Below are 256,060 nucleotides of genomic sequence, written 5' to 3' on the forward strand. Positions count from 1 at the left end.
CCAGATAGGCATGAGGCATGGCGGTGGATATCTGAGGGGTAGTAGTGGAGGTGAGGGCACTTACAGTACGACTAACCTCCATTTCTGTGCAGTTATTGGAACTGCTGACTGGAATGAGAAGGGACTGACCACTCGGGATGACCAGGTGCGGAGGCAGTGCTGCGTGGTAGCTGACAGTATGCTGGTTTGCACTTGTGATATAGCCAATGATCGGTGCCTGTGTGGAAGAGTAGAGACTGGCTGGCATCTCGTCAGGGGGTAGAGTGGTCTGGATGACAGTATGTGGAGCAACAGACTTCACCACTTCTGACGAAGAAAAGGAGGCAAAAGACGAAGGTCTGGACACTGGCTTTCCCAAGCAAATCCCTCCTTTCTCAGTCTGGACTAAAGAGATCTTATTTGAGCCAGTTTCGTGCTCAACTCCATGGTTGGGCTGGGCCACAAGCACCAAAGAGGTCTGGAGTCCTGCAGGGTTTTGGCCATAGTCAGCAGGTAGGAGGATATGTCTGGCCTCATAACTCTGCACCTGCTGATGGTTTGCTGGCTGACTAGTGGCTTTTGCCTGTTTGGCTGCTTCCACTTCCCCATTCAGCACAGCCTTAGCGTGCCCTTCTGGTTTCTTTCCAGCAGAACCATCTGCATACTGGACCACGAGCTGGGAAGGAGCAAGCGTAAGCGTCTGGGGGAGGACGGCTGTGTGAGGGTGGAGCTGAAGTTGGGCCGTAGGTGAGGCGACGGCATTTCCGCTGACAGTCAGAGGTGCTCTGCTGTCCAGGTGGATGTACTGGCTGGTGACTTGAGGAGAGCTTGGGAGTGACACGGGGGCCAGTTCAGTGGGGGAGAGGCCTATTTGAAACTGCTGCTCCCCTTTGGTGTTGGGCGAGATAAGGGCAGTGGTGTAACCATCCAGCTGGGGACGCTGTCCGACTATGGTCGAGCTGTTTTGCACAGTATTAGCATTTGTTGAAATAATATGAGAGGATATGTATCCTGCATAGGGCCCAGAGCTGATGAACTGAACATTGGGTCCCAGTTGAGCAAACTGGATTGTTCCAGCTTGCTGGGGTAGAGCTGCGGGGTAAACTGCAGGCAGAGAGGCCAAGGGTAGGGCAGATATAGGTGTGGCTGAAGAAGGAATAGAAGTAGAGGGAGAAGAGGAGGAAGCAGAGGAGATGGGACATCTAGGGCTATCTACTTCCCTGGATTTGCAGCGTTCACTGGCTACACTGGCCAGCCATGCTAGGTTTTCTGTGTGGGGACTATCAGACGCAACTGCAGCAGGTGGTGTTGCTGTTGCTACTACCACTGGCCTCTGCTCCATAGCCAGGATCTCACGCTTCTTAGGAGGAAGGCATCCATTGCTTCGCTCTTGGTTAGATTTCATTGTGCCGCTGCAGTTTTAATATTCCCTGGCACTGCTTCTAGGTCCCTCTGAGGCTACTTTCTCTCTATCTCACCTCCCCTCAGTGGTTATATGCAGGGCCAGCCTCTCTGGGCTTGGTGACTCTGCCTCTGTTGTTTGTTTTCACTGTTCAGGGTCTCACACCGGAGAAGACGGAGCCATTCCTGCTCACAAAATGAGCCCCAAAGACTTCATGAGGAATCATCTCTGATCGAGCCGCCTCTTCCACAATGTCAATGGGAATCTGAAGGCAGAGAGAAGCTAACGTCAGCATTTGTGCTAAACAAATAAACTGAAATTAGAATTAAATCTCATTCGTCTAATGGCACTGTAGAAATATCCCAGTCTGCTCAGGCAGCGATTATTAAACATATTTTCAAAATGCTCTGCAGAGGTGGAAACAAGAAAAACAAAACCACTACCCCCTTGCTTCCATGTTTGTGAAGCTGCTGCTCCATGTTTTGCCACTAGGTGGTAGCTGGTGTAAGCATTGCAGGTAATTCGTGTCGGTCTATGTGCTTGAACACAACACGTAGTGCAGTCTGTGTAGGCTACATGACGCTCTGTGAGTAGACTCCAAATACTATCTGCAAGGATCTACAAAGACTCGTCAGTCATAGTTCAACCCTCAGCCTGCCTTTCCATGAGCAATACACAGGAAAATACAGTGCAATGCTGTGTGTCACCATTTGCATAATGTGGAAAGGGTTTCTCATGTTTTCACCAGGCAGGAGTTTTCAGAACTGCCGTGTTTTCGTGTCTGTGTGCAGTCTCATGTGCACTGCTATTGGCTGTTATCTTGCTCCAGGGTCTAGTGTAAGAAAGCAGGGCAGAGTGAAGGGATAGCAGCACACAGAGAAACAGCCCCAGAGGACCATATGTTTTTGTCTTTACTTTAAGAGTCTAAGACCTTGGCATCATGAGTACTTTAGAAAATGAAGCAAAAACAATATGCACACAAGATTTCAACAATTTGAAAACTGATTGTATTACATTCTGCAAGATCCTTGATTTTTTTTTTCATCTATACCTTATTTATAAAGGGTATCAAAGTTCAATGTAATACAGGACGGAAAGCAAACAATGAATGAGTTTGGTAACAGCCCGGTTTAGCAAGAGGCAGAGTGAAAGCTGAGTTAAATGAGAAGTGAAACAATGTGTTTATTCACAGGAATAGGGAGGAAAGTTTGATGTGTAGGGGGTCGGTTAGTTAGTAGCTAGTGGAAGGTTCAGTTTAGATTCAGGCATCTGTACTCGCAGATATGATATCTGTAAAACATGCAAATAGAGGGAAATGCAAATTCCATAAATTCAAACCACAATAACATGCAGTATTTTGGCTCATATTCTGTGTTTCTTTTATTTCTTTTACTGAGAGATTGTTTTTTTTCTTCAGGCTTATCTCTGGGTCAATGCACAAGACTCTGAGTTGTTCATTAGCCAGAGGAATGACTGAAATGGACTATATGACACACACATCCATCCATCCATTCGTTTTCTCTTCCTCCATTCCTTTCATAGAAGCTCCACTATTGGAAAATGCTAAAGTGTATTTTCATCTTACAGCCGAGGTTTACTACAGCAGGCAACCACAGACATGTTACATAAAAACAGAAGGAAGAAAAAAAGGGGGGGAAAATGCACAGAAGACGATCTTGGTCCCTTTTTTACTCAAACACATCTACCCCTGACACCAGCTTTGGCAAGGTCACTGTCTCGAAAAGCAGCAACAACCCCTGTGCAATTTATCTAGCCTTGCAGACAAGTAGAGCCACCAGATGTAACAAAGGGGGGGGGGGGGGGGGGGGGGGGGGGGGAAACAGCAGAGATAGAAACAGAAGCAGAAAAAGAAAGAAGGAGAATGAGGGGGAGGAGAAGGAGAAATGCAAAGCAAAACGACAGGATGTGGAAGGAGGCGAGGGAGCGAGAGGAGAGACAAAAGAAGATTAGGAATTGGGAAGAAGGAGGAATAATAGGGAATGAGAAGGAGACAGAGAACTCTGCTTCTCCTGACCCACATTGAGCAGCGCCTGCAGCATCAGAGCGCCATTGCCCCCGCCTCGCTGAGAGATCCCCCATCGGCGACGCAGCCGCCGCTATAGTCTGAGAGACACTGTGCGGCATCGCTCGGCGGCAACAACCCCACCTCAGCAACACTGTGTCAACACCGTAATGACATCACATCTGAAGCACAAGGACCTCCTATCATCACAGCAGCACTGGAAGACAAAGCCAGCACGCTTTGATTCTCAAACGCCACAAAAACGCAGCATCAGTGTCAACAGACTAAAACAGGAAGCTGTCTCTCCTTTCCTGGACACAGTACTCGCTATACACAGTTACACATACACACACGCGCATACGGCTCAGCAGCCAAAACCTCTCTAGATTTTCCACCATCAGCCTATTATTAGAACACTGACACCAACAAACATAAGGCCTACGCGATACTATGGAGAACAAAGGCGAGCTTTCAAGATGTGAGTGTCACACCGAGCCACGCAGCACGGGATCCCCGAGTCAGTCTCCCGGACCGGGACGGACACCTTTAAGACATGCATGGAGGGATGACAACAGAGGGAGAGAGAGAGGGTGGACAGAACTGTCTCTGTTCCACTCATCACACTGATGCTTTTCAGCTCAGACTGAGTGATGGAGCCACCCTTTCCCTTTTTTTCATACTCCCACACACACTCACAAAAAGCTACATAAACCACAGAAATAGGTTTGTGCAGCGGTGTGTGTCCGGATGAGGTGATTTCATTCAGCCTCTTCTGTGTGCTGTCTCCAGGTGAGAGGCCCCCCCGAGCAGACTTACATCTCCTCTCTTATGCAGCAGTTGCCAGCTCTTCCAGTCCCCCCGCCTCTTAACTTCCTCCGCCAGAGCTCCGAGTCTTCTCCTAGACCTACTATTTACTCCTTGCATTGATCACAGCTTCATAGCAGCAGCATTACTCTGGAGTCAGATTATGCAGAGAGGCACTGACATTATTTGATGACAATATCTTTTAGATCTAGGCAAATATTTACACAGAAAGCTAGTGCAATGACCCCGGGGTGATGAACCTGTTGTCAAGACTATACATCATGGCTCACCTGCTAGAGCAGACACAGACAGTTAGTGAATACCCTGCACAGCAAATGGCTATATATAGAAAACAAAAACATCATTATCAATCTGAGCTCTGGCATGAAACAGAAAGGGGAGGTATTGTGGAAGACAATGTGTGCCTCGGTTTTATGATTTGCTGCACGCAAATAGGACCTCACTTCACCTACTGCTGCTTCAAGCACAGGGGAAAAAAATCAATACAGCGTACTGCTTTTTCTAATATTCAAAAGAGCCATTTTACTGTCCGCTTCTCTGTACAACAGTGCCGCCTGTGCCTTTAAGAGGCGGACTTAACTGTGTGGCAGACTAAAGCAGACAGTAAGAACAGGCACTGGGGTTCAGGCTGTTTGTCTTCACAATGACTCCAGAGTTCTGCATCACGGCTTGACACACAGCAGACGGTTCATGCATACATGCGTCCCCTTCTCAGCGAGAACCCCTGCAAACGAGCGTGGTCACTGCTGTTCAGTCCCAGCGGCTGGTTGTGACTGTGGTCAGATCAGTGGGACTGATGCTGTGGCTGTAGCTGTAGCCTCTGGGGGGCTTAAGGATGACAGTGAGAGCGCATGAGTGTAGTAGCAGGGCAGAAAATACTACTATGCCACAAATCAAGAAGAAAAGAGAGACCCCCCCCCCCCCCTCCTCCTCCTCCTCCTCCTCTCCTCTGTTTAAAGTACTAAGAATAGCTCACCAGTCTCACCACAGCCACTGCTTGCAGAGCATGTCCGAGGGTTCTTCCTGCCTGTCAGCGCGTGTGCGTCTGTGTTAGAGACGTGTTTCCTAGTAGGACTCCTCTTCCCGTTTCTCTCCTTTGTGCTGCTCTCCTCTCCTGGAGCCTGTGCTGTAAAGCTGCTCCTGTTCTGCCTCCTTCTCGTTCCCCCTCTCTCTCTGTCTCTGCCTCTGAATTCCGGTTTTTGGAGGGTATGCTGCCCCTGCAACGAGCTGACGGTAAAGGAAGTTCCCCACTTCTAGAGCTCACACCAAGACCTACGTGCAAGGCTGCTCTAACGTGTGTTATGCAAGGCCACCAGACCGCCAGCTCCCTCTCTGCTTGGTTGCTTCTCTCTCTCGCTTTCTCTCTCTCTCACTCAGTGTGTGTTTCTGCCTCTCTCCCTCTCCCTCTCCCTCCCTCCTCTTTCTTTCTCTCGCAGTACTCCACTGACACAGCTCCTCCCCCAGCCAGCCTCATCAGCCGCATCAGGTATTCATTCAAAAAAACACACTCTACTTGGCTCAGCGCCCAGACTACGCTCACACAGAGAGAGAGCGAGAGCAGGGAGGGGGAGGGCGCAACAGACGGAGGGCGAGGGAGGGAGAGCTGGAGATTCAGAAAGGGTTTGCACAGGCAGATACTGCATGGATGAGAACAACCGTGGGATATTAATGTTGCAAACATACATGCAGACACACACAAGCCAGGGGAGGATTGTGGTGCTCAGTACACTAAAGCTTTGTTAATGCTCCGCCTTGCACTTTTTCATTTTCATATGCATTTTTCCTCTTGTAGAGCCAAATCTCCTAATCTGCCCTATGAGCTGGTCTACAGTTTACTTTCTCAGCCTTTATTCAGCTGCAAAATGGCTCAGAGTACACCCACCATAGGTCTCCCCAGGACTCCCCAAAGATATTTCCCTTGGTGCAGGCAGGGAGGGCCAGTTGGCACCGGGGCCCTCCTCAAGGCTTCCTGCATATCCTGTGCAGTTCACAACAGAAAGACAAGGAGGCACTCAGCACCAGACCAGCCAGCTTCCTGGGCCTCTGTAGGTGAGGCAAGCAGGGGAGGCTCTTAGAGGATGCTGAATGAGGGGGAAAAAACAGGCTATAGAATACAGCAAATCATTTCTACTGCATCAATAAGCCCAGTATTACACAGGCAAAATCACAAATATATATATATTATGTTATAGTTAGGGCTGGATCAGGTGACCCTGAATTCTCCCTTACTTAGCCTGCAATAGGCCTTGGCCTGCAAGGGCTTCCTATGATACACTGAGTGTCTCTTCTTCACTCACGTTTTTTCGCACATTGTGTTTTTACACACCACTCTTTCATCATTAGTTATTACTCATCTCTGGCTCTCTTCCACAGTGTATCTTCTCTCCTCTCTTCTTCCCCTTATACAGATAAGATAAGATAAGATAAGATAAGATAAGATAAGATAAGATAAGATAAGATAAGATAAGATAAGATAAGATAAGATAAGATAGAACTTTATTAATCCCTCGGGTGGGTTCCTCTGGGAAATTCGTTTTCCAAAAGCACAGCACCGACAGAAGTTACAGTTACAGAATATTATATATACACACACACACACACACACACACACACACACACACACACACACACACACACACACACACACACACACATATAAATACAGAGACAAATATAAATAAAATATACGAAGGGAATTGCACATTTCAAGTATTGAGGTCTATTGCACCATTGACTATTTACAAAAAGTATTGCACAAGGTATTGCACAGTGAGGTGAAGAGGCACTACAGCTTTGTTGTTTCCCCCTCCTTTGTCCTCCTGTTTCCCCTCCCTCTCCCCTCCAGAGAGGAGTTAAACAGTTTGATGGCGTGTGGGACAAAGGAGTTTTTAAGTCTGTTAGTTCTTGTCTTGGGGAGAAGCAACCTGTCACTGAACAGACTCTTCTGGTTGTTAATGGCCATGTGCAGAGGATGCCCAGCATTGTTCATAATGTCCAGCAGTTTTTTTAGTGTCCTTTTCTCTGCCAGTGTCACCAGAGTGTCCAGCTTCATGCCGACCACAGAGCTAGCCTTCCTGATCAGTTTCTCCAGCCTGCATGAGTCCTTCTTATATAGAACTTATACAGAACCAATGGTGGCAGATGGCTGCCCCTCTCTGAGCCCAATTCTGCTGGAGGTTTCTTCCTGTTAAAAGGGAGTTTTTTCTTCCCACTGTCACCAAGTGCTTCCTCATAGGGCGTCACTTGATTGTAGGTCAGGAGTTCAAATCCTAACCAGGGCTTGTGGCATCTGGCAAGGCCCCCCAAGTCTACCTCGGTACAATCAAGAAGAATATGACTGAACACAGCTGCACGTGTTAAGGAACCAGGACATTCTGATGAGAAGTGAGCTAGTGGAACAAGAAGGCATCACAACCGATGAGAATAGGGAACTGTTGGAATGCTACTGCAAATGTAATCCCAGTGTTACAGATATTTGCAATCCCAGTGTTGCAGGAAAAGGATGTGGGACCTATGAATATATATATGTATAAAGTTGTAATTTTTGTGTTGCATGGGTGAAACCATAAATGCATACTTTTCCATGTAGACATTAAACCCTAATATATTGCCAGAAGCTTCAGCGAGCTGGAAGACAGAGATACAAATGACCACAGGCATGCAGAAGCACATGCCAAATGTACAAACTGAAGCTGTGTTTTTCCAGCTGTTGAACCTGAGAGAAAAAGAAAATAAACTTGCAGTGTGTCTTTCTTGCCAAAGGGGTACAGCCTCATCTTCCTACAATGACTGATATTACTACCAAGACGCTGCCAAGCCAATGTAAACCTCAGGACCAACACTATCCCCACAGAAAGGGAACCGAAACCGCTGTGAAACAAGCATCAACAACAAACAGAGGTTTGCACTGCCATAAAATGGCTCACTGTAAACGGAAGGTCAGAATTAATGTCAGACAAGTGATCTGACACGCTGCCTTCCGAGAATTCACAAATCCAGCTTAAGTTGCATGGGGTGAAATAAATGTGCAGTGTATAGAGGAGATCACATCAAGCGTGAAGTCGCATAAAGACAGAGCTTTCAAATGTGTCTGGCTGTTTGTATCTCGATCAAAGGCTTCCTTGCATTAGTATGTCGGGAAAGCTTTCACCACAGATCAGAATATTGAGTCCCTGTTGACATCTTCACAGACACTGAATAATATCGGATGCTGATTATTGTGGTCCAACCCGATATGTTTGTTTTGCTAGCCTAGCTGCACAGTCTAAGCAACATTTCTCAGTATGGTGCACACATAATGAGAGTGAGTGCATGAAACCAAATGTTTACACTGTAGTAGTGCAGTAGCGACAGTACTAGTCCTGGAGTACTTGCACTAGTAATAGATAGTGATTTTAGCAGCAGCATATCATCGTTCTAACAAAATAAACAACGTACCCTTTCATTTGTAAACACACACATGTTCCTATACACTGAGTCTACGCTCTCTCCTACTCACGCACTCAGTAGTTTTCAGCGAGGGAAAAAAAACCGTGAAAACTCAAGTGGGTTCCACTTGCTGTGGGCAATAACGCTGTATGACCTTCACTCCAAAGCCAAACATGTCCAAGTACCAATTTAAGTTCTGGGGCAACTCTTTCAAGGTTGAGCTTTAAATGTAAAGAGATGCATCATATTAGGCCTACCTTGAACCTGGTGGGTGTCGAAGAAACAATTATCCAAGCATCATTACCCGCATTCTGTCCTGCATCCACACCACTTACCGGGCATAAGTGAGCATCCACTACTGCGGAAGGCATGTCCAGACATGCAAAAGCGCTTCTACTACACACAACTAAGGGGAAGCCTGCACGATGCAAATGGTCACATGATTTGGGAAACGAAATGTTTGTTTGTTTGTTTGTTTGTTTGTTTGTTTGTTTGTTTGTTTGTTTTTCCATAGTGAGTTGTTTTTGTAGCCATTAGGTCATTTATCGTTTCTCAAAATGTTCCCCAGAACATCTGTCCAAAGCAGGTATAGGTGTTCCACACAATAAGTCACACTCAGATAAACCAGAGAGCTAAAACAGCACTGACATAATGCAATAAATATTTAGCCAAAAATCCCCCATCAAAAAATTATGAATTATGAAATTATACAGTTTTATTTATATAGCGTCGACTTACAACATCATCTTGCTTTATACAGCAAGGTAAAAGACACATAAAAAATGTTAGAGGGAAAATAATCATAAAATCCCCTATGAGCAAGCACTTAGTGATCGTGGGAAGGGAAAACTCCCTTTTGACAGGAAGTATAACCTCTGGTAGAGCCAGCATCGGGGGGAAGGCAGCTAGACATCTGCCGGGACCGGTTAGGGAGAAAAAAAGGACGGCTTGGTGAAACGGGGACAGAACCAAACATGAGAGAGAAGACAAAACTTTATAGCAAGCAGTAGTAAATTATGTGGGTGGTGAAAAGAGGGGGTGGAGAAGAAAGGGTCAGTGCATCATGGAAAGTCCCCAGCAGTCTGAGCTGATTGCAGCATAACTAAACTACAGTTCGGGGTCATGACATCCAGTCCTGACTCATCAAAAAGCAAAGTTTTAAACCTAATCTTACAAATAGAGATGTTGTCTGTCTCCCCAGTGTAAACTGGGAGCTGGTTGCACAGAAAAGGTGCATGAAAGCTGAAAGATCTGCCCCCCATTCTACTTTCAGAAACTCGAGAAACCACAGTTAAGTCAGCAGTGTGAGAGTGAAGTGCTCTATTGGGATTCAATGCTATTTATGTGAGAAGAAAGATTTTAAATTCAAGTAGTCATTTTTTAAAGGGTGCAAATAAAGAGAAGCCAATATGGGAGAAATATGATCTGTCTTTGTAGCCCCGGTCAGTACTCTCACTGCAACATTTTTTTACCATCTGCAGGCTTTTTTTCAGGGAACTTTTAGAAAAACATTATAGAAAGAATGTATAATAGGCCAGCCTAGAAGAAACAAATATATGAATCAGCTGTCTGAAAAAGTAGTCTTATCAAAAACGCCACCTGTACAGGGGAACAGAGTGGGGTGGAAAGTGTCACATTAATAATAAGATGAAGTAGCATGCAAAATTAAATAAAAATACAATACTTCTGAATGGTAATTGGGTTACTTTCTTTTCAGCACTCGTTAGACACTCTATGCTTGTAATAAACCCCCTATTACTGTGTTATAAGGAGGTTTGCAAAAAAACCAATATTTTGTTTTACCTATATGTTCTATGCCAGCCTTTTATAATTTTTTTGTCAGCATTTTAAGGCTTCATTAGTTTTACATGAAAATGTTGGCTTTAAACATGCACATGTCCCCATGCAGGTTTAATTACAATACAGCTGTTGTGTTCCCAGTGACCTTGAACAGATTCCTTGGTGGACTGATGGACAGGAAATAACAATCAAATTTGATAACGGGCGATCGTGGCTCAAGAGTTGGGCGTTCGCCTTGTAATCGGAAGGTTGCCGGTTCGAGCCCCGGCTTGGACAGTCTTGGTCGTTGTGTCCTTGGGCAAGACACTTCACCCGTTGCCTACTGGTGGTGGTCAGAGGGCCCGGTGGCGCCAGTGTCCGGCAGCCTCGCCTCTGTCAGTGCGCCCCAGGGTGGCTGTGGCTACAATGTAGCTTGCCATCACCAGTGTGTGAATGTGTGCGTGAATGGGTGGATGACTGGATATGTAAAGCGCTTTGGGGTCCTTAGGGACTAGTAAAGCGCTATATAAATACAGGCCATTTACCATTTAACTGATTAATATTTTCAAGCAAAACAATTGAAAACTATACAACAACTAAACTAAACATCCCAACTCCTCTAATTTCAGGATTTACCATGTTGGTATTACCTTATATTGTTGGAGATATATTAGTAACATGAATTAAATAAACTATTAATAATACAAACCTGATTTATTCACCCATGGACCTTCTTATCTTTTAGAGGATTGTAGGGGAGCTAAAGTCAGCAACAGATACAAGGTGTATAATGCCAGGAACACCCTGGGGAGATTACCGGTCACTCAAAGGGCTACTGATGTATTATTCTTAACATTATCTTTACTAAGATGGGGAAAATGCAGTTAAAACCCAGACTTTTTATTTCATTTTAAGGCTCCTTCACAACATCTAAACAATAGATAAGTTCCTAGCCCCCAATGACTAGTTCCACTTCACTGCTACACCCTTGTGAAAAATAACAAGCAAGCTTTAAGAAATATTTTAAAAAGCACCTGTTGGAGCAAAGTTCTCTGTGAGAGAGCAGCCACAGGGAAACGCTATGCATAAGTGATGACGAGAATGGAAAGTGGAGTGTGGGTGGTGGGATTAGGAGGGCAGTTGGTATCAGAGCAGGAGGTAAATAACCCTGGCTCAGTCCTGTCTGAGAGCAGACCTGTCTCTGCTGTGGCGCGCTCCAGTTTGGAAGGACAACATGCATACTCCACTCTATGTGGGGAGAATGTGAAAGCGCTTGCTGCCATGGCAACAAGGCAGCTCCACAGTCTCCAGTCCCCATTAAGAAAGATGGGTGGCAACGTGGCTGTAGCTCAGTGGTGGTGTAGCATGACATGCTGAAAGAGCCTATTGAAAGCCAGTGAATTTAGCAGTTAATGAAAAGAGCAAAAAGGGACAGCAGGTCCACGAGGCAGGCGATACCGACCCGTCCTCTTGTTTTGGGTCCTGCGTGCTCTCGTGAGAGGTGTGCGAATATTAAATCGACTCAGTTTTCACTGTTTTGAACGGGGGATATTGTACACTTTGGGCTTCTGTGAGAGATTATCACAGGAGTGGAGGTTTAATTACAATAGAGCAATTGTTGTGCTCACAGTGACCTTGAACAGAGTCCTTGGGTATCTAAAGATGAAAGGAATGACGTGTAAGCGAGAGGATGAAGCACTGAAATGTTTCAAAAAAAAATGTTACCCTGGGTCTTTGTAAAAAAAATAAATAAATAAGCACATTTAAAAAAAATAAGCTGTTGAAAAAACTTTTCATAGTGTCAAGGTCAGCTGTAGATTTTAGGAAATGTTTTGTTGATTCAGGGTCTGAAGGTTTTCCCTACAAAACACAAGAGCTAAAAAATGATTCATAGTTTAAGCAGCTGATGCTTGATGTGGAGGAGTAGACAACCTTTTAATCAACCTGTTACATCAGAAAGATCAGAAAGATTAGCATTAACATTTTCAGCAGACATCAAACAAATGCATTCTATCAAAATGGGTTTATTTTTGCCATCGTTATATACGACAGATTCCCATGGCGACAAAACATCACTCTAAAAGTCATTCCTCTCAGTCAGATGGTGGTGGTTTTACTGCAGGACACAATTAAACTGAGTTCTTTAACTCTGTGTCATGTAGATACTGTGCATGTGGTGGGAGCCAAATTCAGCAGAACAAAACAGATTTCATCCTGAGTCCAAGTGCCAAGACTCTTTTCATTCAGCTGAAAATAGCAAGCCACTGCTTACGCACATCTCCAGAACATAGTTTAGGCAACTAAAGGATTGGGTGGGAGTGATTTGTGGAGGAGGAATACAGCCACTGCAGGAGCTCAGTGGGGTTCGAACCAAATGAATCAGAAAGACACCAAATTGTGAATAAATAAATAAATAAATAAGCACACTGTGGAGCCAGGAAGTAAAGTTAATGTTGGCCTTTTAATCGCAGTTTCTAAAGACATTCGCAAGTGTTTTGCTGGGTGGTTTGTGAGCCAAGACAGGAAAGAGTAATGAGTAATAACCTCCCCTAATAACACAGTCTTCTTATATTTATCACTACGACAGAGTCAAAGTTACTACAGACACATTTCCTCTGTTATGAGCACAACATTTGAATATTCCTGTCAAGAAATCCATCATGGACTGAAGTGACCTCAGTGACCCCAGTGACAGACTGCCAGCTCCTCCCGTCATACTGGACTGTAGGCTCAATACCAAACTCACACAGCAGGGGGCTGTTCATCAGCCTCTGTGACTCTTGAGCTGTAGCTCAGAGCTGGATAGATACTTCAGTATGTTGCCATTTGTCTCTGCCTTATGCTTTAAACTGCCTTATGCCATCCAGCAAATCCCAATATGAGTAAATGTTATAAACACAGGCATATGGAATCAGATTAAAGCAATGTAAAACTCTCAAAATTTACTGTTATTAAATTTATGAAATATTCATGACCCCTTTTGAACTAAAGAGTTGGTTTAATAAACACATTTAGTCAAAAAGCTGCAGATTATGCTCATCTAACTAACTTAAAGCCCAGCTACAGTCATGTGAAAAAGAACGTTTTTGCAGCACTATGCAGTCGCGTGTACCCCACATGCTTCAGTAGCTTCTAACAGGACCTTCTGCGGGAGTGGGCGTCCCAGCAGTTTCGGTATGACTATCAGTCTCTCACATCATTGCAGAGGAATTTTGGCCCATTTTTCTGTACAGCGTTTCAGTTCATTGAGGTTTGTGGGCATGTTGTTGTTTATTGCTCACCTCTCTTCATGTTCCACTTCAGCATTTCGAGGTCTGGACTTTGACTGGGCGATTGCCTCACCTCGATTCTTTTCTTTTTCAGCTATACTCTCGTAGATTTGCTGCACTTGGGATCACTATCCTTTTGTTGCATGACCCAAATTCTGCCAAGCTTTACTTTAGCTTTAGGACAGACGGCCTCACATTTGATTCTAGAAGAGAGTCCTGTGGTTGCAAAACAAACCCAATTCATTATCCCACCACTACCGTGCTTAAGAGTTAGTATGAGGTGTTCGTGCTGATATGTTGTGCATTATGGCCAAAACATTGTGACATACAAAAATGACTTTTTCACATGACTGTACACGCTCTTCTTTTTATTCTAATTATATTTAGCAACTGTTTTAGCATTTGATCTTAGCCCAGTGAATTGCTGACATGTAACCAAGATACACTCTCTTGAGATAAAGGAAACCGAAGTCACAAGTAAGCCACAAAAAGACAAGCGGCTTTCTAAATGATACCAGCGAGACAGACATATTTTTTTACCCTTCAGCTTCTCACCAAACATGAAGGAGTTTCCATCTGATTTTGCTCTATACCACCATAATCTAAGAAAGAGAGAAAAGGCTGAATTTCTCTGCAGTATCCATGGTTGTCTTGACAACTCAAGCCACTCACTGCCTAGAGCAGAAATCTACTGTATTCAGAAACACAAACCCAGAAACCCGCTGTTATGTCACAGAAAATGGTATGAATGCTGTACTGCTTCATTTCAATGCACACACTCACAGTCTCTCTGTATGCTTTTATATCACTCATCTTGAGTTTGTACGCGCCTCATATTCACATCTATTTTTATAACAGGAAAATGAGCTCCTGCACAGGCAATGTACTATTCTGGAAAATGAGTTCACATCATACGCATTCTTATTCTTCAACTATCCTAGAAAGCCCTTTAATTGTTCATTTATTGGAACTGTAAAAGGAAATAACCTCAAATAGTAAACTGCTGATCAGACTAATCGACTGTATGTAAGCTATTGAGCCAATGCCATTAAAATTCCAATACAAACAAAAATAAATAAATGAAAATATTCAAACCACTCTTCTTTTGAGCAAAGGGCCACTGAGTGCAGCGTCACTGTTATTACAGTTGTCTAAAATAACTACAAGAACTGGGTAGAGGTGGCAACTACATGTACTTCAAGGTAAGACATATAATAAAAATAACAGCCTGCTTTGAAAAAGTTTAAAAATTCAATTGTTCAGTCCCCAAACCTCTCTGTAAAAACAGCCCAGGGCAACGACTCGACCGCTAAATTAAATTATCCCAGTCCAATCACAGGTGCCACAAAAAGTGACCTACAGATTGTTTGATGGTTTTAATGTGATTAGGTACGTGTGAAGAAGATTCAGTTCAGTTCAATTCCATTTTATTTATATAGTGCCAAATCACAACAACAGTTGCCTCAAAGCGCTCTAAGGTAAGGTAAAGACCCTACAATGATCTTTACAAAGATGGGCAGACTGTGGTCGTAAAGGGACAGCAACAACACTCAGGTAGGTTGTGGTGTTTAAATAATACTCAGTTGGTACTAAGGGGCCTAAAGTGTGCCAAGAAAACATCCTAATACCACCACCATCAGCCTGACCTGCACACACAAGGCAGGTCATGCTTTCATGATGTTTATGCCAAATTCTGAAACCACCATTCAAATGTCGCAGCAAAATTCTAGTCACATCAGACCAGGCAACACTTCTATTGTCCAATTTTGGTGAGCCTGTATAAAATGTAGCCTCATTATTCCAGTGCTGTTCTTCCGCATACCTTTGTTGTAATGAGTAGTTATTTGAGTTACTATTTTTACCCACTTGCTGTATATTTTCCTCTTTTTCAGTCCACTATCAGTAAACCCTAGAGATGGTTGCGTGGGAAAATCCCAGTAGATCAGCAGTTTCGTAACACCCAGATATAAATGCCTAAATACACTGAGATGCTGCCATGTGATTGGCTAATTAGATATTTGCATTAACGAGCAGTTGAACAAAATAGCCAGTGTGTGCATTTGATTTACCGTTAATTAGCCAAGTAAATCCCACAGAGGTTAGAAAGCTCTTTTTCCAATAACTAATAACTATTTTCCATTATAGCCCATTAAAAACGGACATTTTATATGAAACAACCCTTATTTGTTTCCCCAGAAATCTCTTTTCTTTTTGCCAAAACATAGGGTTAAACATTAAGGTTAGTTCTCTCAGACATTTTTTTCTCCAGTAGTAACATGTAAAGTTTTTAAAAAGCAATAAACTAAATGAGAAACCATTAGATAAGTGCTGATCTGCGCAGCTGAATAAATTCTGTGCATGTAGGTAGCGACATTAGGAGCCAGCAAAAGTTTTTATGTGTGTGAATGTGCCCATGAAATATGTGTTGCCTTATGACATCCCTAGCGTTAGAGCAGTCACTTATCTCCCTCCCCAGTCAACAGGTCTCCTCTTCATCAACAGCCCTTTCCACTCAGGCAGAACCCAGCCAGACTGTAATTACTGATGCCACTTGAGAGGAATACCAACAGGCACAGACACACCAGAGAGGAAAAGCATCAGCAGCGAGCACTATTTCAGCCCACAGCACCTTTTCACGACTTCAAAACACCTGGAGCCTGCTGCTGTTGTCTGTGTGTGAAGAGCAGCAGCACCACCTGCCACTGCGGAGGATCTAATGACCAAATAATGAGTGTAAGGACACAAACTTAGGGAATATTTTAGTCTAGTTGAGCCCAGACTGTTTACTTCATTCCTTCTGGCTTGTACATGGCTGTCTGAGAAATCCGTGAGCCTGTACATGATTTCCTTGTTAAAAGAGCCAGACAGAGTGGCAGGAACTCAGGCTGAACACATCAGGTTGATAACGAATGGCATGTGACAGGTAGGAAGTAGATTTCTGAAGCAGGGCATGACAACATAAATATACTATGAGCGATACATTTTTGCACCCAGCTCACCTCCTCTAACCTCCATTATTTCCTTTCATGTTTTAAAAATTGATATTTAAATTTATTTTTACAAGGCTACATGAGGAATCTCTTCCAGCACTTCCATGCTTAGTGGCACATTTCCATTTATGGAAATGTAGGCGATCATCAGTGGGATTTACATACTAATGCCAGGAGTATTTCTAACTACAAGCGATTGCAAGGTCTTCATTTACTTCGGCAGCTGAGAGGTTTTGTAAAATATTAAGAAGTTAAACACAAAAATTTGCCATTAACTACGGGGATAAATGTCCCCTTGAGCTTTCCTAAAATCTGTCTCTTGCACTCTTTTTTTGGATGCGAGCCAGAAGATGTCAATAATAAAATCAATTACAAAAAACGCTTCAACTCCAAACTGAGCTACACTCACTCATCAGAATATAGCACAGTGATACTCGTGGGCAGTGTCTGCCCACACTTTCTTCACAACAATAAGCTACATTTTTCTATTCCCTATGGCATGATGCATGGCAGCCGCATGTGAGGGGGGGCGGGGAGTCGCTCTGTAATCTGGGAGTACCATCTGTGGCTGTCAGCTGAAACTGCCACTTAGTGGGCCTAACACAATCACCATGTCAACAGTTGCCAACACTTGGCGCTTCCACAGTCCCCTCGGAGCACATGTGACATGCCAGAAAAGTCTAAGCATGGGAGAAACGTCTCAAAAACAAGCTGAGTCAAGCTGCTGTTAGAGTCGGATTGATTCATGTCACGGGCACACAGCGATTGGTTCTCGGCGAGGATGAATGAAAATCACAAAGAGACAAATGTAGGCATGTTACCATGTAGTGATCTCTGTGATTCATCACAAGAGGCAGAAGCCTGATGTCTGCAAGACCAACAGATGTACAACAGGTGGAGCCAAAGTCTTATTAATAAGAAAAATAGGATCAGTAAGCTGCCATTTTTACACAGTGTAATCCTCTCACGACTGAAGTCGGCCCATTTACAGATTGTCATCAAGTTACACAGTAGATTTCATCACAGCACATCTAGCAGGCATTTTTGGTACTTTAGCACACAGAAAAAAATGCTTAACAGTGTCTTTGATCAAGGAAACTGGAGTAGAAAATGTCCATTAATGCATTTTTTATAGCAGAAATTGTCACAGTACATTTCCTCTATAAGCTCTCATAATTAAATGTGTAAACACTTGATAATGCCATCTGTTATTAAATTAGGCCAATTAGTAGGAATTATCATAAGATCTTAAGTGGTTTTGATTCCACGGCAGCTTCAATCACCTTTGCACAGATCATAGGGCATTTTGCATATTGTGGTATCATCCATCCATCCAGCCATGTGGTGTTTTTCCATTTGTTACTCCTCTGCTTCAATTTCTCCCAAATGTTAGTGCTAATGATAAGACTACAATCAGCTATTACAAAGCAGCAATAATCACACGTTATCATTAATGCATGATTCCCACTGTGAGCAATGATCAAAAATTTTGAGTCTGAGCATACAAGTCTGAGGGTACGTATTTAATACAAAGACATACTTGATGGCGTAATCTCATTAATGCAGGATTAGCAACTTAAACTTGTTGCAGGCAAAATGTTTAAAAAAAAACAAACACTGCATAATAACTCAAGCAGATGGAAAGGAAACTAGAGTCTTGCACCTTCTCCCAGTTCTGTCTTCAAGTTTTTAAAAAAAATAATAAAATAAAAAATTTGCCCCAGTAGACCTTGGCCAATCACAACGCACATCCCCCAGGAAATGACTAGAAAATAAACGCTTGGAAAAATGACATGAGCACTTGTTAATGCCTGGTTAAGCTGCTGCTGAGACACTGTCAGCACCTTTAGATGGGACAGAAACTTACATATCTATCTCCTAGACTCTGTGCCTCCTTAAAAGGGGAAATGTTCGTGCATTAGAGATTTGTTGCCTCTAATCTTGTTGCCTTTCATACCAGATCATGTGAGCAGTGCAAGATGTTATTATATATTATTATTATTAATATTATTTTAAATTTTTTTTTTTTAAAGTGGGGGTGGTTAAACAGAACAAAAAAAGGTGCAAGAAAAGGGCTCTTTAATCTTCATATTCTGGCTGTTCTTTTAAATAAAATCCTGTCTTCTCTGGTTTCCTTGTCTACTGAAACTTTAAATACTGAGTTAGCCAAGTTAGACAGTCACCCTTAATCTTGAAAGACAATTTTAAAAAGGAAGCAAATCTTCTGTCAATAAAAACTTAGCAGATACCATCATTTTTTCCTTGCACAGGACCTGATTCTGAAAGCAGCATGTAGACATACGTGCAGAAATACAGTGTGTGTGTCAGAAACACAACAAATCCAAATTGAAACAGTTCATATTGGTGTGTCTCAAACTCAATGCAACCATCCCGATTCTCTTGTGCTCTGACAATACCTTGAAAGGGAGGTGTCTGAGTTCAGTCGACGTTATATTTTTAAAAAGAAAACAAATTGTCACTCAGTGCCTGTTCAGAGTTATTGTGGGGCCATTCTTCTGTGCAGCATCATCTGACCCTGGATCGCTTGACAACAATTGTACCAGCAACCATATCATACACAGTCCTGTTGTGCTGGAAGAACAGAAGAGTGATGAAGGCTGGGAAGAAGAAGGCAATGGAAAAGTTCTTATTCAAGGCTCGAACAGTCGATCTGAAGAGGGAGACAGAAACAGTACCGTTATGTGATGTGAGGCTGTTTGCATGCACGCTGTGACTTCTGATGGATAATCTTTAAAAAAATAAATAAATAAATACTCACGCAGAAAGAGAGACATTAGTTGCTGGCACGACAAGAACCCTGTTAGGCTGAACCAGAACTGATGAGTCACATGTCACGACTCTGAGTCCAATGAGAAACTTTCCGGGAGTGGCTCCTCCTGCTCCCCAAATGCATATGATCTAAAAAGAGAAACGTGTATCAGCTACCAAACATAAAATACATTTTCCACAAACAATTTAACAAGTTACGGTCGGTAAAATATCACTGCTAGATGTCAGCAAATTGCAGTCGACTTAGTTCAGTCTTCTTCCTTAAGTGCTTAACTCTAAGTACGGTGGCCACGGTAGAACAAACAACTCTGGCTGCTGTTCGTCTGTAGTGAGTGGAAGCTTTCAGTCTGCTACCTAAGCTGTTGATATGCTGGTGTTGTAGTCCATTTATGTTGGAGGAGGCTGTAAAACTTTGTGAAAGGACTCCGATAAGAGTCAATGAGTCAGTGAAGCTCACTTTTGACTGACGACAGCGACACTGAGGTGAGTTGATATCTCAGACTTTTTCTTGCTGGTTTTGCCACTGCTAGCTGCTGTTAGCCTCCATTAGCTGCTGTTAGTCAGAGTTAGTGAAACTTTCTTTGAAGTAAATGTAACACTGTTGGACTCGGACACTTACCAACCAGACCCTCATATGACGTGAGATGTGTAATCAAACTGTTTATCAGAGCGAAAGTGTGACTTTTAGGAAAATTGAGCCTAACATTAGCTGGCATAATGTTAGCTTATAACCCGCTGTTGCTGTTGTGTAGCCGGCTTAGTGGCAGCTGTCCAAAGACAAGAGGGTCGCATGTCAAATCAGCTGACAGTAAGGGACTGTGACAAAATCAGGAATGAATAAACAAGTTTATGTAGGTTTTTGTATGTTATTGCACTGACAAACTGGCACCTGCCCATTTTAATGGAGACGCTCTAAGGTTATGAGAACACAGTTTGTTGGAAGACGGAATTACACACAGAGCAAAATACTTAGGAGTACGACAGCCCCTGGTTCCCCTAGCAGCTGTACCCTTAAGACCAACATCCTAGTCAAGACTCCAGATAACAGCATAAAACTTCTCCGTGTCCACTCACCTCATAAAAACAAACTAATATCCGATACACAAGAGCAACAAGCATCATTTTCTGCAGCTCCTCCATCGATGTGTCTTCATCGATTTCCTCCACTATAAAATGCATGGCGAACTTGGAAACATCTCTGAAAAGTGAATGAAACGATACAGGTTTAAAGAATGTCTTAGTCTGATTACGAGTCTCCTTCTTGAAGGGATAAAAATAAAAAAATTTAGAAAAACATAAATACACAAGGGGCGATCGTGGCTCAAGAGTTGGGCGTTCGCCTTGTAATCGGAAGGTTGCTGGTTCGAGCCCGGCTTGGACAGTCTCGGTTGTTGTGTCCTTGGGCAAGACACTTCACCCGTTGCCTACTGGTGGTGGTCAGAGGGCCCGGTGGCGCCAGTGTCTGGCAGCCTCGCCTCTGTCAGTGCGCCCCAGGGTGGCTGTGGCTACAATGTAGCTTGCCATCACCAGTGTGTGAATGTGTGTGTGAATGGGTGGATGACTGGATATGTAAAGCGCTTTGGGGTCCTTAGGGACTAGTAAAAGCGCTATATAAATACAGGCCATTTACCATTAAAGTCCAAAGACATGCAGCTTGTGGGGATAGGTTAATTGGATAATCCAAATTGCCACTAGGTGTGAATGTGCAAGTGAGTGTGAATGGTTGTCTGTCCCTATGTGTTAGCCCTGCGACAGACTGGCGACCTGTCCAGGGTGTACCCCGCCTTTCACCCTATGACAGCTGGGATAGGCTCCCGCGACCCTGAAAAGGATAAGCGGAAGCGAATGGATGGCATAAATACACAAACTCACTTGATTCCACTAAGGTGCATAATACTGATGATTATAGTTGCTTTGATGAAAAACAATATGAAGAAATCCACCATCTCAGCCATTAGTCTTTGGAGAGGAGAAGGAATACTGTACTCTCGGCCTGGAGAAAAGAAGCAAAGAAGTTTGTTTTATTAAGGGATGCCGGACTGCCTTTCAATTGTTTTTAAAGGCGCTCAGTCCCAGAGGGTCATCATAACCCTCAAATGTAGTGACCCTTGGAGTTAGGAAAAATCGGATATGGTTATACTGTCTGTAGCAGCTTTTACCTGGTCTCGGTGCATTTCCATTCTCCCTGGCCTGCTGCTGCGGCTGAGCAGGCACTGCTGCCCCGACGATGGTTTCACCTGCACGGCCGCTCGAGGAGCCGGCCGCGGGTGGGTAAGGAGGCAACGGAAGACCAAACGGATTATTATGCCAGTGCTGGGAGTTGATATCAAGAACGGTCGAAGTCCCGTTAGGTGGCTGTAAACAGTAAGGGTAGGACATGGCTGACGCTGCTAGCCAGCTTTGCCAGTTCACATATCCACTGTAGTACTGCCACATCCATGCCTGTAGTTTCTCGCAGTATCGTGCCGTGGCACGGCTTTCTTCGGCGTCCTTCTTGCCGTCAGTGCTGCCCCGGTTGTCTTTTCTTTGGGTAACTTCGTCAGATAATGGCTTAACTTGACTACCACAAGGTTTATTCTTTCTCTTATCGACATCCATACTTCTGTTTTCTTTGTCGGCCATGTTTGATCGCGTTGCGTCACGTAACGTCATCTGGACGAAGAAAATAAATACGTGTCAAGATAGAGATATTGTAAAGATATGCGATGTTATGGATTCAAATAAATTGAATAATATTTTTCAATTTAAAAAAAAAAAAAATCTCTATTTATAATTCACGTTAAACTGTTACCCCTCCTCCCCTCTCCACCTAGCAGGATGTAGTGGTGCCGCCCGATAGTTGCCTGCTATTACGGGAATCAACCACAAGGGTGCAGCATATCTGCGAGGTAGAAGTTGCAGTGATAGTGAGACATTTGGGGTCTTCGAGTTCACACAATTTAATATTCAAATGAGAAAGTACGGCAGCAAAAGATTTTCAGGACTTACTTCTGGATTTTCTCGGATAACTGCATCTGTAATTATCACATTGTTATAGAACTTATGAGATTAACTACATGAATACATGAGACTACATAAGATGACTGCAAATACAAGCCTAGTTCCAAAAAAGTTGTGTGTGTAAAATAAAAGCAGAATGCATTGATTTGCAAAATCATAAACATATATTTTATTCAAAATGAAAGTGTGGACAAAGTTCACCCTGCCATCCACAAATGGTGGTTACAAATGTATGATGCAATAAAGAAGCCATCTAGAAATCTGGATCTTCTCTAGAAAGAGCTAATTTAAAATGAACTGAGGGCAGGTAGAAAACGTGTCTGTGGTCAGACCCATCAAAATTTAAAACTTTTTTGGAAAGCATGCACACCATGTCCTCTGGACTAAAGAGGAGTGAGTGCTTGTCATCAGGACTGATTTTAAAACCCTGCTGTGCAGGAATTGGGTGCATCAATGCCTATGGAAAGGCACTTGCAGGTTTTAGATCAACATATGCTCCCATCAAGGTGACATGTTTTCCAGCAAGACAATGCCAAACCACATACTGCATCTATCACAACAGCATGGCTTCACAGTAAAAGAGTCCCACTGATGAACTGATTCAGATGTTATTTTAATTGAAAACATTTTGCAGCCTCATCATCATGAAACAAATAGTAAAATGAGTCAGCTGATACATACGATATGTGTTCTGTGTGCAAGATTTGCAAATCATTGCATTCTGTTTTTATTCCCATTTTACAGAATGTCCCAAATTTTGGAATCACGATTTATTGTGTAACAGTAAATAATGTCATTTCTTACAGCTTCATGCTGATGAATGAGATCCTTGTAGGACCTGAAACCACCTTTCGTTATTGAGATTATTCCATCACAATCAACAGGCTGCTTTTCTTAAATAAAAGAGAAATGGAATAATTGTTACAGTATTGGTGTGCACACAGCTACCACATCCTTTCTTAATGAACAAAAGAATTTAGCAGCTGATCATGTCATTGTGTTTAAGGGAGCTAAGCAATTTCAAAGGAAGTATGCTTCTTAAAGCTGGCACCCACACAACACCATAAGCATGCTTAATCTGTAGGGTTTTGTTTTGTTTTTTTGAGCTGGTAGGACCTCAGGTTTCACCGCATACCTTATATTTATATCTGAGCATGTATTTTAAAAATATAAGTAAATGCTCCACAACACATTCTTTGTGCAGGCAAAGCACCAAAAACATTTGTGTGCATATGGCACCATCTTACATAACATGGCACTTGACAAAACAAAGCAGCTTGTCATTAGTCAATACTCATTGTTGCTTGACCACCACCTGGGGCCACAACCATTCACTACAGCCTGGAAATCTTTGAGGATTTATACCTCAGTGTAGTGCTCTAAAGGACCCTAATTAAAACTAATTATGTGCACTCACTTGAATTTTGCATCCATGCAACCAAGACTAGGTCACTGCTCCAACTGTAAGCAGGGATTTGGCCTTCTCACCTCCTTGTCATATGAGGGCTACTCTGATTTTAGGAGCTTTCCTTCCCTTTGTTTAAACAAAAGGCCTTTGTAACCGCCTTCCCCTCTAGCTTCAAGATCAGATGTGTTTAAGCCAATCAGGTTTCTTGCTTTAAAAGGTTTCACATCTAAACAGTTTGCTACAGTTTAGAAGGTAACTGCAGGTCATGCCAGCTACGAGCATTAAACTAGTGCAGCTATACAGGGAGGTATTTCCTTAATTTTGCACCCTTAACTTTGACCTGATGTGCAGCTGGCACAGCATTTTTAGTAGAGGATGCACGTTTGCATAGTGATAGGCATCTGGATGCAGGACATGCTGTATTGATACAGTCTATAATGTAATTCTTGGAATTGAACCAGCCATATTGAAAATGCCTTTTAAAGTGCAATCTGTTAAACTGAAGGGAATTAGTCTGGCTTTGAAAGTAGTGTTAGAAATGGAGACAAACTGGCTCCACTGTAAATTTTTAGTAGGACATGAGCTGCACACATTGACAATCATTTAAACCCCCATAGGTAAAGGATGTTGAATTGCATGGGTGAGTAGCATGTGACATTTGAGTTTATGCACCAGAGTCACATTAGAGTCAGTAAATGTGCACCTGATGCTTCACAAGTACAAGACTTTGTAGTAAGAGTCAGACAGAGTGAAGTGTCACAGTTTAAACTTTATTGGCATGTTTGGCAGTAGCGCACAGTCTTGAAGGAACAGGAACTCTTCACAAAGAGTGCATTAAGCTACTTTCTTATAGGTCCTCACTGCAACAACATCATCCATGTAACATTTCTGTTGAGACAGGGTTCAAAGGTCAGACATTCATTCACTTAAAGCTGTAGAGCAGCAAAAGCGCCATGTTAGGCATGCAGACTGCATATAAAGAGCAAACAGCTTTAATGGCACAGATAAACCATCAGTTACTTACAGCTATTAGTTTTCCATCTTCAATTGCTCGCTCAATTCTTGTCGTCTTTCCATCCCAAGCCTGTTTCTGCACGAGTTTGCCATCCTCAATTGTCATGGTGGTCTGAAATTAGGAAAGTTTATAGAGAGGGCTTTAGTAAGACCTTAAAATGTGTGTAAAATAAAGTCTGGCTGGACCTGGGATGACCCACCTTGGTGGCTCTGCCGTCAGCAGTGTCCTCGTCGCATTCCTCATTCAGCTTGAACTTGAACTCCGTGGTCTTGAATGTAGTCACAGACTTTAGTGTGATAAACCCATCATCACCCATGCTGATCACCACGTTAGGCTTTGCAAGGATTCCCATTTGCCGAGTGGTGTAATTTACGCCTACAACACAGGAAGGATCCAATTAGTAAACTGTTAAAATACAGATAACAGCGTGCATCGTTTTAATCAAAAAAAAAAAACCACACAAAATGAACAAGCTTACCGACTGCTTTCATGTAGTCATCAAACTTGTCGCTGTTAACAAGAGTCCAGTTTCCAACAAACTGCTCAACCATGATGGTGAAGGTGAAGCTGACGTTTGGGCTGCAGACAAAGAATACTTGAATCCTCTGCTGATGAAAGGCGAAGGGACCGAGAAGTTGTGAAAATTGCCTATTTGTAGCTTGATTGAGCACGCGTTTGATTCGGGCCCACCAATCAAGAGCAGGTGCCGTGGTTGCCTTGGAAATCAGCAGATTAGGGGCGTGGCTTTAAATCAGATTTCATCTGATTTTGATTAAGTGTTTGATAGAAGTGAAATGTGTAGCTTATCCTGGGTTTACTGACTTCAGCAATAAAACGGAAGTAAAAGGGGGTTAAAAAGCGTTAACTTAGACACCTAAATACTCCTGAATAAATACTAAAAAATAAATATCATTTAAATGTTTAAAAGTATTATTTATATGTAGAAAAGAAGATGTTTTGCTTTTTTTACATTAAACTTATCCTATTAGAGATTTATTGTGAAACTGCTAATATAACGTGTTATATTTCAGTGAATTTTCCCACAACTGCAACAGAATGGTAAATTGGAAAATAGATTCCGACACAATTCTTTACTTTGTAGTTGTATAGTTATGTTGACTTTAAGCAGTAGGTGGCGCCATGTGAACAGCAGTTAATACTTTAAAAGGGCTAATTCTGTGTTAGAGGTGCAGACAGAACAATTTGTGTGAAAGTGCATTATCAGGCAAATTTATAAGGTCGGGGGGGGGTCAACATTTATTTGCTCATATATCTTTTCGACATACAATAGTACTTCATAATTTGCTTCCAAGGAGCCAGACCTATCATTTCTAAGTAGTCTTTCTAAAAAAAGAGCATAACATACAATCTTTACACCAGGAAGGTGTTTGGCACAAAAACTTGGTACATCCGGGTATGCTGTACGACAAGCAGACAGGCCTGAAATACTTTCTACAGCAGATGAACAGTGTCTGAAAGTCAGTAAGAAACAGGAAAATATCCTGCAAAGACCTGACACATGACCTGAGAGATGCATATGGTCCTTCAGCTGATCTGTCTGCTGTTCACTGAAGCCTCATCAGAAATGTTCTCAATGGATCTGATTGACTACAGCTTCATTTTTCTTCAGCTTCAAGAGATGGTACTGTAATGTACTGCCCCCTAGTGGTTTCAGCAGCAGACTACAGTACGCTTTATATCTGAGCAAAGGCAACTCAAAATACCACACATGTCAAAGTGAAGTATGACAATGCAAAAGAGAGAAGCAAACTAATCCCAGTTCAACCAGTATAGTATAGTACAGGTTCTATGTTTCATTCTTAGTAGACAAGGATTTATTCACCCAGCATATGTATTTACTTATCTTTTTTTTAAAACCCCTCTGTGGAGGCCAGTATTTTGCACAAAAGTACAGAGTGATTAAAATAAAGTATTTTTTTCATCAAAGAGCAAAAGAAAGCTAAGTTTTTACATTTTCACTAAATATTTTGGGCTAATATTAGTGCCGCTGACAAATGTCTGAAGATGATCAAACGGCGGTGGGAACGGCTAAGATACAGACTGGAGCTGCTCAAAGCCAAAACAGCTTCAGATCAGATGAGTGCCCTGTGGCACATCTATGTGGACTGCTGTTTCATTCTCCTATGACCTCCTCCAATCGTTAAATTTCACAAGTGGCGTGTTGTGAAATCACATAAAACGGATTTGTTACTGCCTGCAAGGTATGAAATGGTTGCTTAAGTATAAACTCGTAAAAAAAGAAGAATCTTGTGAGTTTTGGTAGTGGAATAAAACAGGCAGGCCATCAGGCAGTTTTTGGCTTCAAGATGATACCTAGCACAGTATGAGAACACTTTTATATTAACTGAATATAAAACAAAAAGTGGGTCAGTGGGGAAAAAAAAACTTGCTCTAAATCACAGAAGAAACGATTTTGTCTTTTAGCCATTTCGTTAGTTTGTGATTGATTAAAATCAGCGATGCTGGAATGAATACATGCTATAGATAGAACATCTGTAATGGGACTGTCACATGGCTGCAATATTAGATTTCATGGTCTCCAGGAATCACTTTATTATTAACTTCAGTGACAGACAGTAATGATGTGATGCATCACGTAATGTCCCAGTATGTCCCATCACCTGGGGTTTCTCCGCATACATACAGGTGCCATCCAGTAGGCACAGTGGTCACCTAATGAACATGAACTCTCGCCGGCATCCACAGAGAAGTCCTTTCCTTCTGGTTTTCATCAACACTTCAGCCCCCATTGATGGGAGAACAGTGACCATGAACAAAAGCTGTATATACTGTACAAACACAGCTCTGAGCGGCAGCACACTGACTCATTCTTCAGTGTGTGTGAGAACGGAGGGGGACCCCTTTCAGCTCCTTTGTGTTGGTGTCTGTCAACAGTGTAGTTGGAGGCAGAGCCCATTGTGGCGGCCAGTGTTTCGTATTGACACAGGGCCTCGTTCAGCTTGTTCCCAGGGTCCAACCTGAGGACTCATGAATAATGGAGAGAGGATCCTCAGGGCCAAGGAGGAGTTTGCCAGTCTGACTGGGATGGTTTAAAACCCAAACGACAACTTTATATGGCAGCAGGTAAAACTGGGGTCACAGCTGATCATGTTGAGTGCCGTGAGAGTCCAGCAGAGTAGTGACATGTTCCACATCAAGGAAGTCTTTTCACTTCTTCTACTCTGTGTACATTTGATCATATTCCCTTCTTTTAAGCCTAAATTGTCTTTTCTATTCCAGGTAAGCTTTTGTCTGAGGTATAGGGGCTAAATTTCCCTCACATAGAAATGAGTGAAACGCTCGTAGGAGTTTTGTCTGTGAATCCAAACCTTTGAGTGACTGATTTTTTTTTTTGTTTGTTTTCATCTGTAAGGGTCAAATTCTGACAATGAAAATATGTCTAGAGACTACAACAAATTCATAGCTAGTAAAGAAACCCACTTAATTAAAAGAGATTTTTGCACATTTTTTTTTAAAATTTTCTCTCCTTTTTTTGATAAAAATGTAAAATACCTGATGAGCAAGAAGTAAGTACAGCCCACATTCAGTGTGTGCCACACCTTTGGCACCAACAGGGGGCACCACTTTAGGTCAGGTTCCCAGCAGGTCCAGATCATCTGCTGAACGGCTCACACGGCCCGAGTGATGTGCCCTCTCCTCTTTGCCTTTTTACACGGCTGCTAGGGGAACCAGAGGCTGGTTACCGACTGTTCTGCACAGCCAAAATGAAGAGTGTATGTGTGTGTGTGTGTGTCTGCATGTGTGTGAGTTTGAGTGTGTGTGGCAGGGGTCAGTGAGGTGCCTCTCGCTTGTGTGCTTTGAGCTTTTTCATGCTTCCTGCTTTGATCTTCTCTCTCATCTCTTCATCCCACACGCTCCCTGCGCCTCAGGCTTCTGGTTTGCACACCGACAGAGGAGCAGGAGAGGGATGGGAGGGGGACATGGGGCTGCCTCTCACACAGACACTACTTGTTCTGTCAATACAGAGAGAGGTGCAGGGAGAGCTGCCCATGGGGCACAGCCACCGGGTGCAGAGTGCAGTGGGTGGAGGGGTCACCAGGAGCTAAAGTGATGCATACTGTACAGTTCTCTGCTCCTCTTTTATGCTCTCTTAGATCATCCAACAGTGGGTTGAAATTCTTGTGTGAAAAACAACTGCCACAGAGCTTAGAGGGTGGCCTCCTGACCCCTTACAACATGGGAAAGTGCACCCCTCAGCTGGTAGTTATATAAAGCCTGCCACAGAGTCATGAGAATCACTGGCTTGAGGCCACTTATGTCTTTCTAAGTCTGAGCAATTATTTCTAAGACTATTGTGACCTTTTCTGCCAAAGGTTTAAATAGCCTGTGTTCAGAGTGTTGCCATTTAGTTCATGTGGAAAAAGTGGGGACGCTTAGAAGAGCAAAACAACCATCATGTGAATACACGTCCTGCGAACCTCATAATCCTCATGAAAGCCCCCCTCATATACTTACACACATACACACACTCAATACCCCTCCCGCTGATGCGAGACTAGGAAACACAGATGCAACAGCACAGAGCAAGAGCCCTAATTGAAGATTAATTGGAAGGGGGGAACACTTACCTTTATTTAGACATGTGGCTAGTGTTAGGCAGTGACAAGCAACTCAACCATCTCAACAGATGACTGCAGTTAATATTTCATGACTAGCTCTGAGGGAGAGGGCACGTTCAGGGAGATTACCATCCATTTCTTCTAGCATATTTACATTGTTGTCATAGTATAGAATAAAGCCTACTGGTACAACTAATCAATTATAACTTGAAAATTAGAAAAGAATAATAATGAATTAAGAATGGATTGAAAGAAAATTAATGAAGAAAATATGTGAATTATAGGGAAAAATGACAGCAAAAAAGAAACAACACTGGATGTAACAGTCGGACTTGCTTGGATTGTGATTCATGCTTGTGTGAGTGGGAAGAGAAAGAATAAGGGGTGCTGTGCTAACAGGCTTTCTGCAGATCACTGGCAGTTTGACTGCAGTGGAGAGTAATGGGGCTGGCAGGGCGGAATCAATTACTGGCCACAACAGATTTTCCCACAGGTCAGAGCTTGGGAAAGCAGTACTTTACTGCAGAGCAGACAGCTGGCACAGAGCATCCACTGGGAAAGGAGCCGGCTCTTAAAAAAAGACAACTTTTTTTCTCTCCTTTTTTGATAAACTTGTGACACATCATAAATTGGCTCTTTTCAGTTTCTCTATTATGTATAACATTTTTGGTGGTTATACCCATTCCTAATCAGATTTTATTTGAAACTGCACTGGGAAGGGAAAATAAAACTGCATGTAAGTGACCAAAAACACTTTGGAAAAGGTTTTTTGAGGTAAAGAGTTACTCATAAAATGACAGCTGAGCTTCAGAGACAGACTTGCTCTAAAACACTGATTTCCCACAGAAATGACCAAACGTGTCTTGTGGCACACAGATGCAGAAACAGAGACTCTGCAGCTTAACTTGGCTAATAATTCATATGGCCGGTGTCAGTGAGGGTTTCTTGTGATGTAAACCAGGAGATACATTTCAATTAGAGCCCTCACACCCCTGCACTTTAAGACACACATACACAGAGACACACACACACACACCATTGATATGCAAACAATGTTTTTCCTGTGGCAGCACAATGTGTGGCCTTAAAAGTAGCTTGCTCCGCGGTCCTCCTTTCTCTGTGAGGACATCACGTGCTGTCTCCTGTTGCGCTTATTTGAGAACCAGTCTTGTGATCTGCCTTCCCCCCATTGTGAACTTGCATAAGTTAACTGGTAATTTGAAGCATTCTGGTAAACCTTATGAACAATATAATTGTGAGGGGCCTATGTGCAGGAGTGTGCGACATTGTGGGGAAAAAAAGGAGCGAAAGAGATTTTATTTATTCAGGAGTAACTTAGGTCATCCACTTCTTTTTTTTTTTCCAGGCACATAAGGTTGTCCATATTGAGTTCAAAGTATTGTCTGAATCTTTCCTAAATGCTGTTCGTGCCCTGTAATCGACTCCAAGCCCTGTAATTGGCAGCTGGCACTGAAATACTGGTGTCAGTATTGTGACCTGAGGCCTGAGGAGATGTCCTCATAAAAAAAAAGAACAAGAAAAAAGAAAAGGCAAAAAAAACTTTGCTAAACAAAGAAAGGGGGAAGTCAACATATCCTCCCTGGCTTATACCTATCTGAAAAGTACAAGCAGAATGGATGCCAACAAAGACAGGAAAGTAAAGAATGAGAAGGCGGGTGTATTACGGTTAAGGAGTGGGAATGGGTCTCAGGCCTGCCCAATATAGCGCCTGGGTGCTGACCAGAAAGAGAGGGGACAGACAGGAAACTGTGGCCCATAGGATAACATTGTTGCATGAAAGCTGTCTGGGAGACATTTCCCTCAGTCAAACAACCTATTGAGGACCAGCATGGGTGGCATTTTCCTTGCCTTACATAATAATGTCATACCTAATGTAAATGCGCAGCAAAGCTCACACCTTTGGGCAAACATCGTCCAAATATGGATGAGGAAATTATCTCACACACATTAACAGACACATACATACAGCACACAAACCCACAGTTCACTCCAGCAGTTGTTGAGTGACAGGTATAAGATGTCAGGATGGTGTGCGCACAGGACGCAGGCACGGCTGTGAGCGTTGCTGCTGCCGACAGCCCCAACGGTTGACATAGTAAATCAATCCTGATGGGAGGGAGGGTAGGATGAAGGCGGAGAGGAGAGGCAGGGGGTGGGGGTGTGGGGTCCAATGGGACTGAGCCGGCCTCCGTCAGACACACTCAGCCACTCAGCCAGCCAGGGAGAGACGGCCGACGGGTGGGAGAACACTCGCCGGGAAGCGCTCACACGGAGATTGAGTTACCACGGAATTAGATCAGGGTTGTGGGAAACAGCACCTCCTAAACACACTTGCACGCTCTCAGTCGCACACACATAAACACATGCAAACACACCAGCGCACACTCAGGCCGTGCTCTTGCACACAAAGAGTCACCAAGGGAAACCTGAGGGAAGATTGAGGAAGGCAGCTGGGCACACGCCAGTTTCAAACAAATGCTTGCTTATACCTTTTAGCTTCCTGGCACTGGGTTGAGAGGGGTTTCTAGAAATCGGTGCCAAGTTACGCCCACGTTCAATAGGCAGACTGGTAAGCTGTTGGAGTTATTAAATGTAAAGATGGTAGTCAAACAACACAAATGAGCCAAAGCCAAACACACTCTAACAGAACAGGACATTCACGTCCAGCGTCACCAAAAGTGGACTGGGAAGGGCGAGGAGATGTTGCGATACCGCAGGTGAAAAGTCAAGGTTTTTAAAAGACGAATCGGAATTATGTTTAATGGGCCACAGGAATGTCAGCTCTAATGTGAATGACCTTGATGGTCAGGTGTGAGGAGAGTGGTTTGTGTTGCCATAATGGCCCTATTTCCATAATAGTATCATAAACAGTGCAAAAGAGTGAGCATAAATATATTCAGATTGACATGTAGCAGAGTCACTGGAAGGCCAAGAAGGCACAGTTCATGCATCTTGCATGAGAAATTCAGTCCAAAAAGGGAGCAGGCAGGCTGTGAGTATTTTTCAGCACTGGATTAAGCACATGTTAGGATCTATAAATCCTCCAAGTGGGAGTATGGGAATGTGGAAATGCATGAAATGGATGAAGGTAGGCATGACAAGGAGAGGAGATTAGGTGGGGGTCTGTGCATGTATCTGTGTGTGAGGGATGGTGTGAAGGCTCATCCGCGCTCACTGCATCAACAGAGTGACCGAAGCTCGCACATTGTATCTGTCACCACTGAAGCCCCTCTGACATTCTGGGACCAGCGTGTTGGCCTCCAGTTGCTCCATAGAATCAAGCTCTCATCCGCACTTGTCTAGCTCCCAGCGTACAAAGTTAACAACTGACCTGATGGACAGAGGAGAGAAACAGCTGCTGCTCTACAAGGCACTGGAATTGAAGACAGCAGGGGCACTGCGCTCCCGCTGACAGCCTTAACAGACATGTCAGGCACATGTCAGAGCAGGCGCTATATCCCAACATCAAGTCATTTTTCCAGACCTTCCATCAGACAGAAAAGACTAACATTCACCTGTTTCTTTATCGTAACTGCTTTCTATTCTTGGTTCATTTGTGGTTAAATGTGTATTTTTCAAAAGCCTGGTAAGGTGATGGTTCTAAAACTTTTGTTTTTAAGTAATTAAACCAAATTTCTGTTACAAGAGAAAACAATTTTAGATTTATTAATTAAATGTGCTTACAATATGACCATAAAGTGCTCTTTGTGCAGGGAAGATATGTTGTAATTGGATCACATCCTACCATATATTGCATATGGAAACACTTTATCTGCAGGGTAACTACTGATCTTATTTGTTGGCAAATATAGTGATATATATAAGCATCAAATTTCCAGCTTTGTGGAGGATAAAACAGCAGAAAATATATATATTCGGGCATCTAAAAGTTGCACTATCATGTAGTATTTGTGTAAATGTACAAATATTACTTTCTATTTTTGTTTTACAATAATAGAAATTGTATATAATAGAAATTAGATATGGTTTTACACCATATACATGATATATGGTATACATACATGACAGCAGAAGTGCTGAGATTGTTCAATAAAAGTAGCAATACCAAAATTCAAAAATAAAGTAACATAAAGTAAATAAAGTAAGTCCCACATTCACATTATTGTTTTAACCTGTAACCCTGTAAGTGTATCTAAAAGTGTATCTAATTACTTATTAATACATGAGTTTTTGTGAGTTTTTACCCCTCAAAATCCAAAAGAATTTGGACAACATTTTAAGAGATAAATTGCCAAAAAAAAAAAAGAAAGCCAAATGTAGCAAAAAATTACAAGTTAGTTAAAACTCTTTTTTTAAGTGATTTTTTCTAGTATTTTATATTCTAGGTTTTTATAGTTCAGTTAAGAATGTAAGAATTGTTTTTATCACATAAAGTATCAAGAGTAAGCGATTGTATTTTGCAGAAAATGTTCGATGGGAATATTTTAATGTGATATATGATTGACTTTTTTTTATTGTTTCTACTGAAATTATGGAGTCTTAATGCTGTAGGTGTGTAAAGTTGGCCTTATTTTAACTACTAACTGTAACTGTACTTTTAGTAGTGTAGGGTAGTATAAATAAACCAAATTTTGTGAGATTCCCATGTTACTGCCCTGTGGGAAGCACTAAAAGGTCAGCTTGTAAGACAAACATCCCTGTTTTTGGTTCTGTTTCTATTTATTTTACAGTTTTCCAAGAGTATTTTATTAGTTTAAATATCTCATAAAGTACAAGAATGTTTTCAAACCAGAAAAATCATAAAACGCTACATTTAAAATCCCTAAAACATAAGAGATCTGTTGTGGGTTCTTCTGAGTACACAAAAGAAAGAAATCAATGTGAAAACTAACAAATATCTCAAAGAGAAATAGTAAAACATCAAATAAAGTACAAACACCTAAACTTTGTACTGTAGGTACAATACTAATGTCTAACAATGTCTAATAATGTACACACTTTCTTTCTTTCTTTCTTTCTAACATATTTATATATTCACACTGGCCACAAGTGAAAGAGAACTTAGACTGAACAGCATCATTGCACATTAGCACGACTTCTCCAAGTCCTGGAACTTAGTTGGAGAGATATAAATATCTAAATACATAAATATAGAAATATCATTTGCCCAACAGGAATCCCCTCACTTGATGTTTTGAACTAGAACTTCTTTTATTTATCCTTCCCTGACAAACCATGCCTCCACAGCGAAAGAGACCCCCCTCCCAACTAAAAGATTTGATATGCCCCTAAACTAAAAACATATGCCTAAAGGAATCAGTTACACAGTAGCGCTAGCACTGAAATCTCCCATGTTTCATAGTTTGCCCCCCTGACCCGCTTGTATTAGTGGGGTCACCCTATCACACTTCTGCAGACGCCCCCCTGTTCCCCTTGTGTTCCTTATTTTACGCCCAAAGCAGCTTTACCTGCTGTTATAGTTTCTATAGCTGCTTATAGCTCAAGCTTAAGAAAAAATTTCTGTTTTTTTGCACACTGCACTGCAGAGAGACGAATGTTCACCCAGCGGGTGTATGGCTCCATTGGAAGGTCTGCCTGCCTGTTGACCTGTTTGCAGAAGGTTTAGAGGAGGAAGTTCCCCAGGAGAGCGTGGACACGCTAGCCCACTGTGGAGTCTCCTGGCTGATCAGTGACACTCTGGAACCACATGGTTGAAGACAGTCAGCTAATAGACCATCCAACCTTTATAATGCAGGAGAAGAATCTATGCTGCAGTCACTCCAGCTCACTACAGGATGGATTAAAATGTTTAATTAATACATTGTTTTTATATATAGATTCATAATGTGATATCATTGTTTCAGACCACTTTTATTAGGATGATGCTCTTTGATCCCTCAAAACTTCATTGATATTTTTAAGGCCCCCGTCACTCAAGCCTCAGCTCGATTCTGACTGGCTCAAGTCTGTCAGAGCCCCGCCCACATCATTCCGGTCACCCCGCCCTCCTCTCCGCCGTGTGAAAACAGTCACAGCAGATGCAGATCAGACAGTTTTAAACTGTTACGCATACCTCGTGCTGTCTGTGCCCCGAGAGAAGAGATTGAAGGCTTGAAGGCGAAATGAAGCGAAGCCACAACTACAGCTCATCGGACAGCGACCTGGACGACACTGTTGAGGTGGAGAAGGACAGTGGGGATGAAAATGGGTATGTTAACTTTTTTTTTTTTTTTTTTTAAGAAAATCAACCTATACGACATGTTTTAATTAAGAATTGGGTGTTTTTTGCGTTATTCCCTACATATCCTGTTTTTTTTAAAGTGCTCTTTAATGTATTGCCTCAACATCGTTTTTTGTTTTTACTTTTTTAGTCAAATTGACTCCCACGGATCGATGTCACTCTCCACAACCACGCAAGTCCAAGCCAGAAAAAGGCGCAGAGGGGTATGTGAACCGCGTTTCCCGCTCTTGTTTAATAGTTTCCAAAGTTTCTCATCCTCTGCACGATTGAATTAATGTTGAAATATGTTTTCAAACAGATCATTGAGAAACGGAGACGTGACCGGATCAACAACAGTTTGTCAGAGCTGAGAAGATTGGTGCCGAGTGCTTTTGAGAAACAGGTATGTTATTCTTCATTTTATTTGGCACACACAATTTTGTTGATAGATAATATATAACTGAAAGAGACGCTTTATTATAACGTCTTTGCAGGGATCTGCTAAACTGGAGAAAGCAGAAATACTCCAAATGACAGTGGACCATTTGAAGATGCTTCATGCTTCTGGTGGGAAAGGTAGTGGATATTTTCTTTGAATAAATGCATGTTTCAGCTCTGGTATTAATAAATATGACATATTCTTTGAGTAACATGTTTATTTAACCATGTTTGTTCTTTTCTCACAGGTTACTTTGAAGCTCACGCTCTTGCTAAGGATTACCGCAGCCTGGGCTTCAGGGAGTGCCTGGCAGAGACAGCTCGCTACCTGAGCATCATAGAGGGTCGGGACAGCACAGACACCCTCCGTGTACGTTTGGTGTCCCACCTCAGCAACTATGCCTCTCAGAGGGAGGTGCACACTGGACTGGAACACTTAGCCTGGGGCTCTGCCTACGGGGCTACTCCTGCCCATCTACCCCACCCACTCCTTGTACAGCACCCCCAGGGCAGGACACCTGCATCCAGAACCGCCAGTAGCCAGGCCCCTTCCTCCTCCTCTTCACCCTCATCATCATCTTCCTCCTCCTCCTCCACTGAGACATCTGGGACATCCAGACTCAGTGCCATGCCCCCCACAGAGTCCCTCAGGGTTGCCCCCAATGGCTCTCTACCCCTCAGTCTTCCCATGCCAACAACCAAGCTTTCTCCACCACTGGTCTCATCTCTGTCCTCGCTTTCGGCCTTCCCCCTCTCCTTTAGCGCATTCCCCCTCCTTTCCCCGACAGCCGTCAGCACCGTGAGTCCCTCCTCCACACTGTCAAAACCTTACAGGCCATGGGGCATGGAGATCGGGGCCTTCTGAAGCCAATCCCTGGACTGAGGGCAACAGCTGAGCTGTGTCCACCGTCACATACAGACTGCTTCAACAGTTTTACAACAATAAAATACAGGGGAACAAAACTGATTTTATTTTATTAAGCATAAGGAACAAGTGGGAGCGGTTGCTAGAGGATCTAATTTCTCATTTACTTTTAACAAGTAAAACAAAGTATTTTTATGTTATTAAATGAAATCATAAACTAATTTAGCTAGCCTGCACTGCCTCCAGGTTGAGGACTGTTGTAATGGTATGATAAATGGGTCATGGATTGATTTACAATAAGCACAAAATTAGAGATCAGCTGTTGTAGGCCATATACTGAAATATACAAATCTACACCTGGCGTAACATAGATTAACTTAATTATGTCAGCTTTCCTTATGATTTTGGGAACTACAGTGACAATAAATATGCATATTATGTGCGCAACTTTTGGGAAAATAACTTTTTAAGGTTTGGAAACCTGGATTCTTGTACCTGTTTGTAATATTTTTGTACCAATAAATTGATTCTAAATATATACAACATGGTTATAAAAGAATGTGTATTTCTGTTGCCTTCACTTCTTTCATTCCTTTTTGGTTCTTATCATGTATACCATGTTGTTGCTTTTCACATTCATTCACATGCAGCCAAGTCCTACATACAAGCAGACGACAGAAGCTCCTTTACTCATAAAGCCCATACATTCCCATAATGACACACAATCTGCAGGTGCACTTCTATTGCAGTCTCATAGAAGTCAATCATGAGCTAATGAGGTCCTGGCTATTGACTGAAAGGTAATTCCTTTACTGTGTGCCAGGTAAGTAACTGAATTCGACAGCATTGTTGCCCTTATGAATACACAGGAAATCATTAAGAGCCAGAGGAAATCCTTTACAATGTTACCCTGACCTCACCAGCTCAGGTTGGTCTGGAACGGAGACAATAGTGTGAACAGTATGAGGACATTGGAGGAAAGAGGTTGAAAAGTAACAACAACACTCAGGCAGCTGGACCCATAAATCACTGTTCCGCATTTTAGGTACTGTTTTTGTTTCTGTCTTTTAGAGGCATGGCTTTTAAGGGGTTCATTGTTTTAATGGCTTGGTCTTTTATCCATGCATGAAGCATCTGCTGTCTGAATTGTATTCCCCCAGGGCTTTAAGTCACATGCTGTAAATAATAAATCAGATTATGAAAACTAAAATGTCAACAGCAGATTTTAGGGAATCTAATATTCTAATTCAGCCAGTCAGTAATACTGTTAATATTGTTGCCTATATTCCTGTTTAGCATATTATATATTTTGTTCCAGTTTTGAAGGGTTGTAGGGTTTTGTTTTGTTTTGGGAGGGTTCTGGTCCCAAATAAATCTGACACTGCCACCTGCTGGTGGAAAGCTTAAGTACAGTTAGAAGAATTCAACCCCCCAGAGCTGGTGGCTCAGTTATGGCACTGTGTTGTGGAAAACTGGGCCCAAACCTTAGGGAAGGTTTACTGCAGTTTAACACAACGTGTGATGAAATATTTCTCTCCAGAGAGGACACGATGCTCCCAAGTGAATCATATGCTGTCCCCTCCACGGGCACAAAAGAATAAGTGCACATGGTGAAAATGCCTTAGTAGGGCACTGCGTTTCCCATATATGGAATAACCGTTTTTTCCCCACTATTTCCACTGCTGCACAGCAAACAATAACTGTTGATAACCAATTTGACAAGTTTTGTTTTTTAAATTGTAAACAAATACAGTTTAAGACAGTGTCGCCGTCACAGTGTAATTCAGTTAAACAAGTAAGCTGAAGTGTCCATCATATTGACCAATCACATTAGGATCCGTCATCCGTTGGGTTCCGCCTCCAGACAGTCGAAAGTAAGTTTAGCGAGCGCGTACGTGTTGGTTTAGCAGGGTGTGTGTAAGCAGGCTTTCTCCACAGAGCACCCGCCAGAGCGTAAAATTGTAGCAGCACGTGCAAAGCAGCTAGCGTGCACGATGGCTTCTTTGTGCGCGTTGCTGGATGGATTGGAATGTAATTGTGTCCCTGAAATGTTTTTGCTCGTGCATGTGTTATGTCATAAATATAATTCCATACAGAAGCACCATGATGTCTTTTTCCGCCACTCCTTTGTAGATTTGCAAAAAGAAAGTTATAACTTGCCTTCAAGACCTTGAAAGGCAACCTCAACATTGAAGTTTACCGGAAGCCCACACACACGGACCAGTACCTCCTCTTTGACTCCCATCACCCTCTGGAACACAAACTTGGAGTAATTAGGACCCTACACCACCGGGCAGAACATGTTCCCTCTAAGCCTGAAGGGAAAAAGAAGGAACACACACATGTAAAGGAAGCACTTAAAACATGCGGTTATCCTAATTGGGCGTTTATAAAGTCAGCAAAGATGCACAGGAAAGAAGATCAGACACCAGCGAGGGAGGATAAGAAAGACAGACGCAACAACATTGTCATCCCCTATGTAGCTGGTGTATCCGAGAAACTCAGGAGGGTTCTCTCCAAGCACGACATCCCGGTGCATTTCAGACCCAGCAACACACTCAGACAAAAGCTGGTTCACCCGAAAGACAAAGCTCCTAAACACAAACTTAACAATGTGGTGTATGCTGTACAGTGCAGCGAGGAATGCCCAGACCTCCACATCGGAGAGACCAAACAACCCCCAGAAGAGCCACCTCCACAGGACAAGACTCAGCTGTCCATCTGCATCTAAAGGACAAAGGTCACTCTTTCAAGGATGCCAATGTTCACATTTTGGACAGAGAGGACAGATGGTTTGAAAGATGAGTGAAAGAAGCCATTTACGTCCACTGTGAGCGACCATCTTTGAACAGAGGCGGTGGTTTACGACACCAACTCTCTGCCATCTATAATCCAGTTTTGAGATCCCTTCCCAGACGCCTTAACACCCACTCACATCCTGGGCCATCTGACCTCAGGAAATCACATGATAGGGAGGGGCCAGGTTTCACGATGAGCTCACCCAAAACCCTGGCTGATTGTAACCCACACCCGCTTTCACACCTTGGCTCATGTGATTAGGTAGAGGATCATCAGGGGGTCCTTTGTCCCTCTTTGGGGGGAAACTCCCACTGGGTTTAAATCTGGGACTCTCCACTATTTGACCTTAGAACTGAAGAAGCTTCTCAGATGAGAGGTGAAACGTCTTCAAGCAACTCATAGAAGTCCAGACGCTTTTCTTTCCAAGCTCCTTTGACTACGATGACCTGGATGACTGAGAACCTTCACAGACATATAGCTCTCCTTAGGATCATTGCCCTGTTGCACCAACCAATTTTGGCCAGCCTTTAGCGTTATTTGTCTCTAGAAAACTTTGGCATACAGAGGAGAGCCTAGATGCTCAGGTCCTACAAATGTAAAACAAGCCCAAATCATTACACCGCCACTGTCGGGCTTCACAGTTGGTATAAAATGTTTGTGTTGATGTTCTGTATTTTATTTTTGCCAAATATGGGGCTGTGCATTATGGTAAACCATCTCCACTTTGACGGCTTCTCTCCACTTTAAATTTTTCAGAAACGACCTCATGACCATTCCCAAATCATAGCTGATGTTTTTCGTCCTTGGCATTGTGTTAACACACAACTGCTCCAGACCATCCAACTGTAAAAATAAAACCCTCTGCTTTTATAGAGGTGCTCATACTTGCTGATGATCAATTACATATCTGTACATTTTAACTACTCTAAACACTGCAATAATAAAAATGTTAAAACGCTATTAAAATCAGATTAGAATACAAATTTACAGGAAGATTCTCAGGATGTGTAGATAACTGGTTCTTTTATTTGGCAGTTTACAGAAAAGTTTCAGATGGTGCATGCCATGTTCACAGAACCCCAAACTTTTATTCAGCAAAGCTTTCACAGAGAAATAGATGGAGGGAGAAAAACAAGCAGCAGAAGATGCAGGCAGATATCAGTGGTACTGTATATTAAAAAGAGACTAGTTTAGTGTGCTGAATGTAAAGCATCCTGCATCCATTCTCTATCTAACCCCCTAAATGAGAGAAGGTGCTGATGATGCCTCAAGGTAATTCTTCATTCACACACACCCACACAGACATACGTAATGTTCACACTATCAATATCAAGATGGGAGCAACAGCACATTCTACTGTCCAAGACACTATGCATGATACCAGTATGGTGTCATAACATTCACAACTTTATAAGGTTCATTCCCAATACCGTGTTCTTAACAAAGCTATTCGTTTGGGTAACGATGGATTCATCGAAAAATGGCGCCGTCGGGGTAAAGTGGTAATCTGCAAGTGTATAAACAGTTGCTCCCATTGGGCATAGACATTCTTAATAACAATAAAGCACCTATTGAGCTCATTTCAGAGGAAGTGGACTTCTATGTATCTGTGGGGATTCGATTATTGTTAAGTTCCAAGTGTGCGTGTTGAGAATGAGTAGGTGCGCGTGAGGGAGATACAGATGAGATACGTTGATATCTTGAGGAGTCTGTAGTCTGGAAACACCAACCGTCATTCTTCACAAAAGACACAGCAAAAAACATCATTATCAGGACATCATCGGGAATCAATGCAAATGCCTGTCTACAGCCAACTCACACCACTGAGAGCTTCCACAAGAAAATGGTCGCAGAGTCAAACTTCAAGAACTGAACATTAATCAAAGACAAAGAAAATATTAGATAGATAGATAGATAGATAGATAGATAGATAGATAGATAGATAGATAGATAGATAGATAGATAGATAGATAGATAGATAGATAGATAGATAGATAGATAGATAGATAGATAGATAAAAGTACTGACAAAATTAAAGCCAATAAAACCCATATTCTTTCAATTTCTCTTAAATCAACAAAACCATTCAATTCTCAAGATGAGTGTTATTCATGTTTATATCCACTGATAATACTGATAATAGTGAGTACTGGTGGCATGGTGGGTTGTGATATAGTGGTGAGGTCCTTGAACCTCTCAGCCTCCAGGGTTGAGTGTCTGTTACGAAGAGGGTGAAGGCTCTACCGAGGAAGGGGACAGGACTGGGTGGATGGAAGTCTGGACTCGTGTGAGGCTCATGCTGTCAGCTCTTCCCTCAGCTCTTTGTTTCTGCGCACCACAGCCGCGTGTTTCTCCTGGAAACGTCACAACAGCACAGTGAGAATGATTACTCATCAGGACGCTGCCCAGCCCCTTTCATATGCTTTTAGTTCTGATAAAGCTGACGACTCACCTTCTCTTGTAGGCGCTCCATCATGGCCGCCAGGTGGGCTTCACGGTTCTCCTTGATCTGCTCCATCTTCATCTGGAGCTTCTCCTCAGCCATCTTGCTGAAATTACTGTTCTCTTCCATAGCCTTTAGCAACACGTCCCTCTCATGTTCTCGCTTTTCTGCCAAAGCCCTCAGCACCTGGGCCTCTTGGTACTGAATATACAGAAGTATTCAAATTGAATCATTTGCACCTCCATCTTGTAACATGAATTATTCATTTTCCATAGTTAAATGTCTCAAAGATTTCTTTTGTTTTACAGTTTAAACACCTAAAGCTTGTTGACATCGATGCAATATACTCACCTTCCTCCGTTCTTCAGCTGCCTCGAGTTTCTTCTCAATGTCGTCCAAGGAGATATCCCTCTTTGGGGGTGAGGGAAGGTTGTGGGCTACATCTGACACTGGAGACTGAGGCTTGAGAATCACCTCAAAAGCCTGACCCGAGGCCCGCTTGTTTATAGGTTTCACCTCCATGTCTGTAAATGACACAATTACAATGCTAATGGTAGCAAAGTCAAGACATATTACTGTATCAGTCCAATGATACGTATTTTTTGTCTAAAATCTGAAAGAAATCATCAACATGGAGTTAGCTTGTTTAATTTAAAAGAAAATCCATGATTCAGCTGATTTTGTACCTTCAAAGTCACACACAAGCTTATTGCGTGGCTCTGGGTAGAAGCAGGAGCAGATGAGGGAGAGGACAGACAGCTCCTTCATCTTCTCTTTGTATGCTGCAAGAACATAAAACCATAAAACAAACACAGCATTATCCATTTGTCACAACCAACATTGTCACAAATGGATACATATAGTTGAGATTTTCAATTTGATTACTTGTTAAGAAAGGGGAAATTCTCAACAAGCCTGTTAGCTCAGATGACTGCCTAATGAGCTGTTAAAAGTCTGAAATGTATCTAAGTGCAGCACTGCTTAATAATTAATTGGATGAATGTATTCTGTGAGCATTATCAAACTAAGAGCATAACAACCATTACTTTTACTGAAGTTCACATGTGAGCTAAAATCAGGACATGAAACAGCTTTGTCCAATAATGCGCCTCGGTCACCGTGGTGTCATAGTCATAAAAAACACCAGATTAATGACCTGAACGTTCTTTTTTTAATTAACTTTCACTAGATCTTTGGACTATTTTTAATCTTCACCGCCAGTTCTTCATGCTCTTTCTATTTTTGACAAAGTGCCCACCTGGCTCTTCAGGACTACAGATTGTCAGTGCTGCTATGCCTTCTGCTGCAAAGGCCAGCGTGTGAAGCAGCCCCTTGCTGCAGGGCTGGCCTGCCTCCCACCCTGCCGTACACCTGTCTGGTTAACTACAAATCTATGCTACTACATGCAGAATAGTGAGTTGGCACATTATATTTTATGTAAAAAAAAAAACCCTGAAGGAATGGGTGGCTTATATTAAGAATTTTGTAAAATAGGTAGCCAAAAACAAACAAACCCATGCTAAATGTCTGGCCTACAACAATAACTACCCATCAGAAGAGATGACTAGCGTAAAATCTAGTTCCTAATATCAGTGTGCTAACTCTACCTACATTTTATTTTTGTAACATATATCAATAATGAATTTTTGGAAAATAAACTGCAGCACCTCTGCCACAGCTGGTGCAATCCTTTGCAAGGAATAGATAAGGAAAGCTAAAGACATGAATAAAGGGTGCAATCTTATAACCGACAACAATCATCTTAAAGAGACGTTTAAGTGACAAAAAAAGTGAAACGATCACCTGCACCTTTCATTATAGCCACATGAATGTAAAAGTCAAACAGATGAAGCCTCCAAATGATTTGGTGTCGGCTAAATGATCGGCAACCCAGCATCTTGGGTGCGGTCCGTCTGCATTATGCTGCATGTTGGGGCCGCTGTAGCGTGAACCGCAGGTGGAGCATTGTAAGGTTAGTAAACCCCTCTCAGGCAGCCCATATTGTATAATTACACAATGTTACCTAACACAATTGTTATATAAAAATGAATATGTTTACATAGGTAGGATAATATAGGAGATTTTTCAGTAACCTAACGACAGAGGATGCTCGGCGTGAGCCCACATTCTTATCATCAATAGAGTCCTGCGTGGAGACAATAGTCTGCAGAAATGTGATTTAATGCAATTTAGTGTTGAAAACGGCAAAGAAAGCTTTTATTTTATTTTATTTTATCTATTTATATATTTATTTTTATGGTGGAGCTGTTACAGAAGCACGACCACCAGCCGGTAGGCTACACCGGGCCGACACAGACCTTCCGCAAAAATCCTGCACCTGTACCGTGCATCCATCCCGCTTTAATCCATCTGAACCCATCCAGACTAATGCTTACCGGTTGCTGTTTTAGCCATGGCTGATGTATTTCTCCGCAGAGGATGCTGTAGATCTGTTCTGGTGAGCGGTGATGCTGCTTAAGGCACTGAGTCAGCGAAGAGACGGAGGAAGGATCGGATAGCAGACGGGAGGTGGGCACGCACGGGAGCGCGCAAACAGACCCTCCTCTCACGCGCCGCGCGTCTTACACCACCCAGTGTAGGCTAGAAGCTCAAAATACTGAGACACCACAGAATAAAGCCGTTATCTGTCCTCAAGCCTGAATAATAATGTAATAATAATGTGTTTGAGAACGATCCAAGTTAACAGTGCAAAAAATATAGGCCAGAAATAAAATACACCAACATTGTCACTTTTTTTGCGTAAAGAAGTGAATATCCTGGTGTGCAGATGATTCACCACACTGACAACAACCGATATTTCCTCAACCTGCAACTGTGTCATGATATAGTCCAGTATGAAGAAGTTACAGGAATTATAAATGACTAAAGTTTAGATTGAAAAAAACAAAACCAAAGTCTACGTGATTATAACACCTGCATTCACATACTGATTCGTGTCAAAGCTGTGGCGGTGAAAAGGATCTGTTAAACTAATTCAAACAGATAATACTGTAACATAAGTAAGAATGAAGACTTCTTCACCGAGCTGCTGCAGACTGCCACGCCTGCTGGTCAAAAATATCAGCAATGACACTCGCCATTAGTCAGAGTGTTCAATTTTATCTCAACCTTTAATGCGTCATCTATCACCAGCATTAGACAAAAGAGGGAATGAGTGTACTAAAGTTATTCCTCTGACCAAAGCAGTCCAAAGTAACTTCAGTCTCAGCAGATCTTTCTAGAAAATGAACCCTGTGACACCAGCTGAAAATTTTAAAACCAGGTGTTTTCCCCATATAGCTGATTTTAACAGACAAACTAGGTTAGACCAAGGTTAGTATTCATGATTTTGACTCGAATTTACATGAATTGCTGATTGATTGAAACATCTTTCAATAACTGTTCCTTCATTAAATCCAAGCCTAAGGTACGACCTCAAAGTAGGTATTCTTTCCATTTTTTTTCATTAATTGTAACAAATTAATGTAACTTTATGATAACCTTAGCAGACAACACAACAAAGCCATACTTCCTTCGGCCAGCTGTTTGTGTGTGGCTCAACACAAACCATTCTGCCAACAAAGAAACAAACAGATATATTTATACAACACTGCCTTTACATGCCTAGCTTCAAATACCTTTCTCATTTCTTATACTCGGGCGGGGGCTCAGTTGTTACATGTGTCACATTTTAACCTAGCTACCACATGGCTTAAGCTTGCTGATGAAAAACCTTGAGCTTTTTAACAAGTGTCCAATTTTTAACCGACTAATACTGTGTGAGCTTTTTATTACAGAAAAAGCAGCAACATGAAAAATTACTCTGACCCCTAAAAATGACAAAATACTTCCTCCCCTCAAACTTTTCTGTCTTTTCCACAAATTAACCACCGCAAAAGTGTCCTTAAATGTGGCGTTAACAGTTAATGTGACAACAACACCAGTCTACCCAAAATCTTTTAGGGAGATTATTATTATTATCATTGATAATTTACTGTTCAATCAGTACACACCAGAACACCATTTATTAATATCTTTGGCTTGTTTATTGGTCAGGATGCTGATCTTGACTTCACCAGGCTTTTCAAGAGCTGCAAATACTGACAGATCATATAACAAACTTCACATTGCATTTGTGCCGCAGTGCCTCTTACTTAAAGAATTCTTTTCTTAATATGTTGTGAAATTTCAGACTGCACAAAGCTTTACTTGCTTGCTTTATTTATGACACAAAGCAGAAATCTTTCTCAAGCGGAGTGTTGTGTTGTTGCAATTTTATATTGTGAAAGAAATGCTGAGCACATATACAAAGGTCGAAGAAACTGAATACAATCTGGATGACAATAAAAATGTAAAAAAAAATCTCCACATACACAATTAAGTTTTCAATAACAAATCTAAACCTATAAAATATTTTAAAAATGTATTTTTTATAATAGGTGTAAAAAGGTCATTTTGTTATGGCACCACTGTAAGTTTAGACTTACAGGTTCAAGTTTTACGGATCTGAAACTTTACATGTCAAGTAGAATAAGACGACCTTAACTAATACACATGAACTTAACTCACTTTAAATACAAGGGTGCTACATCAATTCAAGTGTACTTAAGAGAAATACGAAATAAAACAACAGTGTAGCGGTGCATGTTTTTATAGCAGTGTATCAACTAAATCAGTGTCAAAGGATAAATAGAAGGCATCATTTAAGTCTTTTGGAGATATTTAAAGGTATGACTTCTAGACAGAAGATCATAAGAATTTACTGTATGCTTGCATTTATTTAGCTATCTTTCGCGTTGGCATTCAGCTGCTTCTTAATGTAGTAGCCGACCAGTATCTGAGGACGCTGCTGGTAACTGTGAAGAACTTCGTGAGAGCTGCGCAGCTGATCTCCCTTCAGCCGATCCAGGAGCGTGACGCAAACCACAGCCGCTTTTCACAAACAGAGATAAAAGTTTTCAGACACAAAAAAAATGCTGTCAGAAGTAAAACGATGCTGATATTGAAATTTCTTACCTCGTAGACCACTCAGTTTACACATAGCAGCAAACACTGATGACTCCATCTCTATATTACAAACTCCTGCTTCCTGAGCTTTGTTGAGGTAGTCTTGCTTGTCCTCCTCAGTGTAGGAGCAGAAAGCGCCATCCAAACGGGCTTGCCCTACACGTGTGATCAAACAGAGAAAACAGGAAGACAGTGAAAGACTGTAGATGTTGGCAAACAGTGTACTTGCTAACACATTGATGAATCAGAACTCAAACCTTCATAGAAATCCAGCGTGCACATGGTGTTGCCTACAACTGTCTTAAACTGGTTTAGCTCCTTGCTGCACTGCAGCAGGTCCTCAGCCAGGCTTTGGTCCAGATCAGTATTGCGCACCACGGTCTTCCCAAGGATCACCTGCTCAAACCTGGGCTGAAAGGTGGGATCCACAGACTGTTTGGTGACAACAACAGTGCCAGGCTCAAGTCCTGAAAGCCAAATATAGCAGGTTAGATGAAAAAGTTTTTTAAAGTGAAAATACAAATGTAAAGATTTTAGGACAAATTACTTTATAGCCCTTTCTAGAGCATATATCTTTACTATGAAGATCTGTGGTTGTAAAATTTAGTCACAGCTTCTAGAATTGAATCACCATCGTGTGCATCATGTGCTGGAAATGTTACATGTATAGACTTCAAAATCAAAGATGCAACACAGGCCAACAGCTAAATGTTCATGCAATTGCTTGTGTAAGGCCAAGGTTGTGTAAATTTCAAAGGCAGGCTTCAAAGATCAGCTGATCTCTCTTTCAAAAATCTGATAAAATGAGTTAAAACCAAGTATTTGCAATTAATTGTGAAAATGTTTTCATGAAGCAATTTGATTAAGGAACCTTAGTCTGTTTCTTGGGATAAAAATAGAAAAATATGCCCTTTTTAAAAACAAAGACTCTGTTGTCATCTCTTGCGTCATCACACGATCCATCTACTGGAAAGTACGTGCGACACAATTACAAGGGAAATTAGCATATTCTAAATAACAAACGAATTTCTAGCTTGCTAATGCTGCACATGTATTATTATATATTTACAATGACAAAAAATATATAACCCCTCAATACTGATCTTCATTTAAGTGTAACTTTAACCTAAAATCTCACAGTTTTCCAGTCTAGTGCTCAGCATTCATCACTCTTATGCTGTCTCTCATTTTTGCTTACACCATCTCTGCTTTCCCGCTAGTTGTAATACCCGATCCTTTGAGCTTTGTTAAAATGTAACTAATAACACAGAAACCTTTGCCTCGTTTTGTCTAAACTGAAAACAAATCATTAACCTAGAGACCATTTTGTTGACAGGATCATACTTTCGCTTTCAGCTATTCACCGGTAACATTTTGTAACTGCATCTTGCACAGCTGCGCACAAGAAATAAATCAGTCCCCAAACTGACAAATATTTATCAAATTAAACAAAAAACCTTATTTTGGTTGTTTATTTTACTACAATGATTTGGAAAATGGGTCTGGTATGACATGTAATTAGTCCCATGGTAACTAAGATCCTATCACAAGCTGGTCTTTAGGCTTAATCTACAAATTAATCCCAAACAGCACCCAATTCCAAAGGGTCACTTCACCTTTCCTCAACAAGAAAAGGGCCCAAATGCACATACCTACTCCACCTGATGTCCCAATGCGTATAATTGTAACATCTGTGCACTTTGCATGATAGAGGAGCTTTATTAGCTCATGCAACATTATGGCAATAGATGGGATGCCCATTCCGTGCTGCAAAAACAAGCAGAGATATACACAATTTTTAAATGACGTTCATGATATTATTATGCATTTTGGTAGATTAACAAATACAAGTTAAGAAAACGATCATGTGGAAAACAAAATAACATTGAGGATATTGTTCTTACATACACTGACAGAGAGGACAGGGCCAACTTTGTACATGGCGTAACGATCCGTCCCAGCACAGATATTTGGATACTCAGATTTGGGGTCTTCCATACCGAGCTCAGCTGCGATGTACTCAGTGAATGCTTTCATTCTCCAGGGACTCCCACCCACACAAACAAACTACAGTAAAGCACACACATAAAGATAGACATGAGAACTGCACAGACAAAAACAGGCTCAAGGCTTTAAAATAAAAATTAAAAAAGATGACTATGGGATACATTACTTTGACATCACCAAACATATCTTGTAGGCTATGAGTTTCAGTTCCTAGACTGAAGTGGTAGAGGATGTCTTCTTTCAGTGCATCCAGGTGTGGGTTGTGCACATAAACAGGGCTTTAAGAGGGGAGAAGGATAGACATGAAAGGGTCAGTTAAAACACTGAATCACACAGATCAATGAAGAGCAATGATTGTTACGTAAATATGGTGGGTAGCTAACGGGGCAGTATTACAAATATCTTATTGGTTCTGTAAAGACGGTGTTATTTAACAATAACAAAACCGTCACGACTTTCAGGGGGGGAAAGAAAGAAAAGAAAATCAATGGCCATATATCCTGTCACACCCCAGCTTCCTCATTCCAAGACGACATTGCAGTTGACGTGTGTGAAGCGGTTTTGTCGAGTAGTACCTGCGTTTTTAAACAAATATGTCGAACATTATGTTGACCGGAACTTCTCACCTGCTGCACGGAGCGCTTCCTTCGGCCTTTGAGTCCATGTTTCCTGCGAACAGCCGAATCCGAACAAAATTACTCAGTGAGCAGAATGAAAGAAACGCATAACCACACCTGGCTGCTGAGAAAGCCTGTTACTTAGAATTTCACCAACATCTAACTCAGTTCTCGAATCTGGACAATTAAGGTTTTTGGTTTTGTTTTTACATTTAAAACAGTCACCATAGGAACATACTGTCAACATGCAGATTCAGCACTATCGCGCACCGGCTACAGGAAATACGGTAATGAGCTTCATCCTTACCTGAAAGATCAGCCAACGGGACTCACGAAACCAAACAAAAAATAAAAAGCAGATATAGATGTTTTGCTCTTTGCGAGGTTACTTTTCTGCTGCTGTCTTCCTCCGTTTCATTTCAGTATTAAAATCTGACTTAACGCCGAGAGCCGGCCCACAATGCCGTGACGTCGGATGAGTCACAGGGGTACTAAATGAGTCTCGTCACCCACTCACTTGTTGGCTACCGGCTTCCGGTCACGTACAGAGGTCGACGAAGTGCAGCAGATGTTCAGTTACAGCGGCGCTATCAAAGGATTTCCGCATATGTTGGGAAAAGCAGTACTTTTCCGAGTTTATTTTGTGTGAGTCAGTTTGGTCAAAATGACGAAGGTTGTACAAGAAATTAATTCATTAAGTACAGGAATCGTGGTTTTATCCTCGAATAGTGTAAAAAATACTTACATTTTATAAAATGTGCTCAACAAAATCTTTCATGTGTGATTTTCACTTCCTGTAGATTCATGTTGACCGTTAATCTTTTTTTTTTTTAATAGCAAATTTGTTGTCAAATAACCACTTTATGTAGAACACATAACAAACAGATAAAATAAAATACCATTGGTGTTCCTGTTAATATCTGCTTGACTGATGCAAGAGTCACTCCCGTTTATGCCAATTTCTTAAGCTGTTTAATGCACGGACATGCTCACCAGCTGTACAATACACAGGTGTGTCATTTGTGATGGAAACTGCTGCTGAAGCAGGTTGATAATAGCAGAGGTATAGGACAGAAAATCAAAAGCAATTTGTAGACAAATGCAAATCTTAACTCCAGAGAATTTCTAATTATGTGTAAACATAATTGGCGCCATCACTTCAGTTCAGGACTTTTATTAAAGCATCTGAAAAGTAGCCATTCAGTTTTTTTTTTTCTGTTTCAAAAAGGTGTTCACACAGTATAAATACACTACAGCACTCTCAGGGGGTTATCAAAAACCGAAATTCTTGTGAACCTCCTGCAAAATAATAAATAGGAAATAAAAAGTTAAATTAAACTGAAAGGAAGAACAGCAAACACAAACACTGCACAAGCAAGACTAATTTCTCAAGGTGAGTGAAGCCCTTCAGCCGCCCTAAAAACAAACAAAGGTGACATATTTTTATTATGGTGTTTATGTTAGCGACCTAATTTTAACAATATACCGTAAAAACTACCTTTTTTTCTAGGTTTTAACTTTAACTTAATTCCTACATATACACATTAACTGGTGTTATAAATGTCCAATGTTCAAATTATTCTTGAAGAACAATGGGTATTTCATTCAAATCATAATCTATACTCTCTACTGTTTTTCTACTGTATGAAAAAAGCATTAAAGTCAAACTGTGGTAACAAATTTACAGTATTAAACTCACATTTTATCTTTCTTGCCATTCATCCTCATTTCATAAAGCCTTAGTTGCTCAGGATCTCTCTGTGAAGATAGTATAAAAGCATTTTAAATCCAGACACTACTGATATTATTTGGACCACTTAGCAAGTAAACAACAAGAATTTTACACTTACTGCCTCACTTAACACTATTGGGTGCTCTGGCAAGAATTCTGGCTTCTTCCTGGCCTCCGGACAACTGGCCAGACCAATTAAGAAGTCCCTTGTGTAAGATATCCTGTCTGAAGATAAACATGGTATAAGAGTTCAAGTTAGGGATATCCAAAAGAATCTGGTTGCTTCTTTACCTCAAAGGTAATAAAGCTGACAAAAAATGTTTGTGATGCATTGGGATTCACCAACACTTCTGCATTGGCTAACATCAAACACAACCTCACTAAAAAGACAAACTCCTTCTAAGAAGCTTATTCAGGTGTGTGATAATTCTCTGATTACTGGATGTTAAGGCCCTCTTGTGGTCATTCCTCACAATATCAGCTTTTTGAGGAAACATTTGTGATGTCTTTGGTCCAAAATTCCTCCTTGTCACTGTTTATGAATTCAGGGTTTGATGACAGGTGTAACAGTGAAGCTGTAAAGTATAGAGGTAATGAGGGTAAATGGGTTTAAATACATGGGGTTAACCCTTCAAAGGGATGAACAGAGCACAAGCGAGGTGAAGAAGAGCATGCAAGCAAGGGGGAGTGGAGGAGGTTTGAGTGATTTGTGACAGAAGTATCGCTGCAAGAGTGAAAGGGAAGATTTGCAAGACGTTAGCGAGACCTGCTGTGATGAATGGTTTGGAGACAGTGGCTCTGACAAAAAGAGACAAGGTCGAGCTGGAAGCAGTAGAGTTGAGACACTCAGATTTTCAGTCAGAGTGACCAGAGGCCTGACTGTGAAGCAGGATATCAGATTATCCAGGTAACTTCAGAGTTAACCTTGGATTTCCCGTACTACAAAGGTGGTTTACTTCTTACTGGGGTACATTGCCATGATAACTTATAACCTGCTCTGGAGCATGTTATGTTCCAGATTAGAGACCAATCGGTATGAAATTACTGCCTAATGACCAAACAGTTCTTCACAAAACACTAATTCCAGGAAGATTCTTCAGACACCTGAGGGGAGAGTACGAGGGTCTGAAGTCTTTGAGTTTCCCTGATGACAAAATCTGATTCCTTGATATATTTTTTTTCTGCTGGCAACAAAAAAACTTTAAAATAGTTTCATTGTTCTATAAGCATTAATATATGATCATAAAACAGGACCATATATTGTTGACTTCCCATCAAATTTGTTCATAGACTGAGTCTATGATTTTGTTTTTTATTTAATGTTTATGCTTGAACCCTTAAAAACCAGAAAAGCTGCAGGTGGGAGAATAAAAACTAGAACGGCCAGGAGCAGGTTATGTTTGGTTCAGAGGTTTGGTATAAAATTGTGAAGAACATTTTCAGCATTGTGATAGATTTTCTTCTGGCAGAATAAATTTTATATGTGCAAGTTATTAAACCGTAACCTTACAAAAAACACTGAACGAAGTGAAAACTGTGTCTCACTCTCATGCAAACGTATGTGTCTTAATCTGTGATTCAGAAAATATATGAAATGCACTATCTATGTGTATACTTTTTTTAAATCTCCTGCTAAGCCTCCTTGGCATTTCTGGAATTGCAGCTACTAGAATGCACACCAAAAACACTTGTTTACCACACTGACAAGCTGAAGTGCTTTCCACGCCTTGTTTATTAGCCTATGGGACAGCAAAATATATTATTTGGGAAAAAAATAATATAAGAAGAAGAAGAAAAGACTCACCTTTTTTCTGTTTATGAAGGTTGATGATCTTGTAGAACTGCTCTACACCAATATTTGTCTATCAAATACAAAATTTCAGCTTAAATATATTTTTTTAAAAAGCATGATATCATGAGTCTAAAATACTGAAGCGCCGAATAATTAAATGATTAGTTACTTGAAAGGTTAGTGTTATGTGTCATCTTTGTGTAGTGCCACCGTTCTCAAATGTTGAGGTGTGTCACAGGTTTACTCTGGTGGCATAAGGTGCTCACACAGTGGAAAAAATCATCTTAGATTAATCTTAGCCTGACAACGTCTCACCATGGCAAACAGCATCTCTACAAAACCCAGATTTGCAGTGACAAGCTAGAGCCTGATGGACAAACTATGGAAAGCCAAAGCTTAGAACATGTTCACTTTCCCATCCTTTTTTGTTGTTTGATTATGAATTACCTTCAAACAGGTGGATGCTTTTTAGTACTTTTTTTCAGTACTGTTATACATGTATCTCCATATCATATATACACTGTCAGCTTCACCTTTTTGTAACAATGTCGTTTAAACTCCTTTTTTATTAGTAGGCTTCATTTACCAAAACTATATTTTACCTTCTGTGAAAAAAGTGTAATATGTTTAGTTTATCCCAGCTTTCATAGTGCACAGCTGTAATAGAGAGGGAGACAGACATACTCACATTCATACCTACAGTCAACTTAGAATCACATATTAACCTAACGTCTTGATGCATGCTCAATCATTAAGGTAAGTAAATCCCAAAAGGTGGATTCTGTTCATCTGGATGTAGCGTTGCGTCACTCATCCAAGGGAATTCTTCAGTCTCGAGACTGAAGAATTCAATTGGATGAGTGACAAAACATTTTTCCCATTGAAAACGTAACGTCCAGATGAACAGCTATTAACCTAACCTTTGCATGTCTTTGGACTGTGGGAAGAAGCCATGCAGACACATGGAGAAGATTTAAACTCCACACAGAACTAACCTTCTTCCTATGAGTCACGAGTACTAACCACTGCATCACCATGCAACCATCTTCATAATTAGGGTTTTATTTTTTACTTGCCTCTTGATCCATCAGGACATGTGCAGCAGGATTTATTGGTGGATCTAAACAAAGTATTAAAATCCCCATATGAACATTCATTACACGGGAACACATTACATTTCAAACTGGCACATTTGATCCTGTTTACTTGCACTGATGACTTACCAATGTCGGCAGGAATGCAGCGGCGCAGGGGTCTCGCTGGCTCCAGGTGCTTTTGAAGGATTCTTCTCCTTGATACCTCCATTCTGGCGTCAGTAAGGTTCAAACATGCTTTAAGCCAACTAATTTCTACAAGCCTACTAAGCAGTGCTGCATTAACAGAAGGAGACATTAGTCACTAATATATTACTTTTCAGTGTTTTAAAAAGAGGGGTTTGGAGTCCAAACCAAGGCCAAGGCTGCATATCAGGAATACTTACAACTTTTCACTATAGTGTGTAATGATTTATGACCCTATAAATTATTGATATTATTTTATTCCCATTGGTAATGACTTTATTATTTCATAATTAAGTATCTTTTTTTACAGCTACAATATTCAAATACTTCACTAAATAATTTGAGTTTATTGGTATGAAAAGTTGTAAATGTCATGCATCTACATAACAAGATGATTGCTTAGATTTTGTGAAACTAGCAAAATAAACAAAAACAAAAAAAACGTTTGTGATACAAAACCAAACTGCAATCACAGTCCCTGTTTCAGTTCAATTTATATACAGTCATGTGAGAAAATTAGGACACCCTATGAAAGCCTGTATATTTTAAAATATATTTGGCCATATGGATATTTAATGCCAATTTTAATGATACTGAGGAATCCAAATAATATCACTAAACAATTAAAAAAATAAGAAAAGCCGTTTTAAAATTTTATGTGAAATGTAATTTTAAAAGAATGCAATTTCTGGTGAGGAATAAATTAGGACACCCTCACATATTATCCCACTTAAAATGGTTAAAATCAAACACAGGTGTATCACATTAGGTGCACATGATCAGTACATCGTTAACCAGCATTTTAAAAGAACCTTGCCTTATCTATACCTCAAATTTAGTTTGGTGCTTTGCTGCAGCAGGACCTGGCCAGCTCACCATCACAGAATCCATCATGAATTCTGCTGTGTATCAGAGGGTGCTTGAAGAACATGTGAGACCATCTGTTAAAAAATTAAAGCTGAAGCGGAACTGGACACTAAAACATGACAATGACCCAAAGCATACCAGCAAATCTACCAAGGACTGGCTAAAAACTAAGAAGTGGAGAGTCCTGGAATGGCAAAGTCAAAGCCCTGATCCTAACCCCATTAAGATGCTGTGGGGTGACTTGAAACGGGCTGTACATGCCAGAAAACCCTCAAACATCTCACAGCTGAAGGAATTCTGCACTGAGGAGTGGAGCGAACCTTCTTCTGATCATGTCAGAGACTGGTAAAAAGTTACAAAAGGCGTCTCGCTGAAGTTATATGAGCCAAAGGAGGCAACACTAGTTATCAGGGGGTAGGGTTTCCTAACTTTTTCCTCCATTAAAACAAACATTTTTGGGTTTTTTGATGTTTCACAAAATGTTCATTTATACAACAACAACAATCTTTATTTATAGAGCACATTTAAAAGCCTTGGGCATACCAAAGTGCTTTACATAAAACAATAAAAAATAAAACAGTTCACACATTAACATCAAATACATAAAGGTAACGAATTATGTTCACAGATAAAAGCCACCAATAAGAGTAAACTGCAGCACATAGGTTATAGCAAGGTAAGACTGTACCACCATGATAAAAGACACCAATAATGGAAAGATAGCAGAGAATTTAATACAATAGGTCAATAGGTCACTGCAAGCAAGCCAGCATTTAACTGGTAGAAAAGGCAAGTTTAAAAAGATATGTTTTTAGCTGTGATTTAAAAGAATGAATAGAATCAGACGCCCGGATGCCAATCGGGAGATTGTTCCACAGCTCCGGTGCAACTAGAGCAAACGATCGATCACCTCTAGATTTCAGTCGAGATCTGGGCTGAACCAGCAGTAACTGTGAGGATGACCTTAAAGCCCTAGCAGGAGCATATGGGTTTAAAAGTTCCTTAAGATAGCTTGGTGCAGTGTTATTGGTCATTTTAAAAGTAAACAACAAAATTTTAAATTGAATACGATATTTGACAGGCAACCAGTGCAGATCAGCAAGGACAGGAGTAATGTGGGCAAACTTCTTGGTTTTAGTTAGAATGCGTGCTGCAGCATTCTGAACTGTCTGTAATCTATGTAAAAGGGAAGAGTGGAGACCACAATAAAGTGAATTACAGTAATCTAGCCTTGACGTTACAAAGGCGTGGATGAGCTTTTCTAGGTCTTTATACGGGATATAGTGCCTGGCCTTAGAAATAAGGCGAAGCTGGTAAAAACTAGATCTGACAACAGCAGATACTTGTTTATCAAGTGTAAATGAGCTGTCAAATAAGACACCCAGATTCCTAACAGTGTCAGAGAAAGAACTAGTGAGAAAACCAAAGGCATCCCGAAGTTTGGCACGAAGGGCATTACTACCAAAAATCATAATTTCGGTTTTCTTATCATTAAGGATAAGAGTATTTGCCAAAAGCCATTTCTTGACCTCACACATGCATTCTTGGAAGCTATTCAAAGACAGAGCAAGATCATCGTTTAGCTCAAAATAGATCTGGATATCATCCGCATAATAGTGAAAAGCAATGTGGTATTTCTCAAAGATAGCACTTAAAGGAAGCATGTACAATGAGAAAAGGGTAGGGCCTAACACAGATCCCTGGGGGACACCACAGCAAACAGGTACAGCCGAAGAAGAGGATGTGGCCAGATGTACCGAAGAGAGCCGATTGGAGAGGTAGGATTTAAACCAATCCAAGGCAGCGCCCTTAATGCCTACAGTGTGCTCTAGTCTCGCCAATAGGATGTTATGGTCAACCATGTCAAATGCCGATGAAAGATCCAATAGCACTAGGACAGAGGGGCGTCCATTGTCAGCCATTAGTAAAAGATCATTGAAAACACGAAGCAGCACTGATTCAGTGCTGTGATGTTGTTTGAAGGCCGATTGAAATTTATCATTTATATTTATGTTGTTTAATTGCAATTACGTCGCTTTCTTTTCCAGTAATACATAAAATCATGATTGGAAATTGATATGTGAACAGTTCATAATAAAGAGCTGATTAGTTAATGGGGGTGTCCCAATTTTCTCACATGACAGTACACAGTGCCAAATCACAGCAACAGTCACCCCAAGGCACTTTATATTGTACAGCAAAAAGTATTAACTCATCTGGCGTTAACTCATCCAGGTGTGAAAGTGTGTTTTGTAAGAAGTCACAGACAAGGCTGGCCAAACAACAACAACAACAATAATAATAGTAATTTTGTTTAAACAATTTTTCATTTCATCTTTGTTTAAAGAATACAACGATTAAATGCGGTGTGATATCTGTGATGAAAAGGAAGAATTACTGATAACGATAAACACAAATAGGGAAATCTCAAAGAAAAAGAAAGTATTCGCATTTTATTAGCTAAAATAGTCTGGTCAGGGTTAGACCGTTAAATATCAAACTCCTAAGGTTTAGCATACAGAGAAACAGAATAGAAAAATAATTAAATAAGAACCTTACATAAATAATAAATTCTCCGGCTTAATATACTTAAATAAAAATCGGTTTAATGTTAGTTGTTTATTTACTTATTACTTAACATGTTTCATTTAGCTTAACTTTACTACACTGGATGTAAGCTAACTTGCCAAACTTTATGAGGCTGTCAACAATAGTTGTTAAAAGCCTTTTCTAAAAATCTAAATCTCAATTTAACTGCATTAACAAAACAACTTTTGAAAACAGGTGTAACGATCCCGCTGTCCACTATAACGCGCTCATGGCACCCCCTAAAAAATAAAATGAATCTGTGTAAAGCCTGCGCATCAAGGCAACGGCGAGCAGCTAACGTTAACATTAGCGGTTGATGTGAAGGTTCACAGTTCGCTGCGTATTTAATGGTCAGCATTGTGTGTACAGATAGGCTAAATGACGTTAAAACAACAAAACGAGAAAGAAAAATAAGACAAGTAATAGAAAAACATAACTTGGAAAACGATGCAAAAGTTTGAACTCCTATAAACATCTATTAAATCTAACTAGCAACGCTCTGCTCATTGCGCGAATTTATAGATATTGAGGTTTAAAATTTATTCACCTCTAGTTCAACGAAATTCCCTCAGCGTGGATTTCAGCCTGTTCGCCTCACCAGTGTCATGCTAGTCAAGAGGAAGAAAAAACACAAATAACACACGACTTCCGAATTTTAATTTTCAAAATAAAACTCATGCAGTCACCATCATCGATACACGTTCTACTGTTGTGAAAAGGGAGTAGTGTTGTTTCCACATTTAATCTAATTAGCAATTTTATCAATATCTGAATGTTTTTTCTGTACAAGTAGGTATTGACTATCGTTACAGCATTAAAAGGAGTGTTTTTTCTTTTTATAACTGTACGGTCTTCTGTAACAGCCGTATTTGATGTGAAGCCACACCTCGCCATTGCTTAGGCGGCTACCAGGACCCGGTACACCTCGTTGCAACATTGGATAAGTGCTTAGTGGTTGATCAACTACCGTTTATCAGTTAACTAAATGTCTTGAGAAATTTTGTATACAAAGTTATTTTAGATTGTTATACACAAGAGAAAATTAGAAATTGTCATTTTAAATGTTTACATTTTTTTAAACTAATTTTTCACTAGGTTTGAGCTGTGCAGCTCTCCCAGTGCTTACAAATTATGTAAAATGAGCAGAAAGCACGCGCACACACACACACACACACACACACACACACAAACCCCCACCACGCAATAGTTTTAGACAGGCCTCTATAGTTATTATTTCAAACCTGTCAGTACACCATATTCACCACTACAGATGAGTAGTGACCATTTAAACGGTGGTCGTATTTAAGGTTTTGTTCTTTGAAGGCTGTCTACAAAAAAATAAAATCAATAAAATGCAGAATATCATAACAGGTCTTTGAGGGGAGAAAAAAAAAATACATCACTGAACTCGAAATATTTTTTATTTATTATTTATCTGTATCCTGTATAGACAAGCTTGATCAGCAGATCCTAATTTAATGTTAACAATTCAAAAGCATCCATTTTTATTTTAAAATGACAAAAAGACAGTAAGATGAAATGGAATACACACTATAACAAGTTCAATCAAAAATTGAAATAGAGTATTGCTTTTAGCAGATAAAACAAGGCTAAATTAAATACATGCAAGCTAACTTTATAGTTAGAATCATAAAGCCACCCCATATCAACAGCCCCCAACACCCTCCTTTTCCCCACCCTACATAAAATAAAAAAAAACGAAAAAAAATGAAAAAAACAACAACAAGGCAGTGGTTTTTCAAATCAACATTGTTTACATTTCCAATTACACCTGGAATTTTAAGTGCAATGAAAAGCAATTTTACTTTCACACAAGGAGTAGCTTTATTTTTCTCTGCCCTATTGGTCTCCCACCTAGTTCTTCAACTGCCGTTAAAGCCTCTCGACGAGACTCAAATACCAAAGTAGCAGAGCCTTTAGGTTTTCCACTCTGGTCATACTGCAGTGACACAGATCCAGGTATTATACGATACCCGTAACAAAAATCGTAGATTTCTTCACTTCTGATTTGGAAAGGTAGGTTGAGTAACTGAACACAGGTGGGAGCGTCAAAAGGCTCCACAGGGGAGCGAAAACTGCCACGAACTCCATTGCCCCGGTCTTCTGGAGAACGAGACCGCGCTGCACGAGACTCATAATCAATACTTCCATGGATGCTATCCTGTGCATTAGTTACTGGTATACCCCCATCACGAGGAACCCTGAAGTCAGGATATGAAGTGTCACCAGTGAGATAAGATGTTTCGCTGCTCTTGCCCGAGTACTGCTCCCCTCTCAGCAGTGGCTCTTGCACCACTGGTGGATCAACACCCAACTCCTGCATCTCAGAACGTGTAATGCATTTTAGTATGACTTTTGACCCAAGAAACCGTCGTCCATCGAGAATGAGTGCCCTCATAGCCTCCGTCTCAGATCCAAAGACCACCATAGCTTGTCCAACCCCAGCACCTTCTCGGTCCTGCAGCACACACACATTGTCCTCTGTGATATTAAACCCAAGGAAGAAGTCGATGATCTCAACTTTTCGTACATCGAATGGCAGGTTTCGCACAAACACACATATCTTCTCTGAGTCATAAGGATCACTGGAGTAAGATGCAGGCCCCTCCCGAAACCTTTCAGAGTTTCCAGAAGGCCGGACAGTGGTACCTTGAGGTTTCAGAAGGGCAATCATGTTCTCCCTCGAAACTGGACGGGTATGCACTAGTCGATTGAAAAACTGTCTTTTTTCATGAGCTAAAGCTTCACAATAGTCACGCAAACTCTTGAACAGCACCAGTGCAGATCTTTTTTGTTTCCCGTCAGAGTCAATCAAGTGCAGGATCTGGTCATCCCCAAGTTTCGCATTATGAAAGAGACGTTTTATATGTTCTTTTTCCACTGCAAATGACAGATTTTCCAACAAAACACAGTACTCCCCTTCTGAAGGAGCAATGTGCCTCTGAGCCACAGGTGATCGTGACCTTACACGGTGCTGTGGATCCCTCTGATCAGGAATGGGTGATCTCCCCCTTTGGAAACTGCCACCTATGACAGCTGTTGGCATTCTACCAGTAACCCGATGCCAATCATTCAATGTTGTCGTGGAGATCTCAATATACCTTGCGCCAATGTATTCCCGATCTCTCTTCAACCCTTCCATTGCATCCTCTCTTGTTGCAAATTTGACAAAACCTGTTCCATTGTTTAATCCTTGGCGATTTTTTACTAAAACAACTTCATCAACAACTAAACCACCAAAAAAGTCACAAATTTCCTTTTCAGTGACAGAGAAAGGCAGACCTTTTAGAAACAAAAACACATCATCTGTGTTTGGGGCCCTCTGGAGCAGGGGTGGAGGACTGTCACCCGATCTGCTGGCTGATCTCCTGCCCATCTCTGGCTCCATAGATCTGCGAGGATGTCCAATGTCATCTTCAAGCCGCCTTTTCTGATCCCTCTCCACAATTTTTGTTGTTCTGTCGAGCATATTCTGCATCTCTGCTTTACTACTTAAAAGCAATGTAACAGGTGAGCCTCTAATGACACCACCTGAACGTATCATGGCTCTTCTTGCATCTTCATCTGAAGCAAAGATAATGAAAGCCTCGTCTCGCTCCCCACCAATTATATGCACCCCTCCATCAGGAATTTTGAGGCCAGTGAAGAACCTGCGAATATCCTCAGAACCCGCTGTGACTCTCAGGCCCTGTAAACGGATGACGACCGCCATGCTGAAGCACAAACAACAGCACCTGTAGACAGAAGGATATAGAATAATATTATTGCCAACAGAGCATCTGTAGCTCTGTGCCAATTTCCCGGCATTTCACTGTACCACCATGGAATCTGAAAAGCAATGCACTCTCAGGGGCAGATACACCATTTACACCAATACCCAAAACGGTCAATTTTTTAAAAAAACACACACAAGACTGCCTAATAAGAACTGCAGAGGTTAATCACAAATCCACCTCACATTCTAAAGAGCCAAGCTTCAAAGCACAAAACTAAAGGCCTTTACGTTGAAATCGCAGCAAAATTAAGGAACTAAAACACAGACCATATTAAAACTAAAATTCTGCTCACTATTTAAAATATTTGACTCAAGTTCCCACCAAATTGACTTCACCAAAAACCCAAACAAACAAACAAAAAACATCGGTGGCACAGTGTTCACCAGCAAATGAGGGGGGAAAAAATAAAAATAAAACCATACTGGTTTCAATAACCGAGCAAGATTAGTTCTGAAAGATGCCAAGCTGAAAATGAAACCACCTCCCAAAGAAGAAAAATCCTCAATATAGTGAGTCCACTTTCAAGTTTATAAATAATGTCCACTTATTTAGCCAAGTGATCAACTGCAGAACAGCCTCGATGACCAGTCATAAATCCAGCTGTGAAATCTGCGCTTGGTGGGGGGGTAGGGAGTAGTTCTTCATCTGGCACTGTCATCTTACAGAAAAAAATGACAAGATCACGCTTAACAGCAGATAACATCTCCAACCGTTAACCTTTGCTCCATCTGTTCCAGACATGATCAAACGCTGCTCCAAATCAGTCTCAGACTTCACAAGAACATTAAGCTGCACATTTACAACACGTGAAACCCTTCAGTATTGCTTTAGAGCTAGGAGTATACCAGTGTGGTCATAGCTCAAAGCAGCATGTTCATTTGTTTTGGGCAAAGAAGTCCTTACTTGACGTTACTTACAATACCCAAATGTATCAATTATGTACATTTTAGCTTCAAAGCTGTGCAAAACACTCCAATGTTTCAGAAGTTAATAGTTGACTGCTCGTAAAAAGCTAGTTAAAAAAAAATGTTTTATGCTTCAGCCACCACAAAGTCCACCTCAATTCATAATTATAATTAAATGAATTTGGATCTTCTTATAAGCAAACCTAATTAGATGGTGAAAATTCACACTCCTTTGTTCACTCCTTTTTTGTGTTACCAGTTCAGATTTCCTGCTTTCAAGCTGGTCAGACAGGTCGAGCTAGACTGTTGTTTCTGATGAATCAAAGCAGGAAAAAAAACCCCAAAGAAATCAGGATGTTGTTCTTCTTCAAGGTTTCTTCACTACATTGCCGCCTTGATCCAGCTTCTCCCAATGATTCCAAAACGTGCAGTTTATAGCAGCAATGGCTGTATCAGGTAAAGGAAATAAGTAGCCAGTCACTCATATGGTCCTTATGCAGCAGTACGCTGAAGTCACTGCTCAGTTCAAGATCATTAACCCAAAGTGAAAATTACAGGACCTTTTACCACCAATATCAATGAGAAAACGAACTAACATGGTATCTTGATGAGTCGCCTTCATGCACGGCAGGGAGATCTCAGAATCTTTGCAAACTGACAGTTGCTGTCAACCAGAAATCACCACCCATGCATCACGGGAGGGGGGCACGACCAACGACAGAGCCTTAACTGTTCCAGGTTGGCCATCCACGTAGAGAGAAACCCCCAACATGTACAATAACTTGCTAAATGACTTAAATGTGTCTCCAACGTGCACCTAATCAAAAGCTCAGTGCTCCAAGTACATAACAACCACGTCGCCAATACTGAATCGGACATGCCCTCGTTAGCCGCATCGTTGACAAAATATACACGTAAAATACACGCAACCTGCACACATCGTAACCTTGTATGCCAGCTGAGATTAGCTAACGTGGATTGTTCCCCAGGTTGTTTCTGGCACTTCAAACGCCTCTGCCGCTGAAACCAAGAACAAAATGTCGAGCTGAGCTGCACTCGTCTTTGTACCCAGCTAGGCCTGTAGCTTTAGCGTTAGCTCGTTTATCGCCCGAACCCGGCCAGCAGCAATGACGACGTTTTCGTTTTTTAATATTACCACCATACTGTCACATAACCAACGTCAGAACTTACACAAAAGGCAACCAAAGACTCTCGTTAAAATATCGAGAGCAGTGGAGATAATGAGAACAATAAAGCTCGGGTACGTCGCTCTCACGGCACTGTTTCAGGGGAAAATGGCCTTCTTCTTCCTCCTTTTAAATTTTTATTGCCAGTTGACAAACAACTGAATGGTGCATTACCGCCACCAACTGGTATGGAGTGTGGTCTGAAACGCGAAAGTGGGAAAGTGGCCTTCTTCGGCGCCTTTTTTTCTTCTTCCTCAGGCGGCGCGGTCCAAACCGAAGTCAAAGGTGCATGTTGCCGTCTACTGTACCGGCGTGAGAATGCTCAGGCAAAGTTCTAGCAGAGCCTAACCATTAGTTGACTTGCTAATTAACCAGCCTGTATCCTTAACACATTTACAATCTTCTCCAAAGTTACATTCATCTAGAGTTTTTTCCCCCACAATATACAGTTTTATATTATCTGTGTGTGTGTGTGTGTGTGTGTGTGTGTGTGTGTGTGTGTGTGTGTGTGTGTGTGTGTGTGTGTGTGTGTGTGTGTGTGTTAATATTTTCTGCTATGCCTAATGATAATACAAAAAAAAGAAGAACAAATCAAAACAGAGATCCGGCAATCAGATGAAATCTGCCCTTTAGGTATTGTGAGTGCAGTGTACTTTGGTGTAGTCCGCTGCGGGAGCAGCATTGGAGCTGATACCAGCAAACTGAATAAACCGCTCTGCAATTTTTTATGGAAGCCCATTTCCACCACTAAAAAAGGAAGAAAAATAAGTATCCATAACTTGAAATTTCGAGTTATCTTTCTCAAATCTTTGAGTTATTTTCTCAAAATTTTGACTTATTAACTCAAAATTTCAAGTTAGCTCTGCCAAATTTTGAGAAAAGTGAGTCAAAATTTTGCGTTACTTATCTCAAAATTTTGAGTCCATAAGTCGAAATTTCAAGAAAGATAACACGAAACTTTGAGTTATGGATACTTTTTTTTGTGGCGGAAACGGGCTTCCAAAGACAGCAGATCACTTTCTCTAACAGGCTGATTCAGCTCTGATGGCACAAGGACAGATAAAGGAAATCTTTCATATCACTTGTGATCAACCTCAATAATTTAAAGTATCTGTCAGGCACAGAATCATCTCCTGCATATTATCATCATCAGTAATATTATTATTCATTGCAACTGCTGTACCAAAAGAATTAAAAGAAAGTATGGGATAACAAAAGTATTTCTCTTTCCATCATCACATTAGTGCAGTTCAAATTGTTCCAGTGGATGACAAAAAAACTGAATAGGCAGAACAAAAAGTAATCAATCAAATAATAGACTATGATAAACAACATCAAATAAATGAAGCATGAAATATGTTTATCAAAGGACCAAGGTCTCTGTTATTGAGATTTTAACCACTGTGTGATGCTCTCTAACAAGGCCTGCCTTTTTGAAATTTTAACTGGTTGTTTGACTCGTAGGAGCCGCAGTGCGCTCCGGGGTTCGCGCCAGCTGTGCACCCATATCATGTGATGCTGAACAGAGAAGCCTCAGAAACAGAGGCACTCGATTAGTGGCTGATACAAATAGAAATTGGCTAAAACACATGCTCAAAAGACTTCGTTGGGGGATCAGACTGTTAGTCTTGTCATTTTAAACACTTCCCGAGGCGCTGCATTCGCTATCATTTGTGTTTTAGAGCTCTCCCACAACTCTTCGCTAACTATGTGAGCGCATTCTGGCTCGGTCGTACCACCATTCACTCATGCTGAAGCTAGGGCGCAGCAGTAGCGGAGCAAGCAATAGTTTTAGACAGGCCTCTATAGTTATTATTTCAAACCTGTCAGTACACCATATTCACCACTACAGATGAGTAGTGACCATTTAAACGGTGGTCGTATTTAAGGTTTTTTTCTTTGAAGGCTGTCTACAAAAAAATAAAATCAATTAAATGCAGAATATCATAACAGGTCTTTGAGGGGAGAAAAAAAAATACATCACTGAACCCGAAATATTTTTTATTTATTATTTATCTGTATCCTGCAGATCCTAATTTAATGTTAACAATTCAAAAGCATCCATTTTTATTTTAAAATGACAAAAAGACAGTAAGATGAAATGGAATACACACTATAACAAGTTCAATCAAAAATTGAAATAGAGTATTGCTTTTAGCAGATAAAACAAGGCTAAATTAAATACATGCAAGCTAACTTTATAGTTAGAATCATAAAGCCACCCCATATCAACAGCCCCCAACACCCTCCTTTTCCCCACCCTACATAAAATAAAAAAAAAACGAAAAAAAATGAAAAAAACAACAACAAGGCAGTGGTTTTTCAAATCAACATTGTTTACATTTCCAATTACACCTGGAATTTTAAGTGCAATGAAAAGCAATTTTACTTTCACACAAGGAGTAGCTTTATTTTTCTCTGCCCTATTGGTCTCCCACCTAGTTCTTCAACTGCCGTTAAAGCCTCTCGACGAGACTCAAATACCAAAGTAGCAGAGCCTTTAGGTTTTCCACTCTGGTCATACTGCAGTGACACAGATCCAGGTATTATACGTATCGTATAATACCTGGATCTGTGCCAAAAATCGTAGATTTCTTCACTTCTGATTTGGAAAGGTAGGTTGAGTAACTGAACACAGGTGGGAGCGTCAAAAGGCTCCACAGGGGAGCGAAAACTGCCACGAACTCCATTGCCCCGGTCTTCTGGAGAACGAGACCGCGCTGCACGAGACTCATAATCAATACTTCCATGGATGCTATCCTGTGCATTAGTTACTGGTATACCCCCATCACGAGGAACCCTGAAGTCAGGATATGAAGTGTCACCAGTGAGATAAGATGCTTCGCTGCTCTTGCCCGAGTACTGCTCCCCTCTCAGCAGTGGCTCTTGCACCACTGGTGGATCAACACCCAACTCCTGCATCTCAGAACGTGTAATGCATTTTAGTATGACTTTTGACCCAAGAAACCGTCGTCCATCGAGAATGAGTGCCCTCATAGCCTCCGTCTCAGATCCAAAGACCACCATAGCTTGTCCAACCCCAGCACCTTCTCGGTCCTGCAGCACACACACATTGTCCTCTGTGATATTAAACCCAAGGAAGAAGTCGATGATCTCAACTTTTCGTACATCGAATGGCAGGTTTCGCACAAACACACATATCTTCTCTGAGTCATAAGGATCACTGGAGTAAGATGCAGGCCCCTCCCGAAACCTTTCAGAGTTTCCAGAAGGCCGGACAGTGGTACCTTGAGGTTTCAGAAGGGCAATCATGTTCTCCCTCGAAACTGGACGGGTATGCACTAGTCGATTGAAAAACTGTCTTTTTTTCATGAGCTAAAGCTTCACAATAGTCACGCAAACTCTTGAACAGCACCAGTGCAGATCTTTTTTGTTTCCCGTCAGAGTCAATCAAGTGCAGGATCTGGTCATCCCCAAGTTTCGCATTATGAAAAAGACGTTTTATATGTTCTTTTTCCACTGCAAATGACAGATTTTCCAACAAAACACAGTACTCCCCTTCTGAAGGAGCAATGTGCCTCTGAGCCACAGGTGATCGTGACCTTACACGGTGCTGTGGATCCCTCTGATCGGGAATGGGTGATCTCCCCCTTTGGAAACTGCCACCTATTACAGCTGTTGGCATTCTACCAGTAACCCGATGCCAATCATTCAATGTTGTCGTGGAGATCTCAATATACCTTGCGCCAATGTATTCCCGATCTCTCTTCAACCCTTCCATTGCATCCTCTCTTGTTGCAAATTTGACAAAACCTGTTCCATTGTTTAATCCTTGGCGATTTTTTACTAAAACAACTTCATCAACAACTAAACCACCAAAAAAAAATCACAAATTTCCTTTTCAGTGACAGAGAAAGGCAGACCTTTTAGAAACAAAAACACATCATCTGTGTTTGGGGCCCTCTGGAGCAGGGGTGGAGGACTGTCACCCGATCTGCTGGCTGACCTCCTGCCCATCTCTGGCTCCATAGATCTGTGAGGATGTCCAATGTCATCTTCAAGCCGCCTTTTCTGATCCCTCTCCACAATTTTTGTTGTTCTTTCGAGCATATTCTGAAACTCTGCTTTACTACTTAACAGGAATGTAACAGGTGAGCCTCTAATGACACCACCTGAATGTATCATGGCTCTTCTTGCATCTTCATCTGAAGCAAAGATAATGAAAGCCTCGTCTCGCTCCCCACCAATTATATGCACTCCTCCATCAGGAATTTTGAGGCCAGTGAAGAACCTGCGAATATCCTCAGAACCCGCTGTGACTCTCAGGCCCTGTAAACGGATGACGACCGCCATGCTGAAGCACAAACAACAGCACCTGTAGACAGAAGGATATAGAATAATATTATTGCCAACAGAGCATCTGTAGCTCTGTGCCAATTTCCCGGCATTTCACTGTACCACCATGGAATCTGAAAAGCAATGCACTCTCAGGGGCAGATACACCATTTACACCAATACCCAAAACGGTCAATTTTTTAAAAAAACACACACAAGACTGCCTAATAAGAACTGCAGAGGTTAATCACAAATCCACCTCACATTCTAAAGAGCCAAGCTTCAAAGCACAAAACTAAAGGCCTTTACGTTGAAATCGCAGCAAAATTAAGGAACTAAAACACAGACCATATTAAAACTAAAATTCTGCTCACTATTTAAAATATTTGACTCAAGTTCCCACCAAATTGACTTCACCAAAAACCCAAACAAACAAACAAAAAACATCGGTGGCACAATGTTCACCAGCAAATGAGGGGGGAAAAAATAAAAATAAAACCATACTGGTTTCAATAACCGAGCAAGATTAGTTCTGAAAGATGCCAAGCTGAAAATGAAATCACCTCCCAAAGAAGAAAAATCCTCAATATAGCGAGTCCACTTTCAAGTTTATAAATAATGTCCACTTATTTAGCCAAGTGATCAACTGCAGAACAGCCTCGATGACCAGTCATAAATCCAGCTGTGAAATCTGCGCTTGGTGGGGGGGTAGGGAGTAGTTCTTCATCTGGCACTGTCATCTTACAGAAAAAAATGACAAGATCACGCTTAACAGCAAATAACATCTCCAACCGTTAACCTTTGCTCCATCTGTTCCAGACATGATCAAACGCTGCTCCAAATCAGTCTCAGACTTCACAAGAACATTAAGCTTAGGGCTGCTCAATTAATCGAATTTTAATCAGATTACGATTTCGGCTTTCAACGATCATTAAAAATGACTGAGCCGATTATTAGCCCCTGCCTCGTGCTTTACTCTCGCGCTGCTCCGTGTGGCGAATCCAGCGCACCTCTCTGCATTTCTAACACGTGTCACAACAATTAAGAGCAGCCAGTGTTGCCAATTTAGCGACTTTGTCGCTATATTTAGCGAGTTTTCAGACCCCCTTAGCGACTTTTTTTCTAAAAAGCGACTAGCGACAAATCTGGCGACTTTTCTGGTATTATTGGAGACTTATTTATGACGACTTTTTGACGTGAAAACGCGCATCGCTCTTACTCTCAACAAGCAGCGGGTGCTGCCGTGGGCACCTCACCCGTGCCAAAGCTCTCCCAGGCGGAGGATAGTCCTCCCCCGCTGTTATCAGGGCAGGAGATGTTCTCATCCATGCGTCCAAAGGACAAATGAATCGCGCATGAGTGAAGCCGCTGCTCCCGCACTGACTGTAACGCAGTCAATTCTTCTTTTACTGTTATGCTGTTTTGTGGATCACAAAGTTTAAAACTACTTATAAACAAACACTCTCACACACAAAGTAACTCCACCAGAGCGCCAATTTCGGGTCACTTTTGCCAGTCCAGGCCCGGATAAAGGAGCAGGGTTGGAACTGTGACATTAAAAACAATAATTGTTAAAAGAAATTTAATTTGTAGTTCTAAATAAATTCTAACTGCATTTAGGACGTTTTTTACTCACTTTATGTCTCTTCCACGATGTTATTTCTCTCTCCAACAACGTAGGTTACAATTACATTAGCATGACCAATTCTACAAATTAAGCGATGACGTCATTTGGCGACTTCTAGCGACTTTTAGGACAACCAATAGCGATTTTACTTACTGAGGAGTTGGCAACACTGAGAGCAGCGGTTCCCAACCTTTTTTGCGCCACGGACCGGTTTATGCCCGACAATATTTTCATGGACCGGCCTTTAAGGTGTCGCGGATAAATACAACAAAATAAAACTAGTACCGGTACCGAAAAAAAGAACATTTATTCATAACACACGTGAAAAGACCAAGGAAAACTGAGTAAACGATAAAAACGATAACAAAATAACGCTGAAAACCGATAAAAACCCTGAAAACTATACATTTCACACCTGAGCCTCAACTCTCGCGGCTCGGTACCAAACGACTAACGGACCGGTACCGGTCCGAGGCCCGGGGGTTGGGGACCGCTGATTAAGAGGACCCGAGGGAAGCTCGGAAAGCTAAGCAGAAGTTATTTGGAGAGGAGAGTGACTGCTGTTGGTTTAAAAGAGAGGTAAAAAAAAAACTTCAGTGGTGTGGAAACATTATGGGTTCGCGGAGTCAGACGTGGATCAAGTAGACATAGTGTGTAAACTTTGCTACAGTGTCGTAGCTGCACCACAGAGCAACACTGCAAAGTTCAGTGAACAGATGTTTACATTTTTCATTTGTTTTTTATATTGCAAACATTTGCACAGTTATCCGTATTTGCACACTATTTTATGACAATCTTTAAAGTCATTATTCAATACATTGTTATTGTTAAATAAATATCGTCAAATAATCGAGATCTCAATTAATAAAAAATAATCGTGATTATCATTTTTGCCATAATCGAGCAGCCCTAATTAAGCTGCACATTTACAACACGTGAAACCCTTCAGTATTGCTTTAGAGCTAGGAGTATACCAGTGTGGGCATAGCTCAAAGCAGCATTTTCATTTGTTTTGGGCAAAGAAGTCCTTACTTGACGTTACTTACAATACCCAAATGTATCAATTATGTACATTTTAGCTTCAAAGCTGTGCAAAACACTCCAATGTTTCAGAAGTTAATAACTGACTGCTCGTAAAAAGCTAGTTAAAAAAATGTTTTATGCTTCAGCCACCACAAAGTCCACCTCAATTCATAATTAAATGAATTTGGATCTTCTTATAAGCAAACCTAATTAGATGGTGAAAATTCACACTCCTTTGTTCACTCCTTTTTTTGTGTTACCAGTTCAGATTTCCTGCTTTCAAGCTGGTCGGACAGGTCGAGCTAGACTGTTGTTTCTGATGAAGCAAAGCAGGAAAGAAAAAGACCTCAAAGAAATCAGGATGTTGTTCTTCTTCAAGGTTTCTTCACTACATTGCCGCCTTGATCCAGCTTCTCCCAATGATTCCAAAACGTGCAGTTTATAGCAGCAATGGCTGTATCAGGTAAAGGAAATAAGTAAGACTTTGAGCCAGTCGCTCATACAGGGAGTGCAGAATTATTAGGCAAGTTGTATTTTTGAGGAATAATTTTATTATTGAACAACAACCATGTTCTCAATGAACCCAAAAAACTCATTAATATCAAAGCTGAATGTTCTTGGAAGTAGTTTTTAGTTTGTTTTTAGTTTTAGCTATTTTAGGGGGATATCTGTGTGTGCAGGTGACTATTACTGTGCATAATTATTAGGCAACTTAACAAAAAACAAATATATACCCATTTCAATTATTTTTACCAGTGAAACCAATATAACATCTCCACATTCACAAATATACATTTCTGACATTCAAAAACAAAACAAAAACAAATCAGTGACCAATATAGCCACCTTTCTTTGCAAGGACACTCAAAAGCCTGCCATCCATGGATTCTGTCAGTGTTTTGATCTGTTCACCATCAACATTGCGTGCAGCAGCAACCACAGCCTCCCAGACACTGTTCAGAGAGGTGTACTGTTTTCCCTCCTTGTAAATCTCACATTTGATGATGGACCACAGGTTCTCAATGGGGTTCAGATCAGGTGAACAAGGAGGCCATGTCATTAGTTTTTCTTCTTTTATACCTTTTCTTGCCAGCCACGCTGTGGAGTACTTGGACGCGTGTGATGGAGCATTGTCCTGCATGAAAATCATGTTTTTCTTGAAGGATGCAGACTTCTTCCTGTACCACTGCTCGAAGAAGGTGTCTTCCAGAAACTGGCAGTAGGACTGGGAGTTGAGCTTGACTCCATCCTCAACCCGAAAAGGCCCCACAAGCTCATCTTTGATGATACCAGCCCAAACCAGTACTCCACCTCCACCTTGCTGGCGTCTGAGTCGGACTGGAGCTCTCTGCCCTTTACCAGTCCAGCCATGGGCCCATCCATCTGGCCCATCAAGACTCACTCTCATTACATCAGTCCATAATACCTTAGAAAAATCAGTCTCAAGATATTTCTTGGCCCAGTCTTGACGTTTCAGCTTGTGTGTCTTGTTCAGTGGTGGTCGTCTTTCAGCCTTTCTTACCTTGGCCATGTCTCTGAGTATTGCACACCTTGTGCTTTTGGGCACTCCAGTGATGTTGCAGCTCTGAAATATGGCCAAACTGGTGGCAAGTGGCATCTTGGCAGCTGCACGCTTGACTTTTCTCAGTTCATGGGCAGTTATTTTGCGCCTTGGTTTTTCCACACGCTTCTTGCGACCCTGTTGACTATTTTGAATGAAACGCGTGATTGTTCGATGATCACGCTTCAGAAGCTTTGCAATTTTGAGACTGCTGCATCCCTCTGCAAGATATCTCACTATTTTTGACTTTTCTGAGCCTGTCAAGTCCTTCTGTTGACCCATTTTGCCAAAGGAAAGGACGTTGCCTACTTCTTCTTCAGTCAAGTTTAACGGCAGCTTGCATCCAAAACTGTTGCATTACTGCCATCTCCTGGCTGTCAACCGTCCGTCACTAGGACGTTGCCTAATAATTATGCACACCTGATATAGGGTGTTGATGTCATTAGACCACACCCCTTCTCATTACAGAGATGCACATCACCTAATATGCTTAATTGGTAGTAGTTTTTCGAGCCTATACAGCTTGGAGTAAGACAACATGCATTAAGAGGATGATGTGGACAAAATACTCATTTGCCTAATAATTCTGCACTCCCTGTATGGTCCTTATGCAGGAGCACGCTGAAGTCACTGCTCAGTTCAAGATCATTAACCCAAAGTGAAAATTACAGGACCTTTTACCACCAATATCAATGAGAAAACGAACTAACATGGTATCTTGATGAGTCGCCTTCATGCACGGCAGGGAGATCTCAGAATCTTTGCAAACTGACAGTTGCTGTCAACCAGAAATCACCACCCATGCATCACGGGAGGGGGGCACGACCAACGACAGAGCCTTAACTGTTCCAGGTTGGCCATCCACGTAGAGAGAAACCCCCAACATGTACAATAACTTGCTAAATGACTTAAATGTGTCTCCAACGTGCACCTAATCAAAAGCTCAGTGCTCCAAGTACATAACAACCACGTCGCCAATACTGAATCGGACATGCCCCCGTTAGCCGCATCGTTGACAAAATATACACGTAAAATACACGCAACCTGCACACATCGTAACCTTGTATGCCAGCTGAGATTAGCTAACGTGGATTGTTCCCCAGGTTGTTTCTGGCACTTCAAACGCCTCTGCCGCTGAAACCAAGAACAAAATGTCGAGCTGAGCTGCACTCGTCTTTGTACCCAGCTAGGCCTGTAGCTTTAGCGTTAGCTCGTTTATCGCCCGAACCCGGCCAGCAGCAATGACGACGTTTTCGTTTTTTAATATTACCACCATACTGTCACATAACCAACGTCAGAACTTACACAAAAGGCAACCAAAGACTCTCGTTAAAATATCGAGAGCAGTGGAGATAATGAGAACAATAAAGCTCGGGTACGTCGCTCTCACGGCACTGTTTCAGGGGAAAATGGCCTTCTTCTTCCTCCTTTTAAAATTTTATTGCCAGTTGACAAACAACTGAATGGTGCATTACCGCCACCAACTGGTATGGAGTGTGGTCTGAAACGCGAAAGTGGGAAAGTGGCCTTCTTCGGCGCCTTTTTTTCTTCTTCCTCAGGCGGCGCGGTCCAAACCGAAGTCAAAGGTGCATGTTGCCGTCTACTGTACCGGCGTGAGAATGCTCAGGCAAAGTTCTAGCAGAGCCTAACCATTAGTTGACTTGCTAATTAACCAGCCTGTATCCTTAACACATTTACAATCTTCTCCAAAGTTACATTCATCTAGAGTTTTTTCCCCCACAATATACAGTTTTATATTGTCTGTGTGTGTGTGTGTGTGTGTGTGTGTGTGTGTGTGTGTGTGTGTGTGTGTGTGTGTGTGTGTGTGTGTGTGTGTGTGTGTGTGTGTGTTAATATTTTCTGCTATGCCTAATGATAATACAAAAAAAAGAAGAACAAATCAAAACAGAGATCAGATGAAATCTGCTTTTTAGGTATTGTGAGTGCAGTGTACTTTGGTGTAGTCTGCTGCGGGAGCAGCATTGGAGCTGATACCAGCAAACTGATTAAACCGCTCTGCAATTTTTTATGGAAGCCCATTTCCACCACTAAAAAAGGAAGAAAAATAAGTATCCATAACTTGAAATTTTGAGTTATCTTTCTCAAATCTTTGAGTTATTTTCTCAAAATTTCCACTTATTTTCTCGAAATTTTGACTTATTAACTCAAAATTTGAAGTTAGCTCGGCCAAATTTTGAGAAAAGTGAGTCAAAATTTTGAGCTACTTATCTCAAAATTTCGAGTTAATAAGTCGAAATTTCAAGAGAGTAGCTTGAAATTTCAAGAAAGATAACGCAAAACTTTGAGTTACCAAAACTTCGAGTTATGGATACTTTTTTTTGTGGCGGAAACGGGCTTCCAAAGACAGCAGATCACTTTCTCTAACAGGCTGATTCAGCTCTGATGGCACAAGGACAGATAAAGGAAATCTTTCATATCACTTGCGATCAACCTCAATAATTTAAAGTATCTGTCAGGCACAGAATCATCTCCTGCATATTATCATAATCAGTAATATTATTATTCATTGCAACTGCTGTACCAAAAGAATTAAAAGAAAGTATGGGATAACAAAAGTATTGCTCTTTCCATCATCAAATTCAAATTCAAATTTTATTTGTCACACACACACAACCATACACAGTATGACATGGGGGTGAAATGCTTGTAGCTGTACAATGCCCGACCATTATATGACAGAAGAAAAGTTTTACAATATTTACAATTTTCAGGTTACTACAAAAATGTACAAATTAACTTAGGAATTTACAGTAAAGAATGTGCAAATAGCAGAAGAGATTATAAAGATAAGGATTATAAATTATAGGAATTATAGGATTATAGAAAATGTGTGGTGACGTGTGTGAGAGTCCAGTCCTACACAATGACTACCTCCACAATCACATTAGTGCAGTTCAAATTGTTCCAGTGGATGACAAAAAAACTGAATAGGCAGCACAAAAAGTAATCAATCAAATAATAGACTATGATAAACAACATCAAATAAATGAAGCATGAAGTATAATGTTTATCAAAGGACCAAGGTCTCTGTTATTGAGATTTTAATCACTGTGTGATGCTCTCTAACAAGGCCTGCCTTTTTGAAATTTTAACTGGTTGTTTGACTCGTAGGAGCCGCAGTGCGCTCCGGGGTTCGCGCCAGCTGTGCACCCATATCATGTGATGCTGAACAGAGAAGCCTCAGAAACAGAGGCACTCGATTAGTGGCTGATACAAATAAAAAGTGGCTAAAACACATGCTCAAAAGACTTCGTTGGGGGATCAGACTGTTAGTCTTGTCATTTTAAACACTTCCAGAGGCGCTGCATTCGCTATCATTTGTGTTTTAGAGCTCTCCCACAACTCTTCGCTAACTATGTGAGCGCATTCTGGCTCGGTCGTACCACCATTCACCCATGCTGAAGCTAGGGCGCAGCAGTAGCGGAGCCAGTGAGCCGACGACCATTTCCGACAGCTCCGTATGGATTTAACGTCGGTATACGTTGCTGCCTGATGTTTTAGAAAGCCGATCACCGGTGATTTCGAAGATGGGGGATCCCTGTGACCTTAAACACTTCGTAAAGTGAGTACCTCGTGAGCATGTCCCGGTTGTTTAGCGGGTCCTTATTTCTGGTGAAACCACCTTACTACAAAACAAAACATTAGCTATCATGCTAGCAAAGCCGGGTCACAGACTCCACTATAGGGGTCCATTGTATCCTAAAATAGAAGTGAATGTCATATATTTTCTTCCGTGTCAAACAACTACAAAGGTAAGGTGCTCACACTGTCGAAAAAACCCCAATTATTCTGAGTGAACACACCAGGTAAAGCTCAAAGTATAACAAGTTTACGACAGCCACGTTAGCCTACAGAGCGAGGCAAAGCTAACACAGCTAGTGTTAGCTGCTGATGCTAGCCCTTTACAGAAGCAAATGTGATTGTTCAACCCCCTGACAGGCACCCGAAAACACACTAAAAGCCTTACTTCTAGCATGTCAAAGTACACAACTGTTTGCTAGTCGACAGTAATAGCCTACGTTATACACAAGGAATATGCTCCTGCTGTCTTTAAAGACGGCCCATGAAATCTCTGCTAACCTACCCAAGCTAGCTCAGCTATTATATTTTTTAGCAAATTATCATCACGGTCTAATAACTAAGGTATGACGTGTTTTCTGCCTTCTCAGTGTTAGTGTAAGCAATCCTTAAAAAATAGCAGACTAAATTATTTGCTTTAGAACAATAATTTAGCTAGTTCTAGAAGTGGCTGTCTTTTTAAAGGCCATGTTTTGGCTGCATACACTCACTGCACAGGCCATGCTTAAGTGTAGTTACTCAGTTTGCATTCAGTCACGATTTGTTTGTCCCATTACAGTGTCGATGTGGTCATTCACATAAATCGTTGTTCTGCAAACAGCATTTTGTTTTATGTAGTCCGCATGCTTGTCTTTGCCGTGTCTAATAATCAGCTGCATCTTCTAATGCCCGCCCTGCATCCATCCATGTTTTTCCATTTATCTTCGACCATGAAACTTGCTGTTAATAAACAATTGGCGAACGTAACTTCCTATATGTTGATCAGCTGAAGCAACAACAGTGGAAATTTACAGCCAAATGTACTTAAATTGGGGGGAGGGGGTCCATGTCTAATGGGAGTAAGACGAGGTACGGCCACATTGCATCGATAGATAACAGAAAGGAAGGCGGGTCTGCAGAAGTCGTTACTGTGCAACGCTTTAATGCATGTGACACAATGTGCTTTCTGACGTTGTGTGCTGAATATACAATGTGTGTTGGACAACAGAGACAAACTGTGAAATACTGCAGTTATTGTGTCATTAGCAGGAACTTTACTGAGATTTTAATGGTGTCAAAAGTGTACAAGTTCCTGAGTGATTAGCTGTTGTGGATACAGAGAGACTTAGTTCATTGCTTTGTCTTTCTTTTTGTCAGGTGTGGCGTCACTTTGGAGGGCTCATTTCTCTGATTTGGATTATTCTTGGCCAGCAGCCCCTTCAGGCCTACTAATCCTAGACGAATTTCTCTATGGACGCTCTGCACAAGTCAGAGATCAGGTATTAGACAGCAGAAAATGTAGAATGCTTACCAAGTTGTGTTATGTTTATGAATATAGTCTGGCACGCTACTTTTAAAACATTTTGACTTCTACGTCAACCCATCCACCGCCATGTTATTGTTCATATAAAGAGCTTCTTTTTTTTTTTTTAATTTAAGCACTAAAGTGTCTTATGCAACTCATAAGTTCTGTGCTTTTTCCACATCCTTTCATCTGTTTATTTATTAATTGTCAGTCATTGTCTAGATGGTGTGTTTTTTGTAGTTCATACACAGTTCCTTAAAGTTTGTTGTGGTAATACAGGACAGTAAAAGCAGGAAAAAAACAAACAAGTCATATATATATATCGAACAAATTGAATAGAAATTGTTACCTGAAGATGTATTTTTTTTTAACCATATATTTTTCATTTTCTTTTTATAATTTATTTATCAGCTTAAAAGATTAGATGCTTGTAAATTACAATTACAAAAAAATTACAAGAAAGCTGTTTGCAAAGGGAAAGATATTCATTGAAACCTGTGTTATAATCTTTTTTTTAATTGATTGCCCTTATTGATTCCAGATTCAATCTTTACAGGGAAAAAAGTAGTCCTACACATGTTTTTAGCATCAGTGTAACTGATTTATTATCTTTTCAGTGCAGAGACAGAGTAGAAAATATGGCTTGGATTTGACTGAGGTGAGCAAAAACTCCACTCTTTGTTATTATTTTGTTTTTTGTTTTTCTTTGTAACGGGCAACTGTAAGGAATACATGGCAGCACTAATTAATGAAAAATGATTGGCTTGGAAGCATTTAATTCCAATGGAGCTAATGGGGTTATTTGGAAGCAGTTCTTAACAGGAACCAGTTGTTATTCCCCATTCTTGCATTTCATAGCTCTTTCTGTATTACTGAATGTCCCAGCGCATGTGTCTCAGTTTGAAGGTCACAGGAGAAAAAAAAGAAAATTGAAATCCTAAAGGAATAAATGACCCATTTTTCCCATCACCCATATCAAGCTTTGCCCAAAGAAAACAGACACATTTTATTAAAAGTAGAAAGGGAATAAAAAGTCACACATTAAGTTTTCTTATATGTTGACCGCTTTTATTTCTTTGCTTTTATTGTTGTTTTGGAACACCAGTTACCAGTCTCAGTAAAGACAGTAAAGATATATAACAGCAACATGGCGATGAGAAAAGAATGCCCAATGGTGTGCCAAACCCCTTGTTCTGTAGTCTATGCCACTGAAACAGGAGTTGCATACCAGTCGCCCCTTTTCACTCTCAGTGTCATTGTATGTGAGCTCTATTTATTTAAGTTCAGGGTTAGAAATGAATATGAATCCATTTAGTAGAACGTAATTATTTCAGAACAAGTTTCGAAACATTTAAATTCATGGACATTCCACAATTATCTTACCAACTGTTATTCTTTTCGGTGTTTCTATTGAAAGAGTGATGAAAGAAACTCGTACTGCCAGAAAAAAATCTTACTTGCAGTAAAAAGGGGAGAAATCTGAATGCTTTGTCCTTCGGTATGGTAAAGCACAGAATACACTGTGTAAAGGGCCTATTAGACCTGCCGTTGTCACCCTTGTCAATGGTGACGCGCACCATAAGTGACGTCATATCCGCATAGGCGAGCTGCGCTTTGGTGTCGTTTCAGTTAGCCGTGGACTTCTTAGGTTTTTCTAACCCTTGTGTAGTTGGGGGCAGCCAGATTGAAGACACACGTTTTCAATGGTCATGGGTTTTATCGGCATTTCAGTGATTTATCAGTGCAGGAGCTCAGAGATTTGGAAAGTTGAGACTTTCTGGAGAAAGTATTCCCCTTTCGTCGTCTTTTACTCCCATACCAATGCTGTCGTATAGGCTTTGTCTGTGTGGCAGCACCTGTCGTTCAGGAGAATACTGCAGTGAATCTGGTGCCCCCTCAGTGCTGGTGTAAATGGTGACAGGGCTGTGGTGACGTCATGTTTGGCTTGCGACATAACCAGTGGGGGCCTAAAGATGGATGTGGGTCAGCCCACAAGAGCATCACAGCTAGATATAATAAGGCCTGCATATTTAAAAAAAAAAAAAAAAAAAGTTTGAAAAGTGAATCCTAAATATTTTTTGTTCTGGTCTTCACTGAAATATCCACTTATTTCATTCAGCTCTAAGAATGTGTGGTAGCCGTAGCGCTTTGTTTTGGTTGAGAAGTGGTGTTGAGAAGTGGTGTTATGCAATGCTGGATCACTTTTGGAAGTTCAGAGAGAGTTGAACTTTTATTTATGTCTGACAGAAATCATTTCGAAATAAGCAGGAAATGTAAACAATAGAGGCAGGAATCACCAGACACTCCACTATACAGTATTATCACAATACTTCACTCATGATACAATATTTTTGTGATTATTATTATTATTTTTTTAATTTTGCGAAATTCTGAGCATTGCAATAATATATATTGTTAGTTTTCATAATTTTTAAACTGCGAATGATGTCCTCAAAGTTAAACTTTGTCAATATCTGTTTCATCCACTAAGATAAAGTTGTCTCACTTCAATTTCTCCAAAAGTTGATTCTGTTCATCTGGACGTAGCGTTTTCAGTGGGAGAAACTTTCCGTCACTCATTCAAGTGACTTCTTCAGTCTCAGCTGACTGCAGGTTTCCCCAATTTTATAAACAGTATATTTGCATAATAACTGAAACCAGCCCACTGAAGGAACACTGAGCTGGTTCCGTCAGTTTTTCAAAGAAAAACCAGTCAGACCGTTGTCTGTCAGTCTGCAATTGAATGAGGGCAAGCTGGCATTTGCATGCAATCTGTTTCTGATAATACAGGAATTAGTTGTGATCAAATAATGTTGAAAATCATATGTGTTGCTGTCTGCATCGATATCGTCTGCATCTTGTTGTAATATTCCCAGAGTATTTGAATTTATCTAATAAAAAAATTGCTATTTGCTGTTCTTGTGTTGATACAATTAGGGCTGGGCCATATTATACCGTTCACGGTAATACCGGTATAATGTTAGGCAACGATAGGAAAATGAAATATCGCGATAGAATGGGAGTAAAACGCGCATGCGCGGTGCCTTTGTTTTCATACGCACATGGCCGATTGTTGAGTGAAACAGATGAACCAGAATTGGTTTGTAAAAACGGTGCAACTTCCGTGATGTGGAACTGGTTTGGTGTTTGTCCGTCAGATACACAACAAAGCACATTTTTTGCAGAACATGCAAGCGGCCGTTGTTATTGTCATATTTGTCGGACTAAGATGCTCTTAAATCTGGGAGTAATCTGGGTCCTAAACTCCGTATGCTTCAGGTCAAACAACACTGCAGCATCACTTAGAGTTAAAAACTGTCTAAATTCTTTCATCTTTAATAAAACGATCAGCATTGCTGCTTTACCAGGTGTAACTATAAAGTTTAACTTCCAGGCATCCATGAAAACAAAAGTTATTACATTTAACGGAGTTAGACGTTAGCAGGAAGCTAGCGGAAGTTAGCTCGCTAGTTTCGCTAGTTACCTAAGCATGATATTGCATGTTCTGACTGAGAGATTTCTGAAAAAAATCAAACGTACAGTTCTGCTATCACTTCCAACATAAATGAAGACAGGAAACTAAACAGCAGTGACGTTTGTAGGGTTACTGAAGTTGGGCTAGCTGGTATATAATGATGTGCTACGTGATCGCTAGCGACACAGCTATGTTAGCATAACATAAACAGTGAAGCTGGAGGACGAACACTAACACTTTTCCACTTATAAAAGTTAACGTGAAGGTTCTTCATGGTTAGAGACAAATGCAATCGCATGGCAGGATGCTGTAAACGGACCAAACTTCAGTCAGGAGAACAACTGAGATAATCCATCCACAATGCGAGGTTAGTCATTAATATACTGCAACAACATGGGAACAGAGCAGCTGCCAGAGAATTCAACATTAATGAATCAATGGTACAGAAGTGGAGGAAGCAAGAAGAATGAGTTTAATAAAGTTTGATTTATCTGACTGCTTTGTTTCGCTTAATGTGCCTTATAATCCCGTGCACCTTATGGTCCGAAAAATGCGTACTGCACACTGCAGTTTAATGTTGCAAAGCACCTCTTTTTAACTTCAGTGGATATTATACATGGTTATGCTCAGGATATGTCAGCCCATTTCTACTGGAAATGCCTTTTGGTTAAACTTTCAGCAAGGAATTTGCATTTGCACTGTTACATTTTTATAAAGCTTTAATGTACATAAAAACCAGCTTCTTGTTTAAGTGAAAATAAATGGAAGGTTGTCTTTTTGCGCTAGTAATGTTGTGGAGTTGTATTTTGTCTCGCATCAATTATATCATCGGTTATATCGTTATCGCAAATTTTCAAATATATATCGTGATAAATATTTTTGGCCATATCGCCCTGCTCTAGATACAATGTCACCAAGCAAAATGACAATACTATGCTGTATCAATTTTTTCCCTAGCAAAAAACTAAAACCTTTAAAACTGATCTTGCAAGTTAGTCAGCTTTTAGTAATCTGATTGAACATGCAGTTTTTTTGTTAGCTTTTCTAGTTTTTCTCTGCATAGTAGCTCATTGTTCTGCCCTCAGAGTAACAGGCTCAGAGGCTGAATGTCTGTTCTGTTCATCTGGTTGTAGTTTGCATGCTCATACCATGTTTGCATGGGTACGTTCCAACTATGTCACATTCTTCTACACCAAAGGCATCTTTATAAGGAATTTGGAATTATATAGACATAATATATATATGTATATACTTATGTGAGAATTAGGCATCCAAAAGACAGTGCATTTAGATAAAATGTAACTTTCCTCAGAAATGTTATTGTATTCAACATCACATGCTGAAGTTTATTTTTTGCTTAGCAGGCTTCCTCAAACTTTGGTGGGTTTGAGGAAACCTATTTAAAGTTGATCTGAGCAGTTATGTAATGTAAAGCAATTTCCTGTGTCGTCCTCCCCCCCCCCCCTTAGATGTATGTGACATGTCTAGGTCAGTTAACCTGACAGTCTCAGCACTTCCATTTCATTTATTTATCGGTGAAATCCATTACTGCCTAACACTGTTTGCCACTAGTAGTCTAAACACATATGATCACATGGCTGCCGTAAGCTAATTCCCTGTCCGCTATATTTAAAATGTTAAAATGAAACTTGAGTCTGTTTATTTCTGTCTGTTTATTAATTTAACTCTGATAGAAATCAGAAGTGTTAATACACTTGGCATAGCATTCCCTTTGAACTTGAGAATATTGGGCAATGAGTGAAAGATACTGAACCACTGTTTCAGATTGGGCAACAGTTGTTTTGAAGTCATTTGTCATTAGTCCAGAGAACATTTTCAGGTAAATGTTTACATCCGCAGGTTTACCCTGATAATTTTGGCTTTAATCTTAAAGTTTCTTTTCTTTACTTTTACGATTGTAAATTAATTTCTGACTTTCCTTTCTTCTACTTTCCCATATTGCTCTTATGTAAATCCAGAGAGGAAGGGAGTGGTGCATCGGTAAGTTAACTAAATATAATTAATGACTATAAATATCTGCGGTCTTATCAGCATTTTACAGCCTTTTTTATTATATAAAAGAACTGAGGCAGCACGTTTATGTGTTTTCTCTTGTATTGTAGGTAAAGGTGGAGGGCCTGTCTAAAGCAGCTCTAATCAAAAGCCTGTCTCCCAGAGTCATGCTGTCCAACCACCTTTTGCCTAAAGGGACCAAGATGAAGGTCAACTTAGAAGATCAGGGTCGTCAGAAAGTGTCCTTCAGCTTCTCACAGACAAAGAAGCCACTCCAAAGCTCGTTCTTCATCCCTCCCAGTCCTGATAAGTCAGATCCTCATGCTGCCTCGTCACAGTCAACCTCCGAAAAACCTGGAAAGAGTGCAGACAGCAAAACTGAGCAAAGGCAGACACCCTTGGTGCCAGTATCAAAAACAGAGACACCTCAGACGCCAGTCCCCACAGCTACTAAAGTGAAAATGATGCATTTCAAGAAGCAAATTCTTAATGACTCTGTGACTGAAGAGAAACAGTCAGTTATGCCAGAAGAGCCGCACACCTCTCTATTTCAGAATGAACTCCCAGCACCCCAGAGTCTCATCAGCACCTGTCCCTCTGAAAGTGCTCACACTGAAACCTCTGAGACGAGAGAAACCTCAAGCCTCAAGAAACCAGCTGCCTCCTCAGGAAAAGATGGGGAGACATCCAGCAGTACTGAGCAGGATGAAAAGATACACAAAAGGAAAACCAGGTCACAGTCAGATAGTGCCCCCCCTGGCTCCGAATCTGATGGAGATTCAGCCCAGATGTCTTCCAGCCACAAATCAGTTGATTCCAAAAGTAAAACAAACTCTGACAGCAGAAGTAAAGATGTAAGAAAATCTTCTTCTGGTTCACATGCAGAGGAAAGGGAAAAAAGTTTCTCAAAGCGCTCAGAGAATTACGAAAGGTCGTCTAGTTACTCGAAATCAGACCGTGATTCCAGACACACATCTTCACGCTCATCCCGATCAGAGAAAGATCGCCGAAGGTCCAGATCTAGATCACGGTCTAGATCAAGAGGTTCTCGAACAAGTTCTTCACACTCCAGATCAGACAGAATTAGAAGTGACAGAGGATCGCGCTCTGAAAGGTCCTACTATCATGAATCAGACCGGAGATCGCACAGGAGTTCTCCACGCAGGGATAGAAGACGTTCTCGCTCTCGGACTGACAGAACTCGGGACAGTTCCGACTCTGAAGATGACCACAGAAAAACAAGGTCGAGGACAAGTGACAACAGTAGGTCATCTAACCACTCAAGCTCACATAAGGAGTCAAAATCATCATCCTACTCAAAATCTGAAAAAACCTCAAAATCTGTAGATTCACCTCACTTTTCAGAGTTGGATAAAAGAACACAGTCCTCAAAGTCTGAAAGGATTACAAAGCGGTTATCGGACTCTGATACCCTACGCAAGGGTTCTCCTGATCTGGACTCCAGTCACCGTAAATCTAGCAGCCATCATAAGTCAGAGGCCAACAATAAATCTTCATCTTCCAGTAGTTACACACACTCTCAGACACATGAAAAACGGCAAAAAAGCAGCCCCAGTGACTCTGAAACGGATCATAAGGGCAAATTACAGTCATCCAACAGAAGCTCCAGCTCCTTGGAGAACTGTAAAAACTCTCAAAAGAAAAGCAGTAGACCAGAGTCGAAACAGGTCCCCTCTAGATCTTCTGTGAAATCTTCTGGGCAAGATAGACAATCAGATGATTTATTTCATAGCCCTGGAAAAGCACCATCTTGTGCAACCACAACAGAATCATTTTCTCAGAGTTCAAAAGAAAAATCCGATTCCCAACCGGTTGAAAATGAAAATGGCAATAAAGATGAAAAGGAGGTGGGGTCTTGTGGTGAGGGTTTGCAAGAACTGTCACTTAAGACAGAAGCAAAATCAGGTCTTGAAATGGAAAATAACATTGCCTCTGATGTCACTTACAGCGAGAGCCTAAAGCATGTAAACTCTACTCTGGAAAACGTGTCTAATGTGAAGGATAGCCTTTCCTCTAATGATCCAACACATGTGAATTCAAATGCATCTGTCGTAAATTTATGTAGTGGTAATGACAGTACAATGTGCAATAAGGACGAGGAAATTTTTTACTGTTCAACTGGGCCAGAGTCTGTACTTCATTCAGTGGATAAAGCTGTCACAGAGGCTGTCCAGCAAAACACTAAACCAGAAAATGTTGAGCTGGATGAAGCTCAGCCAGTCAGTAAAGAGTCTGACACAAATTTGCCAGTCAAATCTGATTCATCTTGTCTTCAGTCTGAGAATCCGCCAGAGTCACTACCTACCGATGTAAAAAAGGGCAGCTGTAGTACCCGAAAGTCACGGTGGGATATTGTTGGGCAGGATTCCTCGGAGAGTGAAAATTCACAGAGAACTGTTTGTGTAGAGAGTAAACTATTAAATACTGTTAAAAAGGTGATCTCTGTCAAAAAAATAGAGTTCTCTAAAGATAATGCTCAACAAGACTGTGATATTAAAGATGATATTCAGCAGGAAGCTGGAACACATTCCAGACTGGTAAGGCAGACGGAGATCTCAAAGCAGGAAGTCCAATCAGAGAGCACACCCGTGACCTTTAATTGCAAAGACCAAAGTGAGCCTTCGCAAGCCAGCACCAGCAATGACCACTGTGACTCCAAACTGTCTGCTTCTCAAAAGTCAAACACAGATCAGCCACTGCACATAAATGACAAGATACAGATCAACTCGGCAGCAACAGCACAGCACTCAAATGAGGAAAATTCCGAAAACAAATCCAAGGACAGTGCTAGCAAGAGCAAACTAAGTAAGAGAATGTCTCCCAGTCAGGATGCGTCAGGACAGAGTGAGGCCAGTGATAGCGATAACTCAGAGTATGACTCTGATTGCGACGAGGCTATAAAACAGTTGCACTCTGTAGTAGTGGTGCCAAAGAATTCTTGTCTAACAATGAATACAGAGGAGAGGGGACCTTTGAATATTTTACAACAGCAGAATGCCTTAGCAGCTGAAAAACATATTAGTGAACCCCCAAATCAAGTTAGCCAACAGAAAAAACAACCCACAACACAGACCAGTATAAGCGATTCACTCAGTAATAGTACATTGTGTCAGTCCCAGAGCAATATGATTGATAGCACCAGTCACTCAGAGGCCTCCACCTCCATCAGTACCCAACCTTATACTGCTGGTCATACCAGTTCCCATGCAAGTGTCACAGATTCCACCCCCATGCGTGATAATTCCAAACAGTGTGAGCAAGGGCACAAACAACATGATGTGAGCAACAGAGGAGATCGGACGCACGTGCATTACCAACAAGATCGTTTCTCCAGGGCTGACAATATTAATGAGAAGCATGAATTCAACCTGGGTTGGGATTTCTCACAACCAGAACAGCCTACTAGTACGTACCAGCAGCCTGATAGCAGCCACGGGCCTCAGTTAACAAACACTAAACTGTCAGGATCTTTTTCCAAGGAACAAGAACACAGACCAAGTACTGCTTCCTGTATCCAGCAGTCGCAAAACATGCAGACAAGCAGAAAAAACTACCTCCATGCAAATGTCATTGATCAGGATCCTTCAGGCGAAATTCAACCCGACTCCCTCACTAATGATCATGACGACTTCAGTGGGGATAAATCATCAAGTTGTAGCAAAACGGCTTTTGAGGGCAGTGGGCCTAACACTCAAGGGTCATCAAGCTTTGTACAAGGTCATGAAATAAGCAGCAATAGCAGGGGTTCTGCTGTACCCGACCCCTCTAGAGAAGACAGTTTTAGGCCCCACAGAGGAAGGGGCCCTCCCAAGAAAAGGCGTCCAGAGATAGAGTCCGATTCAGACAACGAGGCAGAGGCTGGCCCTGCAGCTAAAAGGGACCGTCAAGGAGATACTGAAGTCGCTAAAGAAACTCTTGTAAAATCTGCAGCGGACCGTCCATCACTCACTCTGCAGGACTTTCAAGATGCAAATAGATGGAAAGAGTTTGCCAAGTCTAAAAAGATGCCTCCGTACTTTGACTTGATTGAGGAGAACTTGTACCTAACAGAAAGGTAAGATGATTCCCGTCAGAGAATCAAGTTTGTTTGTGAAGAGTAACTTCCTAGCAAAATGTTGAATTATTTTCAGACTTGATCTTTGAAAGTTTTAAAATGTAATTTGCAGGAAAAAAAGCAAATCTCATCGAGATATTAAACGAATGCAGTGTGAGTGCCCGGTGCTACCCAGAGAGGACCGAGCAAGGGGCGTACTAGCATGCGGAGATGACTGTTTAAACCGGCTGCTGATGATTGAGTGGTAAGTGTAATAAAGGTTATTGAACCGCTGGCATCTTTTACATCAATAAATATTTTACAACTTTCCTTAATTAAGAACCTGGAAATCCATAGTTTTCTAAGCACCTTTTCTGTTTTGTTAATCAAATCTTTTTACGTCTTTCTCGTAACATCTTTTTTCCATGTGATTTTTTTTTTCTTAGTTCGTCACGGTGCCTGAATGGAGCCTACTGCTCTAATCGCCGCTTTCAGATGAAACAACATGCCGACTTTGATGTGATCCTTACAGAAGACAAGGGCTGGGGACTACGGGCAGCTAAAGACTTGGCATCGTAAGACACTTATTGGTTTTTAATAGAACGCTGTGAAATAATTTTTAGAAAATAACATTCAGTAGTTGACAAAAGAGGCTCTCTGTTTCACTGCATAACGATAGAACAAGGCCTCGACAGTGCTTCCTAAGAGGTTATAAGATCTGACTTATACTAGATAAAAATGCATGTGGAAAGAAAAAACAACAGTGGTGATATATGTGAAACTGCTTTTGTTGTTTTCTTAGAAACACCTTTGTACTGGAATACTGCGGTGAGGTTTTGGACCACAAAGAGTTCAAAACAAGGGTGAAAGAGTACGCTCGCAATAAGAACATCCACTACTATTTTATGTCTCTGAAGAATAACGAGGTAAGTGATGATTTAACACATCAAATGGCGTCTGTAAATGGTTTTAATGGTTATTTGTGGTGGCTGGAAGAAACGGCTGACGCTGTACTGCCTCTCTCAGATTATTGATGCAACGCTGAAGGGTAATTGCTCTCGGTTCATGAACCACAGCTGCGAGCCCAACTGTGAAACCCAAAAGGTACGGTGGCAAAATAAAACTCTTTGGCGTATCCTTTTAGTTTCTTTTACTTTTTTGTTTTGTTTTTTTATTTAATTTTTTAATCGTTTCAGTGGACAGTCAACGGTCAGCTTCGAGTTGGGTTCTTCACCACCAAGGCTGTTACTGCAGGAACTGAGCTCACGTTTGACTACCAGTTTCAGAGATATGGGTACGGTTCCTGCGCGGTTACTGTATTTTTGTGTTCGACGTATAATATATGAATAGACTCAAAAAGAAAGACTGGTTAACCTTTTCATCGAATGGTTTAGCAGTGGTGGTTTCATCTCTGTTTAATTGTACCCTGCAGGAAAGAAGCACAGAAATGCTTCTGTGGAGCACCCAGCTGCAGAGGCTTCCTGGGTGGGGAGAACAGAGTTAGTGTTCGAGCAGCTGGTGGGAAGATGAAGAAAGACCGCAGTCGAAAGAGTGCTCTCACAACGGTCGGTTCTTTTAGTAATATTTAAAGGTCTTAAGGCATTTCTTTTAAGTGTAGCTTTAACAGGATTGCATGGAGGCCGGCACTTTAGTGACTGATACACAACAACTAAGAGAGGGAAAGACTTACAAATTTGTATAAATTGAGTGCTGAGAACTGTTAAGCTGCATACACTGCTGTGTGCAACTGTTATTTTCCTCTTCTTAATAATCAGGTACATAAACCTGTTAGAAAATATTCATGCAAAATCAATCATATCAGAAAAGGCAACAGAAGCTGTGAACTCATTAACTGTTCCGTTTTTAAAAAGTTTACACAATAACAGTGCAAAAAATGTTATCTTTCTTTTCCTTTTGATCACTATAATAAGTAACTGCTTCAGCAATATAGTGAAAATGTGTTAGTAATGTACCAGAACTTCAGGATATTTGACTACTTGGTATTCACAGCCTCATTTACAGGGTAATTGTAGTGGTCTTTGAAGTCATAGTGTTAAAGTTACAGTAGAGGATTCATAACAGCCTGTATTACAATGCCTGTACTTGCTTCTTAGATTAGATCTGTTTGTTTCAAGCTTATTATTTTTTTAATATTTAGACACTGCTGGAATATCTCTGCATAATTTGTAGTTCAGTTTTTATACTTGTCTTATATTGCATGTCAGTAGACACTCTGAAACTAACTGTTTTAGCTACCCTCCTTTTAAGGCCACCCTCAATTTAAGCTGGAATTCTTCAGAGTGCCTCACCCCTCATTTTGAACAGCAGGTTGATGGGGCAGAGCCAGAACTGTGTGCCTTGATATCCCCTCCCTTTGACGTCAAACGGAGCCAGAAATGGGGGGGGGAATGAGCTTTTAGAACAGCCCAAGCATTTTGACTCACTGTGATTACTTGCACAGTACATAAGTTGACCTTTATTATTTGAAACTTTGTCCTTGTGTAATATGAGAAGCCATCATTGTAACTACAGGCTGTATACACGGAGTGTTTTAAATGCCAAAATGTATCTTCACTCTTGTTTCTATGCTGTCCTTTCACAGGTCGATGAAGAGCTGGAGGCATTACTAGAGAATGGCGAAGGCTTATACGATGAGAAACAGGTGGTGTCTCTCTGCAGACTGATGGTCCGAGTGGAAACGATGGAACAGAAACTCATCTGTCTAAAGCTCATACAAGTATGACTAGATCTGTGAATACGTTGTCTATATTGTTGATTTTTTTTTATCTTCTTTTTTAGGTTATAACATGTTATGTTTGTTTTGTACAGGATACACAAAATCCATCATGCTTGAAGCAGTTCTTAGACCACCATGGATTGTCTTTGCTCTGGATTTTCATGGTGGAGCTTTCCGAAGCTAAAGGCAACAGTGCCAACAACATCAAACTGCAATTACAGGTGAGATATGTCAAAATGTTATCATATATCACTGTATGGCCCATACACAGCCACTTGCTGTTTGACCAGCGATTGCCTTGTTTGCAGATCATGAAGACCCTCAGTGTGCTGCCCATCTCAACTAAGAACATGTTGGAGGAGAGCAGAGTCCTGACCTTCATTCAGCGGTGGGCTCAGACAAAAACTCTTCCTCAGCAGACTGAGATGGATGGTTACTCTAGTGAGAACACCTCCCGTGCCCAAACTCCCCTCAACACTCCTGATGGTTCCTCCGCTAAAATGGGACCAGAACTAGATAGTGACACGTCCAAGCCTGCTGTGTACAGACGCCTTAAAATCATCAGCGAAAACAGTCTGGACAGCGCTCTTTCTGATGCTAGCAAAGCATCCGATGGGAAAGAGGAAGAGGAGGAGGAGGATGATGAGGAAGATGATGAAAATTCACGTGCAGGACTTCCTGAAGGAAAGCAGTTGAAGCCAGACACACCGGTGGACGCTGCAGATCCAACCACAGATTCAGCGGAAGAGTTGGGAAAAGAAGTCATAGGAGAGAAACAGGAAGAGGCAGCGATGACTTCAAGCAGTGAACCTCAACCTCCAACTGAAGAGGTGAAGGAAAAACCTGATTTGGTTGTGGAAGAGGACTCCGATATAAAAGAAGTCAAAAGTGAAGATCAGGCAGATGAGCTGGAACCAGCAAAAGAGCCAGTTGAAACACAAGAGAGTGGGAAGCCTCAAGATACCCAATCAGTGACAGAAAATGCAGAATTAGAAGAAGGCCAGCCCAGTGTTAAAGTCCATGAGCCAGAGACCCAATCCAGTCAAACGGGTGTTGCTGATGCTCCACCTGAGCAGCCTTCAGAGACTATGGAATCCCAGACAGAGGCTGAAGAGGCTAAGAAAACACTGCCTAGCAGTGAGCCACACAGTGGTGAACCAACCACTGATGTTCCACCTATCGCTGAAGCCCCGGAGGCCACGATTCCCTCAGCGGTCACAGCAACCCCTGTGGATCCATCAGTGATAGGGACGCCTTCTCAAGATGAAGAGGAAGGTGTCTCAGATGTGGAGAGTGAGAGGAGTCAGGAACCACAGCTCAGTGTTTTCGACATTAGTGGCATGGCTGCTAGGCTTCTAGAAAGCTGGAAGGATCTAAAGGTATATTCATAAGTTGTCGCCTTCAAAGGAAAATAGATAAACATGTATAAAATGTGTATCATCCAAATGTTTGCGATGCTCTCATCATTGTATTCCAAAGTCAAAGTTCTGTTATTTTCAGGAGGTGTACAGGATACCAAAGAAGACTCAAGTAGATAAGGAAGGAAGAGGTACGGTTACCTCGAAGTTTATGTTTGGCTTGAAACATTATTTGCATAACTTTTAATATAATTAGATTTTTCTGGCAGATCGCAGCCGAGATCGAGATACATCTTTCACGCCACGCACCACGTCAGGAAGCCGAGAACGTGAACGGGAGCGAGAGAAGGAGAGGGAACGGGACAGGGATCGAGATTGGGACAGAGACAGGGATCGAGATTGGGACAGAGACAGGGATCGAGATTGGGACAGAGACAGGGACCGCGATCGAGGCTCTGAGAAAACTCCGCGCAGCTCTGAGCGACGGAGGAGACGCTCGCCATCTCCACCTTCATCCTACGAGAGGAGCAGCCGACGCACTGAGGAACGGTAGGAATTTGTGTTATTTGTTGATTGTGTCCTCGAATCATAGTGTTTTTTTCTTTTCCCAAACTCTCCTAGTGAAGGTTTGGTACTCAGCTGTCCTCATGTTCTCTGAATTGTGAAGGTTTGATCCATCTAACAGCAGCAAGACACCAAGAGGAGTTGGTGGCAAGGAGCGCAACAAACTGTCCACAGAGGAGCGCAGGAAGCTGTTTGAACAGGAGGTTGCCCAGCGGGAAGCACAGAAGCAGCAACAGCTTCAACAGCAGCAGCAGCTCCAGTCTTTGGCTTATGACCCGGCTCTAGCCTATGCCTCCAGCCCTGGTTTCATCATGTACCCACCTGGATATCCCATCCAGACTTTTGTGGATCCTTCCAACCCCAATGCGGGCAAAGTACTTCTCCCAACACCTACAGTGGAGCCGAGTCTCAACTATGAACAGACTCCACCCCAGCGTCTCGTCTCAGATCTAGGACTGACCTCTCCATCTTCCACTCCCCAAACCACTCCAGTCACCAATCTCCCTCAGCACGTCACTACCGCAAACCTTGCCTCTGGCAACCCTCAGCACTATGCCCAGCCAACTGTAGCAACCCAGGATGCAGGCGTAGCTGTCCTGTCGGTACCAGCCCAGTCTGCCCCTCAGGTACAGGGCCAACAGAGCTACACCACTCTCTGGGACCCCACCACTCAGCAGGCAGTGACTGTGCAGACACAACCTGCACAGCAGTATGCCACAGCCCCGGGACAGGGTCAGACTCCCACAGCTATCTATTATCAGGGCCAGCCTTGCCAAACAATCTACAGCATCCCTGCTCCCTACCCCCAGACCAACACTCCAGTCATACAGGTAATCTTCTTGCTCTGGTCATATACAAATGTCCATTTTACCTTTCTTAGATTTGCTCATTGCCCACGTTTGATTTTTGTGTAATTTTTATAAATAACCTACATTATGATATACAAGAGATAACTCCTTGATATAGAAAAAAGCGAATGTTAATATCTTTATTGTGATTGAACTGTATGAAAATACAAGACAGTCTTTTAAAAGATGGTTAATAAAGGAAATTATGTTTTTCCTGACCAATCTGTAGTATATTTTTGACCCAAATTCGATGGGGGTTGGGAAAACTAAGCTCATAATTCAGAGGAGGATATTTTATTTTATTCCTTAAAAAAGAAAAAAGAGGTTCTGAACGTCTGTAAGACTGCCATCTAATTGTGCTTTGTTTTTGAAGGCATACACTGATCCCACAGCCAGCTACCTACATGGCCAGCCGGTATATCCTGGTCAGCAGGGAGTGGTGGTGCAGCAGGGAGGCACAGTCACCACCATTGTAACATCTCAAACTGTTCAGCAGGTAACAGACAAGACGTAAAACAGGGATATTATAAGGCAGTTGAGTTTGTGGTTTTGAACAAGCCCTATTGTCGTGGCCACAAGGGGGTGGTATAGATCTGAATTAGGCATCTGTCCCTTTTAATATGAGACAGAGTTCAGCTAAATGGGTCCCATTTGTTTATAAGAATGTAAACACGTATGACTTCAAACTACAGTTGTTATAGTGACAAATTTAAGTTGTTACATAATGGCCATATACATTAGAAATTAGATGTCAATTTGTTTTGTTTTTGTTTTTAAATGAAAGCTGTGTCAGTAATTTTTGATCTCTTTTTAAACACATTAAAGTGAAGCTGTATGTGTATATTTTGTGATCCTCCTATACTAAGTTTAAAACTTATTTTCTTCTCCAGGAAATGATTGTGCCCAACAGTGTGATAGACCTGCCTCCACCTTCTCCCCCTAAACCCAAAACTATCGTCCTACCTCCCAACTGGAAAGTGGCTCGGGACCCTGAAGGCAAAATTTACTACTACCATATTGTTACAAGGTTAGTAAAACTGTGTTGCAGGGGTGTTTTGTGTGTGTGCCTCAGTAAAGTCCTCACAAGCATATTGCGTTTCATTTATTTATTTATTTTCCCTTTAGGCAAACACAGTGGGATCCACCAACCTGGGAAGGAAATAGTGACAACACTAGTGTGGACCATGAATCAGAGATGGACCTGGGAACACCCACCTATGATGAAAATCCTTCCAAAGTGAGCTTTTGACATTGATTACTCTTCACTGAAAGATTTTAAAAAAGTTAACTGTTGTGATCTAATCTTAGGTGGGTGGTCAGAAACAGCGGGTTTTAGTAACAGTCTTCACAGAGTGGAAAAGTATCTCTGCATTCCTTCGTTTGACAATGAGAAAGAATCCACATTACTTTTTCGTTAGTTCCCCTGAAAGTTTGCGCTTGGATGCAAAACACGATTATAGTGTTTGCTCCTTGAGGTAATTGAAGATGCTGCACCAGTGATTACTTTCAGCTGTTTCTCAACTAAGAAAAAAAGAAGAAGAAGAAGAAAAGCCTTCAGCACAACACCACGTTCTGTCGAGTCTTATAAACTTGGCGGCGACTACACCTCTCAAAATGGCTTCATCGCACTCTACAGAGAGACAGAAATTTTAAGAGTGTGTCTAAACGCCCCGCCCCCTGCTCAGCTGTCTGTCCTTTAGCCTCAAGGCTAAAGAGGAGGCGATGCCTAAGCTCATCTCCTCTCTTCTGCTTCCTTTGTTTTCCCCTTTCATTTTTTATCCTGTCTTTAAAGATAATGGAAACCATGTGGGAGATTTAGCCTTCATTTATTTGCAGTTTGGGGTTTTACGCTTTAACTGCATAACTGTCTCTTTGAAAGACTTGCACAGTGACGGACATGCAACCCACAGCAAAGGTAGACGTGAGAGTCGGTGGAAGTTTATTTGTAAATTTTGTCATTTTAAGTGGTGACAGTACAGAGACGCGCCATCGTGTAGGAGGTCACAAGTCTTAAGTGTTGTCTGCATGCAAAACCCCAGAAATGAGACCACGCATCATCCGGGCAAACTCGACTCACGAGATACAACAGCTGAGAAGACACACACTGACACGCATACAGAGATTCCTTGATTTATTCGTAGGGTGTGTTGGTTCATTTAACAAACAAGACTGAGGTGAAACATCCATGTTGTTCAATAATCCAAGAACAGCTACATGTGTGTGAGCTGTAGGCTTTAGACAATGGTGGTGCCGACTTCCAGGGCTCAAAACTATGACACATGCTTTAGCCTTGCAAAGCATTCTGTCTCACTGTCTGGATTCCTCCTCTGTGTGTGCGGCTGTGTGTGTGTGTGAATCCTTTATGCTTGTTCTTGATACTCACCGCTTCATAGTGGGTGTAGGCAGTTAACTGCTGCCTGCTTGGCTTTGCTGTGGAAGGCTGCGGCCAGAGAGGAAGCGGCACCCTGGCAGGATATCCCTGCGTTGTTTCAAATAGCTGGTGAACAGGTGCTGCATTTACTCCCTACTGACCTCAGTAGCTGTCGTTGCAACTTGTAGGAATGTTTTAATTAAGCTAAGCTAGGGTTGGGTTTGCAGCATAGAAAAATCAGTTTGCAAAGTGGCGTGCTAATTCTGGTCCGCAACATTTCAGAGTTATATTTGTCCGCAAACAAGCCTGTTAATGAGTTTCTCTTATGATGACGTTGTAGTTTTCCACAAAGACGGCTGAAGCAGACACTTCCAGTGAACTCGCTAAGAAAAGTAAAGAGACCTTTCGCAAGGAGGTGAGTCAGAGTTTCCACAAACTGTGTTAAGAGCAATGTTTTTAACTCCTTTTTTAAACATATATACAGTGTCTGCACTTCGATCTGCATGGTCGTGAATCTGTCCGGCCATTTCTGTTTTGTTTTTGTTTTTTTAATTCTGTACATTACTTAACTTTATACCTGTTTGTTAATCAGATGTCACAGTTCATAGTGCAATGCTTGAATCCTTATCGAAAGCCAGACTGCAAATCTGGACGCATCAGCAACACAGAAGACTTCAAACACCTGGCTAGAAAGGTAACCGTGTTCATACATGGATTAAGTTTTCCACAAAGCAAACGTTTCTTTCTTTCCTAGTGTGGTCACGGCACAGTGAGGATGCTGGTCAGCATTTAATGTAAACAAAGTTTTCAAAGTTTCCTTCAAACTATTACTAAATAATTAAACTCCCACGATTTCAGCGTCCAGCCAAATGTTTTTGTGTTCTGCCTCCAGAACAAATGTTGTACATGCTAGCTATTATCACTGTCTCTTTTGTTTTAGCTCCTTCTCAAAAGCTGTTTTCAACCAGCATCTCTTCAAAGGGCGGTGGGGTTTTTTTTCCATTATGATTCTCAGTAGGTCCATGGATAGTGCATGTGAGTGGTTTGCCACTCGAACATACCAGGACTCTGAGGACATGGGCGCAGTAAACAGAAAGACGACTTAGGCTTCACCCATTTAAAGACTGCAGCATTGTATTATGTCAAATTATAAAGAGCAAAGTCACTAAAGGGGATTAACCACTCTACCGCAACTTCAATATCAGTTTATTGTAGACTTGAGGGCAAGAATGAATGCCTAACTCTTTCCTCACTTCTGCTCTGTCTTCTAGCTAACTCACGGAGTTATGAATAAGGAGTTGAAAGCTTGCAAGAATCCCGAGGACCTCGAGTGCAATGAAAATGTGAAGCACAAGACCAAGGAATACATCAAAAAGTACATGCAGCGATTCGGCGCCGTGTACAGACCCAAGGAGGACACAGAGGTGTATTGAAGCATTTCAGGCCACAGATGTTACACTTTGCTCTGCGCTAACACAGGAGAAGCACAGATTTGCCTTTCCATTCACTCCCACATGTACGAACTGTCCAGCCTGAACAGTGAAGTAGTTTCTTTATTTCTATTTATGTCTACGAATTGCACTGCTGAAGTTCTCCAGGCCCTGCGGATCGCACAGGAGCCCCGATATACGGACTCTGGGAGACTTGGTTGTTGATGACCAACCCAAGACTCCAGGTGCAGTGTTCTCAGACGATGACACTGAGGGGTGCTACAGAGACTGTTTTCACTGACTGTTTTATTTTTTAGCGTTTTTGTGTTTTTTTTCATTTGCGGCTCTTAAAAGTTCCTCAGATGATCACCTCAATTCCAGTTTTTAAACTGTTATATCCCTGAATGAGGATCATTCACAGGAATCAGCTTTGGTATCACATTTATCAAAGTTTTGTTGTTACTTTCCACTGTTTAAAAAAAAAAAAAATTTAAAAAAAAGGATCCGTGCCCGAACAGTCGAGTTCTCCCTCCCCAGCCTCCTTTTTCTCCCCCCTCTGTACACGCTTCAGCCCCCCTGCCACTGACCATATCTGGTGCTGCTTTTAAATGGGCTGTGGAGGTCCAAGCTTCCACTCCTGCAAACCCTGCCTTCTTAACCACAAGACTTTGGAGCCTCTGTTGTTTTATGAATGCATGATGTAACCTGAGGTCAGAGTGATCCTTATGGAAATCCCTACATTTTCCACATCTTCTTACTTCAAGTAATCTTCCCTCACGGGGATGAGCTTTTTGCTCACGGTATACTGAGGGATCAATCGGTGGCAATCAGGCTGGCGAAAAGGAGTTAGCGGTCAATCTTTTCTTGACTTTTATCAGTTAATGTGTAATAATGGGAGCAGGGTTTGAATGCTATGTTTGACATGCTGTTTAGGTGTGTGTCCAGTTACTTCCCCACCCCCTCGTTTCTTGTCCGGCCCCACTTCCTCAACTTGTTCTGCCCGATTTCCTCTTCTTGCAGGAATGATTCTGAGAATGAAGGTCGTAGCATTGCAGTTTTAACCGTTTCTAAACATCCCACGTGTTCAGTCTTTTTACCACTCTTAGTCCTAGCAAGACATTTGAGACACTTTGGTCGACAAACTGTCGCTCATTAATTTCTGAGATTTTTACAGTTGGCACTAAAAGTTGTTTCTTTAGCATTAGGTCATCGATTTTTACATCGCATAAAATTGCATTAAAAAGAATTCCAACATATGTACATTGCTTTATATGTGAATATACTGAATAATAGTTTTTTGGAATGCTTAATTAAGCCGACACTTTGTAAATGGAATATGATTTGGTGATTAAAAGTGTAAATATTGTGTAAAATTACCAAAGCTGTATGCAGGAGAGTAGGGTGATGGAGCACAGTGAGCCCACCCATCCTCACCAGCTTAGTCCTCCTGATGCAGTTCCCATATCAGTCAGTGAAACTTAGGAGCCCACTGACTCACAGCCAATTTATTTTAATGAAGTGGCCAGGGAGATGTTCATGTGTTTTTGTTTTTTAGTTGTTATTGTTGGTGGTGTTTCTTTTTTTTAATTATTATTTTTCTATGTACAAATTAAATTTCACCCAACTCTACTGTAAGTATTGTGTAAGCACATTGTCATACCAAGTGTAAAAACATTTTAAAGATAATAAACTTTTTTTGTAAAATCACATCAATTTTTTTTCCTGCGGTGCAGTTCAGTTAGGTTCGTTTGAGCATCAATTAAATAGACCAGAATATCTCTAAGCAAATGTGACTGCCTTGTGCTTCATGATTAACAGCGTCGCGCACACCCAATCCCATTTTTAGATCTGCTCCCGCCTCTAATAAAGGGTGCACATGGCACGAATGCCACTACGGCACTTTCGCACAGCACTGAGCCAGATGTTCAGCCCCGCTAAAAGGGGAAAAAAGTATGGACTGCCTTCATTAGATACATTCAGTGTGCTCTAAATATGGAGAGCTGTGAGGAGTAGAAAGAGGCGCTGCTGTGCTTCCCCTCTCTCTTCTGGGTCCCAACCCCACCCCACCCCCTTTCCAGTGTATGCACATTCCGCAGCCTCATGCCAGTGTGCTCCAGACCGCAGTTAAGCAGTCCCTTCTGGAGTGTGTGACGGCATGTAACGCTGCTCTAGGCCATGCACGATGCCTGCTCCCACTTAGGACTGTAGGCAAAGAGATCATTAACAGATCCGAGTTCACGGCAGAAGGGGAGGAGGAATGAGAGATGGTGTCTCGGTGAGAAACAGAAAACTGCTCCTCCAGAAGATTTAAGATTATTTTGGTTTCACCCTCAAATTATTAAATACCTCTTAAATGATTTCCCCTCAGGGTTTTGGACAGGAAACGTCCTCATACACTAAATCCCTTGAAGAGAAGTAGTTTATTCCATGTCCAAACTTTGTTACTCTAACCCATCAGATGAGTTTTATACTTTGACTAAAGATGATAGACGTAGGTTTATGGGACTGTGGTTCTTTAGCAATAAATGTCTTATTTCCGTAAACCTAAAAAAAAGACTTTTCATTTGGTGCAAATACAACTGTTCACTGTTGCCTTTCACTAGACTGTCATAAAACACTGTATCATTATTACATAAACAATGCCAGAACTGTTTGGGCCTTTGGGAAGATGACAAAAAGATGAAAATTAAACTATACTGTGTGAAACTAATGAGGCCTGTCGAATCTCTTGTCAGCTGAGCTCTTTTATCATCACTTTTCCATATTTCATCTGTTCTTCATTTCTGTGCTTCATGTTTAAGGCCCTTTTAAAACTTATTAACATTTGTTCTGATTGTAACTTTAAATTGTAATTCTGCTTCTTTTTCTTTTTTTGTTTTTAACGAGTTTGTAAATAATCGCTTAGCCTCGAGAAACTAAATAAAAGCTGCAAGTTCCCCAGGCTGATTGTAGCAGATCTGCAGCATAAAGACTGATGTTTTATCGTCTGTATAATGCTACACTTGATTAGTAATTCCACAAAAAGCAAAAGAAGTTAAACATCAAAGTTAGACTTGCTTGCCAATTCATTAGTTACAGGTAGTGAGTACTGGAATGGACCTCATTTTACCTTCAGAGCTCAGTTTCCTGTTCTTAGCTGACTGGAGAAGCCTTCTGCAGCTCTAGCAAGGTTCAACATGTTGTGGATTCAGAGATGCTCTTCTGCATACCTTGGTTGTAATGAGCGGTTATCTTGTTACTGTTGCCTTCCTGTCAGCTGAAAGCAGTCTGGCCATTCTCCTCTGACATCAAACGAGGCGTTTTTGCCCAGAAAACTGTCGCTCACTAGATATTTTCTCCTTTTAGACCAGTCTCTGTGAACTCTGTGATTAAAATCCCAGCAAATCAGCATTTTCTGAAATTGGCTGATTAGATACTTTTTCACTAAACTTACTTACTAAACAGTTATACCTAACAAAGTGGCTGTAAGGGTATTTGTTAAATGACAACTAGGCCACCACAGATATCTCATAGGTTTTATTTACTTTCTGACTTGAAGTGGTGTTAAAATAAATACAAAAACAAGGTGTCAAGCTGAACACAAGGATTAATGTTGAGAACTTTTTCTACATTTTAAAATGGAAAATTCCATCTGCATCTTCACAAATTTCCACTTTAATCCAGGACTTTACCAACCCCTTAACATTTAAAGCGTTTACAATTAAATGATGACTTGAATGATGACAGAAAGCGCTAAGAAAGTTGTTTAGCAGAATCTGACGGTGCTTGATATTTCCTCAGTGTAAATGACCACAGCTACTTTGTGGCTGCAGCAGAAAAAAAAAAAAAAAGATTAAAAAAACCCAACAGAATAGGCAATAACTTTTAACAAACAACCTAGTGAGCAGTTCCTATCTACATACAAGATAAAAGTGTTCTTATAAAAAATATAAACTACAAGCAATAATGGGGACAATTACAGAGATATGACCTTGGTGTTCTCCTGAAGAAATCAGACCACATGCCCATTAAACCCGCACAAATGATCCCCTTTAGGAAAAGCCACATTATACTGGACAGGCAAAAAACATGCCAAAATCAGCTGTACCATAGTGGTTGCTTCAGTTGTGAGTCATAACAAAAAGGCTAGCCATACTAAAAACATGATGACGTAACCTGTGTGCATTTGTACAACAACGTGGGGCGGGATACATATATGTGAATAATATATATTTGGAGTTTTTTTACATAGGGATGGATCTAATTTATGATGTCTCTGAATAATAAAACTCATGCAACATGTAAACATGTTATTTCGCTTCCTGCCACTAACTAAATATTTACAAGACATAGTAGTGTGCGCGTATAAACAACACTGTAAATGCTCTTATTGTTGTGTGAGAGGAGATCTTTCCACGTCATCCCAGATGATCAGGTTGTTCTCTCACTGGTAGCATCAGTTGCAGTGATGAGATATACAACAGTTTATACCGTTAGCGTCCTGCTTATGTGTTGATAGGACACATTAACAGGAGAATCAGTCATGCAGTTAGAGCAATGTACAATCAAGTGGTGACATAAACTGGAGTAAAGGTTCAGAAGGTAAAAAAAAAAAAAAAGAGATTAAAAAACCCATCAGTGGCAGAGGTGGTGATATCAGAGTACCTCTCATCATGTCAGAGTTTTTCACCTGAGTCTCTGAATTTCACACGTAGGGTCGAGAAGTTGTCAGACCACAGACACCCCCTGCACGGGACAGTTAAGAGCTGTTACTATGTCGGGCCTCTCGATGCGGGCCACTGCAGAGCACAGCAGTCCCAGAGTGGAGCCTTCTTTCTGGGCCCAGTTAGAGAGGAGTGTGTGGGCCGGGGCCTCTCCCCGCTCGAACAGATCCAGCTGTTCAGGCTCATAACCCAGCGCCGCACCAAGGTGCCTCCAGCCTCGGCCGCTTCCTTCTTGCAGGAGGCGCTCCACCTCTTCCTGTCTTTGTGGAGGTAGGTTCGTGTAAAGACGGCTGTCCTGCTTGTCTCTCATGTTACCTGTGAAAACAAAATCCAACCAAAGTTACCACATCTGTCCGAAAAGCAGTAGCAGTACTTACAGTATATTATCAAAAGCTATAAATAATACCACAAACATGGGCGCTAGAATAATTGTGTCCTTTTAGAAATACCAAGTTAATTATTGCAAAATTAGGAAGTTTACAGTTGTTGTGGAAAACACTGAAAACTTAAAGGTGATACAGAGATTTCATCCAAACAAAGAGACTTTGTTTAGTTTTAGTGTTAGTTTCTGAAAGCCACAATGCAATACATGGCTTGTCTGCAAGACATCAGTCTGCAGACAAGCTTATATAAAACGGAGCTATGGTTATAATATAACTTTTTGAACTTGCTTTCATATATATTCAATCAAATCGCTTTTCTTAAATTAACCCCTGCAAAATACAGTTGCATTTTATTATAATAAAATAGTAATAATGGATGAACTTGAAAATGAAATTCCTCCTGTGGAAGTTTCCAAGCTAACCAATAAACGCGGCAAAGCTCATGGAGTTGTCTCAAAAACAGAGGAGGTTAGACCAAACACACGTGATTTAAAAGGGATTTTCACGGCACGTCAACTTCCAAGAGACACGGCAGGCGGCATCATGCATAACTTTAAAAACTCATCGGTAAAGCAGCAAACGTCCCTGGGCATGGAAGAAAGGTTTCGCCGAGAAGAATCAGATGTTTAAAAACAACAGCTGAGATAATAACATATGACTGATGTCTTGGATTGTCTGAGGCACCACGTCATTTAAAAGAATAACACAATGCGCTGAGTGGATAAACTGTAATCGCTCGACTTTCCAGCAAGAAATCATTCCTCGGCGTATTTCCAAGTTAGGACTGGTTCCTGAAATGTCCTCACTTCTCATTTAGAGGCACTGAAAATACTTTTCAGGCTTTTAAAGAAAGCAGCGTGAGCTGAAAGTGTTTGGTCACGAGGAATGAACTAAAATTCCAAAAGCGTGGGAGAAACAACAATAAACATTACCCTTTGGCCTTCTTCTCATCATTAAAGTCAAGCATTGTTATCGTTACTTAAAAACTTTAAAACTGTCAACCTGGTTGCATAAATATGCACACCCTTAACCTAATACTTTGCTTCAGTGACTTCTTATTTTAAAACACCATCTAGTCTTTTTAGGTAGAACTCTATCAGCGTGACACGTCTTCACCCTCCCTCGCGTTGTCTCCTGTGCACAGCTGTCTTCACGTCCGCCCACAGATTTCCTGGTGTGTTTATAGATGTCGGGCACGTCCAAAATTTTAATCTTCCCCTGCTGAAGTAATTCTTTTGTTGATCTGGATGTATGCTACGGGTCATTGTTGTGATGAAAGATGACATTCCAGCTGAAGCATGATGCTGCTGCTGCCATGCTTCAGCGTAGCTATTGTGCTCTTTTGGTGATGTGCATAACTTTGGACTTTTTTGCTGTAATTCCAAGTCTTGTCATTTTCCCACATGCTTTTAGGAAGACCGGATGTATTTTGTTCTGGAAAACTAGCAAGGCTTGGGTATTTTTCTCTGTAAAAAAAGGCTTCTGTGTTGCCACCCTACCACATAGCACAGACATATGAAGAATATGAAGATTGTTGTCACATGCAGTACACAACCAGATCTTGCCAGAACTTCCTGCAGCTCCTTTAAGGCCTCTTGGCAGCCTCCCCGACCAGTTTTCTTGTTATCTCTTCATCATTTTTTGATGACTGTCTCCATTGTGCTCAATGGTATATTTAATACCTTGGGAATTCTGTTGTACCCTTCTCCTGACTGATACCTTTCAGCAATTTGACAATTTGTAAACTCTCAGTGGCCCTTTTTGCCGTGACCAGATTAGTTTAACAAAATCGGTTGATTTTGGTTAATCCTCAGTTATATGAGGGTGTGCACACTTATACAAACACACTACACATTAAGCAGTTTGCTTCTCATTTGAATTGCAGAGGTTATTCGTCATATTAAAGATGGAAAAAGCTCTGAAATTATTTATATTGACATCCCAAAAACCCGCGATGGGTGGAAAGGTTGGTTGTTTTTTTGTATCTACTGTTCTCGGGGAGCTGCTAGATGTTTTAGCAGCATTTTTAGAAAGCTTGAATCATTTGAAATCAGTTTAATTTAGTTTCATAGCGTCTGTGGCTATCATACCTTTGCTGGGCTGGTTGTCCTGTAGGCTGTAAGAATCCAGAAATACACCACTGTCGCTCTGAAGCTTCTCTCCTTCTGGAGATGTTCCCAACTCTGCTGCATGGGCCTTAGAGAGCGCCTTCTTCTGTTTGCATGACCTCCAGCTGTGAAGACCACAGTAAAAACAATGATAGTTAATTACCCATTAGGTCCTATTTTTAATCACTGGGGGAATATGTACAGATTCTTATGCACATTTCAAAATAAGGACCCTTCTTCAGTGAAAACCTACCATTTATAAGCCACATAAATAAGCAAACCCAGCACCACAGCAGCCAGAACAGACACATATACAAGAATGTTGCTGTTGCCGCTCTCTTCCTGTGTGGTTAAATCAGTCGTTCCAGGAGCAGGACTGGTCTTCCCGTCCTCCGTTACGCCGGGCCACCGAGGAGCATCGGTTTGACCGGGGCGAGAGAGAATGTGCAGCTTCTTCTCTGTGAAGATTAGGAGATGGACATGCGCCACAGTGAGGAGCATTGCATGTGCACATTTTGCACGTCAGAACACATTTGCACACCATAAATTAGGACCAGATGTAATGATAGCCTCAGCTATCCCACTCCCCTGAGGTTTTCAGACCTTTCATTGCCCCCGTTTCCAGCCTGATTCTCCCTCCTGCCGTCTGCCTATTTTGGGATCAAACAGTATATCGTACTGTGCTGACCCACGAGGGGTCAAAAAGTCATGACTTATGGACCCACGGTGTGCACAGATGACCTAACTCCTGGAGAGCGGGTGTAGCCATTTGGGAGCGAGCAGACTTGCTGTCAGGGTCAGCAGCCTCGCTTGACCTTCAGGTTTTTGAGACAGTTAACCTAAAGACCTGTCAAGCTCATATCAATTGGACTACAGCACTTAAGTGGGCTCTTTTTCACAACTCATGTTTCCCAATTCACAGTGTTACAAAGTGAAGCGTAGATGCAGATGTTGACCACATGTCCTCATTTTTTCAGAGACTCTTCCGCTGCTTGTCTCCCCCTTCCCTTCAGCTCTCTCTTTCATCTTTTTTATGCACTATTGCCTGCATCAGATCTTTAAAGGATAAAGCTCTCATTATTCTGTATTTTCCAATTATCAGCCAGTTATAAAATCAAGACCCCAATCAACCCACTGGGTAATTTATTTTTAATATAATTTATTTTAATAACTTTTACAGCTGATAAAAGCCTCCCCCATGAATATTCATGGTTCTTGGTTTATTCTTGTTAAAAGGGAGTTTTTCTTTCCCTGTCCCTGTTTATGCATTTTATTTACCGAGTCTAAATCTTTGATAAAGCTCACCCATGCAGAGTGTGTCAGATTGGGGCAGGCAGGACCGGATCTCCACCTCATTTTCAGAGCACCGAGCGCAAGGCTGACAGGGACCTGTGGGACGAACCGCCTCCGAGAAGGTTCCAGGGCCGCAGGTGGCGCACACAGTGTCTCCCATAGAGCCACACTGCCGTACAAGCCCCTCACCACGATTGCATTTGGAGCAAGGTGCGCACAAGCTGTGCGAGCTCAAAAAGAAGTAGCCTTTGTCACATTCACACTGTGTGTTTTGAGTGGCAGAGCATGGAGAGAAAGTGGGAATACTGTGTGGACACCTAGCACATGGAAGGCAAGAGCCAAGGTCTTCAGATGAGGAAAATCTGCCTATGGGAAAGATTACAAATTCTGCGTCAAACTGGGTGAAGAAAATGATGAGGCACTTGAAACACGCTGAATCAGAGTAGTAACATTAGATTATAAGTGCTTACCCTCTGGGCACGGTGCACATGTGGTGTCCTTTTTCCCACATTCTACCTTCACTTCAAACCCAGGAGGGCACAGACTGCAACACTCCCCTGATTCAGTGAACTTACCGCTGGCACAGGCATTTCCAAGAGTAACCTACAGCAAAAGGGACACAGTAAGAAAAATAAGATACCCCTACTGGGTTTTTTTTAAGGCAACAAATCATACGTTTGGGCCATTTTTGGATATAAAGTTTTAGGACTGCACGATTAAAGAAGCAGCAAAGAAGATAAACTGTAAATGCCCCCCCCCCCCCCACACACACACACACACACACACACACCCCAAACCCGCCTTGTTTTTAATCTTTCGATCTGCCTTGGTTTTCACCCATAAGTGCTCTTAATCCTTATCTGCAAGTGGGTAATGGAGGTCCCAGCTTGAGTTATGACATGACGAATAGATCAGACATTCCTAACAGCTTGTGCAGGGAGCGAGGGTGCCTGACAGGAGTTGCTGGATTTAATCACATGGCTTTAGGTCATTGAAAAGAATGAAACATAAAGGGGGAAGTAAAACAACCAGAAAAGGAGCGTGAAAGAAGTAAAAGAAAAAAGAAAAAATCTGAGTTTCTGCCTCTCCACTCATTCTAAATTCTGTGTGAATGAGCGCTCTCTGTGTGAATTAACTATACTGGTTGTGGCGGTGACTGGGAATAAAGGAGATGGCCCCAGGCAAGAGTGTCAGTTAACCAAGGCTGCTCAGCATGAGAGTGTCCGTTTGGGTAAGAGGAGCGCTTTGAAGTCACAAAGCCCCGCAGGTGTGTCTGTGAAGGTCAGTATTTCACTAACACGCCCTTCTCCAGGCTCTATGCAACGGCATCTTAAACATGCACACATATTTAAGGGAGATTGACCTACTCCGCCTGGGGCCTGACAAGAGCAAACAGATGTCTAACAACTAACCTCCTGCAAAGGAAAAAAGTAACAGCTAAACAACCTCAATGATGTCTCTCTTTGTTTCTGAAGTCTGCCAAGACACTCAGGAGACATGTGTGAACCTGTAGCCTCCAACAAAAGCCCCCCAGATAAAAACCACACACTCACGCACGGACACACACACACACACACACACACACTCACGCACGGACACACACACACACACACACACAGAGACAGTGGTGTGACTCCAGTCGCGAAACCCAAAATGTTCCGTGCTGATGATACAGGCGAATCGGCTTTGAAACTGTGCTCGACTCGTACCAAAAACAACAGCCGGTTTGACCGCACAGCTTACAGAGGAGCCTGATGATATCTGAACACCAGCCACACAACCCAGAACAGAGGCATTTAGGAGACTGGGGTGGTAGGATCCAGCAGGGAGGAATCAGGATATCTGAGTTGGCGTCATAACCACAATAACTTGTAGCACAGAGGTATCCTGGTAACCCTGGTTTGCCCTCTCCATGTGACTGATGAAGTGCTTAATAACCTTTTGGCCTCTTAATCTATCCTTTGGTAAATATTTAGTGACAGTGGCTCTGTTTTGTTTTTTGGCATTTTTTTGGTGTGTGTGTGTGTGGGGGGGGGGGGGGGGGGGTGTTGACCTCGAGCTTGAATTTGTAGCATTTTATAACGTCTGGTGTGGGTCTGGTTGGTGTAACTCGTTAAACTTGGCTGGGGGGCCAACTGTACGGAGAGCAGGCGCCGGCAAATGCTTGGCGCTTAACCCATTGGTCTCCAGTATACAATGAAAGATTTAATTCATGCCACACTGGAAACCAGCGGGAACTGACATCTACTCCTTACAGGAATAAATACCTACTCATTGTAAATTAAATAGTACTCATTAAGGGTAAATTGAACTTTAAGTACTAAGAGGAGTAAATTATACTTTTACAGGACAATGATGAGTTTCCTGTTTAAGTCTAGAAAGGAGACATAATAACAGAAAAAAACATCTAAATTATTTGTTGCTTGTAAACTCAGAAGGCAAAAACTGTTATTTTTAGTTTCGTGCCACATAAATCGACACGCTTTGCTTTCTAAACATGTATATAACTTGATTCCATTTAATTATTGGCTCTTGTTAATCATCTTGCTACAGCTTGTGTGGCTACAACGTCATACCTTGTCATTATGTTCACTTTTCAAGCAAAGTTTAATTTCCCTCAGAGTCCTCTGGGTCTTATCTGTTGTACTGGGGGGTTATAAAGTCTGAGGGGAACCAAGCTGCAGTTGCTTTTTCCATCAAGGTAAGAAGCTGCAATCTAAAGGGATTCCCCAGTGAGAACAGACGGACCACCGAGGAGCACAGCTTTCAATGGGGCTCTCAACTCCACGGCTGCTGGAGTCACTCAGTCATCGGGGATCTCACACACAAACACACATACACAATTCATTTCAGCCGCCTCTCTGCCTGAAACATTTTCTGAAGTGAGCTCCCTTTTAAAGCCTGCGGATGTGAGTTTCCACTGTTAATCTAATCTGTGTGAAAATAAACATGAAAAGATTGCTCTTCGCCTGTGAAGATGCTGACCCATGATATTTCACAATCCGGCTGTGGCAACAACAGTGAGAGGTCTTTCAGCAGAGTCAGCCCAGGCTGAGAGGGGAAACCTGTCTGAGCAGCACATCTGTGCCCATTCCTGCTATTGGTGCAGTATGCAGGCAGCATGAGGGACAAATTAAAGGACACAGGGTTCCACCACAACCGTGATCCTAAATCAAACGAGACAGCGCGCGCAGATACACCAACTATTCATCTAACGGTTTTCAACTCTCACCAAAGTAAATGAGGTAATTAAAAGTACTAAATGATCCTGAAGTCTGCCTACTCTGTGGAAATTCAAATTAGGGTGGGAACACACTAAACTACCCCCTTGCATGCACACACACACAAACACCACAAACTGGGAGAAAATTATGATAATTGCCTTGCTCCAGATATCCAGACCCCAGCAGTAGTAATAGACTAGGCCACATTTTCACCAGGAACTGCCACTAGCAACAAATGTATCAACGCGTACAGTAAACTAAATGGAAAATGTGTTGTAGAAAGAGTTAAGGTAGTAGAAAAACACCCAACTTCCACACTGAATCATATAGTGACTAATGAAACAATTATTTTTGGAAACAAAAGATTCCTTTTGTGTTTTTCCCAAATGAAAAGCATCTTAAATTCCACAAATTAATCCTACTGATATTATAATTATAAAGAGATACCTATCTTTTTTAGAACTAAAGCCTTATCTAACCACTTTGATCTAACAAAAGTGCTCTGACTCTTAAAAAGCATGTCTAGACAGGACTACAAGCCCCATGGGCTTTTTCAGGTAGATGAGTGTCAAATTATTGTCTGAAACTGTGAGGTAGAGGTTTTCTTTGCACCCTGATCCTGGCTTAATGGCATGCTATCAAACACCACCGAAACTATAATCTGTCTTTAAATCATACACCATTTATTTTAATGTGGCTGCTTAATCTTGATAAATGGTGTGCTCCTGGGTTTTGTTCCTGTTTTATGTGTTTGGTTCATTGTAGCCGGTGTGATGGGCTCAAAATGCGAAGTTTCGTGGGAAAACAATGAGATTGCAATAAATAAATAAATAAAAAAACACACACACAAGAAGAGGAAGAAATAGTGCCAAGGAGGTCTTCAGTAGGCTTCGTCTTAGCATGTGCATCTGAGAAATATGTTTACCACGGTTCGATTCCAGTTTTGTCAAGAGAGCCTTTCAAAGACGCACTAATTTTACTCTATTATCACCTCTGACGCTTATATTCACCAACATGTGTCGTGTGACAGCCCTGACGAAGTACGGTTCTGTGTTGTGAAACAGATTTCCTTTGGGAGCAATGGTGCAAACTGAGCTGGATTAAGTTTACTCAAGTTTAAACAGACCCCTGATGTAAAGCCACGAGTGTGGAATAAGTAAGAAACGCCTTATAAAACACGTCAAAGTGAAAATCTGACTTTAGCTCATGTGGTGGTAAAGCGTGCAATAAACTGTAGCTTACTTTTAACAGCAGAAATGCGCATACGACAAACGGTTTCATGTCTTCAGCTCCAAAATCCTCTTTGGCTTCGACACACACAGGGGCGTCTCAAAATCGTCCACAGAACAGTGTTTTCACTCTGCAGCCTCCAACAATGGCATGAAAAATGCCAAAACCTCAAGTTCCCCGAGTCTAGTTAAATACACCAACTTGTCCTAAAACGCGCTGGTTCCACAGAAAGGAGAATTCGATCATAGTCCAGTAACCAGATGAGGGTTTTTACGCGTGAGGAAGCAGTTTTAAAATGTGTATAATCCTTCGGTCTTCTCCGCGTAGCGCTGCAGCCCGATGCGTCTGTGTCAGTGCATTCCTCAATGTTACCTTAAAACAAAGTTTCTTCTGTCTCAGCTCAGAGGACGCACCAACTGCCACACTCCTGCAGCTTTGCAACAGATGAATCTGCTGCGAGTTCTCAGGAGCCTTTTCTCCTCCCATCGACTCGGCTTTCAGTGCGGCTTCGTGATTGGCTGCATCCCGGAGCTCGGTAACAAGTACAGACGATACAGGAAGGGAGAAAAGTAAAGGTAACCGTCATTGTTATCGACTGTGTGTCAATGTTATGTATCTAATGTTACGTGTCTACAGGCTCAGTGCACTAGCTTAAAAAGAGCAACCCCAAAGTTTCCAGTATTAAACACAATAATGGGACATTAATACATAAACAGTCTTGTTAATAAATGGGATAAAGGTATTAGTTTATAGACTAGACTGTTCAGATAGTTTGTACTGATATTTATTAATTTTTTCCAAAATTTTATTGTAATTATTGCCTCTCCTGTATTTATCTGTCTGCTCTTTTTGTCAGTTAGCCAACAAAATAAGACTTTACATGCAGATATGAAATGTGTTGCATTGTTGGATACTTTTTTTTAAATCTGAAGCTGAGTAATCCTAGTGAAAAATGCGTAAAAGCAGGACTTTACCGATCACGTTTTACTGCGTTAGGCCCTACAGGGATGCTCGCAAAGAGCTGTGATCAGTTGTTATCAGAAACAAAAGAGGGCATGCGAATCAAACAAGCGCCCTTAAGAAGAAGTACATGTTTGATCTCAAGTAATTCAAAAGATTAGAAAACCAATCCAGGCTAAATTACACACCTTGTAAATTCTAGAGAGCGCATCGCAGGGGGCCCGGAGACTTCAGAGGCAAACAAATGGAAAGATCTCTCAGACACAATACTACTTGCACTTCAAAGCCTGCCGAGAGATAAGAGGAGACTGAGGATGTTCCTCCTCTGATAAAATGCCAAAAAATATTTGAGACAAGCAGGGATCTCCTTTGCGTTCATTCATAACAACTGACAAAGTCTCCGCACTGCAAAAACCTCAATCTGCCTGAGGAATTCTTTTTTAGTTTTGAGTCTATATTTTAAACACGTCTTTTCTTTTCTTTTTTCACCCTATTAAATCTACTTTCGGCTGCATGTTTGTTTAAGTTTAAAAAAAAAAAGAAATTACGCCGGATGCCCTGCCTGACTCAAACTTCGGGATCTGCGTCTCCTTCAACCAAGGAACTTTAGTTTGTTAGGTGAATGTGTAAACCACCACAACGTAGAGCTACTATTGCCCTGCAAAATCAAGTAGATTTTTTTTTATCTTCTATGAGTTTATAATTGAGGCACTATGAGAGTGTGAATCAAATAAGCACTCTTAAAAATACATGCATTGTTAAATAACGCAATACGAAGAAAAATAAAGTTTATTTCAAGACTGATTTAAAAATAAATAATATAAATGAGTTTGTAGTTACAGCAGACAAATCTGCCTCACTATGAAAACAAGCCTAAAAGTTTATTTTTATGGGGAACAGGTTCCAATAAGATTAGCTTACTGGAACTAAAGAAAAAAAGTTGGGTTTTTTTTTTTTTAGGATTCAGTAACCATCCTTCAAAGCAAGTTTTATCATAAATCAGAAAAATAAACAGTCTTCATCAGTGTCTTCCCCCTTCACTTGTCTGCATTATCTGGCTGTAGGAGCACAAACTGCTTATCAGAGTTTGTTTGTAGTTATACATGACTGGGAATGATAAGGAAGCTATAAAAAGGAAAGAAAATGAAGTTCTTCTCCACAGGCCAAGGTGAAATGGACCAGTGGAGGAAAAAAAAGAAGAGGAGGAGGACGCGGGGGTTGGGATCTGAGGTCGTTTGAGCGAGGACTATTTGAGAGTTGTTGCGGTTCTTGGCAGGAACATCTTGAACAACACCAAAATTGCAGCATATCATGAAATCAATCCCCTCTGCCTGCCCTCAGGTCTGGAGAGGTCAGACGGAGATGCTGGCAGCAACTGGGAGCGAGGTGTTAATCCCTCCCTCCATTGTCAGAGGGACCACATCAGAGCAACTGCACCCTCCTACTACACTTCCCTTATTCACTGCGCTGTGGTTTGTATTTGACTGGAGGTCCACAGGTCAGTTTTACCACCCACCTCCCCCCTCCCAACCCTACTGAATTGTACCTCATAGAGGCGTTTATGGGGAGGCTGACAGGATGTTCGGCCCACCAGGAGATCAAAGTCACTTGAAGTAAATGCGCTCTTGCTTGCTGTGACCTTTTCAACTCTTTTAGGGTTAACATCACAGATGCATGCAAGGCTGGGATTATGGAGGAGCTGGATGAGCTACATTGTGGCAGCAGATCAGTTTCCTTCCTCCTGGGGTTCACACACACACACACACACACACACACACACGCACAATCAGAGCTCATTTTTCAGCCCTATCATCTGATCAACCTCAGGTAACAGGGCTGTTGGTTCACTGAAAATAAGACGATTGAAAGTAAGCATCGGGAAGGAGCAATACAACTTCTCACACTGAGAGCAAACAGAAACAATAATGTCTTTAAAGTTACAAGGAGCTGGACGTTTCTTTTACTAGAGCAATGCCACCACTTAATAACAGTGGGAAAGAGAAATGGATCAAGTCCAACTGCAACACGCATGGCGTTTCTTACGGATCACTTTGAATCCGAATGATTTCAACACCAAAATTAAAATACATAAAATACAGCACGACTCAAAAGTGCTTTAGATGGAGGATCGGGACTGCAATGACTGCAAAGACGTACATCTAAAACTGATGAATTCAAAGTCTCTGAGAGTTACTGCATAGTTGTGTGAAATAATGCATTCGCCCTGGTTAGAGCAAAACGTCATAAACCGATATCAGTATTTGCAAGACGTGTTTTATTCACAGACTGTCTCAGCAATGCACAGCTTATACATTTATCCTTATCTTACTGCTGTGTAAATATGATTTTTAGACAGTCTGAACCCATTGAATCAAACAGTGGAGAAAAAGGTTGAAATGAGGAGTAATCATTTCATTTCAAATATAGTTTCCTTTACATTTCTTATGCATTTATTCAGAGAATCTCTGACAACTAGTCATTTTATGTGTGCAACATATTATGGGTATTGCTTTCACCCAGACAGTTCCCTTTGTCTTTCTCCCATTAATGACACTGCAAAACATCGACTTTGTTCCAACCGCAGTATTACAAAAAAAGAAAGAAAGAAAAAAGAAAAAGGAAAAAAAAAAAGCTGGCAGGAAGTGAATTCCTCTAAAACTCACTGACAGACTTTCTACACACATGTTTCAGATGTTCTCAGTACTTCATAAGTGGTTTTACAATACCAGCACAGTCAACAGTTCATCGAATCCACGTCTGAGTCACAGCGGAGTAGAAAAGTGTGTTCAAAATGGATCAGCAGGGACAACAAATCTGACATATAGTGATTTTAGATTCAGTGTTTATACAAGGCCTTAGATGAAAAAGGCACTTTTGAGCTCAAATATAACAGGAATACAGTCATATGGTGAACAGAGTAGCAACAAAACCATTCCAGAAGAATTTATAAAAGCCTTAACGCTATCATGAATAAGGCAACAGAGGGCCCTGCATTTGAGGTTCATTGCATCCAAACTCCACATAGTTAAAAAAACGAATATACTTCACATACTTGACCATTAAAGCAGTTATTGCTTTAATTGTAACAGTCTTACATTACCTAGAGCCTTAAGGAATGCAGAGATTATAAAATGTGGTATCCTGGTGTATTTCTGGTGCTAGGATAAGGATCTTTCAACCACTAAACATTATAAAACGGCATTAAGTATACTAGCCTTGTTACCCCGTGTCTTTCTTTACAAAATCTGACCTTTTGTGGTATTACCAGTATTGCAATTTGGGAATCTCAAGCAACATCTACTGTAGTTTTTTTTCAAGTTTTCAGGAGTTTTAAGAAGTTGCCATTGCCAAAGAATGGCTTTGGGACATTCAACAGTACAGGGATTGTAGCCGTGTCTCCGACAATAAAGGAGAAAAACATGGAGCCCGGGGAGTTCACAGCACGACTCGTCTTTGCGTCTGAGGCTGAATGTGGATCAGAGTGAGTCAGTCCCCTGAAATATGACTCAGAGCACATACAGTTCGACAGCAGTCCACAACCGCAAACACGGAGCTCTTCTCCATACACAAAACAAGGCCACTCTTTGGAATGATGCTGATTAAAAACAGTGTAACCATCAATGAAATATGCAATAAAATATAAAACCATTTAAGAGTAGAAAGTGCTCAGTGTATAGTTGCTCTCTCAGAGAGACAAGTGGCTGGCTGGAGAGCATAGTTTACTATTCTTTACAGTTTGTAAAGGACAGGAGGCCTTGTTGAGTCTCGCGAGCGTGTGACGATGCATCCTACAGAGTCCTCAGGGTTCCTCCCGACTGTCGCTCGTCTCATTTGCCAGCATTCTCTGTGGGATTGTACTCGGTTTCACCTGACGACACCTGAGAGATGCGGCGCGTGGAGCCCCACAGACGACGGGAGAATTGTCCTGAGCGAACCTGAAAGGAGGAGGGCCAGCACGTTAATCTTCACTTCTAAAAAGGCTCGATTATCATAAGAAAAACCTTGTTTTCAGCAAATATTTAGCATACAAGAGCCTCCTTCCCACACCCCCACTCTCTCACATCTGACAGTTACCACTCCTGCTTCTCACCTCCTCTGGTTTCCCAGCCCCCACCACAATTAACTTCCCGTCTTCTAGTCCCACTAGGATGTGGCTGCACTCTTTGGTGACAGACACACTCCTCACAGTGACCCTCAAGGCCAGGGGTGTCACCAAAGCATCCAGGCTGCAAAAGAGGGAAGAGTTAGAACCAAACATTTTTTTGCTCTGAAGTTTTGTGCAAATGCTATAAATTAGCAGCCTTTAAATTAACATTGCACCGTGTTCTTCATCTCTTTACCTGTATAAGTCCCGAATGTGGAGGTTGCCTTGAATAGTTCCCAGGATGACATATTCAGACACCAGGTGGAGTGCAGTCACCTGCTCCTCCATGGTGAAAGAAGACAGCAGACAGCCGTTCACTGAGTAAACATGAATGGAGTACTTGCCCTGCAGGAATAAGCAACATTTGGATAGTGACATAAGCGGAAAGAAAAAAGGAGCCGTACATTCGAATGCATTAGAAAATATATGTTTACTGGACGTGCCTTCTTGTTGGAGCGTTCCTCCAGAGACGTCTGTACTACAATGTGGCCTTCCATTCCCACCTGTAGCCCGGAGATTTGGGCGGGTATGCAGCTTTCGTTAGGTGGCCGCAATGTTCGCAAGAACTGGCCTCGTCGGACTGTGTGCACTATCACAGTTCCATCCTGGCACACAGGAAGCACAAGCAGAGCTTCATTAAAGATCCAACAGCACTTCAAGCTTAAACCTGTCATCTTGTCATGCTTGCGAGGTGACAACTCTTGGCGTAAGAAGTCAAGTTTAAGTTCCTGTAATAAGAGCTAAGAATTGCAGACCTGAATTTTCTGTTTGCCCCCTGAGGATTTGATGCTATTTATTTATATAAAAGTTTGAGGGGCAGCTTGGCAGGACGCCTTCTGTGCACTCTAATCAAAAAAACGGAGTATTTCCAGAAGGGAGAACACATCTGAAGCATACTATCTTCTGTTGTATGCTACATGTGCAAAAGATCAACACTGGGCCACAGCCTGGCTTGATTTTCTGAACGTTGCCTGGACTTCATGTGTGAAACAGATCTAGATCATTTAATAATGAGATACTTTTTAAAAAAAATCGCTGGCATAACATCTTTAAATTTCTCTCTTAAATAGTAGCATAAGTACTTTTATTTCATCTTTAACACGTCCACGTTTTACATCTCTGACCTTTGATCCTGAGACAGCCATGTCCAGTTCAGTGCTGATGGCCACACAGGTTACCTCCTGGTCATGCCCACAGAGAATCTGTACTGGCCGGGGAGACAAGCTGCTGGAGAAACCACCCTGAATGACAAAAAAAAAAAGAAAAGAGAGACTCTTTGCGTGAAGGCTTCATTTTGAGCACAGCTGCTTCTTAGTGCAATTTACAACTGCTGCATGTGAGTGAGGCTAAGCATAAAGATGATCACCTGCTGTAGAACCTGCCACACTATACAGGATGTGTCCCTTGAACCAGAGATGAGGTAGATGCCACAGAGATCCAGAGCCAAGCAAGTAACAACGTCTTCGAAGAACACACAGAAACACAGATAAATGCGCAACAATGCAAAATACAAATATTCCTTTAAGACAGATAACCATCAGAACTCACCAACGTGCCGGCAGATCCTTCCAACCAGCTTGCCTTTCGCCAGCTGGGTGACGCGGAGACTGCAATCCCAGTGTCCCCCGCTGAACAGCAGGCGACCATCATTAGACACGACCAGCACCTGAGCGCTGATGTCGACCCCAGGAGCGAAAGGTCCGCTCAAGAAACGCTGAGTTCTGGGACACAAAGCGGGATTGCAAAAGATCAAAGCGACTTCGAAACAAACAACAAGAGCAAGCTGTGGTCTAAATGTGGACGATTTATAATGTGCCATAAAACTGTCACGACTTCTGCAGATTACAACCTGTGTGAAAGAAAATGTTCAAATGGTTTTTATCGTTATTTATTTCCTGCTTCCTGATCCATGGAAACGATAAGCTGAAAATAAGATCCAGTAAAGCAAATTTCAACAAATTAAAAGGAACTCTGAATCATCACGGACGAGGACAGACAGATGTTGTGCTTCCATCCAGCTATCAGGAATTTTCTTTATCCTGGGAAATGCTGCAATGAGTGCAAAACATTTAAATTTAAGCACAAAGTACCCAAAGTAATCTTGTCACCGTTTCTGTAGAGTCAGATAAGGATCCTGTACTTCAGAGGATCTTCTCAGAAAAGAAAAAAATAGCAGGGTAGTGTGATTTCTTCTGCCATCAGCTTTTAAATAGAGCTCTTTTACTGCTTGCCACACCTGCCTCTAGAGTCCTGCAATTGGGCCCTTATCAGGACATTATTACGTGTAATTTACGAACACTTTTCTCCCTAGAAAATGGAGTTTCCATGGGTGTATTATTTGTTAAGGCACTCACTTAGGATTATTCATCGTGGGGTCTTTAGAGAAGGTGAAGTAGTTGGCGATGTTTTTGTCGTACGGCAGCCAGTTGTGTGTCCCTATCAACCCGTTGGAACTGACGGTCACCTACAGAGGAAAAATCATCTTAATGCAAAAGTTACACCAGCCTTTTCTCTACTATCTAACACAAATGTCTTACTGTTGCTACTGCCTGGGTTTAGTTATGAATTTGGTCCTTACCAGTATATCTGAGCCCTGGGTGATGGAGCGGGTCTGTGTCTTTGGTACCACAGCTTGGACCACAGGAAAGCCATCACTTACCACCTGAGGCACACACGAATAAACACATACACATACACAAACATGACTTAATATTCATTATTTGAGTTGAGGAATGAGTTTAAAAAGATTTTAGGCCGTACCTCCTTAAATGGCCGGAGTTTTTGGATATGTTCAAAGATATTCAGGGGGAGAGTGTCCAGACGGGCCTGCCGCCTTGATGCGTTCTCAGCTGACATGCGAGGCGGATGAGGCTCCTGATTGGACACAAATGTGTTATAACACTGCTGCTTTTTTTTTTTAAACAAAAAGTCAGATTATTATTTATCTTGAAAAAAGCTGTGAAATATTTTGAGTGTACCTTAAGGAGCTGACAAGGTGTCTGTCCAAAGTTGCTGATGATGCCCTCCAAGGCCTTGCGCTCATTCTCATTGGCTATTGCATCCAGATCTACTGCACCTGCACAGAGGTCAAGAAAACTGTAAGAAAGAGCCACAACCAAGAAAACAGAATAACAATTAATGCTGAGTGAAGTTTCCTTTTTTTTTCCTGTTCTTTATTCTAGCCTTACCCTCATAAGTACAGTAGTAGAAGACATTGAGGGCATTCACTGCCTCTTCGCCTCTCTGCTTATAACCAAAGATCAGGTCAATCCACTCATGGAGGTGATTGGACACGTACTCAGACTCCTACAGTTTAAGATAAAAGAAATTACGTTCTTTAGCAGTTTCCTTAACAAAATATTCTCACAAGAAAATGCATGAGTAAGTTTTAGAGACACAGGATGTTTGTGTAGACTCACCAGGGCTTTCTTGTGTTTTCTGATAAAGTCTTCCCTTGATGTCGCCCAGCGAGGCAGCACAACATCTGTCACAGGCTCCTGAGATATCTGTAACTGGCCTAGGTCGAAGCCTATAACAGTCATGGAGCAGCTATGAGTTAATATTTTTCATCTTTAAGCATTTATTTGACAAAATATATATATATGGGCACTCTTTACCGTTCATATTCTGCAGGAATTCTGGGAAGTAAAAGAACTCTGGGATGAGCTCTTTGACATCAGCTGGACTCTCCATGCGAGCCTGCCAGGCTGCTGCCACCGAGTGGAACTGTCTGTCAGAGCAGTCAAACCTAAACAGTGGCAACAAAGACCTGTGTGAGAAAACAAGATACCAGGAAACTCAAGAAACTCCTGAACTAGTCAGCACTCCCACCCACTTTCCACTCTGTAGCTGGATATGCAGGGTGGTGAATGGCTCCATGCGGATCATGTAGTGCATGACTCCTGCTGCATTAGAGTAGTGTGTGCCATAGTGGAATTTGTCAATGGTGCCCGTTGGGTCCTCAAAGCTCTCATATCTAAAGAATAAAGAAAAATATGTCAACAAATTATTTATATTATCCATTCAGGTGGTAACACAGGAACTGCTTCAAGACCCACTTACTTCTCTCTGACATTCTGTGCATGACGTGGGTTGACCACACCGATGGGTTTGGATAAATCCCTGAACACTGCAGGGTCCTCCAGATCCAGAACAGTAGAGGTGTAGTCGCACAAGACCCAGGGAAACTGAAGAGAAACAAAAACACACAACTCACTGTAGCATTTGCTCACACTGAAAGTGCAAACTCTTTGGTGATAGCAGTGGTAGCAGATACAAGTGCGGCACACTTACCACAGGGTACTGCGACAGGTCGTTGTAAGTGCGTCCAGCAATGGTGTTCAGTTGCATCAAATACTCAAAATTGGAGATCTCTCTGCACACCCATTTCTGTTAACATCAATACTGGACTGGTCACAAACATGTACATGATTGATGATCTTTGTCTGAAGAATGTCTGAAGAAATGATATGAATTAAGACCTGTGTGAGCCCAGATGCCTTCAGCAGCTCTTGGGGAGAGCGGGAGCCAAAGTAAAAGAGGTTTGGAGGCCGCAGACCGAGTATCCTAGAATAGACTTTGTTTCGTACCTGAAGGGTGAGAGATTGAGAATCTTAGAGAGCACAGAAGCCGCAGTTTCATAACTTCAAAAGCACAGACTTCACTGAAACTAAACAGCAGAAGCTCTTTAGTTTCAATTATGGCTGCAGCTTCCTGAGCAGTTCAATTTAAATCAGGCGTCACCTTCTTTTTGAAGTTGATGAAGTAGTGAGCCTGGTCGATGAAGAAAAGCTCCAGTGCAGACCTTCGCAGGTTGTAGCGCCTCAAATGAACCTCTCTGAGCTGTGACAGAGGTCGCTTGAAATCAAACCCAATTCCTGGGGGGACACATTTATTAGTGACCTCAGCTTGGACACGTGTTTTGGTTTTTTTTCCACAGTGTCAAAGATTTCTCACCCTCCTCTGTCTCCTCTTTCTCACTGCTGCAGTCATAGAAGTACAAGTGATGTGTGGTAACCTCCAGACGACCGGGAACAACTGCCACGATGGTGATGAGCTCACAGTCTTCAGACAGAACCAGCTTTTCTTTCTGGCTCTCGTCTTCTCCCTCCGCCCTGCGAGCATTGAAAAAAAGTACAGCTTCAGTGGATGTCCGTACCTTACATTTTTTAATACTGAAACCTGCTGCAGAAGGTGGCAGTAGCTCTGCAGAACTCACGTCTTATCCCAAAAGAGAAGGTCCTCTTCTCCTAACTGATCGTCCTCCATGTCGCTTACTTTTGCTTCCTTAGCAACAGCCAGTGGGAGGGGTTCGGAGCCACGGGGGCTTTCAGCTCCTGATAATCACAGAAATATGGCAACGTGGTGAGTGCAGCTTTGTACTTTGAGAAAAAACACTCACGTGCTTATAGTCTGTGGCATACCCATGTTATCCCGCAGGGCGCTGGCCTCGCTGTGTGGATCGTAGTTATAGTTGGGCACAAGTTTGAGGCGCATCTTTGAATATGTCTCTGCATTGGACAATTTCCATTTTACTTCCGGCTGAACTCTGGGATCAAAGACACAAAGTACACATCAGAACATTTTGGGTAGTGAGCACAGTAACAACTTAGTCTTAAAAATCCACAGCTAAACATGATATCTTGATCAGAGCTGAGAGGAGCTGTCGTACCTGTTGGCCCATGCTGCTCTCTCACAGGTCAAAAGCCTGCGGAGAGACTTCCAGTGCAGCCACACCACCCCCTGCTGGCTGGAGCTCTGCTTCTGCCAAATGAGGTACCTGTTGTTCTCAGTCCGGGCTCGCTTCAAGCAGGGATCCACTATTGCCTCCTGTTTTTACAGGCACATGCATGAAGTAAACGATGCGAAACTGTATTTCGGCAGTTTGCAGTGCGAAGGTCGTAAGGTCTTAACCTGAAATTTGGATTTGCTGTCAGATCTTTCTTTCTCCTGTTTAAAGGCTGTACTCATCAGGTCATCGAAGCACGAGTTCCAGAAATTGGACATGATGTCATGGCTCCTCCCAAACGTGTCCAGCTCGTACTGCTCCATGGTGGGCTGAACCTAGAGGCGCAATTGAAGTAAGTATAATGTGTTTATAAAGCACATTTAAACGCAGCTTAAACAGAACAAAAGCCGTCTCTGTACTAGGAAAGGCTTTGAAGCCAGACGGAAAGGATTCCAATATGCTATATAAGTGCAAGATAGGACAAAAACACTCTGGACCGCAGCACGTTTAAAACACAGAGAGACAGTGTCAGAGTTTATGCAGGAATTAATGATACTCTGGTATTGTCTCCCAGCTCGGACACTGTTTTTGAAGTGGTTAATAAAAGCAAATAAGCAAACTGATTTTGGTCACACAGCCAGCACACTGGTCATCTTTGAGAAGTCAAAAATTATTCAAGGTAACACTCAGTCATTCAAACTAAATATCAAATATCATTTCAATTAGAGAGCTTGCACATTAACCATGACAAGAACATCATTTTGGTCAGGACCAATATTGTTTTATTTAGGGCAGCTGTGGCATAAACCTTCTGTCGTTAACCGTTAAGCACTGCGTATTAAGATTCTTACTGCTTTAACGCTAAATGCTAAAACTGTAAGCACATTTACAACAAACTGTTCTAAAAATAAACTGAAAACACACTAAGACAGACGGTATGTGATCGCTTTCTGCATGAAAAAAGCGCCCTGGAAGTTTCACGTTAGCCAAAGTTATGCCATACTGGTTAATGTACTGCGGGATCCGTATACATAAGTAATCTAAACGAAGCAGATTTATAAACACACACTGTCACGCAGCGCAATGATAAATCAATGCTGAGCTCAGTGTGGAGTGTGTCTGTTTGGCATCAGTTCATGAACTATTTAAGGTGCAAGTACAAGCATAAACTAAGCTCTGCCTAAAATACCAGGCAACATTAGGGAGTTTAAGATTGCCTTTTCATTTTTCTAAACTTGTGATAGCTTTTCTTTCTTTTTTTTAAACTTTGCATTAGATTTCTCAGTTGCCCACCGGGAGGTAACTGGTAAAGCCTGAAAATAAAACCGCAAATATTCCTAAAGTACACAAACCTGACAGAGAACAGAGGCAGCCGTATCAGAGTGCACGCTTTATTAAACGTGCTTAGTGAGGAGAACAAGTTCTCGAGACTCCCTAAACAAAAGATAAATGGCATCTATTTTTAAATGCCCCATTTCAGCGGACACTGACCTGCTGCTGGTAAAAGCCTTGCCACTCCAGTGTTTGACAATAGGCCTTCAGGTCCTGGGCGAAGGTGGTGCTGCCGTTGGTGATGGGCAGGTTGGGCAGGAGCTTCTGGAGGTTGACGGGGTCGGCGTGCTGGTCAAGTAGCGTACGCACGATGGGCACAAGGTGGGAAAAGGTCTCTGGCTGTCCGTAGTTGGTGTTGTCCATTGCACCACCAGGCCACAAGGGGGAACCAATCCGCCCCAGCAAGAAGCACACCTCTTCCCAGCTCAGGCAGAGCACAGTCTGAAGAAGGCTGTGGAGCTTGAGATAGGCCATCTCACTCACCTGATAAGGGGAAACAGACACATAGATCTCAGAAAGAAAAAAATAACACTAATTTATTATTATAGGCACATTTTTTATGTGTTATATCAGTATTTGATTGAGAAGTTAAAAAGAAACTGGTTAAAAAGTCCCTCAAAATCACACTTGTGTACATAGCAAATATCCATGACTACCTCCAAACACCTGATTCATTTTACTTTCCTTAGTAGACCAAAAATTGTGATATGTGTCAAAGTGCAATTAAGTTAATATATCTTTAAAGTGACAAAAGGGGGAGTTGCACTACTTAGGAGATGAATGAAACCAGCAGCATGTAATGGAAAGCCTTATGGTCAGTTCATTTAACACTGCTCTCTCTATCCTACAGCGAGAACAGCCACAACAGCCGTGATAACTCAGAGAGAAGCTGCCCTTTCATACAGAACACTCCCTAAAAAGTATGACTGCAATATCTTTGAACAGAAAGCCATAGAAGGCCTGGTATTTAAAAACTATCTTTATCTGGGTTTACTTATCATGATAGGGACTGTAAACCTTTACAGTTCTGCAAAATTCAATGTTGCAGGTGTTTGCGTTGTGAAAGACATGCTTGGTGAAAAGTATTTGACATATATGGTTGGTGCATAATATCGTGGTTGCAGCTGACCGTGGGGTGCTGCTGTTGGATATATCCGGTGATGATACGCAGGCCGATCTGGGCCATTTCCTTCAGTTCAGTGTTTCCTGGACTTCCAGGGGTGCTATGCCAGGCGTTTAACTTGTCCAGCAGGTTCACCACCCCTTCAAAGATCTGCAACAGAACAACAACATCTGTCAACAAAGAACTCAAGACAAAGCCTAGACCTGTTTCCACACCTTGCAGCGTCTATAAAAATCCAAAGCCATTCAGTACAGCCTGACTTTAAAGGTTATTCAAATGCAAACTTCTCACCCAACCACGCCTCTCCACCCTTCAGTAGAGCAAGTTCCACATTTAGTACATGGACTGGTTCTTATATAGTACTTTTCTAGTTTTCAGGGAAAGTCTGAGAATCTTTTTTGGAAACACTGATTTATTTTCTCGCTGAGCGTTAAATGAGAAAATCAATGGCTAACGTAGCTGCATCGCAAAATAATAAAATCTTCCTTTAAAACAACAAAGGGTCAGTCATGACTCAGCATGGTGTCAGAGCAGGCTTTCTACCAATCACAGCCGTTCCTTGCTTGCTCTGTCTACAAACCAAGGTGTTTTGGGGTAAGCCACTGTGTATCCCTGTTTGATTCTGATGGGAGATGAGCACCTTGTAGTGAGAAACACATTATATACACATTATAAGTACTTTGTAAAAAGGATCATGAAGGTGGAGCACATTTACAAATTTTATGACCGTTTCTTGGTCTTGGAGCAGTCACAGAAACTGCCAGGCCACCTTTTTCTAAAAACCCTGTGCTAAGCTAAGCTAACGTTACTGATCTGTACTAGCTTGAATTTTATTTTGAAATTCAACTCACATATAGAAAGAGATAAAATAAGACACAATCATGAGGATATTCAGTAAGCTGATTATACTTAAATTGAGCACTTGTGCTTTGTGTTTAAAACTGAAGAATTTGGACTGATAAAGAGGAGAAAATGTGACATTATTTGGGCTACAAATTGGCAGGTTTTATTAAGAGCATATTTTTTCTTGGTGTATTGATTCATTTTGCTTATATAACCATAAAATATTAAATCAAATTTGTCAGGGACTTTCTTTTGTCTTTGGTGTTTTTCACTTATGAGAGTTAAATACAGGCTTTCAATAATGCAACACTTGAATGAGTTGCTGTTACATGAATCAGCTAATATACCTTTTCACTCCACAGCGCGTGGTTGTTTGTACCCTCTGCAAACAGGAAGTCCTGCAGCAGCCTGAGGAGCCGAACGAGACTGGGACAGAAAGGCAGGAACGCTCCCTGGGCGTCCCTCAGGTCTGACAGTGATGACTCCAGCATCATCTCCAACAAGCTGATGCACAAAGCAGCAAACAGACTTTGAATAATTCACTGCATAACAAGACGGTGCTTCTAGATATTTACAATAAGGTGATACAGATGAAGGAGTGGTTTCGTTTGTTTTTTCAGCTGCGAGACAGGCTCACTCCTGGTGCGTTTCTTCTCCAAGTCCGCGTAACTAACCTGCGTTTGATGTCATCGGGAGGGCGGACCAGCTGGCAGGAGGAGCCCAGTTTGGTGAGAACAGAAAATACCTGTCCTCGCTCTCTCCACACCACATCTTCCGCGCCCTCCGCTCCGCTGCCGCTCCACAGGACGGAGAACACGATGTTGGTTAGCAGGTTGCACAGCTCCTCCTCAGGGGTCTGCTGCAGTGTGAACAATAGCTGGTAAATGGAGCTCAACAAAATCTCATCAGATATCATAGACAAGGAACGAGATTTCAAAGCCTGGATTTACATGCTAAGTGCAGTGAAACCCGCATTAAGGGAGCAGGCATACCTGTGGGTTGGACGTGTTGGAGATTGTGTCTCCAGTAGGAGGATCTGTCCCATAGCTGGTGTCATCCAGCACATTGGACAAACTGGAGCTCTTCCTTGGTCTGAGCGGTGGGAATGGTTTGTAGTGCTCTAGAGGGGATGGTGTGTTGGTCAGACTACCAGCAGGTGTGTGTGTGCCAGTCTCTCCCACACCTGGCAAATCCAAATCAAAAGGTGATGTACCGAAGGGGGAGAGCGGATGGTAGTCCCTTCCCTCTTCTTCATGGTGAGACGAGGCGATGTCAACGGGATTGGAGGTAGAGGATGAGTGGCTCCCCTGATCCACCGAGTCAAACGACTTGAAATGCAGGGAGCCTGTGAAGTTTTTCAGCGGGCCTCCGCCTCCACTGGGAGGCGACTGTGATAAATCCGAGAAACCCTCAGAGATGTCCCGCTGTCCACCTTCATCCTCCTCGTCCTCATCCTCGATTTCCTGCGAGGTGCGGTAGTTCATGAAAATGTCTGTGCGTGCGTCCTCTATGACCAGGGATTGCTCTCTGCGCAGAGGCGGCCGGTAGTTTGGTTCTGCTGGAGTGTGGTTGCTCGAGTCGGCAATGGTGGCGGCGTGGGCCTCATAGGACTCTTTCACATAGAGTTTGGTGAGAACATCCTGCCAGCCAGGCTGCTTCGCAAGCTGTTTCACGTAATCCTCATTGGAGTAGATCAGATGAAAGAGCTGGGGTAAAACAGAACAAGAGCTTTTCATTACTGAGAATAAATCTTTTGGTGGGATAGGAGGGAAAAAGCCAGTTTTATAAGAGCACGACTTCTTAAGCAGACTGACCTTGCGACACACGTCCAGTCGGACAGTAAGTTCAGCTCGATGGGACAGACAGGCCACAGCCAGGAGGTCTCTAAAACTAGGACTGGCATCTGTGGAGCAGCAGTTAATTCATTGGTTTCATCATTTCAAGCTTGTTTTAATGGAAGGAAGTTATTGCTGTTTATTCAGTTTGTTTGGTTAGTCGATTCAAGGCTGGGGTAGGCAATATGTTTTCAGCGTCACTTTCAAACAGAAACCTGCAATCATTTTTCAGCATATTGTATCTGAGAAGGTCTGGGAGGCATGAAAAAGCAAGCTAGGCGAGTTGGGAGAGAGTTTCTTTTTTGGACTTCTGCCTGCTGCTTTTTTAATCTTACATACATTTATGAACCTTTAGTGAAACATTCAATTTAATTCACTATTTTGTCATTATTAGAACGTTTTATAACTATTATTATATTATTTTCTCAAAGCATTACAAAAAACAGGACTGACCACTGCACTTGATTTTGGGCTAAAGCGCAGCTTTCTTATCTAAACATCAGATAAATGTTTTTTGTCATCCATTTCCATCATAAAAGGAAAACTCTTGTGTTTGTATTACCTGTAGCGAGGACCTGCTCGTACAGACACCGGACAGTGGTCATGGTTACGGGAATGTTATCAAGACAGCAAACAAGTCCACGATAGCCAAAATCCCTTAGTTTAATGCGATGCTTGTTGCGCTCCGACACACGCTCGCTCTTGAGGATCTTGTACAAAACCTAGAAGGTAACCACAGGGAAACTGTGAGGATCCCATTTTCACAGTTTACAGTACGATGCACATATCTGCTGTTTAATAAATTGCAATATGTTAAGCAGAGGTCCGGTGACTGGATCTCACCCTGAAGACCCTCTCTCTGGCCTCATCCCCAAAGCTTGGATTGAGCAGCAAACTGTACAGCTGCTCCACGCCCCACTCCAGCAGCACTGTCTGCACCTGCTCGCGAGGAGGGCTGCTCCTCAAGAGCTCATACAGCACATCCAAGGAATTCACCACCTGAGTGAGAGAGACACGGGAAAGATGTGAAGGAGGAGGTTGATGAAGAGCCAAGAAATGTGGAGTAGGGAGGGTAAAGTTTGAAGTTGCACAAAGAGCATTTCGAAAAGTGCAGATATACCAAAACAACATATAAAGAAAAAGAGATTAGGAGTAAAATATTACACGGAAAAGGTCAAATGATAGCAATTTTAAACTCCTGAAATAAAAACAGCTGTAAAACATGCGAGTTATTACCTGCTGCTCCTCTCCTACAGTCAGAACGTAGGCAAGGACGCAGTGAAGCTCCTCTTGTGTAGGAGACTTAAGAAAATCTTTCAGCAAGGCGAAGAGAGAGGTTTGAATCGTCTGCTTCTCATCAGACAGAGAGCTGCCGTCTTTCTCCACACTGTGACCAAAGATATTTCAATGAATTCAATGAAATCCCATCTGAGGAACAACGTTTTGGTATCAAAGGGGAGTGAACAAAACACGGATATTTACAATAACCCGATAAGAGTGATGAGTATTTTTGAATACACTAATCATTTACCTAATGTGACCGTTCATCATCGTAACAGAAGGTTTACCTGTAGTATGTTCGAACGGTATCCAGTATGTACTGAACGCCGTACTTCCTCCTCATCCGCTGCTTGCTTTTGTTTATCACAGACTGCAGGTATTGTATGTGTGCTTTGGGAGACAAAGAATACTTTTGTCATCTTCTTTCAGGCTGACATTTAGAAATGTCAAACTAATATGCAAGACTGTGGTGAAGAGGAGCAGCAATTTATAACACGGGGCGTTGAAGTGGTGCATCAGTCACCGATTCCCTTTTGACCCGTCCCACAGCCTGAACTTGAGACATTAATGTATTCAGCCCCCACTCTGTTGTGCTTTGACCCGTCTCCTTCTCCTCCCACCATGTGCACATGTATAAAAAGGGACACAAAAAGCTTCGGCAGACATTAAAAGGTTCACAGGTGCATTACTCCACAACAAGGGGCTGCTTGTGGCTTACCCAGACAAACAGCAAAGTGGCTTTTGGTCCAGATGCGGAAATTAAAGAGCAGGTGCTGGTAGAGATGCTGTAAGAGCAGACTGTTGCCCTCATTGAAAACCTGCTCCAGCAGCAGCTGACATGCTATTAAAACATTCATGTCCATCATACTGCCTGGAACCTGCAGAAGAAACAAGCAGATAGCAGTTTGTATTAAAGTTCAGTTTGCTTTCATTTATCTGGATTTTTGGGAATGAAGCCCCGTTTAAATAACACTAAAAAAGAAGAAGAAGAAGAAGAAGAAGTAGTGTTTGTTTACTGTATATAACACTTCTATTTGTGAGCCACTGCCACACTAATAAGAAGTAGTTTCCTTACAGGATTGAACACATTAATATTATACATTTAAACATGCAATCACTGGCCACTTTATTAATTACCCCCGATTGTTAATGCAAGCATTTCAACCAGCCAATCACATGGCAGCAACTTAATGCATTTATGCAAGTATGAATGGTCAAGATGTCTTACTTGATTTAAGAAACTTTGAATGATACTTGACTAAGAAATGGAAACCTACGATTTGCACAGGCTTACTAAAACTGGACAACAGCCTACCTGTAATGTTGCTGACCATGTCAATCCTTTCATGACCACAGTGTACCCATCTTTTGATGGTTGCTTCCAGCAGGATAACATGCCATATAACAAAATTTCAAATCTGCTTTCTTGGGCATGACAACGAGGTCATTGTACTCATATGGCCTCCACAGTCACCAGATCTCACCTCTGGGATGCGGTGGAACAGGATTGTCACATCATGGATGCGCAAACAACAAATCTGCAGCAACTGTGTGATACTATCATGTCAACAAAGACCAAAATATCTGAGGAATTCCAGCAGCTTGTTGAATCTATGCCACAAAGAATTAAGGCAAAAGGAACTCCAACCAGTAATAGGAAGGTGTGCCTAATGAAGTGGCTGATTAGTGTATATGGCCAAGATGGCACAGAATGCAAGACCTAGCTAGGTGCATTGAAGAATTACATCTGAGAATACTGTATGATGAAGTCAAGTTCAGAGCTTAAACATACAGGAAATTATCACTGACCCGAAGAAGAAAAAACACTACTGTGGCTGCTGAATCAGCACTGTTGTAACTCGGAAACACGCCACATTAATCCGTGTTTTGTTTGATGCAAGACAGTGAGTGTTTTTGTTTAGCCCTTTTCAAACATGTAACATTGATCAGTCTGACATTCACGCTCATCGTGTTTTTATTCAGACATTTCCTCAAAAGTATGTGTGCCACAGTACTTGTGCAACATCTGCAACATATAATGCACCAGAATAGAGCTTTTTACCCATATACTACTACACTTTATAAAATATGCCACATCCTGTATGTACTTGTGCATCCATACATACTTTAGTAGAACAAACTAAATAAACTATAGCTTATACACTCTTAGTCTGTGCAAAAGTTCACCTGTGTAAAGTTAAACACAAGAAGACTGTTGAAAATATTTAAAGCAGGAGACTCTGAGACATGAGGCTAATGTTTCCCATGTCACTGTGAGAAAAAGTAAACACTACTCTGTCCTTAGATATCACTAAAAAAAAAAACAACCTTACTGCAATTCAGCACTTTCTCAGGTCGTACAGCTGCTATCACCACTCTCATTCAAAGAGTGACTGTGCAGTCTAGCAAACTCCATACATTCACCCCACATAATCATTTGATACTGTCATTCTGAGAGAACCGCTGCTCTTTCGACAACACTAGACCCGTTTATTACACGGCGATTACGCTGCATCAATACAATGGAAAAGGTCAGATATTCGCTTTCAGATGATAATCAGTTCTTCTCTCATTTAGTTCCCACTCGATGGAATGGATAGCATGTGAGGGGAGCTTACTTTGCTGAGCATGGCTCCTATGATGCTTGGGCCGTGGCAGTGCAAGAGGCTCTCTTGATTAACGGGGTGTTGGCGAATCAAGTTTTTCACCATCAGCAGGAACGCGGCGATGCTGTTTCTCTCTAGTCTGCCCTCTGTGAGAAGAAAAATAGGGCAAATCATTTTTTCCGGTGTTACCGGCAGTCATCATTTCGCATTACCAGGCACTTTATTGACATTTTCTAATCTCATGATGAGTCATCCGACATATGTCAGATTATATGTTTCATTTTGTTACATTTTTTCCAGTCTTAGGTGAACTGACCTACTGACTTCTCATCATTATGCCCACATAGATTCTGACATTTAACCTATTAGGGTTGATTGCACAATGCTTATTGTTTGTCTGCAACTTCCTGCTTGTCATTGCATCGTGCACTACATCTAAGCTCTAATTTACTACTAGTCAGGATGTCACTTATAGATTACATCTAAACTAAATTCAACAGGAAATAATGAATATTTGTGATACTAGCTTTGAAAACTATAAACATGCAATGCTTTCTGACCAGTATACATGCAGTGTATGCAGACATGCTGACAGCTTGGTTTAATTTACTAAAAGCAGATATCTCAAAACCTGGGCAAACAAATCGAAGACTATCTATATGCTACTAGAGATTTGTGAGATTCATTTTGGCGAGCGAGCTATTTGATTGTATGCTATAGCCGCATATAATACACAGAGCAGTAAAAAATTAAATTAACTCAAGATTAACTGACCTGCAGATTTGTTCAGCGGCAGCAGCATTGCAGCAGGGCCTCTGGGGGAAGTGAGTTCTGGCCCCAGCAAGTCTGAGATCTCCTGACCTCCATTGTAAACTTGTTCAGCCTCACACACCTGCTCAAGCAGGGGCAGCAAAACCCCCATACCACCGACCACGTTTATAACATCCTGCAGGGACAAAACAAAATAAATCACAATCATAAAAAAAGAAAAAGAAAAAGAAAATTAAACCATGACAAAAATAGCATTGTGCAGTGCTCAGTGCATTATTAGTACAGTATAGGTAAGAGTTCGCAGGCATATAACATGGGTAGTTATAACACTTCTTACTTGCCATAAATGTGAGATACAGTTTCAAAATGAATACAATACATTTGAAAATGCTTCATATCTAACCTTGATGTCCCAGTTCACCACCCTGTGTCCTGTAAGCCTGCCATCATAATGGTGACTGGGTGCCAGGTCCAGACATATCTGATTTTTAAAGGCCTGAAGAAAACATACACACACACATGCATAAACAGGAATAATCTGTACTGTTTATAATTCACCCAATGACAGCACTGTAGTGCAATATGAAAGTTTCAGTGAGCTACCTGTGGAGTGTAGTACAGCAGCAGTTTGCTATTGAGTTCAGACAGCTCTCCTTCCACTTTGAATAAGGACACGTGATTGGGGCCTGTGATGAAGTGTAGAAAGCAATGTAGGTCATGAAATATGCAAACATCGCTCGGTGCACATGTAAAAAAGCTACTCTTGTTTTCAGTGTGCGCAGGACTAATCTTTCAGCAACACGTCTGAGAGACTGTGATTTTTCTTTACTGCTGGTTTCCTGAATATTTGATTGTATGCTGAATTCTGGCAGAGGTGAATCCTAACTTACACTAATACTCAAAGTGATTAAGAACATTTTGCACCTGCAGCATGTAGAGCTCTTGTTTGGGTTTGCTGCAGAGCTTCGTGGCAGATGAAGGCAGTGCCTAGGAGCCCATCCAGGGATGTGGGTGTCCCCCACTCTGTGTCCTGCAGTCCTGCTGGGATTGTGTGCACTGGAGAGTCTCCTATGGACCCCCAGCGGCCACCCGCAAAGGAAGCTGGGAAGGATTGGGAACGGATGAGGGAGGGGGCATGGGAGGGGAAGGCAAACTCAGGTGACGGAGTGGAGGAAAATGATGTGGGCAGGTTAGGAGAGGTGGTGGTGGTAGTGGTCCGATGGCCTGCAGAGCCGATGCAGCAGGATGTAAAAGGCTTCAGGATCAGGTTTGGGTGGGGTACAAAGAGAAGGAATTAGAATGATAAGGAGGAACTCCTCTCTAATAATAGAATACATGCGATGCTAGTTTCAGTTACCTCACTGAAAGATGGAAAGCGAAGCTGTGCGGTTTTACGCAGCTCCCCGTCGATGTAGATAGTGACCAAATTCTGACCAAAAGGACGGCGGCCTGGGATGTGAACTATAGCCACTGAATGCTGTGAATATAGCACAGCAAACACACGTGTTGATGGAAAAAAAAAAATGCCATGCTAAAAGTTTGAATACTACAAAGGTGAACATTATGAACATTAGTTCAAAATTCACAGCAACTTTATTCTCAAGAGAAAAACTCAATTTATTACATCAGATATACTCCAAGGTGTCCACACTCACCCAGCACGAGTCAGCTAGTGGATAGTCTTGCAGAGCAACAGCCATGTAGTCTTTCTTAGTGCAAACAGCCACCACCAGCACGCCCTCCATGGTGAAGAAGGCCTCCAGTCCAGTTCCACTCGCTGTGAAGAAACTTTACAGAAAAAAAGCATCTCAGTCAAGCACTTTAGTCCACAGCAATAAATGTAATTATATCGTGTTGTTACTTTATTGCTCACAAATGTGTCCTTTTACCTGTAGAGCTGTTTCCTGCGTGGTCCCTTTCCCATGTCATGCTGAGTACCCATGCCAGAGCTGGCAGCAGGTTTACGGTTGTTGGAGAAGTCTGAGTGAGAAGAGGGGAACTCCATGTTAAGGCAGAGCCAAGCGTGAAAAGCAAACCCACTGCCTGGCCATCGCTGGATTGAGGGCACCATGATCCCTGCCATCGGGGGTGTAAGATCAAAATATTGCAAGGCACTGTCCTTTCCTTCTCTGGCTGCCATGGCTGAAAGCACACGTATAACGCGAGTGCAGTAGGGGTGGACCCTCCCTGCCAGTGCGCCGTTGTCCTGGCCAACCCTGAGGAGTCTCAAGAGACTCTTCAGCTCCTCTGGTTTGAAACATAGAGAGCCCAAGTCCTGCAAGAGGCCCAGCAGGGAGTCTGCACACTGCCTGTCCAGACACTGGGGATGGGAGAGCACCTGCAGCAGAGCCCCCACCATGCCTGCTTCCACAGCCACCGTGCGACAAGACAAGGAGCCACCGCAAACGGTAGCCAGCCACTGAGCAACCAACAGCTGTAGGTCCCTCTGACCTGAAAGGTCAGGCAGCCACTGCAGGAGCAGGAGCAGAGGCTGGTCGTTACTAATGCCAAGGTGATGAGCATGGGCGTGCGCGCCCTCCACCGCCTGGATAGAAGACAGAGAATAAGAAATAAAGGATAAGATATAGACAGGTTAGGCTAATGACTATAACACCATTTAAACTGGGGCAGTTTGACTTCTACTGTCTCTGTACTCATTAAGGAAAATGAGAAAATTCATATTTCACCATGTTCATCAGCTCTTGCAGAAGCCTTTTGGTGGGTTGACCTTGACTCTTCAGCACGTCAAATAGCTGGGAGTAGCCAATCCTCTCCTTGAAAACCTCCTGAGGGGAAGTGAGACAGAAATAGGCTGGAGAACGCTGTTCTGCAGGGGATAGCTAGCTGGCACACTTCCATATATTGGAAGGAAATACAATGAGCTTTCCCCACATTAACGGAAGGAACTTTCCTGGTCAGCAACCAGGAATTGTAACATTTGTAGCGTTGAGGAGAACATGCAGGTTTTTGTCTAGAGGACATCAAGGAGGGCTTTACCTTAGCATTGGGTGAGTTACTCATTATAGCTGTGAGGACTCCCAAAGCATGAACTGTAATACTGTCTGACCCTTTCTCCCAGACCTGTATGGAAAAAAGGAGGCACAGTTGATTAGAAATGTGCATCATCATGAGCTGGCGCCAAAATTTCCCAAAACAAACTAAAAGTAAACCCTACACAAAAGCTTCAACACATGAATTTTGCACCAAATATCTACAAATTGTAAGAGGAATTTTATTAAACAGCCCTCTTTAAAAAAGTTTTTACACCGTAAGTACTAAAAGTAAGCACACAGTTGAACAAGTCACCAAACAATCGCCCCGTTGTTAATTACTGATAGGTCTCAGCATGCAAAACCCAAAGCCAACCAAAAAAACCCGAAAAAAAAGAAAGAGCTGAGGCAATCCTCAACTACTGCGAGAAATTAAGCAACATCAAACTCCAGGATAGGAGCCAGATCTTTTATACAAGCACCACCAGTCACACGTCAGAGCAGTTAACGCATGAGGAAAAGAAGGAAAGACGTGCACCCAAAAGCAACCATTTCATGCACTATGAAAAACACAGCATGCTCTTATTGCTCAGTGCTGTCAACAGGGAATTCAGCCTATTTACATCTGTGATAGAAATCAACATAATGCCTGAAATAACTAAGATGAGCTGTGACAGGACACTTGTGTGATGGCAGATAAAAAGAAAACTCGAGACGGCAACTATCATGTACAGCCAGTGCTACCTGCTGTATTTACAAATGAGTGTAAGCCAGACTTCCTGCCCTAAGCTTCCTGTTTAAATAGCTCAGAGCAGCTAACGAGTGGAGAGAGCACTGAGTTTCCTGCTGACAGTCCAATAGCAACACAGAGTGGGGGAAAGTACCTGGTCCACTTCGACCTCAGTGAGTAAACGCGTGGTGAGGTCACACACAACCTCACGCTCCGGCCTACGCCTGTTGCTCTGAAAGAGCTACAGGACATACAAACACACGCAGGCAGACACGCACACACAGAGAGCACAAAAAGACAGACAATTAGACCAAAAAAGAAAAAAAAAAAAACTCATCCGAGAGAGGCAGAAGAGACAGGTGTGATCCTGGTCTCTCTCAACAGATGCAGGGGTACTTCTTTATCAAAGCCAAGTGACGGACAAGTAACATGGAAGCATGAACATTTGTGATTTTTTTTTTTTCAAGGTAACCAAAGAAGAAAGAGATTAGGCGGCAGATGTGACATTTATGAGAACAACAGAGGAAATAGACGTGAGACAAATAAAAAGGTGACAGACTGGTAGGGAGGCTGGTTCAGAAGAGCACAGAGATGAAAGAGCAGACACAAAATGTTTTTAAAGGACTTGCTCTGACCTTGCTGTTCTGAATGAGTCTGAGGATGTGTTCAAAGCAGTTGTTGTTCAGGAAGATAGCTTGAAGGACTGGTCTGTCAGAGCACTGCAGGATCTCAGGAATAGCAGCTAAAAGTGACAACAATAGGGTTGACTCATCTTATTTATCACACACTGGGACAATTGATTCTTGCCCTTCATACCGACTGAGAGAGATCAACAAAAAGGGAGCAATCTGCACCCAGGCAGAGTTGAGACTTAGTGAATGTGCTCTTACTTAGCATTTGGCTCTGGAGCGAGATCAGGCTGTCTTCCCAGGACTGCCTGTCTTCCTGATCGCTGCTAAGTGGACGGTTCCAGTTGAGGAGCTGGAAGTAGTTCTCCAGGATGGTCCTGATCTCCACCTGCCGCTCCACAGGGCTGCTGGTGTGCAGGAGATGGATCATCGCTGTCAGGCACTGCAAGCTCAGCCGCGGGAGTCTGGTGTCCTTGGGTTCAGGGGAGGTCCGGCAGCACCATGCTCGCAGGACCGAGAAGAGGTCATCCACAGAGTAAGGAGTGATGGAAAGAAGACCATTCTTCTGCAAAAAACAAGGCGGAGCGTGACTCTGACTCACTTGTATTTTAGTTTGACTGTCTACTGTTTTTCCTCAGACTGCTGAGTGATTATTGATAGACAGGACAGAGTAGCAGACCTTTCCTCCACTGATGACAGCGCCTTGGAGATGAGCCAATCTGAGCGTGAGGAACTCTGGGATCTTCTCGCTCTCCTGCAGACTTTCTGTGTCAGGAAGCCAAAACAATATTATGTAAGACAAGCTAATACTGGAACCACAAGACAGAAAACAAACGCAGTGCTCTCAAAATATAATTAAATTAAAGCAAAAACATTTTCTTTTCAGCCTCTCTAGTTTGTTTCTTTCCCTAATGCATACTGGGACCGATTCCAGGCTCCAGTCACTATAAATAGCACACGGGGCTATAGTAAATGACCAACAGCAAAAAATAAATAAATGAAAGGGAAAACTTCATACCACAACGCCTCAGAAAACGTCCCTTGGAGTGCCTTCTTTGTTTTACAGTTATGCAAAAGAGAAAAGCCTAAGCCTTTCTTATAGGCTCGGTATTACACAAGTAGCCCCTTAACATTGCCAATTACAGCTTGGTATTATGATAATCCTCCTAAAATGTGGACATACTGAAACTTGTCCAGCCTGAGATTTCCCACATGGCTAACAGATTAGAGCAAACGTGACTCTATAATTACTAACGCTTGGACAGCTGATTGAGACCTGATAATTAGACGCAGAATAACTGAGTTCTTTTTACCCGAAGTAAACATGCTGAGAACTGAACCATTTCTACATACACATACATTTTTTCTTTTTTATTCCCAGACAGTGATTCACTTGGAACTGTTTGATTCTTGTGGTATGTGAAGCCTGACAAAGATCAGAGTTGCAGAACAGCTGAAAGGGAGTGTCTCACCATGGAAGAGGGCAGGCAGCTCTTCTGGCAAGGCCAGCGGGGAGAACTTATACTTGTTCCTCTCCAGCAAGCTCACCTCCTCCCTGTAACACACAAAGACTCGAGTCACCACGCTCCCATTCACATCACGCCTAGTTAGTGTGCGGCTGCCACTCAAACCGCTGGTACTAATGAGGTTTGTTTGACTTGAAGGCTTAGATGCAACAAGATGAGGTGTTACTGTGACAAAAGATTGTGCAAGACGTTGAATGCAAATAAGAGTATTCTTCTAGTCTTTGTGCGCCCAAATTCCACCTCCCACACATTCACGCAGGCAATGTCCAGTGTTGAAGTAACACACACTCACCCTGCTAGGCGTCTCCTCCACGTCTGATAAGGGTCAAACAGGCTCTCGCACAGCACAAGTCCGTACTGCACGACCGACTCCAGAGACGATTTCTCCCCTTGTCCCTTCTTTAACTGATCGAATGAAAGTTGGTACACATTTATTCACATCTGCATCATCTGTAGTTCATAATCAGAGTAGAAACCCCTGTTTGAACATCTTTCAAATTCCTTAACAATGAAAACAAGGTCAACTGCACACCCACCCACTTCTCTTTTAACCATAGCCTAGTTCTCTTTCCTTAGGGTAAGCATATATATTTTACTACCCAGTTCTGTGTAAGCCTACTGGATCTCTACTTCCATATCCTATTTCAGCAAATTTGTCCATGTATGGGGAGCCAAACTGTGTCGCTGAAATCTTGCTTATGAGGGCCTTACCTGGTTTAAACAGAAATTCAAAAGTTTGATAGTCTCGAAAACAAAACTAGGGGTCTTCTCTGGATCAATGTTCTCCATATTCCTAGAAGTAAAGAGAAATCATAGAATTAGGTTAGGAAAGGTGCTAGGAAAGGTCTCACAGATTGAAAGGGGTGAGGGCACTTTTTTCGGTTAGTCACTGTGGAGCATAATAAAAAAATCTACAGTAGAATCACCAGTCAAATCTGATTTAATTAAAAAAAAACACCTTCAAACGTTACTATATCTGTGAAAAATAGAAATTACCCAGTTCCCCTCACACCCTGTTTTTTTTGGTACAGACTGTTGAATAAAGAGAACTGATAGTGGTTAAGATTTAATTCCACCCACTGCGTGAACTAAGGTGACATCATGAGACATGCGACGCAAATTCGGGCGTATGATTTGGAACCCGAGATGTAGCCTGTCCTAATTAGTCATCTCCTGCCTATCGTCGTGAGAACGTCTGCAAGTTGTTTTACAGAACGCTACGATTAGCACAACCTATTAACTGCGCAACATGTTTACAGTTCTCATTACAACACATTTGCACAGCAGGCTGTGCCCTCACCTGCAAACAATGATGAAGAACTTGATGAGGAGCAGTGGGTGTGCAGTGCTGCTGTTTTGCTCTGCAGCGCCGGTGAGGTGTAGCGCACTGTGCCATAGCTGCGTGCTAAGGAACACCAGGACCTCCCGGGGGAGCAGGGGCACCTCTGAGCTGCACTCCTCCAGCCTGGGAGATGAGAGAGGAGGACATGAGAGAAGAGAAGGGAAGTAAGAGCAAAGAGGGATTGCAGCAGAGGCCGTGAAGCATAAACATGTCACAGTCCACAGTGCGGAATATAAACCGGTGGAAATTTGTGGCTTTGTAGTTTGTGTAAAATAAATAGCCGCTCACCTCCGAGGCTCCAGCGACTGCACATCAATGAGCCTCTCAAAGGATGCCACAAATGCCTCCAGCCACTGCTGCAGATAGCCCACATCCTTCTGTGGAAGGGAAGAAGAAACAGGTGAGGCTATAACAAATCGGCCTTCACGCCTCTAGGCGTACAGTGTTAGTAAACAATGAAGGGCATGAAAAATGCCCACCTATAAAAGCAAGCTCTTTGTGGTCAGTTGGACCAAGTAGTATCAAACAGAAAGGTTTAGCGCTAAACTCTGACACACGGTGGCTACAGAAAATGCTATGACCTGTTTTTGTAACAGGATGTTGCAAAGAGATGCAATTCTCACAGAGAGGAACACATGAGCTATTTCTTTCCTTTTTCATCACGGGGGAGGTTGAAAGAAACAAAAACAACATGTTCCTTTCATTCAAATCATAATTCCACCCATAACGTCAACAGTGGCCCTGTGTTCACCGTGAGCACATCCTCGTCTCGGACAAGATGTTCTTATTACTGCCCCTCTATAATGTCATGTAAGACAACTTCATTTGTACAAGGATGTTTATATACAACAGTTGCTATCACAGCTACCATCAGTCTCTGCACTGCAACATATCCTGTCAGTCTTCCCTCCACACAACAGTCTCTTGATCTCGTTACAAACAAATGACACAGGTCACAGGCGAAACAGGTCAACTTTAAACTGTTTTTCTTTTATGAGCAATGCTTTGATTTCGATATAAAGCTGGCTCATTATTATCGATAGACAAGTAGCCCTACTTTTGAGAATGTAAAGTTTCAAAACTCAATCTGAAAAAACTCAAAAAACTGAGAAATGTGCAGAAATGTTCTCTGATGTTCATGTGCCAAAACAACCTGTGCGTTCTGATAACTGAGCAAGCAAGTAAGCGTAGCGTGAATCTTCTCCGATTTAGAAGGAAGACATGAGCTGTCTCAGACCGCCTGACTCACTGTACACAAATAACATAAAAAACAGCACATGGTATAACAATTCATCAGGTACTTCCCCCTGAACCAGCAGGGAAATGGCTCGAGTGAGCAGCGTTTGCTGCAGCTCGTGTGGGAAAGCAGCACGGCGATTAAAATCTTACAGTTCAGCACAGTTCTCCAACATGTATGCTTTCATGTTCTGTTAGATCTGCATTTTTAAGTTGCCTGAATAAGAGTAGCAGCAATCTAATAACCTGAACCCTTTGTGCAACTATGCCTTTCCTGCATTAATGTGAAATGTACATTACCAACTGGCATTGACTTATGTGCCTGTCCATCTCTCATTGTATGCGGCTGAGCAGGGTGCCGGGTTCTTGCGAACCCAGTCTCAGATGAACCGTTGGCGTAGACAAAAGTCAGCGGCTCAGCTGCACATCACTCCTGACCACCAGCAGCGTCTGACTCGCTCGTTTTTTGTCTTCAAGCGTAAAGCGAGCAACCAGGAAATTACTTGTCACTTTAACTGAAGCTTATTTCCTTCATCCTCGCCTCCTCGTCAAACCCCTTCCTCTTTTGGTTGTAGTGCAACTTGTGTGTAGATTGATGAGAGGCCTCTATAAAAACATCCCACAGTAACAATAAAGCACCGGGACTACATTTATGATTCCTATATTTAGCCAAAAAAAAAAAAAAAAGATGTTGCAGGAGAAACTTTGAAATTTAGCGTTTGTTTTTGTAAAGTGTGTCTGGCTGTGCTTATGCACAGGGACCAGAAGACTGTGAGCAGATTCAGCTGAAACAGTAGGTGGATGCTATAAAATCACAAAAACTGCATTTGAAATTGGAGAAATTGACTTTAGATGCCTTCAAACGGTTAAACTTTACATGCAGAAAAACCCCCATCTGATTTTAAAGTTGATACACAAACTGCATTTTAAAATCTCTGCGTGTGCTCAACGAAAACAGGAAATGACAAACAACCTATTGTTGTGTGGCTCTGTCATCTGAACAATTAGGTATTTTAAACTTGAGGGGCGAAGATAAGAATCTTAAAGCTGGTTTTTATTTTTCATTATTGAATAGAATCCACAAGTATGCACACTAATATGCTTCATAAAGTGTAGGTTGACTAAAGAGGCTGTGGCATTCAGTTCAGGTACATTGGTTGGCTGTGCAACAGGTAGATTTTAGTGTATGATTAAAAAACAGGGAGAGACAGAGATCACAGATACACCAGGTGTTTGAATCAGTTCTTGTTTATAAAAACCCGCCAAAAAATGTGTGTTTTTTTAATAAAACAGAACTGGCTTAGACTTCTGGTACAGCGCTGCTTTATGTCTCCACCTTTAACGACTCCTAAAATCTTCCCATATCGACTTACTATTGATCAGCCCCTCTAAACAAATCCGAATCATTTGCTCGCAGCTAATTCAACAAGCTAGTTCAAAGACAGATTTACAATTAGAAAAGCTAATTAAAACCACAATTAGAACAAATGTCACAAACCAACCATGAGCTATCGGCCTCTATAAAGCATGTCATTTATCTCTGTTTTCTCTGCACATGGCCAAGCAGCTGTGCCGCTCAGTGCTGCTTGGCATTCAGCTTCGCTCCAGCTTCCTGCACAAGGGAAAGCAAAGAGAACTTTGATTTTCCTGGTTAGCCGTTCGGTCGGTAAACAGGGGAGCCCAGGCACACAAGGGGATTCAATCAGAGGGCTAACAGGGCTATATATCGTCAGCTGCAGGGATGGATGTATCTCTGAGAACAGTTTGCTGACATGCATCAAAGCACTAGTAACTGGGACAAACACACAGTAGCACGACTGACTGTGTAGGGACAAAAGCAAGGATGTGTGATTTGTTCTTTTCATAGAAATCTGAGGAGGTGGTTTCACAGCTGTTGATGGGTGGCAGCTGGGTTAACGCTGTGGCCCAGCGCTGCGTCTCAAGGCTTTAATTAGGTCCTCAAGCTATGGACCACAGAATAATAACACACCATTTCTCTTCCAGACTAATATCTTACTCTTACATCTTTACTGGCTGAAAATGATGCTTCTCTTTTTTGGCAGAAAAATGGCATCTGTGATTGGAGGCTTACTCCTGACTTAGAGCAGCCTGAAAGGTTGGAACTATCAGTCTTTTTTATTTCTTTATTTTTGAAGATTTATTGATCATCTTATCTAAACAGACTGAAAATCCACCTTTTTATTGTTTACTATCCTCAGATTTGTTTTATGTAGTACTTTCAAATATGACGGGGAAACAAAGAATTCTCACACGTGAAAGCTGGATTTTTTTTTACCAGTATATTAATTTGAACACTAATTAAAGCAGTTGTTGATTAATTTTTTTTTATGTCAGCCATCTCATCAACTGATCACTTCATTTGTACCTAGTGGTGCGTGTTGATGCATTTGTAACAACATGAAAGCATATTTACCAGATATTTAAGACAATATGACTCATTGAGCTATCCTGACTTTTACCAAGTCAACAGGTCAATTAAAGATTCAATATTTAAGAAGAACTCAAACAATAAGAGTAAGTACAACAATGTTATTAACTCTAGTAAAACTACTCGCTGCCTATTTATTCTTATGTAATAGTCCTTGGTTTTAATTGGACAAAATAGAAAACAAGAAGATACAAATGTAACTTTTTACTATAATCACCAGTTGATTGATCAATCAATCAATTACATTGATACAGATATAAAATATCAAACCAACAAAACTGATCAAGTACTGGTTATTACTACATCCTGACTTGGTGAAAAGCTCAAACATGCCCAAGAACAATACCTTTTTGCATTTTTTCCAGACAAGATCTAACAAGTTACGCACCAGAGCGATTAGATCAGACTCTTCTGCGTACCTCCATACCGCAAGTCATGAGGATTTTATAATGGCCTTCAAATATTCTTAGATGTGAGATATGAAGCAATGAAATAGTGCTGGAAAGGCTGGCCTTACAAAACTGGAGACACAAACACGTCCTGTCTCTTGCACAAAATCTTAAAGTGCCCTAACTACAACTTTGTTTAGCACATTTCCTGACAAAATTACATCAGCAAGCCCTGAAAACCAAGAACTTGTCTGTGAGTAAATAGTCTAGATGTAAATTGCCTGTGCTCAGGTATTTACTGAGCTACAGTATGTGGCAAAATAATAGGAAGCTGGCATCGAGAAAATAATCAGCCTATAAATCATCGTCTGCCTGTGATTTTTGAAGTCACTTGCACAGAACTTTTACCATTTTTCACCGGCTTTAGCGCAATACGCTACTCAATCACAATGTCTATTAAACATTTACATTAGCTCCTGATCTAAAGGTCTGGCAAGAAATGTGATTTTTTTGCACAGTCAAAGGAGGCGGACCTCCTTTATCAATGACAAGCTGTGCTTTCTAAAACAGATTAAAGGCTGGAGATACCACATTTACTCAAACATGCTGAAATCGATTGTTATGATGTATGAAGTTGTTGTGACATACTTAACAACTTCCACGGGACAATATAAGGTCACTGAAAATTTGAGTACACCGGTTTTGGTTTTGTCAGGGTGCACAAAGGAGGTGATAAATGCACAACATTTCTAAACCAATATAACAAATCTGTCAGTGTCACAAACAGGGACACGTAAGGCGCTTTCGGACTTAAAATGAGACGTGTTACAGGGCGTAAAGCAGCCGAGGGCTTATTTACAGCTTTGACAAAACCCCCTGTTGAATAAAGCTCAGGTTTCTTGTCCATCTGACTGATTTACAGCAATCAATACGTTCTTTAGTGTGACAAATTACAAACAAGGTCTGTGAGTCAGAGATGGGCTGTGTACTAAAAGATGATATTGTCTGTGTCTACCTGACTAACAGGCGGGTAACAAAAACACTGAATACAATTACATGGTGGTGTTTGTAGGAGAGGCCAGTGATTGTTCTCTGTAGTGGTTCTCCTGCCTTTCCACGGCCTGCTGTGCTCCTCTGAGTCACATAAGGCGGTGACATTTAAGCTCAAATCAAATCCCGCTCGAGCAACGGGGTATGTCGTTTACACATGTGAAAAATACACTTTCAAGAATGCTGCGAAAACATGTGCCACTCTTAAAGTCAAAGGAGGAAACTTCTGGTCCTTTTAGGCTTCAGGGCAACTGAAGGAAAGTGACACGGAGCCAAGAGGCAGCTTAATAAGGAAGTGATCTTGCACATAGAGATGTGAGACAGCTGACGGAGCCAGATTCAGGGCAACCCCTCCCTACCTCACAGACACACCCCCCCCCCAATGATTTGTTCTAGCAATGGATTGTGACAGCACCTACTACTTGTTTTATTTGTTGCATAACCAGAAATGTTCAGTAACTTTGCAGTTACATGCAGCAGCAGGAGGAGCACAGAGGAGTGGATTAAACACACTTCCTCTGGGATCTGCCCAGAGCGACCACAATCACCACTTTGACAGTAAATGCTGCAAAAGGTGATACACTGTTGACCTTCATCGGTGATGCATTTATTAGGGTTTGTTTGCAGTTTGTCCACCTTTGACTTCACTCTTCTAGAAAGTCGTTGGCTGCTTTCCAAGATTGGGATTAAGCCCTTCATTAAAACAACATTCAGTGAGATACATAATGAAACATGAGCCACTCTTTGAGAAGGTTTTATCACTGTCAAGAGACTAGCCCTTTAGATCTGCTGTGATGATGAGATACAGCGCGTACAAACTTGAAAAAAAAAAACGCTCCTCTTCTTCTTTTTTCTTTTTCTTTTTTGTGTCCTCAGGCATGGAAGCAGATTGCAAACTCATTAAATAATAATAATACCCAACCAAACTGTCTTCCTTCTTCAAGTAGGAACATGATATGAAAGCATTTGCAATATTTTACTCCAGTTAATTTGTTTTCATCCATATTAGCAATATATTACACCTTAATAAACATCCAGAAACCTGAGCTGCACTCACGCCCACAGGGGACAACATCTGAGACCAAACTCCCACACAAACAAATTTGACAGTCAATTCAACATCGGAGAGAGGAAAGCAATTGGCTACTGCGTAACAGTGCTGCTGCGTGCAAAGCCTAAGCATATGCTTCAAGTAATATATGACAGTAGGATCTTCCAACAGTTTAAAAGGCGCATGCTTTCAGTAGGGGAGACAGGCAAGCAGCAGAAACAGGAAGTAGTCTGAGTAACACCTGCATCACAGGTATAACAACGGATATTCGAACAAGTGGTTAATCAGCTTCAAATGCCATTTTTTTACGCGTTGCTTTCGAATTGGGGACAGCTTAGAGGCGCATCAATGTGACATGATATTATTTTATAGTGTGCACAAGGCAGCTTCGGCTATTAAGAGAGCGTCACTGTAAATGCAGGAGAAAAAAAATACGCGAGTTCCTCAATAAAACCTCGATTTTTCAAAGAGCGACCCTGTACACACACCGTGAATCACGCAGAGTATTTAGGGGTCACAATAAAGTTCAGGCAAGGAACCTGTGGCAACAACAGGTGTTACCGTCAGCTCTTCCGCACTTGCACTCACCTTAGTGTAATATAACATCCACAGCTCATACAGCTTTTCTTTCGATGCCATTCCGCCGCCCTTGTGGTTGCTCATTATTTCCTTTATTTTCTTTTAAAAGATCATGAAACTGGCAAAGATGGTCAAAGCCACGGCTGTCTGAAGTTGCTTCCTACAGGCAGGAGGACGCAGCACGCTCCTGGGTGAACCATTCCTGCAAATTCGGGCACAGTAATCCCAAATAAAAAAAAAAGTGCTCTTCAGTCTCGACACACAAAGTTGTCAGGGTGACGTGAAAAAGCAAAACATGACGGTGTGGATGTGGCCGCGGTGCGGTCACTGCCCAAACTGTGCAACCAGGAACACAAATGCGTGGAAATGCATGTCTGGAGAAACACCCATGTCCGCATTTAGAGCGAGCTCGCTGCCGTATGATTCCTGTTGGAGAGAGTTCCCACGGAAGCGACAGATGCCATCCGCTCAAGACCAACAAATTAATGCGCTGCCCCTGCGGTCTCGGTCTGGAGCGGTGCGCGATCCTAAACGCTGTGTGACAATCAGGAGAAAATTATCACCAACTAGTGTGTAACCCTGTAAAAAAAAAAAAAGACAAGAAATGTGGTGAAGAGTTCTCTAGATCATGCTCACAGGTAGGCTGATATTCTTAAAGGCACACACACATATAAACACTGCCTGCTCGAGGGCTGATCTCACTAACTGACTGCCACCCGGGAGCAATGAATGCAGCTGCCCCCAAAGTTTTTATCATATAAACGTTTCCGTACAAATAAAACAAATAACCATTAAAAAATTGTGCAAAGAAGACTGAGTGCTCAAACTCTCACTTGATTATTGAATAAAAGCCTGCGTTGTGTAGTTACGGGTGTAGCTTTTAAAGCGAGCAACTTTCAGTTCTGATGACAGCTGCTCACAGTGGGTCCTTACTATATTCCTTATTGTGATCAGATAAAGCGACACTGTGGTTGCGTTAGTCCTTAAAAACTGAAATAATACGTAGGTGAAAGATTCAAAACATTTACTCCTGCAAGTATGAGGGGTATACTGAAAAAAACACGGCTTTATCTTGAACAAAAAATAAATACACACTGGAATGTTTTATTTTGTAAAATATTACCTTACGGAATTACTGTAAATGACAATGTTTCCTCTCCGCTCTGTGCTGAATGCATGTCAGAAGTATGTTTGTCCCCTGACTGAGCAATAACATGGTTTATTGCACATGGTCATTTTATTGATATATAAATCGTATCCCTCCTAGTTTTATGATCACCACCTTAGTAATATCAGCAGCAGGTTTGTATTGTCATACACACTCTCGATTAGGAGGATAGACAGGGTGAAGCTCGAGGCAGCTGTATTACCATGGCAATGGCCTACATTCCTAACCAGGACCTGTCACTGGGACCATCAGCAGGCAGGTCTGTGTACAAGTCCGTGTTTTACGTTTAGTATATAAATATAGGTTTGTCAATATCGTTAAAATAGACTGAAATAAGCCATTCAAAGATAGCTTGTAAGCTGCTGAAAGTTACATTAGTCAAGGTACTTGATAATACAACTAACATAGACCACATACATCTTATTTATAAAGTATGTTTTAATTATTTATTTGGGGATCGCATTATTGTAAGCAAGAGTTTGGTTTTTAAATAATTCTCGTTCAGATTTCAAGTGAAACTTACGGATGATTGTGATTTTAAAAATATGAACACAACAAATAACAAAATCACATGATGAGGCAAAAGGCATCGCAATCGATGTGCTCTATGGACTTCTTTTGTCCGATCAGGACAATGAGTAGATTTCAGAGAGAATCGAGCGGCGTGTGGCTAAAAACATGGAGCAAAGTGTTGGGTCGCTTCAGGAGCAGGCTCTAAAGAGGAAGGAGAGGCTAAAGGCTCTAAGAGAGAAACAGCTTCATGTAAGTTTCTTTTATGGCGTTGGCGGTATGTTGCAAAGTGTAGCACAGGCCACAGAAACCCCGTCATTTTGACACTGAGGTACCGTTAGCAGACTTAGCTTTTAGCTAATATTAGCATACTCGTGTGTAAAATCAGCCTTATTTTTAGCCCGTAGCTTTGTTAGTGAGCTGTCAAAGTTTCGATAAATTCGTTTAAATATAAACAGTTTTAGTAATTAATTGTTATTTTACTGGTATGTTTTGCATTTATTCTAATCTCATGTGATTGTTCTTGCACCGTGACATTCTCGTTGTGTTTTAGTTCGGTTTCATGTTAGGTCGCTGCTAGCGTCGACAGTTGAATTAAAACCGCTTCTCAAAGTCAGTTACAGTGATACTACATCAGATGCTGTACATTAACTACAGTCAGTTAGACTATAGATCATTTACGACCCAGTTTACAATACTGTGCAAGAGTCTTGGGCCATCATTTCTCCTTTTTGCTTCCACGGTAGAAGCTGTGTTATGGTTTGGCGCTGCAGGTCAGCCAGTGGTGTTAGGGATCTTGTCAAAGTTGATGGAGTTATGAAAAAGGAAAAGTAGCATTTTGTTCCCCAATGCAAAATCATATGGAAAGTGTCTCATTGGGAACAGGTTTGCTTTTCAGCACGACAGAGACCTCAAAAAGCTGCCAGTGCATTAAAAATATCACTGGATGGAAAAACACACAATGAAGCACTGTCAGTCAGACCAGATCTCAACATGAGGAGTGTGGGATCGTCTCGACAGAAACCAGAAAAGAAGACAGAGCTTTAAATGTCCTTCAAAAAGCCTGGAGAACTATTTCTGAAGACTACTTAAAGAAATGACAAGAATGCTTTCCGAAGAGAGCTCAGGCTGTGTTGAATAAAAGGGGTCATACCAAATATTGACTTTCAAGACTGTTAGAATTGTGCAAACTGTGCTTTCTTATTTTCCTATTAACATATCAAGAAATGAGGGTGGCTCAAAACTTGGGTGGGTGGGTATTCACTTCTGAAAAACGTTGCCCACACAGCTCGTTCATTCTAATCTTTCTTAACAATACATAAAATAAAAGAAATTAAGCATAAATGGATAAATATTCTTCATCACAAACTTCAACCTCAAACACTCATGTAAATAAAGAAATTGAAATGAATATCACAGTATCACCAAAAGTTAATTCTGTTCATCTGGACGTAGCGTTTTCAGTGGGAGAAACGTTTCATCACTCATCCAAGTGACTTCTTCAGCCTCAGCTGACTGCAGGTTTTCCCAATCTTATAAACAGTACATTTGCATAATGACTGAAACTAGCACCACTGAAGGAACAATGGGCTGGGAGGTCAGATACCACAGTATCGAGCCAAAGTTCAGGTTTTATTTGTCATATAAAGGCAATGAAATTCTTAGGCTCAGAGCTCCCTCAGAATGGTGCATAGAAATGTAAAGTTGCAGATAAGTAGCATTTGGGTAAAAATAAAATAAAGAAAATATATTTACTAAAAATACTGTAGCAGCTTTAGTGCAGAATTAATGGTATATACATGTAGAGTGTATCAGTGAATCAGGTGAGTGTTAGTGTATGTTTGTGTTGAGCACCCTGAGGAAGAAGAAAACAGTGATGATTGCCACTATAGTCTACATTTATCAAGTCACTATACTGTAGATGTATAAATAAATAGTTTTCAGATATTGTTTGTTTCTCATTTACTAATACTGATGCAGTGTAAATGGAACAAAAATAAACTTGCTAGTTAAAAAATGCATCATTTATGGTGAAAGTTGGAGAAACCTTGGTAAAAAAAATACGGTAGGGTAAATTCGGACTCCCTGTTATTTGGAGGATTTTGAGTAAAGTATGCAGGTACCTCAGTTTTATTAAATATGCCGAGAATAAATCAAAGCAGTCAGTTGTGTAGTAAATTTAAGCAGTGTGTTAGATGTGTTTGAGAATGAGTTCTTCATCATGTACAATCAGAACTGATGCTGCATTTGCTTCAGCACACCTCGGCTCTTGGACTACAGGACTCAGACGGGGATGTTGCACCAGATTTTCTGTCACTCCTCCACAGGGCTGCAGTCTGTGTTGAACAATTTAAAGGTTACACAATCATTGTCCGCCACTATGGCAGAGTTTCAATTCTAGTTATCAATTCATTTAGCAACAGGAAGGCCCATTCAATGCGAAAGCTACTGTTTTGGAAGCTGGATCACAACTTTCACTAAGCAAACGTTATCTAGTTTTGCTAGCAACAGCCGATAAATGATCATTGACATTCCTGCAGTGTGTCGTTGTTTTCCGTTTGTGCTGCGCTTCAAGAATGAGCCAGTACCCTGAATTGTTCTAGCAGGTGGTCAGGAAGTCTCTTCAGGAAAATGTAAGCTGGGAGTGGTTTGATATCCTTTGTTACAAGATGTGACATGGGCTCAATATTGTGCTTTTGGAATTTCTGCAAGCCTTTTTCATTCTTCACTTACACTGTTGTTTACAAATGAAAGGTTTAGTGTGTGACACCATCTCAGATGCATCATGACTAGAAACAAAGCTTTAAATGATCAGGATGAGTAATCAGAGTTGGATTAGTGGGGCTGATTTTAAATTACACATAGGTGTAAATGTAAGTGCGAATTTTTGTCTTTCTCTCTGTGTTAGCCCTGCGACAGACTGGCGACCTGTCCAGGGTGCACCCTGCCTCTTGCCATATTGTAGTTGGGATAGGCTCCAGCAACCAACCCCCCTCCCACGCAACCCTGATAAGGATAAGCATAAGAGAATGGATGGAGTTCTCAGGGTTTATGAACTACTTCTCCTGAATAGCTCAGTGTCAAGAAATAATGCAGCTTAAAATGTAAATTCATTATTTGACTCTCAAATGACGAGTGACAACAAGCAGATATTAGTTTGTTTTTCTATGCAAACAGCACCATGTTTTTCTATGGTGCTGGAGCTAAAATGACCACATACATACCTTCACTTTCACCAGCCACTGCCAACACATTTCGTTTATGTAAATAATATAAAAGAAAAAATGATTTTCATTTTCTTATCATATGTTACAAAATGATTCTTCAGGGCAGATTACAATAATTTTTTTAGTGTTTTTTTTTTTCTAGTTTGTACTCTAAGAATAATGAACAATTAATGCCGGTAATGTTAATAACTTTGATGTCCTTACAGGGGCGAGAGCAGGACGATGGGGAGCCAGAGAGCAAAAAAGCCACATTAGAAGAGGCCACTCAAGAGAAACACAGGTTGGTTTGCTGCACCTCCCACAGAAAACAAACGCCTGTTATCTTTTAAATATTCGTCATAAAAGCTTGTTACTGCGTCTCCACTCATTGCTGTTACTCGCCCCTTTAGCTGAGGCTTTTTAAGCTGTGCAAACGGAACTGAAACTGACTCACAAGTACATCATCAGAGCATTTATCTGCCCTTTATCTAGACACCAATGCATGTCTCGGTGTAAGTTGTGAAATGCAGTATTTACACTTGGCTGGATCCCAGCCTTGTGCTAGTAGCTGCTCAAATAACCTTCAGCTTACTCAACTTATGTGCGTTCATTTGTAGGAAGGAGCAGCCATCTTTCCTGTCCTACAGGACCTTTTTTCCATTGTTTATATTTAATGACTGCACTGACGGCACCAAGGGAGTGCCTCTGTTTTTCCTCCAGTCCAACAGGGCAGATCTCTTTCATGCGAATGAGAAACTCGCTGTAGGGTTAAGAGCCTAACTTAGACATTTGTCTGCAACGAAGGCTAATTATTGCTCAATGCAGTCTATAGGCTTTTTCTCTTTTTCTTTTTTTTATGTTTTAATTTGAGACTCATCTTTAGCAGGGTGCCAGTGTAATGTATCTTGGGATTGGTATTAAAATTTCATGGGGCATCAAATGACTAAACGAATGTATGAGGGAACAGAACAATCAAAATGTTTGTCCCAAGGTTATTCCAATTTTAATTTGTGAGAGCTTCACCAGTTTCAAATGTCAAAATGAATTCATTAAGATTGCAAAGAACCTTTTAGCTTCCTGTGTGATATCATGCATTCCTCCAAGCCTGTTCCACAAAAGGCACCAACCAAACCAGGCAGCTTTTCCTGTTAGATCTTGTTAGGCGTCAGGGTGTTTCCCTGTCTTTTCTTTTTTTAAAGATAGGTAAGTAGTTCTTGGAAATGGCAAACATGTTTTAAGAAATCTGAACTTGGAAATATTGTTGTTACATGTTAGTTTTTTGTTTTAATTTCACGTTTAAATTAAAGGATTTCTGGTAGCCTGGAATTATTTTTACTGGGGTTTGATGAAGCAGATAGCTTTATCAGTGCAAACATTTGAACACACTGCTGCACCTCCTCCTTAAAAACAGTTCACTCTAAACATTTTGAGAAAGCCAGACTTCGACCAGAGCTCTGAATTTATCACAGGTTCTCTTTGATGCTACGGTGTGCTTGAAGTGGAAATGTGTAAACACCGTCAAAAGGTTTGGAAGTGTAAAACTAAGAGACAGTCAGGAACAAAAAGCTTTTGAAGGGCGAAAATTTACATGAACTCTTTGTCCTGTTTTTTTTGTTCTGCTAAAGGGGGTGTGGGGTTGGAGGCGGGGGGAGGATTCCTGATAGATTAGTGGGTTATAATTCCCTCGAGTCGTAGCACAGTTTGTCTGTGACAAACCCTCTTAAAAAAATAGCACAAAATCCCTGTGATAGACAGGTGACCTGTCGAGGTGTATCCCACCTCTCACCCAGTGATGGCTAGGATAGGCTCCAGCACCTCCACGACGTGGTCCTCAGATGATGACGCTGATGTTTCCTTTCTTCCCACTTACCTTGATGTTGCTCCCTACAGGAATTATTTTTTGTATTTTTGGAACTTTGCGTGCCACTTTAGCTCCATTCTTAGACAGTAGAGATTAGAATGACTTTGTGCTTGACGTTGTGACACTTATCCACCCTTTCCTCTGGCCCCGTATATACGTTAATTATTTAAACACAGTATAATGCATAATTTAGTTGAGGATTGTGCTAAATGTGTTCATGTTTCTTACATGTAGCAACATGTTTTGGGCTACGTTTGTGCCTGTTTAATAGCTTGTTAATTGTAGAAAGCTGTCAGAAGATAAGGGGTAACAGAAGAGCTCCAACCCAAGCTTCAGGATGCCTGAGGAAGACATGTTGTGCTATCATTTTGAAAGCATTTCTATTTATTTCAGTTTTACGTGATGAAGGCTGATAAATGACTGCTTCTACTAACCTTTGAAGTGTATTGTGGCTGCTAGGAAAACCTGCTCTGCTTGCTTTTAAAGCAGTTTATCAGTATACCTCTGCATATCACATAAATTTTACTGCAGTAACGATGTTTTAAATAAAGATGACATGTTAAGCTCATTACCAGGTCCATATTTTTCATTGTAGATGCTCCTACAATAGCTTTGCATGATTAACTATTTCAAATAGTCGTTTTTTTACCATATACTAGACTTTTGTGCACTCTTTGAGCTGACTTTCTTCTCATTGGGTGCCTTTTGCAAAGATGCAACGATTTAAACAGCAGGCTGTGCTCCTTTCAGATAAGTGCAACAGAATGTCTTATTTCTATTCGTTGTGTTTGCAGTTTTAATGCTAAAAAAAAAGTCCCTTTTAATAATCAGCTGGACAAACCAGCACAGTGCCTCCTTAAAACAGCCCCTTCAAGGTCTGATATGCTGGAGGTAGAGAAAGAGAGATGTGTGAATTAAAAGTGGACCTCAGGCGTCCAACCACAGAACATGACTAGCATTTTTGCCCACACCCATACAAGGCATTGGTCTGTCTTTTGGCAGCACCAGGAGTCTGATGAATGCATCAAGAGTGTACGCTCTCAAGCTTCATCACAAATCCACGTTAAGCTCAGAGCAGCTGATAACTCTTGGTTGGTGCTTGGGCAGACGGTAGTTTACCTCTGCCTCTGGACCCTCGGTTTAATCTGCAGAGATGTCAGCTAAGCTTGCCAACAATTCCTCCATGTGGAGTTGTGATGAAAGACGGTATAATTCAACATCAAGGGAAGAATTCCTCAGCTGTTTGCTGCTCTCCTGCCCGGCGGCAGGTGGAACATGTTAATCAGAAGTGTTCACGGGAATAAAGAGGGACATTATACCCAACCTTCTTTAGACATTAGATGTGCAGCTGTGTAGGGATTGCAGGTGGTCTTTTATGCTCTTTAGTCTCCGGTGGAGTATATTTGCCTACACTGCCACCTCCTGGAGGTCTAGAGTGTGGGTTAATGGTATGAAAAAAGCATTTTAAGAGCATTCAGACTTCTAATAGTAGTATCACATTAAGTGGTATTTTTTTCCACAGAGAACTGAAATTGAGGAATTACGCTCCAGAGGATGAAGAGCTAAAGGAAAGACAGGTGCCTAAAGCCAAACCAGCATCAGGTAAGAAATCTTCAATCAAAGGCGACCTTTAAAAAACATTTAAAAAACCCTTTTTGGTGTCAATGCTGCCTTACTGATTGTAGTTTTGACTCCTGTTGGCTATATAATGATAAGTATTTATTGTTTGCAGTGGAAGATAAAGTCAAAGATCAGTTAGAGGCAGCTAATCCAGAGCCCATCATTGAGGAAGTGGTGGGTACCCCTGTGTAAACGTGAGTTTTCTTCACTGAAGCATTTTTATCTGCCATGTTGAGTTTTTTCTTTTTCTTTCTTCAGGATTTAGCCAACCTTGCCCCAAGAAAACCAGACTGGTAAGACCTGTTTTCAAAATAGCTTTCCAAGCTGTATGGTGCATGATGAACTCTTGGTGTATTTTAAGATATTTCGTTAATGATTTTTTTAAAAATTGTAATTCTGGATTTAGGGATCTAAAGCGCGATGTGGCAAAGAAGCTGGAGAAGTTGGAGAGGAGAACACAGAGAGCCATCGCTGAGCTCATCCGTCAGTATTTCCTGTTATGTTTCTGCCTTTTATCACTACATTTTCGTGAGGCCACAGAGATGACGGTGCCTGAGCTGGGCATAATTTATTAGGCTAATTGCTCTGTGGTTGACAGACTCTGGAGGCTTGAAGCTGTCTGATAACATCAGAGGTGATCATAACTGATGAGTGATTCTAAAAATAGGCAAAATGAGAGATACATCACAGGTTTAAGTCGAGTAGGAGATTTCCCATATTTTTATTGTGCGTAACTGATTACTGAAGACCTTTATTTAAAAGCATTTAAAGTACAGGAAGCCTGGTTTTGTTTTAATGTGTATTAGGGACAGGTTTGTATTGTATGTTATTTCATCAAAAATATCAGATACATCTTTAAAAGTTAGTTTTAAAAAAATCATTATCCTCCTGTGATCTACAAGGCTGAATAAGATCTTACTTGGAAGATGGAAAACATTGTCTTAAGCTTATGATCAGAGGATGCGGTCAATGAATGAGTCAGATTGAGTGTTTGTGTGTATGTCTTTCCAGGTGATCGTCTGCGAGGCCATGAAGAGGAGTTGGCCGGAGCCGTTGGAGCCATCGGAGCAGAGGCGGGAGATTCAGACTGAATCCAAGATGTGACAGAAAACAAGGAGACTAAACAGAGATGCCCAAGATTTACTGCAGCAGTCACATCTGGGTTGTGCATACAGAGGTGGATGATTTAATTGTGCAGGGAGTAAAGCAGTGTTTCCTGTCAGGTCTTCAGGCGAGTCATAGCTTCTGTCCTTGTAGTACATTCTGTATATGTGGGGTTTTTTTTGGAGATGCATTATTAATGTAACGGCCAATATTTTGTAAAATTAAAATATTGTTTTTTAAATTGCTGTCCATTTCATTTATAATTTTTGCTGCCTTAAAAAAACTGAGGAAAACAGACAAATGTAAATATAAACAAAAACAAAATGCAGTGATTTGCAAATCATAATCTCGTAAACTGATGTTTCCATAGAACATAAAAGTTTAAACTGGATAATAGCATCTAAATGACATTGATATGTCTCTTGCATCTTATTTATATCAGTTCATTTCAATTGTATTTGATATTTTTACTTTTTTTTTTCCTCCACCCCTGGTGAGCCTGAATCGGATAAGTGTAAGGAAATGGATTGATGGGCAAAAAGAAACTACACTACAGAGGCTCTGTGCCTCACATTGCACCTATTGCTCGGTCCTCCGTAAATGGTGTTCCATCAACATTTGACCAGAGATGTAAGAGCTACAACAGAAAATCCAAATGGAGATGGCATGTCAAATGCTACTGAGCATCAAATAAGAGAAAGAACACTTAAACACACATTTATTCAGAAAATGTTCTGAAAAGCATCATTTAGTGACACCTAAGCACTCATGGTAGTTACTGCAACACTAATGTCTTGCTACATTTGACTCAAAAGTTAGTTTTGAATCAGTGGGTGATAACATGACAAACAGTTATGAACAATAAGCTGTATTTTTGGTATGACATTCACTACTGCACGGACCTGAACTGAAATGCTCCTATCCTTTCACAATAAAGTGCATCTTTGATTTCAATAGGCCCAAACTGTCCTCGAGAAGGAGGATATTGCACAGCTGATTATTTTACCAGTCTAATACAAGGCCACCTGCTCCCTCCAACAGCTTCCCTCTTTACACAAAACTCTTATCAAAGATCTAAAAAGAAATTCAGTCACTGCTCATCTGAAACTCACACAAAAAAACTACACAAACATGTGACATAAATGTCATTGATATGAATAATAGCCCATAATAGACTCTCCTACACACTACAACCTTCAAAAATATACCACACTGGCGACGAAGCCTACAAACTACAGACATTTATAGCAGAATGACTAATACTGCAAAAAGTGAAGTGTTGATATTGTGGCTCTGGAAGCTTATCAAACCTGTATGAGCAGGTTTGTAGCTCTAAACACTGATGATCACAGGAAACGACAGATCCTGGATTTTTGCATTTAAGAAACTGAGCTAGAGTGATCAGAGGAAGCATCAAAGTTCTGACAGTGGGACGAGTTAGATGATGTTTTGGCACTCGGAGTGGAAGAATAAATACGCCTGCATGCAGATTTTAACAATAATAAAGGGAACAGAAGCAGAAAATGGCAAAGCGGAGAATAAAATCCTCAATACTTAACCTTGATTGCAGGCTGGCATTTGGTGCCAAGTAGACGCCTGCAGATTTAGCCCTTGAGCACGATTGCTCGTAATCTTGTTGATAGTGTGGAGTTTTCATTTGCTGGTACTGACTGATTCATTCATTGCTAGTGGTTCAAGGCTGTCAGTCACACTGTCCTCCACCCGATTCAATCTTCCTGGCAGCAGGACCCAGTTCCACCTTGCACACCCTCTGAGCAAACTTCAGCGAGCACAAGGTCTCTCCCACATTACTCTCCAGAGCAGAAACCTTTAGTAAAACAATTTGAACAAAAATGATGCTCCTTATAAGAATTTATATTTACTGTAAATGATCACAGGCTTATAAATCAGGTATTAAGTAGGACTGGAGCAGTAATCTTACCTGCACAACCATGACAGTCTTGCTGCCCTTTCCCAGGGAGTCTTGCAATAAATAAGTAAGACGGGAGTTCCTGAAGGGGATGTGTGTCTGCCGAGCCCTAAGTGCCTGAATTACGTCTCCCAGTGCCAGCAAAGAGCGGTTAATATTCTGGGCCTCTTTCAGCCTCTCTCCCTCTGCACCGGACTTCCACACCCTCTCCGAGCCAGCCAGGTCCACCAGGTTCAACTTGCCTGGGGAGCGAAAAAGTAATGTCAGCAATAAAGTCAGTCATTCCAACAAAGACTCATACCAGATGTTTGTCTTATACACTTAACCCCTGCTTCTCATCCCAACCTTTACACACTGATACCCGTGTGAAGAGACAGTTTTAAAGGGTAAATTCACAGCCTGCCCTCACCTAAATTTAAAGTAGGTATTAGACTGTAAACCATGATAATAAGTGATATTAAGTGGCTTGGACGAGTCAAAACTGCATTTTCTGTCAGAGTAAAGATGTTTAATTACACATTTAATTCCTGAGATATCTAAATGTAAGATAAAGGAAGTGAAATTTCACTAACACATCTACAAGATAAAGATTTTTCTACATGACAAATGTGTAAAATTACAGAAAGACTTCTAGTAGCTCACTGCCGCAACTGTCCCTCAATCATAAAACATAAAATAGCATAAATGGCTGTGGGGGTGGACTTGAACAAACTTGAAAAACAATACAGGCAAAAGTCCAAAAATGTATTCCCTCCTTTATATTTTCCAAAGCCGTCCAGCGGGTTTTTGATGTGCTGATTCTGACCCCCGCACCTTATGTTTGACACCCTTGTGTAAACGTTCCATCTTGAACCAGAAATGCATTAATAGCTGACCTGTGGTTTTGGAACCAGTGGCGAGGTCAGTGCCCTGAACAGTGATACAAAGCAGGGCATGGGAGCGGGAGCTGTGCTGGTTCATCTGAGTGCCAAAGGTAATCCTGTTCCTTCGGGCTGTTGCTAGAATCTGGATTAGCAATCAATCAATTAGCATAAGTGTAATCATTTTTCTAATGCTGAATCATAATTCAAAAAATTGCATCTGTGTGGGTGTTTGAAAACAAATAAAAAGAAGAGAAGCAAACATTTTTTTACCTTTTTGATGTGCTGAAAGCTCTTTACTTCGATGACCCTGAGGCCCGGCACGTGCAGCTGTCCTGTTCCATCCGGGTTGATCTTTATGTCCAGTTTCTCTCCATCTTTACTCAGCAGGTCTCTAAAATACAAAATACAAGTAGCCACATCTACAAGTGGTAGTTATTATTTAGGTAAGGCTCTATCGAAAGAAAAAAAAGAGGAAAGCTGTACCTTAGCACCTCATTGTAGATCTCCACAGAGCTGACTGTGACACTGTAAGACCACATGTCCTTCCTCTCCTCAATCTCACTGAAGAGATGTTTCAGTGCTCGCTGGTTGATACCTGGGTTTTCCACAGTACCCTGGAAATAAAAAGGGTACTTAGCTTGTATATTAAACCTTTAAATGTCTATTATGAGTAGCACGTACAGTAATCAGTGTTTTACCTCCATAGTGTAGGTTTTTCCAGAGCCCGTCTGTCCGTAAGCAAATATGCAGACGTGGTATCCATCGATGCAGGACGTCACAAGAGGTTCAATCTCCTGGAAGACCTGAGGAAACCAAAATAAAGGTTAGCGGTCTTCCCGCTGTACAATAATACTTCCTTTACACGTGTCATCTTTATTACCTCTTCCTGTGTGGACTGTGGGTGGAAGATTTTGTCCATTTCAAAGATGCGAGCCTTTCCTTTGCTCAGCACCGAGAGCGAGGACTCGTTGTTGGGGTCCGTCGTCACGACCACCGAGTGGTCCTCTCCGTGCTGGTCCTCCTTTAGCACTGGCTTCACGCGACACAGCACGCGAATGTTGCCTGCAAACAGGGAGCTCGCTCAGTGATGCTGATTTTACTTGGTGCGGCCAGTTTGAACCTTTCAGTGTTATACCTTTAAGCTCCACCAGCTGCTCGTGATACTTCCTGCGCAGTGCGACTTCTTTCCTGTATTTCTCCAGGAGATCTTTGTTGGCTTCAGACATCTCACTAATAGCAGCTGAAATCTGCAACATCAAAAGACAAAAAAAAAAACAAAACCCAAAAACCCTCCATCATGAAACCTTTTGATTTGGTCAGATAGGCAAATTTATTAAACATAGTTCTCAAGGCACCACATACCTGTTTTTTTGCTTCGCTGATAGCTGCTCCATAAAACTCTGAGAAATTTCGAACCTGGCTCCTCAGGCTGGCGTAGTCTGTCTTCATAGAGCGTAAAGTTGGAGGAAGTGATGTCAGACGCTTCTGCAAGCCTGACAAAAGGCAAAAAAAAATCCAGTTTTTTCAAATCCAGTTGCTTTTTTATTTCAATTCCTCTTGGAGAAACCAAGAGTTCTTTTCCTGGAGGTTCAGTTACTCACTGAAGAATTGGTCCTGCAGGTTCTGAAAGTGTTCTGCTGAGCAGTTTGCAGCAGCCTTCACAGCCTCCTCCTTCCTCTCCTCCAAGTGGCCGATCTCTTTCAGCAGCTCCTCTTTCAGTTTACTGATTTCTTGTTCATACGCCGCAATCTGTAAGAGGTTCAGCAGAGCAGCTTGTCAGTCTGTGAGCTCGACTGCTGCAGTATGTGCAGATTCTGCTCTGCAATCACTTCTTCTGTCAATGAAACTGTGAATTTCCAGCAGCAACACAGAAACATCCTCCTTCTGACTTTGATTATCCATCCTGTGATGATGTGTTAACTAAACGGGGTGTTTTTTGATTTATACCTCTTTTTTTGGAACTTCTTCCACCCAACAGCTAACAAAGGTAATTCATTTCTTTATTTGCTGCTGCCTGTGACAAAAGCTCAAACATTGGTGGAGCACATTGTCCCTACTTGTGCAAATGGTACTGCCAATGTTCGTCACCTTGTGTTGCAGATTACAGCTGTATTCGTCTGACTTCCTGATCTGTTCCTCCAGCTGTTTGCACCGCTCATTCTGACCGGACAGCCTTTCGGACAACAACTCATTCCTCTGTCTGGCTTTGGTTAGCTGCTTTACTGTGGCTGGAGATTCCACCTCCACGGTCTGCGTGACATACTGGCAGAGAAGATACATCTAGTTAGGGGCATTTTCTCTAAAATAATATGAAAAGATATTGTCAGTATACCCAAATCAAATTATCTACATTATTAATTCTTTATATGTGTGTTTCTACTCAACAATATAAGTTACGAAATCAGTCACAAAGCATTTCTGTCATTTTCTTCATCATCTTGAAAAGTTTATGGCCATTGTTCAAATCCATTTAAAAAATTCTCCAAAATAAGATTTACCTTAATAATGGGCTCCTTGCCTCGCTCTCTATCCAACTCCAGCTGTAGGTCTCTCACTCTGTCCTCTCTCTTCCTCAGCTCCTCGCCTCTTCTCCACTCGCTTTGTTCACTCCGTCGCTCCATTTGCGACAGCTGCTCAGCACGCTGCTGTAGGGAGAGCTCCAGCTGCTGCACTCTGCCACGGAGGTTCTCATTTTCCTAAAGCAAAGTAGATTACAAGTTTAAGAAGGCCTAAACTGAATGTCTGTGAGCACTCAGCTGTGCTGGTCCCTCTCACCTTGATGAGCATGGTGCTCGACTGGGAGGGGATGGTTGAGAGCTGCTGCAGGAGGCCTTGAGTTACGCTCAGGCTCTGTTTCAGACTCTCATTCTCTGCTGACAGACACAGGACCCGCTTCTCCGAGTCTGTGGCCCCCTGAGGACATGAAACATAAGGCTGAGGACCAACATATTAACAGAAAAAATCCCATCATTTATCAGAAAAATGTCTATTTAGTATATGTATACATTTAGGTCAATGTTTTTTTTAAAAGTAATTTCTAGTTAAGGTTTTGTACAAGGCAATCAGACCACTGCTTGGCTATTTTTAACTTGGTCGTGTGGCAGCTCAGCTGATGAAGTGGACACTCACAAAGACTTGAGAAACGATTAAGTCAATAGTTTGACCGTGCAGCTCTTACAGTGGCTGTTCTCAGTCTTGACAGCTCCTCCTCACGCTCCTCGATGCAGCTCTTCAGCTCATCAATCTGTGCAAAATTACAAAACCATGTTTTTTTTACAGACATTTAAAACTAAAATTTACTTTTATTACATGTAACATAATGTCAAGCTGATGATTTATGTGCACATATTTTTTACTTTTTATATTTTGTGATATATTTTGAGAGACCCTTCCAGAAAGGCAGCATAGAATAGATAACAGAACGACAGCGTAACACCCAAGAGGATATGTTTGTGCTTTAACTGGATTAGCCTTTTTCAGTATATACATGCATTCATAATAAAACAAAATCTAAAAACTCACTGAAAGTTAAAGAGCAACTTTGGATTTCAGGTGGCATTTTTTCTTGCTTAAATTGGTCTAGCCTAGGAGCTAACTAGTAAGGAGTGGTCTACCTGCTGTTGAAAGGTTTGTATTCGAGAGTGTCTGTCCCTTTCCTTCTGCTCCAGCTGGGAGTGCAGCAGACGGAGTTCTCCTCTCAGCCTACTCCTCTCACCCTGCAGGCCGTGCAGGGACTGCACCAGCCTGTGAACCCCAGCTTGTGCCCCTTCATCACTACTAGACTCACCTGGTGGACCAAATAACATCCATTATAATCATCAGCCTAAGCGCAAACAAGGTCTTTGTAAACATATTAATATTATGCCAGTCACAAATAGTCAGAATCAATAACATCTGAACTTCCACTCACTCGTTTTCTTTTTTAAATGCAGTAATTTTAATTTAATACCACTTCTACAGTGCACCTAAAAGCTTCCAAGTGACTGTAATATTAATGAAAATGAAAAGTGTGCTGAAAGCTCCCTCACCCACCATGTGAAAAATGCAACAACCTATTAAAAAAAGAGCCTATTGTCCAACAAGAACCTGAGCTGCATGCCCGACAGCTTTTAATCGCTTTCCTCCTCCTCAATGATTCATCGGGTTCTGTCACGTCTAATTTTCCTTGCTGGGCTCTTTGCTAATTTTATCAACGCGTTATGTCAGATTTCATTGCTGTATCAAAAAGAGGTGGTGGTGCAAGATATTGAAAAACAAAAAGGAGACGAGGCCACAGCTGTGAATTAGTGGTGCAGGCGTAAATGTGTTGGCAAGCACTTGAAGCTGCAGAGGTACTAATGTAACGATGTGAATTTTAAGACAGCAGCTTGAAATGGTGCATGAAAATGTATGTTAAACTCTGATAAATGTCATCTGCATGCAGGGCAAACCATTCGGTTTAAATACTGAATGAAAGATCACAGACAAAGACACAAACTGGTTTACCTGCTGCACACCCAAGAGGCACAGAACCAGTCCTGCATGACACTAAACAAACAAACCAGACAGACTTGTAACCCTGGGACGTAGGCCTTGGGCTATTTTTAGTCCAGCACGTTTACACGTGCTGCCTAGCATGTGCCCGACCTTGTAAGTGCATTTGCAGGAAATAAAACAGCACTAACAGCCCTGTTTTATTCATGACAAAGAGTCACTGAGTCGCTACACAAGTACCACAAAGTCTCACCGCATACTCACATATCTTTATGCAGAAACTACAGAGCCAGCACTCAAGGCCTTAAACACGCCTACTTATAGAGATGCTTATAATCTGGTTTGGGTTATCATGCATATTGAGGTATTCCTCTGAGGCTATATAAGTGAGCTTGAGATCTACAGAGCTGTTAACAACCTGACCATATGCACAACACCGAGGGAGAGAATACACTGCTGCGATGTCAAAGAGCCATTTGGTCAAATCTGAAGCACATCAGATACAAACATCTAAAGCTCTGCGGTCAGTTGCAGCTGTACAGTGTCTGTCTGGCTTCTGTGACATCATTACTGCCAAACGTCTTGCATCCTAATAAATCTGATTAACCTGTTTTTCTACAAAAGTGCTGCCTCGCATGTACTTTGTGTTCCCAGTTAGATAAAATCAAACTCTTTTCTAAAGCTGGGTAGGTGGACAACTTAAAAGGCACACACCCACATTAAATGTAGTTGAACTACATAATACCCCATGACAATGAACCAAAACACTTAGTCATCATGCTTTAAATCTCTCGTTCTCAATGCTCTTCACATTTTTTAAGCAGTAATGGAATATTGTAGAATTTTCTCCACTGTAACAGAGAGAACATGAGCCCTGTCTCATTTAAAATACAGAACCTAGTCCATTCGTTTTCATTCATTGTCCTGCTAATTCATCTTCCTCCAACTACCCACTCTGGAATCTCATAAATCTACCTTCAGACATGTGTAATTTTCACCACCTCTTTTCCCACCAGCTGAGTGGATGGGTTTATTGAAACAGCCCCTTGACCTTTTCCTCATTTTTGTCTCACACACTCCATGACAATACACCGCAATCTCACGTTCCCCTTATTTTCCCTTCCCCCATCGCTCCTTCCCTCCCCCCTCTATCATATCTCCTCCTTTTCTCCAACCTCATCCCAGCTCTCTCACCCTCGCTCAGTGGACTGGGGCACTGTTGCTGGCTGATGGCCTCTTCCAGACTGCTGATGATGCTGTTCTTGTCCCGGAGACGCTGGCGGTAGGAGGCTCGGAGAGCCTTCATCTGGCGGCGGTGCTGGACTCGGTGCCTCTTCAGCTGGACCCGGTACTGGTCAGCCTGCTGCTGCAGTTGCTGGAAATGGGAGTACTGCTCCAGAAAACTCAGCAAGTGGGACATCACTGCCACCAGGGGAGACTCTGCCAACTATGCAGCGAAGAGCGCACACAAACACACGCACATAAACCTTAGTAATGTGCAGAATGCCCCGGTTTGGGGAAATCGAGCTCGTGTTATTCTGTCCTACATCAGTTGGACACTTGTTACCTTTCCTGTTGTTTCGAGCTGAACCTGGGAAGCTCTTCTCTTCTCAGCATCCTGCTTGAAAGATAGAAAAGCGGCCAGAGGAGTGCAAGCTGGGATGTCAGGGGTGTCTTCCACATCTTCATCGCTCATTTCATCTGTGTCACTGCTGCTGCCTGGATGACATCGCATCACACAAGCAATAGAGTCAAGGAATGTATGTACTTATTGATCTCTTGTAGACAAAAACAAAAGTGTTATTCCTAAATACTTTCATTTTATGGTTAAAAATGCCCTGAAAGACTATTTGAGCACCCACTTGATTCACTAAAGCGAGCACAAGCTTTTTTTCCCACTTTGGGGGTGTGGCCATCTCTCCTCCTGCTCCTTGTTTCCATGGAAACAGGTCCTGGCTCCTGAGCACAGCATCATATATAAGAGTCAGTAACACAGTAAAATAGACATGCATACAGCAGCATTGTATACATCCTTTGTTAGTGAGCTTATGGCCTGCATGTTCCCCCCCATTTATTTATTTCAATCGAGAACCCCCGAGGCTGGACATGATATGGCTAGACGTACATCTGGGGAATCTCCACACGCCCCTTCCAAGGCTTCCTCCTCCTCCTCCTTCTTAAAGACAGTGTAGAAGATGTAGACCAAAAGGGAGTAAAAGGCATACATCTCCACGCTGCCCAAGAGTCTCTATAGATGACAAATGAGGTCATTAATAGCACGCATCTTTACAAAGGTGGAGAAAAGCAGAATTTTATTTTTGTACTCTTATACTAACGAAACATTTAATATCAATGATTTTTAAAGGTTACATAATAACAAAATCTAGTGCAAATACACAATGACTTCTACAGAGGTGAAACATTGTTTCTATTGTAACAATCGCTCTGTTCCATCACAATAAAACGCTTCGACTTCTTTACCTTATCAAATGAATTCTCCTCTTTGGTGTCGACTCTCCGACATTCCAATCGTTCGTGTTCCACTTTCAGCTTCCATCTGTATTCCCAGTGATGACTCTTCCCATGCAGCTCTTGTTCTCAGAGCTGCAACAGCATCTCACAGCTGTGTGCAGCTCCTCTGTGCCTCCTTCCCAACCGTCCTCTCCTCTCTCCTCCCCTTTGCTCCATCTACAGGCTGCATCTGCAGCGAGCATGCTCAGTGCAGTTTCCCGATGCGCTGCAGTGGTGAAGTGACAGATACAGGCAGTCATGGAGACAGATTGAGGTTGTAGGTTTGATGCCAGCGGTCGCAGTCAGGGGTGACAGTGACCATAAAAGGTGCTCGGAAAAATCAGAAGCTGCAGCTTCATGCATCTGAAAACATCGGAATGGTTTCAAGGAGTAAAAAAGTGGTTTAACAATGATAGATAGCACAACAGTGAGATGGCTGTCAGGTTTTACATGTTTGTTTATTTAACAAGTTAAATACAAAATGTCAAACTTCTAAATGGTCAAAAAATAGAAAACTAACACTTTAAAAGGCAACAATTACCATAACATTTTGGATTTCCCACAAAAATGCTAAAAAGCATCAGTGTTCATCTTTTCCCTGAAGACTGACATAGGCAGTCCCAGAGAAAGGCACAGATGCTTGCACATATACTGCAAAAAGGAAAAACTGCTGAGGAAGCTGCTCACACCCCTGAAATCTTGAGGGAGCCTCTGCAGCGTCCACTACAAATGACTGTAAGGAATATCAATATCTCACAAGGTCAATGTAAATGACATGGGACACAGTGAAACGAGGGTGGTTTAAACAGGCCAGGTTGTTTCAAGTACCAAGACAGCTGATACAAACCAAGAAAGTTTTTTTTTCCTTCTTTAAATTAACTGATAAGAATCAAACAGTTGTGATGAGATAAGGGCTGGGCCAAAACCTTCAGCCACTGCAGATTTTTTTTTCTTAAACAGACATCGTGCTGAGTTTGCAGAACAAATATCACCCAGACTCTGAGGCAGCTGGAAACCACAACATTAAAACTGTTAGAAGAGCCGGAAGATGGAAGAACACTGCTAAAAAGGAAATTCATACAGGAAGTTCAAATATACAAATGACATCTTTAGAATAGTCAAACACAACATATGTTAAGTAGACTTCTACAAAAAGGGTATCTTCAGTCATGGTCTCTTGGTTTGGCTGTATGTTCCAGAAAATGCAGAGGCAAGCAAAAACAAGCATTACAAAAAGGACTATTGTAATATTCATGCTGTGGTACTATCATGCTGGAAAATTTTCCCATCTTTAATTTCATCCAGAATTATTTCTTTATGCTTTTCCCTGAATCTCCCTATATCGCTTATTTATTTTTATAGGAAATAGGAATAGGAAATCCCAGTCACCCTAAAATCCAATTTTTAAATCCTATTAAAAGTTTCAGCTTCCCACACCCTCAGCTGGCACCTTCAGTTTCTTGGGTTTTTTAATAGATACGTTTCAAATTCATAAATCATGTTTAACTTTTTGGTACCGCCCTCAACAACCCCCCACCCGCAAACTTATTTCTTACATCCTTGATTCCTCTCCTAGTGAGGTGAGGATAAGACATCATCACACACATAGAAACAGTATGGGTCTTACAGAGCAGATAGACAAAGGTCAGAGGAGACAAGGAGGCAAAAGGTAGAGATATGAGACAAGCCCACAACAAACCCCCTTACCTTCAACACAGGATTTTTTAACCAGTTCTTTTAACTTGGGATTAATTTACACAAGTATAATGTTTGTTTTTATCAAAAGGCAGTGTGCATAGATTTCACTTAAATAAAGTAACACAGACTCACTGTCTTTACTACATACATGCTTACTGCCATGTTTCATTTACTCCCCAAAAGCTCATTATGAGCCATAAAAATGCTGCAGGATGATGCAGGAAAAAGATAACTGTCAAATCCTTGAGAAGGCTGAACCAGCTATTACTGGAGCTATTATTTATTATATTGACACATTAATAGGCATATTAGATTTCTGCATTTTTCTAGTTTGTCAGTCACATCTGTCACAGTCCTAGATACCAGAGATTTCTATGAACTTAAATAGACAGCTTGGTCAGTCACATCAAACAGAAACTTGCCAAGAGCAAGAGTTGATACCCAACAGCCTATAAACAGTGACCCCTTTAAAAGCCACTTCATCAGTCCTTCTGTAGCAGCTGGAAAAAGCAGAGGAGCAAAAGTTTTTGTTCCAAACCTCTGAGTCAGCAGTAAGGGGAGGCTGAGGGCCATGCTCCCAAAGGCCCCTGAAGCATTACCAGCAAACAAACACACCATCAGGCAGCAGGAGAGGGATGATAGGCCCAGACAGCGAGTCATAATTGTGAGAGTATCTGCTGAGAGCCAGTCAGAGAGTCCGAGCAGCAGGCAAGAACCACAGAGGAGAATCTGTGCTGTGTTATGGTCCTGACTGAGCCAAAGGAAATCAAAGGAGACCAACACTGGAGCCAGCACCTCAGCAGCCCATTCTGCTTCTCTCTGCAGGGAGGTTAGGTACGGGCTGGAGGGATGCAAGAGGGAAATTGCTGCAGAGATCCCAAGCAGAAAGAAGCCTACTGAAGGTGCTCTGTGGACCTGCAGAGAGAGAATGACCAAGTTTGATACTGGCTGGATAGATAGATTCACAAATGTCAAGTGAAAGATTTACGGTTTACTGCTAAAAGTTAGATGCAAAAGAAAAAGAAAACTAAAATAAAGGGAAATAGCTGAGGAAAGAAGGCCAAACCCAAGGATATTAAGTTTACTATCATTTATTAAAAGCAGAAACTACTCATTTACTACAAATAAATGTCCACACACAGATACTACATTGAGTGATACCCACCTTAAATAGTTTGTAAGAGGAGTGGAGTGCAGTGGCTGTCAAAATTATGTTGAAACATGACGTGACCCACTCTGTTAGATAGGACGCCATTGATCCTGGGAGACACGGCTAGAGAACACCAGGAAAATTACAGTCTTAATCAGCGTCTTTTTAGTTAGCTATTAAAACTGGAGACGGTGTCAAAATTTAAAAAATTTCACTGACAAACAGAGAAAACAATCAGCACCAAACTTTAGATAGGAACCACAATTGTAGCAGGAACAGCGGCCGTTTGTTTTGACACGTGACAAACAAGGATTTGGCAATGCGCAGGCGCAAAATGGTGCATTCAAGGCCATTCGTAAACCCTGCAACTATTCTAACCAAAATGACCACCAGGTTTGAAATGCTTTACGGATTACTTGATTATTTCTCATCTTTTTTTTGAGCCCGTGTTTTATACAGATATCTGAAACAATGCAATTTTGTTTTCAAAAAATCTGAAAGCTCTCATTAATTAGCTGAATATGTTTGGTCGAACTAAAAAATATTAACCTGCATTTTCAAAGTTATATTTTAATATGTACACTCAAACTCTCAATAAACTGACGTCTAACAACTTTAGCAAATAACAAGAAGTAGTAGTTAATGATCTTTTATCTAGAAATGTGCTATATAAATAAAATTTTACTTACTTACTTACTTACTTACTTACTTACTTACGGTTTGTATAAAACCTCCAGTAACAAAAGTGAAACAGGAAAGACGGTATTTATTTTTCAGGCCATGAAGGCAGCAGAACTTCGAAAAGTATGGCGGCGAAGTGTTTGACAACACTAACAGAGCAGTGGATACGTGAAAGATTAAGGCTAAAACACCCGTGTCTCGGTAACTTTACATCCAAGCTAATATATACACTATGTAGGAGTAATCAGCAGCTAACTTTAAGGGTGAGACAGGGACATCAGACATTTGCTGTTGGAAAGTACTGTAGCTAGATACTCTGCCAGGCCAGAGCATCAGTAGATAAGCTAACGAGAGCTAGCGTAGCAATAAATGCTTCCTGCTCCAGACCACATCACCATAACATCTTAAAGTTATTACTTTTTTAATTTTGTTTAAATAGGCGACGTGCGGACATTGAGCCTTCCGGGGACATGTGAGGAGAAGATCAGACACCTGGGAAATGGTCTGAGTAACTTTATCCGTCTGAAATCTCTGGATCTCTCCTGTAATGCACTCGTTTCAGTTGAGGTTAGTTTTAGATTGTTTTTAAAAAAAAAATGGAATTCACAATTTATACTACTACTGAAGAAAGAGTCAGAGTTTAATAATTATAAATGATTAAGTGCAGTAGTGGTGTATAAACTATTTGATAGTTTGAGCAATCTCCCTCTAGGAATTTGAAGACATTTGTGAGTCCTCGTTGAACATGCTAATCACACTAGATGCAGTCTGTGTTGGCCTAACATGTAGTTACATTTCTAGGGAAGCTGCAGGGTTTCGTGGGGGGGGGGGGGGTTATGGTGGCTAGTGTTTAAATTACCCACTGAAGTATAAATCCCATGTAAGCCTATTGCAGCACACCTAAGATTACCCTGAACACTAAAACTGCATGTTTTTATGCTGATATCGGCCAATACTGTATATTTTGTACATCAAGTAATATAATATATTGCATGACTAATAATATTTGCAGAGTCTGTATCTTAACCGTTCTATTGGTTTGTTCTCAGGGTGTGCAACATTTAAAAATGCTACAGAGGCTGATCCTCTACTATAACTGCATACCTTCTCTTGAAGAAGTGAAAGTACTGTTTGAGCTGCCATCGTTAAAAGAGTTGGACCTCAGGCTCAACCCTCTGGCCAAAAATAATCCACAGTACCGCCTTTACTTGGTGCATGCCATGCCCACCCTGCGCAAGCTAGGTAAGATGTTGTTTTGTTGCCCAGAATTTGCTCATCTCATGTCAGGTTTTAAAATAATAAGTTCTCCTCGTTGATTTACAGATAGCTGTTCAGTCAGAGATGCTGAGCGTAAATCTGCCTTGATGCAGTTCTCTTCTGAACTTCTTCCTCAGCAGATGAGCTTCTCTTTGAATCTGATTGATGATCGAAGGTATGCTGTTACACCCCGGCCTAGGCAACCGGGGTGCAATGTAGAAAAACAAAGATAAGATAATAAAACCACGAAGGCTCTCCACCAAAATCCCAAAACGAAAATATCCCATGACGAAAGTATTAACAAACCCATTCACAACTATTTACAACAGACTATTTATTTACAACAAAACACCAAACTATTTACAACACGGGGGAGATCGCGACCATGACACACTGAAACACAAGGCTTAAATACATAGAAGGAGCAATCAGGGAATGGACCACAGGAGGGAAACACAGCTGGGGCAAATTAGAACTGACGAGACAGGGAAAATGTAAACTGAACACACTAAGATAACACAGACTTTCAAAGTAAAGCAGGAAATACATAAGTCATGCAAAAACAAAACACTGACACACCGAAACGTAACATTTCCCCCTACCCAAAAATCAAACATGTAACCCCAAGTGAAAAGTTTGATTCAGACAAACGAAGGCTGAAACGAAGGCAGACGAAGCTGATGGAGGCTGGAGCGGTCCCACTGACCCTCCAGCAGACGACGAAGGCTGGAGCGGTCCCTCGGACCCTCCAGCGAAGGCGGATGAAGGCTGGAGCGGTCCCACGGACCCTCCAGCGACGACAAAGGCTGGGGCGGTCCCACGGACCCTCCCCCCAGCGAAGGCGGATGAAGGCAGACGAAGCTGATGGAGGCTGGAGCGGTCCCACGGACCCTCCAGCAGACGACGAATGAGCAGCTCACTAGCTGCACACATGGACACGCAGCCCACCAGCTGCACACACGGACACGCAGCCCACCAGCTGCACACACGGACACGCAGCCCACCAGCTGCACACACGGACACGCAGCCCACCAGCTGCAGAAGGCTGGAGCGGTCCCTCGGATCCTCCAGCGAAGGCGGATGAAGGCTGGAGCGGTCCCTCGGATCCTCCAGCGAAGACAGACGAGCAGCTCACTAGCTGCACACATAGACACGCAGCCCACCAGCTGCACACACGGACACGCAGCCCACCAGCTGCAGAAGGCTGGAGCGGTCCCTCGGATCCTCCAGCGAAGGCGGATGAAGGCTGAAGCGGTCCTCGGACCCTCCAGCGAAGACAGAAGGCCGAAGCTGTCCCTCCTTCGGACCCTCCAGCGATCCCGGACCCTCCAGCGAAGACAGACGGCTGAAGCGGTCCTCGGACCCCCCAGCGATCCCGGACGAGCCCCCATATGTTACACCCCGGCCTAGGCAACCGGGGTGCAACGTAGAAAAACAAAGATAAGATAATAAAACCACGAAGGCTCTCCACCAAAATCCCAAAACGAAAATATCCCATGACGAAAGTATTAACAAACCCATTCACAACTATTTACAACAGACTATTTATTTACAACAAAACACCAAACTATTTACAACACGGGGGAGATCGCGACCATGACACACTGAAACACAAGGCTTAAATACATAGAAGGAGCAATCAGGGAATGGACCACAGGAGGGAAACACAGCTGGGGCAAATTAGAACTGACGAGACAGGGAAAATGTAAACTGAACACACTAAGATAACACAGACTTTCAAAGTAAAGCAGGAAATACATAAGTCATGCAAAAACAAAACACTGACACACCGAAACGTAACATATGCTGAACACAAAATCCTTAATGTAAATGAGCTTCAGCTCATTCTGTTTGATGAAAGAGTCAAATAAAGATCTGATACCAGATTTATAAGTAATATATTTTTGAAAATACTGTTTTTCTCTTATACACTCATGGACACTTTATTAGTTACACCTTACCAGTATTGATTTGGACCCCTTTTGCCTTCAAAACTGCCTTAATTCTTCATGGCACAGATTAATCGAGGTGCTGGAAACATTCTTCAGAGATTTTGGGACATATTACACGATAACATCACACAGCTGCTGCAGATTTGTCAGCTCCACATCCATGATGTGACTCTTCATTTCCACCGCATCCGACAAATGTTCTATTGGATTGAGATCTGGTGGTTGTGGAGGCCATTTCAATACACTGAAGTCACTGTCACGACCAGATTGAGATTATTTGAGCTTTATTTGAGCACGAGCCATAAATCCAGTGAGTTGTGGCCATGTTAACAGCTGATTCGATATTTACATTAACAAGCAGTTGAAAAGGTGTACCTAATACAGTGTCCATTGAGTGTATGCTGTTGTTCATAAAACAAGAATTTCTTCAGACCAGCAGCACAGGCAGCTACCGAGAAATGATAGTAAGGAGATTAAGTAAGGCTTGACAAAACATTGCTATAAAGTGATCCTTTTCATTTTTAATGATGAGGTTTCGTGGGTACATATGTTGAATTGGCAGAAAAAAAGAAACAGAAATGTGTGCCCACATTGACAGTTTTATGAATCAGAATCATAAGTAGATTTGTTGCCGTTTTATGCATCTTCGGGCTGGTGGAGCACATGAAAATGCAGCGAGACGAGTCTTCTCAACCTCGGTTGCTCAAGCGGCACCATTTGCTGTTTCATTTGTGGTTTTTCAGAAGCAGTGATCGCAGACCAGCTTTAACTGACCGCTTAACCAAGAGCCTTTCTGTCCTGACCGACACTCGTGATATTGAGCTGAACTTTGTTGCCACAAATGATGGAGAGCAAAGTGAAGCTGTCTCTGTGTCATTTCACAAGGAGGCCGATGGTAAGATGTCCAACTCCAAAAATCAAAATCAAACCTGACTAATTCATGTTTCTTTGTTTTAACTTCTGATAAATCCAAACCATCCACTGTTTCAGGTTTCAAAGAGAAAGTTTCTGAAGATTTTAGAAAACAGATGAGCTCAACTCCCAAACAGGTGCTTTTATTGTTACTACAGATTAAATAACATTAACAGTATAAAAGTTCATTATGAAGTAGCTCTGTTCTTATTTTTAGGAAACTGCTAAATCCATCCTCAGGTATCCACTCACTAAAACTGGTAAGCCTATTTTTCTAGTTTAGGAGAGTGCAGTTTTTTTCTATGTCAGTATCTTATTAGAATTGAGATCGCAGAAGAATTATTATGAGAATAAAGCTTTCTTTGAAGGTAAGAAATCCTTATCAGTAAGCAATTATGAAAACAACGTGTGACAGTGTGTATAATCACCACTAGGTGGCGACATAACTCTTTTCCTGTGGGTTTTTTTTAACACAACGTGCTTGTCAAAGGTCAATTAATATCACTGGGATTTTTTTTTTATGTGTGTGTGCCACATGTAACTCGTCAGATAACAGTGAGTCCAAAGGGTCACAGATGAAAGATCTGTCTCATCAAAAAAGCTGCACCTCAATAAAAGTGCCTGAAAGACCAAAAGTGTCCTTTGGCCCCTACATAGAGCAACGTAGACCTGCTCATGGAAACCCAAAGCAAAAGGACTCTCCCAAACAAACCAGACATCCAGCTAAAGGGCATTTTACCCCAAATCCAGGTAGGAAATAAATTTGTGTTTAACAAAATCCCTGAGCTATGATTTCTTTATTCATTCCACATTTTGTAATTTTTACCAGATGAAAGCCTCCGTCACAGTTCCTCATTTATTAATATCCGGCCTCCCAGTCCACGACGCCCTGGTTTGAATCTGTCTGACCCTTTTAACCCCATCTTGCATCCTCCACGACTAACCTACTCCAGCTTCAACAAAACAGACGGGAGCTCCAGCCAGCCTGGGCAAGCTGAGAAGAAAAAAAAGGTTGGCAGCTATTTCGGTCCTCTTACTGATTTGCAAATGACATCGTGAATCATTCCTCATTCATCTGCAGGGTTTTCCTTTGCACATCTATTCATGGAATCTCTGAACTCTCTTCCCAGGGTAGTTATAGGAAACCCCTGGAGATGCTCCTCAACCTCGTGGACAAACACTGGACAGGGGAGAGGTCACTGCATCAAAACAACAACTTCCTGTGTAAGTTTGGACTTTTGGTTTTGAGGAATGCGCTATCTGATTACAGAAGCCTGAGATAACGAATGTCTTCCTATCATCTCTATTTTTGGCCTCAGCTCAGGCAGTCCAGATCCTCTCCATGATGGAAAGCGATATTTCCAGTCGGGAAACTGAGGTCAGGACCTTACGGCGGGAAGCTGATGCACTTCGCTTTCAAGCGGCAGCACGAGAGGAAGAGCACAAAACTGAAGTGCACAACCTCTCCGCTCAGCTGGAGGAAGCTCGGAGAGCGGTGGTGAGTTGATCCACCACTCAAACACAACACCAAGCTTTAGAGAACCATAAGAGTAAACTTTATTCACAGTGTTCACTCTAACACAGGGCAAACTGAACGAGCAGCTGAGGGTCGTTTTAGAGGAAAACGTTGCTCTGCAGAAGCAGCTCATCAAGTTAGAACGCCAATATCTGAAATCTATGATGAAAAGCTCACATGTGTCTCAGATCAGAGGTGGGTGTACTTGCCACTGTGACATAAGCGAACATGCTGCTTTCCCTACTAAGTGTCCCAGTTTGTGTTTAGAAGCTCAGGCCGAAGTAGAGGAACTGAAGAAAGAGATCGAGGGGCTGAGGAAGAAAGTGCAGGAAGCTGAGAAAGTCAAAGAACTTTCAGATATGCTGCAAGAAAGCCACAGGTAAGAAGATAATGCTGTATTAGTGCTGACAGTTGATTTTGTTGTACCTACATGCTCAGTGTGAGTAAACTGATGTAATCTCAATCTCAACTCACCCCCTTGTTGGCTGGTTTTGTGATTTAAATGTGTCTGTGTTTGTGTTCTGCAGGTCTCTGGTGGCTACAAATGAATGCTTGTTAGCAGAGCTGAAGGGAAGTGGGGAACATTAATGCAGAATTTGAACAAAGAGATGCATGCCAGGATAAAAATATCAAAGCAGGACTATGCCGACCGTCATATTAGCATGTGCCAGCAAATATAAACTGCTTAAATTATTTTATTTTTAAAATTACTGCAGATTACTGCAAAATTGTAGTAAGTGCTATACCTTTTTTTATTTTATTCTTTTTTATAAATGTTTCTATTATTTAAAAAAATGTGCATAAGCTGCATTTACTCGATGTAAACAGTAACGGGGAAAGGCAATTCATTCAGGAAGCTTTGTGTATGAGTGTGTGACAGGGCTGTTGTATTAACAAATGATTTTCTGGGGGGGTGTTAGTGAAAAGGTCATAATGCATTTCCTGGATCTGTGGTGGGATCGTCTCTCTTTTGGCTCCTTTTTTAGTTTTTTTTCTGTTTGTAGGTCAGTCTCCATCTGCTTTGCACGCCGCAGTGGAATGAATGCATCTAGATTCCAGCTGCACTGTGACTTTATTTATACCTCTGCCTTCGGGCTGGAGAGATGCGCAGGCAGACATGCACTTTCCTCTTGCTAACACTAAATCAAGCCCTGGCAAACCAGGTTAGAGGTTTGGATGCTACACAAGCTGAATGTCTTCTTTTTCTTTTTATATGAATGTTACAGATCGTTGGTTGGTACTACTTGTAGGGAGTAAACTCCACAAAAAAAGAAAGAAAAGAAAGCAAGAACATAACTACTGTTTCAACAGACACTCCAAAACCTACTCAGCAGAGGTTCCAGGGTGTGCGTGCATGGTTTCTTTTTTTTTTTTTTAATTTTCAATAATGCACTACAAATCATGAACACACTTTAAGAGATCTAAAGAACAAGAACAAAAAAACAAACAGAAAACACACTGCATGCACTGGGGCATAATAGTACATTACAAGTTATTTGAAGGAAAAAAGGACAATATTGTGTCTCCACATTAAAAGGTGCACAGTATTTGGCATTAAGCACAGAAAACGGATCATACTCAAGCTACAAAAACACACTGATAGCTGCTAGTTTTGCACTTGATGCACGAGTCTTCATCAGCTGAGGCTACAAGTAGTGTGTGACATGAATCTGTCATTCTGCTGGAAAAATATTCTACAAAAGTATAATACTCGTTTGCAATTTTCCCTTTTTCTGATACAGTGTGTAAGGAAACATTAAAATCCCTGCGTTTGTTTGTTTTTTCTTCAGTTAAATCTGTGCCTTGGATGACTGCGCATTAGGAGATTTTTATCAACAAATATTAGAGCATTAGCTGACTTTGTACACGTACAGGTTCATACATATTGATTTCAAACAATACAAGATTTTGTCGTCTCACAATTTCATTACTTAATGTTTTTTTTTAACAACACAATGTTGTCCACCCAGTAGTCTCTTCTTAGACCAGGCACAGCAGTTCCAATATAATATGACAGACTCCTACCGTCATCTATATGCTGCTGAATCAAATGCAATATACATAACATGCACAAAGTACAGCAATACATAATACAAATAGAAAATAAAACTTGAAGCCAGTGTCTTAAATTAATGTGGCTTTAACCTTTTTAGAATATACACAATCTTACCACAAATATATTAGAACTACTGTATAGAAATCTGATCAGGAAGTAAAATGTTAAAAATACAATCTTGTACAGTTAGGCTCATCTCATCTGTTGTTAGAGCTTTCTCTTTACCAATTTATTACTTAAAATGCATGTTAGCAAAACAGTTTGTGTATAATTAAATAAAATATGGTATGATAAAGCTAGATAAAGACTAAGAGGGAAAAAACAGGGAAGTCCTTTTAGGTTTTGTGTAAGAGCTTTAAGTAAGCTCGTTAAATTCTGCATGGGAGAGCTTTTGTTTTTATATGTATTTACAAAAGCAAGAAGGTATGATAAAGGTCACAAATATTTAGTCTGAGAGGGGTGACTAACTTTCACAAAAAAATCTCCCCAAAAAACGATTTTCTTGGTTCGAACTAAAGGCAGATTACTGAAAAGACAAGTGTGAGCTCATAAAATAACAAACAGCAGATTTCATGAAGACGAAACAGTTACTAAGTGCAGATGGCGAACAGACAACGCTGAAATCTGAATGAATTTAAGGTTTCGAAAGAGAAAAATCAATGATCTCTGTCAAAAACCTGTGCCAATTATCTTTGAAATGGCAAAACAAGCTAAACCGTGTAATCAGCTAAACATGGGAACAAATGTTTCTATTAAAAAGTGCAAATGTATATTCACCAAACTGTTGTCCCACTTTTGTTTTTCTTGGCATGTTGCTCATTGTGCTCAATAAATACAAGGCCCTATCATAACAACAAAGCCTAAATAGTCATAGCAAAGCAGTTTCTCTCATTTGTTCTCTTCAGTGTTTGGCAGTAACTTGCTATCAGACAGGAATGTACCAGCTGGTGATGAATTTGTAAAAATAGATGTAAACAGTTTTCCAGTTCTCACACTTCACGAAGAGAGGAACTCAAAAACACCTCTCTCGCTTGCTCGCTCTCACACACACACACTCACACATAAAATAGATGGATGGGGAAAAAATATGAAATCCTATGCTTTTGTGCTTTCTATGAGTAATTGTTTAATAGAAAATCATCCTAGTAGTTGATCAAATGTTTATTTCCTTGTCTTCGCCCTCACACGGGTCTGCCCGCAGTGGGTTTGGTCACCTTCTTTTCATACGACCCTTGATGCTTGTATCCCGAAACGTATCCAGAAGTGTCAACTATGTCTACTCGTCCCGCCTTACCCTTCCCGCGGCCGGTTTCGTCAAAACGCTCCTTGTGCGACCCTGTAAACTTGGTGGTGTCCGTAAGACGACTGACTGTTGGGGAAGCGACGGCTCTCTGTGAAGAAGTTCACAAAGAAAGTTTGAGTTTTTACTGCTGAAAAAGGAGACGTGTTGTGAAACTTGTGAAACTTTCCGATCGAATCTTACTGTGACTCCTGAAATGACCGGTGACTTCCCCTCGATCAGCTGGAACACCTCTGCCTCAGCCTCCTCTCCAGTCTTGTCTTTATACTTCTTCCTGGCCAGCTCTCCAAGCGCAACCTTGAACTCATCGAATATGATGGTGCGACTGGATTTCTTCCTGTAATATAGGAGGAAAGAATGGACATTTAAGTAGGAGTTTCAACACCTTTATAGTATATTACCTAACCCCGAAAAGTATAGTCATAGGAAAAAGATGATCTAGTCCTTACCAGGCCTTAAAATTAGGTAAATACCCTAAATACACTGAAGATTTACAGCAATACATGATGTATTACACCAAATCATTATTGAATTAACAAAACCTAAGCCAAAACATCAAAGCAAGCAAGTACACACCCCAGGCTTCAATATCTTGTAAAACCACCTTTAGGAAAAGCAATTTGAAGTAATCGTTTTTCTGTGTGACCTTATCAGTCTCTCAAATCGTTGTGAAGGAACTTATCTTGACAATGTTGCTTCAGTTCATTGAGGTTTGCGGGCATTTGTTTATGTACAGCTCTCTCAAGGTCCCACCACAACATTTCAATTGGGTTGAAAGTCTGGCATTTGACTTTTTCAGCCAGTCTCTTGTAGATTTGCTAGTGTGGTTAGGAACATTGTCCCTTTGCATGACCTAGTTTCTGCTAAACTTTAGCTGTCAGACAGATGGCTGCACATTTACCTCTAGATTAGTTTATTTTACAGATGATTTCATGGTCCACTCACTGACTGCACAGTGCCACAGAGCCGACAACTGAAAAATTAAGCCCAAAGTCAAACCCATCTAAAAGTATGGTAGCAAGTGGTATGAGGTATTTGTGCTGATGTGCTGTGTTTAGTTTGGCGCTGTGAATTACGGCCAAAGATTTCCACCTTGGTTTCATCTATCCAAAGGTCCAGACAGTTTGTCCAGATCCATTTTTACAAACCTAAGCTGTGCATTCCTTGGCATTGTGGTAACACATTTGAATGCACCAGAACAACAAACTTCTGCTTTTATGGAGGTGGTCATACTTGCTCATGATCTGTTATCAAGTGCATTTGATTACCAGCACCTTACTCTTTTAATTCTTATGAAAGCAGGGAGGGTGTAGTTTCAAACACTTGCATCCATCCTGGCCCTTTCTTAAATAAATAATGACACGATGAGATATGTCATGTTTTATAGTTCATTTGAGGCTGTATTTTTTTACCTCAGTTAAGACCTGCTAGGGCTAAAATACCTGTAGTATTTTAGTTTTGCATTTTCCCATTTATTCATTATTTTATTTTTGCTATTCCCCTTGGCATATTTTGCTTCAGTATGGTAATAAAGGAGCTATCAGTCACAGTGTTGTTGATTCACCTTTGGTCCTTTTGGTTGGTCATTCAAAGACTTGCAACAGAAATGGTTACAAGTCAGGTGAAATGAGCTAGTCTAGCTGAAAATAGCCTGTAGTGTTAAACAAGAAAGTAAGCTAATTGGGAAATTAATATAAAAGCAGATGAATGAAAAAATAAAACTTTTAAATGAATTTTTTTAAACAAATACTTACATTGACTTATTTTTCCTGGTGCATGGTCATTTTCTTATTGACTTTTTTGAGAATTTAGGTCCTCCATAGTACCAAGTACTAATGTGTTTCAGAGCAGTTTGAGGTTAAGATGACAGTCCACAGTCTACACTCAGCCATGTGTGATCACTTTAATGTGGCAGATGTAAGACAGCATGGAGATGGTATCCTATTGAGATAAACAATGGGAAAACTTTCACGTCTCCCAGTGTGTCTCAGTACTTATGTGTCGCCTTAGCAACTCCACAGAGTGTAGCTCGCATTTGAGGCCGTCTCTTAAAATCATCCATCATAATGTGTTCGGCTCACGCACTTAGACCCAAATGTGTTTGACTGTAGCTGTCTGCTAAGTTCAGCCATGTATCTGGAAGGGTGTTGACTTCTCGTTTATCTGAGGATCAAACCGCTTGTATGAACTGAAAATCCTGCATCACGTCAATTTTTCTCCATCTCAAATTGCTCCACTTGTTTAAATGGCCATTTGCCATTTTTAACTTCCATGTGAAAAGTTCATAGCAACACAAACACAAACTGCTATCACTGTGGTGATAAACTTAAACACCTAAACAACAGCCTATAAAGCACACAGTCTCCCCTGGCAACCTGCTGCCATAGAAACAAGCTACAGTAAACAGAGATGTTTTGGTTTATTATTAATTTCACTTGTTCAGTGACTGGTTTTGTTTGGGCAATCCATCAGTGTTGAACATTTGGGAGCTTCATTCCCCCCCGAGTATGTTCCATGCTGTCTATTGTCAGAGGGGAAACTGGACTTTTAAACTGCCATTCCTGTGCAAGGAACATAGCTGTGTTTCCTCTCTGCAGACCTCCCCACACTGACCGGTTCAGTTCCTCACAGAATACAAAAGGCTAATCTGTGCAAATAAACAGAAGATGAGAAACTAACGAGGCTGTCATGAGGTTGAAAAGGACAGAAGTCAGAGGGTCATTATAACTTATTTTTGGCAGGGACACTGATAGTTGACCTGCTGTCTGTTGACATATATCAGCCATTTGGAATATATGATGCATATGGACTGAATGTATTACCCATGATCACATTCACTAATAAGGAAACCAAGCAGTGACTTCCAGGGATGAAACATGAATTCAACATCTGCGCCAATTTTTTTGTAAAGGCCACTTGAGGCTGGCTCCAACAGTAAGTCAAACCCCTCAGGCTTCAGTGTGAAAATGCCAAACTGGCTAACTGTGGTTACAGACTTGTGAAAACGCAGTTTTTAACTCTATAGCCAAGTCTCCCTTTATAACAACTGTCTGTTTGTTATAAACCAATGCTTGCACAATGCAACCAATGTAAGTTGCTTTAAACCTGCATTCTTATCTGAAGGACACCACATGGCGATAGCTGTGGTTGCAAAAAGACTTCCAGTCCTATGCGAAAAATGGCTCTCTGACTTGATCTCTATAAATACTTCCCTGCTGGGTTTATGGTCTGAGCCACTTGATAAAAATTAAGTCTGTTTTGTAATTCTTGGTTATACTATGTACTAAAAGGGAGGGTTATCGGTGGCATGTACATTGGCTAATGAATTGCGACTGACAAGTTGTTAGGAAATGCATGAGCAGTTTCACAGTCAGAACTGCACCTCACATCCTCTTTTATGAAAATGAGAACCACTTATCTCAAGGCTTATCAGATGCCTATGGATGATGTCACGGTAGCTATGTTAGCCTTTTGAATAGAGTCTTTGGAAACAAAGACTTTTTTAATGCTTCTACCTCTTTGTGATGAACCCCTTTTTAGGTACAAGCAACCATATGCTGCAGGGCTAAATGCAGTAGCCCAGGTTCGACTCCAACACGAAGCGCTTGCTTCTCTCTCCCCACTTCATCTCATCTCTTCATCTAATAAAGACAAAAAGGCCTAAAAACAAAAAGCTGCTTTCACTATCTTTCATGTTCAGACCTACTTTTCAGTCAATCAGTATTTGATCTACACATAGCACATCAAGCTATGTGCCGGTGGGGTTTTTTAAGGACTACACACATCTGTGTGAGTTGCATCCGCAAAATTCTTCACTCTTAGTTTAGTATCTACACAAACATAAAAATACTACAAACTTTATCCCAATATAGTCCCATCCCTCGCTTTAAAAAAAACAAAAAACATGGTGCAAGAATGATCGAGGCCTCAAAACATTTAGAAACTACTCTCTGACTTGGTGGCTATACCCATCTTTTATATACAGGCTATGGGAAATACAACCAAAGCCCTGGAAATAAGATGTCGTTACAAATTAATGAATCTATCTCAGATTATGTTGTAGCATTCTGGTTCCAAGCAGGCACATAGCATAGCAGAGACCTAATGTGGTGCAGCAGACCTCCATATCCAGAATAAATAATGAGTCACTGGGCCATGCTGTAATTTGCCAGTCCTCATTAAGATCTTTAATTTTTTTGCATGCATTCTCCAACACTGATTAAAAGGAAAGTGATGATCTGCATCTCTTGCAATGCCAGCCCTCCCCCACTCAGCTGTGCCTGGAGTCAGAAACTACATGAAAAAGGGCCCTTCCCCCAGAACTGTATCTCTGTTTATACTGTCGGTGACGGCTAGGTATACAAACACCACATGTGTGGGGTTTTTTTTTCACATTTTACAGTAATATTTTCTGGATCACACTCCAGAGCTGTGAGTCTTGAAAGAATTGCCTGCTGCACCACCTGGGATTAGAACCCGAGGGAATCAGATGACGGCACCTGTAAATTCACACACCAAACACACACATATCCAGAGACCTAATGAGACTACACAGAATTACTGGTAAGAAAAATGTGCAAAAAGCCATTGGGCATACTTTGTTCCTTAAAATTTGGGCCATCATATTATTTGCACACTTCAAAATACTGCTCACAAGTAGAGCTGGATGTAAACAAGACTCACAGTCTAAGTTCATTCTGTCCAGAAAAATATTTGTAAATGTAAACACAAATTGCCATGCCAGCAGCAAAGGTGTCGATGTGGTTGGCTCAGAAAAATGATTCTTCTGTTTGTTGTATAAACAGACAGCTGAAATAGGAAGGAATATTTTATTAATGCTCTTAAAACTCTTAAATGCATTGAATGTATTATGACTGATTTGCCATTATTCTCGCTGCTGTGCTCGTGCTCAAAGAAAATATTGTTTTGGACTAAGTCTACCTGAAATCGGACAGGATTACCCATTTTTTCCACCCTCCCATTTCCATCTTTAGACAACTTTGTGAAGTGGACAGACTAAGAGAGCGATAGGTGCATTTCAATATCCATCCATGTGTTTAACAATCTATTTCTGTATAATCTTGGAATCTCTTCCAGTAAATGTATATGAAAAATGACTTAGATTGGACTATATGCAGGTAGAAGATGGAAAATCTGCTAAATCAACGTGAGATTCCCGAGTAGATCTTTTTTCTCTCCATTCTTGTAGACACAATGAAGTGTGGCTCCCAGCCGTACTCCGCAATTCTGGTGCCGTCTTGCGTAATAATCCTTATTCAGATCATTCAACCAGGATGAAACAAGTTCAAAGCCTCTCTGTATATGAATGAAAACTCCAAAATAACCATGCGCACGGTCGCACAAACCAATGCTGTAAAAACCCCGCTCCTTACATCAGCTTTACTCTGTGCTACTGCACACAAGTCCCGTATTGTGTGTGAACAACACTGGAACAATATTCATTTTTAATGTGGCGTGGATCACATGTACGCTCACCTTAAAAGTGTTACCAGCCTAGACAGCATCCGGATTTTCGGTGCATTTGGTAAACATGGGCACAGCTGTGCAGAAGACTTTTTTTTTTTTTTCACTCCCATGGCGAAATAATATTGAGGTCACAGTAAAGGGTGAATCAGCCCAGCCTGAGGAAATATAAGATGAGCCATCCTGGCATTTTGTTCTAGCTGCTGTTTTTGACCAACCGAATACTACAAGTCTCCTTAATAAAAGAAAGAACAGCATGTTCTGAAACAGAACATGAAATTCAGAAACTGCTAAACCGAGCCTTGGATTTGTTTATGATATTTTGATGGCTTTATAAACTGATGATCGTGACTGACTTACTTATTAATGACTAAAGTTTAGTTTAATAATAGCTAGATGCCCTTCATGTGTTCATAGTTACTGTACAATAAGGTTGATACCTGCTAAAAACATTAATTTAGTTCTTTGAAATGTTCTGAAACAGAAACGAAATAGTTTTCAGTTTTATGTTCTTTGAACCACAATTCTAAATGTTTGCAATTCTCTACCAACAATCATCTACAAAATGACAAATGCAATAAATAAAATATGCGCTTCTGTCGCGACACAACAGCTAAGTGATTTAAACAATCAATTGCAAATTGGAAGGTAAAACCCAAATATGATGGAAAAGACTTTCTACTAATCCAAACTGAAATTGTATCCTTAGTGTGCAATAATGTCGGTGTCTTTCTTACTTGACTTTGCTGAAGACGATGTCCACGTCAGTGAGGGTGATGTTCTTGCCGTCGATCACGCCGCAGTCCTTGCAGAGCTTGGACCAGTTCTTGCCGTGCATCTCCTTGCCGGTTGCACGAGTGTCGCCGTGGATGGCGAAGCGTCGAAATGATTCTTCCAAAGCAGTAATCTCCACCGGTGTAGATGACCCGACACCACCGTCGCTAGTCCCATTGGACTCGGTCGAAAGCCTCTTGGATGCCCGGTCTTTAGAGTGTTCACTATGCGGCCGTAATGGGGCCGAAGTCATATTAGGGTGCTTAGCTGTCTGGACTTTAAAATCGTCTATGTTGTCTCTGGAAGGTAAAATAGCAAATAATCGGGTTATCCATGTGATGTCAGAAGTATAAAAGGAAGTTTACTGCTACTGAGATCAAGTGTACATGCACTGAAGTTATTCTTTTCTAAGCAGACTTGTGAATAGTCACAACAGAGGAGGTCTGTAAAAGAATAAGAAATTAAGTGAGTTGGGAAAAGCAGCCCCTGCAGCATGTGAGTTTTTGGCTGTGCATCAAGAAACATAAATAATTCCCTGTAATATTTTCCATTTACAAGAAAAGCTCATGGATTTGATCACAATCATCGGATAAGAGAGGAAAGAAACGTACAGCCTAAACATGGATACCAGAAAGGAAGAGGAGGATTTTCTGGAAAAATAAATCTGTTCTAAGATAAAGTGCAGTTTAAAAAAAGTGCTCACACTGCCTGTGAATGGGCAGACATCACGGTTCTGGTAGAGAAGTGAGAGTTATAAATAGATCTCTGGAATTCAGTGTCACACAAATCAAGAAACAGGAGTGTATAAAACACGCACACACACCCCACACACAAAACTGTGGACTGGAAGCACTTGTAGTGTCATATACTACAGCTAAAACGACTTACTTCTGGTCTGCCATGTTTGTGCAGGAATTTGGTTCCCTCTGTGCAGTGTCTTGATTAGCCAACTTTTCTTTTCTCTTTGTGCTGTGGGAGAGATCAGAATGAAAGTGGTTAATGTTATGGGTGTGTACAGATGTGAGTGTCAGGGAGGGGTAAGAGGGAGAGAAATTTAATTAAACCAATTAACCCAGCAGCATAAAAACTGAAAGTGGTGCTCATACTACTAATACAAGGTCAAAATCCTTCTTATAATCAGTAAAAACAAATTTATTTCTGCTTTCTACAGTCTGTGAGGACACACATCTTTCCACTGTCACTTCATTCAGTCTCTCCTAACACATCGGTCAGATTTGCAGCCACAGAAGCAAATTCTTCTTCTCAAGTCAGCTTTACATAAACATACAAAGGAGTGACAAAAAGAAAAAAGCCAGTAAAAGCTTTTTTTTTTCATTCTATAAATATAACAAAACCCTGCATTATGTTTGGATGATGCATTTCTGCTCACCTTTCAGCTGTTCCCATACTCAGCTCAGCATCCTTAAAGAAACAGTGCTGCCACTGCAAAGTACACCCAAACAAACTCTCTACAACAATTTGCCAGAAGTTGTACTCACGTCGGTTTTAAAAAGATACAAACGAGAACCAAACCAGAGCGGGATGCTGCGTCCTGCGGTTCGAACCGTCTGCTCTGGCTAACAAAGTTTAAGCAGCTCCCTCGAGTCACCAATGAAGTGCTTTTACGCTCCCCCAGTGGCAGTGGCAATATGAAGGGCTTTGTTTCCACAATCCTGTAGCTAACAATCACAAACAGGGCCTAGCTAAGGACGGTCGATGCTTGAATACGTACCAAAGTTAAAAGATTGACACTGCATAAAGCCATTATATTCAGAATGTTGAATCTTTGTGAGGAAAAAGAGATTATTAATGTGTCTGAATAATAGCATTCACAGCTATAGACACTGGGAACCCATTGTCCAAGGCAAGTGGCTTCTCTGTCTGACCCATGCCATTTCTTCACGCATGCACACGGTGACATCGCAGAGTACCACTATTGATGGCAGGGGCTTCTGTAGTCATATGTCATCGAGATCTCCAGCCAAGACAATTGAGACTGAGTTATTGAGGTTGCTGAAGTCTCAATGGATTACCAATAAAGTTCGTCACCATTAAGGAGAACAGAAAATCATTACCATTTTTACTGAAGTAATGTATTTACCACCTATATCACCTATATAAATATTTGTGCATTTTTAGACATGATCAAGAAGATGTGCTGAATATCAATACCAGCATCAGAATGGGGAAAAGGAGGGATTTAAGTCACTTTGAACATGGCATGGTTGTTGGTTCCAGATCAGGTGATCTCTGTATTTCAGAAACTGCTGATCTGCTGGGATTTCCCACACAGCCATCTCTGAGGTTTACAGAGAAAGGTCTGAAAAAGAGGAAATATCCAGTAAGCATCGGCTGAAATTGCCTGACATCAGTCAGGTTATATTGAGAGGAGAATGGCCAGACTAGTGTGAGCTGACAGAAATAGTTCAATAATTCCTTGGTTACAACCCAGGCATTCAGAATAGTGTCATCATCTAAACACACAACAAGCTGAAACTTGAAGCAGAGGAACTATAGCAGCAGAACACCACACCAGGTGCAACACCTGTCAGCTAGGAACAGGAAACTGAGGTACAGTTCTCATGAGCTCATGAAAATGTAATAATATGAGATTGCAAAATGTTTCCTGGTCTGATGAGCCTCAGATTTTGTTACACCATTTAGACGGTTGGGTCAGAATTTTGAATAAACACCATGAAAACATGGATCCATCCTGCCTTTTATTAACAAATGAAGCTGGTGGTAGTTTTAGTGGAAAGTGATATTTCCTTGGCACACTTTGGGATTCTTAGTATCAAGTGAGTATCATTTAGAGACCACAGATTTGAACTTTGTGACATATCAGAAAGTTCAACTTGGTTTCTTGAACGTGACAATGAGTTTGCTGTACTCAAATGACCTCCACACTCCAACAGAGCACTGTTGGGATGTGGTGGAAATGCTGAGTGCTATTTTATTTTATTTTATTTTATTTTTAAGTTATCATGATTTTACTGCTCATAATCAAATTGTATCTTCAATTTAAGAGTCTTAACTTTGATTTAATTGAATTTCAGAAATGGATTGTAATTTTACTCCTTAAGACTTAAGACTTACTACCTCACATTTTCAACCTGTGTCCATACTTCAGGAAGGAGAGGCCAGGGTGAGGTGGAATGGGATTTTACTTAAAATTGCAGAAGGAGAGTCAGATCAAGAGCTGTCAGGACATACCAGCTTTGAAGTTTTTAGGCATTAAAATGTCTAGAAGGGGAAGTAAGAACCTTTTAAACCATGCTGAAATCAGGTTAAAACTGTTTTTTAGAATGAAACATGAAAACAGGACAACGCTGCCCACAATCACCTAGACAACGGGTTCTTTGATTATATCAAACAGAAAATAGGCAACAAAGTTTTAGAAAAAGAACATATCAAAGCTCACAAACCAGGTATGTGTTTATGAAGGTAGCATTAAAACTGAAAACATGCTGGAGCTGAAAACATTTTTCAGCATATCTGTGACTCAGATAACCTAAAATCTGAATTTAACTATTTGAATAATAGCTAATTCAATGAGTTGAGATGGATTCTTCAAGATTGGGCAGCCCATCACAGTAACAAATCAATGATGTTCCTCTTCATGGAACTAATATAACTTCATGTAGGCATGCAACTAAATAGTAGTATAAATACTGATTATAATAGCTATATAATCTCTTCAACATTTAATTTGAATTTATCTTTGTTGTTAGATTGTAAAGTAAAGACTCAATAATACACAGAAAACCTCAACATCAAACAACTGTCTATGAGCAAGTAGTTGGCAACAGTGGGAAGGAAAAGCTCCCTTTTAACAGGACGAAACCTCCAGCAGAACCAGGCTCAGGGAGGGGCAGCCACCTGCCGTGACCGGTTAGGGGCGATAGTCTATAAATATCCACCACTGTTTCCTAGAGCCTAAAAATATTGACTTTATAAAAGATGTTCGCTCCAAAATTAAATAAATAAACAAATAAAAGCTTGAAAAAGTCCTTAAAGGAATTGCTGATTATCAAAATTTCTTTTTGAAACAAGATTTTTACTATCTATATTGCAATGCCATATACAATTAATAACTGACATAACATAATCTACATAAAATTCATAATACTCTAAGCAATTCTGCAATTGCTTCCTGTAGCAGCGACACTGAGGTACTGTGATTATATACCTCACTCTCTGTGGAGATCCACATCCTTTCAGTACACTAGCTGCTCACTGTGTTTTCCTTTGTGCTTTAATGAGAGCAACTAAATCTAACAGAAACAAAGGAATCCTTTCACCGTCCTCCTTGAATTTATTGTCAGCAGTGTTAAGTGCCCAAGTACTCAGTACAACAAGCCTCCTCAAATGATACATAAAATTAACACTGCACAGAGTTCATTGGGATAAGGCACAACACACACTGAGATGAACTGAAATGTGGCCCTCTGAAAGTCTTTGTTTCATTGCCTTTTCTTGGATTTGGCCCGATACAGAAAAAATAGACAAACATTACCATTACAGATCAAATTTGCCTTGTGCCACTTTTTTTTTGTCCCACTTTGCCACATACAAATGAGAAGCCGTTTGGTTAAGGGCAGATCTCCAGAGACAAATCTGTTACTGGATGACAGCATGCTTACATACACTCTCCTTCTGGCAATACGCTGCACAGATGAGTGCTTTAACTATAAATCGACCCATTTTGAACTGTGTCTATTCATAGCAACAATACATTGCCACGAGTGGAACATTCTATTCATTCTTAGGGGAGCAGATCAGACAGCAGACAACATGCAGGCGATAAAAAAGAAAAAAAAAGAGGGAGAAAAATTTGGTGTTAATCTGTTAGTTTGGCAGATGGTGTTTAAGTCACAAAATGATGACACTGTTGTCAGAGTGAGAGAGAGAGAGAGAGAGAGAAAAGACAGTGTCTGTAACCTACTGCTTCATCATGCCATCATGGTGAGTGGGGATGGAGGGATCCCATCTGCTTTCTATCTAGATCACCTATCCTTTCCAGGCAGCTGCTCTGGAATGTGACCATGTCAGTCAACTGTTACCACCCCGGTGTCTGCTCAGGGCTTCACCCTGCGCTCAAGTCGCTTGTTTAGTTCTAACAACCCCATGTTTCTTCAAAAAAGTTCAATACAGCCCCTTAAATATATCCCGGTCTGTTCAGTCCCCAGTCCTCACTCTCCACACAAGGAGAGAGGACACGACATTAGCATGCCGCAGCCCAGGTCTGAGGTCACCACCACGCTGTCTCTGTCATTCCTCGCCTCCCCAAACACTTGAACAGCTCTGTGAGCCAGAGATCTTGGCAAGCATTACGCTGTAGAAAAATAAGATGTTTAAAACACGACGCAGTGGTTATTGTTGGCAGCAGCAAATGGAGGTAATAACAAAGCCCAGGGATCCTTATGCAGCTGCACATTGGAGCAGGATACATGATGCCAGAGACAGCAGAAGCGTCCCTGACATGGCTCATGGGGAGAAAGGCCTGTTGAGCCAGCAACAAAATGCATTCTGAAGGGAGTACGGTTAAAGATTTTTGGGAGGGTAGACTGTGTTGTATAACTTTTCATTTTAGAGTCTTTTAATTTCGTGGAAATGCAACCAAATGTCTCAGCTGAAACATAAAAATATAGCAGAGCACACCAATGCCAGCTATCCTCCCGTTTGATTTGTATTCACTGTCTAAAAAACCCCACTGACTTTGCATATCTGACCTAAATTTGAGTCATCACAAACAAAATAAGATGATTTACACCGTGAGATTAATTGTTTGCGACAGAACCCAAAGGCTCCTGGTCGAGTGCAATAAAAAACCTACACAGTGAAATCTAGGACAAACTCAGTGACTGTCTTCCTCTCAGCCATACCTAATTCAACCAATGGCAGCAGCGCCATTAGATGAGAGGAATTAAACATATTGTGTTCGCGCAGTGCTTTAGTGACACTGCTTCCAAAATAATGCACTAATGGCTCCTTCAAAACCACAACCTAATACCACCACAGACAGTCGCAATTGGACATATTAATGTGATTATCTTGTATTAATTTGAAATTAAGCAGAGCTGAGCATCGGATTATGACACAGATCTTTTTTTTCTTCCCGTGCCTAATTATGTAACTACCTACTCGTAGCCCAGCAGCTCCCCCCCCCCCCCCTTTTTTTTTTCTAACCATTAATGGTGCTTATTAAAGGAGCTTCCACTCTCGCTCTCATTGCGTTCAAAGGATAAACGGATGAGGGGAGAAAGCTCTTGTTTATATCAGTGGACATGGCTGCAGCTGCTGCTTAAACCACAGAGTCCGAGTGAGTTTATTGAGCGAAACGTGTTACATAAACTTGCAAACGCCAGATTCACACGTCCACGTGATCCGTTTGTTATTGTCAGCCCTTGCGAGTCTGCCTGTCCGGAACATTAGGTACAGCCCAGGTATGCGCGAATCGAGCAGTGTCAAAATAAATCCTTTTACAGGAAATTCTAAATAAAAAGGAAATACATGCAGAAACTTGCAAAAAAAAAAGACCCGCAAATGAATCACATGAATCAGTGTAGGCTGGCAATCATTTTTTCCAGGTTGTGAAAACATGCAGGTCTACCTTGTAGTCAAAACAAACTACGTTTTTTGTATCTTTTATTGTTTATGAAGTAAATACGACAAATCGTTTTAATTACCTGGTGACGTAATCCTCCAGCTCCTCGCGAATTTCACAAAATCATAATTAAGCAGCGAGGAGCCTTCAACTATCTTTCCTCCCTGTTGCCTGGGATCAAGACTACCCGATGGTTCAGTCCCTCTGAGATGCTGAAGAGAAACCAGACTGCTGATTGGCTGCTGTCGAGTGCGCCGAGCTGTTTTCTCTTTTCTTTTTCTTTCTTTCTTTTCTTTTTTTTTCTTTTTCTTTTTTTTACCGCCCCCTCCTCCTCGCCTCCTCGTTTTAGGCACGACGATACCACACTGGAGCTGTGATAAACAACCAGCAGCATCTTTTCGTGCTTTGAGGGGAGGAGATAGTAGATGTAAACAAGGGATGGAGGATCGTACGAAATGATAGCTTTATTAATAATAGCAGCTGTCTGTAGCCATGAACCTTGGAAGGACATGCATGAGAGAGGCCAGTGGTCACACACAGTAGCAATAACAAGCAATAACAATCTTTGGCTTTTGTCCAAACACAGGATGGCCAGAGGGAATTATCTCAAGGGGAAACCCGTCAGACTTTAATAAGCAATCTTTTCAGAATGGATGCATGTCTACAAATACTCATGAATATGACTCTTCTTATGTCCAGGGCTGTAATGTGTTACACAACCAGTAGCCCATAACGGCTGGACGTGGATGGACATTATGTAACCTTTAGTCTTGGTTGGTTCAACTGTGGCACAAAGGTCTGATGTATGCAACTCAAACACAAGGATATAAGCAGAAAGCATGCAAGCCTACAAGCAAACGAAGAGAGAATAGTGATAGCTGATCATGATGAAAGCAGCCTGGACAGAGTGCAATCACTTGATGACATAATAGTCTAACTCAAGCTACTTCAGTTGCACCAGTGTGTGGTTAGTAGTAGGCTACAGCGAAAACAAGTACACACTGAAAGTGCTTTATGATCAGACTTAGCAATAAGAGTTGCCCTGCCACACTTGCAATACACTAGTATTACCCATAAAAAATACCACCTAATCTGGGTTGACTAGAAAATGCCAGCTTCAGTCCACATACAGGAAATATACTGCAGGTGTCAGGTTCATGAAACAGATTTCACAGATATGCTTACACTTTTGTTAATATGATATTTCTCTTTTCATGTAAAATAAAAATAAACAAAAAGGGGAAGTGTGGTTTTTTTTGCGGTCTCGTTAGATCAGGCACGTAGCGTGGGTGGATTCAAAGGTTTTGGGCCGTCTATTTTCACTTTGACAGACCCTCACCACTTCTGGCATATAGCAACATGCAAGTATTGATCATCATTTTCAGTTTAAGGCTGTTGTATTGCATGTTAATACCATCATAAATACCACTGTTACTGAGTGGTGCAGGATTTTAATTATACACTTAAATTAGACTTAAATTATACAGATGTGAGGTGTGTGCTCTCCCCCCCCTTCTATGCCACATCATAATATTTGATGTAAACTACTCCTACACCCATCCATCTTGCATTGTACAAAACTTAAAAACTAACTTGATATCTCTAAGCATGACAACTTTTTGTACCAGGTGAACAAGTTCAGTGACCTCATCAACAGAAAGTGGAGGATCAGACTTGGCAGGAACAACAAAGCTGACACATCACACAGTCCTCTCTGAGAGACAATAAAAAGGACACACTATACGTTGGTATGCAAACACCGATACAAATTCCCAGCTCACCCATCCAGGTGACACTGGTGTCTACAGCCCTCTAGTGGTGAAAATATGTACAATCCAAGTAATGTACACTTAAAACTCCCTGCAACAATCCATTTATTATATATTCTTAAATAAAACGTGTAATTGAAAAAAAAATGCAATAACAACAAGTCTCAAAAGAAACATAATGATTAGTGGCTTTTTTGTTTTTTAGAGAAAAAGGCAGACTAAATCAGACAAATGCTTCAAGCAGCAGTCATGTGCGGGGTATGTGAAAATGTGCCCCAAAACTTACTTTTGATTGATTTCAAAAGCAGCATACACAAGCTGCAGGCCTGGTACAGCTGTGGTTTGACCCATATATACATGAAGAATGAGAAATTTGATGCTAAAGGCTGTGGTTGTAAGAATGACATTCACATGTTTGACAATTGTTGCAAAGTGAGCCAGTTTCTTGCACCATCTCCACTAAATCTGTAAACTGTTGGCTGTGTACATGGCACATTTCCTAATAAACAAAGGAAAGCTCACACACCCACACAGTCATATTGTTTAAAAAACAAACAAACAAACTGCTAATTCCATTTCTGGAGCCTCCTGCTGGCAAACTGAAGGGATTTGCAACTGCAACATCCTTTGTCATTCATTAAAATGTATGACTTCAACTGTAACCCATTCCAAAAAGTCCTACCTTAATGCTCCAACTTTAGGTGTGTGTCAAAGCTGTATGACTATTTTTCATGCTGTATATTGTCAACAAAGCAAATAGTCAGATACATATTTGTATTTTGTAAAATGATGTAGACACTGGAAGTTAAGAAATAAAATAACAGAGCAAACATGGTTTTTATATTCTTTACTGTCATATTTAGCAAAAAAGGGTGTGCTTAACATCGTCAACTTTAAAATCGGTTGTTCATAGAAAGGGAACAGAGAGCTGAAGTGTTATTTCAGGCCACTATCTGCTCCACTCTTCACAGTTAGACAAAACATTTTTCCCATATAAGGTTCTCACTTTGGTGATCAGATAAAAACGGAAAGATTCTCAAATGTTACCATCAGTGAAATGAACAGGAAACTACACCGTGATATATTTAGTTTTCAAAAAGATGCAAAAATACATCTGTCTAACTGAAATGGAACAGAGACTGACCTGCCTCGCTAACTAAGTCAGTGAGATAAAACATTGCTTTAAATAATTCAACTGTTGTCATTAAAAAACAAACAAACAAAATTATTAAAAAAATGAATGAAACCCAATGACAGGTCAGGTTATGCAGTTGGTATACAAAAACAAAACAAAAAAACAAAAAAACAAAAACAGTCATATAAAAGTGCAAAGGTCCACACAGTACTCTGTTCTTGTAAATAGCCAACCTTTCTGTTCTGTTTTGATAATGTCAAAATAAATATTTTCTGAGAGCAGCATCTTCTGATCCACCACCACGCAGACATCTGTTTGTTTAAATATCATCGGGAGTCATGATTGAGCTGCCTAGAGGGTCCTGCACTCCAGGAACACTGCAAACAGACTTCACAGTGGCACTCTGAGACTCTTCATCATTGTCAGGCTTCCAGTTTTTGATGTCCCTCAAAGCTATTCCCCCTGTCAAACAGAGGAGATAAGCATTACTTACAAACTTCATGTGCCGACAGTCTTTCCTAATACATACTAATAAACTTACCTGATAATGTAGAAGAACACACTTCATTTACGCTCAGCATAAACACTTGTACACTTTACTGCAATAATTCCAATAATTGTTTGCAGTTCTGAAGTAGTATGCATATACTGCAGATTTCTAATACTTTGCGGGGGTTTCATATTTGTAAATGAAGTTGACATACACTCAATAGGACACTTCATTAGGTACACCTTGCTAGTACCAGATTGAACCACTTTTGCCTTCAGAGCTGCCATAGTTGTTTGTGGCACAGATTCAACAAATCCTGGAAATACTTATCATATGAATGCTTCACACAGTTGCATTGTGAACTTCCTGTCCCACCCCATCCCAAAGGTGCTCTATTGGATTTGAGTACATGGTTTAAGATGATGAATTGAGCTTTGTAACATGAATAATTTTTCTGTTGTAAGCAGCGATCAAAAGATGAAATGCCCAAAGTGTGCCAGGGAAACATCCCTTACACCAGCCATTCACAAAGTCAAGAATACTGTGGCCAACTTAAAAGCAAGAAAATCTTAAATCTTCACTCTAATAAAAATACAAGAGAAAGTGATGCTTTTCATGGAAATTTTAATTTGAAAAACAACAACACAAAAACAAAACAACAACATAGGCTGTTGGCTATAAACTGCTAATGTTACTCAGTCATATGCAAACCCGTATGCAAAGTGTTACCGCCAATATGTGACCCATGTGTCACTGGGACAAACCTCAATACCAGAGGAGTAAATGTAGGTCAGAGTAATGAATAATAATACAAACTAACCACATTCTATTACCAGTTTCAATATATGTATATAAATATGAAACTGTCCATAGTTTCAGAATTTCTGTTATTACTGCGGCCAACCTACAAGTTCCTTTGGAGCACACTAGGTGGCCCCAGCCCACACTTTGGAAATCACTGCCCTACACAATTACACCACCAACCTAAACTGTCGATACAAGTAGGTTGGATCCATGCTCTCATGGTTATTTTGATGGTGTCTGTGCAAAACTCATTACCATTTGAATGTTGCAACAGAATTGAGACTCATCAGACCAAGCAAAGTTTTCACAGCTTTCTATTGTCTAATTTTGGTGAACCCATGTGAATTATAGTCTCAGTTTCCTATTTCTAGCTGACAGGAGAGGCACCCGGTGTGGTCTTCTCCTGAGCCCATTTGCTTCAAGGTTTGATGCATTCAGAGATGCTCTTCTGCAGACTTTGGTTGTAACAAGCGATTATTTCAGATAGTGATGCCTCCCTATCAGCTTGAAGCAGTCTGGCCATTCTCCTCTGACCTCTGGCATCAACAAGGTATTTTCAACCAGAAAACTTGTGCTCAATAGATATTTTCTTTTTCTTACCATCCTTTATAAAACATAGAAATGGTCATGCGCGAAAATCCTAGCAGATCAGCAGTTCCTCAACAACCATGCTACACGTGTAGTCACTTCGATCACTTTTCTTCCTAATTCTGATGTTTCAGCAGGTTGTCTTGACCATGTCTACATGCACTGAGATGCTGCCATGTGATTGGCTGATTAAATATTTGCGCTATTATTTGTGTAAGAGTTATTGAAAACGCCTACCTACAAAAAGTGTAAAGTATAAAGTAACTGTAAAGTATAAAAGAGCTCATTGGTAAAGAGTACAGATGAATACTTACTTGCTATATTTTCACTGGGATTTTCTGTACCATAACGGAATTTGTTCTCTGATTTCTTAAAGTTTTCCAGCTATAAAAAAACAAAACATAAACAAACCCTCGAACACTTTAATGTGTCACAAATTAGATCCATCATAAATCAATCAAAGAAGATATAAGCAGACATGCTTACCTCTGTGCATATGGACTCCGAAAGCCGGCTGGTGAACGGATTTTTATCATGAAATTTGCAAGAACTTCAAGAAAGCCAGAGAGGTATTACTATTTTTTAAAACAAACAGCTTTAAAAGAAGCGTTACAAAACAGAAAGGAAATATTTTACCTTGAACGTTGTGACAATGATGGCTCACAGTCAACTGAGGCCTCTTGGTTCTATTAAAAGAAAAAAAAACAAAGCTACTGAATACAATAGACTAAACAGGTGAATAACAGAGGCAGAAAAGAAGCCTGACCTGTGGAGCCTTATGAGTTTTTGCATTACGAGTACCATTTCCTGCTTCGACGTCTCGTTTCTTTGCTTCTTTTTGCCGCTGCAGCTTAACATAATCATACGTGCTTATGCCTTTATGATCTATAAACCAGAGTGAGGAGCAAACACCACAGGATATAGTGAGGCTTAATCACTGGAAGAGGGGAAAATAACCTTATGACATGTATGTCTCCAAAATTCACTTACAGAGGTAAAGGTGAAAGCCCAGCAGATGGCTTAGCAGCAGTAAGCAGGTGGTGCTCAGCATGACTGTTACGAAGGATAGTATTAGGAGACCAGCTGAACTCGTCTTTATGGGAGCTAACGGCAAAAACATCAGCCAGGTACTATTCCCCGACACATCTTTGAAAAGAAGGAACAAAGGACAGCTTTCAGTGCTGCAATTTCCACCGACTTGGTAAGATTATACTGCAGGTCACTCACCGGCAAACTGCGGTGCAGTCCGTAAGCTGTACGGATTGAGATAATGCTGAATAAATACGAACAACACAACCACAATAAGCAGAAAGACGCCTATTGTAGCTGAGCACAGTGCCAAGAAGAAGTACCTGAAAGTAATGCATGAAAACCGATGAATTTATAGAGCAAGTCTTACTTCATGTGGACAGCAACGATAAGGCTCATAAATCCAAAAACTTCAACTTACCGGTAGTTCCTTCCACCCACACAGGTGTTCAGCCATTTGCAATGGTGATCAAAGTCTTCCACACACTTGTTGCAAACACCACAGTGTTTTACTTTGGGGCCACTGCAAGAAGATTTAATGTTTTACATCATTACACTTTATTAAAAAAAACGTTTTTCCTCATTTGTGATAGGGTACCTGCCAATTTGAAAATGCAAATGAACATTAGAGACTGCTGCTCAGGATACATACACATTCACATCACAAAGATAACAGTGCAGGTCGTGGATAACATGCGGTTGCTTTGTTCGGTCAAAGAGAGGCATCGGCGTGGAATAGCTCTGCTTGGCCCTCACGCTGTCATCTGCTGGATCTACAGTGAGAACTGCGATGTGTGCGAATAAGTGCACAATAAACGCTACGCCCATCAGCTGCACAAAACAACAGTCAAGGAAGTTTTTTTTTTAGTTTTTTTTTTTTTTTTTTTTTAAACGCCCTTAAAGAATATTGCAGCGTGTGATAAATGTGCAGTAATGTGAAAAAATATTAAGTGGGACTAGTATGAGAGAACAACTGCTGTACAAGTCTTGTGCATGAGAAATAAAGACTGAAGACATTGACTGTTCTTGTGGTTGACATCATGCGGCATTCAACAGCTTACAAAAAGGCCACTGATTATGTCTTTTGGGCCAGAAAAAGAAAGTCTGTCACACTGGGTGTGACTGAAGCCCATACAGACATGCCACACAACAAAATCCTTGTCCTGTTCAGCAGCACAGACAAAAAAAGACAAAAAAAAACCCAGCACAGGCTAATGTTTGCTCCATATTCAAATAAGAAAGACCCGCTGTGTGTTAAGGATACAGTATAGGCCACATGTTTCCACGGCAGAGGCAGAAGCGGGATATAGATACCAAAGCTGACTATGGTGAGATAGCTGTACACCAACCACCCAACCACCTGGAAGGCTTGAGGGGGCCACGACCATCCGTTCCTTCTGGGAGGCTTGGAGGGGACAAGCTCATTTTTGCTGCTGCCAAGCATGGGAGCTGTCTGTCTGAACCTCTGACTGAAGCAGTTCATCTATGGTGCGAGAGAAGAATAAGGACAGGTTGGAGTACACATAAAAGTAGAGTACCGGCAGAGTGTGGCCACATTTGCTGGGGAAATGAGCTAGGAAAATGAGTTGAGCATAATGGCAGTGACTGTTCATCCACAGATGGTGCTATACCGAGACTGTATTAGGTGCAGCTAGATGTTCTACAGTGATCCAGCCACTCTGGTTTACTTTCAAGGGTTTATATTTATTAAAAAGAAACATAAGCACTGCAGTGTGATAGTAAAGTGAAGTGTAACTGAGGAGCAGTACGAACTACATTTCTTACATTTTAAACTTCATAAAAGCAGCATTCATTTCTCAGCCACTAAATTAAAAAGGCAAATAAACAAGAACGGAGACTCAGTCGCAAAGCCTGCAGGAAACAGCTGATTAAAGTGACTTCCACAAACTTTTACATCCCCTTCTTTTTCACAGGCCTTGCAATCACATGTTTTGCTTTTAGCCTTACCCTTAGCACAGCATATGAATTGTGCAATCCGTTTAACTTAAAAAGCATAAAAGGTCAATTGTTTCTGGACTTTCTGCAAAAAAGGCAGTTAATTATGTTCTTGTTCATCTATGCATTAGAAATCTGAAAAAGAAGCAACAGAGCCATCCAGCTGTATTCCTGGCAGCTAGTTTTGTTGCCTCTGCTTTGCTTAACAACTAAAGCGAGTAGCTGGCAATCAGTTTATGGTTGCTTTAGTGGATCAACCCGGCTGTTTAATTTGCAATCAATCTAGCTGACGCCATTTGTACCCGTTAAAATAACAATACTAATACTACTACTAATAATAATAACGACGACACTAGTCTTAACCCATAATTACTTACCTTTCTACTTGCGACAGCGACCATAACATTACATTTTCTTCAGTTCATTCGATTTTCACCGCCTAATGTCCCATCATAACTTTGTCAGCCAAGCAGGTGTTTCTTATGAGTAAAAGTCACATGAAAATAAAAACACGACAACATCGACAAATAACTTTAAAGCTCCCGTATGTTGGGTAAAACGGGCACACCGGTCCTCCGGTGTCCTTGGATTTGTGAAAGCCGAAGGACGTGAAGTAGAAGAATCAACTCACTCAGCAGGACGGTGCAGCGCTATGGAAACTGTGCGACGGCGCATGCGCAATGGCTCTCTTCGCGATACCTGCCCTTTTCCCCTTTTTTGTGTGCATGTGTTTGTGTGTATTTTCTTCTTTGTCAACCTTGACTCGCCAGATGATGTGCATGCAACTCGCCTATTAAACGCGCTATTAAATACTTACAGGTGTCAGGGAATTTGAAACCAATGCTTCCACAGAACAAGAAGGAACTGCAGACAGACACATGTGCTCACAGGGTACTTCTGCTTTCAAAAATAAAGCTCGTGCTTTATTTTCAACTCATATTAGACCGTGCTAAATGCATATGTCGCAGCACCCATAGTGCTTCAGTTTCACTTCCCCAACACACCGAGACAAACAGCGTACATTGCTCAGTTAGAACTTACAGGTGGAAGCTTACCCATGCTGAAAACCCGAGGCCTCAGCAGTTCAGTTACTCTGAAACTGCGTTTTCGCTGCAAATGCACGATATTTGGATAACACGGACATTTCCTATTTTTTGTGCTCCCATAGTGTATATACAGTGCTGTGAGAAAGTACTTGTACCCTTCCTGTTTTCTTATTTTTTGCAGCGATGTCAGACTTACATGCTTCACATCATAAATCAAATTGTAATATTAGACAAAGTTGTATTTATACATTTATTTATTTGTATTTATTCAAGCCTTCCTGGTCCTGTATGAAAAAGTTAGCACCCCCCCCCCCCCCCCCCAAACACACGCACGCACGCACACACTCCTTTAAAATAATTGTGATTGAATCAATAAATCACTTAAATAGAACCGATCTGACAAGGTAAAGCAAGCTAAACAAGTCCAAAAAGCAACACATACGACATCATACCACTATCTACAGAAACGGAGGAACAGATGAGAAAGTAATTGACATCTATCTCCGAAAAAGACTAAACATTTCTAGTCAACCACAGTGAGAGCCATTGCACATCAGTGACTCCTCCAGGAGATCACAAAAGAACAGCATCTAAAGAATTGCAGGCCTCACTAGTCTCAGTTAATGATTCAACAATAAGAAAAATACTGAATAAAAATGGCATCGGATGCCATGACAGAACTCGGCCCCTGTGACTTATCTGGGCCGAGTGTTTTGAAAGACTGATGAGAGATCACATCACTTCTTCACTTCCTGCCACCATCGACTCACTTCAGTTTGCTTACCGGACTAATCGTTCCACAGATGATGCCATATCTCACCTGCTCCACACATCCCTGAGTCACCTGGACACTGGCAGAGGGAATTATGTTAGGATGCTGTTCGTGGACTACAGTTCAGCATTCAACACAATAATTCCCTCTAAGCTTTTCACCAAGTTGACGGCTCTAGGACTCAGCTCATCACTGTGTCAGTGGATCCTCAACTTCCTCACAGACAGACCCCAATCAGTGAGGGTGGGAAAACAAGTCTCCCCCTCCATCTCACTCAGCACTGGAGTGCCTCAGGGCTGTGTTTTAAGCCCCCTGCTGTACTCACTGTACACTTATGACTGTGTAGCCACATCCGACACCACCTCCATTGTCAAGTTTGCTGACGACACTGCTGTTGTGGGCCTGATCTCCGACAACATCGAGACGGCCTACCTGGAGGAGATTAGGAACCTGGAGACCTGGTGCCAGGAGAATAACCTCCTCCTAAACATCAGCAAGACTAAGGAGCTGATCGTGGACTTCACTACAAAGCAGGCGAGGAATTACAAACCCCTCATCATCAGTGGCATGCCAGTGGAGAGAGTGGACAGTTTCCGATACCTGGGTGTCCACATCACTCAGGACCTGTCATGGTCCTGTCACATCAACACCCTGGTTAAGAAAGCCCGTCAGCATCTCTTCTTCCTCAGAAGACTTAGAGACTTCCATCTGCCACTGAAGGTGCTCAAGAACTTCTACTCCTGCACCATTGAGAGCGTCCTGACGGCAAACATCTGCACCTGGTTTGGGAACAGCACCAAGCAGGACAGACGAGATCTGCAAAGGGTGGTGCGCTCGGCAGAACGCATCATTCAATCAGAGCTCCCTGACCTGCTGTCTATCTACACCAAGCGGTGCAAGTCCCAAGCTAGGAAGATTATGATGGACCTCTCCCATCCCAACAATGGACTCTTCTCACTGTTGAGGTCTGGGAAGCGCTTCCGCTCCCTTAAGGCCAAAACAGAGAGAATGAGGAGGAGCTTTTTCCCCCAGGCTATTCGGGGCCTGAACCAGGTGTAGGACTGGACTCTCCCAAACACGTCACTATAAGACTGAACTCTCACACACGTCACCACCACACATTTCCTATAATCCTATAATTCCTATCATTTATAATCCTTATCTTTATAATCTCTTCTGCTATCTGCACATTCTTTACTGTAAATTCCTAAGTTAATTTGTAAATTTTTGTAGTAAACTGTAAATTGTAAATATTGTAAAACTTTTCTTCTGTCATTTAATGGTCGGGCATTGTACAGCTACAAGCATTTCACCCCCATGTCATACTGTGTATGGTTGTGTGTGTGTGACAAATAAAATTTGAATTTGAGTCACAGGGCCAGCGGCCTAAGCAAAGAAGCTCAAACCTCCCTCCCCCCCAGCCACCTTCTCCAGGCCAGCCAGGAAATATGATTTCACCAGCGTGTCCTGGGTCTGCACCAGGCCTCCTCCTGGTGGAACATGCTCAGGACACCTCACCCAGGAGGCATCCTTGTCAGATGCCTGAACCACCTGTACTGGCTTCTTTCAATGTGCAGGAGTAGAGGTTCTACTCTGACGTCCGGATGGCCGAAATCCTCACCCTATCTCTAAGGGAGAGGCCAGCCACCCTTTAGAGAAACTTCATTTCCACCACTTAAAACCCACAGATAAAAGCAGAACTTTATGGAAGGTTTGATTCCTGTTACATCTGCAGTAAAACATCTAATTTCACAAAAATACATCACACCAGCAGTCCATAGTGGTGATAGTATTATCGTCTGGGGCTGGACGATTAATTGCTGGAACCATGAATTCTGCTCTTTACCCTAATAAATGAAAACAGCATTTAAAAACTGCATTTTGCATTTACATGCAAAAAAAAGAGGGCAAATGCTTTTTAACAACACTGTGTATAATCAGAATAAGTAAAAGATTTGTGTCTAATAACTGAGTGCACACATTCACAAACACAGGCACAAACATTTATTTTTCAAGTGCTGCAACTCATACAAAAACACACAATCACACTAGTCTGTACACTTATGTTCAGTCTTTAACAAAGGTCTGAGGCTCCTGCTTTCTTCACGGCAATTCAACAGTCCATAACAGAGTAGCCAGAGTGGTTAGCAACAGGATAACAGTGCGGCAGTGTGTGGTCAGCCGTTGGCTGTGTTCTCTGGCTCTGGAGACTGCAGGAACTCATAGGGATCATGAACCATTTCAGACTGGTCCCCAACACCCAGATGAGATGGGCTCCCTATGGATGCACGAAAAAATGGTTCTTATGTTGTATTGCTGGCACTAGTAGCTCATTTCATATAATCATTAAAATAAAGGGAAAAGAAGGCATTTGCTGGAGATACCTAAGTGGTGCTGGTCCCTCTCGGAGGCATTAGAGAGTGAGGACAGGTTGGATGAGGGTCTGGAACCAACTCTATCCACCTGCGCTTCTTGGAACTCCTGCAGGAGTTTATCAGCATCATCAAAAGGCTGCTGGCCCTCCTCATTACCTGGCTCTTTTTTCACCGTTTTGCCTGATATACAAAAAAAATATGGCTTCATTATCGGGAATTAAAGGGCACTTCATGCGACCTTAATAAGGGCGCATATCCATAAAAAACTAAACTAAAACTTGCACAATTCAGCTGAATTTTGTTAAGCAGAACATTATACATTTTTCCCACAGAAAGCTCCTCTAAACTTTGAGTACAGATTCAGTGGAAAAGAAAGTGAAACAGCAAATTCAGCATTTCTGTTCTATGCCAATGAAGGAGACGTGGCTGCCGCATGTGCTGAAAAATAGTAAACATGTTTACATGAAAATAATGCCCTTTATTCCAGCAACTCCAAATATTTACCTACCCCTATGGTAACATCACATTTACCTGGCTTCTCTTATCTAAATGTCATTGTATCTGAATTACTGATATAGAAATATGAATGTATATACAGCATGTTGATAGAGAACAATCACCTAATGAGTTAAGCATGGTGATATCCAGAGACATATCTGGATAAGTCTTCATTGACATGAAATCCAGCACCGAACTCCCCTCTCCCAGGCCAGCTCCATCTGCCATCTGAACAGAAAATATCCAGCTTGAATTAGTCAATCATTTCAGTTGAAACAAGAAAAACAATAATCAAAACATATTATAGTATCTCCTTTCATGAGCCACAGCGTACCTGCATGTCACAGATGTTCGACTTGGTTTCGTCAGGTTTCAGCATTATATTTCTCTTCTGAAATGTTACAAATAAAGAAGCTTCGTAAACACAGCAGAGGAACTAAACTTTTCTTTAAGCAAGCAAAAAAAGAAAAAGAAGAAGAAGAAGAAAAAAAAAGAGACTATACCTGTCGTATCTGATTGACAGATTTTGTGTGATCGCCTGCGGTCATCTTGTCCAGGAGCCCGTCAACCCAATGCTTGGTGACACCGCTGCAGCCCTTGACAAACTCCTGTATACTTAAGTAGTGAAAACAGGTGATCAAAAATGAAAAACTTACCACAACTGGATAATTTATCAGTGCGATCAAAAAAATGACCGCCTACCTTAAAGCGCACTGAACCCCTGTGTCATCTCCATAGGCTGAATAGAGCATGTCCATCTCATCAGGTAACAAGTCTGCAAAAACAGAGTTCTTCTGGAGGCTCTGGACGTTGTAGGCACTGCTAAGAAAGGTCACTATACAAAGAGAAAGAAACTTGTTAAAAAGCACGAACTACTTAAAATAATTAAGATTAAGTAAATCAACGAAAATATATATTATCACATACCTTTGTGTCTCCTGTCATCTTTGAAGCCCAGGGTTGTTAACCCAGGCAGAAGCTTATTTGACAGAGAACTTAGATCCACTTTATGGGTCTCTTCCTCTGCAAAACAATAAATCAAACTGGGTTCTTACAGAGATATCACATATTATAATGATATAGCAGAAATAAAAAGGTTTTAGTAGATATATAAAAGGCCGTGTAGTGGTAGCAAACCTTCTGCATCAGGATCGAGTTGATTTACAACAGTATACAAAAGAGAACTGTCAGACTCCTTACGCAAATACCCCATCTGAAAAAGCAAAACACTGGGTAAATTAAACGCTTTAAAAGCTGTCAGCTCTAATAATAAAAAAGAGCTATAACTTGTGTAAACATTGGATACAACTGGATTGTATAAAAAGTGTTCAAAGTGTAAAACCTTGGAGTTTGGCATGTATCTGTTGATGCGGTCGTGAGCTTCATCTGCAGAATGTTCAACCAGCGCCAGAACATGCTCCTCTGCTGTGCTGTCAGTCAAGCTGCATGCGTTTCCCTCTGGTTCATACAGGTAACTGAGACGGCAGAAATGTTACACAGTATCAGTATACAGACGAGGTGTTGTGTGACAAGATTCACAATGCATCCGGTGTCAAGCACTTCCCCACTGTCTTCTCTGAATATGTTAGTCTGAACACGTTCGCAAAAAAAGTAAAGGTGACATGAAATGTAGACACTGTTCAGGGAATACCTGATGACTTCCTTCATGTCCTTGGCTGGCTGCTTCCTGGGCTTCCTTGGAGATTCCATTGGAATGTGGATTGTCTCTGGAGGAGGAATGTCAGCTGTCAGGTCTTCATCCCCCAAAATGGCTGCTTGCTGGGTAAAATCCATGTCCTGCATGAATGACATGCTGCGTTTCAGAGCCAAAAGCCGTTCCTGGACAACGAGCAGAAAGAAAAAAAAAAAAAAAGACACAATATTTAAATTCCACTTTTATGGAAAAGCAATAATAAACAATGATATTGGTAGTAAAGCATTTGTACCGATTCCATAAACATGTGACTGTATATTTTAACCAAAGCAAAAACGTATATCCTCAACTTTTGGGTTTAGAACATCAAGGTTTGCATTACTAGTAGCATTAGTTAACAACATTTGCAGTCGATTGAATATTGTTTAAATTAATGGTACAGTGGGGCAAAAAAGTATTTAGTCAGCCACCGATTGTGCAAGTTCCCCCACTTAAAATGATGACAGAGGTCAGTAATTTGCACCAGAGGTACACTTCAACTGTGAGAGACAGAATGTGAAAAAAAAAATCCATGAATCCACATGGTAGGATTTTTAAAGAATTTATTCGTAAATTAGGGTGGAAAATAAGTATTTGGTCACCTCAAACAAGGAAAATCTCTGGCTCTCACAGACCTGTAACGTCTTCTGTAAGAAGCTTTTCTGTCCCCCACTCGTTACCTGTATGAATGGCACCTGTTTGAACTCATCATCTGTATAAAAGACACCTGTCCACAGCCTCAAACAGTCAGACTCCAAACTCCGCCATGGCCAAGACCAAAGAGCTTTCGAAGGACACCAGGAAAAGTATTGTAGACCTGCACCAGACTGGGAAGAGTGAATCTACAATAGGCAAGCAGCTTGGTGTGAAAAAATCAACTGTGGGAGCAATCATCAGAAAATGGAAGACATACAAGACCACTGATAATCTCCCTCAAGCTGGGGCTCCACGCAAGATCTCATCCCGTGGGGTCAAAATGATCATGAGAACGGTGAGCAAAGATCCCAGAACCACACGGGGGGACCTGGTGAATGACCTGCAGAGAGCTGGGACCAAAGTAACAAAGGTCACCATCAGTAACACACTACAACGGCAGGGAATCAAATCCCGCAGTGCCAGACGTGTCCCGCTGCTGAAGCCAGTGCATGTCCAGGCCCGTCTGAAGTTTGCCAGAGAGCACATGGATGATACAGCAGAGGATTGGGAGAATGTCATGTGGTCAGATGAAACCAAAGTAGAACTTTTTGGTATAAACTCAACTTGTCGTGTTTGGAGGAAGAAGAATACTGAGTTGCATCCCAAGAACACCATACCTACTGTGAAGCATGGGGGTGGAAACATCATGCTATGGGGCTGTTTTTCTGCCAAGGGGACAGGACGACTGATCCGTGTTAAGGACAGAATGAATGGGGCCATGTATCGTGAGATTTTGAGCCAAAACCTCCTTCCATCAGTGAGAACTTTGAAGATGAAACGAGGCTGGGTCTTCCAACATGACAATGATCCAAAACACACCGCCCGGGCAACAAAGGAGTGGCTCCGTAAGAAGCATTTGAAAGTCCTGGAGTGGCCTAGCCAGTCTCCAGACCTCAACCCCATAGAAAATCTGTGGCGGGAGTTGAAAGTCCGTGTTGCTCGGCGACAGCCCCAAAACATCACTGCTCTCGAGAAGATCTGCATGGAGGAGTGGGCCAAAATACCAGCTACTGTGTGTGCAAACCTGGTAAAGACCTATAGTAAACGTTTGACCTCTGTTATTGCCAACAAAGGTTATGTTACAAAGTATTGAGTTGTATTTTTGTTATTGACCAAATACTTATTTTCCACCCTGATTTACGAATAAATTCTTTACAAATCCTACCATGTGGATTCATGGATTTTTTTTCTTCACATTCTGTCTCTCACAGTTGAAGTGTACCTCTGGTGCAAATTACTGACCTCTGTCATCATTTTAAGTGGGGGAACTTGCACAATCGGTGGCTGACTAAATACTTTTTTGCCCCACTGTATATCTTCGGAGTGATTCGTTGGATTGCAACACCCAAATCAGTTTTATTTGTATGTGAGAGTCGTACAACTCTGCTACTAAAAATATCAGCACTTTGAATATATTCCATAACTGTGTATGGAACATGATTTGACTGCTAATAACTTCCTTTGTGATCTCTGTTGCTGTGCTGTTTTATCTTTATAAAACAACAATATAATGTACACATCAACAACAATCATACACTGTTGTTATAACAAATGAATAAAGTGTTTTTGCCTTTGGTTTGCTTGACCGTGTTACCTTGCTCATCATCTTGAATCCTGTGTGAAGCAATTTCTTTGCAGCCTTGTAGTAGACAGTCTCTGGTCGGTTGTATACCATGGCATTATCACACATCAGTTTAAAATCAGCCTGAGGAACAAAAAGTGTTCAGTCAACTATGAAGGCTGCAGGTTTAATGCCCAACATCTTTAAGCTGGGAAGAAAATCTAATTCACAATTAGATGTTAAAGGCACCCTCACCTTAAATTCTGTTACTGTTTTATAGTCATTGTTTCTATTCTTGTCTTTCATGGTGCTGAAGTCCATAGGATGTTTGATGATCATTGAGTAACCAGGAGCGATTGCATCTGTTACTGGAGATGCAAAGAACCCATGGGGATCTTTCCTGGAAAGATGAGAGACACACCATCAATGTTATTGAAAGCACCAGCTTTTAGACTTGTTTAGACGTGTCCAGTGTTCTGATCTGATCAAGAATGTTATCTTTCAGGTCAAAATGGTCATTATTAATGGATCTTGCTGTGCTTTTATCAAACAAAGAATTTCATAATGTAGCCTTATTCACATGCCACATTTTGTAATCTGTGATAAACAAACAGGGCTTCCCCTCAGTTCTTCAAAAGAATAATAATTCATTATCTGCTAGGTTAATGTTTGAAAGCATGTCAAAGGAGCGATATTTATTGGCCATGTTCAAAATGTAGCATGCTGGTGTTCCACGACAGAACAGCAAATGCAAAATGCTCTATTTTTAGAACATTATTAGCAGGAAAGTAATGCGAACCTCCCTCTCTAAGAGAATATATGTGTTTATCTAAGCTCATGCTAATCTGCCAAGTGGACTGTGGGAAAAGACACATGCAAAACTGACATTTTTAACCTACTGGTATAAAAAAGGAAACAGAACTACTGTGGACTGCGCTCATCGTAATATGTACAGTTAGGGCCACATATATTTGGACACTGACACAAGTTCTGTTTTTTTTAACCTGTTTACCGAAACATTTTCTAGTTATAGTTACATAATGGACATGGACATAATGTGTAGACTCAGCTTTCATTTGAGGGGATCAAATGCAATGAAGGTATCTGCGGTGCCTGCATTTGGAAGATTTTGCTGTAAACAGACAACACTGTTCTTACCTCTGCAGCTGCCTCAGAAAGTGTTCTAGCAGCTGTTGCCGTGGTGTGGACTCATTCTCTAAATCGGGCAAACATAAACTTACAAGTAAATTTTTGCCCAAATATAAAATGCTTGTAAAAACTGTATGCGCTTATAGACAGGTAGTCTTGCCTTGCTGTGTCCGGCACGCTCTGACTGGCCTGTCTCCTGGTTGTTCTACGTCCACCTTCACAGTGGGGTGAAACTCCTCCCCTTCGGGCTCTATTTCAAACCGTTCTTTCTTCTTCTTTTTCTCTTCTGGCTGTAGAGACACACAGAATGTAAACAACTTGTCAAAAATAACCATAATAATTTATTGGTCACAATCTTAAGATTTAAGTTTTATCACCTCCAATCCAATACTTTTTGACAGTGTGAATGGTTCAACAGGTCCAGCACCACCACCACCACTACTACTACTAGCAACAGTCACTGCTGCCGCCTCTGATTCACTCTGCTCCCGCTCCCTCTTCTTCCTTTTCTCCTCCTGTGAAATGGTAAATAGTAAATGGACTGATTGTTATATAGCACTTTTCTACTCTCCCAGAGCACCCAAAACGCTTTATACAAGAAGCCTCATTCACACAAGCACTGTCTTTGACACTTAAGTGCAATCTACCGATCAAAAACATTCATACGTCAATGGATGCATCAGAGAGCATCAGTATCATTATCTTGCCCAAAGATATATGGCATGCAGACTGGAGCAGCCAGAGATCAAACCACCAACCTTCCGATCAGTAGATGACCTGCTCTACCTCCTGAGCTACAGCCACCCCAATGAAATGAAAGCCAATTAAAAAACAAACAACTTAAAAGTAGTAAATGGTGCATTAGTCACGCAGAAGAACGAAATTCAGCTACCTAACCTTTCTTCGCCTTCTCTCCTCATCATCTACATATTTGTCTTTATCCTTTTCAGATTTTTTCTTCTTCTTTTTCTTCTTTTCTTTGTGACGTTCTCGCTCGTGGTCTGATCTGTCATCGTAGTAGCTGGAGTCATGGCCGGACCCAGAGAGTTCAGTCACTTCGCTTCCTCCAACTTTGAGCACAAGCTTCAGAGGCTTCTCAAGAGCTTTGTCCTCATAGTCTACAACCAAAACGAAGAATTGGTAAAGGTATTGTGTCAGGCAATAGCAGTGACAAAGTAGAAGGGCAGTATGAAAGAAGTTGACATTAACATGCAGATTTTCTTTTAAAAAAACGAAGGACTTTACACGCCAAACTGGTTATTATATAAAAAAAAGGCATAATAAGCTCTCTGGTTTATATAAAATATAAGGCATAATAATCTCTTTGTTTATTTTTTATGTATGTATGTATTTTTTTCCTACTTACAACCCAAATACAGTTTGTAATTTTTAGAAGTGTTTTATAATAATTTATAACGTAAAACAAACAACAATAAGAACATAGTATACAACGTAATGCAGCAAAGTGATTAATGCGAGATTTTAGCTATACATAATTCCACCAGTAGATGAATGAATGAATGAATGAATGGAGCTACTATACATAAACTAAACTCTGTCAGTTTTAATGCTAGCTAACATAATGCTAGCTAGAACAAAAGCGACGCTGCAGTGAGCGCTCGGTGTGCAAATAAAATGTGCTCTAATGTACCGTCAACTGTTCTCCATTCCGGTTTATGCTTCTTATGTTTTTTCCCCATGTTTCTGTTCAAATTCTCAAAGTCGTAAATTTATTCCAATTAACACTGGTCGCTAGCGTTAGCCTAGCTGTGAGAGAGACGGTCTTCTTCTTCTTCTTTGTGTTTAACGGCGGTTGGCAACCAACGTAAAGCAGCATTACCGCCTCCTACTGTTCCGGAGTATGGGTCAGACAGTGAGTTTACAAGCTGTATCAAAAAAAAAAAAAAAAAAAACAAGAGAGACGGTGGGCAGATGTGACGCTACAAAAACTACTGTCGTATTTCCGGTTTAAACAAAACGCGCGGAATTCGACTCATAAATATCGGCAGCACACGGTTGATAGTAAAAATACACCAGATGTTTGATTGATACGACTAAACAGTTTGACGACGCTAATGTTTTAAGGTTTGGGTTTTGTTTTGTCACCTCAGCAGGTTATTTTGTTCAAATGAGGCAGCTGGGTTAGCTAGCTCACGTTTACAGCCTTACACGGGTTAGCTAGCTTGCTAACGCGATGTAGTGATGGGTTTTGGTTCAGTACTTAATAAAATACAGAAGCTCTCTGAGACTTGCTGTTGTTAAAGCCGCAGTTATTGCTCTGGTGTTCACAGTTCTTCGGCAATGGAGGATGACAGGATGGAGACGGGAAACCTCACACCAAAAATCCATGTGGAAGTTCACGTTAAATCTGACAGGTGGGTAGTTTAATCCTAGTGTAAACAGTGAAGTTATTATTAGGTCAAACCCATACACAGGTGATAAAGGACATGAAAAGCTAAAATGCCTCCTTTAGTTTACTTTGACCCTTTGAACTCAAATGACTCATTTTTTTCCACCAAAGATTTAAATATGTTTCAAGTCATGTCTGATGATAACGTTTGTTTAAAACAAATCAGCAATGGTATTGTCATAGTACCAGCCAGAAGCTAGATATATACACGCATGCCTTCTTGTGATTTGTGATTTGTGTTTCATATTTCAGCACAGCTAAACGGTCTGAGGTGAAAATGCATGTTCAGAGTTTACTGAACTGTCACAGCATGGTGTTTGGAAACTACGCATGGACAGAGTTTGACGATGACTTCCTTCAGAAGCATGTGGCATCTGTGGTTATAGCTGATCTAGAAGAAATAGTTACACAGGTCTGTTATTTCAGTTTGTTTTGGGGATGAAAGCTCTGCAGTATCATTGTATTAGTAAAGCTTTATACTTATTAATTTTTATTCTCCCTTTCAGCCCCTTGATTTGAAGAACTGCTGTGTCTCTTTTCACATCTTCACACTGAGCGAAGATGGACCTAGCATGCTCACTTTGGAGGAGGATGAGGAGCTTTCAGCAGCAAACCACTGGTTGCTGCCTGCAGGTAACACTGCGTTCAGTTTAATTCGCTTTACTGTCATTAAAGCAAAACCAGTGCAATAAATTGTCTCTTATAGGTAGGTTGCAGTTGTTGTTGTTGTTGTTGGCAGTGTGTGACAGTTTCTGGTCTAGTGATTGTGTGCAAAACAGTGTATGACTATGCATTTAATAAGTCATTCATAAAGGACTTTGCAACATATTGTTATAGAGACATGAGAAATTTACTGTCCTGGGGTGGAGAAAGGAAAAAATGAGCCTTGGTGGCATTTCAAAAACACTTGGTGTCAGTGTTTTTTGGTAGATATCTCTAATAACAGGTAGCTGATTGCTAACAGTACGCTCAGCTGCTGTGACTTTCCTCTGCAGTGCCCTTTCGTCAGCCAAGGCAGAGTTGCTGTACCAAACTGTAAGATGGGAACATGGAAAATAATGCTATAATATTTGTACAGTGGTGAAGCTGGAGAAGTGGAGAAACTTGTTTTGTGACAAATGGGCCCTTTTCAGCTGCCTCATGAAGTGGTGGCGACACTAGGCCTTCTTTATCAGACGGGAGATAAAGAGACCAAATCAAGTCCTCAGCAATATAGACATCATTTCTTTGGTCTCTTTAACATTAAGGTCAAGGTTGTTTTTAGAGGACTGTATCACCAGATGCTGGATCTTCTTTTCATTGTTCTGTGGACCATCTTGTTTTTTTTATTAGATATTTGGACAGTCAATGTGACGCCATCTGCGTATAGTGGAGGATAATAGTATAATATAGGATGTATGTAGGATGGAAATGGTCGTTTGGGTATGTTCCAGCAACATCTATCATCAGGAGGTTCTCAGAAAAAACATCTCATTTAACAGGCAGTAAAGGACTGGAGAGCAATGATTGATGGTCACGATACGTCTCCAACGCAGCTTTAAAAAAGGAGGGGGAGAAGATATTGGATCCATGTGACCCTGCAATCTTCCTGCATTGAGTTACAAACTGACATATTTTAACCAAAATCTTTTTAAATGACATTTTTGTATCTTCATGGTACAAGGTCTGTGCTGAAATGTTTATGGATCATATTAAGAGTAGGAATGAGTTATATACAGCAGAAAGAATTGTGAAAATCTAGCGCTTATTTAAACGTTTCTTTACTTTTTGCTAGTATCAAAATTGGGATTTCATTTGTGTGTTTGAATCCAGCATGACCAAAACCTACTTTGCAAATGTATCAGTATTTTACATTATGATGTTCTTGTTACAAATGTACAGGCTACATGTTTCTGTCAAACAGGCCTCAAGATCCTGCTGCTATGTTGCTGGTGGAGCATCTGCTTTTTATTTCTTCTTTTTATGGGATAAAAATAAAATAATCTTGGTTTAGCATTCGAGATCTGTGGGTGTAAAGCTTGGTGAGCATGTTGTGCTACTGAGGATGATAATTTTTTTTCTTGCAGCTCATAAGCATTTTCTGTTCTATTATATATGTTAAGTTGCTTTTTTCTTTTTAACAGCTGAATTTCATGGGATTTGGGAAAGTCTGGTTTATGAAACTGGAGTCAAAACTCAGGTAAAATAAATTACAGCTGTTTAGGAATTAGGAAAAATGATCAAATAGCCTGATGTGTAACCTAATGCTTCTTAACTTTACCTTATTTCCCCTTTTCTCTAGCTCCTGGATTATGTCACAACAACAATTTATTTCTCAGACAAAAATGTTGACAGCAACCTGATTTCATGGAATCGTGTTGTTCTGCTTCATGGTAAATATTTAAGAAGGGAATTTCTACAGTGATTGTTATTACATTGGAACAAAGAGTAATGACTGTCTCTCTTTGTTTGCCCACATTCAGGACCTCCAGGCACAGGGAAAACATCACTGTGCAAAGCTCTCGCCCAGAAACTGTCAATCAGACTGTCAAGTCGGTAAGATCGTCCTCATTCTAGTGAAACCGCTCCAGCTATGACTACACCAGCACTTTTCATTTCCAAATACACCTTTTTTTTTTCTCCCCTGCAGGTATTTATATGGCCAATTTGTTGAGATAAACAGCCACAGTTTGTTCTCAAAGTGGTTCTCAGAGGTACACCTGGGTCTTTTTTTCTTTTTCTTTTAATGTTTTTGTTACTTGTATTGTCTCCTGTAGCTAATTATGCCTATTTTTCACAGAGTGGCAAGCTGGTCACAAAGATGTTTCAAAAGATCCAACAGCTGATTGATGACAAAGACGCTCTTGTGTTTGTTCTGATTGATGAGGTAAAATGAAGTGTATTTATTTCATTTTGATTTGCTTCTGTGTCTTTTATGTTTCTCTAAGACAGGAGAACTTCTTGCCAACTGGTTGTACTTTGTTATGTTGAAGTGTGATTGAAACGGTTTCTCTTTTGTGAACAGGTGGAGAGTTTGACAGCAGCAAGAAATGCCTGCCAAGCAGGAACAGAGCCTTCTGATGCCATTCGTGTGGTCAACTCGGTCCTCACGCAGCTGGACCAGATCAAACGGTCAGAATGCAAACCTTTCTTAGTGATTTTATTTGTTTTAAATTAGAGATCGACTCTGTACTAGTCTGTTGTAGTGGAGAGAGAGCAGTGTGAAAATGAAGCTGTTGTTTAACACATGGTTAAAAGCTTTCAGTAGAGACCAAAAGATTGGAATTGCAGAGAGAAGTGGTGGAAATGAGCCTCCTCTGTAGGGTATCTTGGTTCTCCCTTTAAGACAGAGGAGGAGCCCAGAGCTGAGCTGCTACACCTCTACATTGAAAAGAGCAGCTGATATGGTTTGGGCATCTAAACAGGAGGCTCTGAGGCAGAACCGGGGCATACTTGAAGACAATATGTCTCTTGGCTGACTTGGAACATAACATTTCCATGAGACGTAACCTTTTAGGGTGGCTGTGGAGACTGAAGTCTGAGTTTCTCTGCTAAAACTGCTACTGACCCAAACTTGGAGTGACAGAAAGTAGATGGATGGATTATTTACTTATTATGTCCTACTTTAAACAAGTTGTTCTGTGTTGGCTATTGGGCTGATATTTCAGACATTCCAATGTAGTGATCTTGACGACCTCCAATGTGACAGAAAAAATCGACTTGGCCTTTGTAGACAGAGCTGATATCAAGCAGTACATCGGACCGCCATCTGAAAAAGGCATTTACAACATCTACCTCTCCTGCCTGGAGGAGCTGATGAAGGTAATCCAGTAATCTGGCAGCAGTTTATTTCCACTTCTAAAGTGAAACACATCTGACTTAAATGTTTTTCCATCTAAAATTGCAACTACACGGTCACGAGGTGGGCAACCAAACTTGGCATACAGGTCTATAATAGATATTATGATGTCACCATATTGTGTAGTAACCACCTGACCAAAAAGAGCACTTTGCCAGTAGGAAACGAATGTCAGTTTCCTGAAATGTTACATACGTATGGCAGCCATCTGGTGCAGTGCACACCATGCTGTCCAGTGCCAGGCATTGTACCTTGCAATCTCTGTATGAGTGTTTGTGTAACTGAATGAAGACACTGTAAACTGCTCTTGATAAAAGGGCTACATAATGTACATATAGCAGTTTATTCCAACAAAATATTGATAGAACAATTAAAAAAAAAAAGTCACGGTGCAAAATACAATTTAAGCATATTTAAGGAAAGCGAAGCGGTACTGATTTGTAACTTGGGCTTGTTATGATGTTGTATAATATGATATTTTACTACAGTACACATCTAACTAGGCAGCTCATTCTCTTGAAATGGGGTCAACTTGAAAGATGTGAAATGTAAAAGTAAGGTCAGAGGTCAAATGTGACATATTTGGATGCAAATAAGTGCATCCAGGTGCAAAACAAAACAACCCCACGAGAACCTTTGGAGGAGGTGGTCTCCAAAGGAACTCCAGAGCGGTTTGTTTATTTTGTGAACGTGATCCAATCTGAACAGACCACCAAGTGTAAATTAAAAATTTGAGCTAAAAACATCCCAAAGTCACGTATGCTTTGTAATCGCAGTGCGGCAAAGGACTACAGATGTGCAAAGGTCTGTACGGGCCAGTGACTAGCTGTTAAATTAACATTAATTCTCAGTTTTCTCACACAGGACATTCTTCCTGTATTTAGGTTTTTTGCAGAAATTTCTTGACAGAAAAATCACAAGAGGCACTTTTAAAATTCAGCTTATGTAAATAAAATGCAATTTTGTTTTCCGACACGTCTCTGAGTTGTGATCTCGGATGTACACAGTGCCAGATCATCTACCCCCGGCAGCAACTGTTTACCATGTTTGAGCTCGAGACGATGGGCTTTGCAAAGAGTGAGGTGTCCGAACACAGTCTAAACCTGAGGAACATTGCTATGTAAGTGCACACTCCAATAAGCAGCATCTAAATCAGAGTGTGGGAAGCGAAAAGAGATGGAGGCCAATGCTCAGTTTTTTCTTTTTCTTTTCAGAAAAAGCAAAGGTTTGAGCGGAAGAGCACTCAGGAAGTTACCATTTATAGCCCATGCACTCTTTGTAAAGGTAGGTATTTGATTGTTTTCTCCTGACAAACATACGATTCACATGGGCTTTTTAAAATGGTTTGTTGTCTTGCAGACACCAACAGTAACGCTTGAGAGGTTTCTGGAGGCTATGGGCCAAGCTGTGGAAAAACAGAAGGAGGAAAAAGCTAACTTGGTCAATGGTATCTGAACCTGCTGAAATTCCCACAGGCTGACTGATTGTGCCTTGTTTGTGGTTTAAAACCTATAAAACATCTTTTTTATAGAGCTTAATCAGTTCATTTGTCAGCACTACATTCAATATACATACACACAAATGCTATTTTAACAAGTGCTGTAACACAAAAGTGTTTATTCAGGTAATTTTTCTGGTGCTACTCTCTTAAATTACCAAGACCATATCTATGTCGACAGAGGAATTGTAATTTTAAGTTGTAGCCCCCAATGCTTGAATTTTTCTTTGTTTTATATGCTATTAACAAATATGTTTACTCTTTTCTCACTTCCAAAGTATTTAATATTTGTTGCTTTAACCATAACTGTTTCTTTTTGTTTTTCTTTTTTTAAACCTATACTATTTGTGCACAGACATTAGATCAGTCAGTGTGTAGCTATGCTGACATGACAGCTTGTGAGTCCCACAATGGGCCAACAGACTCACCGGACAACAAATCCAAAATATAGTAAACATGTTGCTGTTTGTTATGAACGGTTAACCTGTGTGTGTTATTATGTGTTCTTGTTAATTGGTCCCATTCAAGGTCGCTTATTTCACCTGACAAGTTTGTAAGCTCAGCTGGCTGCGTCCCCTACAGAGGGGGTTTATGCCTGTGCATGAATCACTTGATGCAAAAAAACAAAACAAAAACGTGAGTGGACTTTACCCTTCACATACAATCTGCTTTGTGCTCTGTTCGCATGTTTGTTTGTTTGTTTTTTTTATAAATGAATGTGATAAATCCAATTTAAACTATCTGGGTTTGTTGTTTATTGGTTTAATTTTGTATATAACCTTGTAATAAACAGCATTGTTTCCTGATTGCAGTGTCTGATGCATTTTGGAGATTTTAATACACTACGTCCACCACTTGGGGGCGCAATGAGGCTGTAATGCAGTTCTAGACATAAACAGAATTCAGTTTATTACAGATTCTGATTTGCATGGTTGTCTCAGAAAGGGCAATAAGACAAGATGGATCACGATAAGGTGGCAATAAAAGCTAATTGCATATAATCTTGTGGTAAGATTGTATCAACTAGATGAACAATGGGGTTTTTTTGGGAGGGTTACCAACAAAGTCCTGCAAATATCAAATGTTACCTTACAACAAAGCAACAAAAGAGCAGTTCTACCTAATATTCCTCCTTTATGATACAGGCCCATGCACGGGAATTTAAAGTGATTCATGGTTATGATTTGGGACTGTGAGCTCTTACATGTTGCGGTCTTCCACTGTGGACTAAAAACCAAAAGGTTGAAAGATGACTGAGTTTGAAATGCGTCACTCCTGTACACAGTTTATACGAACAGATCGGTGGTTTCGTTGTTCGTATGAACATGTTTTGCATTCTGTGAATGCTCTGCTGCTTTGCATGTCAGCTGCCGGCTTCAAACAATGTGCCCTTTGTTTGTTGCTGGCAACAGCTTTTTCATTCCACTTCAAAGGTGAATCCTGTAGGCTGTTCCTGAATGTAAAAGGAAAGCAAATGTTGGATTTGTCTTCATTTGCACGCTCCAGACCTGCTCAATCATAACACTGTCACCTTTACAGTGACCTTTACTGCGTGTTTTATTAAGCTTGTAAGTATTTTATTGGTGGATTTGATTATGCTGTCAAAGGTCTATAATTAAGATGGAAAAAAACGAAGATTTATGCTATAATTAAGACCAACCCAGAATGGATTTCCCCTCATGCATAAAGACTGCATTTGTGTGAATTGCCCCTTTAGTGCCATGTTATCTTTTATACCTAATTGTTTGGCTCCCATTATATCTATTTGTCAGTGAATTTTTGAGTAAGATGAATCACATGAGGGAGCTCAACTTGTCTCTAATCTGATCAGTGATTACAAAGGTGAGAGAAAAAGGGGGCAGTAGAGAAAGGGAGAGCTGTAAGAATGGGCATGGTAAATAAAACCATAATTGCTCTGTCTGCAGGCCTTTTTCTTTTCACTGTAGTCTCTCCAAAAGCAGGCAGCTGTTAAAAGGCAATCAAGCCGGAGAAGGAAGAAAAGTCAAAAGCCTTATTGTTATGGGGATTTTATCACTGTTTCAAGCAGACTTAAAATGTCAGAAAACTCCAAACAAAACAAACAGTCTGATGTTTATCCTCTCAACCGTTGTTCAGGTACATTGCTGAAAGCAATGGAATATACCTTTATGTGCCAATGGTGATTCAAATAGAGGGGTGGGGGTTAACTTACACTCTTACTTATATGCGCGGTAAGAGGAAAGTGAGCCAAGCTGCACACGAACTATGGAAATTATCACTCATCTCCTCTGAGTTTTTAAGAGGTTATGATTTACATTGCTGGTCTAAAAGTGTGATACTCAGTTGTTAGTTTAGAAATACTTTTTGCCTTTGCCAGCGTGGTAATCCACATCCATTGCACAAATGCATACTGAGAGCCCATAAAGCCGAAGCAGTGTTGGCTTTTCAATTCTTCTACATGGCAGCCTTTGATCATAAACTAGTGCTTTTATCCAAATGAACATTTCCCTCAGAAGAAAACCACAGCGCGCTCTTTCTGTCTCTCTCTCTCTGTATCTGTTCCCAGTCAAGACTGTCCTGTCAGAAATTATGAACAATTGTTGTTTCTCGAGTCTGTTGAGATTTCTGTACCCCATATGTTTGTCATCCATTTAAGCAGGATGTTAGAAGGCGTAGGAGAACGAGGATGAAGGAGAGATACCTTGTAAAGAGACTGAATCCTCGGAGCCGGGCTGCATGAAGAAATTGTGATAATTAGGCGCAGCAAGTAGGATCAAAGGAAGCTGCCATCAATGAGCTATGCAAATGTCGACTCGTCCTGTCAACCGCAGACAGTGATCTAAGATTTCTGCGTCTTTGAGGAGTCATATAGCAGTCACACTGATAGAAAGAGCTATACTGCTGCACATTAAAGGTATGGCAGTAAAAGTGGGACGCTATCATACAGTACCACCCTCAGAAAGAATAACATGTTTCAGTGGCTCTGAGAATACATGCTCATCCACGCAGTTCTCCAACAACAAGGTTTAAGTGCAAGACTGTGATGTGACAGCAGCACGTGGAGGAGACAGCAGAGTGTATCACAACAGTTTGTGTCTAGGTTTCCACGCAAAAGATCAAAGTAACACCTTTCTTGATTTCTTAAAGGATTTGCACGACCGAGGAACATTTACAAAACAGAAACATTAGCTTCACACTGAGCGAGACATTGCTGTAGTAAATTAATATTTATATAGCGCGTGGAATGTGTCCTGCGATTGGGCTCTTTTAACACTGTGCCAAAGGAAACAAACTATAAAAGTGCTGAGGAGCTTTTGAAGTCTGCTGGGCTGAAGTACAACATGTTCTTCCTGGCTGTCTTCAATAAACAATAGTTATCTTTGGCATCTACTGTGCATATATGAAAAACAAATACTGGAAACGACAATAGGAAGCCTATCCGTATTCCCACAAACCAAACAAACTATATATGCCACCTAACATTGATCCTCAATCATTCACGACACTAATCCAGAGCATCTGCAAGTAGTAAAATAGTCCAGCAATAATTGTGCTACAACAATTTTCTTCAAGGTTTTATAACCACAAGGCTATTTGGAGATAATTCACTTTTTTTATTCAGTTATTAACTGACCTCTGGTGTAAACAGAACTACAAATGACAGAATAATGAAAAGTATTTGCCATAAATATGAACCTACAAGAAATGAATTAGGGATAAAACATGAATGGAGTCAAAAGGAAGATGACACCAACAGAGGACATGGTTCAGCTTTCAACTGCTCATGAACTGCCAATAATTGTTTAACAGTCAAGAGAGACATAACCTGCAACCGGAAAAGGAATTGACTTTTCAAAGTAGAGGTAAAGGTGTGTTACAGCTGTACTAAGAGAACATAGGAAAAATGAAAAACTATCGAAAGGAGAAATTATACAAAGTGTATGGAACGTGTTTCTTCGAAAGCAACTTTAAACTTTCCATTATCAAGATGACATTTTGAAATAACTCACAAGTTTTTTGTATTCAGTGGTGGAATAAATAGCATTTCCAATAAAAACATCATAGCATACTGTCTTAAATTAAAAAACAAAAACAAAACGTTTGGACACACACTGAGATTTGGTGTGATCTGTAGAGCTGTTTTGTCTGAATTAGGGAGCGGGTTCCGGGTGACTTGACCAGGATAATGGTGGTGGGTATTGGAGATAATTTCATTTTATTATGCCTATAAGAAATAAGAATACTCAACTCTTGTAAATAATAATCATTATAAATGATAACCAGTTATAGCAACAAAAAACAATAAACTAACACCAATCAATTAAAAGAAATACCACCAGCCTATCTAATATCAGAGTAGGCAACATTTCCATTTTAAAAACCTTATCACGCATACGTGTATACATGGTAGATCAAATCTATTTCAAACCGAGTTCAACTTGCACCAATGGTGTGTTTTATTTTGTAAAAGCCTGCACCAGAAGTGTCCCTCTCTTCTTCTGCAAGCTTGACGCCCCGCTCTGCCGTTTCTGTTGCGTTCAAGCAGTTTCACATCAGTTGAACGGGAGTAAAGCTGGAAGCCAGACTGCGAGCGCACCCTGAGCCGCTTACAGATCATTTTAGCGATTTTTATCAGATCATCTCATCGCTGACAAGCGACGCTTCAATGATAGCGCGATATATGTGCGCACCTTTGGATGAAGTTGGACTTTTCTTCTTTCTAAACTAAAAACAATGTGATCATGTAGAGTAAGAAGTGGCGGATTTCGGAGTACATTTACTGATCCAGGGAAGAGGGATTTAAAGAATGGGCAAACTTCAGTCAAAACACGGTAAGACAGCAAAATACATATATAAATAAATAAATAAAAAATAAAGCGAAATGACACAATTTGAATATTGTAGCCTAAATAAAACTAACTAGTGTCTCTTTTACATCCTCGTGCGTCGTGATCCGTAGCGTGCAAGCGCAGAGAGAACCCTGAAGGTGAGGATAAACGCACATCATTTTTGCGTAAAGGTTTGTAAATGGTAACGGTCTAATAAACCGCAGGACTAGCCTGAGATTTGTACCTGCTAATCGCTGTGTATTCTCCGCGTCTCAGGAGACAGTTTTGTGGTGAACGCCTTCCTCCGGAGAGGGATGGAGGAATGTGAGAGGTACAGCGCGGCGGATCAAAAGCTGAAGAACATGCAGGTAATACTACACTTATTAATTATTTTCTTACTTTCTTCAAAACTAAGCTGATCTTCTATTGATTCAAATTTTAGGATGTGGATTGCGTGCACATTATATATGTTTGACAGTTTACACAAAATGCATTATTGTGGAGGGGCGAAAGCATGCCAGGTGTTTTTGTGTGTGCTTGAATTTGCTGATGGGATGAGTCTGTGAGGCACTTCAGAGCTGTTACATTTCTTTTTCCCCTGAAAGCTGATCTAAGAACTTCTTGACTTAAGTGGAGGCAAACTGTATTCACAGGCATGTGTGAAGACATGCTGATGTCTTCGCAGAGTTGTAGGTTGTTGTTCTTTCTGTCATGTCTGGCTCTGGCACAACACTGCAGCGGTTATTCCCTTGCCAACATTGCTGGATGGGTTATGACAGCCATGAGTGAAGCGGCTTGGCAAAGCAACTCAGACCCAAACACACACACACACACACACACACACACACACACACACACACACACACACACACACACACACACACACACAGGCTGGTTGGAAAGGTAGTCAGTCATTTCTCAGACTGAGGGATATAAAGTTTGCTCTTGTGGCTGCTGGCATTGTGACTCGGGTTGTGTCTTTTTCTTCAGTGCCTCCTATTCTAGCGCGGCTCCCAGTGGGCAGCCCTCTGTGGCATAACATTACATCACTTCAATTAGCGTACCTTTTTGAGGGGTACTATGAGTCTCAGGCTCTCAGACAGAAACTGCAAGAAGTTCACACAGCGGCACAGACAATCTGTGAGGTAGGTGGCTGTAATAGTGGAAGAGTTATGGATTATATCAGGGCTATAAACCACCCACTCAAGGCAAATTAAAGAGAACTTTACTCGGCTTCAGAGGAGGCTGAGTTCCCACTCCCCTGAAGGAAAACCACCAAAGGCATAAGCTTGGCACTTATTAGTAGGTGGCTCCCTCCCTCACTTCTATCAAAGTCATACCCCTGATTTATTTGTGCTATTAGCTGGTTGTATTAGTGGCTCAATCACACCACAAAACTGGATGGCTATTAGCATGTAACTAGCAAACCCTTTGCTTTTCATGCTTTCTTTGAAACTACCTCCATGTGGACTGAGAAGGTGGATAGATTCAAGCACAGTCATTGCATATAATGGTCTCGATGGGTCTTTGTGGTAAAATGTAATCTGGTAGTGGTTATTTTATGTCAGAAAGTGACTAAAAGAATCAATTTGCATAGTAGAATTTTTTGTTACTTATTAGTACTGGATAGTTTATATTTTTCTGTATGTTGTAGATGTAATTGTAAAACTAAATAAACATGTATGCTTATAAATCTAAAAAAAAAAGTGAACTGCAGAATACAGAATATAAACTACTAAATAAACCACAGTCAGGTATGAAAATTATACTAGATCATATATTGAGTTTCACCTCAGTATTGTATTCCAGATAGAGCATGCAACTGCCTGCTCATATTAAGTGGAAGCTCCATTCATGCTGCTAAAAAATGGGCCTAAACCAACTTTCCTGTAAAGATATGAAATGTCCCTGGAGACCCTTTTAATGCTTTATAATTTCCCCACCTACAAGACAGAGCTTCCTCAACGATAAAATTTATCTCTGCTATCAGACGCTCACACCATTTCCCTGTTTGATCCCACATTCTGCTAATTAATTCTTCGCTGGGATCGGATTACTCTGTCACATTTCCAGTTGTAATTATTGGATTATGGCTTCTTAGATGTCTGGAGTTTGGATTAAACAGGTCCGAGCAAACAGAAAAACAGCAATAATGATTTAATGTGTTTAGAAGTTGTTGGGAGTTTTTTTTTAGATTCATTGCAGACCCGTTTTTTTCCCCTCAGCTCAGTGTTTTTGCACATGACCCTCATGCCAGATAGAGGTTTCGTCACACGGTACTGGCTGATGAGCTGCAGAGACAGTTCAAAATTCCTTATGATTTCATATAGGAGGAGATTGGCTAAACACACGGCAGAGCTCTGACCATCCCCCTCCTCATTGTCAAACGGGGGAGTAGAATTCCTGAGTTGTCTGGCTGCGACTTCAAAGCACAGAACTGGGAGTTATAAAAGGGCTCTGATATCAGCGAAGGCTCCGAACCCTCACTCCTCTATCCCACCTCCCCTTTTCCCCGTCCTGGGGGATGGGCTGGGGGATAGTGTGCTACCAGAAAGAAAAAAACAAACAAACCAAAAACCCCATAACATGCATGTTCCCATCGTCAGTCTGTGTAAGTCTGAATTTCTTCAATAAAGCAGGATTTTATTTTTTTTATTTTTTTTTTAACTCCGGCAAAGTGCGAATGCATCGCTGTGCTCCAGGAAGAGATAAAGGATCAAAGGATTTAAATCAATCAAATCAAATCAAATCAAATCAATTTAAATTTAAAGACCTGTTTAAATATTGATATCACTGCAAACCATGATTCATGATTGCAGCTGTACCGTTTCTTCAGTGTAATCCTATAGTCTCCTTGAAGTGCGGCATTAGGGGACAAAGAGAGAGCGATTCAGCGCAATGACTTTGCTCATCAGTCAAGATACTGACACTTCTGTGCAGGTGTTCACGATGAGTTTTCTCTTTTGAAGCACCTCGTGTGATGTTTAATCATTACATGTGAGATCAACCTAGTGGAAAAGTTACCCACCCCACTACATAATAAATTACCCTAATCTGCGCTTGTTAAATATGTAAGCTACCTCCAAGCTCTGTGAAGCTTCCAGGAACACCAACACATCCACAGTTTCTCTCTCACACACACACACTGTGCTTCACGTTGGAGCTTCAAACACTCATGTTTGAATGCCCAAATATTGACAGGCTAATTCAGCTTTTCAGCACCACCTTTTGTCTCAAAACTTCCCATATCTGCGGCCTCCAAAGAAGGAGTGTGTCAACATCTTAAACTCCACAACAAAGAGCTTTATTATGCCACTTTGAAAGGTTAATAATATCACACTTGAAGTTAAAAAAAAGAAAAAGAGTCAGGAATTAGCTGGATGTAACGATGTGCCAAAAGCTGCAAGACACAAATTTATTTTGACTTACAAAGAGTTACATAGAGCTCACCCCTCAACAATAAATTAGGTTTAAGAGCGTAGTTCCCAAGCAGCTCACTAAACTAATTGTAAGCTAATGTTTTTTTAACATTCAATTCGGAATTCGTGAATAAGACTTTCCCCTTATATAACATACTCATTTGGTGATCCTGCTCAAAATGGATGTTTTCTTTGGGCAGTTTTGCCGCTGGGCATTTGGGTATATCTTCTAGTCGCCACGTTAATTTTGAGTTAGCAGTATTTGATTTGGATCCGAGGCCGGGATATCTGTGTAATCTTAAGACTATGACACTAAATAACACTTTATTTTTCAGCACACGGGGGCAAGTTTTTAAAAGGGCGATCACTTTTGCTTCGGCTGTGAGTATACTGGATACATTTGTGTGTGCAGCTCCTGAAGTCCTCGACTTCTTTCAAGAAATATTTTTGTCAGCAGCATCTCATGACTTTTTTATCTTTTGCTTTTCCGTCATCTAAGTCCACGAATGAAGAGGAAAACATCCTAGAATGAGGCACAAGCAGGGAACAATACATGGTGGAGAGGAGACAAAAAAGGTGTGCTTGTATTTGTGCTTTTGAAGAGACTTGAAGGCAGTTAGTTTGTGTTTTTTCCACCCCGTCTTTTTTTTTCTTTCTTTTTCTTTTTCTTTAAAAAAAAATTGGCTTCACAAGAAGGCGAGCTGTGAGCCTTCATCTCTGAATGAAAAGCATGTGGCTGGCATCCAGAACAGCGGGGTCTTTCAGCACGGCCTCAGCAGACATCTGTTCCTGGTTTGTACAGCAAAAATCCTGGAGCAGGGAGAGGGGCTGTGGTGGGAAGGGGGGCAGGGAGGGAAGAGGAAAAGAGTACAAGGAGGAGGAATAGAGTTTACGGGTGTTGTTTTTTCTTAAGGGAGATATTTGATTGTTTTAAAGGTAGTGGGGGAAGGGGGGTAATTGAGAGCCTCATCTGCCTTCTTCACTGCTTTCTTTAGGGAGACAGAAGTGGACCATTGATCTTATCTTAGCTTGCTTCCCACATTAACTTGTAAAAGTGTTCAACGTGTAAATCAAGCTACTCTCTTGGTTTTTCCTACACTGATTGCCATTTGCTCAGAACATTCACTCCTCTGTCAGTGTAAACATCATCACCTGCTTGGCTCTGACCCTTCTCACAAGTGCGACGTGCTTGTTTTAGACTTTCTTTCATATCTGAGCGCATAGGTGTGCACCCCCACGTGGCTTTGCCTGTGTGTCTGTATATTTGTGAGTGAATAAAAGGCTACAGAGTGGCATGCGTGGCCTGAGTCTAATGGAGAAAGACATTACAACACTGTTAGCAAATTGAATGTTTATTATTCTGACGATACTTGTCTGAAGTACTTGTTTGCTCTCTTTTACTGTAATTCTCTTGTGGCCAATGCTCATGAAAATAACTCTTTATTGCCATCAAAAGAAAAAAGAAACACACGCTACATACTGATTTACACGCTGTCAGCACAAACCAGAGCCAAATTAATCTTATTAGGGGATACTGGGACTAAAAATGAGCTATGGGCCCCTATAGATCCTTCCTGTCGGTTGTTTTAAAAACGCATTTTACTAAACAGATTTGGAGTCACAAAAAACTCCTTAATCTTGAAGGAATATTTGTGTAGATTTTATTGCGACGATAAATCAAACTCTCGTCTCTCTATGGACATGACTAACATTTATAAAGAGCTTTTCTAGTCTTGCTGACCATTCAAAACACTTAAGTCTCCAAGCCACATTTAACTATGTATTAATACAGGTTCTGCATTATTAGAATTCAAGCTCTTTATCTACTGCACATCCATGACCAATCTTGTTCGAACAATAAATTTATATTCAGCATTCAGCCTGCTTAACGTAAAGTCTTAAAACAGAAAAAAAAAAAAAGTAGCCTGAATCCCTCCCTGCTGCTTCATGTATACTTCTCTGTTGAATATATATAGACTATGCAAGTGGCCAATGTCATTACCAGTATTTACACCTGTGCAGGCTGTCAGTGTGACATGTGGATAAATTTCGAGGGAAGTGCACGCAAGGTTATGGTGTAGATTACAACATTAGGGTTTAACACCTGAGTTATACTTCTATGGTGAATCTGTGTAGAGCCTACGAGGTAGCCACACCAAGCGTCCGATGTTGCCAGCACTTATGCTGCGTTCCCTTTACTTTGGAAGTCGGGTGACATCACTCCAAGTTGACTGCTTTCCAGTAGTAAAGTCGCAAGGAAAAGCAGGATTTGTTTTGCTCCTTGCAAGGTACAGTCATTCATCCATCACTGGCAATATAGCGCAATGCCTGTTTTATTGCATTGCTGCAGCAAGTTCATGGATAGAGCCTAACCACTTCTTTGTGTATGGCTTCTTTAGCGAGTCTCTCCAGAAGTAGCTGGAAACGCATAGGAGGAATCAAAGGTTACGACGTACCTACAGAGTACATTTAACATGGAATTATAAATCCCCTGCAAGACAACAAAATCATCCTATAGACCCTGCTGTGACCTCCCACACCACAACACTGTATGATGGGGAAAATCGTGGTTTGGTGGTGGTTGTGGTTTGGAAATCTGTGAGCAGCTATAGTCTGCCTTTCTGCCCGCAGAGAGCGTCTGCTGTCAGATGGGGGCAGTGTCAAAGACATGTGGTACGACCGGTCTGTGGGTTACTCTTGCTTGTACTGTTGTTAGACCCTCAGCCGGCTGTGGAGAAGAGTGAAGTTAAAACATACAAATAGCATCATCCATGTTGAGCATGGATGGATGGCTGGGTCTACTGCTTAGGTCAACTGTGCTAATTACAGGAGTTTACTCAGGGAACTCAGGGAACATGGTTTCCTTTTGCCTCTTTTCCACAAACAGCTATTCAACTCAGCTCTATTCGGTTTCCATTAGAACTGAGTACCACTTCAATGTGGGTGAGGTCATTATCGCACACACACACAGCCCAAAAGTCCCTTGACATACTTTTTATGCGACACAAGCACGACACAACAATGGACGATATCAAGCATACATGCTGCTAAACCAATGCTAAATGTCTGCACCTTGTTGCTGGACCACAGTGCTGGTTTGTGTGCAGCCGTTTCCCTCGTCGTCGGGTTTCAAAAATGACAGGTTTGATTCTTGTGAAGGAGTCACTCTTATGACTCATCCAGTGAGTCACACAGTGGCGTGCAGTCTGTTGATGTTGCATATTCAGCTCGACTCGGCTCAGTTGGAACCCTGGACAAGTAGCTACTAAAAAGGTACCTGGTACTGGGTACTGCCATCTAACAGTCAATCCAGAAAACCAAGCTGAGTCAAGTCTTTTCCACTCTGCTTTGTCTGTGTGCTGGCAAAACAAACTTCCCCTGTCTGCTGAGGAGAGGCAGGTGAAGTGAATATAACCTCACTTAAGTTGTTGTTACACTAATGTGAACATAGAATAGAAGCCTCTCACTATGTGTTAAGCTGTCTAAGACTGTCAAAAAACAGTCGGCTAAAGGTGCTTCATTTTGTAAGGTAGAGACCTAACAATAATACAGAGAAAACCCCAACAATTAGATGACCCCTTGTGTACAAGCACTTGACAACAGTGGGAAGAAAAAACTCCCTTTTAACAGGAAGATACCTCCAGCAGAATCAGGCACAAGGATCTGCGATCAGTTGGGCGTGAAGAAGACCGGAAAAAGGCAAAAAAAAAAGAGCCATCCACAAATATTCGCGATTTTTCTTAACCTAACAACTTGAATCTAGTTCAACATAAATAATTAAATAATATTCACATGAAATACTCATGTTTGTCTGGTAAGTCACCATGTTGTGATAATTAAGCTATTCAGCTATTGTATATGTTCTTTTTTCCACTCTTGTTGCTAAGAAACAGTCATACTGAATGAGTAAGAGCAAACCTTTCAAATAGTGTAATCAAAATACCTAAATCAGCTTCCATAAGTACATAATAAATAGTTGTAAGCAGGCTTCACACACAGCTTTACCCACTGGTTATATTTGATGGCATCAAAAATAAGACAAAAGAAGTTACAATCATTTCGTTTTCTTCATTATTGGACTGTTTATCTTCACACTTTTGGACAGAAGCACTGTTGTGGTTAGTGAAATCTCAGCCACACCATCAGTGCTTTCTCTTCATTATATTAATGAGAGATTTACACAAATGGATTACAGTAATATCTCACCTTTCTGAAAGAAGCACAGGTTTTTCCTTCACACTCAATGAGCTAGAAATGCATGGTCACCGATGACAGCAGGGAGACCTCGCCTCCACTACATCATGGGTAGTGTGCTGGTGTCTGTTTGGGGCAGCCCTGGTGAGGGTTAATGCTGGTGGGTGTCTTTACCCCCGATCCCTGCCAGGGGAAAGAAAATACCTGAAGCTGGAATCCAGTGCTTAGCGCTGACATTTTTGGCAAAGGCTTCTGGATCCAAGTGTGTGTTTGATCTAGTGCTCTCCAAGCCAAGTAAAACACCGGGAGACTCAAAGGTTATTACATTTTAGTGTGTAAGGTATGTTTCCACATAAACCCCTGTTCTTTTCCAAGTGGACTTCATTTCGCAAGCCTTAAAGCAACCAGGGGAATATTATATTTTTTCAGTTATGGTTGCCCATAGTGTTATTGTATTCTGTCATTGTTAATTGATTGCATTGTTATAATTACATATTTAGCTAAATATAGTGCACAAGATACGTTTGGGGAGGATGTGAGAAGCTCCTGAATATGTGTTTAACTTAACAAAGGACACTCCAGATCTGCTACTCTTCAACATTTAGTTTTGTTTGAGGTTTTAAGACACAAAGGAAGTCTGAGGTTTTGGTTGTTTGCTTAAAGAAGACAGGAGATTACTCTTTAGGAAAGAAGTGTGTTATGTATTAAATTCAGCCAGTCGAAAATTGTCCTAATACATACATATCAAATGTAGAGATGACTTCTATGTTAGATAATCATAGAGGGAACTAAAATGGGCATCACAAGATACAGAGTTGTGGGAATATCAATGCATAAAAAAAGGGGGGGGGGCATTTATACAAAGTATAGCTGAATAGTTTTGGGCTGATTAACACCTTTCATGATGCGATGCAGTGTACGCCTCCTTTTGTCTCTTGTTACCTTCAATTTCTGTGTTGCTCTTGTATAAACATCCTTCAGGGTCGCAGCTTAATGTGTCGAAACTTCATCCTTGCACCGCATTCATGAACCTGACACCCTGCTGGGTTTGAGGCTTCAGAGTGAAACACCACACACGCCACATACCCTGGCTTCCTGTAACCATCCAAAAAAACCAAAAAAGACCAAGAGTATGCTGGTGAGCTTATTCTTTATGCATAGATCAAGCACTGTAGTAATGCATCATGCTCAGTGTTACACATGCTACGTTGGGTAGTACCACGATTTTGTTTCACGTTCATTCAAATTTCAAGGTAACTTGAAGAAGGTGGAATTTATAGCAGAACTGTTCTCACTGATTAACAGATAACTATCCACCTTCCTGTCTTCAATTTGTACATAGGAATTACCAAATCCTTATTCTTTTTTTTTCAAACACAGCCTAACCCAGACCCCCGAGGAGTCTTCCTCTCTCTCTGAGCTGAGCCTTCCCCTCTTTGGGACCCCAACCCTGCACATGTGTAGGTATCGCTATTACTCAGCTCATAAAATGCCACAGCCCCATCTGAAAGTGGTTAGCTGTTGAAACACACTAGCAGCTTCAAAGCTTGGATCCAGGCTCTGCAGACAGCACAGGCCTGGCCCTCCTTTTGCACAACGCATTCCTCTCCGATGGGGGATGGCTGCAAACGTGCTTTTGTTACCCAAACCTGCTCCCGTCATCAAAACCCTCAGTGAGTCCCCATTTAAAGGAAGTGGTTATTTTTGTCATTGGTGGTAATTTAATTTTGGGGAAAAAAACCAAAACAAAACATGAAAACAAAAAACTGCAGGATGATTCTGCTCATGTGTTCAGAAGAAATGAGAGCTCAGCAGTTCTCACAATATGCATTGGTTATATACCCACACACCTTTTGTGCTCCTATATGTGACAGAACAGGTGGGAGAGGATGAAATGCTGCTGAAAGAGGCCTCTGTTCTTATTTCCTCTGAAGGCAGCCTTCTTTTCTTCCCCCACCCATTTTTTCCTGAGCCCGTCCACTTCAAAAGCTGACCTGAGCCCTGTGTGCCATGTAACATGTTTACCTAAAGGTTCATTTCAAATAAACAGCAGTTCTCCATGAGACGCCTGCCCCTCCTCACTGAGAGCTTTTCAGAGACACAATCTGCTCAAAGGAGGCAGATCTAAAAGAAAACACACTTTCTTAAATCTTGATATCATTTCACGATATTGCCGCTCATTGCCTTTTGTGTCTTACAGTTTTACAGAAGAGCTTACAAGTGTAGCAGAATGTGATGAGAAAATGTGTTCCTCAAAAAAGCCCAAATATAGTGAGTTATGTTGCAAAAGAATCTCAACAGGAGACTTGGAAATGCATGAAAACATCAGAAATATCACGTGCAGTTGCTCCGCAGGATCTTTCTTTATAACCAGCACTTAATTCTTCATGCTGATAGGGGCCCAACTGATCCTATCATTTCAAAAAATGCCAGTGTATCAGAACACCTGAACTTTTACCCCCACTGTCACATGCTTGCAAGGCTTTTAGAGCTGCTCTATCCTGGTAGCGCCTCATTATCTCATAGCTTTTAAGGTGTTATTGCACATCAGCACCCTTCTGCTTTTTGAAGCATAAATCTCCTTTAAAGAACTTTTATCAGACTTTTAAGTGTCACACTTAGTGCTTCAAGTGGACTGCCTTCGGACTTGCTGCATGATAGAGAGCAAGACTCCATCGGGCTTGTAGCTTTATATCGGAGATAAGATAAGAATACACAAGGAAGCTAACACTAAGCTAAGTGCAGGCTCCTCCGCGGCCCTGTAGACCTTCTAATATTACGGCCATGAAAGCACCAGTTTTCGTGCACTCTGCAGCAAAAAAAGCTAAGCTGGAGATGGAGGTGGAGCTGAGCTAAGCTGCCCTCTGCACCATAGCTTTTTGATCTCTGCTTGCGCCATGGATGAATTACGTTTCAGAATTTCACACTGGGGAACAGTGTTTCAGAAACACAGCTAGTCTGTCAGGTCACTAAAGTGCACACATGGCAGCCTGAGTCCAAAAAGAAGACGTGCAGATGTTAAGTCTCGCTGATGGTGGTCTAAGAATCTGCACTTGGCATATTTCTGTGATGTGTTGCAAGTAAAAATTATAATTCATGGTTTGCACCACGAGGCTTTAATATTCTTGTCTTGTAGCTATGATTTCAAGAGCAATTCATCACATGCATACCCTAATATCCTTTTTTTTCTTTTTTTGACCAATTATTTTCTTTGAGAATAATTCAACAGAAATATGAATGAGCTTTGTATGATTTTGGTGCATCAGTAATTAGCCCATGTGCTACTTTCTCTTTTCAGTATCTCATCTGTTCCTCTTCAGCTTGCAACTTTCTACTTCTTTTTCAAAAGAGGTTGCGTCTCACGTGCCATAGCATCACAGCCAGTGACTTACTGGCAATTGTCCATTTCACATAGCCGGGCTTCCTTCACATCATCTCAAGATCATGGAGTCTCCTCTGCTTCCTGTGCCCAGCAGGAGTGTATTTTTAGGAATCCTCAGGAAAACATTTGGTTTTGACCCTGGGATGACCCCCTGTCCAGTTCCAGGCCTGTGAGGAACTTCACAGCTTGGATTTAAGCCTGTTCTTGCAGTGTCAAGAATTCTTGTGGTCTTTGAGACTGGCAATCGCTGCTGGCTGGAGGAGACAGCGGTACAGGACAGTCAGGGGGAGTTACACAACTGCAAAGAGAGAAAGGAGATAAAAGGGGTGCATCCACTATGAATAAGCTGCTGCTACTTTTGTCAGCATGTCAGATTAAGATACTGTATTTAGTGTCAAAAAGTGTACCACAGTCTGCAAAGCCAGGACGTTTTTGCAGAGAACAGGAGGGCCTCAAGCCTTAAATATCTCACAGTAAAGAGCACAGTACCAATTATGCAAATAAGTGGTGTCGCCTAGAACCTGAGGTTTGGCAAACGTGTCTGTAGAGTAGTTAGGTTAGATTATAGCAGATGGGTTTTTAGAGGCTCCGCCTTCTTCTTCCCTCATTTGTTGCGTTTTGCTCAGGATTCTGTCTGTCTCTTACCTGCAAGCCGGAATCTCCCTGGAGTTTTGATGCACTGATAATACACTACAACAGACCTTCGTCTCTGTTTGCCTAATACGCCTTCCAAAATGATGTGTTAAGAATCGACTGGTCACGACTTCATAAGCTCTTCTTTTTGTAGTTACTCATATCCATCTGTACTTTTCTTTGTAAGTTACATTGAAAGACATCGGAATAAGTAACTGCTGGACTGGAAATTTTTGGTTTTGACCTTTAACCAGCTTCTGTTTGGTTGGAAGACCTATACAGGAAACCAGCAGACGGCTCATCTACCACACCACAAGCTTTTATAATAACAGCAGGAGAGCCACAACATCTTTTGTCACTGGCTGCTGTATTTGAGATTGACTGAAAAATAGTCAGCAAATCTGCACAGAACTCGAATGGTGTAGTGCCAAAAACTACAGGTGCCCGAGGTTTTTTTATTGCCCACTTTTAAGTGACTTTGAGTGTCAAGCGGGTACCAGTTAGGCTACTATATGTCTGCTAGACCTTCCCCTCCTAATTCAACTTAGTAAACTGGACCTCTTGACTGTGTTTGTGGTGTTGGTCCCTTTTGAAGCATTTTTAATTCAGTTAATCACATTTGTGCTGCAGTTTCTGTCATAGTACATACTGTGCTAAGTACATACCATGCAGTCTATGGAACACCATGGTCCATAATATATTCCATACTGGACCATATTATGGTAAGTGTTAGAAGTCTTCATTCCTGTGTCCAGCAAATTTCTGATCTAGCAACCTAACCCAGAGCTGATTCAATGTAGGCTAGTTTTGTATAACTAATTTTCTCCCTGCATAACAGTTTTTTGCAATTCGTGGACTAAACCAACATGTTACCGGAGTCCCATCTATGGCCATCTTCCTATTACAGTCTCTGTAACCAATCTGTAGATAATCAGTGATAAATAGCTGACAGACAAATGCACGGCTGAATAAAAGTAGAGATGAATGAACAGAAAAACAGTTGCAATAGCAGTCAAACGTTAAACATAAAAAGGCGATGGTCTAAACGGTAAAAGCACTGAGCATTACTAATTAATAAATAGTTAAAATACGTGATTAAAACTGTTGGATTAAAAACATTGTTCAAATACCTATAAACACTACATTCTATAAGAGTATCCACGTAACACTTATTTTGTAATCCATGAGATCATTTTTGAGAGCTGACGGGTGGTGATGAAGATGCACTTGAGCTTGACTGATACAGATGAGGGAGTGCGTCAGACGAAACAGGTTGAGAGACATGCTACATGTAAAGCAGTGTTGCTGCTCTTACCCACTGGTGTGCAGCTGTCCTTACCCAACATGATTTGTTTACATTTCTCAGTCACCCACAGGAGCATTGTAACGCCTGTAGCTCCACCAGCCTCCAGCCGCAGAGCCTCGCCCCTATGCACTGCTGGGTCTGGTTTTCAATGCTATGACTCAAATCTCTTGCAGCTTAGCAAAATGAGCAGCGAAAACAGTGTGTCGGTGGTTATCTCACAGGTGAGAGCTATTACAACTGACATCTCACTGCTAGACAGACAGCTGGAAACCTGACACAGTGTAGAGTACACAAAAAGCACTCTTACAGATGAGAGTGATTGTGTTGAGGTGTTTTTATTGCCCACTAGAAGCAGACAAGACGGAGACATGCTCACTTGTTCACTGTAACTGACAGACAACCAGTCTGAATTGCTGATGTACTAAACCCCTGGCTACATGAGATCATTGCAGCTGATTTCAAGCTCAGCTGGACACTTGCATGGAGTAGCTACCTTTGGACCATAATGGTATTGGCGTCCCAGTTGCCTCACCCACAACCTGGCATTCTGAGATCCTCTGTGTTTTTTTAAAGGGCCTGTGGAATGTGGAACAAATCCTCTCAGCTTTATCGGCCTGGACGAGCTCCCCATTGGCCGAGCTTAAGAGCCAGGGGCCTGTGCAGGAGCTTACAGAATTTCACATGGAGGCCAGAAACACAGGAACATCCTGTTTGAGTCCTACGCTGACTTTGATATGCCGGTGCCTTGTGAACTCGCTTCCTTCTTGTTTTCTTGTTTGTCAGGCTGTGCGTATATGCTCAAAATATTGCTTGCTGTGTGTTCTCTGTCTAGTTTATGTGTGTTCTTAATATCTGGTGCTGCAAGGTAAAAGATGAATGATTCTTTTGATTGTTTTATTAAAAATCTCCCCACTTTAATATGAGAACTGGATCATCTTAAGGTCAGGGAAAATTTTTAACAAGAAGCACGATTAATTGGTCATGAAGAGTGCTCCAGCCCTGGATTTCATATGTTTAACACAGTAGGCGAAGCTGGTTTGAATATCTGTCCTCAACAAACAACAAAAGTCTTAATTACAGCAATGTGCAAAAGTCTTGAGCCACCCCTTATTTCTTTCCACTTTGCTTTTAAGGCACTGGACTTTCTTGTCATTTTAAAAGTTGTCTTGAGCAATAGTTCTGCATTCTTTCTGAAGATCTTTCAAAATTTTTCTGGCTTTAAATTGTCTGTTTTTGTTTTTGTGTTTTTACTTCTTTTTGGTCTAGTCCTTGTACCTGAGTATTTTGAGAGAAATATTTATGAATTTGTTTTTATGAAAAAGGCACCTAACTCAAGGGATGAACCAGTGTTGCGTCTACACATAGGCTTAGCAAAGAACCAGTTTTAAATTGAATTTTTAGGGACTTGCCTACTAGCAGCATGTTCTAGAAACATAAAATTTATTCTGAATTCCTTAATTTAATCTACAAAAGAAAAAAGCCCAAAATAAAAAAGCTCGGAAGACATAAGATAGGCAGACACAGACATAAGGTGATTTGCATGAACTATTAGCTGAAAACTTGGCATACCTCTGCATGGTGTGTAGCGTGTCTTCAAAATGTTTTAGGAACTTGGAAAGGTAGAGGACAAACAAGTATAAGACCCAAAAGCTAACTATAGCAGATTAACAATGTTTGAAAGTCATGTCATTTAACAATTGAAAAAAAAAATACCTGGCATGGGACCTGTGAGATGCCCTTCAGTTTATCCACCTACTGCTCACTGAAGCCTCATCAGAAATGGTCTCAGTAGAAGGGTGGGTGTCAAGAAGCCCCTTAAGAAGGGGAAACGGGGAGAAGAGGCTAAGATATGCCGAATCGCACAAGAACAATGGGTGTTATGGAGAGATGACTCCAAATGTAAAATTTGTGGTTCAGTCAGTCATACAACAGTGAGTGTCTACAGCCATCTGTAAAACACGGTGAAGGCTCTGGCATGGTTTTTGACTGTATTTCGATGAGTGGTGTTAAAGTGTAACTTATGAATATATAAAAGTATCATCAGATTTTGATTCACCATACAGTAACATCTAAAAAACATTTGATTGGGAAACAGCTTCATTTTTCAAGATGATTATGTCAAATATGTTGCCAGTCCAGTAAGAGCATACCTGGATAAAAAACACACAATATAACACTATCAGTCATGGATTGGCCTCCCCAAAGCCTGCACCTCAACATTTCTGAAACAGTGTGGGATCATTTTGACTGAGGACAGAAGAAAAGACAGCCAACATCCAATGATGAGGATTAAATGTCCTTCAAGAAGCTGTAGAACTATTCCTGAAGACTCCTTAAATCTTTGGGAAAGCATTATGGTACAAACTTAATGTTCTGCTTGGTTTAAATGAATGAGTCTCCTAATTATTTAACAGTCCAAACGGGGGTAAAGACTTTACCCTTGGCCCAGACTTTAGACACAAAATATTTAAGTCTTTACTCACAAAACTACGAAGCAGCATTACTTGTGGCTGTTAAAAGAAGAAGATGGCAATGCAGAGTCTGTCGGTGTTGTAATGCAGAGTTCTGCTCTGAGGTTGCAGTGAGAATGTGTGCGCCACATTATGTTTTCTCTGATCAATTACATGAACAGTGTCGTGATCTACTATGAATACTATTTAGTACATTCGCCTAACCCAGATCTGTAAGACTGATCGAGTCACTGGTATGAAGCACATGGTTTCCAAGTCCCTACAGTAGCTGCCTGTGTGACAGCTGAGAGAAGGGCACTCCATTACATCAGTCTCCTATCAAAGCTCACTTTAATGAAAGCAAGCTGATTACAGCGCTGGTGACAGATGCAGGGTGGCCAGCCAATGATGCTAATCTTTGTTTATGCCATCCACCAGGTCACAATCAAAGCGAGAGAAAGATCAGCGGTGGGGTGAGGAGGGGAGAGTTTAAGAGATAGTATATCCTGATTGAAGGGGAGTGGGTGACTTTCAGTGGTTTACATGTTGCTGTTACATAGACATGCAAGCATGCTCATCTCTCACCACAGCTGTTGTTATAGTAGGACAGACGAGGCTTCGCCCCAGCGATTCATGTTGTGCCAAGGGAGAGGTTCTGCCTCCTGTTTGACCTCGGAGAGCATCCCGCTACCATGAAACTGCCATATCTGTGCCCGGGCTAGTCCAGATGACAGGATGGCATTCTGCTCTGATCTCATTTCCATCCAGAGAAAGACGTGTCAGGGCACGCTGATAGATAATTAGTAGACAAAGGCAAATTTTAGCCGTCTGGTAACTGAAACTTGATGAGATGGTGTTTTCATTTCAAACTTAGAACAAACAGTTGTTTTTGGCTCGTTTATGATAGCACGCAAAAATACTGCGGTCCTGAAGATAATTATCGTGCAGGCTGAAATTAGTATAAACAATGCTAACTGTGGTAAAATGCTTCTGTTGACTGTGAGCAGCATAATGTCACTGACTTTGATTAAAACCAGAGGTCAGATAAACAAAAAAGAAAATGACCCTTTTGTTCCAGCCATCAAAAAAGTAACACACTTATTTTTCTTTTACTGTCCTGCGAGGCAGGGAGTTGTGCAACTGATCTTTTGTCTTTTAACTCCCGTTATTGTAGGAACACCCCCCCCCCACACACTTTTTACTCTGCCTCTCTTCAGTAAAACCGCTCACATCTGGTTTTGAGTCAAGGCCAGGTTGGTTTCTTCAGGAATGGAGGGCTTTTATTTCTCAATGGCCCCACACTCCTCTAGTTTCATCCTCCGGTATGCATAAGAAAATCCACTTTGTTTACAAGCTGGTGCTCCCGTCTTTATGTTGATTCTACTCGGTCCACATTTTCATTAGCAGAGAACCCAGCAGTCATCTCCAATTAATAGCAGGAATGTTGGCTGGCTGATGGCTATGAAGCCTTTCTGTGTCAGTTCGAGGTGACTTTGTGTTTCCACAAACTGTGAATGTCATAGAGAACTTTTATTCCAATTATATTTTCATATTAAAAAAAAAAAAAAAAAAAGCAATCTGGAGGATTTCAGAAAACCACACAACTTCAAAAATACACGAGGAAACAGACTGTATCATGTTTTGTATTTTTCCATATGTTTATACTTGGATACACATGCAGACATCAGATCGAGTTTCCATGTAGAATACCCAGAGGAGAGAGGAACTGAGTAAAAAAAAATCATGTTAGCCTTGTGTTTTTTAAGACACAGTTTTCAAAAGCAGTTGTGCATCATATGGTTTAAAGAATTGACTAAAAGAAGTGTGTGCACTTATATTTAGGGGGTGAGTTAGAGGGAGTGATGTGAGAACAAAGATGTGCACTGTTTTCCAGTGGGAGGATGGGTGGTAGGCAGGCTGCAAGAGAGAGAGAGGGAGTGAGAGAGAGGGGCTGCTGGGGGATGTCTGATGTCACCTGGTAGGGAGCTATGAAAGCATCCCCTGGTTACCCTATCCCACATAAAAGTCTGGCAGTAGGCTGAGGCTTTAGGGAAGCTTGGCAGAACTGCTGCATTAAACAGGAACAAACATCACACACCTTTCTTTCTGTCTCTTATGTCAAGGTGTCTGGGAGACAGAATCTGTTTACATGGAACACTGTCGCTGCTTTTTTTCCAATGCATTTTTTAAAGAAAACTGAGATCTGATACCTTATCATTTCCCTGTCATTCCTGTTGAAGTGCCTGTTCTGCACATGCAGCCTTGGCTTTTTTTAGTATTTTTTTTCCTCCATACCCAATGCGACACACTTCAAGGATTTCAGGTGTACACCACTGGTAGAAAAATGAGGAACACTTTGCTCCAAAATGCTAACAGATTTCCGCAGGCCGCAGAGCAGTTTGTGATCTGATAGTGAAAGAATGAGAGCTGCTAGATGCCAGAAAGCAGTTAATTACACATGTGGTGGGCAGATTCGAGCCCGACACTGTGGGCGATGGGGATAGAGATGCCATGTGTTTGGACGTTAAACTGCAGACTGCGGTCGGCCCCAGCCTGCTCTCTCATTAGCTCCCCCCATAGATGTAATGAACATGGTGGTGGTGGTAGTCGGGGGAGCCATGTGCTCAACACAAGCCCCGCTGGTTCCCTCATTTTGCACTCAGCGAGATGCGTCCCAATATGTGATTTTTAATTAAAGACCAGCTGGTTGATTAATTTAGTTTCATTGGATTTAAGGCTGAATCATTTGGAGGTGCTCATACCTTGCTTCGCACCCTCATGGGGATGAGGATGGGAGGAATCGGTGGTTGTCTTTGATTTTCCCCTGAGCTGCAGAACAGTGTCTCTGTGTGAACTCCCTCTTCCTTACATACTGGCCTTCATTATGGGACTGAGCACAGAGAGGAGAGATAAAAGCATCCAGTGCAGAGAGGAAACAACAACTTGGCTGCAGAAACCACAAAAGATGGAAACTGCTTTGTTTTTTGTCTATGGATACATATACGCTTTGTTTCCAGTGTGCGCTTTTGATGATTAAAGAGCCCTTCTTGTTTGGTGCCCAGGGATTGGTATCAGTTGTCTCCACCTCTCAAAGAAGCCTTCCAGAGCCTCTAAAAACCCACCTCCGTCCCTCCCCCAGAGCTCCCAGAGACTGGAGTAAGCAACAGATAGGCACTATCTCCCAAACTACTTCCTCGCTTCTCTTATCTTTGTCTCTCTTGTTCACCTTCCTCCTCTCTTCTCCTTTGCGCCCGCTTTCCTCTTTCTTTCTTTCTTTCTTTCTTTCTTTCTTTCTTTCTTTCTTTCTTTCTTTCTTTCTTTCTTTCTTTCTTTCTTTCTTTCTTTCTTTCTCCTCACCTCCTGCCTCCCTTTCTTCCCCCACCCCGAGGCTCGACTCCTATTCTTTTTGCTGTTTTTTCTCAGTGTCTCCTGTGGCCAATTTGCAAGGGGTATCCAAGCCTTGACCCTGAGACTCAATGGGCTCCCCCTTTAGCGGTGAAGGTCAGCACCAGATTACAGGCTGGAGGTATCATGCTCTGAAGTGAGGAATAATCATAGGCTTGGAGATTGTTAAATAGAACCACAGGCCCTGGTGCTGTGATTACTCTCAGAAAGGGGAAGGGGAAGGGAGAGGAAAGGGTGGGGGGGCTCATTCACCTAAACGCATGCAGATGTTCAGACTCCCGCTCGAGCCTCAGTTGAGCTGAAGGTACATGGAGTTCTTTTGTTTTCTAGCATCTATCTGTTTTTTATTTGCCTCATTTCAGTGGGCCTCCTTGATTCAATCTGGTGTGATTTTATTTCAAAGTGTGTGTGGAGCAGCTTAGAGTACTGAGAATGACGTAAATAAGATGAATCATTTGTTGTTTAAATACTTGTGGTTTAGGGCCTGTGCTGCACTTAATTTTCATTGTTTCCACAATCCAATTGCAATTAAAGATTAGCTGTGTGTGTGTGTGTGTGTGTGTGTGTGTGTGTGTGTGTGTGTGTGTGTGTGTGTGTGTGTGTGTGTGTGTGTGTGTGTGTGTGTGTGTGTGTGTGTGTGTGTGTGTGTGTGTGTGCATGGAGACCCTGCTGCCTTTGCCTCAGTGTGCCTGAACATATATAGGATGCTTATGAATGCATTGTGGTTCTGTTTAATGCAGGATATTTTTCACCCCCTCCTTTCCCCTGCTTTTGTTTTATGGCTATAGAGTTGTGCATTTAATCAGTCCCATCCTATCTGCACGGAAATTTCCATCTGGTAATTATTCTCCATTCAAAATAACTGTTGCTGAGACCTCACTGTGAAGTTTGTTTTACATAAACCAAACGTCTCTGAGCCGAGTCGCAAGTGAGAAATACGACAGACTCAGAGCTGCCATCAAATGCTTCACGGTGGGTGTCGCGTCAAGCAGGATGAGAATAAACAGGTTGGCTGAGAGAGAGCTCAGATGATGAAGTGCATCATGGTGAGGTTTTTTGTCTTTTTTTGATGGATGTGAGGGATCTGTTTGAAGGGCTTGAAGGAATCTTGAAAGCTTGGCTGTGGCTGGGCCTGCTGTGTCCCAGACAGTGAAACACAATAAGCGTGCAGATGTTCAAAGTGTTTGGCTGCGCTGGAGCCTCCAGCCCTCTCCCGTTCATCTGAGTAGGAAATGCTTTAGCTGGAACTGTTTGTTTCTCTGTGTCTGTGGTCTGAACTGTAGATTCACTTACATCTCTCTCTCCCTCCTCCTCTTCGTCCTCCTCCTCTCCCTCTCTCTCTCTTCTAATTTGTTTCCTTGTCACAGGAGTTTCCAAATGGTGAGCTGAAGGAAGGACAGTTCACAGATCAACACTGTCCCCTAGAGGGTAAGTGGAGAAGGATGTGCTTCAATTGATTTGGCTTGTGGTCAAACTACAAGTTTTCCACAAGATTTCTTTGGATGTGATTTTTTGCAAAACGTGCAGTGAGCTGGGTTTTAATGGCTTTGATTAAAGCATACCAAGCTACGTGGACTAAGCACAGCACCACTACAAAATAAACGTCTGTAATAAAACTAGTAAGAATAAGCCTTGTATCACGTGCAGATCTTAAAAGCTTTCCTTAATTACATCTGGAACAGTTAACAGCCATCAATTAGAGCGCAGATCTTTGGCTTCATTTCGTAGGTTAAGGCAAATGCATAGCATAAAAGAAACACTATTTTCCTTGGAATGAAAAAGCAGTCGTGCTTAGACACCTTGTAGCCAGACAAAAAGGATAAAGGCTTGTGAGGGTTTCCGATTAAAGAGGATGTTTGAAATGAAATTAAATCAGTGTGTTTGTGTCTAACTGAAATGTGTCCTCTTGTGTTAACAGTGGTTCTGCCTCCAGAGAAGGCTGAGGGCTGTGAAAGCTACCTGCAGTACCTGCACTCAGAAGAAGGCGAGAGGGAGACACTTAGAGACGCAACCAAAGCTTCGGGGAAGAAGCGTATCAGCCTGGATGTAAGCACAATTATTTCTGGGGACACAATAACATGACATAACTGCAGGAGAAGCGCCAAGCTAACAGTAAAGGCTAACAGCAAGCATGTATCTATAGTATTATATGAATCATGTGATTAAAACACATAATACTTTGCATCTTTTTCTCCCACACAACATCGATGAATCCTCTGCAAGCCTTTGAATATTTCGGTTTCTGTGACTTCTCCAGCTGGCCCGTCACATTATTGTGTCCCCAGAAAAACCCGTGTTGTGTTTTGTGTGCTTTTGCAGCATTTGCTGGTGTTTTCCTAAGTTGCAGTCCGCTTGACCTCTCAAGACCACCGTACTTACCACACTTCAACCACGTAATGTGATTACGTTTACAAATACACAACAGTTCAGATGTTTATCACAAAGTATGTGCGCAGGAGTGGGTTAGTGTACGGACATAACTGGGATAACTTTGACTGACATTGGGTTTAATGAGAGCAGGACTGTGGCGTTCCAGCCTAAGCCACGTACAGCTTCAGACACCATTTTAAACGAGTGCGTATAACACTGAGTCAGTGTTGCCTCATATGACACTTTTTTTTCCCCCGGTTAGAAATAAAAAGCCATATGCTAAGATCCAAAAGCTATTTAAACATCTACTGCAGGCAGTAAATGGATGCTGCCGCAGCATGCCTTCTCTATGTGGGCAGAAGATCTGTCTGTAGGTTTACACCACTCCAGACCATATCCTGATTGAATTTAGGGACCAATAAATATATTGTAATGTTTAGACCTGCATGTTTTAAAGAACTGCTTGGATTTGCCCTTTGGTGATCACCACTGGTTACGTGAGCCGAGGTTATTTCATGAAACCATAAAGAGCTTTGTCTCTCCCTGAGGTCTCATCTCTTGTAAATGCACGTGCTCATTCACACTGTGTCAGCTCTCCATCTCCACTGCTGCAGGCTCTATTCTCCAGATGTTTGTTTTTCCATTCATGAACATGTTACCTGATACTTCTGACTTCAAGTTGGTTAAGAAAAAGTGGTAACTCCGAAAGGTGGCCACACTTATTTTTGACTCATCTGTAGAAAGTTGAAGGACTTACTGACCACAGTGATTAATGCTGCTGTGTTTTCTCTTTGGCACACTGCAGACATGCAGTAGTGAGCATGCAGTGCTCTTACTGTGCTTAGGATTGGTAAAAACATGGAGATTAAAGCCAACCAACTGCTAAAAATTTAAATGTTTGTATTCTCAGGATTTGGAGTGTGATGTTTCTGTGGAGGATGACAACCGCCAGGAGTGGATCTTCACTCTTTATGACTTTGACAACAGTGGAAAAGTTACTAAAGAGGTATGTGACAACATAGCGACACTTACTGATGAGCATACCTCTAAATATATTTATTCATTTATTGGCAACTAATTTTATATCAATAAACATGTTCATCCGCGAGTGCTGGTACTTTGTTTTGGTTTCATATTTTATAAATTCCAAGCACCTTATACGTGTTTTGAGATTCAGAGTTGAGATCACTGCTACTTCGCATCATGTTACCTTTGTGTTGTGCTTGTCTGAGCCTTCTACATGTGTCATGTGTCTTCTTACTATTCATAGTCTGTCCTTTTACACGTTATTCTGTCAGACGACAGCACTAGAAACTGTATTAAAAGTGTTTTATCTGTCACTGTAGGACATGTCGAGTTTGATGCACACCATCTATGATGTGGTGGATGCCTCTGTGAATCAGTCCTGTCATAACAAGAGCAAGACTCTGCGTGTCAAACTGACTGTCACTCCAGAGCCCAGAAGCCACAGAAGAGAAACGGGGGCAGGTAGATGGCACCCGCATTATAACTTAGATTATCGTTGTAACAATACTCTTAATTATATCATTACGATTATCATTATTAGAATTATTTTCTGCAACAGAAGCAACAAATGTGGCCAGTGTTTCACGTGTAACCATACAAAAACTTACAGCGCCTGGCTTATGATTTATACATAGCAGCTTACAGATATGGCAAATCTATGGGAAAGATAGTTTTCCCTTGTCTGAACTATTGATCTCTCCCTCATCAGAGCGCTGTCACCAAGAGGAGGGTCGTTCAGCCGACAAGAGGCTATCGTCCTACATCAGGTCAGCACTTGTTTTAAAACCTTTCCTGTGTACACTGTGTTGACTCGACTTGAGAGTTAGCTATTTATTTCTTAACGCACCCACATGCTTATTTACAACAGTAGAGGGCAGAGTAATGAGCCACCAGCCACTGAGGGTCAACATTACTGTGTGGATGAGAACACAGAGAGGAGGAATCACTACCTTGACCTGGCTGGTATAGAGAACTACACCTCCAGATTTGAAGGTAAATGTCTTTTCTGTTCTGTTTTCGTGCAGCCTTCTCGTTTGCAAGTTGAGGGAAGAGAAATAAAATTGTAATTTTATTTACAGGAGCTTTAATTTAGCTGTTCTACACTAATTTCTGTCTCCGCCCTGTCTGTCAGGAACCACCCCTGTCTTTCCTCCACAGGAGGCTCATGCTCGCAGCTCCCAGAGCCGCTCGCGCTCCCAGGAACCAGAAGTCCAAGTTGCGCACCAGCGCCGCTCACAGGTCATCAGTGATAGCTACAATCCTACCGAGTCTCGAAGCAAAGGTGCACAGTTCGTCAAGTCCCCTAAAGGAACCTCCAAGGGTAGCGGAGGCAACAATGGGGGAAGCGGAAGTGGTAAAGCCACTAAATGTCATGGCCACCACCCTCCTCTGCAGACGGTGCTCCACAGCGGCAGCGCAGCAGCTCATGGAGGTCAGGATGTCTACCACTTGCCACACCAAGCCCAAAGCTCCGGCCACCACCAGCATCCTTTGCAATACAGCCACAGTAAACGCCTGAGGGCCAAAGGCCGTGAGGCGCTATCCCCATCCAAAACCCCTCTGCCAAGTCAGTCCCACCCCCAGCAGCCACCCCCAGTGCCCTCTGTACTGCCAGGCCTGGAGAGAGAGCAGGTGTCTGTCCCTCCTGGAAGCCCTGGCTTTGTGGTTCCTGTGGTCCAGCGCCATGAGCACCACCATCATCACGAACACCACCACCATCACCACTACCACCATTACCACCAGACATGACCGCTTTCAGCGTGCAGTGGCTGAAACTGTACAGGACCAACCACAGCCAACCACACCAGTCACAAGGACTAAATGTCATCCCATGGGAGGGTCTCACTCTTCTGCCCAGGATCTTTTAATTTCCTTCCTGAAAGCTAAACAGTTAAATCCCGAGATTCGATGTACCAGGGGAGCATGTGGCTTGGTGACAGATAATGCTGCACCACAAGGATGATATCGTGTGCCACACTGTGAGTGTTATTTGTAGATTTTCTGCCGGGAAGGTACCAGTATAAAAGAGGATGACTTTTGATGTAACAGCCCTCCTTTCCTGAAGCTGTTGATTATACTTCATGGAAGCTATTTGTCAGAATTGTTGTATTGTTCTGTGCGAGACCTTTCCAAAACATGGATCTCAGGTGTAAAGGTGCTGCTGCTCTCAAGCTTTTCAGAGGGTTATTTCCTCTCGGAGGCCTGCTGTGGACCGAGGGGGTTTCCTTTTTGGGGGGGAGGGGGGATATGAAATCACCACTGCCAGTTTTAATGCAAAAATATCTTGGTATATGTATAAAAAATATATATATATGTAAACACATTTTACTGTATAATTATTATACTCTATATGCATATTTCATCATGGGTATAATTATGCATATATGTATTTTGTCTTTTATATATTTTAATAAACGTTATATAGTTCATTTATATTATTGCAGGGAACGTCTGTTTATTTATCCTTGTAACTGCTGCAAGTGTGGACAGAAAGAGGAAAAACACTTTTTTTATTTTAAATTTAAACCATTTAAACCAAGGATGTCAAAGATAAGGCCCGGGGACTGGATTCAGTCTGCCAAAGACTCTAATCCAGCTCTCTGGACAGCTTGGAAAATTCCAAAATGTGGAAAAGGGTTTAAGTTCCTCACTTTTAATTGTATTTTCATAAGTTTTACAGCTTTTCCTACTGATAAAGATCTCCCCTTGGCCATTCATATTACACCAAACTAATTAATTAATAAATAAACAACTAAATGATATAAAAAGTTCTGATTTTTCACTATCTACTATAGAAATTTCTGTCCTTCATGTAGAAAGACTGCTTGTTACAACTGCTGGACCAGATAGGTTCATTAAAAAGAGAAAGAAGGGGGAAAAAAGTCAAACTGAGACGTTGAACTGTTGAAAGTGCACTTCTTTTTCTTATATTAAGAAATCTCTGGGATTAAATGTTGAGTTAAACTTCACACTGACAGAAAAGGGACTTTCACTGGTCTGGCCCACATAACATATGAATTTGAGATCCCTGATTTAAACCAGCCATGCTCATTATTATTACAAGAAATGATTTAGTAGGAAATTTAATAGAAATTATTGGAAATACTTTAGTAATCTGACTAATTGAAGTAATTTAGTCAAGGAAAAAATCAATGTCCTATATTGTGTGTGGGTTTTGTGTTAAGTATCACAAGAATATTGAAGCGTGGCTTTAAAAAACAGCATACAAGTCACCCAGTCCATTAGATGTCATAAAAGTCTTAACTATATACGGGCATTATATTTATTAAGATCCTTCACAATGTAAACTGAAATAAGTTAACTAGATGTTCATACGGGGCTCCTTATTTTATTAAGTATCTGTGCTCTAATGATGCACATTCCCCCAACCATGCCTTCATGATCAAACTGTTACTAGCCCATTACCCCACTAATAACCTGGGGCTTTCAAGCTGCATACTAATCTGTTTTTAATCAATCTGCCAGCCACTAGGTGGCAATAATTCGTCATATACAAGTGATATGGTACACCTTGCTACCAGCGGGTTAGACCCCTTTTTGCCTTCAGAAAACTCGTGGCATAGACTCAACAAGGTGCTTGAAACATTCCTTCGAGATTTTGGTCCACAGTGACAGGTAGCATCACACGGTTGCAGCTGATTTGTCAGCTGCTGATACCTGATGCAAATCATCCACTCAATCACATCCCAAAGGACTGAGATCCGGTGACTGTACAGATCATTTAAGTAATCATTGTATGATCATCTGATGACTGGCTAACTAAATGGTCTTACCTCGTGGTGCATTTAGCAGCTGTTTTGAAATCTTTGAGCTCAAACTGCTTTCAGTCCCTCTGCACTGATGACATTGGTTTTAGCAACCAGTTTTTTGTAAGTTCAAGAAAGGAAATTTTAGGCTAATATTATCAGAAACGGAGACGTTAGCTTGCTTGTTATAAAACAAAACTTCAAAATCAAATCAGAACAAGCTGCTTATGTGTACAAACCTTTTTGTGTCCTGGTTTTAAATTTGTGGCCAGGGCATCCATAGACAACTGATACTTAGCTAAACTAAGCAACAAAATGAACAGGGCAGTTGCTGACATTAATCCCACTACACTGAAATTTGCTGGAATTCCACTAGAGGGCGCTCTGGAGATAACCCTCAGTGAACAGGAGTTTGCTCATTGGCTCTGTGATAGACTGCAAGCTGGTCCACTGTCAGCAAGGCCACACAAAAGCCTGACTATTATTTTAATTCTTTCTGGTATAAATATCAATTAAACGTCAGAAATCAAAGCTAAAAAATACCAGCGTCTTTTAGTATTTATTAGAAGCTAACACTGTCATTCTGCTTATCCTGATTGGTCAGTTCAGGATTCATGGCTCTCACTCAGTGGTGAACCGAAACTACAACACATGTTCGGAGAGTATTTAGACAAAACAAAACTTAAGAGTGTTTCACAAAACAATTTTTTTTCTTTCTTTCTTTCTTTTTTTTTTTTTTTTGCCACTAATGAAGGTTGACTGTAAGTGCTCCTGTGTGGCTGCTGCTTCTTGAAGCAAAAGGGTGTCTCTGGGAGTCCCTAATACTTCCACGGCTACAGCTCCATGAGGCCCTGCAGAGCGTCCCACATGAAATATGGAGTTCTGAGATTTCCTCTCCTCTTAAAGACTTTTGGATGGTTTGTCACTCAAGTCAGGCTAGGACATAGAGCATGTCATTTACTAACTAAAAGGTCAGTGGTTCAATCCCTGGCTTTTTGAAGTGGGCAAGATATTGAACCCCAAATTGGCCCTGTGTGTATGTAAAAAGCTTAATGGTGTAAAAGTGCTGCATGAATGTGTGATAAGGTATGGAAGCTTGTTTCTGTTACCAAGTTTGTTTATTTATTTAGTTAAAAATATTTTGGATAGAATATCAAAATTTCTACTTAATCAGAGATTGAAACAAACTTATCTCTTCCTGTCAGTTATTTATTTATTTGTTTGTTTGTTTGTTTGTTTGTTTTCGGTGGTAGAAAAGCTTCCATATTAAACTGTGAACATTTGTGCACATGACATTATTATTATTATTATTATTATTATTATTATTATTATTATTATATTGCATTATTAAAAACACTGTATTAAGTTCTTTGAATGCACAGTAAGAGTAAAATACTAAACAATAAATGGAAAATATTTTAAAAGACAAAAAGAAAAAGGAAACAGTTTTTGCCCTCCATATTGAACCTGCTGAACTTCAAACAGATGGTGACATCTGATTCAAATAAAGAAGAAATATCAGAGCCTCGTGTCTTCAACATGCACCTGTTTCAGGTATTTACGGAGGTCTGGTTGTTACTTTTGCTTCTCACGTGGTTGCTGCAAACGAATCTGCCATTTAAGTTGGCACTGGAAAAGTGCAAAATAGCATCATTGTTCTCACTTTCTTTTCCACTTTTGCTTTAATCCAACGATTGTTTAATGTATTGTGCATAAAAATGTTGGCATAATAGTTTCTTTGTGCAGCTTTTTAATTGCCAGCCTGGGCTCAGAGAAAGCTGCGTTCCCTTCTCCCTCCGTCAGGGATTTAGAGAAGGACCGAATCCGAGCTCAGGCTGAGACAAACAATGGCAGCTATGAAAGGCGAGGGGAGGGTCGCCCTAATGCAAATATCTACTTTGTACGCCTTGGAGAAGCGGGCAGCTCTAAACACTGACAACTACCAACTTCCATCCAAAGTTAGAGTTCAGTAGGCGCTGGGCCGTAAAAACGCTTCAGGGTTTTTGTTGTTGTTTTTTGGTATATTAAACGCACAAAGCTGCCGATAAAGTTCTTACATGGAGGTTTGGTCGATTCGGCAACAAATGGGAAACTTTGTCGGCGTGACCCGCTGGAGAGGAGACGATTTCTGGAGACAGGGCGCCACAGCATCACTGAAATGCCCCAAATGCACCTGCTGACGGACGAAATACGGAGGTAGGAAGTGTCCCCTTTCAACAAGTGCAGTATGACTAAATGCGGGAAAAGACCTCTTAAACACTTTAATCTGCCTTTTCGTGCATCAGCATTCCTTTGCATTGCTCACAACTACTTTCCATTTCTATTTACGAAGTTTCCGAGGCAAACTTTTTTGGGTGTTCTGCAGCTTTTTTCTCCCAATATATAACACTTTTGTTTGACCCACCTTTTTTTTCTGTGCGGCTTATTTAGTGCTGCTAAGCCTGTCTCAGGAAAACGTGATTATCCTCAAACCATCCATACGCTGGCTTTCATTCAAGACATGCATGAGAAAGGCTTTGCAGCACAATAGATCAGTGGGAGCCTGGCCCGTCTGCTTGTATAGACGTGGGGCAAGGGGAATTTCACTTGAATGTGGATATTGTTGGGTGTCCAGCAGCATTTTTGACATTAACATTTTTGAGAAATATAAAATTCCCACGTGTATGAGGGTCACTCTGGGTCACAGGAGCCATGGTAAATGTCTGGTACCATGTTACACCGTGAGCCCTGGATCGTATCTGGGGCCTGATTTTGCATCATCTTGCAGGGTGCAGTTTTCGCCAGAGGTGAGCAAAAAGTAATGGAGTGAACTGCTACTGTAAAATCCCAGCACATCCCCCAGAGAGACATCAAAGCGGACTCAACATGAGGCCTTTATCTGAACAATTGTTCCATTCTATCCTGCACCCCAACCCGGACAACCCCCCCACACCCCCTATTCCAAATTTCCACTTGATTAAGCCCTAAGCTGAGCACAGTTGAATCTGGAGGGAAAATGGTTCACTAATTCTGACTCTAAAGTCTGATACAAAGAGAAAAATTGTTCTCTCTGCTCTAAATTCAGCCAGGTTTAAAAAGTTGGCAGGATAATTTTCTTTTCTTTTCAGGCTGGGCTAAAAACTGTGCTGATAAATGCAGACAGATCACACCATGTGTTTGTTAATTATTATATCCATCTTAGGATGTTCAAATCTGTTGCCCAACACTGTTTAAGGCATTTGCAACCATATAATGCAGGTTGCATCTGACTGTGGATGGCATAAATGCATTTCCTGTGGAATAAAGGTTGAGACACAAAATTAGCATAATTTTTTAAATGTTTAAGTTGCACTTAATCCGACTGTAAGTGTAACAATGAAAAGTGGTCCCGCAATAGATGAACAATTGTGCTGCTGACTTGTTTTCAGGGACTCGTGTGAAAGTTAGTTCCACCAGAGTTCATGACCACAAAAAGCTATGGTAACTCATATGTCAGTGTCCCATTTTGCTTTTCTCTATGTTGCAAATAAGACAGTACAGCTTCAGTTCTTGATTTCTCACGTTGGGTTTTCCAGTATTTGCAAGCAATTATCTCTTTTGGTGAGAATAAGCAGAAACAGCCTCCAGGCCACTGTACACATTCTCTCGCTGGTGGTGAGGTTGCCAGGCAATGCGGGCCGCTGGATGAACGCTGCTTAGATGGCTCTTTCACTCTTGGAAGCTCCTCTCTCAATCTTTTTCTGTCTGGACACCCCCCACCTCTCCACTCAGCTTGTCTTTCCTTTTTTGCATACTAATAGATGAAGCAAAGGCTCATTATAAACCACTGGGCTGTCAAATGAATTATCAATAATATATCCCTTTGGTTTGGTTTATTAAACCAGAGAGTTTGTATGTAAGTATTACTGCTTGCTGCATTCACTGTTTTTACAGTGAAGAGAAGTCCACACTTCATATTTAAAATTCTAATGTGCTTTTTATTTACTGTACTATAGATAAGTAGGTCTTTCTCTGTGTGTTCGTATTCCACTAGAGGAGGGCAGTGCACAAAACTGTAAACTCGACAGCAGAGTGGTAAATCTGCTTTAACTGTTTCGTTCTAGCCTGTAAAATGTTAGTGAAACGTCTCCGAGGGCTTCAAGTGATTTTGCCTCAAACATCTTTCAAAAGCCACAAACTTCCAGGAGTCTATCGCCACCGTATCTGTAAACAGGAAGGAACCGTTATACTGACAGCAACTCACAAACAGACTGAGTGAGCCCTGAGTTTATGTAAGACAGGCGCTCTCAATTGCAAAAGGGGAAAAATGCAACAAAAACAAAACAAACATCCTTTTAATGAGCATGAAAGTTACAGTTTGTTTGTTTTTTTTACCTTTTTTTCCATTATTTTGTAGTAAATAATTCCAAAACAGCTAATTATTGTTGTCTAAATGACAGTAGTCCTATATATTTGCCCAGAATACTATTGCCCTACATATTTTATGTACCAATCAGCATGGAGTTTACTTACAGCCTAATCTGTATATTAATCTGTATAGTAGAATAATATCCGGTTAAATGCACCAAAAAATAAATAAACGAGGCAATTAATTTAGAGAGTGCAACAGAATTTGATATTTCTACTTTATTTGCTTTTACATTTGTTTACCTTTTATTCTAAATTATCATCCATGTATTATATAGTATTTTACTCCTACTGTGCATTCAAAGCATTTTGCACTACAAACCAGTTTTTAATAATGTGATATAATTATAATAATGACATGTGTGCAAACCAGATACAGGATGTTCAGATGGGTTTCAGAAAGTATGAAACCTGACATTGTCCTTGAGGAGTTCCTCAATGACAAAGCTCCTCTTCCTGATAAGTCGTATCCTCAAGAGATGAGTATAATTAGAGCTATGGAAACAGGAAACACCTCTCCCTCCCTATCATTCTCTCTCCCCCCGTCAGTACCCCCTTGTCCCTCTCCTTGTCTTCCTCTCTCTTCCTCTGTCTCATTCTCTCGTTTCTTATGTGCATTTACTTGTACAAATTATCAGGTGTACAGTCAACATTCAGTGTATCCATAATGAGTCTTGTGATGGTTATCACTGTGTCTTACATCTTTTGAATTACTGGAAATGAGGCTGTGGCTTCTGTCTTAATTATTTTCTGCCTAAAAACCAATTAACGAGCTGCAGAGTCTGACTTTGGCTGGCCTTCGTCCAGGTTTGTTTTAAAGACTCACACTTGTTTTCATTTTCAAAGGACAGATGTTTTAATGATGTTACTGAAATATTCCCATGACTGACTAAAAAATGCCCATTTTAACCATCTGCCAAAAATCCCAGACGTGTTTAAATTGCAGTGATATGAAACTAGGAAGGAAGTTGTCACCACCCAGCGGCAAATGACGGACTATTTCTGGTTGTTATTTACTTGTCATGCTGTGGGAAACATAACAAATATGAGAAGTAAGTAGACATTTTTATTGTAGTCATATGCTGTCACATACCAAGTGGTAGTTCATAGACTGTGAGTATATGACCAAAAAGTTGTAAAAAATAGCATATATATATATATATATATATATATATATATATATATATAATTCATTCAATGGGGATGTGGCGTACAACACTAGAGGCCAACTCCAAGCCCATAGCACAAGTCACCATCAAGTGCGGGATCTACCAAGGAGATGCTCTGTCCCCACTGCTGTTCTGCATAGGCCTGAACCCCCTCAGTGAGATCATTAACAAGACTGGCTACGGATACCGACTACGGAACGGAGCAGTTGTCAGCCACCTCCTGTACATTGATGACATCAAGCTGTATGCCAAGAGTGAACGAGACATCGATTCACTGATCCACACTACCAGGCTATACAGCAATGACATTGGAATGTCATTCGGACTGGAGAAGTGTAGTCGGATGGTAACAAAGAGAGGGAAGTTAGTCAGAACTGAGGGGATTGAACTACCAGAAGGCAACATTGCAGACATAGAGGACAGTTACAAGTACCTGGGGATCCCGCAGGCGAATGGGAACCATGAAGAGGCTGCTAGAAAAGCTGCAACCACCAAGTACCTGCAGAGGGTCAGGCAAGTCCTGACGAGTCAGCTGAATGGTAAGAACAAGATCCGGGCCATCAACACGTACGCCCTGCCCGTGATCAGGTACCCTGCTGGGGTAATAGGCTGGCCAAAGGAGGAGATAGAAGCCACTGACATAAAGACAAGAAAGCTCCTTACCATGCATGGAGGGTTTCACCCCAAGTCCAGCACCCTGAGGCTGTACGCTAAGCGGAAGGAAGGGGGCCGGGGACTGGTGAGTGTCAGCACCACAGTCCAGGATGAGACAACGAACATCCAAGAATACATTGGGAAGATGGCCCCAACTGACCGAGTGCTCAGTGAATACCTCAGGCAGCAGAAAACCCAAGAAAGAGGAGGGAGACGAGGAACCATCATGGAAGGACAGGCCCCTGCACGGTATGTACCACCGGCAGATAGAGGAGGTGGCTGATATCCAGAAATCCTACCAGTGGCTGGACAAAGCTGGACTGAAAGACAGCACAGAGGCACTAATCATGGCAGCACAAGAACAAGCTCTGAGCACAAGATCCATAGAGGCTGGGGTCTATCACACCAGGCAAGACCCCAGGTGCAGGCTGTGTAAAGATGCCCCAGAGACAATCCAGCACATAACAGCAGGGTGCAAGATGCTAGCAGGCAAGGCATACATGGAACGCCATAACCAAGTGGCCGGCATAGTGTACAGGAACATCTGTGCCGAGTATAACCTGGAAGTCCCGAGGTCAAAATGGGAGATGCCCCCAAGGGTGGTGGAGAATGACCGAGCTAAGATCCTGTGGGACTTCCAGATACAGACGGACAAAATGGTGGTGGCTAACCAACCGGACATAGTGGTGGTAGACAAACAGAAGAAGACGGCCGTAGTGATCGATGTAGCGGTTCCGAATGACAGCAATATCAGGAAGAAGGAACACGAGAAGCTGGAGAAATACCAAGGGCTCAGAGAAGAGCTCGAGAGGATGTGGAGGGTGAAGGTAATGGTGGTCCCCGTGGTAATCGGAGCACTAGGTGCGGTGACTCCCAAGCTAGGCGAGTGGCTCCAGCAGATCCCGGGAACAACATCGGAGATCTCTGTCCAGAAGAGCGCAGTCCTGGGAACAGCTAAGATACTGCGCAGGACCCTCAAGCTCCCAGGCCTCTGGTAGAGGACCCGAGCTTGAAGGATAAACCGCCCGCAGGGGCGTGCTGGGTGTTTTTTTTATATATATATATATATATAGATAGATAGATAGATATACATATATAAAGAAGTCAATAAATATGTTAATATGCTATTACGCATACATAATAATATTAAAATACCAGTGATGGAGTATTATTTTCAGTAGATTATGTAAGTGCCTCATTTCTTTGACAATTTCCAGACATTTCTGCCATGATCCTGGTGACACAGTTTATATGTTAGGCCTCGTTGATAACAAAAAGAAATGCAAAAACAAACATACAGGGAAAAAGTACATTTAGGGGAATAGATAAATAGATATAAAGATGTAAATTCTAATTCAAAACATGGGAAATTTATATAGAAGGTTTTCCTGTATAGACGGTTTCATTATTGTTTTGAAGGAGTGTTAGCGACACATTAAGAAAAAAAACTTGTTCATTTTGAGAATTAAGTCAAAATGTTGTCATTTCAAGTCAATCTACTGCCACGGTTGCTAGAGACAACGCTTTATTTATTTAGTAATTTACTTTGGCAGTTTTGGGCCTCCATACAGATGGACTGGACTCCTAGTGATTTAGTTGTGGCGAATATTTTTCACTCCCTATTTGCAGGTTTTCTAAGGGAAGTGGTAGCACGGCCTCTAATTTCTGCGTCTTCCTCCAAAGATTAAAGACTCTGTGGAGACCAGGTGTAGAGTTCAGACCAAAGATTAGACATTCGTCATACTTGCCTTCTTCTAAGAGCACATAAACTATCTTGACGTATATCTTGCACTACACAAAGGGTACATATAAAGGGTATAGATTCAGTTTATAGAGTAAAGAAGCTACTTTTGAGACTGCATTAGCTCTTAACCCAGTTCCATCAGCCTAGCCTCTCGCTCAGGCTAGGCAGCACTTTTTATTGAATCAGGGGAGTGGCTTCCTTTTTCCTTCCTGGTGTGGAATGCACACCTGGAGGTGTTTGCTGAGTGGCTCAAGTAATCCATATAACAATGCAGGATGACATCTGTTGCCATCAAAAGGACTGGAGGCAGTTTGCACTCTGGCTGCATTATCTCTTTAGATCAGCAGGTCGGCAGTGCTGTTGATCTCTTCATTGGGACATTCACCTTTAACCCTTTATTTTAAACACTTTAGATTAGAGGTTTCCCGGGGTTTACATATGATCAGAGCCTTTTAAGTGGGTGAGAGATGTGACAAAAGGAGTGTCTGATTTAAGGAAACATACACAATAATATCACAAAAACAAAAATTAAAAGTATGGCATGAAAGACGGGCATCGGAAAGCACAGGTAGAGTATACTTATCTAGACGTTGTTAACATGCCAGACCAGTTCCTGTGCGTTCCCCTCACAGTGTACACACAGGAGGGAGATGGGTGCAGATAAAACGAATGGGTTACGCCCCGCTGAGGAATTGGGATGCCTGGGAGAGGGGGTGGGGGGTGGTGGGGGGTGGAGCTGGGAAACTCTCTGCCTGGCTAATCTTAATATTGTGATTCTCGTCAGCCAACAAAACCGTGCATTTGATGTAACATGTCAGGTTCCTCTGGGACTTGGGGGCTGGTCCTCACCTCTGGTTAGACAGCCAGCTGCCAGCTCCTCAGAGTCCACAGAGCCAGAAACACCCACATGTGTTGTTGGACTTTAAGGGCAGAGAGCAAAAGAAGGTAAGTCCTGGTTTTTGTGGTGGATTTTTAGCATTAGGATTCAGTCTTGGGTTTACGAGTATATTTGTGTTTGTAAGTATTGACTGCTGTCCAATCTCTAAGGCATAGGATGCAATTTCTTCAAAAGACAAGTTAAATAAGTTAAAGTTTGTCATTGTTATTCGTCAACCAGTATTTTAGATAGAGGACAGGCAGTTAATGGTGATTAATTCTATATTTAATGTTTCATATTAAATCTTTTTGACTGTATGTACTGTTTAAACTCTTGTAGCATTGTATACGCTACAATAGTTTAAACAGTACATTGACAAATAAAGAATCTCAATCTTAATGTCAAGTTGTTGAGGGAAGTCTTTGTTTTTTTGGTCTACCAGACTAACAAGTAGCTGTGATTTAACAACAGGGATTACTTTATGTACCATTATTGCTTGCCGTACTGTATTTATTGTCCTCGGTACATTCAGTCTGGCTTAGTCTGTCTGCCTTGGCTCCTTGATGGTTTGAATTGTGGGAGCTGCTGCTGTAACTCGACCTTGCCTCCTCCAGCCACCTGTGCTCGCATGCTCAGGGAAAACACTGGCTTTTGTGTTGGAGTGAGACGTCTGCACAGCAGGGGGCTAAGGTACATTAGGGGGCTATGACAGGTGGCATACTCTCTTAATGTTTACTCTCTGTAAAGAGCACGAATATGGTGGGGATGTCGGCGCAACAGCTGCACCACACTGCCTTAAAGGTGGCGGTAAATCTTGATCCTAACTACGACATCAGCGGAATACAGCATTTATACAGGAGGTCTGAGGTTTTTAATGGGCATTTAAGATGCATGCTGACTTTGGTCTCGGTCTACATGCACTCTGGCATGGCAGAGGAAGCTGGGGGTTGGCCTGGCAGTGTGACTGTTTGTGTAGCTATGTGCATTTGTATACAGAGGTAGTCAATCTGAAATGTCCAGCAGCCCAGTTGAGTCTATCTGCGAGAAGGGGAACGATTCAGGTCAGAGTTCCCGGGAACTGGAACAGTTTGAGAAAGGAGCGAAGGGGGCAATAGCTCAGGGTCTGTGAGGCTGGATGGTGATGTGATGTGAGTTCTCAAGGTTGTGTGAGGCGGACAGACGGAGAGTGATGACTCATTCACTTTGTCCTCTACATTTCCTGAATTCAAAAGCAGATCTGTAAGTATGAAACTTAATACAAAATGCTGTTGTGTTTCTGGATTGTTTTTGTGTAACGCTGAGACTTTTGCTGCAAGCAAGGGCTTTGGGCTAACAGTAACACGCTGAGGCTGCAAAGACCAATCGATCAGCCAGTTGACTGGAAGGAGCTGATACGAACGTCGACTTTATAATAAAAATGTTCAGTTATGACAGAAGATTTACTGCTTTTCTTAAATAATCTTAAATTGTTGTGGAATGAATAAACAAGATATTAGCAGATATCAAATCACTGCTATTTGGCATTTTGAGAAGTTTAATAAACTCTGAGCTGTTTCAAAGATCTGCATTATTTTAAACTGATGCTGTGCGTTATGCTGTTGTAAAGATGTGTTGCCACAGTTGTTGCCGTCCTGACTTTATGAGGATGGAAAAAGGGTGAAGTTTTAAGATTTCATGACAGCTGTTGGTGGCCTGTGTGGTTTTGGTATGAAGTGAGGTAGGATCAAGGTGTCACATTCCACAGTTTGGTGTGTGTGTGTGTGTGTCTCTGTGTGTGCGATTTCATTACAATGACCGCACTTGAGTTACTTTTGACTTTTGCCTTATGTCGAGCGTTTGCGTGTGCACTTTGCCTGTGTGTGTTTATGCTCATCTAATGCAGAGCCATGAAAATATTTCAATCTTTATCCAAACATCTTCTGCGTTCACCCTCCCCTTAAATCTGTCTTCTGTTTTCATCTTTTCAAAAACTGTAAGATATGATGATGAAAAATGATGAAACTCCAGCTCTTGTGTCATCTTACTAATTTGCTCCCTTGATAGGTTTATCTGATTGCGTACCAACCCCTGGGACTGACCATATCTGCCTTTTCAGATCACATAAATGTAGTTTACCAGAAGCCTGCGTAAATAAGGCTATTTTAAAACCTGATGGTTGCCCACGGAAAAACAACAGGAAAAGTTTTATTTATGTAGTTGTGCAAACATGCACTACTGACTCGAACTTAACTGCTATCTTGATGTGAATCAAAACACTGTACATACAGGGAAATAGAGCTCACAGATGGATGTGCTGTTGTCTTTAGAATAAGGTCATCAGCACTGTGGAATAAATCACCCTGCATGTAAATATACATTTTGGCTGTAGAGTGCATTTTATTTATTGTTTATAGCAGTGCAGCAGGGCTGCATTGATGTCTCTTTTTGTGGCCACAGATGAGACATTTGTCCACAATCCCAAAAAGGATATGTATGAATGCAGAATGTAGACAGATGAA

The 256,060-nt window shown here is 41.4% G+C and overlaps 20 protein-coding genes and 1 pseudogene across 49 annotated transcripts in view; 6 read left to right on the forward strand and 15 right to left on the reverse strand.

Moving 5' to 3' along the window:
• Nucleotides 1-5,581, reverse strand: part of atxn1b (ataxin 1b) — a 14,215-nt gene extending 8,634 nt beyond the window's left edge. The window contains exons 1-3 of one of the 3 annotated variants that reach the window (XM_086311936.1): nucleotides 5,206-5,581; nucleotides 4,221-5,057; nucleotides 1-1,646 (exon numbers count right to left, since the gene is read on the reverse strand). The exon at nucleotides 1-1,646 is cut by the window's left edge and continues 422 nt beyond it. In XM_086311936.1, the coding sequence (XP_086168062.1) occupies nucleotides 1-1,384 (1,384 nt within the window). In that variant the 5' untranslated portion in view covers nucleotides 1,385-1,646; nucleotides 4,221-5,057; nucleotides 5,206-5,581. The remainder of the gene's footprint in view (nucleotides 1,647-4,220; nucleotides 5,058-5,205) is intronic. The other 2 variants (XM_086311937.1, XM_086311935.1) reach the window with 2 other exon arrangements.
• Nucleotides 5,582-18,197: 12,616 nt separating this feature from the next.
• LOC147319371 (protein FAM8A1-like) lies at nucleotides 18,198-22,282 on the reverse strand. The gene is made up of 5 exons (XM_086311938.1): nucleotides 21,645-22,282; nucleotides 21,358-21,478; nucleotides 20,560-20,683; nucleotides 19,475-19,614; nucleotides 18,198-19,366 (listed from the first exon to the last, which is right to left on the reverse strand). Exons 1-5 carry the CDS (start codon nucleotides 22,135-22,137, stop codon nucleotides 19,222-19,224), a joined length of 1,023 nt encoding a protein of 340 aa, XP_086168064.1. The 5' UTR covers nucleotides 22,138-22,282; the 3' UTR covers nucleotides 18,198-19,221.
• A 2,360-nt stretch (nucleotides 22,283-24,642) lies between these two features.
• On the reverse strand, nucleotides 24,643-25,549 carry fabp4b (fatty acid binding protein 4b). Its single transcript, XM_086309994.1, has 4 exons — nucleotides 25,387-25,549; nucleotides 25,108-25,283; nucleotides 24,918-25,019; nucleotides 24,643-24,781 (listed from the first exon to the last, which is right to left on the reverse strand). The coding sequence occupies exons 1-4, from the start codon at nucleotides 25,457-25,459 to the stop codon at nucleotides 24,728-24,730; spliced, it is 405 nt and encodes a 134-aa protein (XP_086166120.1). The 5' UTR covers nucleotides 25,460-25,549; the 3' UTR covers nucleotides 24,643-24,727.
• Nucleotides 25,550-35,467: 9,918 nt separating this feature from the next.
• On the forward strand, nucleotides 35,468-37,546 carry LOC147319373 (hairy/enhancer-of-split related with YRPW motif protein 1-like). Its single transcript, XM_086311939.1, has 5 exons — nucleotides 35,468-35,699; nucleotides 35,863-35,935; nucleotides 36,031-36,114; nucleotides 36,206-36,287; nucleotides 36,398-37,546. The coding sequence occupies exons 1-5, from the start codon at nucleotides 35,614-35,616 to the stop codon at nucleotides 37,012-37,014; spliced, it is 942 nt and encodes a 313-aa protein (XP_086168065.1). The 5' UTR covers nucleotides 35,468-35,613; the 3' UTR covers nucleotides 37,015-37,546.
• A 3,271-nt stretch (nucleotides 37,547-40,817) lies between these two features.
• Nucleotides 40,818-44,809, reverse strand: stmn2a (stathmin 2a). Its single transcript, XM_086311940.1, has 5 exons — nucleotides 44,653-44,809; nucleotides 42,943-43,038; nucleotides 42,608-42,780; nucleotides 42,266-42,457; nucleotides 40,818-42,167 (listed from the first exon to the last, which is right to left on the reverse strand). Exons 1-5 carry the CDS (start codon nucleotides 44,669-44,671, stop codon nucleotides 42,108-42,110), a joined length of 540 nt encoding a protein of 179 aa, XP_086168066.1. The 5' UTR covers nucleotides 44,672-44,809; the 3' UTR covers nucleotides 40,818-42,107.
• A 2,205-nt stretch (nucleotides 44,810-47,014) lies between these two features.
• Nucleotides 47,015-58,756, reverse strand: upp1 (uridine phosphorylase 1). 2 transcript variants are annotated; one of them, XM_086311944.1, is made up of 8 exons: nucleotides 58,695-58,756; nucleotides 49,897-49,939; nucleotides 49,437-49,548; nucleotides 49,172-49,330; nucleotides 48,916-49,030; nucleotides 47,521-47,730; nucleotides 47,273-47,419; nucleotides 47,015-47,188 (listed from the first exon to the last, which is right to left on the reverse strand). In XM_086311944.1, the coding sequence occupies exons 2-8, from the start codon at nucleotides 49,932-49,934 to the stop codon at nucleotides 47,037-47,039; spliced, it is 933 nt and encodes a 310-aa protein (XP_086168070.1). In that variant the 5' UTR covers nucleotides 49,935-49,939; nucleotides 58,695-58,756; the 3' UTR covers nucleotides 47,015-47,036. The 2 variants fall into 2 exon arrangements, with proteins under 2 accessions (XP_086168070.1, XP_086168069.1); XM_086311943.1 differs by lacking the exon at nucleotides 58,695-58,756 and adding an exon at nucleotides 50,195-50,892.
• gra (granulito) lies at nucleotides 51,046-58,834 on the reverse strand. 3 transcript variants are annotated; one of them, XM_086311947.1, is made up of 8 exons: nucleotides 58,695-58,777; nucleotides 57,771-57,830; nucleotides 54,635-54,717; nucleotides 54,488-54,531; nucleotides 53,424-53,481; nucleotides 51,738-51,844; nucleotides 51,587-51,645; nucleotides 51,046-51,303 (listed from the first exon to the last, which is right to left on the reverse strand). In XM_086311947.1, exons 3-8 carry the CDS (start codon nucleotides 54,714-54,716, stop codon nucleotides 51,276-51,278), a joined length of 378 nt encoding a protein of 125 aa, XP_086168073.1. In that variant the 5' UTR covers nucleotide 54,717; nucleotides 57,771-57,830; nucleotides 58,695-58,777; the 3' UTR covers nucleotides 51,046-51,275. The 3 variants fall into 3 exon arrangements, with proteins under 3 accessions (XP_086168073.1, XP_086168072.1, XP_086168071.1); XM_086311946.1 differs by lacking the exon at nucleotides 57,771-57,830 and having other exon boundaries at nucleotides 58,695-58,834; XM_086311945.1 differs by lacking the exons at nucleotides 57,771-57,830; nucleotides 58,695-58,777 and having other exon boundaries at nucleotides 54,635-57,737.
• Nucleotides 58,835-59,550: 716 nt separating this feature from the next.
• LOC147319377 (RNA-binding protein 12B-like) lies at nucleotides 59,551-64,320 on the reverse strand. Of its 2 annotated transcripts, none has more exons than XM_086311942.1 (2): nucleotides 64,211-64,320; nucleotides 59,551-61,902 (listed from the first exon to the last, which is right to left on the reverse strand). In XM_086311942.1, exon 2 carries the CDS (start codon nucleotides 61,878-61,880, stop codon nucleotides 59,976-59,978), a length of 1,905 nt encoding a protein of 634 aa, XP_086168068.1. In that variant the 5' UTR covers nucleotides 61,881-61,902; nucleotides 64,211-64,320; the 3' UTR covers nucleotides 59,551-59,975. The 2 variants fall into 2 exon arrangements, with proteins under 2 accessions (XP_086168068.1, XP_086168067.1); XM_086311941.1 differs by lacking the exon at nucleotides 64,211-64,320 and adding an exon at nucleotides 64,041-64,190.
• A 1,706-nt stretch (nucleotides 64,321-66,026) lies between these two features.
• On the reverse strand, nucleotides 66,027-73,990 carry LOC147319378 (RNA-binding protein 12B-like; annotated as a pseudogene). Its single transcript, XR_015131544.1, has 2 exons — nucleotides 73,849-73,990; nucleotides 66,027-68,372 (listed from the first exon to the last, which is right to left on the reverse strand). The product of XR_015131544.1 is annotated as an RNA-binding protein 12B-like (transcript).
• Nucleotides 73,991-75,767: 1,777 nt separating this feature from the next.
• Nucleotides 75,768-98,204, forward strand: setd2 (SET domain containing 2, histone lysine methyltransferase). Of its 3 annotated transcripts, none has more exons than XM_086311950.1 (22): nucleotides 75,768-76,126; nucleotides 77,500-77,621; nucleotides 83,102-83,123; nucleotides 83,246-87,210; nucleotides 87,323-87,454; nucleotides 87,636-87,764; nucleotides 87,992-88,115; nucleotides 88,216-88,293; nucleotides 88,386-88,483; nucleotides 88,622-88,754; nucleotides 89,792-89,926; nucleotides 90,019-90,147; nucleotides 90,235-91,305; nucleotides 91,427-91,475; nucleotides 91,554-91,833; nucleotides 91,952-92,678; nucleotides 93,070-93,192; nucleotides 93,587-93,723; nucleotides 93,822-93,933; nucleotides 95,408-95,482; nucleotides 95,660-95,761; nucleotides 96,339-98,204. In XM_086311950.1, the coding sequence occupies exons 2-22, from the start codon at nucleotides 77,593-77,595 to the stop codon at nucleotides 96,498-96,500; spliced, it is 7,812 nt and encodes a 2,603-aa protein (XP_086168076.1). In that variant the 5' UTR covers nucleotides 75,768-76,126; nucleotides 77,500-77,592; the 3' UTR covers nucleotides 96,501-98,204. The 3 variants fall into 3 exon arrangements, with proteins under 3 accessions (XP_086168076.1, XP_086168075.1, XP_086168077.1); XM_086311951.1 differs by lacking the exon at nucleotides 75,768-76,126 and adding an exon at nucleotides 78,265-78,305; XM_086311949.1 differs by lacking the exon at nucleotides 77,500-77,621.
• Nucleotides 98,205-99,982: 1,778 nt separating this feature from the next.
• Nucleotides 99,983-109,939, reverse strand: nradd (neurotrophin receptor associated death domain). 2 transcript variants are annotated; one of them, XM_086311952.1, is made up of 6 exons: nucleotides 109,811-109,939; nucleotides 105,455-105,587; nucleotides 104,997-105,350; nucleotides 103,945-104,149; nucleotides 103,674-103,816; nucleotides 99,983-101,515 (listed from the first exon to the last, which is right to left on the reverse strand). In XM_086311952.1, exons 1-6 carry the CDS (start codon nucleotides 109,922-109,924, stop codon nucleotides 101,205-101,207), a joined length of 1,260 nt encoding a protein of 419 aa, XP_086168078.1. In that variant the 5' UTR covers nucleotides 109,925-109,939; the 3' UTR covers nucleotides 99,983-101,204. The 2 variants fall into 2 exon arrangements, with proteins under 2 accessions (XP_086168078.1, XP_086168079.1); XM_086311953.1 differs by having other exon boundaries at nucleotides 99,984-101,515; nucleotides 109,451-109,898.
• A 2,719-nt stretch (nucleotides 109,940-112,658) lies between these two features.
• Nucleotides 112,659-144,765, reverse strand: nbeal2 (neurobeachin-like 2). 4 transcript variants are annotated; one of them, XM_086311955.1, is made up of 55 exons: nucleotides 144,042-144,765; nucleotides 137,567-137,655; nucleotides 137,237-137,401; nucleotides 136,648-136,729; nucleotides 136,229-136,341; nucleotides 135,883-135,965; nucleotides 135,090-135,175; nucleotides 134,672-134,975; nucleotides 134,417-134,523; nucleotides 133,936-134,022; nucleotides 133,059-133,142; nucleotides 132,749-132,847; nucleotides 131,951-132,606; nucleotides 131,717-131,849; nucleotides 131,419-131,538; nucleotides 130,986-131,316; nucleotides 130,665-130,747; nucleotides 130,465-130,557; nucleotides 130,065-130,236; nucleotides 129,303-129,436; nucleotides 127,403-127,562; nucleotides 126,972-127,074; nucleotides 126,640-126,790; nucleotides 126,247-126,402; nucleotides 125,966-126,125; nucleotides 125,383-125,471; nucleotides 124,561-125,274; nucleotides 124,243-124,424; nucleotides 123,916-124,072; nucleotides 122,732-122,875; nucleotides 121,762-122,085; nucleotides 120,456-120,605; nucleotides 120,214-120,371; nucleotides 119,966-120,090; nucleotides 119,761-119,878; nucleotides 119,499-119,656; nucleotides 119,286-119,419; nucleotides 119,024-119,131; nucleotides 118,836-118,931; nucleotides 118,605-118,729; nucleotides 118,378-118,518; nucleotides 118,160-118,290; nucleotides 117,962-118,071; nucleotides 117,731-117,848; nucleotides 117,521-117,618; nucleotides 117,303-117,416; nucleotides 117,121-117,204; nucleotides 116,897-117,006; nucleotides 116,091-116,263; nucleotides 115,909-116,003; nucleotides 115,667-115,783; nucleotides 114,986-115,147; nucleotides 114,739-114,887; nucleotides 114,489-114,624; nucleotides 112,659-114,333 (listed from the first exon to the last, which is right to left on the reverse strand). In XM_086311955.1, exons 1-55 carry the CDS (start codon nucleotides 144,114-144,116, stop codon nucleotides 114,226-114,228), a joined length of 8,454 nt encoding a protein of 2,817 aa, XP_086168081.1. In that variant the 5' UTR covers nucleotides 144,117-144,765; the 3' UTR covers nucleotides 112,659-114,225. The 4 variants fall into 4 exon arrangements, with proteins under 4 accessions (XP_086168081.1, XP_086168080.1, XP_086168082.1 ...); XM_086311954.1 differs by having other exon boundaries at nucleotides 124,243-124,427; nucleotides 144,042-144,764; XM_086311956.1 differs by lacking the exon at nucleotides 144,042-144,765 and adding an exon at nucleotides 138,815-138,989 and having other exon boundaries at nucleotides 124,243-124,427.
• Nucleotides 144,766-145,807: 1,042 nt separating this feature from the next.
• Nucleotides 145,808-153,742, forward strand: ccdc12 (coiled-coil domain containing 12). Its single transcript, XM_086311973.1, has 7 exons — nucleotides 145,808-145,962; nucleotides 149,144-149,217; nucleotides 152,300-152,379; nucleotides 152,510-152,571; nucleotides 152,656-152,690; nucleotides 152,804-152,880; nucleotides 153,409-153,742. The coding sequence occupies exons 1-7, from the start codon at nucleotides 145,879-145,881 to the stop codon at nucleotides 153,486-153,488; spliced, it is 492 nt and encodes a 163-aa protein (XP_086168099.1). The 5' UTR covers nucleotides 145,808-145,878; the 3' UTR covers nucleotides 153,489-153,742.
• Nucleotides 153,099-163,404, reverse strand: LOC147319383 (kinesin-like protein KIFC3). The gene is made up of 20 exons (XM_086311958.1): nucleotides 163,249-163,404; nucleotides 162,893-163,015; nucleotides 162,630-162,726; nucleotides 162,335-162,486; nucleotides 161,962-162,214; nucleotides 159,909-160,081; nucleotides 159,473-159,538; nucleotides 159,070-159,207; nucleotides 158,793-158,990; nucleotides 158,383-158,556; nucleotides 157,896-158,043; nucleotides 157,657-157,787; nucleotides 157,430-157,541; nucleotides 157,175-157,356; nucleotides 156,993-157,097; nucleotides 156,778-156,908; nucleotides 156,565-156,685; nucleotides 156,307-156,436; nucleotides 155,444-155,673; nucleotides 153,099-155,329 (listed from the first exon to the last, which is right to left on the reverse strand). Exons 2-20 carry the CDS (start codon nucleotides 162,992-162,994, stop codon nucleotides 155,204-155,206), a joined length of 2,769 nt encoding a protein of 922 aa, XP_086168084.1. The 5' UTR covers nucleotides 162,995-163,015; nucleotides 163,249-163,404; the 3' UTR covers nucleotides 153,099-155,203.
• Nucleotides 163,405-163,726: 322 nt separating this feature from the next.
• On the reverse strand, nucleotides 163,727-173,612 carry LOC147319384 (transmembrane protein 276-like). 3 transcript variants are annotated; one of them, XM_086311972.1, is made up of 3 exons: nucleotides 166,386-173,612; nucleotides 166,142-166,249; nucleotides 163,727-165,891 (listed from the first exon to the last, which is right to left on the reverse strand). In XM_086311972.1, the coding sequence occupies exons 1-3, from the start codon at nucleotides 166,467-166,469 to the stop codon at nucleotides 165,349-165,351; spliced, it is 735 nt and encodes a 244-aa protein (XP_086168098.1). In that variant the 5' UTR covers nucleotides 166,470-173,612; the 3' UTR covers nucleotides 163,727-165,348. The 3 variants fall into 3 exon arrangements, with proteins under 3 accessions (XP_086168098.1, XP_086168097.1, XP_086168096.1); XM_086311971.1 differs by having other exon boundaries at nucleotides 163,730-165,891; nucleotides 166,346-173,612; XM_086311970.1 differs by having other exon boundaries at nucleotides 163,730-165,891; nucleotides 166,142-173,612.
• cep72 (centrosomal protein 72) lies at nucleotides 166,886-175,270 on the forward strand. 8 transcript variants are annotated; one of them, XR_015131545.1, is made up of 14 exons: nucleotides 166,886-167,008; nucleotides 167,247-167,374; nucleotides 167,857-168,049; nucleotides 168,131-168,239; nucleotides 170,760-170,911; nucleotides 171,007-171,065; nucleotides 171,146-171,188; nucleotides 171,478-171,678; nucleotides 171,758-171,939; nucleotides 172,059-172,152; nucleotides 172,248-172,426; nucleotides 172,513-172,823; nucleotides 172,972-173,177; nucleotides 173,449-175,270. XR_015131545.1 is itself a non-coding variant. In XM_086311962.1 (14 exons), exons 1-14 carry the CDS (start codon nucleotides 166,933-166,935, stop codon nucleotides 173,030-173,032), a joined length of 1,716 nt encoding a protein of 571 aa, XP_086168088.1. In that variant the 5' UTR covers nucleotides 166,886-166,932; the 3' UTR covers nucleotides 173,033-175,270. The 8 variants fall into 8 exon arrangements, 7 of the variants coding, with proteins under 7 accessions (XP_086168088.1, XP_086168085.1, XP_086168089.1 ...); XM_086311962.1 differs by having other exon boundaries at nucleotides 172,513-172,639; nucleotides 172,712-172,823; nucleotides 172,972-175,270; XM_086311959.1 differs by having other exon boundaries at nucleotides 172,972-175,270.
• On the reverse strand, nucleotides 173,742-189,006 carry tppp (tubulin polymerization promoting protein). 3 transcript variants are annotated; one of them, XM_086311968.1, is made up of 5 exons: nucleotides 188,748-189,006; nucleotides 182,947-183,027; nucleotides 182,022-182,357; nucleotides 175,984-176,137; nucleotides 173,742-175,891 (listed from the first exon to the last, which is right to left on the reverse strand). In XM_086311968.1, exons 2-5 carry the CDS (start codon nucleotides 182,958-182,960, stop codon nucleotides 175,682-175,684), a joined length of 714 nt encoding a protein of 237 aa, XP_086168094.1. In that variant the 5' UTR covers nucleotides 182,961-183,027; nucleotides 188,748-189,006; the 3' UTR covers nucleotides 173,742-175,681. The 3 variants fall into 3 exon arrangements, with proteins under 3 accessions (XP_086168094.1, XP_086168095.1, XP_086168093.1); XM_086311969.1 differs by lacking the exon at nucleotides 188,748-189,006 and adding an exon at nucleotides 183,791-183,908; XM_086311967.1 differs by lacking the exon at nucleotides 188,748-189,006 and adding an exon at nucleotides 183,449-183,598.
• A 2,260-nt stretch (nucleotides 189,007-191,266) lies between these two features.
• Nucleotides 191,267-197,061, reverse strand: zdhhc11 (zDHHC palmitoyltransferase 11). Its single transcript, XM_086311975.1, has 11 exons — nucleotides 196,814-197,061; nucleotides 195,745-195,963; nucleotides 195,133-195,311; nucleotides 194,902-195,003; nucleotides 194,679-194,803; nucleotides 194,442-194,597; nucleotides 194,218-194,336; nucleotides 194,088-194,137; nucleotides 193,938-194,001; nucleotides 193,766-193,835; nucleotides 191,267-192,031 (listed from the first exon to the last, which is right to left on the reverse strand). Exons 1-11 carry the CDS (start codon nucleotides 196,835-196,837, stop codon nucleotides 191,889-191,891), a joined length of 1,251 nt encoding a protein of 416 aa, XP_086168101.1. The 5' UTR covers nucleotides 196,838-197,061; the 3' UTR covers nucleotides 191,267-191,888.
• Nucleotides 197,062-199,937: 2,876 nt separating this feature from the next.
• Nucleotides 199,938-208,205, reverse strand: brd9 (bromodomain containing 9). Of its 2 annotated transcripts, XM_086311977.1 has the most exons (17): nucleotides 207,878-208,198; nucleotides 207,124-207,344; nucleotides 206,604-206,741; nucleotides 206,387-206,516; nucleotides 206,236-206,293; nucleotides 205,333-205,477; nucleotides 205,111-205,221; nucleotides 202,779-202,966; nucleotides 202,470-202,602; nucleotides 202,265-202,340; nucleotides 202,055-202,150; nucleotides 201,830-201,962; nucleotides 201,631-201,742; nucleotides 201,462-201,518; nucleotides 201,250-201,355; nucleotides 200,639-200,809; nucleotides 199,938-200,532 (listed from the first exon to the last, which is right to left on the reverse strand). In XM_086311977.1, exons 1-17 carry the CDS (start codon nucleotides 207,924-207,926, stop codon nucleotides 200,432-200,434), a joined length of 2,025 nt encoding a protein of 674 aa, XP_086168103.1. In that variant the 5' UTR covers nucleotides 207,927-208,198; the 3' UTR covers nucleotides 199,938-200,431. The 2 variants fall into 2 exon arrangements, with proteins under 2 accessions (XP_086168103.1, XP_086168102.1); XM_086311976.1 differs by having other exon boundaries at nucleotides 202,265-202,602; nucleotides 207,878-208,205.
• Nucleotides 207,267-214,778, forward strand: trip13 (thyroid hormone receptor interactor 13). 3 transcript variants are annotated; one of them, XM_086311980.1, is made up of 14 exons: nucleotides 207,267-207,372; nucleotides 208,518-208,601; nucleotides 208,889-209,048; nucleotides 209,143-209,269; nucleotides 210,760-210,815; nucleotides 210,918-211,008; nucleotides 211,099-211,171; nucleotides 211,266-211,329; nucleotides 211,416-211,502; nucleotides 211,641-211,747; nucleotides 212,284-212,437; nucleotides 213,482-213,594; nucleotides 213,689-213,758; nucleotides 213,834-214,778. In XM_086311980.1, the coding sequence occupies exons 2-14, from the start codon at nucleotides 208,528-208,530 to the stop codon at nucleotides 213,927-213,929; spliced, it is 1,272 nt and encodes a 423-aa protein (XP_086168106.1). In that variant the 5' UTR covers nucleotides 207,267-207,372; nucleotides 208,518-208,527; the 3' UTR covers nucleotides 213,930-214,778. The 3 variants fall into 3 exon arrangements, with proteins under 3 accessions (XP_086168106.1, XP_086168105.1, XP_086168104.1); XM_086311979.1 differs by lacking the exon at nucleotides 207,267-207,372 and adding an exon at nucleotides 207,882-208,099; XM_086311978.1 differs by lacking the exon at nucleotides 207,267-207,372 and adding an exon at nucleotides 208,118-208,311.
• A 3,741-nt stretch (nucleotides 214,779-218,519) lies between these two features.
• Nucleotides 218,520-243,398, forward strand: nkd2b (NKD inhibitor of WNT signaling pathway 2b). Of its 3 annotated transcripts, none has more exons than XM_086311981.1 (10): nucleotides 218,520-218,783; nucleotides 218,912-218,971; nucleotides 219,057-219,148; nucleotides 238,937-238,997; nucleotides 239,488-239,615; nucleotides 240,850-240,945; nucleotides 241,286-241,427; nucleotides 241,675-241,732; nucleotides 241,834-241,958; nucleotides 242,098-243,398. In XM_086311981.1, the coding sequence occupies exons 1-10, from the start codon at nucleotides 218,759-218,761 to the stop codon at nucleotides 242,712-242,714; spliced, it is 1,404 nt and encodes a 467-aa protein (XP_086168107.1). In that variant the 5' UTR covers nucleotides 218,520-218,758; the 3' UTR covers nucleotides 242,715-243,398. The 3 variants fall into 3 exon arrangements, with proteins under 3 accessions (XP_086168107.1, XP_086168108.1, XP_086168110.1); XM_086311982.1 differs by having other exon boundaries at nucleotides 241,837-241,958; XM_086311984.1 differs by having other exon boundaries at nucleotides 218,912-218,938.
• Nucleotides 243,399-256,060: the final 12,662 nt, after the last annotated feature.

This window comes from Aulonocara sp. 'chitande type north' Nkhata Bay, linkage group LG11 (assembly GCF_057382095.1).
Source record: "Aulonocara sp. 'chitande type north' Nkhata Bay isolate Kocher_YH1m ecotype deep benthic linkage group LG11, A_spYH_male_GT1.1, whole genome shotgun sequence".
Taxonomy (NCBI): domain Eukaryota; kingdom Metazoa; phylum Chordata; class Actinopteri; order Cichliformes; family Cichlidae; genus Aulonocara; species Aulonocara sp. 'chitande type north' Nkhata Bay.

Excerpts from the sequence above, each read along its gene's own strand:
- ccdc12 (XM_086311973.1), top strand. The coding sequence starts at position 145,879 with ATGGAGCAAAGTGTTGGGTCGCTTCAGGAGCAGGCTCTAAAGAGGAAG. Across the intron at positions 145,963-149,143 it reads TAAGAGAGAAACAGCTTCAT|GGGCGAGAGCAGGACGATGG; the intron begins GTAAGTTTCTTT and ends ATGTCCTTACAG. Across the intron at positions 152,691-152,803 it reads GCCCCAAGAAAACCAGACTG|GGATCTAAAGCGCGATGTGG; the intron begins GTAAGACCTGTT and ends TTCTGGATTTAG.
- LOC147319383 (XM_086311958.1), bottom strand. The coding sequence starts at position 162,994 with ATGTATGCCTTTTACTCCCTTTTGGTCTACATCTTCTACACTGTCTTT. Across the intron at positions 162,727-162,892 it reads CGTGTGGAGATTCCCCAGAT|GAGCCAGGACCTGTTTCCAT; the intron begins GTACGTCTAGCC and ends TGCTGTGCTCAG. Across the intron at positions 158,991-159,069 it reads CGAGCACCATGCTCATCAAG|GAAAATGAGAACCTCCGTGG; the intron begins GTGAGAGGGACC and ends ACTTTGCTTTAG.
- LOC147319371 (XM_086311938.1), bottom strand. The coding sequence starts at position 22,137 with ATGACGTTACGTGACGCAACGCGATCAAACATGGCCGACAAAGAAAAC. Across the intron at positions 21,479-21,644 it reads TGGAAATGCACCGAGACCAG|GCCGAGAGTACAGTATTCCT; the intron begins GTAAAAGCTGCT and ends TCTTTTCTCCAG. Across the intron at positions 20,684-21,357 it reads ATGCACCTTAGTGGAATCAA|AGATGTTTCCAAGTTCGCCA; the intron begins GTGAGTTTGTGT and ends TTCACTTTTCAG.
- LOC147319377 (XM_086311942.1), bottom strand. The coding sequence starts at position 61,880 with ATGGCGGTCGTCATCCGTTTACAGGGCCTGAGAGTCACAGCGGGTTCT.
- cep72 (XM_086311959.1), top strand. The coding sequence starts at position 166,933 with ATGGCGGCGAAGTGTTTGACAACACTAACAGAGCAGTGGATACGTGAA. Across the intron at positions 171,679-171,757 it reads GCATTTTACCCCAAATCCAG|ATGAAAGCCTCCGTCACAGT; the intron begins GTAGGAAATAAA and ends AATTTTTACCAG. Across the intron at positions 172,153-172,247 it reads TCAAAACAACAACTTCCTGT|CTCAGGCAGTCCAGATCCTC; the intron begins GTAAGTTTGGAC and ends TTTTGGCCTCAG.
- setd2 (XM_086311949.1), top strand. The coding sequence starts at position 76,092 with ATGGGGGATCCCTGTGACCTTAAACACTTCGTAAA. Across the intron at positions 87,211-87,322 it reads AACTTGTACCTAACAGAAAG|GAAAAAAAGCAAATCTCATC; the intron begins GTAAGATGATTC and ends TGTAATTTGCAG. Across the intron at positions 91,306-91,426 it reads AAAGCTGGAAGGATCTAAAG|GAGGTGTACAGGATACCAAA; the intron begins GTATATTCATAA and ends TGTTATTTTCAG.
- trip13 (XM_086311980.1), top strand. The coding sequence starts at position 208,528 with ATGGAGGATGACAGGATGGAGACGGGAAACCTCACACCAAAAATCCAT. Across the intron at positions 210,816-210,917 it reads AAACTGGAGTCAAAACTCAG|CTCCTGGATTATGTCACAAC; the intron begins GTAAAATAAATT and ends CCTTTTCTCTAG. Across the intron at positions 212,438-213,481 it reads GCCTGGAGGAGCTGATGAAG|TGCCAGATCATCTACCCCCG; the intron begins GTAATCCAGTAA and ends GGATGTACACAG.
- nradd (XM_086311952.1), bottom strand. The coding sequence starts at position 109,924 with ATGGGAGGAGAAAAGGCTCCTGAGAACTCGCAGCAGATTCATCTGTTG. Across the intron at positions 105,588-109,810 it reads AGAAGAAACTTTGTTTTAAG|GTTACTCTTGGAAATGCCTG; the intron begins GTAACATTGAGG and ends CTTTTGCTGTAG. Across the intron at positions 103,817-103,944 it reads ATTTATGTGGCTTATAAATG|CTGGAGGTCATGCAAACAGA; the intron begins GTAGGTTTTCAC and ends TGGTCTTCACAG.
- tppp (XM_086311967.1), bottom strand. Across the intron at positions 176,138-182,021 it reads ATCGTCTTCAGCAAAGTCAA|GAAGAAATCCAGTCGCACCA; the intron begins GTAAGAAAGACA and ends CCTATATTACAG. Across the intron at positions 175,892-175,983 it reads CGGTCATTTCAGGAGTCACA|AGAGCCGTCGCTTCCCCAAC; the intron begins GTAAGATTCGAT and ends ACTTCTTCACAG.
- gra (XM_086311945.1), bottom strand. The coding sequence starts at position 54,803 with ATGTCTCCTTCTGTTAATGCAGCACTGCTTAGTAGGCTTGTAGAAATT. Across the intron at positions 54,532-54,634 it reads CTGCATTCCTGCCGACATTG|ATCCACCAATAAATCCTGCT; the intron begins GTAAGTCATCAG and ends TACTTTGTTTAG. Across the intron at positions 51,845-53,423 it reads CCTTCATAAACAGAAAAAAG|ACAGGATATCTTACACAAGG; the intron begins GTGAGTCTTTTC and ends GTTTATCTTCAG.
- fabp4b (XM_086309994.1), bottom strand. The coding sequence starts at position 25,459 with ATGGTTGAGCAGTTTGTTGGAAACTGGACTCTTGTTAACAGCGACAAG. Across the intron at positions 25,284-25,386 it reads TGACTACATGAAAGCAGTCG|GCGTAAATTACACCACTCGG; the intron begins GTAAGCTTGTTC and ends CCTGTGTTGTAG. Across the intron at positions 24,782-24,917 it reads AAGATGGAAAACTAATAGCT|AAATGTTACATGGATGATGT; the intron begins GTAAGTAACTGA and ends CTGTCTCAACAG.
- brd9 (XM_086311976.1), bottom strand. The coding sequence starts at position 207,926 with ATGGGGAAAAAACATAAGAAGCATAAACCGGAATGGAGAACAGTTGAC. Across the intron at positions 202,151-202,264 it reads ACTCGATCCTGATGCAGAAG|AGGAAGAGACCCATAAAGTG; the intron begins GTTTGCTACCAC and ends ATTGTTTTGCAG. Across the intron at positions 201,963-202,054 it reads AGATGACAGGAGACACAAAG|TGACCTTTCTTAGCAGTGCC; the intron begins GTATGTGATAAT and ends CTCTTTGTATAG.
- stmn2a (XM_086311940.1), bottom strand. Across the intron at positions 42,458-42,607 it reads CAGCTGAAGAACGGAGGAAG|TACCAAGAGGCCCAGGTGCT; the intron begins GTGAGTATATTG and ends CTGTATATTCAG. Across the intron at positions 42,168-42,265 it reads TGGAGCGCCTACAAGAGAAG|GAGAAACACGCGGCTGTGGT; the intron begins GTGAGTCGTCAG and ends TGACGTTTCCAG.
- nkd2b (XM_086311981.1), top strand. The coding sequence starts at position 218,759 with ATGGGCAAACTTCAGTCAAAACACG. Across the intron at positions 241,428-241,674 it reads CAGAAGAGAAACGGGGGCAG|AGCGCTGTCACCAAGAGGAG; the intron begins GTAGATGGCACC and ends CTCCCTCATCAG. Across the intron at positions 241,959-242,097 it reads CTACACCTCCAGATTTGAAG|GAACCACCCCTGTCTTTCCT; the intron begins GTAAATGTCTTT and ends CCTGTCTGTCAG.
- LOC147319373 (XM_086311939.1), top strand. The coding sequence starts at position 35,614 with ATGAAGCGAAGCCACAACTACAGCTCATCGGACAGCGACCTGGACGAC. Across the intron at positions 35,700-35,862 it reads GACAGTGGGGATGAAAATGG|TCAAATTGACTCCCACGGAT; the intron begins GTATGTTAACTT and ends TTACTTTTTTAG. Across the intron at positions 36,288-36,397 it reads TCATGCTTCTGGTGGGAAAG|GTTACTTTGAAGCTCACGCT; the intron begins GTAGTGGATATT and ends CTTTTCTCACAG.
- zdhhc11 (XM_086311975.1), bottom strand. The coding sequence starts at position 196,837 with ATGGTCGCTGTCGCAAGTAGAAAG. Across the intron at positions 194,002-194,087 it reads TCATTGTCACAACGTTCAAG|TTCTTGCAAATTTCATGATA; the intron begins GTAAAATATTTC and ends GCTTTCTTGAAG. Across the intron at positions 192,032-193,765 it reads TCCCAGTGAAAATATAGCAA|GGGGAATAGCTTTGAGGGAC; the intron begins GTAAGTATTCAT and ends TCTGTTTGACAG.
- upp1 (XM_086311944.1), bottom strand. The coding sequence starts at position 49,934 with ATGGACTCAAAGGCCGAAGGAAGCGCTCCGTGCAGCAG. Across the intron at positions 47,731-48,915 it reads TGGGACATCAGGTGGAGTAG|GACTTGAGCCTGGCACTGTT; the intron begins GTATGTGCATTT and ends TTTGGCTTTCAG. Across the intron at positions 47,189-47,272 it reads TAAACTGAGTGGTCTACGAG|CGGCTGTGGTTTGCGTCACG; the intron begins GTAAGAAATTTC and ends GTTTGTGAAAAG.
- LOC147319384 (XM_086311972.1), bottom strand. The coding sequence starts at position 166,469 with ATGCACCATTTTGCGCCTGCGCATTGCCAAATCCTTGTTTGTCACGTG. Across the intron at positions 166,250-166,385 it reads CTGTTCCTGCTACAATTGTG|CCGTGTCTCCCAGGATCAAT; the intron begins GTTCCTATCTAA and ends GGTGTTCTCTAG. Across the intron at positions 165,892-166,141 it reads CCTCTTACAAACTATTTAAG|GTCCACAGAGCACCTTCAGT; the intron begins GTGGGTATCACT and ends CTCTCTCTGCAG.
- nbeal2 (XM_086311954.1), bottom strand. The coding sequence starts at position 144,116 with ATGAGCAACCACAAGGGCGGCGGAATGGCATCGAAAGAAAAGCTGTAT. Across the intron at positions 127,563-129,302 it reads TAGGAGCCATGCTCAGCAAA|GTTCCAGGCAGTATGATGGA; the intron begins GTAAGCTCCCCT and ends TTTCTTCTGCAG. Across the intron at positions 124,428-124,560 it reads CCAACACGTCCAACCCACAG|CAGACCCCTGAGGAGGAGCT; the intron begins GTATGCCTGCTC and ends TTCACACTGCAG.